This window comes from Mustela putorius, unplaced genomic scaffold (genome assembly GCF_011764305.1).
Source record: "Mustela putorius furo isolate JIRA1106 unplaced genomic scaffold, ASM1176430v1.1 tig00003845_pilon_pilon_pilon, whole genome shotgun sequence".
NCBI classification, from domain to species: Eukaryota; Metazoa; Chordata; class Mammalia; order Carnivora; family Mustelidae; genus Mustela; species Mustela putorius.
Genome location: NW_025421998.1, coordinates 52344881 through 52633238, shown reverse-complemented (window position 1 = coordinate 52633238; position 288358 = coordinate 52344881). Strand labels below are relative to the sequence as shown.

At 36.6% G+C, this 288358-nt stretch overlaps 2 protein-coding genes, 1 long non-coding RNA gene and 1 pseudogene across 3 annotated transcripts; 2 read left to right on the top strand and 2 right to left on the bottom strand.

Moving 5' to 3' along the window:
• Positions 1-4753: 4753 nt before the first annotated feature.
• On the bottom strand, positions 4754-5471 carry LOC101674858 (annotated as a pseudogene).
• An 18060-nt stretch (positions 5472-23531) lies between these two features.
• On the top strand, positions 23532-28202 carry SP8 (Sp8 transcription factor). Its single transcript, XM_045062767.1, has 2 exons — positions 23532-23663; positions 24667-28202. The coding sequence occupies exons 1-2, from the start codon at positions 23643-23645 to the stop codon at positions 26167-26169; spliced, it is 1524 nt and encodes a 507-aa protein (XP_044918702.1). The 5' UTR covers positions 23532-23642; the 3' UTR covers positions 26170-28202.
• Positions 28203-53514: 25312 nt separating this feature from the next.
• Positions 53515-194007, bottom strand: ABCB5 (ATP binding cassette subfamily B member 5). Its single transcript, XM_045089731.1, has 28 exons — positions 194001-194007; positions 193399-193753; positions 165880-165934; positions 163573-163723; positions 159280-159334; positions 150428-150619; positions 150171-150342; positions 147919-148043; positions 147661-147838; positions 146015-146128; positions 145600-145710; positions 142758-142883; positions 141167-141370; positions 131183-131353; positions 114431-114592; positions 109284-109418; positions 100187-100330; positions 99116-99220; positions 98646-98723; positions 91691-91774; positions 82527-82730; positions 79272-79372; positions 78256-78396; positions 69568-69724; positions 66391-66588; positions 62308-62514; positions 55999-56145; positions 53515-53943 (listed from the first exon to the last, which is right to left on the bottom strand). Exons 1-28 carry the CDS (start codon positions 194005-194007, stop codon positions 53746-53748), a joined length of 4077 nt encoding a protein of 1358 aa, XP_044945666.1. The 3' UTR covers positions 53515-53745.
• A 22-nt stretch (positions 194008-194029) lies between these two features.
• Positions 194030-246470, top strand: LOC101675455. The gene is made up of 3 exons (XR_001177939.2): positions 194030-194136; positions 225590-225743; positions 245737-246470. It is a non-coding gene; the product is annotated as an uncharacterized LOC101675455 (long non-coding RNA).
• The last annotated feature ends 41888 nt before the right edge of the window (positions 246471-288358 follow it).

The window sequence follows — 288358 nt, the reverse complement described above, 5'->3', positions numbered from 1 at the left end:
GGGTGGCTCAGTGGGTTAAGCTTCTACCTTCGGCTCAGGTCATGATCCCAGGGGCCTAGGATCGAGTCCCGCATAGGGCTCTCTGCTCAGCAGGGAGCCTGCTTCTCCTCATCTCTCTCTCTGTCTCTCTGCCTATTTGTGATCTCTCTCTTTGTCAAATAAATAAATAAAATCTTTAAAAAAAAAAAAAGGCACAGGGTATCAGATTGTATAAAAAAGCAAGGTCCATAGATATACTGTCTACAGGAGACTGATTTTAGACCCAAAGTCACCTGCAGATTGAAAGTGAGGAGGTGGAAAACCACTGTGAGCATTCTGTAGTAATTTAATGAACAAATGCACAAATAAACTAATCAAAGCACTCAAAATGAAGAAAAGTCTTACTGATCCTGTGGCAACCAAGGGTAACCCTATAGCCATTTAGGATTCAAAAATGCCATCCAATTTATGGCACAAAGTTATCACTAACTATATATTCAAATTTTGAAACATTTTATTACTTTTTAGCAGCACTTATAATAGTACTAAAATGATAAAATTATAATGAATTGAGGTATATCATGTACTAGAACAGAATAAAATCCTTTTTAAAAACATAAACTATATAGTCTATATAGCCTTTGCAAACCTCAGTTTTCTCATTTGTCAAATAGGAATAATAAATTACTCATAATTCATCAAAGGCTTAATCAGATTATATATACAGCAATTTAAGGCTGACAAATGAAAATTCTCTATAATTATAATTAATGTTAAATGTACTTCCTCGGAATATCAGAAACTAGTTACCTGTTCTTGCCTAATATATAATAGACACTTATTAAGTAATTAGTTCAGTTGTATAGCATATAATGGGTCATAATTCTTTGGTTTATAAAAACAGATGTATCTAGAGATAATGAGATAACTATCTAATAGAGCAAGTTAAAAAGCATCTAGTTATCTAGTGGTAGGAAACAATGCATGTTAACAGAGCTGTTGGAGAATATCCTGTTCCCAGAGAGGAGGGAAAAGAAAGGAAAAATAATAGTTTAGTATTTAATAAATACCTGTGATGTTCCAAACACTTTGCTAACTAATATAATCTCATTTTATCCTATGAAATAGAAACCCTTATCATTTTATTTTAGAGGAGAAAGCAAAATTTAGAGAAGTTAAGTTACTGGCCCAAGATCACATAATAAGTGACAGAGCTTTTTCACACCCAGGAATGTTGACTCCATTGCACTTTACTACTAAGAAATCAAAGAGATGGAATAAAAAATAAAACATGTAAATTAATTTCCTTCATTGTTACTTTTTTTTTTTTTTAATAGTTTGACTGGAATTCTGAGCCCATAGAACTGAGTTTCTAAGGTCTTTAGCTTTAGCATTTCCCCTAGTAACAAGCTGAAAAAATATTTTGATCTGGGGAGCCTTAAAATAAATCACATATGTACATACTAACTGCTTTGCAAGTGAAAGAATAGTTTGAGGGTGTTTCCTCAAATCACATTTTTTTAAGATATTGCTTTAATTTTTATCTATGTAATACATACACGATATAAAAAATCAAATACTATTAAAAAGTCTCCCCTGTTCTCCACTATTCCGCCCCAAATCCTATAGACTAAAGCACATATTTTCAAATTTTAAATATATACTTTTTAATATTACCCATTGATTTCTTATACTACCTATGTCTGCTGATTAACTCTCATACCGCCTCACCTCACCTCCCTTTAAAAAAAAATGTTGTTCTCCCATATCCGACCAATATAGTTATATAAACATTTTATTTAGATGAATAATTGGTATTTACTATATTATGACTACGTATTGGTAACTATTGAGCCAAGTGGTATATTCCAATTGTTTTCTCTCTCATTAACATTTTTGTTTTTCCTACAGTTATTAATTTCATTGATTTCACATTCATTTAGTTTTCTATGTATGTATGGCTATCTTTTTATCCAAAAGCTATAACAGATTTGTCAAATGTTCATTAATTTTTAAAAAATATTTATGCACATCAAATAATCCATTACTTTTGCATTTTTTTCTTGATGTTCTCCTTCCCCCAGCTTCCTGATTCTACCCGGACTGGTTGCCCTCTCCAAACCTACTATCTATTTGTCACTCTTTCCTTCATCTTTTCTCTTTGGCTGGATTGTTTTCGGGATTCCTTGACTATTTCTTGGTTTATTTATGGGTTCTACTTTGCTCTCTCGTATCTTTTCATTATGATTTTTGATAGGTGTCTGGAGAGAGGACAGGAAAGTACCTACAATCTGTTAAATTTATGTAGAAGTCCCTAAATCACATTCTCTTCAGAGATCATTTACAATAAGTTAGCTTTTTATAATAATAATCCCTAGACTTATGCCTTTATTTTAAAAATCATGAGTATAATTGCAAATTAAAATAATCATCATGGGGGCACCTGGGTGGCTCAGTCAGTTAAGCATCTGTCTTCAGCTTAGATCATGATCCCAGGGTCCTGGATCCAGTCCTGCATTGGGCTCCTTGCTCAACAGGAAGTCTGCTTCAACCTCTGCCCCTCCCCCTGCTTTTGTGCACACACTCTCTCTCAAATAAATAAGCAAAATCTTTTTTTTTTTTTGTAAAGATTTTATTTATATGACAGACACACAGCTAGAGAGGGAATACAAGCACGGGGCATAGGTGAGGGAAAAGCAGGCAAGGAACCTGACGCGGGGCTCAGTCCTAGGACCCTGGGATCATTACCTGAGCCAAAGGCAAATGCTCAACGAGTGAGTCACCCAGGCGACCAAATAAGTAGAATCTTTAAGAAAGTAATAAATAAAATAATCACCACCAACAGTTAACATCTAACTGAACAGACTGTGTATATAATATGATCATTATGGCTACCTGCTATATACAGTTAGATAACTTCCCAGTGGCCTGCAGTTAGCTGAAGTGAAGACAGTATTTCATGCTGCTTCTTAGAATCTATATCAATGTTTGGGTAAAAGCAAACTCTAGTCAATACAATTTTTTCCCTCCAGTACATAAAGCTTTTGTTGCAATCAGTGGCTGTATCCTCTGCTGAAGAAATGTGGCAGAATCAGCATCATTATCACCAAAAGTAGCAAAATCAACTTCCTCATGACTAAAAGAGAACTTAGAGCCATATTCGCTCACAAAAGTTACAATTTCACATTAGATTTTTTTAATCAAAAAATTAAGTAGACATTAAATAGGAATATAAATAGGCCCCCAAAATGAAACACATCAAGATAAAGCAACAAATACAGTCTACATTTCTTTTCTGACTCAGGGGTTGTATACATTCAAGAATTCAGAAGTTTTCATGATTTGGAAAAGTTTACTATGTATCACATAAAAACGGAAACAGATGCGGCACTCTGCAATCAGCAGTATTTCTACATTAAAATGTATCAAGATTAACGCAAAGTGGAAACATAAAGACTGTAAAGAGCCTCACATCCATTCAGGTTAGGTTTTAGTGCCAAACTTACAAACTTTCCATTTTCAAAAGGAATTGTAGGTAAGAGATTATGAACTATGATTAAAGGAGAGACGAAATTATAATTACCAGTAGACTGTCTGCTTAAAACCTGAGAAGATTAACTTGAAACTTATTAGGAATTTATAAAGCTGACTAAAAAAGATAAAGTGAGGGGCATCTGGGTGGCTCAGTGGGTTAAGCCACTGCCTTCGGCTCAGGTCATGATCTCAGGGTCCTTGGATCAAGCCCCTCATCGGGCTCTCTGCTCAGCAGGGAGCCTGCTTCCTTCTCACTCTCTCTGCCTGCCTCGCTGCCTACTTGTGATCTCTCTGTCAAATAATTAAATAAAATCTTTAAAAAAATAATAAATAAATAAATAAGATAAAGCAAAAGATAAGAATCACGAGCATAAGAGGAGGCTTTTAGATGCACCTGGGTGGCTCAGCCAGTTAAGTGTCTACCTTCCACTCAGGTCATGATCCTGGAGATCCTGGGATGGAGCCCCACATAGGGTTCCCTGCTCAGCATCGAGCCTGCTTCTTCCTCTCCTTTTGCCTGCTGCTCCCCCTGCCTGTGCTCTCTCATGCTCTCTTTCTCTCTGACAAATAAATACATAAAATCTCAAAAAAAAAAAAAAAAAAGGCTTTTAGTTTCCACAGGTAAAGTTTTAAGAAAGAATTCCTTCCCTGTAACTGTCAGTGGAGAAATATTCAACTTATGTCTTCTCTTCCATAATAATAATACTAAGTTGAGTCTACTATACATGGGTCAGAAGAGGAGTGTGAAGCAAGAGAACTGAAATAACTATTATTTAAATAAATCTACCGAGTGCTGCTAGGTACATGGTATAAGGAATAAACAATGTCCTTAAAGAGTTTAAAATCTAAGACAGCAATGATAACAAAATGAAGACATTTAGTATTGTGGTAATTAAATGAGAAAAGACATTCCATATGACAGGGTTCTGAATCCTACGAACTTTGTTCTCCTTCTGATTTTATGTAACGCGCTACCTGCTTCTCCCTGTAGATATCTGAGCTTATTACCCTTTCCTAAAGACCTTGCAATGGGCACCTGGGTGTCTCAGTCGTTAAGCATCCGCCTCTGGCTCAGGTCATAATCTCAGGGCCTGAGATGGATCCCCACATTGGGCTCCCTGCTCGGTGGGGAGCCACCTTCTCCCCCTCCTACTTCCCCTGCTTGTGTTCCCTCTCTCACTGTATCTCTCTCTCTCCCTCTGTCAAATAAATAAATAAAATCTTTTTTTTTTTTTTACAGTAACTGGGTACCAAATTACTTTATTTGAAGGAATGGTACAAATGAAAGAAGTTAAGTAGATGTTTTGGTACAACTTATAGAAAAGGTAAGGTAACCCCAACATGCATGCATGGCCTCAGGGACCAGGTGGCTCGGGAGACAGCCTAAGGCTTAGCTCTCACTATCACTGTTTCCCAAGGTGTGCTTGTCAAAGAGATACTCTGCCATGCCAGATTCGGGGGCCCCCATCTTGCGCAGGTTGGTTATGTGGTCACCCAATTCTTTGATGGATTTTACCTGCTCATTCAAGTAATGAGTCTCAATGAAGTCACACAAATGGGGGTCATTTTTATCAGTGGCCAGTTTGTGCAGTTCCAGTAGTGACTGATTCACACTCTTTTCCAAGTGTAATGCACACTCCATTGCATTCAGCCCATTCTCCCAATCATCACGGTCTGGTTTCTTGATATCCTGAAGGAAGATTCGGCCACCTCGTTGGTTCTGCAGCTTCACCAATTTCTCAGCATGTTCCCTCTCCTCATGAGATTGGTGGAGAAAATTATTTGGCGAAGTTCCTCAAAGCCACATCATCACGGTCAAAGTAGTAAGACATGGATAGATAGACGTAAGAGGCGTAGAGCTCCAGGTTGATCTGGCGGTTGGTGGCGGCCTCCGGGTCCTGGTGGTAGTTCTGGCGCACCTGCGAAGGGGATGCGGTCGTCATGGCGCGGCTGAGGAGAGGCGGCGGCGGGCAGCGGCTGCACCGCGCTGGAGCGGCGACGGGGGGCCTTGGAGCGGTCCGAGGACGCTGTGAGGAGATGGCGAAGGGCTGGCTCTGAGCAGCCGGCCGGGGCGAGGGGACGAGCGCCGGGTTCCGTCCAAGCACTGTTGAAGCAGGAACCCGCGGCGACTCTCGGCGGAGATGTGAAATAAATAAATAAAATCTTAAAAAACAAACAAACAAACAAAAAACGATAAAAGACCTTGCAGGAAAGACCTGGAGAGGAGCTGCTAAACTGTAAGTTCCTGAGCATCCTCCATGTAGCACATCCTTCAGTCAATGGTTCTCCACCTCAGGTGGAGGTTAAAATCACTTGTCAAAACTCTTTGGGGGAGCTTTCAGAATCCCAGGACACAGGCCACATTCCAAACCAATTAAATCAATGTCTAAGGGCAGGGCCCAGACATCAGGATTTCTGAAACATTCTCAAGAGAGGATGAAAGTATAACTAAGATTAAAAACAACTGAGGGGCACCTGGGTGGCTCAGTCGGTTAAGCCTCTGCCTTCCGCTCATGATCTCAGGTTCCTAGGATGGAGTCCTGTGTCCAGCTCTCTGCTCAGTGGGGAGCCTGCTTGCCCCATTCTCTCTTTGCCTGCCTCTCTGTCTACTTCTGATCTCTCTCTCTCTGTCAAATAAATAAATGAAATCTTAAAAAACAAACCAGTAACAACTGAGACTCAAGAAAAGCCAAAGGATGTGAAGGCCAAGCATTGGGATTAGGCATTTAAATTCACGGCAGCTGAGCACGAACTACCAGATAGCACCCTTAGAAACTCCTCATTACAAGGCTTCCTGGGTATCTAGGTAGAATTATGGGGTAATTAAGGCATTTTTCTGATTTCCTCTGCTGTTAACACTTAATAGTTTAGAATGGGAACAAAGCTGAAAGAAAAGGAATGGGCACACTTAAACTTTACTTGAAGCTGAACTCCTGACGTAGACACAGCTGGACGTTTAGGGTTAATAACTCCCATCTTGCTAAAATCTACAGTACAGTATTAATAGCCGACAGACTAATCTTCCAAATAACAAAAGAACTTGTAATTTTGTTCTCAACAATTAAAAAAAAACTAATAAAATAGTCTTTACATTTTTCTTTTTTAGTGTTTTATTTAGTTTCAGTTCTAGGTTCTCTGCTCAAACTCTGTGTCGGTATTAGTTGTGTAGAAGTCTTATATTGTTGGTTATTTACTACTAAGTTTCCTATGGTAAGTAGCTAGGCATGGTATTCTTTGGCAAAATACCCTTAGATCTGAAAATGAATTTGAGTTTCCAAATGGAAACTATCTTCAGAAATCATGTTTGTCCCATAATTTTTATGTGGAGTATCTTCCTAGGAACTTGGCTTTCTGTTTACTGGCTCTAAAGTCTGTTTCACTAGAACAATTCCAAACCTACCTGAGGCATAATCTAAATTTCTGGTGCTAAAATTGGAATTAGTAATTTTCCATTACAATTATTAGGATGATTAAAGACTAATTCAAACACACACATATACATACACACTCAACAGCCAGCGAAAGGAAAACCCAAACGAACTTTGATCTTGTCTCTACCAATTCAATCCAACTCAAAGCTGCAGAGTTTAAAGAGAACTAGCCCAGGAACCAACCAATAGAAAAGCCATTTGATTCTCTACATTCAAGTTCCTGTGACAGATCCAAGCCATTAATACCGAATTAGTAGAATTTGCTACTTCCAAACACAAAAGACTCTTTGCTTATGTCCACACGTCTTATGTGGGAAGTCAACAGATTAGTCCTTATTAGGAAGGAAACCTAACTAGAACCTTCCCACTGGATTTTTCTTTTCCCTTCCCTTCACTGACTACTTCTGGGTATGCAAATATATACATGCATATGAGAGAACATAAATTTGACTAACAGTTTGACACCACTGTTTTATTAACAAATGTAACTCAAAGCAAAATTATTAAATAAGGATATATAGTAAAATAAACATTCCAGTGGCCTTTTAGACTGAAAAGTTCTGCTTTACAAATAAAGGGGAGAACAATACAATTACACGATAGTGCTTGTACAGACTTGCTGAATATGCGATGAAGCCCAGCCCAGCCAGCCAGTTGTCTCATCTCTTCTATTCCAGAAAAGGGTGAAAAGAACAGGACAGCTGTAGTGTCCTGACTTTGAGACTTACTGGTGAATGGAATGACAGATGTAGAGCCAGTGCCCCAAAGTGGGCAGGCCCTCATCTCTGACAAACAAAAGAGGATGACAGTCTTTGAGCCCCATTTACTTCAATAAAATTTTCTTTTTAAGCCAGCTGTCTTTTTTTTTTTTTTTTTTTTAATCTAAGATACTGAGTGGTACAAGGCAGTATTTACTGACGAGGTCTCAGAACACCATTTTACCTGATAATCCAAGCAAAACACCAACAATTAGTTCTCCCTATTTATGACCTTTTAATTGTATCTATATTTTACTATATATAAATATATTATATGCTACTGATACATCTATAGTTTTATGGTATGTGTCAAATAAAAAGGGCTGTTCCAGCTTTGTCTCACATTTACCCATGAAAAATCTGAAAAGTAAAAATTTTTATCTTCAAAATGTTCCACATCTGTTAGATGTATCTCCTTATAATCCACTGAAGAACCGTAGTTTTGTCCTCTTGCAACTCCCTATTGACCCAAAGTAGTGATTTGTACAACTCATTAAGCACATATTCAATTCTCTACCATATGTTGTGTTGGTAACTTCCTGTACTTTTGCTATCCTACTCAGAGACTGTAAATATCTTGAAATTAGGCATCTATTGCTTATGTTTGTCTAGAGTAGGTGCTCGATAAACATACCTTATCTCATTGGATCCTCAGAACCATCTTGGGGAGTCGTTAGGGCAAATAATATTCAACTGAGACACCAGTAGTTTAAGAAAGGCGTCATCTAATCTAATATAGAGAATCAGTGAAATTGGAAATTGAAATCATTTTTTTCCATGTATAATTAAATATTTGTTATACTTATAGCCTCTCCAAATGTATGGAAATGTCTATCAATTGTAGAAGTATTTTTGTTTTTATTCTCAATTTCTTTCAGTTGTTCAATAAAAACAAATTCACCAGGGACCGAGCAGATAACCATTAGTAGTGGTCAAAAACATGTATTATAATTTCGGTCCTATGTATCTGAAGCTTAAGTTCTGAGGAAAACTACTCATACTGCAGTTCTTTGTTTAAAAGGATCAACACAAGCATCAGTACCTTTGCTTTGCCTTGACAAATAGCTTTAGAAGATGAAGACTTTATAGAATACAGTAGAAAGACAATTAAAAATGTGAACTCCATAAGAATAAAGGAAAACATTAAATTACATTTAAATAATCAAAGTAACAGTGATTCTGACCCAAGGAGGTAATTGTATGTATAAAATTTAATGTTCCTGCTAATTTTTACATAAAGCCTTATGAATTTCACACCTAAAAACCTGCATAAATTCATCGACATTTATTTGTAAAATGACTTTGAGCTCCAGGAATTTCATGCAGTTTGAAGTTGACTTTGTATAGAAAAGAGAATAATGCTAATGAGTGAAAATTAAGTATAAGGCATAAATATGTAATTATATACATTTCTAAAAGTGGGATAAATCACACATTAAGTTATATCATAATTCAAGGACTTGTAAGAGTCAAGAAGATATACTTGATAGTCTTTGGATAATTACTTTTAATTAATATGCCTATATTACAAAAATATGAGAATATTTTAAATTAGGGATGTAAAAATATTCAATACAAGAAAAATATGGATCTTTAAAGCTAGAGGAGGGCAACCACTGGAAAGAGGAGAGATTTTACTTCTTCTGCCTACCCATAAAAGCTAAGTCTAGACATTCATAATTATACCAATTAATTGGCCATTTTGACTAAATTATGTAAATGGTCTATATACACTTCTCAAAGTACATAACTGCCAATGCTATTTTCACTTTGGTTAAGTCTACACTAGCTAGCAAAACAAAGTGGATAATTAAGACAATTATTCTGATAATTTAGATCAAACATTAATTAAGGTAAAAGCAGATTAATTTTTCTGGGGGGGAGGCTTGGATTGGAATATAAATGTTCCTTTTGTGTTCCATAAGCATGTCAAAAAGCTTTTCTGTTTTTTTTAATTGTTTTTGAAATCTGATTTCAAAACATTTAGTATATGTTGTTCCTACAGCAATTACTTAAGCAGAATCTCAGGTTCTTAAATTCCCAAGGTGCCTAGGTAATAGAATAGTATTTTAGAATTGTTTATACCAGAATTGGCTTAACTCTTATTTTCTAAGTTCATAGACTAGACTGACAAAATTTATTCCTCTCAATTCACAAATAAAGTCATTAGAATGTATTCTTTCTTTTAGATTTTTTAAGTAGAATGTATTCTTTATATTGGCATTACAGTTAGGTAAAATGCCCTTTTACCAGAAGTGTGCTGAACCATCTAGAAGTACAATGATGTTCATAATTTACTTTAAATGGAAAAAAAATTACTTTAAATGGGTGGGACAGAAAATATATGCAGGTGCATGAATAAACAAACAAGCAAACAATTAATTATGTATCCTATAGCTATAGCTACTTATCTATTCAGAGGTAGTATGTCAATATCTACCTACCTAAAGATACAGAGAGAGAGAGAACATTTAAGCAATTGTCACAGAATGCTAACAAAGTTAGTCTAAATGAAAGGAATATGGGTGTTCACTGAAATTAAATGTTTCATTTACTATTATTTCAACTTTTCTGTAGGTTTGAAATTTTTCAAAATAAAAAGTTGGGGGAAATATACATTTTAAGCTTCACATGAAATAACTAATAAATATTCAATACCCGTCAAACCCCCATGAATATGATACCCCTGAGATTGAAAATTCTACAGTACCTCATTTCTTCTTAAAACCATACTGTGAAATCCATACTAAAGATGCTTTCCAATAGGCCTTAAGTGAGCACTTTAAAATATTCCCAAGGTTTCCCATGCAGGGTATAGTTAAAGAGCATTCCACTTGAGATCCTTGCCTGAAAGGCCCTATAGAATTGCAAAGTATCATTATTAAGCAAATGTTCCTGGGCCCTTGGGTGGTTCACTTAAAACACATTTCACTGTATTGAATATTCAATGCCAAAAGCACACTGTTCAGTGTTAAGATTTGCAATTTAAACTCAGTTGGGAGAAGTAAAAGGTTCTTGTAATTTGCCTATACTGTATTGCATTGATGTAGTAGCTTTCATTGATAATTAAGTTCCAAAAATATGAGTTAGGTTGTGTGAACAATGGAGGAAAGCTAACCTTTCTATTATAGCCTCAGCTCTTGACTTCTTGTATTTAAGATTACAGATGCTCCATTAAATCGATTTTGTGTTTAATCTCCTCTTGAAAAACAGCGAATACAAGTCCCCAACTTTCTTCCCTTTGAGCAAACCCAAGTATTTGACAGTGAAAACTACAAGGCTCAAACCAGATGATTAACACCGCCCACTGAGGATAAGAAAACTTTAGCGTGCTTCTTTTGGGGTAGTTTTCCTCAACTAACTCTCACTGGTTCCGAATATCAAAATATATTTCACACTAGATTTTCAAATAATTTTTTGGAGAAATCAGATTTGAGATGGAAGGGTGTGCGTTTAAAGTGATCCTACCGATCATGTTCCCTTTAAATCCATAGATATGTTTTAAAACATCAGAGAATTTTTCAACTGTAATGTGGCTTTAAAAAAAGTTTCCATCAAGTCTCTGCTTGTCATCCAGTTCTTTTGCCTGTTTTTTTTTTTTTTTTTAAATCTGGGTCCTTTAGTAAAATATAGAACACTAAAAATATGCAGAACAAAGGACAGAACAAAAAAAATTAAAAACTAATAAAGAAGAAAAGGCAGGCGATTGTCATTACATCAGAAGAAAATTACTTGATTCCCTTTTGAATATGTGCTGGAGCGTTGAGACCCATCTCCTTGGTCCCCGATCTGAATGAGGGGAAATGGTCAGCTGAGCTGTGACTTTCTCTGGTCCTCGTCTAAGCAGCGTCACTTTCTCAAGCGCCACTGGCACTGGGATTACACTCCAGCATTTAGAGCTTCAGCATTTAGAGCTTCAGGCAACAAAGTGTACTCCACACTCAGTATCGAGCTTACCTTTAAAAGGGGTGAAACCACCTTGGCAATGAGAGCCCGAGCAGTGTGTTTGGGATCTTTGTGGGAGATCTTCTCCCCACGTGTATAGAAAGGGAGTGGTGAGGCAGGAATTGTGTAGCAGTGATTCTCTACAGTGGTACCGGGATCAGCGGCTTCAGCATCACGTGGGAACTAGTTGGAAATGCAAATGATCAGTTCCTGCTCCCCGACTTCCTTAAGCACAAACTCTGGAGATGGGGCCCAACATAAGCGTTTTAACCAGCCCTTTGGGTGATTCTAATATGATTCTCTGACAGAAACAAGAATATAAATTTTTCAGAAGAGCTTTCAAGTCCAGTCCAGTCCCGTTAAGACCCGAAGGGGAAAACAGCAGAACAGGATATTCAACTATTACCCGGGTCGGGTGGGTCCCAGGCCGCCTGACCTGTCCGCGACCCCCTCCAGTACACACGTCCCCCGCGGCCGCAGCGGGGGGCCGCCCCCACCCCGTGCCCGCCTCCCTCCGCCCCCCGGCTGCGCCGGCCGCCCAGCAAGTGTCAGGTCGGGGGCCGGGGGCGCGGCGGGCCCCTCCCGCAGCCGCGCGTGCCGGCCGCAGCCCCCTCCCGCCCGGACTGCCCCTTTGTCCGCCCCGAGGGCGGCACCTTCCCGCCCGCGGGGTGTGCGAACCCTCGGGGGGTGGGAGAGGAGGAGGGACAGGGGAGGGAAGGAGGAGGAGCGGGGCGGGCTGCTGAGTGCAGGGGTGGGGAGCCGCCGTCGCACACCCGACTACCGACCCGGCCAGCCTTCGGAAAGGGGCTTTTGTGGCCCGGCCGGGAGTCCGCGCGAAACAACCGCCCCGAGGCGGGGTGGCGCCTCCCCCTTGGCGGGAGCCGCCGCGGCCCTCCCGGCCTAAGAGCCGCGGCAGCCCGCGGCGCCCGGACCCGCGGAGAGCCGAGCCGGTGGCGGCGCTCGGCGGGAGAGCGCGGCTAAGCGGAGGGGAGGGCCGGAGGGTGGGGCGGGGCGGGGCTGGGCCGGGCCGCGCGGGAGCCGAGCGCCCGCGCCTCCGCCTCCCGCGCCCGCGCCCGCCGCAGACCGGGGCCGCGCCGAGAGGCGGGGACGCGTGTGCTCCCCCCGACCCCCTCCCGCGGGCCGCCTGCGCCGGGGCCCGGAAGGTGCGAGGCGGCGTGGGCCTGCGCGCTGGGCCGGCGGCGGAGGGCGAGCGGGCCCTGCGTCGCCCGACGGTCGCGGGTGGGGGCGAGGGGAGGACCGGAGGAAGGGGAGGGAGTGGCGAGCCGGCAAGAAGGGGGAGTGCAAATATTGTGACTGCTGCGTCCGGAAACTATCTGCGGAGCTGTCGGAGATCTCCACTCCGGGCTCCCGGAAGCCTGCGTGGAAGCTCGACGGCCCCCCGTTTGGAAGGACTGTCCGACTGCGGCACAAGACCACGGGCGCTCGTTTCTTCCCGATCCTGCGACGGGTGGGGAAAGTCCACGACTCACCTTTTATTCTAGTTTTCCCAAGGACAGGGTATTAATTAAACTGACTTTTGGGAAGCTACGACTCCTGGGCGGTTGCCACCGTTGCAGGATGATGTGAGGCGGAAGCCTTTCTTCTCTGCCCCTACCCCACCCTGGGCTGTAGCCTCGAGTTTTTCGTTGCAAGTCTCCTTACCTGATCCCTTGGATAGCCGTAGCACAGAAAAGGGACACAATGTCAGTGGCAAACTTTACAGGGAAAAACACCCCGAATATGCGTGAAACCAAAAGCGGGAGAACCTCTCAAGTTGTCAGGACAATTAATCGCGGGAACGGACAGATCTTCGCGGCTTCTCGTGTCCACTGAGATCTCAGCGAGCCAATCCCGTTTGGGACACTCGGTCTGCAAGGTTCTCCTTTCCAAATGAGTTATGGACTGGGACACACCAGGCCCTTTAATTTCCTCCCGCAGACTTGTAAACCTACAACTTTCCCACCTATTTCTAACCGTTTTGGAATTTCTGTTAAGTCTTAGGTAACTGAAGGAGAGGAAATTCGAATCACCCAAGCTTAAGTTAAGAAAAAAAGTAGACTTAGTTCGTAAATCAACAGTAAAATCACCTAATAAAACTGGTTGTGATACCTAAGGCTTGTTTTGAAATTTTAAATACCATATATTAATTGGCCAATTTTCAGTTAAATCTGCTAAGATCTATTAAAACACAGATTGAGCAAAACACTCTTTACTGCCCCAATACCAGTCAATCAATAAAATCAATAGTGCAGGTGTCTTTTAGCAACAACAAACAATACTTGTTTTGGTTTTACTTTGGCTCTTATTAGTTTGCTACACACCTCTTCTTAGAGTCCCATTTGGTAAGTATGCCAAAATTGCAGAAATCATTTTTTACGTACTTTTGCTCTCTAAACTTATAGAGCTTCTTGAACCAAAGCAGAAAAAGGTTGGAAGTGGGTTCATTAGTCCTTCTAACAGTTTTATCCAGAAAGCTTCAAATAAACTGATCTTGGACAGTGCTAGTCAAATCATCAAGGTTTGCAACAACTTTTTTTTTTTTTTTTTTTTAGCTTCAAGGGGTGTATGGGAAGTGGGGAGATTATGCCTAAATTAGAATAGGTGTAATCTAGCAAACTACTTGAAGCACCATCTACAGAAAAATGAGAACTTTCTGTTGTTAGTAGTTGCTTTTTGAAGGTAATGGGCATTTCACTTCAAGGCGGCAAATGCTGAGTGTAGATTCCAAAGTCTTGGGGTTTGGTTCTTCCAATGTTTGCTTTCTTCTATGTTGATTGAAGACCAATGTGTATGCCTTTATGAAACAGCACCAGAAAATGTTTTTATAACAATTACAGACATAACAATAATGAGTTCAGCTTATTTCTTTTATCTTAAGAAACGGTGCAAAAAAATAGGAAGAAATGCTGAAGTAAAGACAGAGGAGAGGGAAAGAAGGGACTATCTCTGGGGGCTAGTGCAGGTTCAGTGCAGACACTTCAAGGGGAAAGAGTTTGATCTCTTCTCACTCTTTCAGTCTTGAAGTCTTGGCCCTTGTTTTGAATTAAAATGTGACACCCTTCTTTGGTGGCCAGCAAGGTCCTTGTTATTTAAGATGGAGAATCATCAAGGCGAGGTGGGGAGGAGTGGTGCTATGTGTTCGGAAGAAATGGAACTTGCGAAAGCGTTCAGTAAGTTGGAATTTTCGGGTGAGAGGACTGAGGAAATGTGCATTCTCCTATCTGAGCAGCCTTTATTATTTTCCAGAATCCATAAGCAAGAATAAAGATTTTATTTCCTTTCAAAAATTAACCTCTGCTGAGTACCGGAGTCCATTCTTGTCAAGCCTTAAAAACGAGTTCCCTGTTTCATCGAGATGGGATTTTCTGTCAGGAACTGGGAGTCTTCACGCTGGGTAAGGTAGATGTCCTTGAACCCAGTGATTAGTACATCATGTCATGAATTTCCTGGAGGTGATGTAGATATTTTATGTCTAACACACTCTGAAGTGGGGGCAGAATCTGGTAATGGGTCGCCCCTGTATGCATGTTTATTCCCTGTTCCCTAGCCAGGCCACCCTGAGCTGCGGTGGAAAGAGGCTAGCTGGCGCCCATTTAATAGGAGAGAAGGACTGCATAGACATGACACCACGAAGGGCACTAATCCAATCTGTAGCTTGGGTTGGTGAAATTAATCACTGCCGTTCCATCTAGAACTCTCCAGTCATCAGTAAAATCGTCTCTGTCTTCGCAGATGGAGGAAACTGGGCGTGAACGGCGGGTCGGGCCAAGACCACTGCGAAGTCCTGCAAAACTCACTGAAATCAGGCGTGAAAGATGCTCAAAAATGACCTGACACAAAGATTTTGATGTGTAGGGATGAGCGGGTTGTGCGGATGTGAGGGGGCTAACCCCAATCTACTAGGGCTGCGGGGGCAGTATTCAACCTAGGGATTGTGCTGGACCAGGCAAATGCCGGATTCACACGACGCCCCTTTGCTGTAACCAATAGAGACGTCCAGTTCGATTACCACGGAAACTCTCCGGGCTAATTCAACTTGACCCAAAAGTGTGACCCATCTCGTTTACTACGGTAAAGGCGGGGGTGGGGGGGGCCACGTGACTCCTTTCACTTTGGCGGCACCTGAGAACGTGGAGCTGTGAGCAAGAGTGTGGGTGGGTGGGTGGATGGGTGTCGGAGCACATATTCGATTTCCAAACATCTTTTGAAGCTGTCTTCTTATTTGTAATTTACAAACCCAGTAAATTTCGAAGAGCCTGATAGTGTTATCAGACCTAAATGCACTGTCAGCTTTCCTCCAGAATTAGGTTTTCACTTTATTCTTAAAATCCTTTGCTAAGAAATGTGTGGACTCACTATCTGAATCCTCCTATAAGAAAGACTCATGAAGAGAAATGAGTTAAATATAATACATATATACATAAATATAATTGAGGTAGATTTGTTAATAAAGTTGAAGCACACAAAAATACCCCAATATATCGTGCAGCCTCATTCAGGAAAACATATCGTTCATAACCCCACAAGAATTCTTTACCCTAGTGTCCTCAAAGAGGCTTCAGATATCGTCACTTCTTAAGAAAAAAAAAAAAAAAAAGTTAGCAAAAGCCTGCACCCAAGTTTTGGGTGGGATTCAATATTCTAAGCAAAATATGCTCAACAGATGATAGTAGAGATGAAGCCAGAAAACAACTCCAGCTATTTAAACTGCCAAATGAGACATAAAGCTGCATTGTAAAAATCATCTGGAAAACAGGTTTTCCCATTGAAGTCGCTATGTGTTAATTACTGTGAGCTGGAAGGCTGGAGATCGAATGCCTGGAAGCCGACTTTCACCCCGCATACGTAAACGGAAAAAGTGCTGAACCGCAGCCAGAGGGCTCCTGCTCGGACTCATTGCCATGCATGCCTAGACATTAATATGTGTTCATGGAGGGCTCGTACAGTACGAGGTGTTATTTCCTTATAAAGAAACACCAGGTCTCGCTTTCCATTCTTCTTACAAAATTATTCGCATTATTTATGCTACATTGAGCGATCTAATTTCTTCGTGATAGTCAGCTAATTGCTCTGGCAGGTAATTAGAAGCGGTTTACAACGCAAAGGGCTTTTGCATTGCCCCTTGGATTATTAAGTTGCGCTGTAAATTATACCATATTTGCTAGGGAAAAATTCTTTTGAGCAAGTTCTCTTCCTGCGATCCGAGATGAAATCGCCCCCCCCCATACACACCCCTCCCTAGCCACCCCCACTGCCACCACACCCCCTGCTTTTCCTGGACTCAGAGTCGAATGATTCTAAAGCACGCGATTTTGTTCGTGTTCACTGGGCCGAAATAACGTGGCCATTATGGCCTGAAATGGGCCAGGTTTGAAGCGAGCTTCCTCCGCGCCTGCAATATCCAGCAGGCATGTGGGAAAAGAACGGCTTAAATGGGGACATCTGTTCAGTGCTGCTCATCTTACTCTTACAGCCAGGTCAGGTTAAGAGAATAACCTGTTCGCCACCTTTTTTCTTGTTAATAAGACTATTAGAAAAAAAGCGAGCACACACACACAAACAACACTAATTGAGCTGCCATATAAGCAAAGAATCAGACACACAAAGGTAGCAGCGGAGTTACAAGAGGAACTGTAAAAAATAACCATTGGGCTATTTCAGGGGAAATCTACAAGACTTCTGTCAGAAAAAGAAAAGAGAAGAAAATCAGAATGTGTGAGTTCAGAAATGCTCTCTACAGAAAAATGGGTTTACTTAAGAGATTTTAAGAATTCAACAAAGAATAGCTTGTTTTCATGTTTTGATTTTAATAAAATTGACCTGAAGGTAAACCCTAGAGGATCCCCCCCCCCTTTTTTCCCCCCTTATGCCTTCAAGTACTCTGAGGATCCACACTTTTTTGTTGATGGTGTTATTTGGGTCTGTGTTATCTCTGAAGGTCTGTTGACAAACCCCAAGTGGGAGTATCCTAGTTTATCCCACAATTTTATAAAAACTAACTATATCGCCTTTCATAAATATCACCCAATTGTAAACCTTGTACAATGGTTTGAACACATGTGTGGTTAAACCCAGAGACCAGAGCAGCTCCTAGATTATTTGTAATTAAGCACAATTCCCAAAGTAACATTTATCTTCCCGAAACTACGATTGCAATTGTCAACCGTCTGGAGGAGACCACGAGGTAATCTGGGAGCATTACCTCCTCTAGTAACAGAACAGAATGAAAAGAAATCAATAATGTTAAGGATAAGAATTTAGTAGTTTTTAACTCTGCATGTTAGCTGTGAGAAAGTGATATATAATACCAAAAGAAAAAATAGCTGAAACAAATCCATTCCAGGAAAGAATCAAGGATGAACTTGTCTGACTGTCTAAGCCTCTCTTCCTTGCCTCACACAACAAAAATACACAGACACACATGCACACGCGCACACACACACCCCATTCACCTGAAATGAGCAAACTCTTTCCCCCATGTGTGTATCCTTCATTTACATGATGAAGGAGAAATAGGAAGTGCTGTAGAATTAATTATCAATTTCATCTGTGGGCTGGCAGAGAGATGACTATGAAATATACCTTAGAGTACACGCCTGCCTGTAAAACTAGCACACAATCATATCAACATACTATGAGAATGTGAACATTATGCATGTAGACAACAAATAAGGAAATAAGATTTCTTATTCCCTTAATACAGGAAGAAATGCCTATTTTTGGTGAATATCTTCATCTTTTCCTACCAATGAACTTACTTACATATTCATATGATTGATACATGGGAAAAGTCCTCCTTGTCTTCTGAGTATATGCAATTTGAACGCCCTAGCTAAAGTGAAGCAAAGTATGTAATATCCTAAGTTAGATGAGTAAACCTTTTCATTAAATCATTGCTAGTTGTTTTGAAGTGGCAGAGAAGAAAAAAAATTATTAAGCGGTGTGACACAAAAGAAAAATACCGAATCAATTAAGAAAAAAAATATGGAATTTTTCTCAAGTGGTCCCATTTATTCAAAAAGAGTCCCCAAGGCAACGCTTTGCTTCCACCAGGAGACCCGATGCAAGAAGAGGAAGAGTTACTGCTGCTTCACTGGGGTCAACAAATACATCCAATTAAGCAGTACCAGGAAAGTAAGGACTCGGCTGTAAATGTGGCCGGACAGTTTGAAACCGAATAACCTCACTAATAGGGGCTATTGTTCAGCGTGGAAGTTCCCATTTTCCAATCAGGAAAATACAGCCCTCTCTGGGCTCTGGACGACTGATTCCTTCCCACCTACGGTTCAACAATCTGCCACCAGCGAGGGGTTTTTATTACCTCCCTTCCCAGGAAATGTTAGGCAACTTCCTAGTAAAGGCCGCCCCAAAGCAGGAGTGGACAGCAAAAGGGCACCCCTCAGGAATCCACAGGTTCATGCCTGGCCAGGTTTTCTGTTCAGCAGGGAAGTAACTTTGACCTGAAAGCTCCCGACCACAAGATAGCCCCCCAACCTGGCCCAGCCCGCTCCTCCCTGCGGCCGGCGGCGGCGCTGGGCTGCCTCTCCATCCCTCTTCACGCTTTATTTAGTAGCCAGCACGTCCGCTCAAGGTCCCCTCACAGTGGCCAGGGATTGGGGGCTGTCTTCTCATTTCGGGAGAAGCGCCTGCAAGGCACTCGAGGCCGGCTCCGCGTTCACTCGGTCCGCCGTGGGCGCCGGCCGATCAGCTCCCAGAGCTTGCGCGTCCCTGCCAGCGCTCCGGAAACCGAGATGCGAAGAGCCCGGTTTAAACGTACCCAGCAGAGGTACGCGCCTATGTGCAGTAGTTCATCTGAATTCTTTTTTCTTTTTCTTTTCTTTCAGGCTTTTTTCAGTGCTGTTCATACACCGGACCACACTTTGTCCAAAAGCCGTATTTGGTGTAGATGTGTTGCCGGACACTTGAAAGCCTGGATAACTTTGATGTTTTCTGCTATAAATCCCTAATTGTACTTAATGGTTACAAATGGTTTTATTTACTTGTCGTTGTATCTACACATTTTAATCTACTTAACCAAACAGCGGAGGCATATTTCACTCCCCACTCCCTGAAAAGGAAAAACAAGGATCGAGGCCTCTAATTTGCTTTTAGGACCTTTTATTTCTTTGACTGTGAAAGCGTAAGGGCTCCAAATCGCAGCATTGATTAGTCTTCAAACCCGCCTGCAAAAAAAACCCCCGTTTTTCACTCCATCTAAGGAGATGTTGATGTATATTGTAGCTGCAAGGTCTTAGATATACTTGAGCAAGTTGTTCCCAGGATGTAAATTAGGTCCCAAAAGCTGTTGTCCAAATCGAAGAAACAGAGAAATTAATCTGGGAGACTATCCATCATCACCGGTAATAAAGAGAGCGACATGGATGAGACAGATGATATGATTAAGGGGCTGTGGTCGTTTTAATTAACTTTTTGCTGTCCTGTAATGATCAAACTGGTCACCAGACCCGGTCAATAAGCATGTTAATATCAAACAAATAAAACCAGGGATGATTAAAAACCTCCTGGTTTATTAAATTTGAAATTCAAATGAAATTTATGCTGCAGATGCATACAGAATGCTAATAGATTTTAGCTTTATTGAAAGTGGATCCCACAGGTTTGCAAGAAACAGCAGATTATCCGTCTACTTCTCTCCTTGCCAGCATGTTCAACTCAATATGGGGTGGGGGAAACTTTTAATGTTAGAAAGTCTGCACTTTCTTTCTTCCTCCTTCTCTTCAAAACCTCTATATTGTCATAGTACAATACTTGAGTAATGATCAATATAACAAAAGGTAAACTGAAATGTATGCTTTATGAAATGCTTGGCTGGACAGGTTGTATCTACAATGGGTTACAGATGTTTCTTCCTGTGGGGGATTCAAAAATGATTGAGTCACTTCTCCAAAGTGGAGAAAGAACTGCCATTAAGATCAGTTTCATTGAAACCAGAAGCAAGATTGTTGCTGTTTTAATTTTTGATCAGTTATGGAATTTTTTAGTTTTCCTTTTTAGTTCTGTTGTCCTGTGCCTTATGACAAAAACTAACCACTTATTTTGGGGAGGGGAAGTGGAGCGGGCACGGTATAAGGGAAAGAAATGTCCCTTGACCAATACTAATGTGAAATAAACACTTAACCTATTTCAATGGGCTAAGTGGAATATATATGTATGTATATATGTGTGTATCTCCCTCTATATCTCTGTATATTTACTAATGAAGAAAGATGCACATACAAACCTTTGTGAAAACCCTCAAATGCTGCAAAACCTTATAGATATTGAGGAATCAAGAATGTTTATTAAATCCACACCCATCTTATCACCCATTGTCATAGGAAGAATTACGTATTATTCCAAAGTGAATTTATCCAAATAAAAAATCTTAGAAGTAGGGAGCTCAAGGCTGTTATCACATGACGTGGAGTTTTTTTCTGATTCCAGCATTTTTTGAGGAAACAGTGGTTAATGCTTCTATTTATTCTGAGTCAGCATTTAACTTTTTTACTAGTCTTACCTCACTTCCTTCTAGGAGATAGGAGGATAAAAAGATAAAAATAAATAAGGGAGTCTTCTTTCGAAGCTTTTTTTTTTTCCTCTACCTTTGAGAGTGATGGTATTGATTAGAATTAAACCCCAAATTTGAACAACTATGGATTAGGTCCTTAAAATGAATATCATTATAGAAAGAGACCAAAGCAATGAAGTTAATTCTCTTTTATTTGTTAAACGGAGTTCCCTCCTTCCCCCACCCCTTCCTCCTTCTGGGCTGGCCTGTCACGCCTTCTCAACACGCTAAAATCATTCAGAGTGGCTTGCAGGGAGAAACACGACATTTATGGTAAACGTCAGCCTTCAGAGAAAGAAAGCAGTTCATTAATTTACTTCACACTTACTTCAAAGTATGAGAATGTACCTTACCTTCTTAATCAATAGATATGATGTACAGTCAATATCCCAACACTGTTAAAAATGGGTCAGAAACACACTCTCACACCACAAACATCAGCCTCAACTCTGCTAAGTGAAACTTACACAAATGATACAACCTGACTTTGGAGTTTAGTAAACCCAAGGAGGATTTTTCCGTTTTTTTTTTTTAAACATTTCTAGAAGCTCTTGATGCACTTGAGTAGGGTTAAAAAACAATAACATGAAAATGTTTCCCCAGTTTAAAAAAAAAAAGAAAAATAAAAAGAAGACACTTTCGGCAGCTAATAATATTTTAATCAATTTTGCATTAAAAATAGATTTCTGAGAGCATTGGTAACTGCTTAAAACTATGAATTACTTTTTAAAAAACCACGAAATATTCAATGGTGATGGAAAGGCTGTGGACTTTTTTTGCTACACTGGTATGGTATTTATACTGTGGTTTAAGATCTTCCCTTGTGAGAACAGTAAAATTGTAATGACATTTCTGAAGGCAACTAATAACACAAATGGGAAGCAAGTTCTAAAATCCACCAAATTTGAGCTAAGTCTATCTATCAGCATGCACACATACTCATTGCTATCTGGCCCAAACGCCATTAGATGGATGCCTCCATACATGTGGTCCAAGATTTCTCAAAGGGCTCTCTATTCTCTGATCCATAAAACTCACAGATTTCAGTCAAAATTTCTTGTGTTTTTTTTTTTTCAGAAAGTGTCAGTGAAGTTTCCTGTGAAAAATTTTAAATTCCATAAAGCGTTCCTCATTTTTTCACCCAGAGAATGAAACAATGCTCTCTCACCCCCATCTCTATCTAATCCTTTTGTATTGAAATGTACTCAGCGTCGCGGGACAAACACGCCCGTCCCCTAGAGTGAGACTTGTACTTCCAAAGCGGAATCCCACCTCGGGAGCGAAAGGGGGGAAAAAATAAAGCCACCGAAGCAAAGTAACAACTCGTAGACGCAGGCGCACACACGCCCTAACTCACCCCTAAAAATACCCTTCAGCGGCCCGAAGTTTCTACCCTTCCGCTGTAGAGCTTCGAGAAAGTATAGGTAGGTATTAATACAATTCCCTTCAAAAATGTGGTGACAGTCCAAGGAGTTAAGAAAAACATCACTCAAGATTTTAGATACAAGGAACCAGAGGAAGTTGGCGACACAGACAGCGTTTGTATTTGTTTACTCAGCCTCACTCAACTTCGCAGTTTCACTCTTCAGATCGTCAGTTTCTCTCTGTGTAGGTGCACTTCACTGCACTGTTCCTATTCTCCACCCCAGCTTTGTTGCCCACGCGCACACACACACGCACACACACAAAGACACACACCACCCTCTTCTCTCTCACACAAACACATTCACACAGCCTTCTCCCTACTTCCTCTCCTGCGCTCACACGCATCCACCCTCCCTACTACACACACACACACACACACACACATTTCTCCCTCACACTCACACACCACCTCCCCTCACTCTTTACTGCCCTGTCCTCCTTCTCTCCCTAGGTTTGTCACTCATAGTTACACTACAGTACACTCACACCATTCCCCCAACACTTTACTGATCTGTCCCTGTACCCTCCTGTCACACATGGTTATATTGTCACCCGTAACACCCGCTCCCTTCTCTGCACAGTCTACCCTCCTCCCCCTCCGCCGCCGTGTCACTGCTACACTACCCCTTACGCCCGCCCCCGGTCTGCACTGTCTTCTTCTCAGCTTGGTCACACACGCACAGGGTTACATTGTTGCACACTCACACACCGCTTTGGAACACACGCGCAGTCCCTCGCGCCCCTCCCGCTACCGCCCCCCCCCCCCCAGCGGCGGCGGCTCGCGGCGGCGCCGATGACCTCACGGCGCGCGCGCGGCGCGGCCCGGCGAGGCCGCAGATTGGCTGGCCGCGCCTCCGCGGCACTTCAAAGCCGGAGAGGGAGCTACAATTGTGGTGGAATGGGCGGAACTGATCATTGTATTGCACACCTCTAAAAAAAACACTGCCTCTGATTTATCAATATAAAAAAGATCCTCTGAGAGGAGGAGGGCACTTTTGTGTGATGGCAACTTCACTTCTAGGGGTGAGTCTCAGGATTTTCTCTTGCTGGTTTAATTAGTTTCCTTTTATTGCCGATCGGAGGGGGTTAAAGTCGCCCCGGCCAGGCCACGGGCTATCAGTCTCTATTGAGAGCGTTTTTTTTTTCCTCCCCCCTTTAAATACAAGTGAGTTTGGAGAAAAGAAAGAGGGGGAGAGGGGGGCAGAGTCACTTTTTTTCAGCGCAGGAAAAGGTTCGAAGGGCATTTAGACAAGCCACCTCGCAGCGCCCGGCCGCTCCCTGCCCGGGAGACGTGCGCCCAGTCCATTTTATATGCGACGATTTCGGGGGTAAAGAGTCCTCTCTTTTTCCTCCTGAGCAAACTGCAGATTTTCCCTCTTCCCCTTAAAAATACCGCAGCCCGTCTTGTCTTGCAGGTACGTTGAACCGTCTCTCTCTCTTTTTACTACTGTAGACTTTTTTTTTCCCCCTTAAGAAAATAAAAAGAAACCAGGAAGAGCGAGCGAGCTCTCTAGTTTGACCTCTTTTGGCCTGGGAGAAACAACCCAGCATGGGTTTCTGGGGACCGGAACAGGATTTTCAAAGCTCTCTCTGGATTACAGGGGAAGCGCTCTTAAAAGCAATCCACTGGTCTTTCCCCAGACTTCTCGGCAAAGGAAACTTCCTTCCTCCCCAAACTGGACTTTTTGCTTGCTTGTTTGTTTCGAAGTGCCTGGGGCCTTGTGTGCACGGGAGTGTTGTTTTAGGTGAGAATACTTGTCAAACTCTTCTTTAGCATGGCGCTTTGCTCCCGAGTCAGACGCCGGCAGCCCAACTTGTCCCCTCCCGTAGAGTAGGAAGCAGCCGGGTGCCAGGGCTGTTGGGGGAGCCAGGTGAGTTGGTGGCGGCGTGCCGCAACGAGAGATGGGGTGCCGTGGGGCGTTTTGGAGGTTACCGGAGGACTGATGCACATTTCTTTCCTCCCTCCCCCACCGGCCTTTTGCCCACCTCCCCCTCCCCCACCCTTCTCCTCTCCTCCTTCCCGCAGGAAGAACCGAGGTTGGGATCCACTCCTCTGGCCATGCTTGCTGCTACCTGTAATAAGATCGGCAGCCCCAGCCCGTCTCCCTCCTCCCTCTCGGACAGCTCTTCTTCCTTCGGCAAAGGCTTTCACCCCTGGAAACGTTCCTCGTCCTCCTCCTCTGGCAGCTGCAACGTAGTGGGTTCCAGTCTCTCGAGCTTCGGCGTGTCGGGGGCCTCCAGGAACGGCGGTACGTCCTCTGCTGCGGCGGCGGCCGCGGCGGCCGCGGCGGCGGCGGCGGCCCTGGTGTCTGACTCGTTCAGCTGCGGCGGCTCGCCGGGCTCCAGCGCCTTCTCCCTAACCTCCAGCAGCGCCGCCGCGGCCGCTGCGGCCGCCGCGGCCGCCGCCTCCAGTTCGCCCTTTGCAAACGACTATTCGGTGTTCCAGGCCCCCGGTGTCTCAGGGGGTAGCGGCGGAGGGGGCGGCGGCGGCGGCGGCGGCTCCTCGGCGCACTCGCAGGACGGCTCCCACCAGCCCGTGTTCATTTCCAAGGTGCACACCTCGGTGGACGGGCTGCAGGGCATCTACCCGCGCGTGGGCATGGCGCACCCGTACGAGTCGTGGTTCAAGCCCTCGCACCCAGGACTGGGCGCCGCCGGCGACGTGGGCTCGGCCGGCGCGTCCAGCTGGTGGGACGTGGGCGCCGGCTGGATCGACGTGCAGAACCCCAATGGCGCGGCGGCGCTGCCCGGCTCGCTGCACCCTGCCGCCGGGGGGCTCCAGACCTCGCTGCACTCGCCGCTCGGAGGCTACAACTCGGATTACTCGGGCCTAAGCCACTCGGCCTTCAGCAGCGGCGCCTCCTCGCACCTGCTCAGCCCCGCCGGGCAGCACCTCATGGACGGCTTCAAGCCAGTGCTGCCGGGCTCCTACCCGGACTCGGCCCCGTCGCCGCTGGCCGGCGCTGGGGGCTCCATGCTGAGCGCTGGGCCGTCGGCGCCGCTGGGGGGCTCCCCGCGCTCCTCCGCACGCCGCTACTCCGGCCGCGCCACCTGCGACTGCCCCAACTGCCAGGAGGCGGAGCGGCTGGGCCCGGCTGGGGCCAGCCTGCGGCGCAAGGGCCTGCACAGCTGCCACATCCCGGGTTGCGGCAAGGTGTATGGCAAGACGTCGCACCTGAAGGCGCACCTGCGCTGGCACACGGGCGAGCGGCCCTTCGTGTGTAACTGGCTCTTCTGCGGCAAGCGCTTCACGCGCTCCGACGAGCTGCAGCGGCACCTGCGGACCCACACGGGCGAGAAGCGCTTCGCCTGTCCTGTCTGCAACAAACGCTTCATGCGCAGCGACCACCTCAGCAAGCACGTGAAGACGCACAGCGGCGGCGGCGGCGGCGGCTCGGCGGGCTCTGGTAGCGGCGGCAAGAAGGGCAGCGACACCGACAGCGAGCACAGTGCCGCGGGCAGCCCGCCCTGCCACTCCCCGGAGTTGCTGCAGCCCCCGGAGCCCGGGCATCGCAACGGCCTGGAGTGACGCGTATCCCGCCGCGGCCCTTCTCCTAGACCCCCTCCCATCCCGGTCCGCTTGGGTCCCGTCTGTCCGGGCCTCCGCTCCAGCCTCTTTCCACTGTCCATCCTGCTCGCACTTTGTCTCCTTCGGTCTCTCTCTCTCCCTTTTGACTCACTCTGTGACTTTACTTTGTAAAGGGGATATGGACGTGTAAGTAGCACCCATTGCTCTCCTGGGCCCTGGCTTTGTCATCTCACCAGGTAACACTCTAGGAGCCCCGTACAGCTGTAACCGGCGCCTTGCCGGGTCTTTATTTTCCGTCCTCTCCTCGTCCTCTCTCTGCCATCCCCAAGTTGTATCGTTTAGAGGGAAGCGGTCGCTGGAGGTAGAACCGGACGGATCTAGTGTCTGGGAGACGCGGGGCCTCGGCCGGAGCGGGAACGGCTCCGCTGAACTAGGTTGTGCTGCGCGGTGGGGAGGGGGAGGCAGGAGGCCGAGGCAGGAGGCCGGGCATCCCCGCTGGGGCAGCCTCCGGCGAGGTTGGAGAACCACAGTCTTGGCGGTCTCGGCTTCCGAGAGCCCTGCCTGGCCGCTGCGTGCCGCTGCCCTCCCTGTTCAGAGCGGTCGCAAATACGTGGGGGTGTCCACCTGGCGGCCCCGAGACCCGGAGTTTGTAGAGTTAGCTCTCCCAACGTCTGCTCTGCCTCTTTTCCTTTGTTCCATGAGGTGGAACCGATTCAAGTTTCAGCTAAGGGCAGTCCTGGTGAATCGCTGCAGCAGCCTTCTTTCATCTTTATAACATTTTCTTAAAAAATAAAAAACTAAAGAAAAAATACAGCATCCTTCTACTTGGTTCCCCTCTAGATAGTTTGTCCTCTAGCAGTGACCAAGTCTTTCTTTCGAAACTGCTAACGTTGATCCCAAAGTTATTTTGATTGCATTAACTTAACTTATGGGGTGGGGGTGGGGGTGAGGGTAGGTGTCTTTTTCTTATGCAAAAATGCCCCTTTCCGGTGAGACCAGATTAACTATCTCCGTGTTTGTCCTTTTCTACCTCGTTTTTCACCACTCCTGAGCATAATCTCCCAATCTTTTTTTGCTAGTCCAGCCACCGGTTTGTATTGTACCCATTACTGTAAATTCTTGGAATTCATTGAAGATTCTTAGGGTTAAACTTTTTTTTTTTTTGCGTGTGATTTAAACTTATAAACAAGTGAAGAAGCTATCGTTTATTTAAGACGAGGCTGTAGTTTAAATGCCAAAAGAGGGAAAATAGGAAAAAACAACTTTGTAAAATATATCAAAACCTAATGGTTTGTACAACTGGAGAATCCTTCTAGATTAGTTACCAATTAATTATAACTCCACCAGTGTATGGGTGTGAGGTGCAGCTGTCCAGGAGACGATTTTGTATAGTATTTTTCTTGTATATTACTTCCAGTAAATATTTGAAAATATATTGAAGTAAAGTTGATTTTTTTTCTTTTTTTGGTCACACAAAATACTAAGAGTTATTGTTGCAGTTCTGATGAGCTGCTGGTATTTTGAACTCACTTCTGGAGGTGCAGAGCCACAAACGCACTTTCGGGGCTTAGTTTTGCTCGAATATGAATTTAGATAGGTATCAAACTGTAACTAAGACAATATTTGATAAATGTGGGATGACATTTAATTTAATGGAGCATGTACTTCTTTGCATTTGCTGGCAGTTCAGGCATAGTTAAAGTGAGAGTTCTCCTATATTTCATAATAACTGGGTCTGCCAAAACCCATGTATTAAATAAATTGTCCAAGTGAAACTCAACTAACTTTGGCCTTTGTGTATTTCCTGAAGGTAATATTGTTAACTGTTAATAAACACTCCTGACACTACATTTAAATGTTTGCAGATTCTGCAAACTAATTGCTCATTGTAATGTTGAAATAATTTGGATATTTCACATTGAAATGAAAAGCCTTTCTCTGGAACATTTTAGACTTGCATTTTAAATGCATGAGATGTAATTGATTTATTTGTAATATTTTAAATGGTATTAATAAACTCAGATAAAAGACTAGGCCAGTTAATTTGTATTTTTTTTCCTTTTTAAACTATGGACATTTGCATTTTATCTTCAGTTAAATGTCTAATTTAAACAAAATATAACCCTGTTTTTTTGTGGTAATATTTAAATAACTGCCTTTAAGATATTACTTAGATGGAATGATCTATTTGGCAAAGCTGTGTTTCTCTATTTACCAAGATTAAGATTATAGTGTCTAAGAAATGTAATTAATTATTTACCAGTAGATTAGCTCAAAGCATCAGGATTTACTGACCTCTTAAAATTTGTACTAAGTCACCAAACAATTCAAAGAAATTTCCCTGTTCTGCTTCCTTCTCTCCAGAAGGAGTCAGGTTGTTGGCCATTGATTGTATTTGGTATTTAAAAGGCCAAGCCTTACATTGGTAGATCAATACATCTAAAATAAAAACATGGGTTTGGGGATAACTTTTGTTGTTAGGGGGTGGAGGAGGTCAAGCTAACAAAAGCTTGTTTTTGGCATTCCATGTCTTAGCTAAAGATTATGTAGAGGTAAATATCAGTAGTAGATTCCTGTTGAAATGAGTTATCTGTTCTTTTAAAGTCTCTAAACAGCCACCAAAGAAAAGGAAGGTTAAACCTTAATCTATTTACTAGGCTATTGTTCATAGGTGTCAATGATGCCAATAAAAAAATATTGTCTTGTTATGTCTAAGTGCATTTAAGCAATGAGTGTTCCTTGAGCCATACTTTGAAACATAAAATACTTTAAATGTTGATTGATGTTATATCAAACTATTTCACTATTAGATTAATATTATTATTTTGAATCAAACTGAATAAAAAGTTAGTGTGTTCAGATTCTTCTAAGTTTACCTTCTTTCTTTCTGTTTGCATTCTCTCCACCCCAAGTTCAGTCTTGCTGTACTTCTTGACCTGAAAAATTTCCACTGAAATTTCTATAAAGTCATTATTATCCATAGAAAAATGTGAAAATATAGAGTGCTGTGAATATTGTAAACTCAGAAGGAAAAAAACAATTAGGGATAAAATATTTCAGAATAATTCAGTATGGACCCAAGTAGCAGACTGCCTTAATCCTGTTGTCTATGCAGGTACCTGAGACCTCCAATCCCTATGGTTTTAGGCAAGCAAGGTTAGCCCTGATTCTTTGGTATACTAAAGCTCTAAGGAATGGTTTTTAAAAAGTAAAACAGTCTCTTTCTGTCACTTTCTTCCTAGGACTAACACGCAGAACACAGTTTAAGTGTTGTTTCTTTTTTATTGAAAGTTGCAATGCCGAGGGACTCGGAGAAAGCGGCTCTGAAGGAGTTAAATGTAGTGGCAGGTAAGAGGAAAGCTGCTTGATGCATTTATAATATAAGTTGCATTACATACAAAATCACATATGATTTAAGAAGTGGGTCATGACGAGGAGAGATGCTGTGTGGAAGGTTTCTTTGGGGGTAGTTGAAGGGGGACAGATTGCAAACTTTCGCTTTTCTCCTTCACCTCCTCCTCACCCTTCTAGTTCTGGTTTATTTTGTTTTGATGGTTATTGAGTGGTATTGCTAGATTCACTTTGTGGAGGGTGGGCCGGGTTCCCTTTTGGGGATGAACATCCTCTTTTCAGAGGATAGAAGATAAGGTGCAAATTTGTGATTTCTCTCTGCTTTGTCTGTGGTAAAGCACCTCTTAACAGTGCCTGAAGGCTCACACAAATGAAGCCAAAGGCTGGATCTCAGTTTGAACCCAGAGACAAGCTTCCAGTCTTCAGATCAAGGTAGAGTTAAACTAGTTGTTGACCCAGAGGTCAGGCGGGTTTTGTCAGTGCACCTTCCAGAGATGGGAACAGGGCTATGGCTCAGCCCAGCCTTTCTGTTGATGTGCCTTGTTTCTTCCCCAAACTTTCTTTTCCACCTTGCTTTATCCTTTGCTGTTCAGTTTCTCTCTCTTGCTCTCTCTGATTTCCTTCATCTTAGGATCTGTGACTTGCTGACATTGGACTATCAACAAAAATATTTTATGCTAGAAGCTTAATTCAAGCCAATGTGATGAGTTCCTTTCCCTTACCAGCTGACATTAGAAGAAGTTCCTAGATGGTTTTGCCTTCCTTCAACTTTATTCTTACTCCAGTCTTGGTATAACTTACCAACTGGGCTTCCCCTTGGGGAGAAAATGTTGAAATTAAAAATTAAAGACAAGTAGATGATGAGACTGGACTCCTGAGTGGGAAGATCGATAATCCTGCCATCAACATTTTCATCTCCCTGTGGATCTTTTGGTGACATTACTGAATGGAATGTTACAGAAGGCCTGTGGAGGAATTTCTTTAAATTAAATATTTTATTTTGTAGGATTAGCTCAAAGGTCAGATGATCTTTTAGGTTGGCAAATTAAGGCAGGAAATTTAGAGGAACAAAACTGTAGATGTGATTTCTCTCTGGTTGCCTAAGGTGGTGGAGATAGATATAATGAGAGAAGTTCTACATTTTGCTCTATTTTTCATATGAATAGTCTCAAAGAGGGGTTAATTTGATATAGGTATTTTGAATAAACTGGGGTTTTTATATTCCTGCTGTTTTTGGCTGCGTCTATCCAGACGGGTATTATTATTTCTCCCCGCACTGGTAAGAAAAACTCAGGTATGATCAACGCTATCTTAAAAAAAAAAAAAAAAAAAAAAAAAAAAAAAAAAAAAAAAAGATTTCCACAGTTGCCTGCCTTTCTTTATTTAAAAAATTGTCCAGCAGATTAACTCTATCCCTGTATCTAGAAAAAAGAAAATCGTGTTAAGTAAGGAATCAAAAGGAGTGAGGTGTAGAGCAATGGTGTACTCATTTTATAAGTTAGGACTGTCTCTGGGTGGCATCTTTTGAGGACTTTGCTTGTTATACAATTGTTGCTGTTGTTTAAAAATAAGATTCTCGGAATTTGCTTGCGCCCTATTTATTCCCTGCTTCCGGATTAAAGGAAAGCCGGTAATTCCTTGCTGTCCTGGGCTCCAGCCGCTGCCGTTTAAGGGGATGCGCGTCAGTGGCCACCTCTTTAGGTTCGCTGCATTCCCGGTGCGCAGGAGTGTTGATTTGCTGTAGCGTGGGGGAGGGGGGGAAATCTATTTTCTTTGGTCCCTGGACGCGTGTTTAATTTAATTTAATTTTCTGCGGAGTCTCCTGGCGGTGAGGAAGCAGCCTTATACATTTAGCTTTGGTTCCTAAGGACTGTCGGGGCTTCCAGAGCTCTAGGGACAGCGAGGAGAGCCTGGGGTGATTGAGAGCCAGGAATAAAGCGCCCGCTCAAAGCTGCCGCTTTTCACTGCAGTTCTAAAGGCATTCTTTTAAGCCCATCTAGGGGGGCTTCCTTTCAGCCCACTCCCTAACTTTGCTTCTCAGGCAAGCACTTCTTGGTGCGCGGGAGGAACGGCGGAGGCGGCCTCTGCTTCCCCTGCAGAGCTCTCAGCTGAGGTCTGGGCTACCCAAAGTTTCCCTCCTTCTCTTTTTCTGTGAATTCAGGGGGGAGGTTTTGAACCTGGGAGAATTTCCCAGCCTTTCTAAACTCTACTTCTTTCCTCCTCGCTCCTTGACCTGCCGGTGGCTCTCAGAAAGACCCTTCGAGACCCCCCCGGGAAGAGTTCTGATCGGACGAGCCACATCGTCCATTCGCGGGTTGCAGGGAAGGATGGGGCCGCAGTCTGGGATCTCCCCTCGAGCCCGGGTCCCCACCCACTGTACCCCGAAGCTGCGGGCCGGAGCCGCCCGCGTAGTGCCCTTGCACACAAAGGCGGAGCGGGCGCCTCCGCCGGCTGCGCGGACAACGAGCGCCACCATGCGCCCGGCGCTCGCTCTGCAGCGCGTCGAGCGTCTGCCTCCCCTGCCGGAGGCGACCGGCGCTTCCCAGGGCCTTTGGCCTTGCGCGAACCGACCGTGGGAGTCTCGGCAGTGAGACTCCGCGGAGCTCATCTCCCTGCTCTCTAAAGAAGCCCGGGTCGCTGTGGGGTGGGGCGTTGCCTTTCCTTTCCCCGCTGTCCAAATTCTCAGCATCCGCGAGTGCCTGCACCTCGCAGCCTTTCTGTCCCACCCTATCCCGGGGTGGCAGGCCCTGCGCCGCGTCTCGCCGGCGCCATCCGGGTCTTCCGCGGCTAGGACGCGCCCAGGTCGCTCTTCCCAAGCTTCTCTTAGCGACGTCTGCCTGCCCTTCTTCACCTTCAGTGTTCTTTTCTTGGCCAAACTGCTGCATTCAGTCGCACCTGCCCCCAGCCGTCGCGGCGGTCTACCAAGTGCAACGTTCCCCTTCCGCGGGAAGTTTTAGTCTTGTCACTTTATTATTGGCTTGCTAGACTCAGATCAGGGAACCTGAGCACCTCACCCACGCTGTTATCATAAAGGAAGCTAAACCAAGTCTGACTGGCTGTGAAAAAACTGCCGTCTTTGATTTGGGGAATGAAAGAACAGTATAGCCACTTCATTGACTACTTAGGGGAACGTTAGATAGATAGATATAGATATAGAAATAGCTATAGCTATAGATTTAAAAATAGATCTTTTGAGAGAGAGAGGGAGAGAGAGAGAGAATCATTGTACCTGTTGAACAATACTCAACTTTTCTTTACCGCGTTGCACCTAAAACCCAGCGACTTCTCTTGGGCTTTCTTCTCCCTCTTTGCCTCTTGACACTTTGGGCAGGTGGATATTTGGGGAGTACTAGCAACATTCTCTATGCCCCGTATTTGGGGGACAACTGAAGGAAAGGAAGGACAAGAGCACCCTTTCCAGTGCTTCACTTGGAGAAAGTACCTGCAGTTCCATGAGCGGCCTGAGGAGAGGAGCCGGCTTCTGGTAGACCTCTCCACCGCTCCTCCCTTACGCGCCTCTAGGACTTAGACCCTCTCCTCCTGGTAGTTCATCGTACAGGTGTGGATCCACTTTGTGGATTCCACTGTGTACGCTGGGGAGGTCTCAGAACAGAACACCTGCGCAGGATACGGCTCCAGCCTCCTAGCGCCTGTGGTTAAATCTGGGAACTCAGCAGACGCGTATCTCGGTAGAGGGTGAGGCGCGGGAATGACCTATCAGGTCTGCAGCGAGGGCCTCGAGGGCCAAGCCCCTGCGGCCTCCGACAGAGAAACATTCTGGCCGCCAGAAGCCCCAGAATATACTTGAGGCGACCACCTCTGGAGCCGCCACTACCTTCCTCCCTCAAACTAGCTGGCGACTCGAGCCCCTGTTCCCACCCCTCTCTCCGGGGTCCGGAAAGCCGGGAAGCGCTGGAATGCCTCGTTCTCTCACCCTATTGTGCCTAGGTGTTGCAAACCACTGGAGGACAGAGCTTTGCGCTTTGATCTCATGTCCCAGTCATTCTTTAGCACAGAGGGGTGAGTTTAAATTAAATTTCTTTCTTTACTGATAAGTTCTAATGGGCCTCTGAAGGTGAATAATTATGCAGTAACATTTCATGGGTTGTTGGAGTGGGGATTCCCACTGCGCTGTCACCAGGAACAGAATTTCCCGGTAGGCTCAATGCTAAATGAAGCTTCTCAAGTAAGCTACAAGTGTCTTTCAGATCTCAGTGCAAATGATAGTCCTTCCCTGCTCTCACCTTTCCTTGCCCCTGCAAAGCAGTTTGGCCCCGCATTTTCCATTTAAATTTATCCGTCGTTTTAAATCTCTACTAAAGATCTTAAATTTTAAGGGTAGAAAATATTTGCTTTGATGATTAAACATGCATACCTATTAAGACAAAGTACACACTGATGAAAGCTGGGGACGCAGTTTCCTGGAAGGAGAGCAGATGAGCCACCTGGGACTTGTCTCTGAAGATCTGAACTTAGTCTTTTCATTTCTCTTCACTTAGTTTAGTGAATTCGGCGTTTTTGCTTGAATCCTGAGAAAAAGGGTCAAACTGGGAGCTGCTGCAGTGTTCTGAACCGATCTAGTTTGCAAGTTCAGAAATGGACTTTTCATGGGGGGATAGAAAAAATATCTTTGTTACTTTATTCAGAATAATCATCTACCTATTAGAACATGGGAAGTTAATTTTTAAGATTTTGGTTTTTAATTCCCCCCACAAGATATTGAGAAACTACACCAACAGTTTGAATATTTAAATGGATGATGACATTTTGATACTCAAAAGTTTTGATATTTTTGATACATTTTGATACTTAAACTAAATCAAATAAATCTAAATTTGTAATTTAAAAGCACAATGGAACTCTATTATTTTGTTTTTTAAAGAAAATCCTTTCTGCCCCATTCACATCAGTGTTTCATTGCATAGCATTTTCCTTGTTTACTCTTTGTCCCTTTAAATTTCTTTCTTTAAATAAATTAAGCTCCCACCAGCTTTAAGATTTCTAAATCAACACATAGAAATTGGAGCCTGCTTATCAAGTTTTCACTTTTCTTTTGGCAACTAATTTGAAAGGGCGCAAACAATGAGTTGATTTACATTATGCGCATTTCACTCTGTACTCTATGTGAATGTTGGGAAAAAACCCTCAATAATTCACCTAGGGTTATCTTTACGTCTTTGAGGGAACTGATCCTTCCAGCTTTAAGTTTTAGCCACTCCATTTTAAGTAATGAAATAGAAGAAAGAAAGTAGATGTTTTCCCCCCCTAGAGTTCAGATGATTGTGTAGTTCAACTGAAAGTAAAGGATTTGTACTGTGCAATTTTGCACCCAATTTAATGTCCCTAATTATGCAGGTACCCTATCATCAGGTTTCCTATCATTTCAGGAAGTTTTGTGCTCATTCTTCTACACTGATCAATGCTTCATTTCTCTCCTACATACCTATCCCTTATTTTGGCTTTTCTTTTTTTTCATAAGCAGTTTCTTTCCCCTTTCAATTTAACAAACAATGGACTTTGTAAGGGAGGGGGGACCTGTGGCAGGTGGTAATATATTTAAGATATTCACCTTGATTTAGTAATGTTTTAAAAATATGAAATCATAAAAATGCTCTTTAATAGAATTTGTCTGAAGATATATAAAGTTTCTATTTAAAAAACAATGTTTCTATTTAGGGGAAAATAATCATTTTAATAACATTAAATTCTATTTATCCCAACTTTAATAAGGTTCTTGTGGTAACATTTCAGTAGCTTTTGTACTGTGAGACATGTTAAATTTTGCTCTTTCTTCTAATAAATAACTACTTGGCTTAAAGCTGCAGTAGTTAAGTTTGAGTAAGGTACACATATATTTTAGTTCCTATGCTTTCAATAGTAACATATTTTAGTTCGTCATCACAATTGAATGTTGCAATGGTAATGAACAGCAAGAAGTAAAATAACCTTATAAATATTTTGGCAATAGAACATCACGTTTTTTTAGTTGCATATACTTTGTAGAAATCATATGATATAATTTATTTAGTATATGGTATAATTATTAAATGTGAACATACTTTGCTTAGTGATATGTTTACTTATTTTTTTTGTATATATATTCAAGAAAATCAGAAGCAGTGATGTGTTCCATTCTTAAAATTCCACCTGTTGTTTTGCAGAGAAAATTTTAGTTTCATAAGAGGAGTGTAGTAGTGGCCCCTCTTGCAAAGAAATGGTATTTATATCTGTGAAGCTGTTTTGGAACTCCTTGTATTATAGTCCAAAAGCAGCCACATGGTTCTTACTTCATTTTTTAAAGTAAACTTTCCATTCTGAAATTATTTTAGATTTATAGAAAAATAATAAATATAGTACTGTGAGTCTTGGTAGTTTTCCCTATTATCATTTTATGTTACTATGGTATATTTATCAAACCTAAGAAATCAATATTGGTATATAACTTTTTAAAAATAAAGAGTGAAAGTCAACAGATGTTGCATGGCACGTCAGTGACAAGCTGTAGTTTAGGAAACTGCTGACCTCTTTTTGGTCAACTTGCCTAGGCAGACAGTACATAAGAATAAGTTACATGGAAACCTATTCCTCAGGGATATGCCTTTAAAGCTTAGTTTCTTAGAACGGAAATTTTTATTTCTTTCATAGTTAATTAAAATACAAGAAAACATAACTAGCTCATTTTTTTTCATATAGGGAATCATCAGATTAAATTTTGAACGTTTGACAGTTTCACTTCAAATTATCAAAAATTTATTCTTAGCAGTGTTTGCTTTGTAGCCTAGACCTATTTTTTATTCTATAGTTTTCAATGGTTTATTGGCTCATTATTATTGTCCTTAATGTAGTGACTACAAAATACAAGTAATCTAATGATTCTATTTAGTCCCACCATATTTTTCAAATTAAATTTTAGCCTTATTTTAGCTAAGGAACTAGTTTGTCACAGTATAGAAAGCATTAAAACCTAATGGTTGTCTTTTTCCTTTTTTTAAGCACAGATAAATATAAATCCTATAGGAGCGATACATTTGCATGGGTTTTTGTCATAAGTAAGATTATATGGAATTTCATTTTATTATTTTTTTTAAGATTTTTTTATTTATGGACTTTCATTTTAAAAAAGGAAAGTGTTCTTTATTTAGAATGTGTTTTACTATACTTAGGGTTGCCAGATGAAATACAGGATGCATAGTGAAATGCAAATTTTAGATAAACAAGAAGTAATTTTTTTAGTAGCAGTATGCCCCATGCAATATTTGCAAGATGCTTATACTAAACATGATTTGTTGTTTTTTTGAAATTCAAATTTAACTGGATGTCCTGATTTTTCTCTTTTTTTTCAAATGAAATTTATGTATCCATAAAGACGATGTTAACAAAAAGACAACATAAAAAACAGTAACTCGCACCTATTCATGGAAATACTAAGAACATAATGAAATTAGGATTTACTTGTTACCTGCAGGGTAAAATTATAAAATTGATTTTCTTATTACTCTTTTGTGTTTCTTATTTTTCAGCTCATTTGGTTTCTTTCTGAGTTATCTTTATGCATTAGAATACTAGTACTATCCTGCATTCTAAGATACTATATTTCGCTAACTTCAAGAAAGTATTATTATGCTGATGTTTGCTGGTCATCATCCCAACACTTCTTTGTAATATTAATGCTATAAAGAGGGAGGTATCTTTAAAAATCCGAATTTCTACTCATTAGATCCATGTAGGTGAGACCCCATACTGAAGTTTTGCTCATGTAAATTCTAGGTACTTTACACCCATGTCCTGGTTTAACTCTGACTTAATTAAACTGCACAAACATGGACACCTATTATTTCTAGAAGTCATGTATAAGTTGTAGCAGCAGTACTGTATATCAAATTCCCTTGCTGCGTATTCCATAAATTATCACTAAAGAGTCAGAAGTTAAAGTTCTCTATCCTGGGAGAGTTTGTTTTCCCTTCTGTGGAAGCATTGCTATAGGAAATAGAGGTAATATCCACAAATTTATTAATGACATTTTCTCATAATTGTTTTCTTTCTTATGATTCATTTTGCTGTTAATTTTCCAGTAATTTCTTGTCTTTCGAAGTTACCGTTTGTGACTGTCCCCAGAAACGATTGGTAAAATTCTGTGTAGCTTATATACAGTACAGGCTAATAAGGGGTAAGGAAGAGAACAAACCTGGCATCTAAGGTTTATCCATTTTGCCTTTTTACTTTGCTCAGAAAGTAAAAACATATTAACAGGCCATGTATACATACCAATCAGATAAATCATTAAAAACAATATATGCCATTTTAATCTATACATGGGAAATTTATCAAGCACCCAATGCTTCTGCTTTCACTAGGCAACACAGTTATTACTGTGAGGTTCAGAGAAACTGCTAAGTAGTAAGTTTAGGCAAACTTGTTTTGGAGGCTGGGTTGATGAGTGTTCCTTGGAAAATTAAATTGTTGCTAGGTTCCCACAAATCATTCTACCGTTTTTGTCTTTCTTCATTTTGTTTTCTAAAACCAATTCATTTTTTAAAATATAAAATATTTTAAAAAATATAATTACCCCTCTGAATTCTAAGAGAGGCATTCACAAACAAGTGCAAATTTGCCAAATCACATTATTTGCATTCTAATCCAAATACTTTCCATTTCAATAAAAGTTTTAAAATTCATTCCTTTGGAAACAATTAGATGCTCACTGTAGATATTCTAGAAAGCATAAGAAATTGTGAAGCAGAGGAAACAAATTACCTTACCCTACTTCTGAGATGTAACAGCTGTCTTTATTTATAATCTTTTTTCCTATGTGATTTTTTTCTTACATATATGTGTAAGAGTGTAACTGCTTTTTTCCTAATCCTAAAAATAAATTTCCCTATTAAAAATTATGTGCAAACATAATTTTAAATGGTTATAAAATACTGTATGGGCCACATATATCCAAATTTTACCTGCTTCCCTGGTACTGGGCATTTAGTTGTTTCCTAATGATTGAACATTCTTATGCACATTTTGTTCTAATTTCTGATTATTTCCTTAAGATACTAGAGGAGAAAGGAATTCTTAAGGAATAAGAACATTTTAAAGGCTTTGGATAGAGGGGTGCCTGGCTAGCTCAGTTGGAAGTACGTACAACTCTTGATTTGGGGGTTGTGAGTTCAAGCTCCACTGAATGGAGCAATTACATACATACATTAAAAAAAAAAAAAGGCTCTAAATAGAGATTACGAGATTACTGTCCTGGAAGTATGTAGCCATTTATACTCCAGAAAACAGGGGTTGAAAGAATGAGCTTTAAATGCACTGAATTCTTAATCTTTGTTTGATTAATAAGAAATAAATTTCATTATTGCTTTAAGTTGCAAATTTTAGGTTCCTAAACTTTTTTTCTATCTGTTTATTTGCTACTTTAATTTCTTTTGTTGTGAATTTTCCTATCATTATACCCTTTTTTGTTTGTTTTAAAGATTTTTATTTATTTGAGAGCGAGAAAGCACAAGTAGGGGAAGGGGCAGAGGGAGAGGGACAAGTAGACTCCCCATTGAGCATGGGCCCACCTGGGGCTCAATCCCAGGACCTCCAGGTTGTGTAGAAGTCAGCTGCTTAATTAACCAACTAAGCCACCTGTGGACCCCCCATGGTTATACCCTTTTTTGAATGAGAGTCCACTTGACTGCAAAATAAGGTAGATGGTTTGGGCCAATGAAGAACATTTTGGGGAAAAAAGTGCTGGTTCTGGAAGCAGAAAGTCTCCTCAAGACTTCATACCTAGTTTCCTTAAACTAGGATTTGAAAATTGGTTTCCTTTTATTAGTACTAGATGAATAATAAGTGGCAGATTAATAATAAGAAGTGGCAGAATTTATGCTATCATGTTACAAAAGAATTTTAGAAAAACAACTAGTTCTCTGCTAGAGATTCTCTCTCTACTCCCCTTCTGCCCTTTCCCCCTGCTTGTGTGCACTCTCTCTCTCTAAATAAGTTTATAGGATAACCAAAAAAATAACTTGAGATTTTTATAGTTTGTTAATTGAATTAACCAGATGTTTTGGTCTCTGGATGCATGAAGCCATAGTATTGACCTGTAAAGTATGTTTATTCATTCATGGTCATCATAGATAACTCTGATTTGAATGAGCTGTAGTAGCTGGACAAGAAGTTCTATTTTAAAATTTTAATATTTTATGGACATTGAAGAAATACTGTCCAAGAGTAAAGTCTGTTCTACTCAATTACTAATTAATTCTAAGTTTTTAAAGTTTTTTACATAATTCTAAATGAGAAATTAGAAAGCTTGAAGTTTTGTAATACATAGGTGATATGTATGCACTAGAAAGAAATGCTTAAATACAACCACTAACAAGTCTTAGACTCCTGAGGCACCTGCTCAGGAGTGCCTCAGGAGTCTAATTTGGTAGAGTACATGACTCTTGATCTCAGGTATGAGTTCAAGCCTTACGTTGGGTGAAGAGATTAGTTAAAAATAAAATCTTAGGGGCGCCTGGGTGGCTCAGTGGGTTAAGCCGATGCCTTCGGCTCAGGTCATGATCCCAGGGTCCTGGGATCGAGCCCTGCATCGGGCTCTCTGCTCAGCAGGGAGCCTGCTTCCCCCTTCTCTCTCTCTGCCTGCCTCTCTGCCTGCTTGTGATTTCTCTCTCTGTCAAATAAATAAATAAAATCTTTAAAAATAAATAAATAAAATCTTAAAAAAAAAGTCTTAAACTCTTGAGTTGTTGGAGGAGAGGAGGAAGAAAAAGGTGAGTAGGTTGGACATATATCATATGTAATATAGCTTCAACTTATAGTATAGATAACAGTATCTGATAGTGATATTTTAAATGATATATTTGCTTTTGTTCAAAAATTTAAAAAATCAATTCAACAAATACTAAGTGCCTACTTTGGATTCTACTCATACTTTGGGTTAAAAATAAGCCTTGAAAATAAAATCTTAAAAAAAAAAACAAGCCTTGAGCATGATCATGAATCCCAGTCATAATTTGAGAACTTACTTGTAATTCTAAAACAAAAGTAAAATATTCCTGAGTTCTTTCCTTAATGAAAAATTATGATTTGAAAAAGATAAAGAATTACCCCATTATCCTGCCCTTATGATTCTAAAATTAACTATTTAAAAATTTAACAATATATAGGCACTATAGAAAATGCTCAAAGTGTGTTTAAATAACTTAAACCTTAGTGTGTGTGTACATATGCATTTACCAGGAATTAGGCCCAGTGTATTTGCATCTCAAAGTGTTATGTGGGGACAGAGATTAATTTAGTTTGTCCTCAAAATACAGTTACTTGATTATTAAGTAAATTTAAATTTAAATATTCTGCTGTGTATAACAAACTAAGAGAGCTCACTGATTATGCTGAATTGATTTAGAAAAGTAATAGCTCTTTCTTTTAACTATATACAGAAATTTCCAAACACACTCAAAAGAGACCAAAATAATGAGGACAAGAGTGTGTGCCTTTTTAAAACTGTAGTGCAACAGAGAAAATAAGTTAACACTTATTGTACTTATTTAATTGTTCTGTCCATCCTCAAGCTTACAATTTTTTTTTTTTTTTTTTTTTTTTTTTACTAACTAGATTACTAGTTTATTACAAAAGGATCTAACTCAGGAACAATCAGAAAGAAGCGTTACATAGGGCCAGGTAGGGGGAAAGGGTGCAGGTCTTCTGTGCCCCCTCCAGGTGCACATTCTCTCCAAATCTCCACACGTTCACCAAACTGGAAACTCTCTGAACCCTCTTTGGGTTTATTTTCTTTATTTTTTTTAAAAATTATTAACATATATTATTTGCCCCAGGGGTACAGGTCTGTAAATCGTCAGGAAGAGATGTAGCTGCTGCTGCTTCTTCTTCTTTTTCTTTTCTTTCTTTTTTTTTTTTAAGATTTTATTTATTTATTTGACAGAGATCACAAGTAGGCAGAGAGGCAGGCAGAGAGAGGGGGGGAAGCAGAGCAGAGAGCCCGATGTTGCGGGGCTTGGTCCCAAGACCCTGGGATCATTACCTGAGCTGAAGACAGAGTCTCTAACCTACTGAGCCACCCAGGTGCCCCCAAGCTTATAATTTTTATTCATGAATTCTATATATAAAAAGACTGGGTTTTGGGGGTATAGGGCAATGTTTTTCTACCTTTTTTGGTTCTTGTTTTTTGGTTAACAATCTCCTTTTAGACTGTGAGGCAGGCTCTGGATCTTATCTTAAAAATATGCTCATCTCAGCACTTCTCTGATGCCTATAAATGGACCTTAAATTTAGAGTTAGGGGTATACTCTTGAGTCCTTAGTTCGTATGCTCTACTAAAATGTTAACACATTTTAGAATGAATTTCACTTGAGTAAATTAAAGAAAGTGTCTTTTATCTTTGGTTCTACCATCTAGATTGATAAAAATTAATATGAAGAAAGGAAAAGGTTTGGGGAGCCTGGGTGGCTCAGTTGGTGAAGCATCTGCCTTTGGTTCAGGTAATGATCTGTGGCCCTGGGATTGCCCTGGGATTGAGTCTGCCTGGGACTCTTCTTCCTCTTCCTCTGCTCTTCCCTCTTGCTCGTGTGAGCATGCAAGTGCTCTCACTCTCTCTCTCTCATGATCTCTCTCAAATAAACAAACAAACAAATAAATAAATAAATAAATATTTTTAAAAGATTTTATTTATTTATTTGACAGATAGAGATCACAAGTAGGCTGAGAGGCAGGCAGTGAGAGAGAGAAGGAAGCAGGCTCCCTGCTGAGCAGACAGCCTGATGTGGGGCTCGATCCCAGGACCTTGGGATCATGACCGGAGCTGAAGGCAGAGGCTTTAACCCACTGAGCCACCCCGGCGCCCCAATAAATAAATATTTTAATACACATATATAAATTATTTATTAATTAAATTTATTATTGAATTATTATTAAATTATCATTAAATATCATTTATTTATTTCTTATATATGTATATATAATATATGTATATATAAAGGAAAGGAGAAAGGTTAACTGTTGCCTATCAGAATGTAGAGTTTCCATTTTACAATGTGCAGATTCCAGTTTTACTGAAGGAGCAATTTAAAATACATAAAAGGATGGGTGCGGTGTTGTCCCTCACTTTTCAAAAGTATATTTCAAAATTTTGTGATGTTTGTACTTCTCATGCTTGTTCTGTATATGTTGGGTTTGTGATGTAGTTTATTAGTGGTTTCTCCAAATGTTTTACTTTTCTCAAAGTTAATGCCATAAAGCCTGCCAATATGGAAATATATAGAATTCTGTAGTTCATCATTAAATTTCAAAACCACAGTTTTAAAACAATTTCATTACTTGAGGCAGTATTTATTTTAGAATATTTAGAAAGTAACTTAAAAGGAGTAGAAGCCTGAGTATAGTTAGGCAAACCTGAACCACTTTTGATCACTCTGCCTTAGCCAACACTTTATTCAATGCATAGGTTATTACTTTTTTCAGTTACATTTGTAAATCTGTCTTCATTTCTTCATGATACAGCTGTCAAGATCTTTTTTTATCTTAACCAAAGAAAGGAATGATGCATCAGCAAGTGGGTTGCAAGTGGAACAAAAGAGTTATGATAAACACCCTGAAAATAAAGATAGCAGGGATGATTCAGCAATGAGAGACAATCTATGTAGATACCAGTGCCTAATCTTCCCATACACTGTGTGTGTGTGTGTGTGTGTATGGTGTGCGCAGGGGAAGACTGAAGGGTTGTGGGGAAAATGTGCTATTGCTGGAGCAGTTGTATTTCTAACTCTTCCAAACTGTAATTGGGTTGTGTACGAGAACTTTTCAGAGTGTGGGTGGGCAGAAAAATCCAGCCTCACATCAGAATGTTAACCAAAGAGGAACCATGTACCTTTGTATTTTTGTAGTGTAAGGAGGAGACAAATAGCAAGTTGTTTCCTATGTGAATAGCTCAAAAGTACTTTACCATTTCCACTTCCATCTTAGTGGAATAACAGATTAGCTGAGTGTTGGCTGTGGAATCAGACTTTCTGGGTGGAATCCTCATTCTCTCACTTCATTGGTGTTTAACCCTGGGGAGGTTCCTTAATTACTCTATGCCTCACTTTCCTTGCTTAGTAAAATTTGAATAATAATAGAATGTATCCTAATGTCAGTGAGCTAATACCTATAAGGCTCAACCACAGTGCCTGACAGATTCATTGAATGTGAACTTCTTTTTAGTGGTTCGAGCTTACTTTATATTATTGATCTGTTATTGTTACTACTAATAACAGGAGCTTCCTTTTTTTTTTTTTAAGATTTTATTTATTTATTTGACAGATAGAGATCACAAGTAGGCAGAGAGGCAGGCAGAGAGGAGGAAGCAGGCTCCCCGCCAAGCAGAGAGCCCGATGCGGGGCTCGATGCGGGGCTCTATCCCAGAACCCTGGGGTCATGACCCGAGCCGAAGGCAGAGGCTTTAACCCACTGAGCCACCGAGGTGCCCCGAGCATTCCATTTTATAATGGAAGATATTTACCTTCTCTCTGTTATTTTGGAGGTTTTCTCCTTTTTCTACACTGCTGCTGACCTTGCTGTTATTCTTGATGACTCCACTCTTACTCTTGCCTGCCTTTGGTGTCCTTGTACAAACCATCTGTGAGAGCAAAGCCTTTTCTTTTTGCTAATATGTCACTTATTAACCCTTCTCTTCTCAGTGCACTTAGCTCTGGAAATCAGGGACTAAAGGAATTTATAAAACTAACGTAGGCAAAGGTTTAATTCTTCCTGAACTGGGGCTGTGGAACTAGGAATTTAATTGGAATTTATACCTCTTTTTGTAGGTTTTCTGAGGATATGATGATGGATATTTTTCCCTTCCATTCCTAAGCTGATGGCTAAGAGCATATTATATTTTTTATCATTTGAGTGCTTTCAAATATTTGTCTCTTTCTTTAGTTTTTTTCTTTTTCTTTCTCACTTCCTTTTTTTCATTTTTGCTTCACAATTATCCAGAATGTTTTGGTAATCTAACAACTTAAGTCCTTTTCTGAGAGTCTTATCTTGACTTTGAAATGGTCAGAAAATATTTTAGCTGTGTATTATATTACTGTGATGTAGTAAAGTTGATCAAACAGAATACCTCCATTCAATAACAAACTTTACTTGGGTTATAAAGAATAGCATTCTATCATTTATATCTACAAAAACACAGATCAGTTTATTGGACTATTCTTTCCCTCAGTCTAATAATGTAACAGTAATTGCATTCATTATAATTTTTTTTACATCTAATTATCTAACTTTTGCTTTTCTGAAATTTCAATGAACTTTAAATAGATCTTCAAGCAGTTAAAAAGAAAAACATTTTAGTATGATTAAACTGAACCTTGATAATTGACTATATGTCATTAAGAAAACATGCCCAACAAATTCAGTTACATTGGTGATTCAGTTAGCATATTTCCACATACATTATAATCAAAGATACTATGCTTTGTCCAAGAAGTGTGTCTCTTTAAAGTTTTTTTTTGTTTTGTTTTGTTTTGCTTAGAATTCTAGTATTTCTGCAATTTTGCCTATATAAAAAGCATCCAAATCCACAATACTTAGACATGTAAGTAAACACTAAAGAAAAAACAGATCTCATACCTTGGGCTGAATTCAGTGTTCTTCCAGTGGTGTGGATGTATAGAGTATTTTTAGGGTGTGGCTAGTTCATTTTACTAGACCGTGTAACTCCTGCCCTAACTTTGGTTGGGTCCTCACAATGACCCATTGTACTCCTGTGAGCAATGACTGCATATTCCATTCAGCTAGCCATCTTCCCAAATTAACAGTAGACAAAAGTCCTTGGGGCTGTGGTTGAGACTGTAGGCTCTATAGAGTTAGATAAGTGTATGAATCCTGGAGTCCAAGACTCAACAAGTTACTTATTTTCTTTAAACTTCAGTTTTCTTCTCTTTGAAGAGAGATAATATTAATAATAAATGCCATTATCATGTTGATACGAGGACTAATGAGATAATTAGTGCTTGTCCCGTACCTATGTGAAAATTTAAAAAAATATTAGCTCATTAGAAGTAGTAGTTTAGAATGACTTTAGGAAAATTCAGAAGTGCACTGGGGCAGAAGTTTATGAAAGCTCATATATTGGCAGTATGAAGGATGCTGTTTTTATTTGCTAGCATTTAATGTTATTTAGTGGAAAGAGAATAAGGTTAAGAAAGAACTTAGCATAAACTTCTATTTAATAAATCTAGTCTTAGGGTCAGAGGAAATGGCAGCAATAGCAGAATGCAGTAGCAAAAGAGAGAATGACAAACACATTGAAATCCTGGACTAGCAATGAGTAAAAGTAGTATGTTGTGATAGAAAAAGCACAGTGCTTGGAGGCCAGATATGTGAGTTTCTGCTCTCTCATCAATATATAATGATGATGATGTTGGACTGGATGTTTTTAGGGTCTTCTTTGAGCTGATAATGTAAATCTGAAAAATTGTCTTAGCTGTGGAATAAATGTTTATATAGGCTATTTAAATGTTTAAACAAATAGCCTCCCAAAGGTGACCACATCCTCATTCCTGTAACCTGTGAATGTCACAGTGGCTACCTTACATGTCAAAAGACTACCTACATGTCTGCAGATGTGATTAAGAATCTTGAGATGGGAACATTATCCTGGATTTTCTATGTGAGCCCAACAAAATCACAAGGGGCCTTATAAGAGAGGACGGTCAGAGATAGATGTGACAAAGGAAGCCAGCGATCAGAGAGATGTAGGCAAATAACTTGGGAAGGTTCTAGAAGTTGGAAAAGAACAAGCAACAGATTTGTCCCCATAGCCTACAGAGACTGATTTTAGACTTCTGACTGCAGAACTGTAAGATAGTAAATCTGTGTTGTTTTAACAACAGGTTTATGGTAATTTGTTATAGCAGCAATAGGAAACAAGCAATAGAAAAGTAATACAAGCTTTATCAGTGTGGTTTTGCTAAAACAAGGCAAATTGTATTACTTGAGGTACTATGTAGAGGTATTTGGTGAACTATGGCAGCCTATGCCATATATATATATATATATATATATAAAACTATACCTTTTAGATGAGCTTGTTGGTTTATTTAATTTTGGAAATGTTTTGTTTTGTTTTTTCAAAGATTTAATTTATTTGAGAGAGAGAGAGCACAGATGGGGGTGGGGAGGGGCAGAGGGAGAGGGTGAAGCAGACTCTCTGCTGAGCAGGGAGCTGGATATGGGGCTGGATCCTAAAACTCTGGGATCATGGCCTGAGCTAAAGGCACACACTTAACTGACTGAGCCACCCAGATACCCCAATAATTTGGTTCTTGAGTGTAAAATTCCAAATTCCTGTTCCTTGTGAGCCAGATTTCCCACAAGACTTTTATCTATGTTATAAAACATTCCCTAGTCTTGAGGACTTCCTGGTCTTAGGAAAACACTGATTTCTGCTAGCCATGATTTATAGACTAAACTTACTCAGACTGCCCTCAGTCCAAACCTGGCTAAGCATCCTTGCCCTCTGCTTGTCTTTTACCTTTGGGTTTGGATGCAGTTATAAGAGACAGGAATGTAGCACTAGTTTTGAAAGGGGTGGGGGAGTACCTATAAATACCTCGCCTAGAAAGTCCTAAATGCAGTGAAGGCAGCTGACCAGAGGTCAGGAGCCATCAGAGTCATCCTCTAAATGTTAGTATGTTACAGTAGCCCTGAGCCCTCATATTTTATCCTTTGTATCACCCTTCCTTCCTAGGAGAGAGAGCTAGCTGTTCAGTGAGTCTTTAAAAAAATGGAAGGTGGGGACACCTGGGTGGCTCAGTCGTTAAGCATCTGCTTTCAGCTCAGGTCATGATCCTAGGGTCCTGGGATCAAGTCCTGCATCAGGCTCCCTGCTTGGCGGGAGGCCTGCTTCTCCCTCTCCTACTCCCTCTGCTTGTGTTTTCTCTCTTGCTGTGTCTCTCTCTGTCAAATAAATAAATGAAATCTTAAAAAAAAAAAAAAAAGGAAGGTGAAGGTACCCATGGAATACAAACAAGTTAGCAAGGGTAAGGTATGGCACAGATGTTAATGAAAAGAAAAAACACCATGTCACATCTGTTCTATAACTAACCCAACCGATCCACTTTATATCTTGCCTTTCCTCACAATAAGCTGTAGTGTGCTTTTATGTTAAGTCAACTTAGTTTTATGTTAAGTCAAATTAGGTCATAGCTAATAACCTGGTTTTTAGCTTACTGGATGTGTTAGTTTGTTTACACAGAATGCTTTGGATTTGACCTACTGTATGAAAGTATTTCCCATTAGTGGCTACCTGTGTATTGTTTTAATTCTGAGCTCTTACTCCAAAAGGTTTGTGAGGTAGAATCATTGGTTGATTAGAAAGTTCACTCATAAGAACAAGTCAAGGGAAGAAACTTGGAGAACTGACAGTGAAAGAATGAGGACAGAGGCATTGGGAGACAGTTTTCAAGCCTTTATTAATTTTTCTACCATTAATAATAATTACCAAATTATTTCAAAATTAAATAAATTAAAGCAACTCATGTACTATAATAAAAGAGTTAACTAAATTAAAATTAAAATTGTCATTTGAATGGAAATAAAATATCTTTATGGACTTATACTAGCTTAAAGTAGAAGTAAACTATCCAGCGGGTCACCAATGCCTGAAAATACTCATGACAAGATGGCATGATGTGGTTGGTGAAGCAAAAACAATTTGCAGCCCACCAGGTCATCTTTTCAGTAAATGTGTGGGCCTCATCTTAGTATCAGTTATGTACACCTGCTTTGATAGTCTTCAAAAACTGAATCACGTAGTATTTATTGTACCTAAGGCACTGTAAGAAGATAATGCTTCTTAAATTTGCTGATTTGGTGCCTTGAATACTGTGGCATCCATTACTCAAAGCCCTTAAATCAAGTTGTGAACTATAAACCTAAACATATCATTATTTAATAATTAATTTATAAGAACTTTAATGAGTGATTTAAAATTTATAATTATTTTTGAATCTGAAGTACCTTTTTTTTTTTTAAAGATAAAAGTCTCAATACCTAATTTAGCCTTTTTTTCAGATACAGAACACCTGCTTTAAGAAAAAAATGCTAGCCATCATCTGAGATTTTAGCAAAGCATAATCTCTTTGCTGGTGGAGAGTTCTGCCTCTATGTGGATGGCTGCTGACTGATCAGGCTGTGGTTGCTGAAGGTGGGGTGGCTGTGGCCATTTCTTAAAATAAGACAATAGTGATGTTTGCTGATTCAGTGGACTTCATTTTATGAACGATTTCTTTGTAGCACATGATGCTGTCTGATAGCATTTTACCCACAGAACTTCTTTCAGAATTGGAATCAATCCTCCCAAACCCTGATATTTTATCTAAAGCAATTCTTTAGTTTATGCAAAATATTTTAAAACTTTTCTTGTCATTTCAACAGTCTTTACAGCACTTTTACCAGGAGCGCTGGTACCTTTCAGGACCTTTACCTTCCATCTCAAGAAACTATTTTCTTTTCTTATCCAATTGAATAAATTCCTCATCCATTCAAGTTTTATCATAAGATTGCAGCAAATTCAATCCCATCTTCAGGATCCACATCTAATTCTAGCTCTCTATTTCTACCACATCTGTAATTATTTCCTCCACTTAAGTCTTGAACCCCTCCACACCGTCCATGAGGGCTGGAATCAACTTCTGCCAAATTCCTGTTCATGTTGATATTTTGACCTCTTCCCATGTATCACAAATGTTCTTAATGGAATCTAGAATGGTGAGTTCTTTCCAGAAGATTTTCCATTCACTTTGCCCAGATTCATCAGAGGAATCACTATGTATGGCAGCTACAGCCTTATGAAATATATTTCTTAAATAATTAGACTTGAAAGTTGAAATCACTCCTTGATCTACTGGGCTGCAGAGTAGATGCTATGTTAACAAACAAAAACAAATTCATCTTCTTGTACATCTCCATCAGAGCTCTTGGGTGGCTAGGTGCATTGTCAGTGAGTGGTAATGTTTTGAAAGGATTTTTTTTTTCCTGAGCAGTAGATCTCAACAGTGGTCTTAAAATAGTCAGTAAACCATGTTTTAGATAGATGGTCTTGTCATCCAGGCTTTGCTATTCCACTTACGGAGCATAGGCAGAATAGATTTAGCATAATTCTTATGGGCCCTAGGATTTTCATAATGGCAGATGAGCACTAACTTCAACTTAAAGTCACCCATTAGCTTCATAAGCCTCTAACAAGGGGCAGTCTGTGAAGCCAGCCTGTGAAGACAGGCACTGACTTCTCTCTAGCCATGAAAGTCCTACATGGTGTGTTCTCTCAAAATGACACCGTTTCATTTACATTGAAAATCTGTTGTTTAGTAGATACTTTCATTAATTGTCTGAGCTAGATCTTCTAGCTAGATAACTCGCTGCACAATCTTTATCAGCACAAGCTGTTTCACTTTGCCTTTTTTTTTTTTTTTTTCAGAGAGAGAGAGAGAGAGAGAGAAGGAGAGAGCAGGGGAAGGGCAGAAGGACAAGGAGGGAGAGAATCTTAAGCATGGAGCCCTGTGCAGGGCTTGATGTCATGACCCTGAAATCATGGCCTGAGCCAAAATCAGGAAGAGTCAGATGCTTAACTGACAGCCATCCAGACACCCCTCACCTTGGAATTTTATGTTATAGAGATGGCTTCTTTTTCTTTAGTCTCATGAACCAATCTCTGCTAATTTCAAACTTCTTCTATAGCTTCGTTAGTCTTCATGAATTGAAGAGAGTTAGGATCTTGCTCTGGATTAGTCTTTGGTTTAAGGGAATATTGCAGCTGGTGTGATCTTCTATTCAGAATACTAAAATTAATTCCATGAGTCTGTTTCACTTTTCTTTTTTATCATCATTGGTGTGTTCATTGGAGTAGAACTTTTAATTGCCTTCAAGAACTTTTCCTTTGCATTCCCAGCTTGGCTAATTGGTGCAAGAGGCCCAGCTTTTGGCCTATCTTAGCTTTTGACAAGTGTTCTTCACTAAGCTTAATCATTTCTAGCTTTTGGTTTAGAGTGAGACATGGGTGACTCTTCCTTTCACTTGACCACTTATGCCCATTGTAGGGTTATTGGCCCAATTTCAATATTGTATCTCAGTGAATAGAGGGGATTAAGGAGAGGGAAAGAGATGGGGGAATGGCCAGTAGGTGAGGCAGTTAGAACACACACACATCTATCAATAAATTCACCATCTTAATGCATGCAGTTTATGGTGATCCGAAACAATTACAATAGCAACATTGAAGATTACTGATCACAGATTATCATAACAAATATAATAATAGTAATGAAAAACTTTGAAATGTTTCAAGAGTTACAAAAATGTGATTCAGAGACGGGAAGTGGGCATATGCTATTAAAAAGCGGTACCAAAAGACTTGCCAAATACAGGGGTGCCACAAATCTTCATCTTGTAAAAAATGCAATATCGAGGGGTGCCTGGCTAGTTCAGTTGGTAGAGCATATGACTCTTGATCTCAGGGTTATGAGTTCAAGGTCCACACTAGGTGTGGAGCCTACTTTAAAAATTGAATTGTAGGGCGCCTGGGTGGCTCAGTGGGTTGAGCCTCTGCCTTCAACTCAGGTCATGATCTCAGGGTCTGGGATCGAGGCCCGCATCGGGCTCTCTGCTCAGTGGGGAGCCTGTTTCCCCCCCTCTCTCTGCCTGCCTCTCTGCCTACCTGTGACCTCTGAAGTGCAGTAAAGCAAAACTTTATAAAATGAAGTATGCCTGTATTTGCTAATCCAGGAGGGATTACAGAATTGAAGCCAGAGTTTCTCTTGTTCTGAAGCTTTTAAGCATATCTATATAGTACTGTGCTTTTCCTCCTGCCCACCCTACTCTGGAAATGGAAACCACTAAGATCTCTATATCCATGTATAATAGCAAAGTAGGCATGACAGAAGACATCCCCAGGCATTTCTCTCCAAGAAAACATGCAAATGGCCAAGAGACACATGCAAAGATGCTCAATATCACCCAGCAACAGGGAAATACAAATTGAAACCAAAATGAGATACCACCTCACACTGGTCAGAATGGCTAAAGTTAACAACTCAGGAAACAACAGATGTTGGCAAGGATGTAGAGAAAGGGAAACCCTCTTACACTGTTGGTAGGAATGCAAACTGGTGCAGACACTCTGGAAAACTGTAGGCACGTTTCTCAAAGAGTTAAAAATAGAGCTACCCTATGACCCAGCAACCATGCTACTAGGTATTTACCCAAAGGATACAAGCATAATGATTTGAAGGGGCACATGCAACCCAATGTTTATAGCAGCAATATCCACAATAGCCAAAATATGGAAGAGTCCATATGTTCACTGACAGATGAATGATAAATGGATAAAGAAGAGGTGATCCTTGCACACACACACACACACACACACACACACACACACAGGAATATTACTTAGCCATCAAAAAGAATGAAATAGTGCCATTTGCTATGATGTGGATGGAACTAGAGGGTGTTATGCCAAGTAAAATAAGTCAGAGGAAGATAAATACAATCTGATTTCATTCATATGTGGAATTTAACAAACAAAACAGATGAATAGAAGGGAAAGGAAGGAAAAGTAAGACAAAAACAGACAGGGAGGCAAATCATAAGAGACTCTTAACTGTAGGAAACAAACTGAGGGCTGCTGGAGGGGAGGGGATAGGCAGATGGGGTAACTGGGTGATGGGCATTAAGGAGGGCACTTGAAGGATCACTGAGTGTTGTATGCAATTGATGAATCACTACATTCTACATCTAATTCTTCATCTAAATTCTGAAACTAATAATACAGTATATGTTAATTAAATTGAACTTAAAAAAAGGAGCCACAGGCTTTCATGCTAATGCTTCTAAACAATAAATCTGTTCTCAGTCCCCCGATTCCTATTTTTATTTTCCATTAAAAAAAAAGTAGCATTAGGGGTGCCAGGGTGGCTCAGGGGGTTAAGCCTCTGCCTTCAGTTCGGGTCATGGTCTTGGGGTCCTGGGATGGAGCCCTGCTTGGGCTCTCTGCTCAGTGGAGAGCCTGCTTCCCCCCTCTCTCTGCCTGCCTCTCTGTCTACTTGTGATTTCTGTCAAATAAATCAATAAAATCTTTAAAAAAAAGTGGCATTAAAAAAGTGGCATATGCACAAATGGTTTTAGTTTTTTTCACAATATTTCTGATTATTGGTAGAATATACTTTAGAGAGGCTGGCTATGTCACTGTAAATGGAAGAAAATAAATTAAAAATAGAGATAATATCGCTAGGTGAAATTACATCTTTAAGTAAATGGAAAATATGACTCAGTTTATCCATATTGTTTACACTGAAATTTTAGATAATATATTATATAAAGTACATGTAAGATTTAAACAAATTACTTGATTGAATAGAAGATGGCTTTTAAAGTTTTTCACCAGTAATAAAACCAGCTCTTATTTTAAGAAAGTGTTCATACACAAATATGCCTGTAATTTATTCTGCAAAACCTAAAGCTTAGAATAATGAGATCTTCAGGATGGATCATGTGTAGCATTTTACTTACTGGTAAATTAGAAGATAACTATCTAATTCTGCCAGAAATTTTACATTGTAATCATGTGTATCCTCCTAACAAAGGGATATAATAGAATTTTGGGAAACAGTGGATATTATATTAAAAGAAACATTGAGAGAGAGATTATGGGAGAAAGTCCTATGGTCTGAAGACTAGGATTTGCGCAAAATGGTTTGACATGTGTTACAAAATGCTGGAGGCTTCAAGTTAAAATCATTCTGCCTACAATGTCAGTCCAACTACATCTCTCTCTTTATTGAATCTTTCAATTTAGTTAATTGGATAATTTTTCTCTCTTGGAATATATTCCCAATTTTATTTTATTTATTTTATTTTTATTTTATTATTATTTTTTATTCCCAATTTTATAGCCAAAGTTTACAGATTCATTTTGTAGTAAACTTCTTTACAAACACATGGGTCAGAACATTTTTACAAAGGAGGGATGCAGGCATTATCTCACATGAGTTCAGCAAATTTTGTTTCTTTTAAAAAAATCTGAAGAGAAGAAGTTGTGTACACAGAACATGTCTGTACTTGAATAGCATGATTCCAGGTATTGATACATGTAATAAAAGAGATCAAAGCATGCCAAATAATTACTAAGTATTTCTTTGCGTTACACAAAGATCAAAATATGTGCTAACTCCAACAGTATCACTGCACTGACTGTGCATTTACTAATTTAAAATACATATCTTGATTTCTCAGGAGTTCTTGATGAGTTCCCTTTTCCTTTATTTTCCCATTCTGCAGGACTACTATCAGATCAGCATTCTGTATTGTGGAGAGTCTGTGAGCAACCACTAGGCAAGTCCTCCCCTTTCTGGCATTATTGAGGGCATACTGAACCACCTGGAAGAGAAAAGGATCTGTGATTGCTAGCTTGACTTAGATGCAAATAAACTTACCCAAATGAAATTGATAAAAGTAACCTAATAACACTCTTTGTGTATTTGCTTATCCCCAAAGGCAACTGCTTTGCTTTGTGAAAAATTCACCATACTCAACAGAAATCTAGAAAAAGTAGTTATAGATATATTTAGACTTCTAATTAGAAAAGCTTTTGTGATAATGAATAAAAATGAGATGGTTGTCTGTATGTTAGTAGGTGGTTCCAAACTCAGAGTCAGAAAGTAGTATTTCCATATCTAAGTAGAATGCCTAATTTTTAAAAAATTTTTAAATTTGTTATTTTATTAACATATAATATATTATTAGCCCCAGGGGTACAGGTCTGTGAATTGCCAGGTTTACACACTTCACAGCATTCACCATAGCATATACCTTCCCCAGTGTCCATAACCCAACCACCCTCTCCCTTTCCCCCTCCCCCTGGCAACCCTCAGTTTGTTTTGTGAGATTAAGAATCTCTTATGGTTGTCTCCCTCCCAATCCCATCTTGTTTCATTTATTCTTTTCCTGCCCCCCCAAACCCCCCATGTTGCTTCTCAACTTCCTCATATCAGGGAGATCATATGATAGTTGTCTTTCTCTGATTGACTTATTTCTAGAATGCCTAATTTACTTACTTCATTTCTTCTCATAGGATTTATTTATTTATTTTGGTAGAATTTGGCTTTAAAATTATCCTGGCTAAAGTCTCAGCCATGATGGGTTATAATGTACAAAAGAAATGAGAGTGGAGGCTGAAAACCAGTATCTGTTGAATATATAAAATATTCATTCCAATGATTGATATCTAATATAAGTCCCTAAAATAACCCCATAAGGTGGGGGATATTTTCATTTTTGTTTTGAATAAACTGAGATTTGAAAAGTCCAGGTCATTTGACCAAGGTCATAATGCTAATAATCGATGAATCCTGGATTACAGCTCAGATATGCCTGATTCCAAAAATCATGTTTTTTTTCTTTTGTAACACACTGTCTACTTATAAGTCAAGAATGATAATCATCTACAAAAGCAATTGTGTGATGGTTAACCACATAAGCTCTTAGATCAGACACGCTCTATTAAAATTCAGAGAAGTTACTTCTTTTCTAAGCCTTAGTGTGTTAACCTATAAAACACACATGGCTAATAAAATAAGCTAATTCATCAAGTTGTGAGGACTGAGATAATAGCATATGATGGACACTTAGTAAATTTTAAGTTATCATTCATTCAACCAATGTTCATTTAACAAGTAAGTGCTTACTGTGTGCAAGAAACTACTAGAGTACAAGGCATAACAAAATTAAACATCTGAAAGAGCTTGCAGTGTAGGTCTATTGTCACATCTCTTTGCTTCCTTGTTTTCTTCTCAGAGCTGATTGTCTATAGAGGATGGAGTAACTAGCAGCCTCTCACATTGCAGTGTAGATTACTCTTTTTGTTGATTTTTTAAAAAAGATTTTATTTGTTTATTTGAAAGAGAGACAGTGAGAGAGAGCATGAGAGGGGAGAAGATCAGGGGGAGAAGCAGACTCCCTGTGGAGCTGGGAGCCCAATATGGGATTCGATCCCAGGATCCCGGGATCATGACCGGAGCTGAAGGCAGTCGCCCAACCAACTGAGCCACCCAGACCTCCCTACATTATTCTTTTATGCATGCAGATTGCCTTATAGATTTGTTTGGAATCATAAGAATAATAATAAAATGGGAGAGTTATTTTTCTTGGGCTTTTTCCTTGACTGGAGAAACATTTCAAGAATTGTGCCTTTACTGATAAATCATTTCAAATGAGAAAACCTTTCTAGAACATAAGACATCCTGTGCCCCAACTCCCTCCCACCTTCCCAACCAGTCTCTAACTTTTTTAAAAGGCCAAAACTTTAATTAGAACTTGTGACCCTCTGACTATAATTCTCTCCAGGTCTTTCTTGTCCCAAACTGACCTTGACTTCTTTCACAATACTCCACTCTCTTATTTGATATAATATTCTAAGAAATAAGAGAATGTTACCTTTTCACTCTCATTATCAAGGGCTGAAGTGGCCTCATCCAACAGTAAAATTTTTGGTTTCCGGAGAAGAGCCCTTGCAATAGCTAGTCTTTGTTTCTGGCCTCCAGAAAGCAGTATTCCTTTCAGTCCAACTTGTGTGTTGTATTTCTATTACAGGAACATGCAATTAAGAAAGCAAGGCTTGGTTATTTAAATTAGCATGACAACTGTGGGCGAGAACCATCTAAATATTTCAAATTTTGCTACTCTAGAAAATTTGTGTCCCAACAAGTGCTGAAATCTATTCTTGGGCTTTGTTGCAAATAAATGCTAAACCAGCAGTAAACAGTACCATCTCATTTACATATCTACGCTGATCACAAACAGCAGACCTTTGCCATTATGCTTCTACAAAGAGATTGTTTGAATTAAAGCATAAGAAAAAAAATTACTGGCAAAGGAAAGTTCCCAGTAAACAGAAATCTTTTTGCATTAAATTATATTACCTTCTATTTTCAGGTCAAAATGATTTAAAGTATATAAAAACAAGGAAATCACTGGGTTTCTTCACTCTGGCTCTCACCAGACCTCTAGAGGCACATCTCTCTAGGGCCTGGGATTCTGTTCTCAGTCCTGCAGGTTATCTTCCTGGCAGTAAATTAAGCTAGCGCCCAGAGACAGTCCGTTCATCTTTTCAGGCCATAATAGGGACATTTACCACTCCCAATGTTTCTACGGCCCTCCTACTTACTAATGACATTTTCTCCAGTGTTTTCCTCTATAGAAGAATAAAGAAACTGCTAGAGGAGTATCCTCAAGCTGTTGTAGTCTGCTATATCATGACCTGTCAGTTCAGTTTGTGCAAGCAGGCTCCCACTTGCTTTCTAGATTGTCCCATTGACTCTCTTCCCTCCAAGGTTTCACACTGCTTTCTAGTACCCCTTACCACTTGTCTAACAAATATATGCTACCGATATCCAGACAAGAATGTGTGGATGGACTGACTCCACTGGGAAAGCAAGTCTAATCATACAACCTTCTAAACGTGGATCCTTGTAGCAGCATCATAGCAAAGATGCAGCACGTGATTAATATACTGTTTATTTTGTCTTAGTGCCATGCCTTAGAGAAGCTTGAATTAATTGCTTTTCCCTCCACATCTGACTGCCTTCAAGGGGCACCATTCGGGCAGAGTGGGTATCATGAGAGCCTGTGACACAGCCATATGATAAATGTGTCTACTTCACCTCAAAGTTCATTTTTCAATTCAAAATACACAGTTGTTACCTTTATATAAAACAATGGTGTCTGAGTTACTAAAGCCCAAGAGAAGTGTCTTCTCTGAGTGAATGCTCTCCAAAGAAAACAGACTTTATTTCCTCTGTGTTTTTATACAGGACTGCCAGCAAGCTGGGCCCCTGCCTTCTAACATACATTTTATTAAATTTGGACTCACAGGGCAGAATAATCAGGTAAAACTATGCCATTCATTTCCACATACCAAAAAGTTCCCATTCAAATGAGAGAATCCAAGCTTAAACCAAAAACTGAGAGAGGATTGGGTGGAAATGATAATGGATTGTAACTCTTTATGCCAGTCTACCTTCAATTGTACATGGATTATTCTAGTGTAGCTGAAGAAGACAACAATACTAGCTTAGAAATCACTTTGCATTTCTTGGCCTTCTCTGGGTTGTAGGAAAATATTAGCATCAAGAATGAATCAGATGAAAATTAAGTCATTTTGTCCATTATTAAGCAGAACAGATTATAAATGTGAATATACACCTGTCTCAATACCAAATTAAAAGCATTTTCAGGGGCGCCTGGGTGGCTCAGTGGGTTAAGCCACACTGCCTTCGGCTCAGGTCATGATCTCAGGGTCCTGGGATCGAGTCCCGCATCGGGCTCTCTGCTCTGCAGGGAGCCTACTTCTTCCTCTCCCTCTCTCTACCTGCCTGTCTGCCTGCTTGTGATCTCTGTCTGTCAAATAAATAAATAAAATCTTTAAAAAATAAAAATAAAAACTAAAAACATTTTCAGATACTTGAAGTAAAGGTTTTCATTAAAAAAAAAAGATTTTATTTATTATTTATTTGACAGACAGAGATCACAAGTAGGCAGACAGGCAGGCAGAGAGGCAGGCTGAGGGAGAGGAAGGGAAGCAGGCTTCCCGCTGAGCAGAGAGCCCAATGTAGGGCTTGATCCCAGGATCTTGGGACCATGACTTGAGCCGAAGGCTCAAAGGTTTTCATTTTTTAATTTAGAATTACAGGGACACCTGGGTGGTTCAGTTGGTTAAGCATCTGCCTTTGGCTCAGGTTATCATCAAACCTCACATCAGATTCCCTGCTCAGTGAAGAGCCTGCTTCTCTCTCTGCCCTCCCCTTGCTCATCTCTCAAATAAATAAATGAATAAAATCTTAAAAAAAAAATGAACTACAGGGGCGCCTGGGTGGCTCAGTGGGTTAAAGCCTCTGCTTTCGGCTCAGGTCATGATCCCAGGGTCCTGGGATCGAGCCCCACATCGGGCTCTGCTCAATAGGGAGCCTGCTTCCTCCTCTCTCTCTGCCTGCCTCTCTGCCTACTTGTGATCTCTGTCTGTCAAATAAATAAATAAATCTTTAAAAAAAAAAAATGAACTACAGAGTTTCATTTTCCTGTTTAAAGAGTTTATTTATTTTTATGAGGGAGAGGGAAAAGCAGGCTCCTCACTACAGGGAGTCTGACTTGACTAGCGGCTCAATCTCAGGTCCCTCAGACCCTGAGATCATGACCTGAGCCAATGCTTAACCAACTGAGCCACCCAGGCACTCCTCAGTCTCCTGTTTACCTATTTATTTTTAAGGATTTTATTTATTTATTTGACAGAGAGAGAGTACAGCAGGGGCAGCTGCCGCAGAGGGAGAAGCAGACTCCCCACTGAGCAGGGAGCCCGACATGGGGCTCAATCCCAGGACCCTGGGATCGTGACTGGAGCTGAAGGCAGACGCCTAACTGCTGAACCATCCAGGTGCCCTCTCAGTCTCCTGTTTAAACTGAAAATCTAAATTAATTTTCTGCAAACACTGGGATGGATTGTGAGTGTCCTGAAATATGCAACCTATTTATAACATGCTCAGGGAACAATGGCTCTTCAATATGAACCTGGGGCTAAAAGCCAGTTGGGTTCTGGAGGGAACATCAAAGAGTCTCATCCTAAATCAACTGTATTCTAAGGAGTCCTTGAAGGCTCTATGGAGGAATTTAGGATGGTTTCAGTGGTTGAAGTCCTATTCAAGGAGCCATGATATGGCTTGACTGAGACCTGAAACTACATCTGGTGAGTTTCTAAGAGGATCCTCAAGAGCAAGGGCATGTTGCTACAACTCCCATCCTAGGTGGATATCTCTGGATGTCTGTGGATCACCTCCATGACACATAGTATAGATGTGTTATCCAGACCATACTCTAAATTAATGCCTTGCTATTCACCTTCTGATATTGAGTTGCCAGGCAGGTCCAAAATCCCTTACCAGAAGCCCTCAGGGCTATATCTCTTCAAGAATTCTGTTTTGGGGGGACGTCTGGGTTAAGCAGCAGCCTTCGGCTCAGGTCGTGATCCCAGTGTCCTGGGATCGAGTCCCACATCAGGCTTCTTGCTTGGCAGGGAGTCTGCTTCTCCCTCTGCCTCTGCCTGCCACTCTGTCTGCCTGTGCTCTTTCCTGGATGGCTCACTTTGTTAAGCATCTGACTCCTGCTTTCAGCTCAGGTAATGATCTCAGTGTTGTGAGATTGAGCCCCTTGTTGTGCTCTGTGCTGGGCACAGAACCTGCTTAAGATTCTCTCTCTCTCTCTCTCAAAAAAAAGCAAACAACCTTATTTATTTATTTAGTAATCTCTATACCCAGTATGGGTCTCGAACTTACAACCCTGAGATCAAGAGGCACATACTCTACTAACTGAGCCAGCCAGGTGCCCCTCTTTGTTTGACTTTAGAAGAAAATTTACCACAAATTGTGTGTACTATATGTACTATATGTGTACTATATTTATTATGTGGTAAATAATAACACCTTCAGAAGTTCTGGGGAAGCAAGTGGTAATCAAATATATGAATATTTGTGAAGAAATAGTTGATTACTCATTTTAAGTAGGATTAATAAAGACTACATATGGCTTTACATCATTTTGTTCACCAAATAAGTAAGCACAAAACATAACAAGATAAGGGATGTGTGTAAGGGATGGAGTTTAACAGCTTTTGGAAATTGGAACTGGGTAACAAAAAATGTGGACCTGCATTGCTCTCATCCAGAATGCTGTAAAACACCAAGGCTTGTCCTTTTAATGTGAATCTCTGCCATCACCACAAAGGCCACAGTGCCTCCTGGATGAGCAAAGAAAAGGCTGAGCTTCAACAGCAGTTTTTTGTTTTAAAATCTGATCAGCTTATTTCTTTACCTAAAAAATATCTAGTGGTTTCCTATTTCCAATAAGACTGAGTCTAAACCTCTTAGGCTAGTATATCAAAACCTTCACATTTAGTCTCTGCTCATGTTTTGGCCACTTCTCAATTCCCCAATTTGTGCCTTATTTTCAGGATTTGAAATTTATTTCCTTCCAAACACCTAAAACTCTTTTACATGTGTATGTTTCCATGTGAGCTTATTTGTCTTCTAAATATGGATTTGTCTCCTCTCTGCCTGAGGAAATCCTACTCATTCTTCAAAACCTGGTTTAAAACAGCATCTTCTGTGTGATTTTCTCTGAGCTCCTAGAGAATTTGTCATTCTTTCCTTTGTATTCTCATCACACACTCTGTGTGCCTATATTCCAGCGGGCTGACCAGTGTATCATACACTTTCTTGTTCACTTTTCACAGACAATCCTGAGCCATGTCTTGGCAATTCCACTTTTTCAATATCTTTTAAATCCTTTTCCTTGTTTTATTTCACATTATAATTACTAATCCAGGCATTCATAACACTGGAAATAGCTCCTAAGTCATCTCTCAACTTCCTGTCTTTTCCTCACTACAACAAATGGCCATTTACATTGCTGCTAGATGTGATGTCCAATGTCCTATTCCAAAATGATATTTTGGCACCAGATTTCTTTATGGTTCTACATATATACATACATATATATATATGTATACACACATATATATATGTAATGGTGATATGAAGGTAAACTACAGTTAAACTTAAGAACACTGAGAAACAAGTTATTCTTTCTTTCTTTTAGGAAATATCTTGGTTTTCAAAGTTTACTATAAAGTTAGCACAGTGAGTTTCTGCAAAATGTAGTTTGGGGTAAATTGGGAAATAGTACAACAAAAATAATGAAAGATCATAAACAATTTAAGAGTAAAAGTCAAATGGTATAAATATGTAGTAGGTGACAGGAGTGATGGGGACTCTTCTAAGTAAGGTGGCCATGGATGGTCTTGGCAAAGATGACATTACAATGAGCTTGAAAGTTAAGGAGCTGGCTCTGCAAAGAGCCAGAGAAAGGGAGGTCCTGGCTGAAGAAACAGCAAGTGTAAATGTCCTGAGGTAGGGAAAAACTTAGTGTGTTCATGAGATAGGAAAGAGGACAACATGGCTGCAGCAGAATGAGTATATGGTGAGGAAGGAACTGCAGAGGCAAGCAGAACCAGATCGCAGAAAGCTTTGCCAGCCACATAAGACATCCGGACTTATTCTAAATGCAAAGTGATGCCATTAGGAAGTTTTAAGCAGGAAGGGACAGAATCTAATTTATGGTTTGTTTTTTTTTTTTAAAGATTTTATTTATTTGACACAGAGAGAGAGAGAGATCACAAGTAGGCAGAGAGGTAGGCAGAGAGAGGGGGAAGCAGGCTCCCTGCTGAGCAGAGAGCCTGATGCGGGGCTACATCCCAGTACCCTAGGATCATGACCTGAGCTGAAGGCAGAGGCTTAATCCACTAAGCCACCCAGGCACCCCCTGATTTGTTTTTAAAAGATCCCCCTAGTTACTGTGAGGAAGAAGCATTATCATGAGGCAGACTGGCAGCAGGAAGACAGACTAAGATGCTACCGGAGTAGTCCAGGGGCAGGGAGGATGATGGTGATATAGACAGGAGTAGAGTGTATATGTATATGGATAAAAGGTAAAGAATCAAAATAAGAAAACTAATTCAGTGAATAGTAATACAGTTTGGCTTGGAAAAAGTCATCACAGAAAAATCTCAATCTTTTTGCTTTTTACATATAACTTTATATTAGATGCTAGCAATAAATAAATAGTTTAAGTAGCACAAAATACAACAACTTAGGCTTACTTGGGAGCTTTGTAATTCAAGATTTCAGACATTTTTCTTACCTCAGGGAGACCTTCAATAAAAGAATGAATATTTGCTGCCTTTGCTACTTCTTTTATTTCTTCTAATGGCACAACACGGCTGTTATCACCATAGGCAATGTTGTCGGCAATGCTACAGTTGAAGAGTACAGGCTCTTGAGAAACAATTGCTATTTGGGAACGGAGCCATTGTACATTCAATTCCTTCACATCAACACCATCAAATAGCTGTCAAAAGCAAAACGGAGAATGGTATGTGAAGATACAACAACTATATCACGTTACAGTTCACTATATTCAAACATATACAAATTATAAGAAGGGTAGGGATTCAAACCACCTCACAGTAAAATGCTATCCAGGGATGGATTGTAAATGATATTGTATAGAAGCAGAGTGTAACTGCCTAAAATGTCAACTCCTAAACTTACTTGACATTTCTACAAATGGCCGCATAGTCTAGAGACTTGCCTGGGATCTAGAGTAAAGCCTGGTGCTTTATGTAACTTCTGCTGTAATAGGACCTCACTTTTTTTTTTTTTTTTGAAGATTTTATTTATTTATTTAACACACAGAGAGAAAGAGATCACAAGTAGGCAGAGAGGCAGGCAGAGAGAGAGGGGGAAGCAGGCTCCCCATTAAGCAGAGAGCCTGATGCAGGGCTTGATCCCTGGACCCTGAGATCATGACCTAAGCTGAAGGCAGAGGCTTAACCCACTGAGCCACCCAGGTGCCCCAGGACTTCACTTTTTAAAGCCCAGAGAGAGAGAGAAGGTGTAGACTGATAGCAGTCCACATACAGAGAGGTATGTCATTTTGTACACAACCATGCCTATTCATGTGAACATGTAACAACATTCAGCTGGCATTTGATGAGCATACCTACTAGCTGATGGGGACTCTTCACATACAAGGGAAATGGTACACACGATAAAACTCTTGCCCTCTTGCAGCTTATATTCTAGTGGAAACAGGCAGGTAATAAACATAGTAACAAATAATCAACTCAAGAAAGAAAGTGTCGTGAAGACAGGGTAATGGAATTGAGATTGACTCAGGATGTGGGGGGATGTGGGAAGCAGGTTGGTAAATGCATTGTTTTCTACAGAGTAATCTAGGAAGGCCTACCTAAGGAAGAAGCATTTGGATTGAGACTTGAATGATAAGGAATCAGCAAAGTGATTAGAGCAAGAAAATTCCAAGCAGGGGAACAACAAGAACAAAGGCCATAAGTGAGTTTAAAGAACACAAAGAAGCCAGTGAGTCTGACACATAGTAGTCAAGGTGGGGAGTGACAGGAGAGGAGTTTGGAGAGAGGCAGAGACCAGATCACAAAGGACCAGGATTGATGGAATTGACTCTGTTTTATTCCAACTGTAGTAGGACATCATTGGAGGGTTTAAAGTAAGGGATGTGCTATATTATATGTAAATAGATGACTGTTACCTAATTTTGGACTGTTAACTCATTGTTATCACTGGTAACAAGGGAACCATTCTGAATCATTTTATTTTGCAAAGAGTCATTGAGAATCTGTGATGGGAAAAAAAAATGTTACCTATAAATTGCAGAAGGAGGACTAATATGACAGTCTTTGACTTTTAGGGGCTTAGGACTTTTTGTAGGGAGGAGGAGGCACAAAAGGAAATTGTATGTGTGTGTGTGATCTAGTGGTGGTTGGGGGGAGAGGATAATTGAAAAACTGAATACAAGGAAGAGTAAGAAAGGTGCCAGGTGAGGAAAAGTCATTGGAATTCTAAGGAGAGAGAATTTGCTTTTTTTTTTTTTTTTTGAGATCAGGATGCAGGACTTAATGGAGCTGATTTAATAAGCTCTAACCATGCATAATATTTTTGAGAGTTGGTGGGTGGAGAAGGCCGGTGGGAATAGTAGGAAGCCTGAATCAGGGTGGCAGAGGAAACTTATCTCTGTCTTAAACCAAGAGAATAAAGAAAGATTCTAGATATAGATATTAGACCCCCTCCTCCAACACCTGTATTCTAAAACAATTCCATGTCTTGTAAGATCAAAATTTCTTTCTTTTTTAAAATTTCAAATTTGTAGGCTTTTCATTTTTCTTCAATTTTAGGAAAAAAATGGAGTGTAGTTGACACACAATGTTACATTAGTTTCAGGTGTATAATTTAGTGATTCAATTTCTCTATACATTATGCTCTGCTCACCATAAGTGTGGCTACCATCTGTCACCATTCAAGTCTAGTACAATATTACTGGCCATATTTCCTATGTTGTGCTCTTTATTCTTGTGACTCATTCATTCCATAACTAGAAGTTTCTATCTCCCACTTACCCCCTTCATTCATTCTGTCCATTCCCCCGCTTCCCTCTGGCTACTATCAGTTTGTTCCTCTGTGTTTATAGGTCTAATCCTGCTAGTTTATTTGTTTATTCATTTATTTTATTTTTTAGATTCTACATATGGGTGAACTCATATGGTGTTTGTCTTTCTCAGTCTGACTTATTTCCCTTGGCATAATATGCTTTAGGTCCAACCATGTTGTCACAAATGGCAAGATCTCATCCTTTTTTATGGCTGAGTAATATTCCATTACAGATATATACACCACATCTTCCTTATCCATTTGTCTATCAATGGATACTTAGTTTGCTTCCATATCTTGGTATTATAAATAATGCTGCAATAAACATAGTGGCACACATATATTTTAAAATTAGTGTTTTCATTTTCTTTGGATAAATATCCAGCAGTGGAATTTTTTGGATCATGTGGTATTTCTATTTATAATTATTTGAGGAAACTCCATATTCTTTCCCACAGTGGTTGCACCAATTTATATCCCTACCAACAATGCATGAGGGTTCGTTATTCTCCACATCCTTGCCAACATTTGTTATTTCTTGTCTTTTCAATTCTAGTCATTCTGACAGGTTTAAGGTGATACCTCATTGTGCTTTTGATTTATATTTTCTTGATGGTTAGTGATGTTGAGCATCTTTTATGTGTCTTTTGGCCATCTGTATGCCTTCTTTGGAAAAATATCTCTTCAGGTCCTCTGCCCATTTTTAAATTGGATTTTTTTTTTCTTTTTGGTATTGAGTTGTAGAAATTCTTTATGTATTTTGGATATTAACCCTTTATTGAAGATACCATTTGCAAATATCTTCTCCCATTCAGTAGACTGCCTTTTTATTTTGTTGATGTTTTCCTTCACTGTGCAGAAGTATAATTTGATGTAGTCTCAATAGTTTATTTTTGCTTTCATTTCCCTTGCCTTAGGAGACATATTTAGAAAAATGTTGCTATAGCCAATGTCAGAGAAATTACTGCCTGTGTTCTCTCTAGGACTGTTGTAGTTTCAGGTCTTACATGTATATATTTAATCTACTTTGAATTATTTTACATATGATATTAGAAAGTGGTCCAGTTTCATCCTTTTGCATGTAAATGCCCAATTTTCCTAGCACATTTATTGACTGTCTCTTCCCTATTGTATATTCTTTTCCCTTGTGTCGAAGTTTTGGCTTTATTTCTGGACTCTCTATTATCATCCATTGGTCTGTGTCTATTTTTGTGCCAATACCATACTGTTTTGATTATTATAACTTTGTAACATAACTTGAAATCTGGAATTGTGAGAACTCCAGCTTTGCTTTTCCTTTATAAGATTGTTTGGGCTATTCTGGGTCTTTTGTGGTTTCATATAAATTTTAAGATTGTTCTAGTTTTGTGAAAAATGCTGTTGGTGTTTTAATAGACATTGCATTAAATTCTTAGATTGTTTAGCGTAACAGATATTTTAGCAATTTTTGGTCTTCCAATCCATGAGCATGGAATATCTTTCTACTTGTTTGTGTCGTCTTCAATTTAAGATCAAAATTTCTGCCACCATCATCACCGAAGAATCTTTGAGTCTTTGTATTTTGTATTTAGCTTCAAAGTCCTATCCATGATTTTTGTTATTGGTTTGCTTGCCCACTTAGTTAAGGGAGAGAGGTTTTTTTCCCCCCTAAACTACTGCACTATTTGCCCTATTCAAACCAGTAAGAATGATTAAGCCCAAGAGAATGTTTAAAAATAGCATCACTAAACCCTAGATAAGCAGTATTTAAAATCAGTCTTACCACTTGTCCTTTCACAGGGTCATAAAATCTCTGCAGAAGCTGGATAGAAGTGCTTTTTCCACAGCCACTGCTCCCAACAAATGCTACTGTCTTCCCTTTCTCAATATTGAGGGATAAGTCACAAAGGATGAGAACATCTTGGCGACATGGATAGAAAAAAGAGACTTCTCGAAACTCTATATTTCCTTCACATATATCCTGGGGAAAAAGTTGGCAGGGTTCAGAACTTAAAAAAAGATTGTAACACATTATAGCACATTGGCCAACTGTTTCCTGAAAATTACGCATGTTTCCATAACCATTTTATTTTACACAATATTCCTCTCTATAGAGCTGGTGACTGCATAATCATTTCTGTCACTTTTGTTTAGATTTTTATATCTGTACTTCTTGTCATTTCTGGACCTCACTGAGTTCTAAAAAGCACTGGTTTCCCTTGGTTTCACTACATAGACATTGTCTAATCTGCAGACTAGCTGTCTGACCAAATGTTTTACATAACTGTATATATATATCTTTAAAATTTTAGTTTGTTTTACAGAACTTTATTGCTTAATTCAGAATAGCTGGGATCCTCATAAACTATATGTATAAATGTTAATTTTGTAAGTTGGACATGGTTTTAGAGTTAACATACATTATGTTTTGAATTTGGGCTTATCTCTGTTTTCAATTTATCATTATTTGGCAGTGATGTCTAAACGTTAATTTTTCTCTCTATGCTTTAATTTCTTTTTTGTATAAGTATTTGTAAACCAATATGTATATAAACCAGAGATGTTTATGAAAGACTTCCCAGAACTATTACTAAATGATTAACTTTCCCTGTATAGATTTGGCTCTAAGATTTTGGGGTTCTTTTGATCTTCATGTTTATCTGCCCTCATTCGGTTGAATTTTAAATAGTCAGGTTTAATAGTCACGCTCAGCATCTTCTGAACCCAGCATACAGGTAGAAGGCAGGGGTAGGTGGAGGACAAGAGCATCAAAAAATGTTTGATGGGGCGCCTGGGTGGCTCAGTGGGTTAAGCTGCTGCCTTCGGCTCAGGTCATGATCTCAGGGTCCTGGGATCGAGTCCCACATCGGGCACTCTGCTCAGCGGGGAGCCTGCTTCCTCCTCTCTCTCTCTCTCTCTGCCTGCCTCTCTGCCTACTTGTGATCTCTCTCTGTCAAATAAATAAATAAAATCTTTAAAAAAAAATGTTTGATAATGATACTCTGTTGTCCAAAGAAAGAAATGTTAGGATATATGCCAAAATGTTATGTGCTATAGTAGCTTATTTTTAGCTTATTCAGTGCTTTCTGCTTTTCCCCAAAATGAGTATTATTTATGCATAAATGTCTAACAAAATCAACCTGGAAACGATAGTGCATTATTTTTGTGTATGCTCTGTGCCTTTGGAAAAGGCATAGAGAGATTTTACAGTAGTAGACTTTAATACCCTTTAAAATTTATTCTTACTATTTTAAACATTTTTTAAAAAGATTATTTATTTGAGAGAGAAAAAGAGAGCATGAGCAAATGGAGGGGGGAGAGGGAAAAGGAGAAAAAGACCCACTGCTGAGCAGGGAGCCTGACTTAGGGCTCAATCCCAGGACCCCAAGATCACAACTTGAGCCGAAGGCACCCTAAGCTACACAGGCACCCTTATTTTAAACATTTATTATGGAAAATTTCAACCATCTACAAAAGTAGATAGAAAAATGTATTGATTACCTTCATATATTTTGTTTTCCCAGTTTTTAATTTTTAAAAGCACAGGGAATGATATTTAGAAATATTTGTATATTAAATAAAATGAGTAAATAAATTAATTTTACAGTTTTGGTAAGAAACATTTCCAATATTCCATGCCTTGTAATGTAATTCAATGAAGACATTTATCTGTGAGATACTCAATCCCTTTACTATAATGCTCTGAAAGAAATGAGTTGCAATGTTATTATAGATCTAAATCTCAAGATTAAAAATAAGCTTTCTATGTCCATTACTTTCTAAAAGACAAATATGAAATCTTATTTTGACTATGATGCACCTTTGAACATTGTATTTTGAGAATGTCAAGATCTGAGGCACCTGGGTGGCTTTGTCTGTCAAATAAATAAATCTTTAGAAAAAAAGAAGAGAGAGAATGTCAAGATCTTTTCAAAATCTGTAACTAAGGACTGGCATTCTTTTTAATAATTAGTAGCTTTAGAGATAATGTACTATTTTAGCTACCATACATATAAATCTACTGTTAAAATTTTAACAGGGAAATTATTTATTTATTTATTATTATTATTTTTAAAGATTTTATTTATTTTTTTATTTGACAGAGAGAGAGAGAGAGATCACAAATAGACAGAGAGGCAGGCAGAGAGAGGAGGGAAGCAGGCTCCCTGCAGAGTGGAGAGCCCGACGGGGGGCTCCATCCCAGGACCTTGAGATTATGACCTGAGCCAAAGGCAGAGGCTTAACCCACTGAGCCACCCAGATGCCCCAAGAGGGAAATAATTTTAAATGAAAAATTTCTTTTAACTATATTCCTAATGGCTATTCTTCCTTTTAAATTTAAACGGTCTAGAAAAGTCTTAAAATTGGATATATATTTAATGCATAAGATACTATTAAGATGCTTGTTTTGAAATTACACAATCTCACTATTATTTCTCTCTTAATATTCATGGTCTTTTAGAGTTAGTGGTTAAATATATGTGTCTATGTATGTGTGAATTTAAATAAATATAGTACCTTTTTTCCCCCTCTTCTGATTGCAGATATATTTTCCATAAAATATGGTATCTGAAACAGCAGGCATTATTCATTTTGTATGAATTATCAAAGGAGAAAAAAGAATTAATGCCAATGCAAATCCTCATCCAAGACATCCAAGGCTGTCTCAATAAAATTAAATAGATAAATAAATTCTTTGTTCAAGAACATTTTTAAGGCATCAGGCCAATAAACTAGAAGTATATTTTTTAATATAAAATATGTGTATGTATTAGTAGCAGAGGTGAAAAGACCCCTTTCTCCCTTTGTAGCCATAACAGTTATTTTATACAAGTTTTTAATTCTTTAGAGCACTATCTTTTGCAAAGTTATCAAATAATGCCTTCATTTAAGTCTCTATATAAGAGTATTCATATGTATAATTAATAATGTGGACATTTAAAATCATAGTTGTGCTTACTGGTTTTTTCCCTTCTTGACTATAGCTGTCTATAGTTGGTTTCTTTTCCAGCAAAGCAAACAGATGTGCAGCCCCAGATTTGGCTCTCGAATATTCAGGTGCCAAAACAAGTGTTTCGCCAATGGCCATAGCTCCATATGCAATTGCAGTAAAAATTCTATCAAAAGATAAAGCATTTGAATCTTAGGTTCATTTCCAAACAATAGAACTCTAAAAAAGTAAAGCAAAAAGCAGGCACAGGAATATAAATAAACTTTTGGTCTAGACAGCACCACTAATGTTGAAGTCCCAACAATGATATATCTTTTGTTTGTTTGTAATTAATTAATTAGTTTTAGAAAGAGAGAGAGAGAGCGCAAGTGAAGGGGCAGAGGGAGAGAGAGAGGGAGAGAAATCTCAAGCTGATTTCCCAGTGGGTGCAGTGTCTGACCTGGGGCTCAATGCCATGACCCTGAAATCATGACTGGAACCAAAACCAAGAGTTGGATACTTAACTGAGCCACCCAGGTGCTGCAGTGATACCTCTTTTATAATTTTCTACCACACAGTGATAACCTCTAGCATTGTATACCAAAATAACCTTTGGAGCTCAGGTAATCTTAAAAGTTCCTCTTCCAATTAGAGACAAAGATCAAAGGCCCTAAACTAGTGAATATAAAACTTAACCACCTTGATATAAGGCTCACTTGCTTGGAGATTTGACAGAGAATTCAACGACCATAGGAAGGGTAAGTCTCTAGTAGTAAGATCTGAATTTACACAGGAAATATGAATAGGTATCCCCCCCTCTTTTTTGCATATAATGTAATTAGAACAGACAACTCATGCCAGATGATTGTTTATGTGCCTGAAGTGCTACATGATTTAAAGAGAGAGCAAAACATGGAGATTATATTTTGTTAAGGTCCTTGAAACAAAATCTGACTAAAATATACCTTAACAAGCCTGGAAGAAGAGCTTTGATCTTTTAGGTTTGCTATACAGATTATGCTCTCACTTTCAAAACATGTTTTAATTATAAAATAGTAAGTATGCAAATGATATCTGAAAGCACACTGAATATGCACAGATATGTGGCATATCATGTGGCCACGGTCAAATATTTTTCTCTCATTTTCATTTTAGCCATGGAAACATTTTAATAGAATAAAATATAATATATCTCCATAGCAGAACTAAAAGTATAATTCAGCTAAGACTGGACAAGTTCCAGTGGCAACATTTGTTTATTTATTATTGAAGTATAGCTAACATGCAATATTATATTAGTTTTAGGGATATAGCATAGTGATTCAACATTTTTTATACATTATAAAAGAATCACCATAGTAAATCTAGTTCCATCTGTCACCATATAAAGATGCTGTAATATTGTGCTCGCTTCGGCAGCACATATACTAAGATGCTGTAATATTACTGGACTATATTCCCTGTGCTGTACTTTATATCCCCATGGCTTACTTACTTTATAACAAGCAGTTTGTATCTCATAGTCCTTTTTACCTATTTTGCCCATCCTCCTACCACTTTCCCCTTACTAACCAGTAAAAGGCTATCACAGAACCCAGTTGTTTGTTTGCCATGCTGGATCACAGCAAGGTAAACATGTCCTGGTCTCCTTGTGAGTTTCTCTGGAGATGGAACCTACCAATGGGTAGATGTTGATGCAATCTCTTCAGTGACCTAAACCTCAGATCCTGAATTGTTGTCTTTTCAAAGGTCAAGCACAGTATAAAATATAAAAACCAGTTTACTTGTATGTCTGATGCTTTTTATAGCCATTAGTTCTGTGATATCAAGACATTTTTATTAGTAATGTTTATGAAAATAGTTTAAAGCCCAAAATGCCGTCCAAAATACTCAATATCCAGTTATAAATATTAGAAGTGATTATTGAGTTTAGTAACACATCAGAAGTCTTTTTTTTAATACGAGTTAAAATCTAATTGAATTAGACTTAAGCCTCAGTCTGATCCAAGAGTCAGCAAGTGAGATGGGAAGATCATTGATTATGAGTCTGGAGACCTGGATTCTGGTCTCACAAAGATAGAGGCTTCTCAGAACAACAGAAAAAATACCTTCCTCCTCTGATTTCAGACATGACAAAATATCTACCTGTCCTAAATTTTCACCACAAAATTCATTTTGAATATTAAGGATAAATATACAGAGGACAATGTCTTTGTTAGGTCCCTCTCTTTTTAAAATAAGAGATTTTATTTATTTATTTATTTCAGAGAGAGAGAGAGAGAGAGAGATGGCAGAGGGGGGAGAAGAGGGAGAGGGAGAGATAGAATCCCAAGCCTACTCTGTGCTCAACATGGAGCCCAATGTAGACCTCGGTCCCAGGACCCTGAGATCATGACCTAACCTGAAATCAGGAGTTGAGTGCTCACCCGATGAGCCACCTGGGTGCCCCTCTTAAAATATCTTTTTCTTAAAATGGAAGTTTACTGAGATGGGGATATGGGCCTTCCATGGAGAACTTGTATCTGTGAGAGATAAATGACTTTAAGGATGCACATTAGAGGAAGGAAAGTTTCGGTAGAGGAGGGAGAGTATTAGCTAAAAGCTCAGTGCTGTCTTTATTGTGTACGTGTTGAGGGGAGGGTAAGTCCAAAGGGGGATTGATACTAATGAGGATTATACCGAGGAACCTAATTTTGTGGTAAGGGAACTATCTGGGGGTTGAGTGAGGGACATTAATCTCTTACATATATAAATATATATATATTTTTTTTTCCCAGGTGGGATCTGTATAAACATAGGCTGATACTGGTCTGTTACAGAATGTGCCCTAGCTGATTCTGGCCCAATTACCTAAAATGAACTGAACTGCAGTTAATCTTTACTCAAAACCTATTTATTGCACAACAAATAGTACTGCAACTTTGTGGGTTGGCCAGGGTTGAGGCAGAATACTGGGCAGGAAGAGGTCTGGAAAGGATTTTCAGGTACTGGGCTTTGATCTCCTTAGTTTTATGGGTTCTCTATAGGTTCATGGGGCCATTGTCATTGGATCCTCACTACAATAATTCTTTCAAAGATGTCCAAGCAATGGGGGAAAATCCTCTTACCCTTCACTGCTGCTGAAATTGAATTGGAATTTTACAAATATTCTCGTCTAGGAACAACACAAAAAAGTACAGAAACAAATGATCCTAGTTTTAACACAACTGATCCAAATAGGAATAGCCTGCATAGTTATTGTTCACGTCTATTTGTCTTCCCTTAATCTTGCTTCCATACTCAGTTTGTATACCTTTGGTGACTTACTCTAAGAGTAAGTATACTGGGGGGTTCAGAGTTCTGAAGCCAGACCACTGGGACTACATCCAAACTCCACTGTTTATTTACTAGCTGTGTGACCTTGGGCATGTTCTGTGCTTCTGTTTCCTTACTGGCAAACAGGAGATAAATAGGACTATCTATATCTTACAGACTGTTGTGAGAATTAAATATATTAATAATATAAAGTGCTTAGTACAGTGCTCAACAAATGTTTAAGTTATTATTATTACTCTTATGGAACTGAAAGTTAATGAGACACTTTCTGTTGGCAAATAAGCTCTCACACTTCTATAGAGATACATCAGCACACCAGGTCAGATCCAAACTTCTGAAGCCCACACTCAATAAGTTTCTTCTTTTTGACTAGAAAGCAGAGTATTTTTCCTCACAGAGGTGGCCATTATAACTGTACCCATACTCATACTCATACTCTTTTCCCCTAGAAAAGAGTGTTCCCCATAGAACACTCCAAAGATTCTTTTCTTCCCACCCTAAATCCTTTCCTCAACACATGGAAGAGAGAAAATACACAACTTATATTTATTTGGTACTTTGGGCTTTAGAGAATGTTTTCATATATATGAAACCACTTGATCATCTAGGAGATAAGTAAGGCAGGAACTCTTATCCCTTCTTAATACAGCTTAGGGAAATTAAGCATTTGTTCAGGATCACACAGTTATAAACCTGCAGGACTGGGACCTGAACCTGCTTATTCACTGTACTTTCCTTACATGGGGTTCCTTCCAGTGGAAAGCTGGCCTGGACAATCTCCCCCTGCATGTCGGGGTTTGTTACCACTTTGTTTCCCATTTTTAGAATCTTCGTAGAGCCCTCGATAATCAAATCCACCTTGTTTTTCTTCTTTAGATCCCTTCAGTGGTTGATCATTTATCTATTTCCTTATCTTGTCTCTTCTCTTTTGGATAATCCTTGAGGTAGAGCTGGGCACAAATTGGGTGGCTGCCATGGCAGTGAACACTGAAAGAAGACTTTCCTGTTTTCCTTGTTTGGGCTAGTTAAGGCTTCTCTCCTAATTATAATGATGACACCCACAGTTCTTTCATGGCTGCTTGGCCTACCAGAGCATCAGATGGTGGTGGAGGCCTAGCTTGTCTCCTTCCATCCCTTAGCACTTCAAGGCATCAACCAACTACTAATATTTATTGAAAACCCACTTATGTTGAATATTATATGGCCAATAACCACATTTAATATTCAAAGTCCAAAGGATTTCTTGTCAAGAACTTTATTTTGATTTTTGGAGGACTAGGCCAAAACACATGTCTCTCAGCAAGATTTCATTATTACTGTACTGAGGGTTGCCATGCCTGATTCTTTCTTACCTATATGCTTCCTGCTAATGTATATAGCAAAGAAGGAAGAAACAGATAGAGGGAAGTTCTGAAGTGGAGGTATGGAAAGTTGCAAAAACCTCTGCTTGGACGCTAGTGGTTTCTGACCTGGATTGCAAAAGGCAAGTCAGCTGGAAAGTAACCTAAAGGTGCTAATGGAAAATCAGACAGGAGAAAATAAACTTATTTTGTATTTTTCAAAGTCTGTACATTTATAGTATACACTGAAATGTTGCCAGGGCTAATAGAGGCAGAGGGGGAGAATTTTACAACATACAGGTTTGTGAAAACTTAAAAGAAGAGAACTTCGGGGCACCTGGGTGGCTCAGTGGGTTAAAGCCTCTGCCTTCAGCTCAGGTCACGATCCCAGGGTCCTGGGATCCAGCCCCTAGTCTGGCTCTCTGCTCAGCAGCGAGCCTGCTTCCCCCTATCTCTCTGCCTGACTCTCTGCCTACTTGTGATCTCTCTCTGTCAAATAAATAAATAAAATCTTGAAAAAAAAAATTAAAAAAAAAGAAGAGATTTTCTAAATGCCTGCCCAGTACAGCAAGCCAGCAGAATGAAATGTTATCATCTTTTGAAATGCTTTATCTCAGAGAAACTCCTATAATAACAGAGATGAATAAAGACAGCTTCTACCAATATATGTTGCCTTTTTTTTTAAGAGGAAAAAAGCTAAGGCTGATAGTAGCCTTGCTGATAAACTGATATTATGAGCACATCAAAGGATTCTGCTATTAAAATTGTGCATTTTCCTTTTCCAAAGCACACTGTCATTTCTGACAGAGACAGCCTACCCATTCCTGTAGCTATGAATCACAAAAATACATTCATATTTTTTTTGCTGAATAAAACACCTTTATTTTTTAAACAATAAATTAAAATATGACTTTGCCAATTTTAATATAATTCTGGGAAAGTTTCTGGTAGTGGCCAAAAGAAAACCCTACGGTTTCAAGCGGGTATGGAGAGCAGCCTGGCATTTAGTTCCTATGCTCATATTTCTTAAAGTGTGATCCTCAGATTCTATGTCTCAGAATAATCTGGAGGTTTGTTAAAATGTAGATTCCTGGCCTTATGTCAGATCTACAAATGTCTGGGTTAAGTTTGTGAGGTGAGACCTGGGTATTTGCACATTTAACCAGCTCTTTGATTGTTGAATTGGGAAACCACTCTTTTTACCTAGAGAGGGTTCTAATAGAAGGAAGTTGTCTTTGTAAACGTCTTCCATTCGGCTAGTTGATTAGATAGAAAGCTTTCTATCACCCTAAATTCTGGAAGGCACCAAGTCTACTAGGCCAGGTATAATTGAGTGTGTCTAAAGGACAAATATAAAACATTCATGGTAGTTGGAGACTACAGTGAGCCTCTAGCTCAGACAGCTCCCGGTTTCTTCCTTTCCTCAGGGTACTGGGAAATACCAATGTGATATTGTTCATTAACCATTTAACCTTTGCCCTTATATTTATTAATAGTCCTACATATGTTTTCACAGATAAAATGCTTATGTCTTCAGAAATAACTCTTTTTAATGAATTTAATGAAAAGAGATTCAGGAGGTATGGTAAGTTAGTAGGAAGAGTTTTTGTATTAGGGCCTTTTGATTCCCCTATATTTTAGGGTCATAAAATAACATTAGGCAAGTTACTTGTTTCATTTATGTTAAGATGATTCTTAACATAAATGAATCAGCCCAGCTCTGATGTTGGAAAACTAAGAAAGAATTGAAAAAAAATTTACAGAAGGTCTATGAATGTTTTCTATAGAATAAATAATCATAATCATAATCATAATCATAATGACAATAATAATAAAAAAAGTCTGCTAACAAAGTGTCTGGCATCTTGAATTGTGACTGTGGGCAAGTTAGGTAACTTGAGTCTCAAATCTTTTTTATTTTTGTTTTTAAGTTTTTATTTAAGTAATCTCTACACCCAACATGGTGCTCGAACTCATGATCCTAAGATCAAGAGTTGCATGCTCTTCCTTTTTTTTGTTTTGTTTTTTTTAAAGGCAGAGATCACAAGTAGGCAGAGAGGCAGGTGGGGGGAGGCAGGGAAGCAGGCTCTCCAGACAGACTCTTGCTGAGTGCAGAGCCCTTCATGATGCGGGATTCCATCTCATGAGCCATGAGATCAGGACCTGAGCTGAAACTAAGTCAGATGTTTAACTGACTGAGCCACTCAGGTGCCCCATAAAGGTTTTTAAGTACGGTGAGAACTATAAAATCATTAGACATCCTACATTAGTATAAATATATTTAATTGGCTAGCCTTCAACTAATACTAAAGACTAGTAACCCTGAAGAAATGAGACCCTAGAGTTTTAAAGATGGCTGCAGAAGGTTCAGAGCAAAATGAGGAAAATATGTTCTGAGTCAAACATTTGGCTTGCAAACAAACTTTTGGAATACAGTCAACTTTTAAGCTTGTGATTGCCTGTATCACATTAGAACCAAGGGAAAAAGTTGCTACTTTAGTGCAGGCTGGTGAGCTGAATAAATTACTATAAGTGATTCTACATTTGGCTTCTTGTTAATCTAAGTAGATTAGTTCGTGTAATCAGAATGAAGCTCAGTACTACATGTCTTACTGTGGCTTATGTATTCATACAGGCAATACTGCACAATGTGTTAAGGTATAGGAAAACATAGAACAAGGAGCCTACAATTTCTGTTGAAATTTCAAATACAGATATTCCATTTTAGAAGGAAATCTGCTTCTAGGAAACTGCTAAGGGGACTTATAGTCAGATAAGATTCAGGAATACTGGGTTGGTGAACTGTGGACTATTTTCTTCTGAGTGCCCCCAGGAAGTTAATATTTGATAAATAAATAAATAATCACATGAATAGAAGCCAAAAATTATTGCAAGTTATTCTGAAATTAGTTGGCTTCAAATGACTTTTTTTAAAAAAATATTTTATGTATTTCTCTCAGAGAGAGCGAGTTAGCACGAGTGGGGAAGAGGGGCGGAGGGTGAAGTAGAAGTAGACTCCCCACTGAACAGAAAGCCCAATGTGGGGCTCTTTCCCAGGCCCCAGGATCATGACCTGAGCCAAAGGCAGATGCTCAACTGACTGAGCCATCCAGGTGTCCAGGCTTCAAATGACTTTTTGTCATTTCCTCAAATTGAAAATATCCTCAAAGTACAACTGTGTGCCATCACTGAGGAATACAAAAGAATGTGCCTGAGTCTTGGGAAGCAAACCCCAAAGGCGAATTCCCAACATATTTTGCCAAATGACAGCATGTTTGGAAAAGGTGTAATCTCCCAAGTCAGTATTCTGAAGAGGCTGCTCCTTTCTTTGATGTGAATGTTTTAGTGGGCTTGTAAAAAAAAAACAAACATAGCATTACTTCTGGAGTCAAATATTGTATAGATTTCTCTAGTTCTAAATATTTAGCAGTGACATTTATGATACAGATTAGCAACGTTCTGTCATCTTAGAGGTTCAGAATTAACACTCAAAATTAATTTTTCTAATTTCAGAAGCTGAAGTTAGGTGTTCCTAGAAAGTAAGGCAACTTTCTACTATGCTCAAACTAATGCCTTAAGAAGAAACATCCTCTTTGGGATGCCATGACCAATTCCAAATGTGACTTTTCTAAAGGGAAGTACTCATTTGTATGTGTTTCTTCTGAAGCAATTTGCTTAGCAAAGAACTCAGCCTCACAAATGTATAGTCTTATATGATAATGCCATCTCCCCCCGTCCCCGGGGAGTTCCATGAAGTCTTAAAAATTCTTGAAGGAATGGATGACAATAAGGCATTACCCCTATATTCCCACATTCTAGAAAACTGAAGTAGGGAGAAATTCATTTGTGAGTTTAACTCAGACTACTGATACTGTATCAGTATTAGTTTACCAGATAGACGGCACTTAAAGATATTAAATACAATATAATATTTAAAAACTTTCTCGGCATGTATTTCCCACATTATGTGATTTAAATGATCAATGAAGTATAAAGTAGGAATCTTTCTGGTTAATTTAAGTACATAACCCATTTACAGGATTTAAATATTTGCACAACTTACACGAACATGCCCTCTGGGGTCACTCGTCCAGCTTGAATTAAATAGCCTCCAAATCGAAAACCCACTGCATATGTGAAATATACAAAAGCATGGCTGAATGCATAACAGATTCCAAAGATCTGTGCTTTCTTCAAGGTATTTCTGAAATGCACAAAATTTACTAAGTAATGAGACACAAGGTATAGCAAGTTCATTTAAATAAATGCAGAGTAATGAATACAGAAGACTAGACATATTATCATTTAAGGGATATACATTCTTCTAAGAAAAAAAGAGAAAGTGAGTGTTTTAAAATGAGAATTATTATAGAGAAAACAGATACTATGATGATTCTCTCTATAGTTCTATACTCTATAGTTCATTGCAACAAAATTTCCTCTGTGTAGGAATGGACAAGGTCTGTGAATGAACACCTAATGAAAGAGTTGAAGAGATTTGGTTTTGAAGTATTTAGAAATATTGTCTATTGTAACATTTCACTAGCACATTAAGTAGTGGAAATTAAAGGGTGGTACCAACCACAGGCATGAAAAGAGTACAAAGCTCTCTCTCTGATAAAGTAATGCAAATAGTATCACTAAGTAAATGTGATGAGGACTGGTTTAAAATTAAAAGGAGTGAACACACTTGTCATATATACATTTATCTTAAAATGTGAACCATTTTAGCTATTCAATATAAAGGGCTAAGCAATCTTATTCTCTTTCTTGAATATGTTATATCCTCAATTTGGTTTCAGGAAAATAATAAAAATGTGCATAGTTAGTAGTAGTTCATACTACTAACTATAGTTAGTAGCAACATGGGAGGACTAAAATATTCTACCTGTGCTTGTTCTCAATTGCTTTTTCTAATCTCCTCTTGATGAAGTCATATGAGAAATGATGATATACCATTATTAGGAAAGATTCCAGAGCAAATAAATTGGCAGGCAAACCACTGTAGTCATCCAGGAAGACTGCCTTCACAGGGACAGCTAAAGTTAGTTAATGAAGTCAGTATGAATCTACAATCACCTGTGTTGGATCTGAAGCGTCTCCTCATATGCTTGCTCAAAGGCTTTTTCTCTTGTTAATGACACTATAGTCCGAATATTTTCCACGGCTTCAGTTGCTATCTTATAAAATAGGATAGTAAAATAAAGAAATAAAATTAGTAATGGTTAAACTCTGGTTGTGAATTCCAGTCATTTATACAGGGGGCATATTAAGTATAGCATTAAGTCAATAAGTTTTCTTAGCTTCTTTTTTTCTTTCCCAAAAACAAGATAGGAAAATAACATTTTAGGATAATAGGCTCAAGAAAAATTTATTTTGAAAAGATTTAGTCCACAGATCTAAATTCAGTCCCCTTGGAATCTTCACTGAATTTCTATTTAAACTGGTTCTGTAGGCAGAGAGATCAAACATTAGCATTATGTTCATATGTAATTATGCAAAGAAAGTACAAGATAATTCAAGAAGACAGTAGACAGAATCAAATAAATAATTGCACAAAATACAAAGAGCAACCAAAAAACCTCAGGAACACTGCAGTAAAGTAATATGGGTAAGGCTATTAAATGCTATATAAGTTACAGCCATTTCTCATTTTGATGTCTGTGAACTTAAAAAGATACTTAATTTAGGGTCACCTGGGTGGCTCAGTGGATTAAAGCCTTTGCCTTTGGCTCAGATCATGATCCCAGGGTCCTGGGATGGAGCCCCGTGTCAGGCCCTCTGCTCTGCAGGGAGCCTGCTTCCCCCTCTCTATTTGCCTCTATGCCTACTTGTGATCTCTGTCAAATAAATAAATAAAATCTTTAAAAAAAAAGATACTTAATTTAAATATAATTAATGCCTTTCTTTCTTCCTTCCCTTCTTTCTTTTTCTCTCTCTCTCTCCTTCCTTCCTTCCTCTTCTTTTCTTTCTTTCTGAGACAGAAAGAGAGCACGCACGAGTAGAGGGAAGGGCAAAGGGAGAAGGGGAGAGAGCAGATTCAAGCAGACTCCCTGCTGAGTGTCGAGCCTGACTTGGGCCTCAATCCTGGGACCCTAAGATCATGAGCTGAGCTGAAATCAAGAGTCGGCCACTTAACCGACTGAGCCACCCAGGTGCCCTAATGCTTTTCCATATTTCTATAATATTTGAAAAGAAGGAATAATTACATGAGAAATGAAGGAGACTTTTGGCTTAGAATAACTTGTTGGACATGAGAACACATGTTGACTTGAAAGAGAAATTTCCTACTTTCGCATTCTATTTCCATAGTGGCAGTGTAGACTGTGGGACCGAGGAAGACCTAGGTGGTCACCCAGTGTTATTTAAAGAATAACTTGGGTTACAGGAAAGAACCAGATTTCTGGATGGTGTGCAGGGCACCTGGATTCTGCTCTCAATTTTGACTGTGAGTTGTTCTAAATTCTCATTAATTTTAGAGTAAGCTCAAAGTAACCACCATTTGTAACATACACTGTAGTATGCAAGAAAAATGGGTAAAAATACTAAAACCCTGAGAGAGAAAATGAGCAAAAAATCTTTGTGATCATTTTTCACAATGGAGAAAGGACTTAATATCATTATAGAATCTTAGAAAATAGTCCTCTGTAAAAAACCAAAAAACTAATACAGTTATTTTAAGTATGAAAAGTAAAACAGTTGATGATTTGTCCAAATATACACATGCAACTGAAGAAGGACCAATATGTTTTATTGGTCCCTATTCTAAGCTTTGGTGTTTGGTAAATAGATTAAAAGCTACTGAGAAAGAGAAAGATTGTTTGATTACAGTTACTGACTGTATAGTCTGGGGTCATTCAAATAATCTAAAAAGGAAAAACTGAAGGACACATATAAAGGTTAAAGCTCATGATATAAAAATTAAGATGCATAAAATCCAATTAATCCCCATTAATTTAAAGGTTGTGATAATTTGCACCACAGGGAGGACAAAACAACTTTTCACTGTCTTTGAGGCAAATAAATGCTAAACAGTTCAGTCTGTAGTGCCCAAGCAGACATTCCAAGGGTCCTTATCTAGTCCAAGGAAGGTGGAAAGGTCCAAGGGTCACACAAACCAGATTTCAATGAGTCACATGCTTGGCATTCCAATTCCGTCTAACTGTGATAGTCCCTGGATATAGATCAAAACTAGTAAAATCATTTTCAGACTCAGAGTGTGTTCACCCAAGTGATAAAAGTCTTTGAAAATATATCATGAGAGGAACAGCTTAAAGACCTGTGGATGGATGGCTAAGAGAAGACTTGGCATTTACATGATGCAGTTTCCTCAAGGCTGCTAAGGGAAGGGGCTTTGGACCTCTACTGAGATGAAAGCCAAGAATGGTAGGATAGAAGGCCCCCAACAAACAGACAAACACACAAACACCAGAACCAAAAATTGCCTACCATCCAAAGGCTATTCAAGGGTAGGGAGCCTGCTTGCTACTGAGGAAAAGGTTGGGTAAAAGATGGGACACTTGACAGGGATGTCATACAAGGGATTCCTTTTTTGGATAACTGATTGGATCAAATGACACTTCTTTCAATTCTTAGATGTTATGAAACTACAACGCTAATGTCCCCTAAACTTCAAATATAATGATTATTTTTATAAATATGATTGTTCCTGAGAGACATTTTCCCAGTAATTAAAATGTTCATCTTGATCAGTATAAAGATGGTCCTTGTTTCTAAAATCTTATTTTTGGCACTATCAGAAACAGAAAATTGCCTTATATTCAATAACTCTTATTTCCTCTACATTTTGAGAAATAAAAATAACTAAAATTGTTTAAGAAAATTTAATTATTCAACAATCAGAGAATGTGGAATCATGATGTTAGCAATTTCCCTCCTGATAATGGCAATATGGCTGGCATTATTGAGTGCATACTATCTTCTAGACACTATTCTAAATGTCTTGCATATAAGAATGCTAAGTGTTTTGTGTAATACTTAGAAAAATCTGCAAGTGGTATTATTATTATTCCGACCTTACAGAGGAAGAAATTGAAGTCCAGAAAGGTTGACACAACTTGCTCATATCACACATTCGTTAGTGATAGAATCTAAAATGTAATTTCGCCAGTTTGACTCTAGAGCCTACACTCTAAATCACAAATCCTGTTATACTATAGCCTATTTACACCCCATCCTAAATTAGTCTGGATGCATTTCAATTCATATATACCTCTTTACAGGCACCTAAGAAAGGAAGTGCGCATACTATAAAAATGGCAACTCTTTGTTTTCCTCTTAAAATGTTATGATGGTAAAAAGTCTTTATTTTACCTTCCCAGCATGCTTAAGTTCTTGCTTATCCTTTTTGGCAAATCCAGTCATAGCTGTGGTTTCAATCATTCCTGTCAGAGCAAGTACTGGAGCAATACTCAAAATCAAGAGGGTCATCTCCCATCCATATATGAAGGAAATGATAACTGACAGTCCCATGTTAGTTGCATTTTGTGTTAAGACACCAATTCTTGAACCTGTTGCCTATAACAAGACATATTTTGGGAAAAAAGTCAATTAATTTTAAATTTACAAGTATTCCTATTATAGTTTCTTACAAAACAAGGCAGGCTTTCTTTTTTAGGATTTATACTTACATTTTTACTTCGAACTTGTACTTAGAAATTAAATAATACCCATACTTAAAAAACTGTCCTCTACTAAGGAGTCATTATGCTTTTTCTATCTTATTTATTTTTTAAAAGATTATTTATTTGATACAGAGAGAGCGAGCACAGGAAAGGAGAGTGGCAAAGGGATAAGCAAGCTCCCTGCTGAGCAGGGAGCCCAATGGAATGTGGGGCTTGATCCCAGGACTCTGTGATCATGACCTTAGTTGAAGGCAGACACTTGATGGACTGAGCCACCCAGGTGCCCTGCTTTGTCTGTCTATGCTGGATATTGTTCTTTGACATGTCCCTATCATTCTCTGAATATGTTCTTACTTTCTGACACAAAAAGATTCTCCAGGCTTTACTGCTGGAATCTATCATTTCTCCAAGGAGTCCTGGTTCCTTTTGGTGGATAATGGTATCTAAAGTCAATATATGGTTTTAGTTGTGCTCATTATTAATGGCATATCGGTGGAAAAAACTGGGGAATGTGTGTGTGTGTGTGTGTGTGTGTGTGCAGACGCAGACACAAATTGAAATCTGTATTTCTCTATTTATATGAATCATCAATTCACTTCGATACCTCCAGTTCCAATCCAGCACCATGAAGTTATTTTCAGCTTTCTTCCTTCTCATATTTGTTATCCCCTTCTGCAACAGTAAGAAACTTGGCTCCCATTTTCTTTGATTTATGTGATCAAACTCTCTGTATGTAACCAATCTGATATCATGGCCCCTGCTTCTCCCCTGCATGGATACCTTTCTCCCTCTGCTCTGGCTAGGCTTTCCCACACCAGGCTGCCACCACACATGGACGTGCAACCCACCATATGTGGGCTCCAAAACCCAACATTCTACATTCTTTCTTCTACACTGATGGAGGGGCCGGCATTCTTAGTCACTATACCACAGTAGTGCTGAATCGAATGATTTATACGATTCATTAAGGTGTATACTTTGGATATCATTACTTTGTATTCCATTTTCTGCATTTTATTTGGTTTCACTAAGCAAAGATTTAAAGCATCATTATCAAGATTTATTGAAAAGGAGTTGGAAACATGGTATAAGGTAATTATATTTTGAAAAAAATCCCAAATAAGTAGAAATATCTTTATAACTATTTTATGAGAAGTATATGTCTTATGAACCAACTTTCAGTGGGACACATGATAGTAATAAACTGAAATGTTAAATTCCTTTGGTGCTCAGATGAAAAAATGAGACTCCATTTACCTAGAAAAATAGCTATCATCAACAATATCAATTCACATTTTAAAAGATTTATTATGATCATGAAAATATGACCATTGGAAAGGTTTAGATAATGTTAAAATTTACATCCTTCCAGACACTCAGATTAGGATTATTCTGTGTATGTAGCTTTGTATCCTGCTTTAATCCTTTTACATTACACTGCAAGCTTTTTCCTGGTGGTTAAATAGTCTTCAAAAAATACTTAGAATTTTTCACTTTTTCCAATTTTTCACTATTAAAAATAAAGATGTAATGAGCATCTTTGTGCAAAATTTTTATGCTTATCTTTTAATTCCTAATGTTAAATACCTAGACAAGAGTAATATGTTAAAGGGTACATACTCTTACATGCCTGATAGATATTATAAAATTGCTTCTCTAGAAGATTGTATCAGATTTCACTAAAGTACCCTCAAATTAGTATCATCATTAAAATAACAACAGTAGGGCACCTGGGTGGCTCAGTCTGTTCAGTATCTGCCTTTGGTGTAGGTCATGATCCGGGGGTCCTGGGATCAAGTCTTGCCTATCAGGCTTCCTGCTGAATAGGGAGTCTGCTTCTCCCTCTACCCTTCCCCATCTGCTTGTAATCTCTCTCAAATAAATAAGTAAAATTAAAACAACAACAACAACAATAAAAAGTCCTGTGTCCCCCAAGGCTCTGCCTTATTTCTAAAATATTTTTCTGGCTTCAGCTTCAAGACTCATTTGGTAATCTGCTATTTCCCTATTTCTCACTATTAAAGAAAATTCCAAAAAAGTAAAAACAAGTAGTAAGAGCAAAACCCAACAAACCATTAAATAATGACAACTAAGACAGGTAAACTATTTTAAGTGTCTAAGGGTATTATAAACTAATTCTAAGACCTGTGAGGCTGAAATAGGAATGTCATTTGCTACTTAATGCTGACTTACACTCTGACTCTTGAAAGCTGAAGGGTGATGCTGAAGAAACACGATATTGTATGTTATGGGATGAATTGTGTCTCTCCCTAACCCCAAATTCATATGTTGTGGTCCTGACTCCCAGCTCCTCAGAATGCCATTATATTTGGATATGAGGTCTTTAAAGATGTAATTAAGTTAAAATGAGGTCTCTGGTGTGAGCACTACTCCAATGTAACTTATGTCTTTAGGAGGAGGAGGTTTGAAGGCTCACACATGGGAAAGACCATATGAGGACACAGCGAGAAGATAGCTGTTTATTTTATTATTATTATTATTTTTAATTTTTATTTATTTATTTGACAGAGAGAGAGATCACAAGTAGGCAGAGAGAGAGGAGGAAGCAGGCTCCCCACTGAGCAGAGAGCCTGATGTGGGGCTTGATCCCAGGACCCTGAGATCATGACCTGAGCTGAAGGCAGAGGCTTTAGCCCACTGAGCCACCCAGGCACCCCTATTATTATTATTTTTAAAGATATTATTTATTTATTTATTTGACAGAGGCAACGAGAGAGGAAATATAAGCGGGGCAGTGAGAGAGGGAGAAGTAGGCTAAATCCTGCTAAGCAGGGAGCCCAATGCAGGGCTTGATCCCAGGACCCTGGGATTATGACCTGAGCCAAAGGCAGATGCTACACAGACTGAGTCACCCAGGTGCCCTAGAGATAGCTATTTTTAAGTCAAGCATAGAGGACCCCAAATGAAACCAATCCTGCTGACACCTTGATCTAGGGATTCTCACAATCAGAACCTTGAGGAAATAAATTACTGTTGTGTAAGCCATCCAGTCTGTGATACTTTATTATGGAAGTCCTAGCAAATGAATATATTTACTTGTTCCTCTCTTCCCACCCCCTGCCTTTTGGTGATGGCAATAGGATAAGAAGAATCTAAATATATTTTTCCTGTTCTAGGAAGAATTAACAGAAAATAATAAACATCTGGCCTTGAAAAATACTACAAGAACTAAAGGAAAACAGAAAATAGTCTTAAAGACCCGGAGGATAATGTACTTCTGGAAAGAATTTAGGACTGGAATCACAGGAAATTTTTTTTTAAAGATTTTGTTTATTTGACAGAATGAGAGAGAGAGAGAGAGAGAGAGAGAGAGAGAGAACGTAAGCAGGGGGAACAGTAGGCAGGGGGAGAGGGAGAAATAGGTTCCCTACTGAGTAAAGAGCCTGATGTGGGGCTTGATCCCAGGACCCTGGGATCATTACCTGAGCCAAAGGCAGCTGTTTAACCAACTGAGCCACCCAGGTGTCCTGGAATCACAGGAATTTTAAACTTCCTTAGATTCTTTAGCAACATGCACAAAGATATAAGTTTTTCTTGGAAACTAAGAGCAGACAGTCATGATTAAATAATTATTTAGATAACAATTTATGGATTATTATAGATTTAGGGATTATTATGGAGAGGAACTATGTCTTTGGCAATTTGCTAATGCAAATAATAAAACTTTTTTAAAAAAAGATTTTATTTATTTTATATAAAGAGAGAATGAGGTGGTGGGAGGGCACAGTGAGATGGAGAGAGTATTAAGCAGACTCCCTGCTAAGCGTGGAGCCCCATGCTGGGCTCAATTCTCACAACACTGAAATCACGACCTGAGCTGAAACCAAGAGTCAGCCACTTAATCAACTGAGACACCTAAGCACTCCATGCATAAAAATTTTATAAGAAAATTATAGTGTACAAAGAGGAATGCCTAGTATTAAAAAATAAATGGAAGAGAACTCAGAATGCAACTGTAGAAATAAAATAAAATTCCATATGATAAGATTCCTGCTTATGGGGTAACAAGAAATGGATTTATCCTCCCACATAAAATCAGGGCAGAGATGGGAAACAAACAAGATAAGCCCAGTGACTGCTCCAGTTTGGCCCTTGAAAGAGCTCCCAGGCTGGAATATAGGGTGAGCAAACTGAGACAGAGCCCAACAGACTCCCTAAATTAAGTAGACAAAACAGAATCTGGGCCAGCTAAGGAAGCTAGAGTTTGTAGCACAGAACACCTGAGAAGGGAGATGCACACAGAAAGAGAAATCTGGATATCTGCAGAGGGTCCTCCTTGAATATTGAGCTGAGAGTGCTTGTGTGAGGGCTGGGAATGGTGCTCAGTCACACTGGAAAACTTAATTTCCAGCCAGGCTGGGAAACCTCATGCCCTCATGCCCTCAGGGCATTGGGTAGAGTATATAAGGGTCTTTCCTCAGTCGTAGACTCAGTCCTGCCTAACCAACTGTAAAATGAAGACCCAAATGACTGAACTGTTCCCAGGTAACTTAACTGAATCCCAGAACAAAACAAAAACATTTACACAAATGTAAAAATATCCAGCACCCAAAAATGTTATATTCACAATGTGTGATACCTCATCAAAATTTACTAGATACATAAAAAAGCAAAACAGGACCCATAATGGCATAAAAATCAATCAACTGAAACTGAGCCAGAACTGACACAAAAGTTCAACTTAGTAAATGACAATAAAAGTTATCAATGGATAACATATATTAAAAAAGTTAAGAGAAAAGAACATATAGAAAAGACCCACATCAAAATTTTACAAATGCAAATTTCAGCGTCCATAAAGTTTTACTGGAGCATAGTCTCACCCCTTCTTTACGTAATATGAGTGGCTGTCTTAGAATTATAATAATAGAGTTGAGTAGTTGCTAGAGTTAGGGTTGCAATATAAAGACAGATCACTGGGGCGCCTGGGTGGCTCAGGGGGTTAAAGCCTCTGACTTTGTCTGTCAAATAAATAAACAAAATCTTAAAAAAAAAAAAATAAAGACAGATCACCTTTATATTGTTAACCCTAACCCTAACCCTACCCAACCCTAACTCTAACCCTAATCCATGTGCCACTGTCCTCACTTTATATTGCTGCTCAGTGTGCTACAAATCTGTGATGCAATTATAATTTGACAGCATTTAGTGCCACATGAATTGCTGTACTGTGACATTTTATCTTAGTTTTAAAAATTACCATTGTATATCCATCATCTAAAAATAAGAAAGGAAGAGAAAAGGAGACCTTGAATGTCCTGCTTTTAAGGCATAGTAGACTGTGGATTACTTTTTCTCATCAGATGCCACAGTGTTGTGTTTATTATAACCCTATATAGTACTACCAAATATACAAAATAGGTCAACATTTCCATAACAAGCACTTATCACAATATTCTTCATCCACAGGAAAGCATCATTCAGAAAACTTAGAAAATTTAAAATGGAATATCTCATTTAGTAGAATTTCTTCATAAAACTAAAAAGTGAAGATAAGTTGAAACCAAAGTAAGTTTCTGAGTGGCTCATTCATTAGCTAAGCAAAGAAAATCATTTATGAACAGTGAGTTTATTAAATAGTGTTTAATTGGAGCAATGGAAGAAATGTGTTCAGCGAGCATAAACCTGTATCAGACAATTAGCCCTTAGGTGAGAACAGTAGCTCAAAAAGTTGACAAGACTGCAGCAACACTGGTAGTCAATCAAAATCAGATATACTTTTTTGAATAGATTTCCCTGGCTCTTGATGGATTGATGTATGTTACTGATACTGCTCAATTGTTGGTTTTGAGGAGCCAATGCTGAATTTGAAGTGATTAAAAAATTGGCTGCTATAAATGGTCTGTGTGGATCATCTATAGGTTACAATATTTTCTAAGAAGTTAAATGAAAAGGAAGTCAGTATAACCAGAAGTGAAATCTGCTAAGATATATTACAACTAATGGTGACAAAAATAATTGTGGAGTAGAAAAAAAGGCTTACTTGGATAAATCTACAAAGTTTGTGAAAATGTAAAATGTTTATAACCTCAATTTAATCCTTTATTACTTACCAGCAAGTATTTTGTGGAAAATAATTTATCACACATTATTGGACCAGTATGGTCAGTGATGAAGTTCATTTAGTCCTATAGACTTAACCATCGTTGTTTCTATTTTTGTCAAAATTGGAAGCTGAATATTTTGACTTGTCTTACCACACAATAGTTTGAGGGTGTGTTTAATAGTGATAATTTCACTGAAACATTCTGAGTTCAGGGCTGAAACTAAAATTTTCCTTTACAAATAGAATCACCTTTTACCACTATGGCTCTGGACATTACCTTTTGCTATAGACTTGATAATGTTTCTTAATGAATTCAGCCTAAAATGGTAAGGCAAAACAGCAATTACATGCCAACCTTATAATGTGGTAGAGTCATTTTGACGATGACTAACATTGTTTGGATCACAAGTAATATCAAATTGTTTTATACACCTCCCATGTCAAAAAGTTAAATCCGGAGATGAAGTCACCACTATCTGGGCAATGATATTCTAGCTCTGGCTAGAATCCAATCAATTTATCTGGCTCTTGGAATTAAATGAAATTTTTATGATTTCTTGGGACAATATAATTATAGTTCTGATGAAAAGAGTTCTTGAAACTAACATTGTATCTGCCAATGGTATAACAAGTGTACATCATGGCATGAATAACACAGTTTCTTGTGGGCAAAAATGAGGTAACACTTGTGGGTGATGAAAAAGGGTTGCTAAAATATACAGAACTAATACCTTATAGTTTTATGGAACCTAGTTTTCCAAAGAATCTAAAATGGCTTTGTATCCTTAATAACACTATATATTACATAAAAAATAGTCTGTTGACAGATGTATGGCAATAAGCCATTACTTTGGGCTGAAATAATATCAGTTAAATCAGTTGTATTCAATCAAGTATTTCAGGACTCATGTTGTTCTATGACTTTATTTCACTAACATGTTTTACTCATGACTCTCAAAGTTTCTTCTCTGAGTTTCTAAAAATGGCTAAATGTGTATATATTTTTTAGTCGTTAGTAAAGGTTTTAAAGTAATATTTACTATTATTAAGGAGGTAATTTATGAACATTTACCCTAATACATTTGATAAAATAAAATTTAACTGAAATTGCATGATGAAAAACTGAGATGGAATATGTCTTAAGTTGAAAAGATAGGAAATATGACCCTGAGTTATTATTTCCTAATTCATCTCTAGGGTGTTTTTGTGAGAAAATAAATGGACAAATAGGATTGGTAAATAACTCTTCCTTCAGTAGAAAGAGTATTCATTCAAGTTAGATATGAATCTGTCTTTATATTGCAAAGCAAGTGTTTATGTGAATTACATGCCAGTAAACATAGTCTCATTCATGGAAAATTTCTTTGCTTGTCCTGCTTTTTAAATCTGACAGCTTTAAAATCTCCCATTAGCATTTCAACCATTTGATCTTTAGCTATTATTTTTCATTCAATGAAAATGATCTGACTTGCCCAGAAATTATTATGAGACCAACATTTACAAATTCCAACAAGAAAATTTCTCCTGATCAAATGATATTAGCCAGATGCTTGTAAGTAATCAGGCTGACAAATATTTTCATTCATTTTTCTCAATGAGAGACAACACTGTTTGTTAAAAACTGAATGTAAGGAGAGTGAGTTTGGTCTTCCAGTTCTAATTTTTTTTTTTTTGGCTGAAGTAAATACTTGCTAAAAGGGAAGATGTCATACAAGTCTAACATTGCTGCTAATAGGAATGCCTATTTCCCTGGAATTTTAAAAAACTTAAATGATAGGTAGAAAGAGAAAAATATCAGCAAAGAAAATATTAGCAAAGAAAAAGTAGCACTACATCAAAAACTTAATATGTACTATATGCTGGCTAACGGAACATAATTTTAAAAAGTGGCAAATTTTGTGGAATGGAGATTCGACTGGAATTATAGGATTATTTCTCCATAAAGGAGTGAACCCCGTCATTCCTAAACCCAGAAATTATCATTCAGATAATTTTATTGTGCTATGGAAGATTAATGATATGCTCATTACTTGACTATTAAGTGAAATTTTATCCATCATTTTTTCCCAGTTATGCCAGTAAAATTGATCTCCTCAGCCCTATTTTAAAATTTAAATTAGGTCTAATAAATTTAGAACCTTGCCTTCCAAATAATGAAAAGGAGTTTTAGGAAGAAATGAAGATGAAGATCTCCTCCTGAGCTTTTTCTACATCGTAAAATTAGTTTTGCAAGCCATTATGGATGCTTGTGAATATTCACAAATGTAACCAACTTCTTCTATTCTCTGGTAAGACAAATCTATCCTTAGAAGGAAAAACTACACTTTCCTCTTTTATTAATACTTCTAAATTTTGTGTATGTTTTCATTTTGCTACCTTTTCATGTCTTACTATTCAGTTCTGAGCTCTTAACTCATTCTTGGTATCTTCTTTGGTCCTCTGTTTATCCTATTATATGTGCCAAGTCTCCCCCCCCCCCTTTTTATTATTTTTTATGTGAGCATATAGTTGACATACAAAGTTACATTAGTTTCAGGGATACAATGTGGAGATTCAATATTTTTTTTTTGTTTTGTTAAAAACATCCAGAACTGAAAGCCTTCCTTATATCTTTCATTGAGAGCTGCCAGGTAGCCCTGAGACTTACCTGCTCTCCTTAAAGATGTGGGTCATCTTAGTATAGCTTACAAATATGCACAGATATCTGTGTTGCACACATACACACTACATGCATACACCACTTAAGAATAAAAGCAAAAAACTCCCCCAAGAAGCAATGTACATACTCCTTGGATTTGTGCTATATCTATGGCTAATACTGTTGTCAAGGCTCCTGTGCTGTTTTCCTTATCATCAAACCAGGAAATATCCTAGAGAAAAAGGAGAATTAACATGTGGTTATCAAAAGAAACAAACCAAAACAAAAAAAATAAGTTATCAAAAAGGTTCTTTTCTGACTTGTGATTCTGTTGTAATAAGTCAGAAGGCATTTATCAGCCCCCACAGCCCCACATACTTAATTCTTATAAATACCATGAATCAAATGACTTTTGTTTCTTACTTCATAAAGATTTATAATTAGATACAATATGAAGAATGTAAGTCCAATAGCTTGGAACCATTACCAATGCTATAATATTGTACAATAATCAACATCAGAAATGGTCATTTTGAACCATTTGTAGTTTGTAATTTTTACTCCATAAGTAATCTGTGAAGAGCAGACTATTTAAAAAGTTAATGCACAAAACAATTTAGAAATATTTCTAAACAAAACCAAATATTGTTAAAATGTCTATATTGTCCAAAGTAAGCTATACATTTAATGCAATCCCCAGCATTATTCATAGACCTGGAACAAACAATCCTAAAGTTTGTATGGAACTACAAAAGATTCCAAGTAGCCAAGGCAACCTTGAAAAATAAAAGCAAAGCTGGAGACATCACAATTCTGGACTTCAAGCTATATTATGGGATAATATAATACTGGCATCAAGACAATATAGTACTGGCACAGAAACAGACATACAGATCAGTGGGACAGAACAGAAAAACCCAGAAATGGACCCATAACTGTGTCAGCTAATAAAAAATCTTTGACAAAGCAGAAAAGAATATCCAATGGAAAAAAATCTCTTCAACAAATGGTGTTAGAAAAACTGGACAGTGCCATGCAGAAGAATGAAACTGGAACACTTTATTACTGCATACACAAAAATAAATTCAAAATGGATGAAAGACCTAAATGTGAGACCAAAACCATCAAAATCTTAGAGAAGAATATAGGCAGCAACCTCTTTGACACTGACCATAGCAATTTCTTACCAGATACATCTCTGGTGACAAGGAAAACAAAAGCAAAAATGAATGATTGGGACTTCATCAAGATAAAAAGCTTCTGCACAGTGAAGGAAAAAACAAAACTAAAAGACAATTTATGGAATGAGAGAATATATTTGCAAATAACAAATCTGATAAAGGGTTAGTATCCAAAATCTATAAAGGATTGATCAAACTCAACACCCCCAAAATAAATAATCCAGTCAAGAAATGGGGAGAAGACATAAAGAGACATTTTTTCCAAAGAAGACATACAGATGGCTAGCAAACACACAAAAAGATGCTCAGCATCACTCATCATCAGGGAAATACAAATCAAAATAATGATGAGATGCCTCCTCACACCTGTTGGAATGGCCAAAGTTAACAACACAGGAGACAGCAGATATTGGTGAGGATGCAGAGGAAGGAGATACACACACACACACACACAGGAATATTACTAAGCCATCAAAAAGATGAAATCTTGGCATTTGCAATGATGGGGATGGAGCTATGGTGTATTATGCTAAGTGAAGTTAACAGAAAGACAAATACCACATAATTACACTTATATGTGAAATTTAAAAAATAAACATGGAGGGGAAAAAAAGAGAGAAGGAAGCAAACCATAAGAGACTCTTAAATATAAAGAACAAACTGAGTTGATGGAGGCTGGGGGATGGGCTAAATGGGTGATGGGTATTGGGAAGGGCACTTACCATCTGCACTGGGAGTTATAAGTAAGGAATCATAAATTCTACACTGGAAACCAATTTTACCATACATGTTAACTAACAGAAATTTAAATAAAAACTTGAAATTAAAAAAAAAATATTTCCAAACCTTTCTGTCTAAACTGGGGTCATATAAAAAGGAGATAAAATATATCTCCTCTTGAGGACCCACATAGGCAAGATTTCCTCTGACACTTCATATTACTTCCTAGATCTTATAAGCAATAGGCATTGTGAGAGGCTAAAGAGGCAAAGAGACCAATGTAAAACCCCTGCGGCCAAGAAGCATGCGATCTGAAGGAGGTAGGTTAAAAATATAAGCAATAAAACCATAATGTGGTAGCCAATTTCATTTTCAATAGCAAATAGAGACAGCACTTCTTAGCCTCAGGAATTCTGATTTCCTTTTATTAGCTATTGAATGTTTCCTCCCACTCACTCAAACCCCTTATATCTCTTGTGGATTAAAATCATGTGAAGCCTGTTTCTGGAAAATGACTTATTTTTAGTAAATGAAGAGCAAAAGAATTGTTGGCTTACAGCTCAGCCAGGGCCCTGACACTCAGGTTACGTGTTTCTGCCAACTAAGTAAACAGAAGCACAACAGAGAGAGGGCTGTGTGTGCATTAATCACACAGTTGTGTGAGAATAATTCTCCCATGGAGGAATATGGCAAGAGCAAGGGTGGGTACGACCCCAGTATGACAGCACTACTCTGTAAGCTCCTGCATTGGGAAGGTGGTCCAAAGAGTTGAAGATCCAAGATACCCGAAGGGCATCCTATAGAGATTTCAATTTGCACTACTAACCACCATTTTGAAAACACAACCCCACTCAAGAGCCTAAAATACTATGAATACACATCAGCAATGATAATAACTATAGCATTCTGGAACTGGAAGACATTACCTGTTCTTTTTTATTGTATACTCAAAAAAATTAAGATAAACTTCATATTTTCCAATTATTTCTATTTTTCAACATGGCATGGAACACAAAGAAATTTTGGAACAATATAAAGTAAAAATCTAGAAACAGTAATTTATTATGAAATATTACATTCTTGATTCTAGAGTAACTTGTATAATACACTAGGCATAGGATATATATGTGATGAGTCTTAGTCATTATCTGATGTTCAATCAGCAAGAGGTCCAAAATTACTTTCCAACAAGTCAGCAATGTGTACTCTAGGGACTGTATTCCAGCACAGACAATGTATGCTAAAACACTTAGGGTTTCTGGAGTATAGCTGGTGTTGAGTAAAAATTAGCTTCTTTTTTCCTTTCCTGATGGTAAAATGACTATAAGATTATCAGTCTTCTGATACTATTAAATCCATTTTTCCCTGTCAATAATTATACTAGAAGCAAAAAAGAAAAAAAAACAATAACACGTTGTGATGCATACATATTTGGTATGTATTTTCCCAATTAATCATAACTGTATGAGGTAGATATGACTATCCATATTTTTAAAACAGATTCCATTATTTATTTGAGAGAGAGAGTAAGAGAGAGAGGTCAGCGGGAGAAGCCCGATGTAGGACTCGATCCTATGACTCCAGGATCATGACCTGAGCCAAAGGCAGTCGCTTAACCAGCTGAGCCACCCAGGCACCCAACTATCCATATTTTATAAATGAGGATGCCAAGGTACAGAGGGATTAAATAACTTACCCAGGTCCATATAGCTTGCAAGTTCTGAGTCCAGGATTTGAACCTAGGCAACCAGATGCTAGAGTTTTTAATCCACTATTATGTTCTATCTCCCATTTAACTGAAGCATTATAGTTGAGTCTCATTACCTGTTTCTCTTGCGTCAGGACTTGTTACCTCAAATCCTTTTGGAAGTAGCTTTTTGAGAGCCTCTTAGTGATCACCATTAATTCTATCATCTCTTAATTTAGAGACCCCCCCGCAAAGAAGCCCTAGACGATCTAATTTAAAGAGAAATAGGCAAAAATACTTATCTGTTCAGAAATCCAATCTTTAGGTCAATATTTATCATTAAGAAGTATAAACTTAGCTTAAATGAATTATTTACAACCACTGAAGTCAGCAACACTTAGGACATTCTTTTCAACTGGAAGGATGTCAAGTAATCAAATAAAATACAGATTTTATACCTACAAAAAGACCACACCTGATTCCATAAATACCTCTGCCTCAAATGAGGTTTCAAAATAGTTGTAAAAAACAGTGCAAGTCTCAGCATGCTTTCTAAGCCTAAAAAGTCTTGGGACAAAAACCAGGTAATAAGAGTTAGGTAAAAGTACGGACTAGGAGTCTCTTACTGTAGACAAAATTGAAACTGGGTAGGTATTTTTAAAGAAAAGGCCAAATACCCTACTCCTCTTTTCCTCCAGTTTGAAAAAGCAAAGATAAGCAAAAAGAATGCTAAAGCATGAAGAGAAAAAACAAACAATGAGATGACAGGGACTGAGTTGAATTTATAGGAATTTAATAACATATGCTAAATAGCACAGAGTCTCTGTGTGCGTGTGTTTCAACGTGTATGCTTTTTGAAGGATCAGAGTTTTTGGTTTATAAATTGGGGCGTTCTTTTTTGTTGTTTTTTGTTTTTTTAGATTTTTTAATAATTTATTTATGCGACAGAGAGGGGTCACAAGTAGGCAGAGAGACAGGCAGAAGGGAAGGGGGGAAGCAGGCTCCCCGCTGAGCAGAGAGCCTGATGCAGGGCTACATCCCAGGACCCTGAGATCGTGACCCAAGCCAAAGGCAGAGGCCCAACCCACCGAGCCACTCAGGTGCTCCAAATTGGGGCATTCTTATGGGCAGAAGCTACTTTATCCAAGAATGTTACTGTCTAGCTATTCATGTGCCTAATGGTAGGCAGAGCATTAATGTCTAGTAGTAACCCTCGGATATTGGATTCACAGTAATGACTGCTTAAACTTACTCCTGGACTTGGGACTCCACCAAAAGCACACTGTGAACCTTTAGAGACAAAGATCAAAGCATGTTTGGAAAAGTTATATATATTCTTCTGTGCAAAACATTCAAACATTCAAGATACACTGTCAAAAGTCCCTGGAAATTGAAAAAAATAAATTTCCTTGAATGTAGAAAAACATAAATTCATAGAGAAAAACAAAAATGAGCAGAAATTGTCAGTAAGTGTAAAATACAGTATTAATTAAAATCCTACCCTAATTTCATCAAAGATTTGAGGAAAGAACATAAAGTATTCTAAAAAAAAAACAAAATTAAAGTATAAGTTTAACTTGAGTGAGTCATACAGCCATTAAATGATTTTATGATCCCTCGAGTATATTTTTGTTTTTCTTGATTAAGGAGAGTCTCCAATTATCTCTGACAGGCCTTTGAGCAGAGAATGCATCAAGTTGCTATGAGAAACCTAGCACTTGCTTTACTAAATTTTGTAGCTTATAGTTCCCTAAGAGCAAAAAGTCCTAGGAATTTTGTTACACAGCAGCCCTCTGAACATTACTGCTAAACATCATAAGATGTAAAAACTGGTTTTGACGACTCAGCTGGACTGACAGTAATGCTATTTTCTGACAAGAAATGACCTAGGCAGGAAGCTATTTGCTCCTGCACAAGGAGCTCTGGTGACATCAAGTGTGGTGAAGTGTTCCAAATGAAAACTGGTTTTCAGGGAACCCAATAGACCTCACCCCCTTGAAAAAATTTTAGAAGTGCTGATCTGAGACATTCTTGCCATTTGCCCTCAAGATTTACTTCTCAAAGGGAGACAAACCATAGAAGGAAACAAACTGAGGGTTGGTGGAGGGGAGGCAGGTAGGAGGGATGGAGTGGCTGGGTGATAGTCACTGGGGAGGGCATGTGCTATAGTGAGTGCTATGAATTGTGTAAGCCTGATGAATCACAGAACTGTACTCCTGAAACAAATAATACATTATATGTTAATTAAAAAATAAAAGTTACCCATTCAGAAACTATTAAAAACAAAAGATTCACTTCTCAAGATTATTACTTGATCTACCTAGTTTTAGTTATTTCACAGGTATGATTGATCATCTGTGTGTGGCAGGCGAACCTGCCAGTGCCTGCTACCTGAATTCAGGACTTTTCTGATGAGGACAGGGACATTACTGGCTACTTTCAGAAGCATGGGGTGAAAAAACTTAAGGTATGCACATGGATGAACACTAGAGGAATTATCTCATCCTTTTAAAATATGTTCCCTGAGATACTGTAGCTCTTAATTCTTCTTCTCAGTTTTTATTTGGTCTTTCAATCTGATCCTAGAACACCACATTAAAAAAACCCACTACATTAAAAACAACAACAACAACAAAAGATTTGTCAGGGTGTCCGAGTGGCTCAGTGGGTTAAGCCTCTGCCTTTGGCTCAGGTCATGATCTCAAGGTCCTGGGATTGAGCCCTGCATCGGGCTCTCTGCTCAGCAGGGAGCCTTCTTCCTCCTCTCTCTGCCTGCTTCTCTGCCTACTTGTGATTTCTGTCGAATAAAAAGATAAAATCTTAAATAAAAAGATTTGTCAAGATAAATATAAGGAAAAGGAATGGACTCTAAGTACTGTTTTCTATTATGTTATATTTTCTTTTTACTTTTTTTATATAGGTTTTATATATTTATTTGACAGAGAGAGACACAGAGAGAGGGGGAACAGAAGCAGGGGGAGTGGGAGAGGAAGAAGCAGGTTTCCCACCGAGCAGAGAGCCTGATGAGGGGCTGGATCCCAGGACTCTGAGACCATGACCTGAGCCAAAGGCAGAGGCCCAACCCACTGAGCCACCCAGGCACCCCTGAAATTGCTTCTGTTAGAAAAATACACTGTAGGGACACCTGGGTGGCTTAGTCAGTTAAGCCACTGCCTTTGGCTCAGGTCATGATCCCAGTGTCCTGGGACCGAGTCCCGCATCGGGCTCTCTGCTTGGCAGCCTGCTTCTCTCTCTGCCTCTGCCTGCTTGTGTGCTTGTGCTCGCTCGCTCTCTGACAAATAAATAAATAATAATCTTTAAATATATATATATATATATATATATATATATATATAGTAAGAACTTGATGTTAGATGCTGTTTAGAACACAAGAGGCATGCTCTTAAGGGATCAAAGGAAAGATTATGTCAAGAAATTGACTTGAAAAACTATAAGCTGGAATATTGAAAAATACATTTTAAATAAAATAAGGAAAAAATCAAATAAACACTGACCTGATATAACATGGCTTTAAATGCCAAATGTCTTAATCTCATGGTTAAAATTTCCCCTGCTCTGCCATAAAATAACCCCTGAAAAACAAAAAGCAAATTTATATTTATTCTTAATTCTCTTCTCTATTTCTTTGTAACATTTAGTCACTACATTACTTATTTATATTTTATTTATATTGTTATTATTGTTATTATTTTTAATTCAGAGAGGATGACATAAAAAATAATCATGTTTGGGGCGCCTGGGTGGCTCAGTGGATTAAAGCCTCTGCCTTCGGCTCAGGTCATGATCCCAGAGTCCTGGAATCGAGCCCCGCATCGGGCTCTCTGCTCAGCAGGGAGCCTGCTTCCTCCTCTCCTTCTCTCTGCCTGCTTCTCTGCCTACTTTTGATTTCTGTCTGTCAAATAAAATAAATAAAAAATCTTTAAAAAAAATAATCATGTTCAAGCTTAATTCATTAAAAACTTACCTGAATGAAATAACTGACAAAGCAAATAACACCCAAAATCACAAATATCATGGAATACATCTCAGCATCATGCTTTAATGAGGCTTTATCATCATTTTCAAATATCTGAAACGGAACAGATTTTTTATCAGGTGATTGGAAGAAAATATAAAAGAAAGAGAAAAAAACTGAAATATCTATCAGGAATTTTTGAATGGATTTCAACATAAGAATAAGATTATATATACATTTTTGGAATGTATAATTAAAAGAATGTATAATTAAAAGAAGTGTACTATTATTCTATCCACTACATTCATTACATATGATAAAAAAATGATTTGCTGTCAAATTTCCCACTTAAGCTATGTAAATATGAGATCAGGCAATGAGTCTTCTGCTATTATTATCACAATATATTTTCAAAAAAACCACCAGTTTGTTTGAATTACTATTTCTAATAATGGCTAATAATTTAGGTTTCTTAATATTCTTCTATTTAAGGTACTACCTACAATGTAAGACCTTTATACATGTCCCTAGAAATTGTTCCAAAAATCAGTAATCTTACATATATTGGCATCTGTGTTGACAAAGCGTAGCTGTGCAAATCTGGGAGACTGAAGACTTAACATGACTGTGTTCTTGAATCCACCAACTCTCCTGAGTCCCTTGGCACAATCCTAAGCTCTTGTTATTTCCTTTCTTTGAGTTGGCTAGTAATAAAAAATGGCCATTGTTCGGACTCGCTGAAAGAAGAGTAGTTGTATTTGTCTATTTTATTGCTTCAGTGCTTTGGAATGCTGATACGGCACTGGAGTCAAAATTAGAAAACAAAGTAATTTCTTTACTGATTGCCCAGTCAACAAGGCCCAGTCAAGACTTCACAATAGAGGCTGGCTTATCCCCTGAGAACATTAGTTAACCTTCCTATTGTGGATCCTACACTATGGGTGACACACTACAAATCCCAGTTTCCCCATTACTAGGTCAAAGTACAACGGTTCTGTTCTCTTACGCTGTGTTTTGTTTAAAATTGTTAAAAATATTAGCAAATTAGCTTTACTTACAGTTACAATTAGCCTTACTTACAGTTACAATTTTTGCAAAGATGATGGAAAATACTGGATGAACAGCTCCATTTAAAACAGCAGCCAACGTCCCCAGAACCACAGAAAGCCATTCAGACTTGATTAATTTAAAAATTCTGAACAGAGAAACTTCAGGAAGACTCATCTATGAATAAAACACTTTGGTTAGAACTCCAGTTTGAGAGCATAATGAAACTTAAGAGAGGTTAGCCAATTTTAAACAGATTTATAATGTAAAATATAAAATATAAAAATGGCAGAGTAAAAATATATTTTTAAAAGATTTCACTTATTTATTTGACAGAGAGATCACAAGTAGGCAGAGAGGCAGGCAGAGAGAGAGGGGGAAGCAGGCTCCCCAGTGGCAGAGAGCCCAATGCAGGGCTTGATCCCAGGACCCTGAGATCATGACCTGAGTCAAAGGCAGAGGCCTTAACCCACTGAGCCAATGGCACCAATGAGAGTTGGTGGATTCAAGAACACAGTCATGTTAAGTTTTCAGTCTCCCAGATTTGCACAGCTACGCTTTGTCAACATAGATGCCAAAGGCAGAGGCCTTAACCCACTGAGCCAATGTACAACTTGGTAAGTTTAGATGTAACTATACACCCATGAAACCATTATCACAGTCAAGATAATTAACATATCCATTATTTCCAGAAGTTTTCTACTGCCTTTTGTAATCCCCCTCTCCCACACCTCCCAGCTTCCAATCCTCTTCCCCTACAATCACTGACATGCTTTCTGTTACTACAGATTATTTTGGATTTTCTAAAATTTTATTTAAATGAAATCATACTGTATGTATTCTTTTTCATCTGGCTTCTTTGGTCAACATAATTACTTTGAGATTTATTCATAATATTGTATAAATTAACACTTCATTCATTTTTATTGCTGAGCAGTATTCCATTGTATGGCTATGCCAAAATTTATATATCCATTTACCTGTTGACATGTATTTGGATTTTGGGCTATTACAAATAAAACTGCTATGAATATTCATATTTAAGACTTTGTGTGCACATATGCACACATATGCACACATATGCTTTCATTTCAGATACCCAGAGATAGAATAGCTGGATCAGGTAGTAAGTGTTTGTGTTCTTGAATTTTAAGAAATTGTCAAAGTGTTTTCCAAAGTGTTTAGCATTTCATATTACCCTCAGCAAAATGTGGAACAGTGGTAGCTTCACATCATTGCCAACACTTGCTACTGTCAGTCTTTTTAGATTTCACCATTCTAATAGGTGTGTCATGAAATCTCAATTACAAGTTTAATTTGCACTTCTCTAACGAATTATGACATTTGGCATTTTTTGTATGCTTGTTTCCTATATGTGCATCTTCTTTGGCAAAATGTATATTCAAATTTTTGCCCATTTTTCATTTGGATTGCTAGTATTCTTTTTTTTTTTAAAGATTTTATTTATTTATTTGACAAAGAGAGAGAGAGAGAGATCACGAGTAAGAAGAGAAGCAGGCAGAGAGAGAGGGGGAAGCAGGCTCCCTGACGAACAGAAAGCCTGATGTGGGGCTCGATCCCAAGACTCTGAGATCATGACCTGAGCCAAAGGCAGAGGCTTAACCCACTGAGCCACCCAGGTGCCCCAAGGATTGCTGGTATTCTTTTTGTGCTTTTGGAGTTCCTTATCAGATATGTGTCTTACAAATATTTTCTCCCAGATTTTGGCCTATCTTTTCATCTCTTAAGAGTGTTTTACAAATAGCAAAGGTCTTGGGGCACCTGGGTAGCTCAGTGGGTTAAAGCCTCTCCCTTCGGCTTGGGTCATGATCCCAGGGTCATGGGATGGAGCCCCGCATCGGGCTCTCTGCTTGACGGGAGGCCTGATTCCTCCTCTCACTCTGCCTGCCTCTCTGCCTGCTTGTGATCTCTGTCAAATAAATAAATAAATAAAGTCTTCAAAACAAAACAAATAGCAAAGGTCTTGATTTTGGTGAAGTCTAATCTATCACATCTTTCTCTTTAAAGAATTGTGCTTTTGGTGTTGTATCTAGGAAATCTTTGCTAAATTCAAAGTCACAGAGATTTTCTACTGGATTTTCTTATGGAAGTTTTCTAACTTTAGGTTTTACAGTAAGGTCTGTAATCCATTTTGAGTTAATTTTTATCTGTGATCTGAGGTATGGATTGAGGATGACTATTTTGCATATAGTTATATAGAGGTATAGCATCATTTCTTTTTTTTTTTTTTAAAGATTTTATTTATTTATTTGACAGACAAAGATCACAAGCAGGCAGAGAAGCAGGCAGAGAGAGAGGAGGAAGCAGGCTCCCTGCTGAGCAGAGAGACCGATGTGGGGCTCGATCCCAGGACTCTGGGATCATGACCTGAGCCAAAGGCAGAGGCTTTAACCCACTGAGCCACGCAGGCACCCCGATAGCATCATTTCTTGAAAAGACTATACATTCACTATTGAATTGCCTTTGGACTTTTGTCTAACTACAATTAACCACTTATGTGTGGGTCTATTCTTAACTCTATTCTGTTCTATTGATCAAGTTGTTTATTTTTGTGCTAATAGCACATTATTTTGATTACTATAGCTGTATAAAGAATTGAAATTAGGTAGTATAAATCCTCAGGTAGTACAAATCCTCCAACTTTGTTCTTTTTCAAAGTTGTTTTATTTTATCCTTTTGAATTTCCATTTAGAATTAGTTTGTCAAATTTTACACAAAAGCCTGCTGAAATATTGTTTGGTATTGCCTTGAACCTGTAGAACTGAAACTTCTTATTCATGTACATGGTATATTCCTTTATTTAGGTCTCCTTTCCTTTTCTTAGTGATACTTTATATATTTCAGTGTGTGGATCTTGTAATTTTTTAAATCAAATTTATCCCCAAGTATTTCATATTTTATGATACTACTGCATATGATGTTATTTTTAAAATTTCAATTCCTATTTTTGATTTTTGTATATCGATTATATATTTCTGCAACCTTGCTAAGCTCAGTTACATAAATAGTTGTTATTTCTGAATAAAGACTGTTTTATATCTTTCTTTCATATCCAGATGCCTTTTATTTTTCTGGCCTTATTGCACAGGCTGGAACTTGGCACAATGTCAACTAGAAGTGGTGGAAGTGTACATCCTTGCCTTGCTCTTGATCTTAGTCTTTCACCATTGAGAATGATATTAGCTGTAGATCTTTTGTTGATGCCTTTTATCAGGTTGAAACAATTTTTCTCAATTCCTAGTTTGCTAAGAGTTATCAGGAATAGTGCATTTTGTCAAATGAATTTTCTGTATTGATTGAGATGATTAGATATTTTCTTTTAATTTTTTAATAAGAGAAATTACATGAATTTATTTTTCTAAAATTTTATTTTTTATTAACATATAACATATTATTAGCCCCAGGGGTACAGGTCTGTGAATCGCCAGGTGTATACACTTCACAGCACTCACTATAGCACATACCTTCCCCAATGTCCATAACCCAACCATCCTCTCCCTCCCCGCCTCCTCCCCGCCTCCCCCCAGCAACCCTCAGTTTGTTTTGTGAGATTAAGAGTCTCTTATGGTTTGTCTCCCTCCTGATCCCATCTTGTTTCATTTTTTTTCCTTTCCTACCCCCCAAACCACCCATGTTGCCTCTCAAATTCTTCATATCAGGGAGATCATATGATAGTTGTCTTTCTTTGATTGACTTATTTCGCTCAGCATAATACCCTCTAGTTCCATCCATGTCATTGAAGAAGGCAAGATTTCATTTCTTTTGATGGCTGCATAGTATTCCACCATATATCTATACCACATCTTCTTTATCCATTCATCTGTTGATGGACATCTAGGTTCTTTCCATAGTTTGGCTATTGTGGACATTGCTGTTATAAACATTCAGGTGCACATGCCCCTTTGGATCACTTCATTTGTAAATGTAGGGTATTTACAAATACCCTAATAAATAGGGTAAATACCCAGTAGTGCAATTGCTGGGTCATAGGGTAGCTCTATTTTCAACTTTTTGAGGAACCTCCATGCTGTTTTCCACAGTGGCTGCACCAGCTTGCATTCCCACCAACAGTGTAGGAGGATTCCCCTTTCTCTGCATCCTCGACAGCATCTGTAATTTCCTGACTTGTTAATTTTAGCCATTCTGACTGGTGTGAGGTCGTGTCTCACTGTGGTTCTAATTTGTATTTCCCTGATGCTGAGTGATGTGGAGCACTTTTTCATGTGTCTGTTGGCCTTTTGGATTTCTTCTTTGCAGAAATGTCTGTTGATGTCCTTTGCCCATTTCTTGATTGGATTATTTGTTTTTTGGGCGTTGAGTTTGATAAGTTCTTTGTAGATTTTGGATACTAGCCTTTTATGTGGTATGTTGTTTGCAAGTATCTTCTCTCATTCTGTCAGTTGTCTTTTGGTTTGGTTGACTGCTTCCTTTGCTGTGCAAAAGCTTTTGATCTTGATGAAGTCCCAATAGTTCATTTTTGCCCTTGCCTCCCTTGCCTTTGGCAACGTTCCTAGGAAGAAGTTGCTGTGGCTGAGGTTGAAGAGGTTGCTTCCTGTGTTCTCCTCAAGGATTTTGATGGATTCCTTTCTCACATTGAGGTCCTTCATCCATTTTGAGTCTATTTTTGTGTGTGGTATAAAGAAATGGACCAGTTTCATTTTTCTGCATGTGGTTGTCCAATTTTCCCAACACCATCTGTTGAAGAGGCTGTCTTTTTCCCATTGGACATTCTTTCCTGCTTTGTCGAAGATTTGTTGACCATAGGGTTGAGGGTCTATTTCTGGGCTCTCTGTTCTGTTCCATTGATCTATGTGTCTGTTTTTGTGCCAGTACCATACTGTCTTGATGATGAAGGCTTTGTAATAGAGCTTGAAGTCTGGAATTGTGATGTCAGCAACTTTGGCTTTCTTTTTCAACATTAAGAGGAATTACATTAATTTCTTAATGTTAAACCAAACCTGTACTTCTTAGATAAATCCTACTTGGTGATGATGTATTATTCTTTTTATATAGGGTTCATTAGATTTACTAAAATTTTGTATTTACAGGATATTTACCTGTAATTTTGTTTTCTTTTTATATAGGGTTCATTAGATTTACTAAAATTTTGTATTTACAGGATATTTACCTGTAATTTTGTTTTCTTGTAACATCTTTGTTCATTTTGATGCCAGAGTAATGTTGGTCTCATAAAATAGGAGCTCTTCACTTTTCTTTGTGGTAGAATTCACCAGTTAAGCTAAGTGGGCCTGAAGTTTTCTTTAAAGGAAATGTTTTCATGGCAAATTCAAGTTTTAAGATTATTCAAGCTATTAATCTATTCTTTTTAAATTAATTTATTCTTGAGTGGGCTTTGGTAGTTTGTGTCTTTCAAAGAATTTGTCCATTTCATCTGAGTTGTAGGATTTATTCACATAAATGATTTCAAAAGATTATCTTATTTTTCTTTTAATATCTGTAGAACCTATAGTGATGTCACCACTCTAATTCTTGATATTGGTAATTTGTGTCTTTTTTCTTAATTTGTTTATTCAGTCCAGTGGTTTTTCAGTTTACTGATGCTCTCAAAAAACCAGCTTTGGATTTCATTGATTTTTTTTCTTTATAATTATTCTTTACCTTCTAGTTTCTTAAGGGATAACGTTATTAATTTGGGTTTTTCCTTTTTACATAATATAGGTGTTTAGTTGTATAAATTTCTTTCTCAATACTACTTTAAGTGTCATCACATACATTTTTAAAAAATTTGACTTACCTTTTTTAAGGTTTAATTTAAATTCCAGTTGGTTAACGTGTAGTGTAATATTAGTTTCAGGTGTACAATACAGTGTTTCAACACTTCCATATATACCTGGTGGTCATCATGACAAGTGACTCCTTAATACCCATCACCTATTTAATTCACCCCCTCACCTATCACCTCCTTGGTAGCCATCAGTTTGTTCTCTATAGTTAAAAGTTTGTTTCTTTTTTTTTTTTTTTTAAGATTATTTATTTATTTGAGAGTGAGAACAAGTGAGCACGAGAGGGGAGAAAGTCAGAGGGAGAAGCAGACTTCCTGCTAGGCTGGGAGCCCAATGTAGAACTTGATCCTGAGACTCCAGGATCATGACCTGAGCTGAAGGCAGTCACTTAACCAACTGAGCCACCCAGGTGCCCAAGAGTCTGTTTCTTGGTTTGCTTCTCTGTCTCTTCTTTTCCTTTTGTTTGTTTTGTTTCTTAAATTCCACATATGAGTGAAATTATAGAGTATTTGTCTTTCTATGACTTATTTCACTTAGCATAATACTCTCTAGCTCCATCCATGTTGTTTAAAATGGCAAGATTTCATTCTTTTTTATGGCCAAGTAATATTCCATTGTGTATATTTACCACATCTTCTTTATCCATTCATTGGTTGATGGATACTTGGGCTGTTTCCATAATTTGGCTATTGTATATAATGATGCTATAAACATCTGGGTGCATGTATCCCTTTGAATTAGTGTTTCTGTATTCTTTGGGTAAATACTTAGTAGTACAGTTGCTGGATCACAGGATACATTTTGATTATGTTTGGTTTCATTTTAATTCAGTTCAAAATACTTTTGAATTTCTCCTTTCTTCTTTGATCCATGTATTATTTAGAAGTGAGTTGTTTAGCTTCCAAGTATTTCAAGATTTCTAGACCACCTTCTGTTCTTGATTTCTTTTTCTTTTTTCTTCTTTTTTTAAAAAATGATTTTATTTTTAACTAATCTATACACCTAACATGGGACTTGAACCTACAACTCCAAGATCAAGAGTTGCACGCACTACCAACTGAGCTAGCCAGGCTTCCCTCTGTTTTTGATTTCTGATGTAATTATACATAGCTTAAGTAATACACTGTGCATTATATGAATTAAAAAAAATATATTGTGTTATGGCTTAGAATATGGTCAATAAATGTTGCAGATGCATTTGAGAAGAATGTGTATTCTTCAGCTGATACATGGAGACTTATATAAATTTCTATTAGGTTAAGCTGGTTGAGAATGCTATTAAAGTCATCTATATCCCTGAATTTTTTTTCCTTTTTAATTTTTTATTAACATATAATGTATTATTAGCCCCAGGGGTACAGGCCTGTGAATCGCCAGGTTTACACACTTCACAGCAGTCACCATTTCACATACCCTCCCCGAAGTCCATAACTCAACCAACCTCTTCATTCCTCCTCTCCCCCCAGCAACCTTCAGTTTGTTTTGTGAGATTAAGAGTCTCTTATGGTTTGTCTCCTGCCTGATCCCTCTAGTTCCATCCACGTCATCACAAATGGCAAGATTTCTTTTGATGGCTGCATAGTATTCCATTGTATATCTATACCACATCTTCTTTATCCATTCATCTGTTGATGGACATCTAGGTTCTTTCCATAGTTTGGCTCTTGTGGACACTGCTGCTATAAACATTTGGGTGCACATGCCCCTTCGGATCACTACATTTGTATCTTTAGGGGTAAATATCAAGTAGTGCGATTTCTCTGCCGAATTTTCTCTACTTGTTTTATCAATATTTAAGAGATGTATTGAAATCTCTGAATAAAATTGTGATTTTTTATTACTCTTTTCAGTTCTTGATAAATTGATTCTTTTACTTATTTTTTTAAAATGATTTTATTTATTTGACAGAGAGGGACACAGAGAGAGAGGGAATAGAAGCAGGGGGAGTGGGAGAGGGAGAAGCAGGCTTTCCGCTGAGCAGGGAGCCTGATGTGGGGCTCAATCCCAGGACCCTGGTATCATGACCTGAGCTGAAGGCAGACAATGAGTGAGCCACCTAGGTGCCCAAACTGATCCTTCTAAAATTATGAAAAAACCTTCTTTATTCCTTTTTTTTTTTTTTTGGCTCTTAAATCAACTTTGACTACTAGTAAGGTCATAGTCTACCTTCAAGTAATATTGCATATCAGTTAGGAACCTTAAAATAAAATATTTCCATTTATCACTGCTATATATATATCTATACGCACACACATTATGGTCTACAAAGTGCTACAGATGTGGTCCCTGAATATCTCACACAGCTCTCTGCTCATCCCTTTCTTCTTAATCAATGTGACCCCCAACTCCAGGCCATTATATTAGCTATTCCCCTTATTTAAAATAATACCATCTCTGTCATGGTTACTGATTTATTTCCTCTTGGGTCTAAATCCACCTTTTGCCTTATAAACATTTTTCCTTTACCAGTTAGTAAGATGTCAAGCCTTGTATGTTAAGGGTACTGGAAAAATGTTGCACAAGGAGGGAATTTTTCTTCTCTTTCTGGTGGCTTTCTGAGAAGGCTCCTCCATGATAAGCTTTTCTCTCTGCTGCTCTGCTTGCAGAGTTTTGTCAGAGTAGGTGCCTGCTGAGCACAGTTTTCTCCTATGTTTGGCCAGCAAATGCTTTCTCCAGCTCTTGGCTTGGCCAGGAGAGGTGTAACCAGGGGACCCAGACAGCACTGGTCTGTGTTTTTGTCAAGTGACTAATGCTTGCACCTGCTTACACATGGAACTGTACTTGACTCCTGCAGAGGGCAACCTCTCCAGCTCCTGCTTCCAACAGTACCCCGTAGCTTCTCTTGTTACCCAGTAGGTTCTGGTATGCAACAGTACAGATTTCCAGCAAACTCCACCAGTGAGGTACCTTAGCAACTTCTCTGCTATCCACTGAACCAAAGCTGTGTCATCTGAACCAAGGCATGAATCTCAGCCTTGACAGGGGGAAAAAAATGAGACTCTTCCTTGGATCTCTATTTTAACCTCAGTAGTGGTTTCTACTTTTATCTCCTACCTCTGCATTCCTTAAAGTTCTCTGAATTTTCACTAGCCAATTCCTGTTACACCTAAAGGAACTAGAAAAAGAAGAACAAGCCCATTCTTAAGAGTTTTCTTGACCCCAAAATGGCCTGTGACATATATGGTCTTGTTTGAGGGCCACTTTCTTAAAGCATCACAGTGATATTATAGTGAAATTTGGGAAAGACTTATGTTTTGTACACTTACTGTTATAGTAACATTTTATCATAAATTCTAAATATTACAAGAGTTAAATAAAAATTAATTGGAGAACATGTGAATAAAACTTAAACCATTACCCATTACCTCTTTATACTGGATGGATTCCTCAGACCTGTTAGGAAGGTCTGACTTGCTGCTCTTCACAGAGCACAGAGGAACGGAGTTGATACTTATTTCAGTAGACATTGATTCCATCTGTTCATCAGCTTTTTTAATATCCTTAAATGAAGAATATATGTTACTATTAGAACAATGTTTTCAAAATTCAGGACTTTTCTTAAGCACCCCTCTAAAACTGTATTGCCTTTTTGATACTGAAAGTGATATATTCTTGTACAGCTCTCGCTGAAGTTTTCAGGCTTGGTAGAGAGCGAGTAAGTCCAACTTTTACTAAAATATTAATGAGTGACAAGAGCTTATTGTGGCTTCTTTTCCAAAGACCTGTACTTTAACTGGAAAAAACAATGCCTTAGTTCAAAACAATTATTCCATTAGTAGGGACAGATTTTAGTAAAAAGATCTTCATGAGGGAGATGACTCAAATGCTCTTTCTGACTCTGCTGCTACCTACAGCAGAGTAGCTACCTTTCCTACCCTTTTGTAGAGCTTGTAAATTTATAAAATATCACTAGGCACTTAAATGTGATGCTAGCCCTGGGCCTGAGAGAGATCTCAGGAGGCAGGAATACTTTCCAGGCCAGCAACTCCTGCCCATTCCAAACTGTTCAGAAAGCAAAATCAGTAGGACCAGTTCCTAGAGAATAAAAATTCCCAGAGACATCAAGTTAACTTAAAAAGAAAACGAAACAAAACCCACCTACAACAAAAAACAACTGTTTAAATCACTGGATAGGATGAAGTTTTTTTTTTTTTTTTTTTTTTGATAAGATAAAGTTCTAAATCAGATTGCTCTAAGTCTAGTTTTTGCTTTTCTTGCTATTAGGAGAAATGAGACCAAATTTAGTGAAATAAAGAAATTACATATTTCCTGCTCCTCTGAATGTGGTATAAGTAATTCTGTGGCTTCTCCATGAAAAGACGGGATGGGAGACGACAGAAATGAGCAGCTCGGTTTGGATGATGGTGTCTGGGGTGGGGAGCGGAGACAAAAAGCCTTAGGTGGATTTAGATGCAAATGAGAATATGTACGTGGAAGTCTTTTCAGTGACTGTGACTCTTTGACAAGTTTAACAACTGTTAATCAGGCATTTCAAAGTACAGTAAATTTTAACCAGCCTTATAGTATCCTAACATCTTTAATCAGACTTTCTTCTATGCTATCACTTTCTCTTTTTTTCTATAAATTTCACTACCAAGAAATCCTTTATTTGTCTTTTTTCAAGAGCTATTTCCTTTGTGGCAAGTTTAAAATAAAAATTTGACCTCTTCTCATAATAAATTTTTCTAAGAAGTTTCTTTAACAGATCAAAGACATGTTCTTTTCCTGCGAAGGCTGCTAGACAAAATAATGATGACAAGAAGTTTTGGTATGTATCTATCTTTACTTTGTTTTTATTTAATTTTCATGTGAAAAGTCACTAAAGGAATAGGTCTGAAAATAATCATGTATGACTAAAGGAATAGGTCTGGAAATTATCATGTATGTTCAAGGTAAATAATTATAGCATTAATCTTCATGATTTCAACTTTCAAAAAGTTTAACTGAATAATATTAGTATAGTAATAAAATAAAATCTAGTATGCCAACATAGATTCTAAGCACTTTACATGAATGACTCATTTAATACTCACAGTAATTCATAAATAACTTACTATTATTTTCCCCATGTTAAAGATAAGCAAACTGAGGCACAGAGAATTTAAATAACTCTCCTAATGTCCTAAAACTGTTAAGTGGCAGAGTCACGATTTTCAAATTTATAATGTCTCCAGAGCCCATAATCCTAACCACTACTATTCTGTTTCCTGGAATTGATTCCCTTAGCAATATTAACTTCTTAGTACTTAGGGACACATGGATTCTAATAAACTGATTCATTTGGACACTATAGGCACAGCGGTAAATACGCACTTCTAGTGTTTCAGAAATGAGTTCCTGTCTATGGAGATATCATGGATGTTATATTTACTATGCAGTACCCAGAATATTGTAGTTGTTCATTGAATATTAAAATAGTATTGTTTTATCAGAATGAACATTATTTTAGGTAATGAGAGACTACTAATCCATTTAGAATAGGGCATTTTAAGTATTTATACACTTATATCACAAACATTCCATTTTTATTTTCCTTACACTATGAAACTCTTTAATCTAAGACCTAATAATGGAGTTTTTGTTTAGTTATAATGAAAAATCAAGACATGGTACTTCAAAGAAAGATCTGAGTGTACTGGTTTTTTTAAAAAATTTCAAAATAGGATTAATTTAACCATAGCAATTTTCTTCTATTATTATACTTTTTAGTTTGAAAATATTGAACTTCATAATTTCATAACTTATTAAGTCTACTCTGGAAAGAAAATCACGCAAATTCAACTTGCATATAACAGCTAACTTTAATTTTTAAAGTAAAATATGGTCTAATGTGAAATAAAATTGGAACTGGCAGTTTTTGAATCAATATAAGATTATATTTTCAAACTTTTTAAAGACTATCCCTGCTTTATAGCAGATGTTTAAAAATAACTTATTCTAGCATTGTGGAGAAATCTAAGGTTTTAAATGTGAAGTTTTGAGTTTGATGATGAGATGGAGGATCATAACTTTCTAAATTTTCTAATTTGTGAAAATTATTAAGTTTTAAATTTTAATTCCAGTATAGTTAACATACAGCTTTATATTAGTTTTACATGTACACTATTGTGAGTCAACAATTCTATACATTACTCAGTGTTGGTCATGATAAGTGTGTTCTTTAATCCCCATCACCTATTTAACTTACCCTCCCTTCCTCCCCCACCCACCTCCCCTTTGGTAACCATTAATTTGTTCTCTATAGTTGAAGACTCTCTTTCTTGGCTTCTCTCTCTCTCTTTTTCCCTTTGCTTATTTGTTTTGTTTCTTAAATTCCACATATAAGTGAAATGGTATTTGATTTTCTCTGACTGACCTATTTCACTGAACATTATTCTCTCTAGTTCCATCCATGTTGTTGCCAATGGCAAGATTTCATTATTTTTTATGGCTGAATAATATTCCACTACACACACACACACACACACACACACACCCCACATCTTCTTTATCCATTTATCAATCAATGGACACTGGGGTTGCTTCCATAATTTGGCTATTGTAATAAAGCTGCAATAAACACAGGGGTGCATGTTTTCCTTTGAATTTGTGTTTTTGTATTTTTTTTTTTTTTGCTAAATATTAAGTAGTGCAATTACTGGGTCAGAGGGTAATTCTATTTTTAACTTTCTGAGGACCTGCCATACAGTTTTCCACAGTGGCTCCACCAGTTTGCATTCTTATCAATAGTGCATGAAGTTTCCTTTTTCTCAACATTTTCACCAACACTTGTTTCTTGTGGTTTTTATTTTAGCCATTCTGACACATGTGAGGTGATATCTTATCATATTTTTGATTTGTATTTTCCTGATGATGAGTAATATTGAGCAGCTTTTCATGTTGGGCATCTGAATGTCTTCTTTGGATAAATGTTTACTTATATTTTCTGCCATTTTAAAATTGGATTTGTTTTTTTCTCATGTTGAGTTATATAGGTCTTTTATATATGGAATAATAATATTAACATAAAAAATGTAATCAGGGGGTGCCTGGGTGGCTCAGTGGGTTAAAACCTCTGCTTTTGGCTCGGGTCATGATCCCTGGGTCATGGGATCGAGCCCCACATCGGGCTCTCTGCTCTGCAGGGAGCCTGCTTTCTCCTTTCTCTCTGCCTGCCTCTCTGCCTGCTTGTGATCTCTGTCTGTCAAATAAATAATTAAAATCTTAAAAAAAATGTAATCAGAAAGTTGAAGAAGTAAAATAAACTGCAAAGTGGTGAGATTTGTTGTCTGTACATGACCCCTTGAAAAGAAGACTGCCTTCCAGGTCAAGAGAAGACCTGGGCCAGAAGGAGGAAGTTAGCTACAGCCTAATTCCTACAATTTATATTAATGTGTCCTAATGAAAAAAGTATGCGAGATCACCTGGCATGCTGAAATGTGGATCTGAAAAAAAGAATTTGCCAGAGTGCCTTCAGCTTTATCAGCATTATCATGCCTCCTTTTGATTGGCTAAAGCTTTTGATTGATAAGCTTTCTAGTCTACCTGAGAGGGTGTGGTTTATATAACATACATTTTTATATATATCCTTTTATTCAGCAAACATTTATTGAATGCCTACTATGTGGCAGGCAATGCGTTAAGTGATTCTGATACAGTAAAGTAAGTCAGAGTAAAAAAATAAATAACTCTTCTGCCTGGTTTCTAAGAATTTCCATGATTTGGGGGTGCCTGGGTGGCTCAGTGGATTAAATCTTCTGCCTCTGGCTCAGATCATGATCCCAGGGTCCTGGAATCAAGCCCCGCATCGGGCTCTCTGCTCGGCAGGGAGCCAGCTTCCCTTCCTTTCTCTCTGCCTACTTGTGATCTCTGTCAAATAAATAATATCTTAAAAAAAAAAAGAATTTCCATGATTTGCCTTCCTAATACAACTGTTTTTGATTATGTTCCCAACATTCATTTTTACTTGTGGGAGGAAGGCTGGTTTTTCTGTTTGTTGCACACTAAGTTCCTTGTTACATCTGTGGTGCTTCTCCACCCACAAAGACTTCTCTTCCTCTTCTAACTCTCACCTCTAGCCTTCAAGACTTCTTCATGAAACCTTCCATGGGTAATGTAGCTTCCCTTCTCCCTACGAGTTTTGGTTATTTCTACCTTTTGTAACATCCATATGCAGGATTCTGCATTTTGCCTCTGCAACTAAGTTTTCAGAGATTGTGTGTTAAATTTGTGTTCTAATGAGAAGATGACAGTATATAGAGTTAGACTGTTCTGGATCTGCCATGTACAAGCTTTGAAGCCTATTTGCAGTGCGCCCAGCAATTATTAGGTGCTATGTAGCCATTAATTCTTTAATTTTCATATTATCTAGCACAACGCTGAAGATATTAATCACAGTGAATTTCTTCATTGAGGAATTCCTTGGTTGCTTTCTGAAAACTGAGATGATGATTCAATACTTCTGTGGTATGATCTCTGAAAAGTTAAAAAAAAAAAAACTCTGCTAACATAGCATTATATAACATAAACATACCTGTGACATTGCAAGTGAATAATATAGACCTTGGTTTGCTATTAGTTCAGCATGTGTTCCTTTTTCCACCACCATCCCATCTTTCAGAGTCACAATGAGATCTGCATTTCGAATAGTGGAAAGTCGGTGTGCTATGACAATTGTAGTCCGACGTTTGCTTGCCTACAAAAAAGTAAGTATAAAAAATAAATAAGAAATTAATATAAATAACAAATTCTGCAATATTCAAGAAAGCCTATTGTAGTATATATTTTTTAAAGATTTATTTATTTGAGAGAGAGAGAGAGAGAGAGAAAGGGTGCACACACAAGTAAGAGGGAGGAGCAGAGGAAGAAGGAGAGAGAAAATCTCAAGTAGACTCCCCACAGAGTGCAGAGCCAAACATGAGGCTTGATTTCACAACCCTGAGATCATGACTTGAGCCAACATCAACATCAGATGCTCAACCAGCTAAGCCACCCAGGTGCCCCTGTAGTATTATTTTAAATATCAAGGAAACTTATCTGTGCATATTGAAATTTAGACTTTAATAGATTAGGAAGGTGAATGAAAATTAGAATAAAAAGAAAATCTGAAAGTTAATTAGATTCTAATTTGGTGGACTTGTAAAATTACAGTATCTTGAACTAGACAGGAAACTAAAGATCATTTAATCTGAGCTATGTAATAATTGCCTGGCTATTAGTAACTAAAAGTAACTTAAACTATTTTCTTCATCTCTAAAATGGGGCTATTACTTAACTAGTTGGGTATGAATTCAAGATAATACATATTTTTAACTTTTTCACAAGTTTCTTACAGATATGGAAAAGTACTTGTAAATGCATAGATCAGTGCATTTGACAAAAAAAATACATCCAGATGCATAACATCCATTTTTTAAAAAGGTCATTACCAGTACTCTGAAACTCTCTTTAGGCTCTGTTCAATCACTGTCACTGTTTATCCACACCACTAGTGATAGGTAATCACTATCCTGACTTTAAACAGTATAGATTAGTTTTAATTTTCTGTTGTATTTTATGTAAGTGGGACCATGCAGTATATACCCCTCTGTATCTGTGAATTTTTGTTCAACATTATGTTTTTTGATATTCATCCATTTTGTTGTATTTAGTTGCAGATCATTCATTCTTATTACTGAGCAAAATTCCATTTGTATATACCACAATTTACCCATACTATTGCTGATTGGCATTTGGGAAGTTCCAGGTTTTTTTCTATTATGAATAGATTCCTATACACGTTTATTGGATGAAAATATATGCAGAGAATTCTACAAGTTACATACTAAGGAGAAGAACGACCCAGTTTTTTTAGATTCTGCCAAACAGCTTTTTAAAGTGGTTGTCCCAATTTATAAACTCCCAAAATGCAGGATAGTTATGGCTACTCTATTCTCACTAACACTTGGTACTTTTTGTCTTTGGTAGGTGGGTACTATCATATTGTGGCTTTATTTGGATTTCCCTGATGACTGATAAAGTTGAACAACTTTTTGTATGGCTGATGATGATTTGGATATTCTCTGCTGTGAATTGTCAGGTTTTGCTTGGTTTTCTGTTGGAACTGTCTTATTCTTGTTAATTTTCAGGACTTATTTATATATTCTTTTTTGAGGACTTAGTCACATAATATTACAATGAAAAAATGTTCCACATCATTTGCCATCAGGGAACTACAAATCATAAACACAATGACATACTACCTTATGCCAGTCAGAATGGCTAAAATTAACAAGGGAACAACAGGGAACAACAAATATTGGTGAGCATTTGGAGAAAGAAGCACCCTCTTACAAAAACTACTGATGTATTTATTACCTTGGCTAATTGAATTTAAATTAAAAAAATAAAGAAAAGTTCCAGTGAAATCATATATATCATTCAAGTTCCAAATGGCAATAGAGAGGTAGTTAACTACCTCACTTAGGTACTCTACCTGGACTTTAATTTTTTAAATTATTTAGGGAAACAGGATTGGGGATAGAGATACTACAAATCATCAAAACTAGGCTTCTGGGGTGCCTGGGTGGCTTGGTGGGTTAAAGCCTCTGCCTTTGTTCTGGGTCATGATCCCAGGATCCTGGAATCGAGCCCTGCGTCATGCTCTCTGCTCACTGGGGAGACTGCTTCCCTCTGTCTCCCTCTGCCTGCCTCTTTGCTACCTGCGATCTCTGTCAAGCAAATAAATAAAATCTTAAAAAAAAAAAACAAACAAAAACTAGACTTCTGCATTAAGCAGATATTGTTACTAATTTAGGTTTTTGAAATATAGTCATCTGTAAATATACATACACATGTAAAAATATATTTATGTCAAGAGTACATCCATACATATATACATATTCAATGTAGGTATATACATTCCTGATGTGTCTGTGTGTGTGTGTGTGTGTGTGTGTGTGCGTGTATGCATGTTTTGTACTCAACCATGCCAATTAAGAATGTTATAATTTGGGTTAGTAAGGAGGAATGACACTTAAAGCTCAGAAGTGAGGGTAAGTCACTCTATCACTCAAAAGTTCCTCCTAGTCATGGTGGCAGTAGAGACCAGTTTCATGGTATATGAATTATTCAGTTGCTCAAGGCCCCATAGTTTAAAAGGGTCCCACTCTTGGTTTAGTGCTCTGCTGTTGTCATCTCATAATTCCTGGTAATTTTTGATAAAGAGGCCCCACATTTTCATTTCTCACTGGGTTTCACAAATTATGTAGCTGGCCCTGACCACTGATAAAAGTAAAAAGATTTCCAAATAGGTGTATCTTTCCTGGTCTGTGTCAAGCATAGATATTAAGAGTCCTTAAAACAAGCAGATTTTAAAAAGGGGGAAAAAGGATAGTTTAACATCTTTCCAAGGCTGGATCTCTCCCTGTCATGACTCAATAACATTATAATAATGGGACTCTGTAATTATTATTCAAAGCATCTAAATGTGTATTATATTTAACCTACATCTCCTATCACACAGACTAGATAATACAGATAGTTGTTTCTACCTTCAGCAGCCCAATTTCATTCTTCTTTTCTAAAAGTATGAGATAATGAGATAATTTCATCAAATTTCCACTGATTTTTTAGATTGAAAGCAGAACATCACACTGCACGAATAGCTAAGGAAGTTTTATGAACTATAGACTAAGAAGACTCACGGTATAGGAACAATCTACTGTTTCAATAACAATTCATACTATAGATACTCTGATATATATAATGATGCACATAACTATTGTATTACATGCTAATTAAGTACAAATAGTAAACAATCTCATATATAGTGTATCATGTTTATAAAGGAAAACCCAATTTTTTCTTTTTTCTCTGGTGAGTTTACTTATTTATTTGACAGAGGGAAAGTCAGAGAACAAGCAGGAGGAGCAGGAGATGGAAAGGGAGAAACCACACTGCCTGCTGAGTAGGGAGCCTGATGTGGGGCTCAATCCCACCACCCTGGGATCTTGACCTGAGCTGAAGGCAGATGCTTAAATGACTGAGCTACCCAGGCACAGCAGGAAAACCTAATTTTCAATAATTTCTTCATTATTTGTGTTCTCTAGAATCACAAATCCTAGGTTTGAATCATTTTTCTGTCAATTTCTGGATTTGTGGTGTCAGACTAGATATTTAAACCCCCTGAGTCTTAGTTTCCTCATTTGTTAAATGGGGAAATATGTCACCTATATTTTAGGGTTATTGTGCAGATTAATGTTTTTGGTACCATGTTCTGCACATGGGAAGTTCTTAGGAAATAGCTAATTTTTTTTTTTTTTAAGGGAGAGAGAGAGAGTACATGCACCTGGGGAGAAGGGGGAGTGGGAAGGGAAAGAGAGAATGCTAAGCAGGCTCTAGGATCAGCATGGAGTCCGATGTGGGACTCAATCTCATGGCCCTGAGATCATGGCCCAAACTGAAATCAAGAGTCACACACTTAACAAACTGAGCCACCGACGCACCCCATAAATAACTTATTTTAAATCATTAATCAAACATCTCCAAGTTGGAGACTCTTGAGTATTTATTGAGGGCAATTCCAAAGCCCTTGACAGAGAGAAGTAATGGGGGGGGGACAAAAAAAGAATTACAACATAAAGTAGTAATTATACAACAGAAGCTATATAAAAATATTTAGCACAGACATAATTAACTGTTTAGTTGAATAGAGGAACATTGTCAAATAGATGATTTTTGAGTCAAGTTTGGACAAAGGTTTGCCAAGTGGGAAAGAGAGAGGAGGGGCAATTATGACAGAGGCTATGGCAAGACCAGGCATTTGGGCCTAACAGAACATGGATTTCTGAAAAATCCATGTTCACATACAGCAGAGGTGTGTGAAGAACGGAAGGTCATGGGACTAGGAATAGAATATTTGGGACTAGTTCATATAAAGCAATGCTAAGTAACATTTCTTCTCTTGTTGGAAGTTTCAGAATGGGGAAATTGTTTATATAAATAATATTTGCTCTTTACAAATTACCCAACACTCTGTATCTACATATGGATATAGGATTTTCAAGTCTTTCTCAACACTTAGATTCTATTTTTTTTTCCCTAGAAACCAATCTTACCATGTTTTTGAGATATAAGACATTGTAAAATGATCAAGGTAAAAATTACTGTATGCTATAATGAATAAATATAGACATGATATTTTGAATTACTTTTGTTAATATGGTTTTTTACTCAAGACATCTGAATATAAATATATTAAATATTACATACATATATATGTGTATGTATATAATTTTAATTTCAGGTGACTCACACTAGCTTTATCTTTTTTTTAGAAAAAGATTTATTTATTTATTTGAGAGGGAAAGAGCAAGTGAGCACAGACGGAAAGAGAGAAGCAGACTCCCTGCTGAGCAGAGAGCCCAATGTGGGGCTCTATCTCAGAACCCTGAGATCCTGACCTGACCCAAAGGCAGACACTTAACCAACTGACCCACCAGGCACCCCCAGTTTTGTTATCTTTAATAAAGAAACAGGAAGGCCATAAAATATCATCCATCAATGAGCTAAACAATATTACATATTAACTATTAACTACTGATGGCAAAAATAATTCTTTTGAAAATATATTTTAAAGAATGTTAGAGTGTAAAATGTTCTATAACATTCCTCTGTTTGGTTTTGCTCACACAGTCCTATGAGCCGTCTGGGAAGATAGGTTTCTGAGAGACAGGAAAATTGGGGCTCAGAGAAATTAATGGGTGCCAGTCCATATAGAGGGTAGGTGGCAATGCTACAACATAACTCAGGTCATTTTAATACTCTTAAGTCCACAAATTCTGCTGCATCTTTGTGGCATGATGTGTTCCTATTAACGTGACTAAAGCCCTTTGCATGACTGCTTCCCATACCTTGCAAATTTTCTTTTCCCTGTATCTTGTACCAGCACTAAAGATAGGCCTTCATTTGACAAGTATATGTCTTTGTAACAGTTTTACACATGAACCAAGTATACCTATTTAAACTCCCTCTGTTGAAATGCAGATAATGATGAGAATTACTGATCTTTAAGAGTGATCTTAGGGGCGCCTGGGTGGCTCAGTGGGTTAAGCCGCTGCCTTTGCTCAGGTCATGATCTCAGGGTCCTGGGATCAAGCCCCACATTGGGCTCTCTGCTCAGCAGGGAGCCTGCTTCCACCCCCTTCAGCCCCCCCCTTCGTGTGCCTCTCTGCCTACTTGTGATCTGTATCTGTCAAATAAATAAATAAAATCTTAAAAAAATTTTTTTTTAAAAAGTGAGTATTTTGGAAAAGGATAATACCAAAGCAGTGCCTCAAAAAATGGAGTAAGTTGCATTAAAAAAAAAAAAAAAAAAAGACAGACTTCTGTTTTCAACCCAAGATGGACTATCAAGAATAAGATTTAAAAAATAAATAAAAATTTATTCCAATGGCTAACATTAAAATGCCTGGTTATCCCAAGTGCTGGCAAGTATGTGGACTAGCTGTATTTCTTATATATTACAGGAATATAAAAGGAAAATAATTTGGTAGTTCATTTGAAATTTAAACATACTCCTACCATAAGGTCTGTCCATTTAAATCCTAGATATTAACCCAAGAGAAATAAAAGTCCATGTCCACAGAAGACTTACAAATGAATGTTCAGAGTAACTTTATATGTAATATCCAAAAACTGCAAACAAACTGAATAACTTCAATGTGCATCAATACCAATCATCTCAAACAGTGGTACATCCATATAATGCAATACTATTCACCAATAAAGAGGAACTCTTGATACCTTTCACAAAATCAACAGGTCTGAAAACAAATAGGCTGAGTGCAAGAAGTCAGGCAGGACAGAATTCATAACGTATGATTCTGTTTACACAAAGTTCTACAAAATACATGGTAATCTACACTGGCAGTGAACAAATTAGTAGTTGATAAGAGTGGGGCAGGGTGGGGAGAGGGAAGGTTGGAATGGAGTGTTTACAAAAGGCATGTGAAAATTTTGGGGAGTGATTTTTTCTCTATGTTGATTGTGGTGGTTTCATAGGTGTACATGTATGCCCAAACTTTTCTAATCGTATACTTTCATATGTGCAGTTTAAGTCAGTTAAATCTCAAAAAAATCTGTTAAACAATGTCGAACAAAAGAAGCATCTGTATTTATAGCACCCAAGTTGGCCATTCTTGAAGTTCTCTAAGAATTCTGAATGGGATTGAGGCACTTTGATGAACATAATGCAAATGTAATGATAAAGTGGACTGAGGAGCAACTAACAGTACTGTAGGTAGGAAGATTTATTTTTCTTAATTGCTGCACGGTCTGATAATGTACACATAATTATGTTGTTAATTGGCACTTAAAAGCATATGTGAATTTCTCTAGGTTATATTTATGAGTAACATAGTCCTCAGAAAAGAGGTCAAAACACTAAAATGTTTAGTGCTTCCTTTATTTTTCAAATTGCCAAATATATAGACATTTTATTAAACTAACAAGTGACAGATAATTGAGAAGAGAGTTTTCATTGTTTGCTTTTTGTTTTCCTCAGTTTCCTATTTACTTGTATGTGGTAATTCTAAGTCTTGCTATACAGAATCATCCTAATGAATGGTACAATAAAATTGGTAAAATGTTATTTTTGGCTTTATTTTTATTTTTCCTATCTATCTATCTATTTATAAAATATTTTATTTGTTCACTTGACAGAGACAGAGATAGCGAGAGAGGGAACACAAGCAGGACAAGTGGAGGAGGGAGAAGCAGCCTCCCAGGACTCTGGGATCATGACCCAAGTTGAAGGCAGATGCCCAATGACTGAGCAACCCAGGAGCCCCTGCTTTAGTTTTTTTAAAATAAACTTTATTTTAGAATAGTTTTAGATTTAGGGAAAATGTGCAAAGACTTCAGTATTCCTATATCCTGCACACAGTATCTCCCAGTGTCTACATCTGACATTTCTATGATGCATTTGTTACAACAAATGAACCAGTATCAATACGTTAAACTCCATATGTTATTCAGATTTCCTTAATTTTTACTTATTATTCTTTTTCTGCTCTCAGATCCCCTTCTCAATACATTACATTTAACCATCTTGTCTCCTCAGGCTCCTCTTCGCTGTGACAACTTCTCAGATATTCCTTATTTTTTATGAACTTGATAGTTTTGAGGAATACCAGTCAGACACTCTAGAATGTCCCTCAGTCTGGATTTGTCTAATGTGCCTAGTTTTTAGAGATAACACATTCAGCCTATATTAATCCCACTTTTCTCATTCAAACTTTAATTTTAACTGTATGCTGGGTCTTGGAGGCCCTAAGACTGGCCTCCAGAACCCCAAAAGGCAATGAACATAGAATGATGTTGTTGAGTAGGCAAGCATTAGGACTACTAGTACAAAGGTGAAAATACTCAGACACCCAGGCTCCTGGCTCATATCTCTCTCACTTATTCAATTACATTCCATCAAGGTGACAAATGTTTTCTTTTCTTTTTTTAAAAGATTTTATTTATTTATTGACAGAGAGAGAGATCACAAGTAAGCAAAGAAGCAGGCAGAGAGAGAGGGGGAAGCAGGCTACGCGGTAAGCAGATAGCCCGATGCAGGGCTTGATCCCAGAGACCACGACCTGAGCTGAAGGCAGAGGCTTAACCCACTGAGCTCCTAAATGTTATTTTTCGAAAAGCAACCAGATCTCAAACCTTACTGATGAGGGTGTAAGATGTTGCAAATTAGCTAAATGATTTCACAATACTATTAAACACTTCTCAAAGCAAATTAATATGTATGAAATTTACTTAAAATATATAAAAGGGCACATATAACACAGATACTCTAAGGAGAATGTAGGGAAAAGGAAGTCGTAAAATCAATTAGGAGACTGCAATCAGAAAAGATTTGAGAATCATGTGCAGTCTTACAACATAATCAGAATTACAAAATTTCCTGATGCAGGTTGTATTTTCTAGACCTTCTTTTCTTCATGGGAGGCTCACTTCACAGGTATTTTTGTACACCTCACTTCTAATATTTCTTCACTTCTTAGCCATTACATATGGAACAAGTTTACTTATTTTGTAAAAGTTAATGCTGTTGTCTGGCATCTGAAAACTGACAGTAAGGGATGACATTTCTGCAGTTGTGCCTTAGTGAGCACTGATGTTCCTGCAGACCGGAATGGACTGCATGTACCCATCTGTACCATCTTTACTCTGCCAGGCTTATGGTCCAAACTTAAATATTTGATTAATATATTTTATTACAATTTAATATTTAATAATTTAATAATATTAATATATTTTATTATAGTTTAATCTATTATAGCATGAATTAGTGTCTGAGTCTTTAAAACCACAAAAAATGCCTAATACTTTAAAAGGTAAAAAACTAGGGGTCCCTGGCTGGCTCAGCCACTAGAGCATTTAACTCTTGATCTCAGGGTTGTAAATCTGAGTCCCACATTGGAAATAGAGGTTATTTTAAAAAATTACAAAATAAAAAGGGAAAAAGCTATGCTTTGAAAAACTCATAACATGGGCTTCCAATTATCATACACAATTAAGGTACTATGAAGTGCACTACAAAAATAGAGCTCCACTACCTCATCATAAATGAGACCTAAAACTGATGTACTAGCCATAGGAGACAACACTAATTGTTTCAGACTTAAAACATGGGAGAAATTTTGGAAATCAAGACTTTGTAGAAAACTTCTCAAAGAAATTTGAGCTGATGCTTTGGTTTTTGTTGTGGTTGTTGTTGTTGTTTTAACAAGAAGTATTATAAAAATAAGGGAGGTAGTAGAATCCATTCCACTGATTTTTTCAGATGTCTCAGAGAAGATATGGTAGATTTTCAATATCTTTGTTGCTATTAGTTCTTCCAGAGAGTATCAAATTGAAAGAACTTCCTAGTATCTTCTCCCCTCCTTCATAGTTTAAACAAAGTTAAAAGCCAGACAATTAGGTATTTAACCAAAAAGAGGTCAACAGGAAGGTAGGTCTCTACTTGACACTTTGCTGGCATTTTTTAAGATTACTTTGTAATTCCATGCACAACAATAAATCACCAGGTAATTAGCTTGCACTTTGAAATAGAGGCTGTTTTAAAGCATCCCTCATGGAAATACTAGGGCAGAGATAAGGGCCTGAAGAGGCTAGCAAGGTTTTCACCAGTGGTGGTCATGTGCCTTGAGTAAAGGTTAGCAAGAGGAAAAGAAAGAACAACGTAAAACTGTGAGCATTTGAGAGGGTCTGAATTTGACTAGTGGGTCAATTAACAGGGGTAATATACTCTCTGTTGAAGCCTGTAAACTCAGAGTTCTCATGTCCCACAGTAAGCAAGGGGTGGGAAACCTATGGAAGGCAAGTTCCCACTGACTGCATCCTAGCAGGTTGGCTCAGGTGGATTTGGGGTCACTGATGACATATACTTCGTGATGTAATACAGTCTTGTCATCTTCAAATTCTCTCTTTTTTTTTTTAAGCTACAAAATCCTTTTATCAAATAAAAGCAAATGTGGAAGCTTAACAGATTTAAATTAACCATACAAACTAATAGTTAGTTGCCATTTGAATTTTTGGAGTGGTGGTGCACAGCCTGCCCTGCTCAACCACCCCATGTCTCTACTTTCCTCCATTCCTCAAAAGGCTCCTGAAGGGGCAGCTGGGTGACTCAAGTAAGTTAGGCATCTGGCTTCGGCTGAGGTCATCACCTCAGGGTCCTGGGATTGAACCCTATGTTGGGCTCCCTGCTCAGTAGAGAGTCTGCTTCTCCCTCTGCCTTCCCCTGCTTGTGCACTCTTTCTCTCTCTCTTAATTAATAAATAAAATCTTAAAAAAAAAAAAAAAAAGAGGCTCCTGGAAAATGCTAGTACCCTAATACTCCAAGAACAGTCCAAAAAACCTCGTTACTGTTTTACAAATTTCTTCCCTTTGAGCTACTGAATTTTAATTGACCATCTGCTATAAAAAGGTCTTTATGGCAGTTTTAAGGAAACACAGCATTTTTGGTGTCTTAACTACCTTATGATGTTGAAAGTCAATTGGCTTGCCATTCTTCTGAGTCAACACTGGTTCCATAGCTGAACAATGTAGAATTACTGTAAGGCCACTTTACCTGTCTGAAAATGCTTTCTCTTTTGTAAAACAGAGTGGGAAATAGCAAAATATCAGCCCCTTAGAAGCCATATTTAATAAGTGATTCACCTCCTACTCAAACCTCTTGTTTTCAGCTTGCAGGGATCTACTCATGTGAGAATATATATATACACACACACACACACACACTAAGGTTAAGACTCTTTATGTAGAGTAAAACACATTCAAAATCTAAACTCTTTGATGAGATGAGGCCACATGTACTACTTAATTAGGAATATGGAACAGTACTCTATAGTACCATGTTTTCTTTTTATAACTGAAATATTTCCATTTTCTCTTCTAAATAAGTTAACAAAGAAGTTAATAATTGATAATGATAAAATTATTCATAGCCATTTAATACCTTTCTCCTTCAGTTAACTTTATTAAGCAAATATCTGTGGAGAAATTACAACAAAAAATTAATGATAAAGTAGATGGTGGGCAAGAAGAGAAAATGCTACAATAATTAGCTCATCTTTCTTCCTGGAGGGAATAATATCTTATCTAGCCCAGAATACTGATGAACAAATAATATATTAGAAATATATTATTATATAACATAGATTATATATTAGAGATATATTATATAATATAAATATATTATGTAGATTATATGAGAGATATATTAGAGATATCTTATTTGGTAGCAATTAGAAAAATTAATATCTTATCTTATATAGAAGGTTTTCTTATTTATGGGGGAGGATGAGGCTTAGGAATAATTAAAATTTACAGAAATTACCAAGATAGTTATTGTATCATGGAAAAATATTTTGCTATATTTTTAAGACTTTTTATTATATTTTTTTAAGACTCTGAAATATCCTGCTGAGTAATAATGATTTAAAACCATTTGTGAAAGGAAAACCCATGAGCTATATACACAATAGGATCCAAATAAGCAGCTTAAGGGGACAATAGTGAGTCTATTATAAGCTGACATGGGAGCCTCAATTTGGGTATGGTTTGTTTCTTTCCCAAGGAGGCAATGTGGTTTCAGAAAAAGCCTAGTGTTTTCTTTTCCTGTTTTTTGTTTTGTTTTGTTTTTGTTTTTTTTTTAACTCCAGTAAAATATATATAACATGAAATTTTTAAGGGTTGGGTCCTCTTGGATCAGAGAGGTCAATTCCTTCTGTGTCATTATCCTTTTATATTCAGGCTTAGATTGCTATTCTTTTTCTTTTTCTAGTGGTAAAATACATATAAAATTTTAACCAGTTTCAACCGTTTTAAAGTGTATAATTTATTGGTATTAAGTACATTCATATTGCTGTGCAACCATCACCACTATCTAACTCCAGAACTTTTCATCCCAGGGGGGAACTCTATACCTCTTTAAACAATAACTTCCCATTCCCCTCTTCCCTTAGACCTTGATAACCTCCATTTTACTTTCTGTCTATGAACATGCCTATTCTAAATATCTAATAAAAATGTAATCACATCATATTTGTCATTTTGCATCTGTTTTTCAGTTAGAATAGTATCTTTTAGGTTCATCCATGCTGCAGCATGTGTCAGAATTTCCTTCCCTTTTAAGACTGAGTACTATTCCATTGTATATACCTATATTTTCTTTATCCATTCATCTGTCAATGAGCATTTAGGTTGTTTCTACCTTTTGGCTATTGTGAATGATGCTGTTGTGAACACTAGTATATAAATATCTGTTTGAATTCCTTTTTTAAATTTTGTTGGGTATATACCCAGAGGTGGAATTGCTGGATCATATGGTAAGTCTATCTTTAATAAGGGGCTAGTTTTGAAGGGTGATCTGGATTAATATTTAGTTTAAGTTCCTAGCAGATGTATAATCTTGAGGCAATATAGCCCGGTGGCTATGTGAATGAGTTGAAGAAACATGTCTGGGTCCACATTTTGGCTTCATTGTTGCCTACCTGTTATTCAACCTCTCTGTGCTTCAGTGTGCAAATCTGTAAGATAGGAAAATAAGTGTTCATATCTTATTGGGGGCTCTTATAAGGATTATAAGGATTAGCTACTATCACCCATTTGTTCCTTTACTATACCTAAAATAATGACTCATGAATGGCCTCAGGGCACCTATAAACCCTTCAATATATACTATATGTAAATCTTGGTATACAAGTGCATTTGTAGATTTTTCTGGGAGTTACAGTGATTTATTTTTCCCTTTCTTAGTCAGACTCAATGGGGACCTGAGCTCTCAAAGAGGAAGCACTATCCTAAAATAAATCAGTGGTCTATAATTTAACACCAAACCTAACAAATGTGAGCTTGATTAGGCAGGCTTCTAAAGTGTTTCATGATGCTTTTAGAATGAGATAGTCTCTATGCTACCTTCATTCTTCTGGCTAAATTCTAGCCAAGGAAATCCCCTTGCAGAAATTCCCTTTCTGTTCTCAACTATTATAAAGTTGCTACAAATGGTTAAAGAAAGAAAGAAAGAGAGGAAGAAAGAAATGAATAAATCCCTAATTCTACATATAAAAAGCAAGATATTTAATTGAAAAAATGCACTAAATGCATAATAATTAACCTATTTTTAACTTTGGATGACCACTTCTTCGGGCTTAATTTAATAAAGTAGCCCACAGCTTAATGCAATATACCAATTTTCTTACTGTTCAGTTCTCCAAGTAATATAAATATGTTAAGGGGCCTCTGAGGAAGATCAGCAGAATGCATCACAGTGAGAAAGAACAGTAATGATAAAGAAAGCCCATGAGGGCAGCAACAAAGCAGCTCTGTCTCTTCAAAGAATAAAACTGTAATGGAAACCCTTCCCTCATAATTAGCAAAGGGTCTTTTTAAAGGTTCTCCATTGATGTGGTGTAGCTGACCCTCCCTTAGTAATAATTATCCCTCGATTTGCATACCACTTTTAACATTTCAAAGAGCTTTCACAGGCTTTATCCCAAAGTCAGTGTGGGCTTCCTCTGCTTCCCCAGGGGCCTACAGGTTTTTACTGGCATCCCTCCTCTACTGGGACTGAATGGAAGCCTGTTGCATTGGCATGCTGGGTCCAAACCAGTAGTAGAGTGGAACCACATAGCCTATAGCATAAATCTTTATTCACTGACTGCAGGTTCCCCTCATGAACAAGATAAGTGAAGCAAAACTACTTTGCAACAAGCCTAACTTAAGAAATCCAGAAAATAGGACTTCAGGCTTTGAAACTATTCTGTATCACACTCATACATTTAACAAATGCTTACTAGCTGTCTACCAAGGACCAGGCATCATTTTAGTGCTGGTGACACTGCAGTTAACCAGTCAAAGCCTTTGTCACCACCGACTTTACATTCCAGTGATGAACAGAAAACAAAATAAACAAATACACACGCAGTTTGTTAGTTAATAAGTAGTGCTATGGCACTCTTTAAAGTTCAGGATGTGAGGTTCCAGAAGGAGTTTGGAGGCTGACTCCACAGAACCTTGTAGCTTATTATAAGGAATTTGGTTTTTACTCAGAGTCAGTCGTGAGTTAAGAAACCATAGGAGGATTTGAAACAGAACATGGCATGTTCAGATTTACATTTTAGTAGCGTAACCTGAATGCTGTGTTAAAAACAGATTGCATGGGCATGGGCTGGGGCAAGAAGTTAGCTACTGCAATAATCTAAGTGAGGACAAGAGTGATAGATGCCTGATGCTCTTTTAGTCTAAACCCACCATCTGCTGCAGGAAACCACCGATTTGATTGATTTCTTTCTTTTTCTTTTTCTTTCTTTCTTTTAGATTTATTTGTTCTTATTTGGGAGAGAGAGAGTGCGTATGCAGGTGGTGGGGGGAAGGGCACAGGGAGAGCAAGACAGAGAATCTTAAGCAGACTTTCCACTGGGTGGGGAGCCAATGTGGGGCTTGATCTCACACCTTGAGATCATGACCTGAACTGACAGCTTTTAGATCAGTGACTACTTTAGACTGCTTTAGATAAGATAACTAATCACTACAGATTAGTTTTACTGTTCTAGAACTTGATGTAAGTGGAAAGCAATGAGGGTAATGGGGAGGCTGGGTTGGGAGGAACAAGTGAAGGCTCGGTGTAGAGGGAGGTGGACACAGCATTCACCAACAAAAACGGATACATTTTGTTGTTTCCTCTTTATTTGGTTAGTAGCTTACAAGATATTTGAGCTGTAAAAATCTGCTAACAATTGTAGTTTAGGCCATATTATGCAGCAGGTCTGAGGGTTCCTAGATGAGCAGAAATGATCTGCTGCAAGCCCTCCCTTGTTAAGTTGGGACCTCTCCAAAGGTTTGATTCCACAAGTGCGCTCTGTGTGGTATGTATAGAGGACTCTCATGGCACTGGAGCTCTTGTTACCTTTACTATATTTTAATTCTTCTCTTTGCTATGAGTCATTTTCCAATCAACTGAGGCATATATAATTACTCAGTTTATTGTGCTACTTGTCACCCCATTTGTTACCATTTACCTCAAGACCAGCAAAACCTACTTAAAGAAGTTTCACACTTATACATCTCCACAATGTCAATAATCCCTTTACCTTTAAAAACTGAAAAACAATATAGTAAATGAATTTTTAAAAACTTAAATTCCCTCATAATTCTGCCATACAATTGGTATTTTTATACATGTTGTCTTCATTTTTGTGCACTGGTACACCTATTGTATATAACTGTATCATGGTTTACATTTTATGTTGCTCTCTTATTATCATATAGATTTCATTTTAACCAGTAGTAAAAAAAAATCTTTTATTAGTTTATAATGTTACCAAGCAACTATAATTTTAGAAGTTTGAGCAAGTTCTGATTGCCTGAAGTGATTAACACATTGGATGAAAAGGCAATGGGCACTTAACCTCTAAAAAACGGCTAGGGCCTATTATGATATGTTTTTAAAAATCTTATATATCTGTTAACTGTATCTCAATAAAATGAAAGCAAATCTTATATAAGTTAAAAGATGGTTATGTTAAGTATAATAAATTTTTGTACATTCAAGCCCTAAGGAACTAAACATCACCACTGAACACAATTTGAGAGCAACACACAAGCAACACACAGCACTCTTATTTTGGAGTGGAAACAAGGGTAAAAACTTACACAATCTGACTTGCAAGTAATAATAGTAACTAATAGATTATTCAATAAGCAGTGGAGACTCTGGTGGCCAGTATCCATTTCTGGTTGCACAAAGTTAATACTTAAAAAGAAAAAGCCTGTAATCTTTTTAGGCAGAAAAACACATTTTCAAACAAGCTCAAAGTAATATGTGTCATTAAGCCTTCTGAAGGGTCTGAAGGCCATGATTTAAAAAGGGGTTGGAGACACCTGGGCAGCTCAGTCAGTTAAGAGTTTACTCTTAATTTCAGCTTGGGTCATGATCTCAGGGTCTTGAGATTGAGCCCTGAGATTCTCTCTCTCCCTCTCCTGCCACCTGTCCCCCTGCTCACTCTTTCTCTCTCAAGTAAATAAATAAATCTTAAAAAAAAAAAAAAGTAAAAGTAGGGTTGCCCACTGCAAGTAGTATTCAATGGTTTTTCATATGGCAGTGATATGAAAAATTACTCCCCCAAATTTCTCTCCCAAATTACAATTACTCTCCCAAATGCAATGCAATTTGGTAAAGGACCATCCCTGCATTGTGGTCCTAAAGTATGTCAGCAGTAATCAGTAAGCAGGAGGTTAGTGTGAGGTTAGAGGGTCCAGGGCTCTTAAAGGAGGATGGTTTAAGGGCAGGAAAACCAGACTGTATGCTTCTCCACTAGAGGTGAAATTAAGTTAAGAACTCTTTGGGGTTGTGCTAAAGAGGAAAAGTGGTCACAGAAGAGAACCCACAAGTGTGTAAAAAAGAGGCTAAGAGTTGATGTTGTTATAGCTCTGATGGTGGTAGTGGTGTGGGATCATTATGGGGAGGTGTAAAGTGCAGAGCTATTAGAAAAGAGGCATATATGGGATGACTGCTTGGATATCAGCTTCCTGTATGTTTTTAGCAGCAGCTATGGCATCTTCTTCTCTCGTCCAAATCACTTCCATCATGTAGAAGTTTTTACAAGGGTGAACACTCTGCATCAATATCTTAAAGATGGCTCTGAACTCAAGAAATAATCTACTGCAGAGCCATACTTTCTTGTGTTAAAAACAGTGTTGAACTAGGACTATGGATATAAGAAATGATCTGCTCACTTACCTTCTCCAGTGCAGCTTGAACAACTGATTCACTTTCTGCATCTAGGGCAGATGTAGCCTCATCTAAAATGAGGATCTTTGGGTTTCGAACTAAAGCTCGAGCAATAGCGATTCTCTGTTTCTGTCCTCCACTCATTTGTGCTCCTTTTTCTCCTACCAAGGTATTAAATTTCTATTTGAAAAATCAGAAAAAGCACAAAACAAAAGACAGCATGATCAAGTCATTTGGACAGGAAATGATAATCACATATTATTACACATTATGTTTTAATATCAGCTTAATCACTACTTCAGCCTGGCTGCTTTTGACCTTTGATCTGTTCTTTGTAAAAACAAACAACTATTTGAAAAAAAAGAGTCTAGTAAAGAGAGGACCTAAGAAAAATTTGGCTAGTACTAAAAGAAATGAGAATGGGACATCTGGAGGTTAAGTTTAAGTCTGCCTTTGGCTCAGGTCATGATCCCAGGGTCAAGGATCCCAGAATGGAGTTCCACATTGGGCTCCTTGCTCAGTGGGGAGCCTGCTTCTCTCTCTCTCCCTCTGCCTTCAGGTCTCCCTGCTTGTGCTCTCTCTCTCTGACAAATAAATAAAATCTAAAAAAAAAAGGAAATGAGAACGTATGATTATGAAGGAATTTTAGGTGGATTAATAATAATTTGAACCAATTTTCAAAGTTTTTAAAGATAGTTTTAGAATGCACTGATATCTTTAAATAGTAATACAACTACATTCTTAACTATTTTTTTTAAAGATTTTATTTAGTTATTTGACAGAGAGAGAGAAAGATCACAAGTAGGAAAGAGGCAGGTAGAGGGAGAGGGGGAAGCAGGCTCCCCACTGAGCAGAGAGCCCCAGGCAGGGCTCAATCTCAGGACCCTGAGATCATGACCTGAGCTGAAGATAGAGGCTTAACCCACTGAGCCACCTAGGCACCCCTACATTCATAACTATTATTTGAAAGGTTTACTAACAACTTAATATATTATCTACAATTTCCTTCCTGGATATTCTGAAAGAAGGTATGGGAAGATTAATGCAAAATCGAACTTCTCAAAATATTTTTCCATCTTGGAACACTTTTCAGGCCTTCTTTTGCTTATTTTTTTTTTCTGGGATATACATCTTTAACAGAGTAGATATCATTAGATATTTGAGGTTGGAGATAATTTCTAGAACTAATGAAACATAGTAATATTGTATTGGATTATGTCCATGACCCAAAGTTCATTTCTTCAAGGTTATAAATTTAAATAGTCTCTAAAACTTTGATTATTCTAGAGTCTGGCCTTCACATAAAAAAAACCACCATAAACCTTATTGAGAAATAATTTATACATAATAAAATGCACACATATAAGGATATGGTTCTATGAGATTTGACAAATGATTATAGCTATGTTATCACCACCCCAGTAAAGATACAGAATATTTCCATCACCTTAGAAGTTTCCCTCATTAATCTTTCCACTCCAAATCCTCACACTGGTTTGATTTTTATCACTATAAATTAATTTCACTAGTTCTAGAACTTCTAATGGATAGAATCATACAGTGCATGCCTTCTTTTGATTTATTTTTCAAGAACAATTTTAGGTTCAAAGTACAATTGGAAAGATGGTATAGAGATTTCCCATATACCTTTTACACACACATGCAATGTCCCCCATTCCACAGGATAGCCCCCTATCCAACATCCTCCACAAAAGTGGTACATTTGTTTTAACTGATGAACCTACACTGACATATCATAATCACCCAAATCCATAGATTACATTAGTATTCACTCTTGGTGGTATATATTTTCTGAGTTTGGACAAATGCATAATGACATGTATCTGATTGTTATAGTATCATACAGAGTATTTTCACTACCCTAAATATCTGTGCTCTGACTATTCTTCTCCACCTCAAAGTCTGACAACCACTCATCTTTTTTACTGTTTCCATAGTGTTACGTTTTCAGGAACATCATATAATTGAAATCATACAGTATGTAGGTTTTTCAGACTGGTTTCTTCCACTTACACATTTAGGATTTTTCCATGACTTGACTGGTCATTCTTTTTTTTTTTTTTTAAAGATTTCATTTATTTATTTAACAGACAGAGATCACAAGTAGGCAGAGAGGCAGGCAGAGAGAGAGAAGCAGGCCCCCTGCCAAGCACAGAGCCCGATGTGGGGCTTCATCCCAAGACCCTGAGACTATGACCTGAGCTGAAGGCAGAGGCCTTAACCCACTGAGCCACCCAGGTGCCCCGACTGGTCATTCTTTTTAGCACTGAATAACATCCTATTGTCCGGACATATCACTGTTTATTTATCCATTCACCTACTGAAAGACATCTTGGTTGCTTCTAAGCTTTGGGGATACAAATAAAGGTGCTGTAAACATCTGTGTGTAGGTTTTTGTGTGAACCTAAGTTTTCAGCTCCTTTGGATGAATACCAAGGAGCATGATTAATAGGTAATATGATAAGACTATGTTTAGTTTTATAAGAAACCAACAAACTGTCTTTCTGAATCTCCATTCCATTTTATATTCCCACCAGCAATGAATGAAAGTTTTTGTTGCTCCACATCCTTGTCAGCATATGGTGTTGTCAGTGTTTTGGATTTTGGCTATTCTAAAAGGCATGTAGTTGTATCTCACTGTTTTATTTTGCATTTCCCTGATGACATTCGATGTGGTACATGTTTCACACACTTATTTGCCATCAGCATATCTCCTTTGGTGAAGCGTCTGTAAAGACGTTTGGTCAATTTTTAAATCAAGTTCGTTTCTTATTGAATTTTAAGATTTGTTTATATATTTTTGAATAGCAGTCCTTTATTGGATACGTGTTTTGCAAATGCTTTCACCCAGTCTGTGGCTTATATTCTCATGCTTTTAACATTGTCTTCTGCAGAACAGAAGTTTTAATTTTAATGAAGTTCAGCTTATCAAAGACTTCTTTCATGGTTTGTGCTTTTGATGTTGATTCTAAAAAGTCTTGCCATACCCAAGTCATCTTGGTTTTCTCCTCTGTTATCTCTAGAAGTTCTATGATTTTGCATTTCATATTTAGGTCTATGATTTATTTTGAGCTAATTTTTGTGAAAGGTATAAGGTCTGTGTCTATATTTATTTATTTATTTTTTACATGTGGATGTCCAGTTGTTCCATTTGGTCATTGAAATGAGCAATAACACATTATATGTGCTCTGTTCTATTGCTGTTGCTTTTTTGTCATATGCTAGTTGATTATGTTTATGTGAGTCTGCTTCTAAATTCTGTACTCTGTTCCGTTGATCGATTTGCTTAGTCTTTCACCAATACCACACTGTCTTGATTACTGTAACTTTATAGTAAGTTCTAAAGTTAGATAGTGTTGTCCTTTAACTTTGTTCTCTAATATTGTGTTGTTTGTTGTGGGTCTTTCATCTCTCCATATAGTTGTTAGAATTGGTCTGTTGATATCCACAGAATAACTTGCCAAGATTTTGATTGGAATTGCACCGAATCAATAGATCAAATTGGGATGAACTGACATCTAGGCAACATTGAGTCTTTCTCTCCACAAACATGGAATATCGCTCTATTTAAAAAATTCTTTGATTTCATTCATCAGTCATGTGGTTTTCTTTATATAGTTCTTATACATACTTTTTTAGATTTATACCTAAGTAATTCATTGTTTTGGATGCTAATATATATAGTATTTGTGCTTTTAATGTCAGATTCCACTTGTTCATTGTTGATATATAGGAAAATCACATTTGTGTTTTAACCTTGTATCCTGCAGCCATGCTATAATTGCAGTTTGTGCTTTTCAGTCTGTCTTACCTAGCATAATATTTCTGAGATTCATCCATAATGTATGGATCAGCAGTTCACTCCTATTTATTTCTGAGTAGTGCTTCCACAAAATTTGAATCTATCTTGGGTTACCAAATTCAACAGAAACAAAAACAAAAAATGATGGAGCTCAGTTAATTTTGATTTTCAGTTAACAGTGAATACCTCTTCTTTTTTGTCTTTGTTTTTTAAAGATGATTTATTTATTTATTTGACAGAGAGAGAAAGAGAGAGAGAGTGAGCACAAGTAAGCAGAGAGGCAGGCAGAGGGAGAGGGAGAAGCAGGCTCCCCAGTGAGCAGGAAGCCTGATGCGGGACTCGATCCCAGGACCTTGGGACCATGACCCGAACCAAAGGCAGTTGCTTAACCAACTGAGCCACCCAGGCGCCCAACAGTGAATACTTCTTTAGCATAAGTATATCTCATACACTATTTAGGATATACTTATGCTAAAATAATTCATTGTTTATCTGAAATTCAAAATGTACTGAAAATCTTGTATTTCATCTAACTATCATATATCAATCACAATTTGCTTATCTATTCAACTGCTGATGAACATCTGAATTGTTTCCAACTTTTGAATAGTATGATAAAGCTCCTACAAACATTCATCTACATAATGTTCTTGTGGTCATATTTTCATTTCTTTTGGAAAAATATGTGGGAATTGAATGCTGAGTCATAAGTATATGTTTAACATTATAATAAAGTGGCAAATTTCTTTCTAAAATAACTGTACCAATTCATTTTATTCAGAATGAATGAGACTTAATTGCTTTACAGCCTCATCAAAAGTTATTACTGTTATTCTTTTTTAGTTTTGGCCATTCTAGCAAGTGTGGAATGGTATCTCACTGTGATTTTACTTTGAATTTCCCTGCTGACTAATAATGTTGAATATTTTTTGTCTGTATATTGTCTATTTCTTTTTGTGGGTGTTTGAGATATCTGTTCGAGTTTGTACATTTGTTTTATTATTGTGTTGTAAGAGTTCTATCTATATCCTGGGTGTGTGTCCTTTGACAGATCTATGTATTGTGAATATTTTCTTTTACTCTCTCTTATCTTTTTACCTTTTAAATAGTGTATTTTAAAAGGTTTTAATTTCAATAAAGTCAATTTATTATTTTTTAGATACTAAATGCTCCCCTATCTAAAAATTCCTTGACTACTTCAAAATCGCAAAGGTTTTTCACCTAAGTTTTTATTTTTGAAGTTTGATACTTTAATTTTTTTTAAGATTAATTTATTTTTAGAGAGAGAATGTCGGTACAAGTGGGAAGAGGGGCAGAGGGAAAGAATCTCAAGCGGACTCCTTGCTGAGTGGTGAGCCTGACTTGGGGCTCAATTGCATGCCCTGAGATAATGACCTCAGCTGAAATCAGGAGTTGGACACTCAACTGACTAAACCACCCAGGCGCCCCTTGATAGTTTAAGTTTTTACATTTGACCTAAAATACATGTCAAATTAATAAGTGTTGGGGTGAGGTAAGGGCCACATTTAATTTGTTTTCCTCATATGGATATCCAATTTTTCCAGCACCATTTGTTAAAAAGACTTTCCTTTCCCCCAAACAAATTAATACTGGCCTTGTCAAAAATCATTTGGCTAGAGAAGTGTGAGTCTTTTTTCTGGGCACTATTCTCTTCTACTGATCTACAATGTCCATTGCTGTGCCATTTCCAATGCCTTAATGGTTGTCTTAAAATTAGATATTTATGTCTTCCAGCTTTGCTGTTGTTGTTTTTTTAAATAATTGTTTTCCCTTTCTGGGTCCTTTAAATTTTCAAATAAATTTTGGAATCAGCAGGTCAGTTTCTAGACACACAAAAAAAGACTACTGGGATTTTGACTTGTATAGCATCAAATTTTTCAGTTTTGGGAGAACACATATCTTTAAAAATACTGTATCTCTAAATCAATGAATAAGTTACATTCTCTTTATTTAGATCTTTAGTTTCTCTTAGAAATATTTTATATTTTTCATATAGATGATTTAGACATACTTTAAATTTGTTCTATTTTAATATTTTTTGATGTTATTCTGAATACCACTTTTATTTTCATTTGTAATTGTTGCCTCTATTTAGATATCTAGTCAACTTTTTTTATAGTTATAGGTCTTACTAAAATTATCTGCTTCTTCTTGAGTGAGCTTTGGTGGTGTCTTTCAATAAATTGACCCTCAACTAAGTTGTCAAATTCATAGGCATAGCTTTTCTCATACTAAACCTGTAATCTTTTAACCTCCTTGAGATCAATAATGGTACACTGTCTTTCATACCTGATATTGGGAATTTATCTCCTCTATTTTGATTCTTTATCAGCCTTGCTATGGTTTTACTGATTTCATTAATCTTTTTAAGCAAACAAGTTTCGATTTTAATGATGTTTCTAATGTTTTTCTGTTTTAGCTTTCACTCAGTTTTGCTCTAATCTTAATTATTTCCCTTCCACTTGCTTTGGGTTCAACTTGCTCTTACTCTAGTTTCTCAAATTGGAAGCTTCACTTACAGATTTTGGATCTTTTTTTCTTTCTCAAAGAAGAATTAAGGCTATACATTTCTCTTAAAGCAGTTCTTTAACTGTATTCTACAAGTACTGATAAATATCAGTTTCATTTTTATTTAGTTTAAAATAGTCATTAAGTTTCATTGAAACTTCCTCTTTCAGGGCGCCTGAGTGGCTCAATGGGTTAAGCCTCTGCTTTCAGGTCATGGTCTCAGGGTCCTGGGACTGAGTCCTGCATTGGGCTCTCTGCTCAGCAGGGAGCCTACTTCCCCCTCTCTGTCTGTTTGCCTCTCTGCCTACTTGTAAACTCTTTCAAATAAAAAAACAAAATCTGGAAAAAAAAACCCAAAACTTCCTCTTTCAGCTCATAAATTATCTAAAAGTGAGTTATTTAATTTTCAAATACTTGTGATTTTCCAGCCTATGGCCATACCACCCTGAATGTGCCCAATCTCATCAAATATCTGTGGATTTTCCATATATATTTCTGTTACTGATTTCTATACTTTATTTCTATTAAACATTTTTGTATGTTTTCTTTGAACTTGCGAAGTTTTTTTTTTTTTTTTTTTAAATGGCCCAGAATATTGTTTATCTCAGTGAATCTTCCATGTGTACTTGAAAAGGATGTATTCTGCTGTTATTGGGTAGAGTGTCCTATAAATGTCAGTTAGAGCTAGTTGGTTGATAGCATTGTTCAGGTCATCTGATTACCTGAACTTACTGATTTTCTGCCTACTTGTTCTGTCAAGTACTGATGGCTTCAGTAAAATTGTGGGTTTTTCTTTTTCTCCTTTCAGGTCTAGCAGTTTTTGCTTCATGCATTTTGAAATTTTTAAGTGCATACACATTTAGATTATGATTTCTTGCTTATGGGTCATAGTTTCCTGTTTCTTTGGGTATCTATTTGTTGCAGAATAAATACTGAATTCTGTGCACATTATGTTGGAAAAACTATTGAATTTTATTTTCTTCTGAAAACAAAATTGATTTTTGTTCTAGTAAGCAATTCAAATCCTGACTGATCATTTTGAACTTGTGTAATCCTGGTTTTATGCTTTGTTGGGTGAATCTGTAGAAAATCTTTAAACTTGGCAGGACCCAACCTATAAGTTCTATCTCCTTTGGGGATCTTGTCATGGCTAGGTTTTAGAATTTGTTAGGGCAGGTCTAGAGTCAGCATACTCTAAGGTATGGTCTTTAATCTTAAGGTGTGGCCTTTTTTGGTGTCTCAGCTATATATCTGCGGTATTAAAAAGGTATAAATGTTATCGCTCCACTATGGCTGGGCTGTGCTTTCAAAATCCCCATCGCACTCCCTGACTTTTAGGATCTCTATTATACTCAAAGTTTTGTTGCAGTTGCTCTTTGATAATCCTTAGGAAGTCTTATCCTCAGCTAAGGATTGCCTACTGGGTGCCTACAGGGACTTCTATCCCCATACCTTAACTCTACAGCTCTTTCATTGCCTCTCCAATTGCTTAAGCTGCTGTGAAATTCTCTCTGCCTTCCAGTTTAGTGGAGTGCCCTGTTCTGTCTGGATTCTAGTTCACAGAGATGGGGTCAGAGATTTCTTCCTACGAGGAATGCTGCAAATTTATGGGCTTTCCTCATGAGTTTCCTTTCTCTCAGGGATCACGGTTTTGTGTTACCTCTTGTCCAATGCTTGGAAACAATTATCCTATGCCTAATATATTTTAACCAGTTTTATGGTTGATTATGGGAAAAGGCCTGGGAATATCAGTTAATCCTAATACATTAATTTAAAAATATGTGCATATCATAGAAGTAATGGCATTTATTTTTAGGCGCCAATTTCCCCAATTTTTCTATTGAGGACTTCTAGAAATCTTATTTATTACTGTGCTTATTATTTCTCTGGTCAATCATGGCTGTGTAATTTAGTTTCCATCATGATAAGCCAGTATCTTTAATTTGTTCTTTGGATTATATCTTTAAGATTTACATAAAATTTATAGCAAGGGACATCTTTGTGTAAATACTGACCTTCTACTAAAGGCAAGTAGTAACTTACAGGATATGAGTTAAGAGGTCCCAGAAAACTCCCTAATTCCAAGTGGGAAACTGAAGATCCTTGGTGTTTGAGGAAAGGAAGTCACTGAAAGTGCTAAAAGGTCAAAGAAAGGAAGTCTGTTTTCCCAAACTACAAGGCAAAGAATGATCTCAAGCCCTTAATGAGTTTGCTATTCCAATTATGACCCAAAATAATGGGGGATAAAAGATAATTAGTGACAAAAGTTTTTATTAAAAGAAAAAGAACAAAATTATTATGACTCATGGAGTATGGTTTGTAAAATATATCCACTGAAATAAACTTTTCCGTTACTGTTTCCTTTTGGTATAGTAGAATTTTATTCTGTATTTTATTTTTTAAAGATTTATTTATTTTAGTGAGAGAGAAAGGGAAATATGTATACGTGGTAGGGCAAAGGAAGAGGGAGAGAGAGAGAGAGAGAAAATCTTTTTTTTTTTAAAATATTTTATTTATTTATTTGATAGAGAGAGATTACAAGTAGGCAGAGAGAGAGAGGAGGAAGCAGGCTCCCTGATGGGCAGAGAGCCCTATGCGGGACTCAATCCCAGGACCCTGAGATCATGACCTGAGCCGAAGGCAGCGGCTTAACCCACTGAGCCACCCAGGCGCCCGAGAGAGAGAAAATCTTAAGCAGACTCCCTGCTGAGCAGAGTCCACCACAGGGCTTGATCTCAGGACCCTGGGATCATGATTAGAGCTGTAATCAAGAGTTGGACGCTTACCTGACTGCACCACCCAGGCACCCCTTATTCTGTATTTTAATTTCAAATCTCATCCTTTTGTAATTTACAGAATGCTCCCCACAATAGTTTCAAGGTAATTTTGATGAATGAATACTTTGGGAAATGTAAATAAATGGTTTTATACCTATCAATTCTAAATACCCATTAGGATGTGATATAAACTAATATCAAGAGTTTTAGTTTATTATATCTCTTTCCAAATATGATTTACATCTGTTTTCCATTACTGGCTTCATGTGTCCCTTTTTTTTCTTTTTTAAAATTTTTTAATGTATAATATATTACTTATAAAAAAGTATAAAACTTATAAAACTGAGCAACCTTCAGTTTATTTTCTGAGCTTGTCTCTTATGGTCTGTCTCCCTCTCTGGTTTCAACCTATTTTATTTTTTCCTCTCCTACCCCATGATCCTCATGTGCTTCTAAAAAACAGTCGTAGTTTTTCTTTTGCCTCATCACAGAACCAATCTCCACACTGTCTGTGACATTCTCACTTTTAGCCACAAGATGGCCTTAAAAATCAACAATTTGCAGACACAGCAATTCTCAGTTTGGACTGATGATTTTGTCTCATATTTCTTTGTTATATATTCTTCATTTATTTTTCTTTTCCAGTTGCAGTGAGAACCAGTAAGAACTAAGTATGATTCAACGATGCATTTTTTCTTCTGGTTGTTGCCATGCTTTCTCATTTTTAGCTGTTTCATTTAGGACAATCCAACAGTTATTAACACTGCTCCTACTCTGTAGAAGTTATTGTTTTGTTATCTTATTTTTGGAATATTGCCCTGCTTTAGTTCTAAGTTAAGACCACAGGCTACATAGTGTACTTACATTGGGAAATGCCATTATAAAATCATAAGCATTTGCTTCTTTTGCTGCTTTCTCAACCTCTTCATCAGTCACTCCATTTCGTCCATATTTAATATTGTTATTAATGGTGGTTTCAAACAAAACAGGCTCTTGGCTGACCACTCCAATATGTTCTCGGTAATGGTGTACATTCAAAGTTCTGATATCATTCCCATCCACTGTGATCTGCCAAACCAAAGGAATGAATCATGTTGTGATGCCTTACACTGCATTGTGTTTAGAGTCTTTTTAGTAGTTCAAACCATAAGCTGAGGAGCAGGGTGTTTCAGGGATCAAAGACTTATTTTGATAAAATATTTATAGTATGTATATTGTCAACACTTTTTCTGATAAATGGGAATGAATAAAATGTCAAAAACCTGGCTTAAAATCTTGTCAAACCACCTGAAAATCTTAACTCTAAGAAAAACAAATTAGTAGATACATGCTATAGGAGCCACAAATGTTATAATGTCAACACACGTAACAAACTTCAATTTTGTTATTTTAAGACTGATGTGATCTTTGCATATTTTTCTAAAACATGCACTTTTTCTAAAAAGTTTTATTTCCCACGTGGGGTTCAACTCACAACCCTGAGGCAAGAGTCACATGTTCTTCCAGTTGAGCCAGCCAGGTGACCCTAGGAAATTTCCTTTACTCTCTTTAACACCCCATTTCACTGCAAAAGGCAAAAATATCTTTTATTCATTTATATAAATAATAGTAAATGAACACAGTCTTCCTCATAGATAGTACCATTACCCATTATTCCAAATATTCCAGTGGGAGGGTCAAGGTTTGATAATTAAAACTTACAGAGCCTATCTTTCTCACCAACTTTAGTATTCTCTCTGAGCATGGGTATTCTATGCTACTGTTTTGTGTATGGAATGCTTATCTAATAATCTAGTTATTTAATATTAGCATGAATACGTGAATCTAGTATGGTCCAAATTAAGACTTAGGAAGTCAAATTTAAATGAAACCAAGCTCTAGCAGGGTAGATTTTCTTTTAAATAGCCGAAAATTTTAAGAGAAGCATTAAGAATTATGCTTCTGTAACTATTGTAGTCTTATTCTCTATGCTATTTACAAGGGTAACAAAGCCAAGTGCAACATTATGGGTAATAGAAGAAAATGAGAGAGCATATTTTCTACAGATATTCTTCTGGGATATTTTGAGAAACTGATAATCTCATAAATTCTGAGTACTACAAATTATTTTTCTCCACAGCTTTCATCACCTTCTAACATACTATATGTTACTTATTTTATTTGTCGATCTCTTGTCATCAAGAGTGTAAACTTGATGAAGGCAGAGGATTTTATGCTTTGCTCATCAATATTCCCCAGGACCCAGAACACTGCCTAGCACACAGTAGGTGTTCAATAAATATTTTCTGAATGAATGGATATACAGGAAAGAAAATGAATTGGCTGAGAAAAGCCAATGTTAAAAATTAAAAACTGATATAGTTGTAAGCCCTCTGTTATAGGTGGTATTTCCTAATTTCATCATGTGATGAAATGATTGCTAGGTGCTACAAATGATTTTGCTAGGTGAACTTACAAAGCCATTGTCAGGATCATATAACCTTTGTAGAAGCTGGACTGTTGTACTCTTCCCACTGCCACTGGGGCCAACCAAGGCCACAGTCTCTCCAGACTTGATTTTGAGATTCAGATCTTTCAGAATCTATTGGAAAGTAGGGAGAAAAATTCTATAAAAGTAGGTATGTGAAAATATGATTCCCATATTTTCAGAGATTTAATGTATAATTATAAACAGAAAATGAATTTTTCTGTGATACTTAAAAACAAATTTAGATCTTGTTTTCTTTCATGTACATGTATAATAAAAATTTACATAACTTTGAAAAATGATAAAAAAAAACTGTTACCATCTCTATATAAAGAGGGGATCTAGATTAAGATTACTCATAGAATATTAACTAGCCACAGCAAACTGTTCATATTTTCAACTACCAAGTTAGTGAAAGCTTTTATCTTCTAATTTGCAATAACTGAATGAAATCTTGCCAGATATTTTCATGAGCTACTTAAGGAAATTATTTCTTAAAAATGTGGGATGCCTGGGTGGCTCAGTGGGTTGAGCCGGTACCTTCGGCTCAGGTCATGATCCTGGGGTCCTGGGATTGAATCCCACATTGGGCTCCATGTTTTGTGGGGAGCCTGCTTCTCTCTTTGCCTCTGCCTGCCACTCTGCCTGCTTGTGCATGCTCTCTCTCTCTCTCTCTAATAAATGCATAAGTAAAATACTTTAAAAAAGATATATATATATATATATATATATATATATATGTATATATATTTAATATTATCACAAAATGTATTGCAAAGTAAAACAACCAGGAAGATTCTCTAGGTGCTCCCATGAATGGGATTCCACCATTAGAAACCCTCCTTCTCTAGCAGATCTCATGGTGTAGCACTTTAAAATTTTTCTCAATCACTGAGAGTTGCTACCAGCTTTTAGTGTCCTACAGACCTTCAATGTGAGAGAAGCCTGACAAATAACTGCCCTATGAAAATGACAACAGCAAGCAAACCCTCACCTATTTTTGCTTGCATTTATATGTACTCAGCCAGAAAATATGGGAATCTCTCCTTGGACTCTCTGACTTTGATCTCCCCATTTGTAAAGAAACAGACCCTTTAAATAAGCTAAACATAAAACTTTCAAAGGGCCAAGCAGGGAATAATTGTGTAAAGGAGGTGAGAAACTGGGGACTCCTGGTGGGAGTACCTCCTCTGTACTTCAGTCTGGAGTTGGTTTCTGTTACTTTCCTTGGAAGAATCTGTGTTGTTGCTTTTTAAATATTTATTTATTTATTTATTTGTCAAGGAGACAGAGAGAGACACACAAGCAGGAGGAATGACGGGCAGAGGGAGAAGCAGGCTCCCTGCTGAGCCAGAAGCCTGAAGTGGAACTCCATCCCAGAAATCTGGGATCATAACCTGAACCAAAGGGAGCCACTTAACAGACTGAGCAGATCAGGCTTCCCAAGAATCTGTGTTTTGTTTATTTAAAAGTGGTAGACTCTTTCTTTAAAATTATTCATTCTTTAGCTTTAAAAAAGGGCTATATTTCAAAAAATTCACTTAAAAAGTTGTTTAAAACTCAGAGAGCACTTTACTTTGCAATTTAATGGCAAACTGGTACTTAAGTCTTCAACAACCAACCCAAATGTAGTTGCAAGTGCTGTGTTTATGTTAAGAAAAATGGTAGAAAACAACACTATTCCAGTAATGGTAATTAAGTAACAAAAATTTAAAAAAATAAAAAGCTTTGAAAAGAGAATTTCAATCAAAGAGAAAAATAAGAAAGTAGGAGTAGACAGATCTTTTCTGGATGCAAATTTTACAGGGGGTATGAGGGCATTTTAGACAGTATTAAAGGTTGATGGCATTAGTAATTTTTTATCAGTTTTACTTAAAATAGTCTCCTTCTTTTTTTTTGAAGGTTTTATTTGTGAAATAATGAGCACAGAGGGAGGAGCAGAGAGGTAGAGGGACAAGGAGACTCCGTGCTGAGCATGGAGCCAACACGGGGGTCAATTTCAGAATCCTGAGATCATGATCTGAGCCAAAACCAAGAGTTGGACACTTAAAGGACTGAGTCACCCAATTGCCCTCGGTCTCCTTTTCCTACAACATAGGTATTTTGTTAGTAATTACTCTTTGCAATTTTTAGCTGTAACTACCTTTTTTGGATAAGTACACAAATAAAATGAAAAGAAAAAAGACTGATAAATATTTTCACAAGAACTTGTCAAAGTCTAAATGATGGAGGGTGGAAAAACTCTGTGCTGCAAGTGTGACTGCTCATACACGTGAGTGTGTATATGTATCTAAAAGTGAGGAAGAATTGTACCTGAAACATGAATTCTGGTGCAGTAGAGCTCTTAGGAAAGGGAGAAGGGAAAGGCACAACATGGGCATAGTTTCTTCAGGTTAGAGACTAGAAAGTTAATTTGAGTTATCTCTGTTGAATGTGATAATATTCAGGGACTACTGATAGGTGATGCCATCAATCCAAGACATTTTGGTGTGCTCCCAAATGCAGAGTAAAGGAATTTCAGGGAGTTGAAAATGTTTTAGTCAGTTGGATGTAGAAAAGAGGCTGCAAGATATAACTAGCTCTTCAAGAGTTTTTGGACCATTACTGATCTATCTTTCCTCCCCTTCCACTCTCTCCCTCTCCCGGGTTTGGCCTACTCTTTCCCTCCCTCCCTTCCTTTCTCTCTCTTTTTCTTTTTTCTTTATTTCTCTCTTTCTTTCCTGAAGTCTCAAAGAAAAGTAAAAATGATCCTAAATAATCTCTTAAGAAGAGATCTTGGCCAGGATAAGATAACATAAGACTGCACAATTCTATAATTAAATTAAGCTACCTTGACAGATGGTCTTGACGGATAACTGAAAGAGACATTGTTAAATTCCACAGTTCCTTCTATGCATTCTGGTTTATATCCTGTTGTTGAGAAGTTATCTATTGCAGGTTTCTTGGAAAAACAAGGAGAATGTTACAAATCTTCAATGGACTAACCTGACACTCTACATCCTAAAAACAGTGTAAAGACCGTTTTCTTTTACAATGTTTTCTTTTCTACTTCAGAAGTATATTGAGTTAGACATGAAGATTTCAATAAAACACAATGTCATTTTAGAAAAGTTAAAACAATCTCTTTCCATAGCCAATTGTCCAACATGGATTTTGCCCATCTTTTAGTGAAATAAGTGTGTCAATTTTTTGGTTTCTTTCTTGTAGTAATGGTAGCTATCTTTCAAAGCAGTTTGAAGTCTTACCTTATCAATAACCTGGAAAATATGAAAGGCAGCTCCTCTGGCTATAGTGAAGGTTTCAAAATTAGGGGCTGCTGTTCCAATGCAGTAACTACTATGGATTACGCTAAAAAAAACCTATAGGAACAAGAAAATAATATTTACCCTCCTCAATTACATAAGAGAGACAACAGAATGAAATGTATATATGGTTGAGATCAAAGAGATATTAGAGAAATAAGGTAGGAAGGAATGGAAGTTGTTGTCTAAATATAAAGGAAAGAATTTAATTCAAGTATGATGGCTTTTTCTTAAAGTGAAACAGCTTTTGATTATCCCATGAGTTTCTTATCACCTGCCAGGAAGTCTGAGTAGGAAAATCTGCTTACTATGGAGTGCTTACTGGTTGAGCGAGATGAGCTGCCTTTCCTCCTTGCTGATTGATCCCTTAAACTTTACAGAGAAGGATGTCACAGATTTCAGTAGCATAGAGGCATTATACTATTTCTGTTGAACTTCTCTGAATTCTTATATTATTGGACATCTTTCATTTTCAGACAGACACATATTTGCAAAACATAAAATAAGGAGAGAACCTAAGTCGGGGCATTTTCCCTATCTTTCAAATGAGGAAGCTAAGGTTTAGCAAGTCATTTGCCCCAAGTCACACACAAATTGAGAAATAAGGATGTGCCCCAAATTCCTCATGCTCAAGTTTCATTTATATACAAGTTTTAATGATTAAAGTCTCAAATCCAAAAGATAACTTTAGTTGACAGAAAAGAATGGGAAGGCCAAATAAGAAGTGAAGTATATAGACCATATCAATTCAGTTCAGCAAGATAAATTGTTCTTAATCCTGAACTGAACTGTTTATTGTTGAAATTTGGGAGGATAAGTGAATAAATAAAAATTTAACAACCCCTAAGAGTTAAAAAAAAAAACAAACAAAACAACCCTCTAAATTGTGACATTGGACAGAGCTGCAGAGAGTCTGTCTTTAACATTACCATATGCTGAAGGACAGAGGAAGGGCAGGAGAGTTTAATCTACAAAATTTTTCAGAGGGAAGACATTCAACAAGGTTAATGTAGACTGCCATTTTACCTCAGCAAGTTTGAAAGGTAAAAGTCTCACTAGAGACTGGCCTTTTTAATTGCTGGATTAAGAAAACTCTGTATCCTAATAGGGAATTCATTAAGGATTCTTCTAAAAGCATGGTGCTTTTAAAGATACACTGGATGAATAAATCCTGCCTTTATAACTATAATTTAAAGCTATATACAAGTCTTTTTAAAAATATTTTTTAATTTTAATTTTTATTTATTTAATTTTATTTTTTTATTTTAAGACTTTATTTGTTTATTTAACAGAGAGAGAGATCACAACAGGCAGAGCAGCTGGTGGGGTGGTGGTGGGGACACAGGCTCCTTGCTGAGCAGAGAGCCTGATGTGGGGCTCGATCCCAGGACCCTGAGATCATGACCTGAGCTGGAGGCAGAGGCTAACTCACTGAGCCACCCAGGCGCCCCTATACAAATCATTTGATGGAAACAAGTATTTATAAAAAACATTCATTTTTTGACATTCATTGTCATTCAAAGACAATTTTTAGTAAGCTCTAGATAAGAAGACTATATAGGCCAGTTACCTTTGCTGTCAAGACTTACAGCAAGAACAGTTCCGATGGTATAATCAGATTCTCCACTAAGAATCAAAGAGGTTCCATACCAAAAACCAAGTCCATAGGTTCCATTCATAAAAAAGTACATGGCACCAAGAGAGAGTTTTGAAGCTATAGCTTTTCTTATGCCAATATCCTTTGCACATTTTAGATTCTGTGTATACCTTAAAAAGACAAAATGCAATGGAACAGACTTTGGGAAAACTAAAACCAAGCAAATATTGTCATAATTAAAGGAACAGACCTTTCAATTTCTTTTTCCTGGGCCCCAAAGGCTACAACTGTTCGGATTGATGACAAGACTTCTTCTGCCACAGCCCCAGCTTTGGAATAGGCATTTAATTCCTTAGTGGTCAATGAAATGATTATCTGTAATAAACCAGGACCACAGTTAACCAAAAAAATGACCCTGAGGCAGTAACGTACAGAGCATTTAATTCAGATAGAATCTAGAACGCAGACTTTTATTATTGAAAAGGTACTTAAGATCATTTGACCTAACTTCTCAGTTTGCAAATTAGAAAAGCAACTGCCAGAGATATTAACTGACTTTTTAAAGTCTCACTGCAGGGAAAGAGTTTAGTCTGAAGTAATCTTCAATCTAAATTTCTACTCTGCCTTGTATAAGCAGAGCTTCACTGTTCTCTCCCTATATTTTTAAAACCTTAGAACCTGGGTACTTACATAAATAAAATTGGGAAAGACTTGATTTGGAGATGGGTATTAGGGACACAGTCCTTTTTGGGTGCACTTTGGAAACTAGTAAGCCTAATTCGACTTCATTTGTTATTACATAAAAAGCAAGTCTTCTGTAGGCTAAAGGTCACAGAGGCAGAAGAGGAAGATGATCCTGCATATGTCTGGATTATGACCCCTGAAGCTATTACTGCATAATGCAGGCTACTAGTAAATCCTATATCTCTAACAGTAAGAGGTGAGATTTAAGAGACAGAGAAGAAGGAGTATATCATGCTTATTGATATTAGGCAGGTTTACCTGATTTTTAAAAATTTTTAAATCAGAATGTGCTTCTTTATTAAACATCTCACTTCCTACTCTTGTAATAGTAAAGGATTTCATTTAGTTTAGAACAACTGTTCAATGAAATGGAATAGAAGGAAAATTGACCTCTGAGCTATAAGTCTTTATTGCCTACTCACATAACAAATTTCATTTTCAAAACACATTCCACATAATTGGAGATGATTTTACATAAGACACACTTGGACAGTTGTTAAAGAAGTAGCATAAACTGAGTAATACTCATTATTTTCTGAATTCACATGTATATCACTGGAAAGGAAGAAACACCTAGCAAAAACCCTGATGTTTAATAAATGAATCAAAGTAAGGTAGAAACCACACATCCTGGCATCTCTGGTTATTTGGATAACTTTGAGCTTTATTTGCTTCTTTTTTATAACCAGTTAATATAATAGCAGAACTTAGATTACCCACTGTTGTTACCTCTAAACTTCTTATCCACTTTAATTTCCTGGGCAGTTAAGTTTAAGCTCTGAACACATAGTTGGCAATCTTCCTATTGAGAGGTTTCCTCATTTCAAATATGCTAGGGATGAAGATTTTTATAAGGGCTATAAGGTCAAGACTAGAAGTCTCATTAGATAAAGATTTCTTGCCTAAACATTGAAACCTGTTAGGGATTTATTCAGCCATAGAATTTTATTGCTGCAAATTCTTGTTTGGTTGAACTTGAATAGTGTTAGCAAATAAACTCAGTGAATTTTATAGCTTTGATTTCCATAAAGAACAATTAGCTTTGCAAAATAAAAACCTCATCCATCCCTAAGAATGCACTGTGCCTCCAATCGAGATGATGGATATACACATTGGTAGAATTGCCAGACTTGATTTGGAGAGAGATACTGGGATATATTGGTTGTTTTTGTACTTAACAAAGAGCATTGGTTTCTAATCCAGGTTATAAATAGATTAATATTTTGTGATATACTCACAATAGTGCTAGAAATATAATTTAAAATGAAAATACATAATTTGTTTAAAAAATTGAAATAGATTTCTAAAGTACAAGAAGTAGACATTTGAATGTAATTTAAGATTCTTATAAAAAATAAAAACTTGAAATGGCTGGTATGAAAAACTGTTTATAATTTTAGGATTTTCTTATTTTGTTCTGATGAAATGAATTGCACACATTTATCTGGAAATTTAGAATGTGTAAGACTCTCTCATAATTATCTATGCTTTCATTTGGAGTTGCACTAGGCTACTAAATGAAGAGGAATTCTTTTAGTGTTAGTAAGATATTAAAATTAACTTCATTGTGGTCAAATAACTTGAAGGCAAAAAAAGTGATTAACAGTGAACAAAATCAAAAGTATTGGTGATGTTTAATATCCCTTTCCATTTTTAGATATAGGAAATGAATAGAAATGCCTTATTTAACAAATTTAGTAAATAACCTAGTTTATACTCCTGTTTCCAGTCAACACTGCATTTAGCCATCTTGCCTACCCGAGAAAATATGGTTGCTGAAGCAATTATAAGTGGTGATGTGGAGAGAATCACCAGGGTGAGTTTCCAGCCCTTGACCAAACCAACTGCCAGGCCAATTGAAAAAGTAGATATGTTTTGAAACAACAGAGCAATCTTCTCTCCAATACCATCGCTGATTTTGTTGATGTCACTGAAACAAGTAAGTAAATGCAGTTAAGTCACTGATATAGAATATATGAAAACAAAGTCGATATACTACACATCAATCCTCTTACTTAGTCATGCGAGTGTTAAATTCACCAATGTCACAACCATCAAACCATTTGATGTCCTGTGCCAAAACTGAATGGAAAAATTGTTTTCGAATTCTTTTGGTCTGTCGTGCTGCTGTCATAACCCAAAAGGAAATCTGCATGTAGCCAAAAACCAAGGCAGTAACTCCTATTCCAGTATAATACAGAGTCAACCTGAAAAATGATTATTGGAAATATTAGTGAGACTCAAGTGCAGTTTTCCCCTTTGATAAAAAAAAAATGAGATGTCATAATATTTGATTGAGAGAACTTGTGCTATAACCTATAAAATAAGTCAAAATAAATCTCCATGAGAAGTAAAGTACATTGAACACAAAATTCTAGGTTTCTCCAGTCTAGAGTGCGTCTCTCTTAATTAGTAGAAACTACTGTTTTATAACACTTGCTACTTATATCTTCTTTCAATAATTTTTAATACTTTCATTAGGAAAGTTACACTGAAGTAATTAAGATAGTTGTACATGGAATAGGTGGATGAAGAAATGATAGTAGTCTAGTACAAAATAGTTTAAAAAATATATATATATATACTATTAAATACAAAATTCAACTTTAGGAATTTGCCCTAAGGAAATATGTAAAAAGATTAATCTAGCTGGATGGTCATGGTAGTTAGCAACAAAAAAGAAGAGCTGAAAACAATCTAACAGGAGACCAGATAAATGGACTCATTTAAAAAATATATACTAGGTACCCCCTATGTGTGGCATTTTAGAGATACAGTCATGAGCAAGATAAGGCCTTCCTTTATTTACATACTGGTGTAAGAATTTATATCCTGGTGGGAGGAGACAGACAATACACATAGAAAAATAATTTTAGGTTGTTCTATGAGGGAAGTAAACAGGGCGATAAGTCACAGAATAACCAGTGAGTAAAAGGTGGGTTGGGAGAGCTAATACAGATAGAATGGTTAAGAAAAACTTTTTTTGAGGAAGTAAAAGAGCTGGATTCCAAAAGGTAAAATGGAGCTAGCCATTAAAAGAGCAAGAAAAGCGAGAAAAATAATAGAGAAAAAGGAGAGAAAATAATAAGGTATCTGAGGCAGGAAAAACCTTAGCATATTACAGGAACAAAAGAACTCCAAAATGGTATGAAATGATTAGGTCAGAGAATTTAGCAAATATTGTAAGCAGCCGTGGTACATTGCATGTTTTAATTAATTTATTTATTTATTAAAAAGATTTTATTTATTTGACAGGCAGAGATCACAAGCAGGCAGAGAGAGAGGGAGGAAGCAGGCTCCCTGCTGAGCAGAGAGCCCGATGTTGGGCTCGATCCCAGGATCCTGTGATCATGACCTGAGCTAAAGGCAGAGGCTTTAATCCACTGAGCCACCCAGGTGCCCTGCACAGCTTTTATTTTAAGAAAAAAGGTAGACCATTGGAAAATTTAAGCATGGGATGCCCTTATCAGTTCAACTTTAAAAAAGATCAGTCTGGCTCCTCTATGAAGAATAAATGGAAGTGAAACAAACTGAAGCAGGAGTTTAGTTGGGAGGTTATTGCAATGGTCAATGTGTGAGAAGGATAGGAACGTGGACGAAAATGGTGGCAGCTGATGTACAGAGAAATGGACAGATTCTAATTTTGGAAATACAGCAAAATGAAATTGCCAATGTACTGACTGTGAGGAATGCCGGAAGGGGAGAAATTAAGGATAAGTCCTTAGATTTTGATTTGAGCGACTCAGTGAATGGTGTGCCATGTACAGCCATGGACAATGGGAAATGGAATAGATTTGTAAGAGCTATTATGTGTTTTGATTTAGATACATTAGGACCAAGGTGCCTATTAAACATCAAAGTGGGTTTTAAATAAGAAGCTGAAAATGAGAGGGGCGCCTGGGTGGCTCAGTGGGTTAAAGCCTTTGCCTTCAGCTCAGGTCATGATCCCAGAGTCCTGGGATCGAGCCCCACATCAGGCTCTCTGCTCAGCGGGGAGCCTGCTTCCTCCTCTCTCTCTGCCTGCCTCTCTGCCTACTTGTGATCTCTGTCTGTCAAATAAATAAATAAAATCTTAAAAAAAAAAAAAAAGGAAGCTGAAAATGAGAGTCTGAAATAGTTGGGCAGGGTCTCGGCTAGAGATGTAAATTTGAAAGTCATCAGCTTGTAGGTGCTAATTAAAACAAAGGGCAGACTGAGACTACCCACAGAGAAAGAAAATTAAGTGTAGATGAAAAAGATAGAGGACCAAGGAATCAGCTCAGGTACATGGTAGAGTTTGGGGTAAAGAGAAAGAATTGCAAAGCAAGCTGGAGAGTGGCCAACATGGTAGGTAGAAAGCCAGGAAAGTAAAGTATCAAGGAAAACACAAAAGAACATACAGTTGCTCCCCATTATTCCCAGTTTGTTGGCAAATCTGCTTGGTCACTAAAGCTTATTTTTAACCCCCAAATAAATACTCAGATGTTTTCATTGTTACTCATGGACATGCATAGAGTATAAAAAATCTGAGCTGCCCAACAAAGATGTTCCCAGCTGAGGTTGAACAAGGCAACACTCTGCCTTCTTGTTTCAGCTTTCACACTGTGAACAAGTGCCATTTTTGTGGTCTATGTAGTGCCACATTTTTCTGATTTTTGTGTTTTTATTTAATTTTTGATGATTCCACTGTTTAAAGTGACTCCTAGGCAGCATGTTTAAGTGCTCTCTAGTATTCCTAAGTGTAAGAAAGCTGTGATGTGTCCTATGGAGAAAATATATGTGTTAGATAGGTGTCATTCTGGCATGAGTTATAGTGCTATTGACTCTGAATTCAATGTTAATGAATCAACAACATATATTAAATAAATTGTCTTTTTAAAAAATTATTTTATTAGCATATAATGTATCATTAGCCCCAGGGGAACAGGTCTGTGAATCATCAGGCTTACACATTTCACAGCACTCACCATAGTACATACCTTCCCCAATGTGTATAACCCAACCACCCTATACCTACCCCTCTACCCCCCCAGCCACCCTCTGTTTTGTGAGATTACAAATCTCTTATGGTTTATCTCCCTCCAGATCCTATCTTGTTTCATTTTTTACTTCCCTACTACCCCAAGCCCCCCACCCTGCCTCTCAAATTCCTCATATCAGAGAGATCATATGATAATTGTTTTTTAAATAGGTTGTCTTTAAATGGAAATACACATAATTTGAGGTTTTGTGTTGAATGATGAAAATGTTGTGACCATAGGGTCACAGGAACCTAACCCTGTATTTACCCTACTAACAATGGTTTAATATTTGCAAATTCAGTATTCATGACAACTTTAATAACTGTTGTAAATAATAAGAGTTGGCTGTTTTCTAATGTTTACAATATTTTAAGAGGAAAATGGGTTATAAAAGCAAATCAAAAGAAGAAATGCAGGATCTGAACACTGAACTACAAACACTGTTGATAGAAATTAAAGAAGATATAAATAAATGGAGAGGTAATCCATGTTCATGGATTGGAAGACTCAATGTTGTTAAGATGACAATATCCTCAAATTGATGTACAGATTCAACACAATCCCTATCAAAAGTCCCAGGAGATTTTTTGGCAGAAATTGGCAAGATGATCCCAAAACGTACAGAAATGAAGAAAACTCAGAAGACCCAAGATAATTTTTAAGAACAAAGTTGGAGGACTTACAATTTCTGGTTTTATTTATTTATTTATTTATTTATTTCCTAAAATTGCACTAATCCAGACAGTATGATACTGGCCTAAGAATAGATATAACAATAAATGCAGCAAAATTGAGAGAACAGAAACTAATCCTTATATTTGGACAACTGATTTTTAGCAAAGATGCCAATGAGAATAGGAGAAAGGAGAACAGACAATTTTTTCAAAGAATAGTGCCACGACAAATGGATATAGCCATATTCAAAAAAAGTTAGAATCTTACCTCATAACAGTCACAAAACTAAACTCAAAATGGATCACAGACCTAAGTGTAAGAGCTAAAATATTAAAAGCCCTAATAGAAACTGTAGGAGAAAATCTTCATGATCTTGGTTTAGACATAGAATTCTTAACATCCAAAGGCACAATCCATAAAAGAAAAACTTGATAAATTGTACATCACCATCAAAATTTAAAACTTCTGGGCTTCAAAAGAAACCTTTAATAAAATGAAAAGACTACCTACAGACTAGAAGAAAGTATTTGCCAATCACACATAGGACAAAGAACTTACATCTAGAATTTATAAAATAGAATTCTCATAATTCTGTAATAAGACAAATGATGCAATTAAAAAATAGGCAAAATATTTAAACACATTTAACCAAAGAAAATATATGAATGCTTAAAAAGTAATGAAAATAGTGCTCACTATTAGTCACTGTAGAAATGCAAGTTAAAGCCACAATGTATCACTCCACCTACAACCATGATTATAATAAAAAAGACAGACAAAACCAAATGTTGACAAGGATATGGAGAAATTGGAATGCTTACACATTGTTGGTGAAAAAGCAAAATGGTATAGCCACTTTGGAAAACAGTTTGGTAGTTTCTTAAAAAGACATTCATAACTTAACATATGACCTAGCAATTCCACCTCTAGGTATCTACCCAAGAGAAATAGAAATGTATGCATACACAAAGACTTCTATATTGATGTTCACAGAAGCATTATTTATAAACAGCCCCAAACCAGAAACATTCAAATTTTCCATCAACTAGTGAACAGATAAATACTGCAGGTGTACCCCAGCAATGAATTACTACTAAGCAATTAAAAGGAATAAACTACTGACACATGTTATAAAATGGATGAAACTCAAAAACATTATGCTAATAAAGAAAAGAAGCCAGATACCCTACATTTTATGTGTTTCCACACACATACAAAGTCCAGGTGATGAAAATCTTTAGACAGAAAACAGGTAAATGGTTGCTTGGGGGCTGAGTGTGGGAATGGGGATTGACTACAAAAGAGGGATCTCTGCAGAGTAGTAGAAGTAGGCTAAAAATGGATTGTGGTGATAGTTGCACAACTCTGTCAGTTTACTGAAACTCACTGAATTGTACAATTAAGACTTTGAGTTTTATGATAAGGAAATTATGCCTCAATAAAGCTATTAAAATCATGCAAACAGTATAATTCTAATTATATTAAAATTATATATGCATGCACATACATGTAAAAAAGTTGTAATAATGTAAACTAAAACTAATGCTAATTATATATTAATGGCAGGATTATCAGTGATTTATTTTTCTTTGTGCCTTTTTACATGATTTACAATGAAACTATTAAGCATTTAATCAGAAAAAGTAGTTAAAATAATTTTACAGAAGAACTGATGCACTTTTTAAGAGATTATTTCTTAAAAACAAAGAAAGCAACACATTCAATTTATTTTGAAAGGAAGATACTATACTTACTAACCCTTCATTTATCCAGTAATCAGACATCCAAACTACCTGGGACCCAGGAAAAGAAACCTCAGTAGTCCCAAAAGAACAAACATCAGTAGTCCCAGAGCCCGAGTATTTTATTTTGCATAAGGAAATGAGACTGCCTTCATGGTCTAAGTCTTCTGATTCAAAACTGCTTGCAAATTAAGGCTGATTTGATGGCTTCACTTATTGAGCACTTATTTTGTGTTAAATATTATGTCAAGCCCTTGACATCTGAGTTTTACTGAATCTTTAGGAAGTATTAACACCTCATGTCACATACGAAGAAACCAAAGCTTACAGAAGTTACCCAACAGCTTCTGTAGTTAAAAAGTGGCATAGCCCACGATCTGAATCCTGAATCCATGATCTGAATCCTGAATGTAAAATCTGAATCACTTTACCAGTATTTCTGAGGAAAAACGTTTCTCAAGTAGATTTGGGAAACCCTGTATACCTAGCATCATTCTTCCTCGGAAACATAATATACAGGAACATAACAAAAAAAAATTTTAAAATGTAAGGAAATTGTTTAATTTTGTTCTTCAACTCAGTTCAATTGTCTCAGACCAATTAACTATGAACATCTATCTCCTTTTACAATATATCACCTATTAATAGTCCCACTGTACACAATCTGGGAATTATTCTAGGCCACTACTTGGTGCAGCAGAAATTGGTATTGGCTGATATCCGATTTTATCTTCTTCCTAAATAACAGAACTTCCATTTTATTTGAAGTGGCAATATGCCCTGCTAAAACAGATGTGGTGATAGGACCAGTACAAAGACAGAGGGTGCCAAGTCCCTAATGGCTTTTAAGCCGTATTTCATACATAGACTACCTACGTTCAGATATTTTTAGGTGAGAGAAATAACTTCTATCATGGTTATACAACTATTATAATGGATTTTACATGAAATGCAACTGAACTAAATCTAATGCAACCATGGTCATATAGTTTTCCCCTTTAAAGTAGACTATGAAAGATGTATCAGAAGTAGTAGAAGGGAGGGAGCAAGTTGCTTAGAAGTTCATATGGATTTAATTAATTAACTCTTGAGGCAAGAGGAGGCATCATATTTACCAGCAATAATCTTGGTACTATTTAGTCATTATGATTTGGATTCAACAAGAAAATACTCAATTATTTTCAGAATTTTTGGTAAATAAAACAAGGACACAGGTTGAACATTAAAACGTTAAACTTAATGTTCAACCTGTGTCCTTGCTTTATTTACCAAATACTCTGAAAATAGTTAAATATTTTCTTGTTGAATCCAAATCTGGGGGATTCAAAGGGGAGAAGGGTGGGGTGGGAGAGAAACAGGGTGATAGGTATTAGGGCACATGCTGTGATAAACACTGGGTGTTATACTTAACTAATGAATCACTGAACACTATATCAAAAATGAATTATGTTCTATACAGTGGCTAACAGAACATAATAAAAAATAAAATAAAATGTTAAACTTACATAAAGCTATAAGTTATTGTCTTTGGAAAATAAAAGGTGGAATAAAATTCTTTGGTTCCTGATGATTATAGCTGAAAGAGGTATTACCTTTTCCTCATCAAAAAAAAAAAATAGATATAAAGCAACGATTCCCCAAAATGTTATATCAAAACATTAGTTTCACCAGCTGTTAGCAGGTGTTTGGGGAAAAAAATTGGGTTTTATACTCAAACAGGTTTAATAACTTGGAGTAAATGGAGTTTTACTACACTTATCTATACTGTATGCATCCAAGAGGAGGCTATTATATACAGAATTTTCAAAACCCATTTGACCACGGAAACTTGTTTTCCTCATGTATTCCAAATATTCCAAAACAGAACACCAGTTTGAGAAACAACAGCATAACAGATTTTATAGTATAAATGTTAAGAATTTTTTTGGTAGATTTTGTGACCTTCTAATAATTGTACATAGACATGCCTTTTCATTTTATTCTTTTTTTAATCTGGTTTTTTTTAAAATGGATGTTCCTATATTTAAAAGTTCCAAACTTCTTTGTAAGAAACTAAAAATTCATGATTATACATCAGAACCCCAGTTTGACATTGTAGAAACAGAATTCAGTGGAAGGAAATACACTGGATTTTAACCATAAATTTTCAAAAGAGCCAATATAAGGAAATTCTATGTAAAGGTTGCTAAAAACCAGCTGTCTCTCAAAGAAAGCTGAGGCTCCAGCAAAGTACAACTGGAGAGGGCGCCGTTTACATTGCATAGAACAGTGCTGTACAATAAATTCTGTGATGAAGAAAATGTTCTGTTATCAGTAATATACAAGATGGCACCAGCCAAATGTGACTACTGAACACTTGAAATGTGACTGGGAATGAGGAACTAAATACTTAGGTTTTATTGTTTTAATTGATTCAAATTTAAGTAACCATATGTAGCTGTGGCTAACATACTGGACAGTGCAGGTCAAGAATTATGGTCCAAAGAGCTTCACTGCAATGTGGTAAGTGTCCCTTGGGTTGTGCAACACGCAGGCTTCACTTTTTGGAGAAAAATGAGGGATCTCTTAAGGTTTGTAGCAAAAACTCTCATAATTTTAATGAGATATTACGAAAGTCCAGCGAATACAGTAATGCAGTTAAAGTGTTAATAAACTTAACACATGACAAAGGAAATGATACTGTTGCATACAGAAACTACAAAAACTGAATGTCCTTATAAATTACTTACTTCCGATTTTACAATATTTATTTATTTATTTTACCTTAAAGATTTTATTTATTTAACAGAGAGAGAGAGAGACAGTGAGAGAGGTACTACAAGCAGAGGGAGAGGGAGAAGCAGGCTCCCCACTGAGCAGGGAGACCGATGCAGGGCTCAACCCCAGGACCCTGGGATCATGACCTGAGCCAAAGGCAGGCACTTAATGACTGAGCCACCAAGGCGCCCCCAGATTTTATCATTTTTAGTATGAATACAACATTACTTTAATAGTCTGAAAATTAGTCTCCAAAATTAGTCAATAAAACTTTCTTGTTTTAATTTTTAAAATTATTTTATTATTTTTAATATTGTTGCACATGACTCTTTGGTTTTTAAAGTGTATAGAAATAGCATTTTTCTATAAGGTTCATAAGGAAAATAATTTGGAAAAAAAGGAAAAACAAATTCTTTTGCCTAAAAATGCAAATTCCAAAATGAATTTTATTTTCATGAAAATTTTGTCAACTACAACTTAAAGCAAATGAGCCTACATATGAACCTTTCAAATTAAAGAAAAATTTATGTATATTTAATTTTTAAATTTTAAAATAATATATTTAAAGAAAAGGACTCATTTGCTTTAATCACTTACATGTGATATTCATCACCAAACCCCAGTTTCTTCCTTGTAAGTACTGAATAAAGCAGCATGCAACACACATGATATTAACATTTTTTTTGGACTTACTTAATCATATCTTCATTCAGCTTCTCTTGAGACTGAGTACAATTCTGGTAATTTGCTGTAAAACAGTGTTTTAAATTTTGAAAACAATTAATTCATAATTGACCACACTGTTTCATACATAGCACTCCAAACCAAATATAATACATTCTCAAGAAAATGAACTTATTATCTTAGATTTATAATAATGTTAACTTTCTAATCTTTAAACTAAAATTTGAAATAGTAATCTCTGGTCTCTTTAATAATATGTCATGATATACCAATGATATCAATGTATTTATCTAAACCTTTACCAAACCTCTTTACATGTTCACCACATTTGACAGCCTACATAATGAAATTCAAAAAACCTGTCGAAGCCTTAAGCAAAATCAAAAATTATAATTCAAAGCAATATCAGTTGCTATGTACTGACCATCCTATCTAGAGCTGGTAAGGGAATCTATTATAAAGCAGCTCTAACAAAAGGAATATTCCCAAGCATATTGACTTAGGGTTGCTAAGTTTTTTTTTTCCTCCTCCTTTCACTCATTAATTTGGAGAGAAGGACATGGTTGGCAGTTAAATATTTACTCAGTGAATTGGTGGCTCCATTTGTTTAATAAACAGAATCACATCCTTAATCTTTCTATCATTAAAATACTAAAAATCAATAACTGGAGACAGGAGATCATCACATGAAGGATCCAGAGGTGTAAGTGATGGTTTTATTCTGCTCAAACAAGACTGGGACATTTGAAAGATTAGCCTTCAGGTGGAAAACAAGAGGATATAAATTAGTATTTAAAGTTAAATAGGACACAGAAGGGGGTATAGTATATAAAAGCTAGGCTTATGTCTAAAAAAAAAGAGTACAGGTTTAAAATTTTTTTTTATTAAATTCAATTTAATTAACATATAGTGTATTATTATTTTCAGGAGTAGAATTTAGAGATGCACCAATTGCATATAACACCCAATGCTCATTACATCAAATGCCCTCCTTTAATGTCCATCACCCAGTTACCCCATTCCCCCACCCACCTCCTCTTCAGCAACCCTCAGTTTGTTTCCTATAGTTAAGAGTCTCTATGGGTTGTCTCCTTCTCTGTTTTTGTCTTATTTTTTCCTTCCCTTCCCCTATGTTTGTCTGTTTTTTTTTTTCCTTAAATTCCACATATGAGTGAAATCAGGTGGTATTTGTCTTTCTCTGACTGACTTATTTCACTTGGCATATCACCCTCTAGTTCCATCCATGTCATTGCAAATGGCAAGATTTCATTCTTTTTGATTATATATATATATATATATATATATATATATATATATATATATCATCTGTTACTAGACATCTGGGCTCTTTCCATAGTTTGGCTATTGTGGACATTACTGATATAAACACTGGGATGCATGTACCCCTTTGAATCAGCACTTTTATATCCTTTGGGTAAATACCTAGTAGTGCAATTGCTGGGCCATAGGGTAGCTTTATTTTTAACTTTTTGAGGAACCTCCATGCTGTTTTCCACAGTGGCTGCACCAGATTGCGTTCCCACCTATAGTGTAAGAGAATTCCAATTTCCTCCCCATTCTTGCCAACATCTGTTGTTTCCTGAATTGTTCATTTTAGCCATTCTGACCTGTGTGAGGGGGCATTAATGGTTTTGACTCATATTTCCCTGACTCCAAGTGATGTTGAGCATCTTTTCATGTGTCTGTTGGCCATTTGCATGTTTTCTATGGAGAAATCTCTCTTCATGTCTTCTGTCTCTTTCTTGACTGGATTTTTTAGTTTTGCGGTGTTGAATTTGATAAGTTCTTTATAGATTTTGGATACCAGCCCTTTATCTGATATGTCACTTTTGAGTATCTTCTCCCATTCAATAGATTGCCTTTTAGTTTTGTTGATTGTTTCCTTTGCTGTGCAAAAGCTTTTTATCCTGATGAAGTCCCAGTGGTTCATTTTTGCTTTTGTTTTCCTTGCTTCTGGAGACAGGTCTAGCAAGAAGTTGCTGCGAGTGAGGTCGAAGAGGCTGCTGCCTGTATCCTCCTCTAGGATTCTGATGGATTCTTGTCTCACATTTAGGTCTTTCATCCATTTTGAGTTTCTTTTTCTGTATGGTGTAAGAAAGTGGTCCAGTTTCATTCTTCTGCTTGTGACTGTCCAATTTTCCCAACACCGTTCGTTGAAGAGACTTTTTTCCATTGGACACTCTTTCCTGCTTTTCTGAAAGATTAGTTGACAATAGAGTTGAGGGTCCATTTCTTGGCTCTCTATTCTTTCCACTGATCTATGCATCTGTTTTTGTGCCAGTGCCCTACTGTCTTGATGGTTACAGCTTCGTAATATAGCTTGATGTCTAGAATTGTGATGCCTCCAGGTTTGGTTCCTATTTATTTATTTATTTATTTTCAGCATACCAGTATCATTATTTTTTCACGACACCCAGTGCTCCATGCAATCCGTGCCCTCTATAATACCCCTCACCTGGTACCCCGACCTCCCACCCCCCCGCCACTTCAAACCCTTCAGATTGTTTTTCAGGGGCCATAGTCTCTCATGATTCACCTCCCCTTCCAATTTACCCCAACCCCCTTCTTTCTAACTCCCCATGTCCTCCATGCTTTTTGTTATGCTCCACAAATAAGTGAAACCATATGATAATTGACTTTCTCTGCTTGACTTATTTCACTCAGCATAATCTCTTCCAGTCCTATCCATGTTGCTACAAAAGTTGGTTCTCCTTTTTTAACATTACTTTAGCTATATGGGGTCTTTTCTGGTTCTACACAAATTTTAGGATTGTTTGTTCTAGGTCTGTGAAAAACAGTGGTAGTATTTTGATAGGGATTATACTGAATATGTAGATTGTTCTAGGAAACAAAGACATTTGAATAATATTTGTTCTTCAAATCCATGAGCATGGAATATTTTTTTATTTCTTTATGTATTCCCCAATTTCTTTCATAAGTGCTCTGTAGCATTTAGAGTACAGATATTTTACCTCCTTGGTTAGGTTTATTCCTAGGTATCTTATGGTTTTTGGTGCAATTGTATACACTGCCAGTGTATAGAAATACAACAGACTTCTGTGCAATGATTTTATATCCTTGACTATGCTGAATTCTTCTATCAGTTCTAGAAATTTTTTGGTGAAGTCTTTCAGGTTTCCTACATGTCATCTGCAAAGAGTGAAAGTCTGACGTCTTCTCTGCTGATTTGGATACTTTTCATTTTTATTTATTTATTTATTTTGTCTGATTGCTGAGACTAGGACTTCCAGTGCTATGTTGAACAACAGTGGTGAGAGTGGACCATCCCAAGACAGTCCAGGTTTTAATGATACATTTACCTCAGTTATAATAAATAGCCACAGGGATGTTTTCTACTGTGTTAATTGTGTTAATTTGGAGGAAAACATATAAAATCAGGGAGTTACTAAAATTTATAATATCCATCAGATAAAAAAAGACTATGGATACTTAGTATGTCAGTGCATAGAACTGCTGGGTTTATATCTAAAGAATGTTACCTTTAAGGACATGATCTTGAAATAGGATACAATGAAGGTAAGATATATGGAGGACGTCTATAATTATGGGAAAACAGAACCCCTTTTTCACCCACATCTGATTGCTAGATTTCCCTCCTATCTTTATTCAGGGTTTTTGTCTCCAGTACCATAATTTTCTGCATGTTCAGTTTGGCTTCCTTGCTGCATTATGTTCTACAATGCCATGCATATATACATACTATTAATGAAACTATTAATGACATACTATTAATGTCATTCTTGGCTGCTCCTTTTTAAAGGGTGAATTATAGATCAGTGCCCTGGAACGACCTGAGCCTTTGGTTAAATCATGTTAAAATCATCACTTCTCATGAAAATTATTTTAATTTCCTAGAGAGAAAAGGTGAGGTATACTCAGTCTCAGATGATTTTTATATACCATGAGCAGTTCACTCCTGGGTCTCCAGCCTGCTGGCCCACCCTACAAATTCTGGACATGCAGCTGCCATAACGGCATGAACCAATTCCTTAAGATAAATTTCTTTTTCTCTGTCTCTATCTCTAGAAATTTACACACACACACACACACACACTCATATCTTACTGATTCTGTTTCTTTGACAAAGGCTAAAACAAATTTTGACTCTTTTGTCCCTAGTAACATAGAAGAATAAATGACTTATATACATATTATGTAGAAACTGTTTGATAATACAAAAATCTGTATTATGAGCTCTCTGTTTTATTTAAGGCTTTTATTTAAGGCCCAGAAATACAGAAAAGTAAATATTGTACTCACTTGTATTGGTTTTGCTTAGACACCCACTAATAAGGTCATCACTCATTTCTCCTAAAATCAGCGACATTAGAGGAAGACAGGCTCCATTCACCAGTGATGCCAGTAATCCCAAGATCATGAGTGTGATGTCCAGTCCATCAGCAAAGCGGAACTGAGGAAAACAAAACATGGTGGCATTATAGCTATGAAAAACAAAACCAAAATGAGCCTATGTTTTTGTCATCGAGTAAATGTTATTTTATAAATTAGGATACTAAATAAATGTATAAAATTGTGGAAAGGTATTTGTAAATAAAGTAAAAAAAAATCCCTGATCTTAAAGATTTACAATGCATTTTGAAGAAGTGTTGAAAAATATAACGTAGCAAAATCAGTACAAATTATACATCTGTGACATCTCTGACACAGGTCAGATCAGATGTGGGTATGAATCAGAAACAGCCTTCCATTTGGCTGATTCTGGAAACACTGCACTGACAGTATCTTGGCTTATGGACAGCTGAACTTTAAACTCTCAACTCCTTAGGTGTATCAGCATCACAGCAATGATACAACTATGTGCAGTGAACAGTAACCATGTAGTAAAAATTAGTTCATCAAATGTAATATATCCTATTTTTCATTATTATTTTAAATTCATTGGATTTTTTTCTACCCAGGACAACATCTATTCTTTAAATAAGGGTTTATAACGATTTGCAAAGCTGTTTAGAATAGGAAGGAAATAACTGAAAGCCAAATACTTATTGCTTTATATTCTATTCTGTAGCAGATCCCAACAATTCCAAATGAAAACATGAACAAAATTTGAAAATATGGATTATTATCTTACTGAGAAGTCAAGATAAAACGTATAATGGTACTGAAATAAAATGAGATTTGTATAACAGCAAGACGAACTTAGTACATATTTTATGAGTTGAGACTGAAAAAATTTAATGTTTTTCCATTTATTCGTGTGATTGCTAATAAATATTTATAAAGTAACTGCCAAATAGTTACAAAGTAACTATTGTACTTGGTACTACAGAGAAGAGAGTATCTGCTTCTCTACCTTCCTCCAGAATAGTGTGTTATCTCTTTGATAAAGTTTGTCATGTTCTGCTATGTCCCACATTTTTTAGAACTTGATTTCTGAAAAAGCAGGTACTGTTTCATGTAAATTTCTAATGACACTGAGAGCCAGGCTAACACAGAGATTAGAGTAGGGAGAGGAGTTGTTTTGGGAACACATTCCTGAAAATGTTCCTTGAACATAATCCTGAAGAAATGCACTCATATACATTTTTATGTATAGGTTTTATAAAATATTTAGATAATTATTTTTATTTCAAAAGAATTTATACACCTCAAAAATAACAAATCAACTTATATCAATGTATTCTCATTAGAAAATACTGAAATATAAACACAAAATAGTAAAAGTCACTCACAATTCCCCACCACTTGAAATAGCCTCTGACGGGTATTATGCTTAGCGAAATAAGTCAATCGGAGAAAGAGAACTATCGTATGATCTCCCTTGATATGAGGAAGTGGAGATGCAACATGGGGGGGGTTTGGGGGATAGGAAAAGAATAAATGAAACAAGATGGGAGGGAGACAAACCATAAGAGACTCTTAATCTCACAAAACAAACTGAGGGTTGCTGGGGGAGGGGGTCAGGAGAGGGTTATGGACATTGGAGAGGGTATGTGCTATGGTGAGTGCTGTGAAATGTGTAAACCTGGCGATTCACAGACCTGTACCCTGGGGCTAATAATACATTATATGTTTATAAAAAAATAAAAAAAATAGCTTCTGACAATACTTACGCATCACATAGACACACACGTTTTTTGTTTTTTGTTTGCAAAATTGGGATCATTGTATAAATAAATACTGTGTTTCTTTTCTCATCTCTATTATGGGAATGTTGGTTTGATTATATTTTTTCCTATTGGAAATCATATTTTGGTTAATAACTTTTTAAATTTCCCTTTACCCTCCAATAGATGTAAACTACCAATCATTTTAAGCACTACTGACAATTCCCTAAAGGTTTTGGATACACATGCTTTCTTTCTTTTTTTTTTCTTTTATTTATTTTTTTCTTTTATTTATTTATTTGACAGATAGAGATCGCAAGTCGGCAGAGAGGCGGGCAGAGAGAGAGGACGAAGCAGGCTTCCTGCTCAGCAGAGAGCCTGAAGCGGGGCTCCGTCCCAGAACACCCCGGATCATGACCTGAGCCAAAGGCAGCCGCTTAAACCCACCGAACCACCCAGGCGCCCAATACACATGCTTTCATAAAGTGACTTTACTTACTATCTCAATAGGTCCAACAACTTGTTTTCTTACTTTGGGCAGTTCTTGTGGTTTTCTGGAAAATAAATGTTGAAAATGGAAAGGTTACAATGTGAATATAACTTGCAAAATTTTCTAATTAAAATTGTTCTAATGTATCAAATTTCACTCTTGATAGCAAATCTGCATAAACACTGAAATTTTAAAAATACACTTAATGATACATAGTACAAAGATTTGTATTATAATCAATGGGAAAGTAAGTTGTCACTGGCTGTCTCTACACTAGTTAGGGTAACAACTGAAGTCATACCTCTGAAGTAGAATTTTTTAAAATTGTGGTAAAATAAGGGTAACATAGAATTTACCCTCTTAACTAATTTTAAGTGTACAGTTCATTAGTATTAAGTACATTCATATTGTGCTACTATTACCACCATCCATCCACAGAACTCTTTTGAAAAACTGGCTCTGTATCATTAAACAATCCTCCTTCTTCTCTCTTGCCTTCAGCTTCAGGCAACTATCATTCTATTTTCTATCTCTGTGAATGTCTACCTTAGGTGCCTCATGTAAGTGGAACCATACAGTATTTTTCTTCAATTCAATTCCATTAACATATAGTTAACATATAGTGTATTATTAATTTCAAGGGTAGAATTCAATGGTTCATCAGTTGCATACAACACTCAGTGCTCATTACATCAAGGGCCCTCCCTTAATGTCAATTACCCAGTTGCCCCATCCCTTCACCCACCTCCCCTCCAGCAACCCTCAGTTTCTTATAGTTAAGAGTCTTTACGGATTGTCTCCTCCTCTGTTTTTGTCTTATATTATTTTTCCTTCCCTTCCCCTATGTTCATCTTTTTTGTTTCTTAAATTGCACATATGAGTGAAATCAGGTGGTATTTTTTCTTTCTCTGACTTATTTCACATAACACCCTCTAGTTCCATTCACCTCATTGCAACTGACAAAATTACATTCTTTTTGATGGATAAGTAATAGCCCAGTGTATGTGTGACACACATACACACAACCTCTTCTTTTTCCATTCATCTGCTGCTGGACTACTGGATTCTTTCCATAGTTAGGCTATTGTGGACATTACTGCTATAAACACTGGGGTACACATGCCCCTTCAAATCAGCACTTTCGTATTCTTTGGATAAATACCTAGTAGTGCAATTGCTGGGCCAAAGGGTAGCTCTGTTTTTAAGTTTTTGAGGAACCTCCATACTATCTTCCACAGTGGTTGCACCAGCTTGCATTCCCATCAATAGCACATACACAAAAGATTCTTAAACATTAATGGAAGACTGGAGGTCATCAGATTAACTTTTCTAAAAAATACATTATAGAAAGATGAACTTCTGACTCTTTTCTTCAGCTTTATAACATATTGTTCTGTCAGCTTTGATAAATGACAAGTCACTTAATTTTATTCCTCTTGAGGTTAATAATTTACTTAAGTACTGGGCCAATCTGCTCTGAGATGTTTCATAGATGACAAGTGCTTTAAGATTGTATAGCTCTTCCATTATTCCAAATGCTGATTTTAAAGTTTTTCATTTCATTATTTAAGTAATCTCTACACCTGATGTAACACTTGAACTCATGCACCCTGAGATCAAGAGTCACATGCTCCTCCAACTGAGCCAGCCATGTGTCTCCCAAATGCTGATTTTAAAGAGTAAGACTCAGTATGCTCTCTTTTGATACATTTTGTTTCAGGGAAACTTTTCTGTCACCCATTGACCTTCATGAAAAGCCTTTGAAGGAAGATTCAGGTAGTCTTTTGAAAGTCTCTCTTCTATCAGAGTTGAGATACAGTGAGAACTCTCTTTCTGGTTATTTGTAGTCCTGCATTAATGAAACAGGAGATCAAAAGGAGGGCTCTTGGATTTTACAGCTCATCTGTCTAAGTGTAACACAATTATTATGGTAAAAGTTAAATTAAAATAGACTTTAAACCATTTCAATTTTAAATCTATAAATTAATGGATTATAGGTATAGGAAATTTTTATAATATACACACATACATAGACACACAGACATCCATTTAGTGAAAAATAAACAGAATCCAGTATTTTCTTTCATTAACTGTACCACATGGAATAAAATTTCCATGGAGAATTGAATTGAAAATATTCAGGTATTTCTCCTCTTATATTGGTAAGGTACAAGAAATTCAGAAGAGAGATCTGAAGAACTAAAAGTACTAAATCAATAAATCCTATAGCTATTACACTTCCTAAAGTTGCTATTAAGCCAGTTGTAATAGTGATTAAGATGAGGTCCAGAAAAATGCAAATAGGCATTGCTCTTTTTAGAAAAAAGTTATTAACATTTTTGCTATAGTTTTGAAAAGGATAAGATATATTTGAAGTTGCAGAACATTTTTTGTAGAATTTAGGAAAAGCTTACCCATTTCTCTGATAATTTTCATGCATCTCTTCAGCTCTTTCAGAATTTGCCATATTTATAATTCAATTCTTCTGAAATATTAAGAAATATAGCATGACTGTGTAAAATGTCATCATTAGTTGATATAAAGCATTCTTCACATCCTTAAGAGCACCCCAAATGAAGTTTCTGGTTAGGAAGCTATTTTTTCAGATGTTACCACTGAATTTATAATTTTGTTGCTTCATCCTGGGCTTAGATTTGGAGCTAATAAAAATTCTAGAAATGAAATAAAAGGAAAGCCAGATTCCATAGATAATGTGTTTTTTTTCAGGACACTGGATTTTATTCCTATTCTGCCACTTACTTGATTGTAATTGATGAAACTTTTAAACTTCTCATGCTTACTTTTCGATATAAAAAGTTGATGCAAATTTCTGTTAGTCAGCAGTTTTAGCGAGGAGGGCTTTCTAATTTACTAAGTATAAGCAAGTTTGAGCGTCTATCATGTATAAATAGCTGTCAAAAAAATCAGAATACTTTGAAAACCCATTGATCATTAAAATTATATTGAGAATAATTTATTCTTTCTTTGGATGACACTTCAGAATCCTAGCCTGTCTTACGATTGTAATTATGTACATAAATTTTCATTTCATTGCAATGTATTTTGACTCAGTCTCACTTGTTAGGCAATGTAACATATTACTGATATTGAGATGATTATAAATAATATGGATTTAAACTCCATGAAGTATTAGTATTATTATATTAGTAGAGGGTACCTGGGTGGCTCAATGGGTTAAGCTTCTGTCTTCAGCTTAAGTCATGATCTCAGGGTCCTGGGAGTGAGCCCCATGTCGGGCTCTCTGCTCAGTGGGAAGCTTGCTTCCCCCTCTCTGCCTGCCTACTTGTGATCTCTCTCTTTGTCAAACAAATAAATAAAATCTTAAAAAAAATAAACTCTAGAGTAGAATTACTGACTAATGAAATACTATCCAAGTATCAAAACAAAAACAAAAACAAAAACAAAAACAAAAAAACAAAAACAAACAAACAAACCCCAAAACCAAAAACCAAAACCTCTACACTTTTAAATAGTAAGCTCCCCCATGAAGGAATGAATTTCAACAGGTCATTTTTTAGTGGCTGAGAAGTAAAATATAATACAAATACATTGGCATATTATTTCTTTTTCAGGGATCAATGGTCATAAGATTATAATATAAGAAATCTTTATAATTGCTATACTGACTTTACATTATCTCCAGTTATTTGGCATATTTGTAAGGAAAGTAATAATCAACTCTACTGATCATTTGTATTTTATAGAATTTAACAATTACATAATAAAATACACAAATTCATAAAAAAATAAAAACAATTATGGCTTACCTCAGTCAGTGCATGGTATGTTCTTTACACCAAAATCATGTGTGGTTTCTCTCCTCAACAAATAACTAACTGTACTTTCACGTTGTGCTTTACCAAGCTTATTTTCTGACCATGCTGTAATATCAGATTAAAACAATGTTTAATTCCCAGGTAAAACACACTATGTTCTTCATGCAATACTGCACATGGGAAACAAAGTGAGCAAAAAAACTCAAGTGATTCAAAGAAACACTTAAAGACCTGTAGTGTCCCTGATTTTCTTCTAGGCTTTTCTCATATTTGTATCATGTTCACTGACACATTCTTTCTTTTATTCCATTTCTTAGTTACCCTATTTGATTGTATTTCTTTACCTATCCCTTCAAAAATTCACTAAAAAAGGTATTGAGCTTGTACAACGTAGCAGCTGTCTACAAAAATAGAAAGACACAGTCCCTTCTCCTGAGAAACTCACACAAATCCTTCTTCCCCAACACTTCCTCTATATTATAGTCTTGCTACTCAATGTGGTTCCAAGACCAGCAGCACCAGCTAACACCTGAGATTTTATTAGACATGCAGAATCATTTGTTTTTAATTGTGGCAGAATATACATAAAATAAAATTAAACATTTTAACCATGCTTAAATTACCATTCAGTGGCATTAAGTACATACATAATGTTGTGCAAAGATCACCAGTACAAAACTTTTTCATCATGCCAAATTGAAACTCGGTACCTATTAAACAATAACCTCCCATTCTTGCCTCTCCCAGTTTCTGGTGACTACCATTCTACCTTCCATCTCTATGAAGTTGTCTAATATAGGTAATTCAGATAAGTAGAACAGTGTAATATTTGTCCTTTGTGTTAGGCTTGTTTCACTCAGCATGCTTTCAAGGTTCATCCACGATATAGCATGTATCAAAGTTCCATTCCTTTTTTAAGGCTAATAGTATTTCATCAATTATATATACCACATTGTTTAACCATTCATCAGTTGATGGACATTCGGACTGTTTACACCTATTGGTGACTGTGAATAATGCTACTATGAACATTGGTATATAAGTATTAGAGTCCTTCTCTCAATTGTTTTGGAATTGAAGTGGAAATTGTGGATCATATAGCAATTCTATGCTTACCTTTTCAAGTAACTGCCATATTGTTTGTTACAGTGGCTATACCATTTTACATTCCCACCAGCAATGCACAAGAGTTCCAATTTCTCCATATCCTCACTAAAACTTTTTATTTTCTGGTTTATTGATAACAGTATCTTGATAGGTGTGAAGTGGCATCTCATCATGGTTTTGATTTGTATTTCCCTAAATCATTACTGAAATTGAGCATCTTTTAATTTTTCATTGGCTATTTTTTTTTTGTCTTCTGTATAGAAATGTCTGTTTAAGTTACCTGCCCATTAAAATGTTTTTATTTTGTAGTTAAGCTGTAATTCCTTATGTATTCTGGATATTAAACCATTATCAGATATAGGATGTGCAAATATTCTCTCCCATTTTGTGGGTGGTCTTTTTTTTTTTTTTTTAAAGATTTTATTTATTTACCCGACAGACAGAGATTACAAGTAGGCAGAGAGAGAGGAGGAAGCAGGCTCCCTGCTGAGCAGAGAGCCCAATGTGGGGCTCGATCCCAGGACTCTGAGATCATGACCTGAGCCAAAGGCAGAGGCTTTAACCCACTGAGCCACCCAGGTGCCCCTGTGGGTGGTCTTTTTAGTTTTGTGATTATATCCTTTGATGCACAAAGTTTTTTATTCTGCTGGAGTCAAATTTATCTATTTTTTGTTTTGTTGCCTGGGCTTTTGGTGTCATAGTCAAGAAATTATTGTCAAATCCAATGTCAGAAAGCTTTCCCCCTATGTTTTCTTTTAAAAGTTTTGCAGTTTTAGTCCTTACATTTAGATCTTTTATTTATTTTGAGTTAATATTTCCATACAGTGTAAAGTGAAGGGTCTAACTTCATTCTCTTATATGTAGATATCCAGTTTTACCAGCAGCAGTTTCATTCTGTTCAAAATGCTATCTTTTCCATATTGAATGATCTTGACATCCTTGCTGAGTATCATTTCATCACATATGTGAGGGTTTATTTCTGAGCTCTCTATTCTATTCCATTGGCTTGTATGTCTTCACAATAGTCCTGCATTGTTTTGATTACTACAGCTTTGTAATGTTTTAAAATCAGGAAGTGTGAGTTTTCCAAATTTCTTCTTCATTTTCAAGATTATTTTTGCTATTTTTAAGACTGTCTTTGCTATTTATTATTTTTCTATTGTTTTGCTATTTGTTATTTGCTATCTTTTTCAAGATTGTTTTGTTATTTGCTACTAAAACTACATAGGAATTTTAGGATGAGTTTTCCTGTTTATGCAATAAACATTACTGGGATTTTGATAAGGATTGTATTGAATCTGTAGATCACTTTCAGTTATACTGTCAACAGTATAACTGACAATATTAAGTCTTTCAGTCCATGAACATAGGATGGATTCACATTTGTGCTTTCTTTTAGCAATGTTTTGTAGTTTTCAGTGTATGCATCTTTCACCTCCTCGACTAAGTTTATTCCTAATTCTTTTGTTTCTCGTGATGCTATTATAATGGGATGGTTTTTAAAAATTTTCTTTCTTGATCAATGTTAGTGTATAAAAAAGTAAATAATTTTTTTTAGATTCCATATATAAAGGAGATCATATGATATTTGTCTTTCTCTGATTTATTTCACCTAGAATAGTGCCCTCAAGATTCATCATAAATGGCAGGATTTCTTTTTTTATGGAAATAATATTCTTGGGGTGTGTGTGTGTGTGTGTCTATGGTTGTGTACACACCACATCTTCCTTATTCATTCTTCTGTTGATGGACACTTAGAGGTTGTTTCCATGTCTCTGCTATTATAAATAATGCTGTAATGAACATGGGGGAACAGATAACATCTTCAAGATAGTGATTTGAGGGCGCCTGGGTGGCTCAGTGGGTTGGGCCTCTGCCCAACCTACTTGTGATCTCTATCAAGTAAATAAATAAAATCTTTAAAAAAAAAATAGTGACTTGATTTCTTTCAAATATATACCCAGAAATGTAACTGCTGGATCATATGGTGTTTCCATTTTTCATATTTGAGAAATCCCCATGTTGTTTTTCACAGTTGCTGTACTGAATCATGCCTTTTAGAATCCATTTCTGAAATGCAGAATTTTGGGTCCTGCCCTAAAACTACTGAATAGAATCTGCATTTTAACAAGATTCTCCAGGTGGTTTGTATGCACATCAAATTTTGAGAAGCACAATTCTATGGCATTTGATGCAAAGTCTTGAAAAATAGAAGGCACTTTTTTTTCCCTAAAACTAAGAATATAAAAATAAAGTTTAAAATACAGTGTAATGGCAACATACTGTTCTTATCTACTGTCCATAGCATAGTTTTAAAGTGTGAACAAAGGACCTCTGCTATCAGAATCTCATGGAGTGCATTTTAAAAAAATGAGATTGTGTTAAGTTTTATTCAGGGCGATATCATAAAGAGTAATATGGCAATTAAACTCTCTAGTCAGACAAAACCTCTTATAGAAGGAAATGTTTAAGGTGGATTACAAGAAAGGGGTTCTTGTAGTCAGGAAGGAGTATCCCAGGCAGAGGGAGTATGATTTATATGGTAGAAAGAAAAAGTGCATTGAGGTAAAGGGACACAAGATGAAAAAAAGTCAAGGGCACTGAGGAGGTCATCATTATATGAAAAGATATAAGTTGTCCATGATAGCTGCCCTTTTGTTCTTCCATGTCCTAACAATGTTTCAAAAGGAAGATAAGATTAGTTTGAAACATGTCAAGTGTGAGAAACTGATGAGATAATCAGGTAGTAATATTCAAAAATCAGTAGGTAATGTGGCAATAGAACTCAGAACATCTTATTTAGCCAAAGAACTACCTGTCAGTCAGCTGTTAGTAAGTACAAAGAAGTTATCATGGCAAGTACTACAGAGGGTACAAATAAATATAAACTTAGAAAGAAACATTTTGTTTACAAGGGATCTTACTTTTTTTTTTTTTTCTTAAGTAGACTCCATGCCCAGGCTGGGGCTCAGACTCACCACCTTAGGTGAAGTCAGAAACTCCACTGACTGAGCCAGCCAGGTACCTCAGGGCTCTTGCTTTAAAAAAAAAAAAAAATCTGATTTCATATGGCAAAATGGAAAGTCATATGACAAAATATCACCGTGGGAAGAAATTTTCTGAGTGGCACTTAATTAAGCATGCTGGGTAAGAATGATTTGATGCACAGCTAAAAGAGACTAGTTGGGTGGAAAGCACAGGATTTTTGACTAGATAAAAGAAGATATGAATTTCACAGAAGCTCCAAAAGGAACAAATTAGTAGTAGAAAGATTATTGTTGTGTATGGACAAATTTCACAAATTTTTTTGTTTCCATTTTCTCCATAAAGCTATGCTTTCTGAAATGGATGAGTGGTTTTATACTCTTCACAAGCTCCAAATATTTTTATATCCTGAAGTATTTACACTTTGACTTACTGCAGTTCTTCAAATGCTGTTCCCGTCCCCCATCCACATATGTAGCTGGATTGTGGAATTAAGAATTCTATACATACCTAAAGTGATGGTTAATTTTATGTATCAACTTAGCTAGGCAATAGCATCCACTTTTTTTTTTTTATTAAATAGCCATCTAAATGTTGTTGGGAAGGTAATTTTTTAGATGTAATTAACACTTAAATCAGTAGATTCTGAGTAAAGCAGATTATCTTTCATAATGTAGGTAGGCCTTAAGTTGTATTCTACAACTTAACAATCAGTTAAAGGCCTTAAGAGAAAAGGCTGAGGTCCCCTCAAGGGGAAAGAGTTGTCTCCATAGTACCTTCAGACACAAGACATCATCAGCTTCTTGCCAAAATTTCCATTCTTCTAGCCTGCCCTGAGGATTTCAGACTTGGCAGATAACATACTCATGTAAGTCAATTCCTTAAAATCAATCTCTCTCTTCCTCTCTCTCATTCTCTTTCCATACACATACATATACACATACACACACACCCATACACAGATACCAAAATATACAGATAAACCCAACAGGATATCTATATCCTATTGGTTCTGTTTCTCTGTAGAATCTTGACTAATACACTTAGCAAAACAGAAAGTTATATGAAGACTAGTACTAGAGTGACTACTCCAGCAACTGAAAAGAACATAATGACCTAAAATGGTTTCACTCCACAGATGAGGAGGCCCCTGAGGCTAACCCTTAGAGGATGTTAAGATTTCAATAAGTGAAGATGTGTGGAGGAGGAACAAGAACATAATTTTAGGAATGCAAAGGTAAACTGTATCATAATGGAGGAATGAGACCAGTCTGGTTAGAATGAATAGTTCATGCAGAAATGGAGAAACAGATAAGATTGTAAAAGGCATTCAACCATTTAAAGGTAAATATTGTAATTTTCTGAGAGGGATAAGGCCACTGATATTTGGTATTATTAACCCGATGTCATGGGTAGATTGGAAGGACTTGTGGAAAAACAAGATTCAATACACCCATTAGGTCCAGTGTCATGGCAATAGAAAAGTCATATTTCAGAGTCATATTTCATTTTCAGAAAAGTCATTTTTTTTAACCTTTAGAGAGACAAACATTTGAGGGGGAGGGGCAAAGGGAGAGGGAGGACGTGAATCTTAAACAGGCTCCATGCTCAGTGAGGAGCCCCATGTGGTGCTTCATCTCATGACACTGAGATCATTGAGATCATGACCTGAGCCAAAATCAAAAGTCGAATGCTTAAGCAACTTAGCCACCCAGATATCCCTTGAAAGGATAGTTTGATTGGATATAGATTCAGAGAACAAGCAAAAAGGAACAAAAAAATAAAAGTTCAGTGACTAACCTTACTATCTGGAAATAAAAAAGTAACAAAGATGGAATTGGGGAAGTCAAGGGAAGCTGTTGGTTTTAGAGAAAAGGAGATATTCAATTTTAAAATATATTTGGATCAATATCAGACTGTCCAAGTGAATATATCTGGCATATAGATAGAAATGTGTCACTGATAATTAGGAAAACTGCCAAGCTACAGCTATAGTGGTCATCAGCACAGATGGAATAATTAAAACTGAGAATAAATTTGCTTTAATAATCTGACAATGGTATATAAAAGTACAGATGAAGTGATATAGTATAGAAAGGCCAAGAATTTTGTTTCTATAGTGGTGTCATCCAACCGAGCTTTCTGCAAAAATGGAAATATTCTCCTTACTATCCAATATGGTAGTCACAAGGCAAGTGTAGCTATTGACCACTTGCAATGTAGCTAGTGAGGGAACTGAATTTCTATTTTCATATCATTTAATTTAAATTTAAAGAGCCACATATGGCCAAAGGCCATCATACTACAAAGCACAGTTGTAGAGGCAAACTGCCTATCCGATTCTGGATTCCCCACTCACACTAGACTTACAACTTTGGGCAAGCCATTTAATCCTTACTGAACAGTAAAAGTATTCTACAACTTAACAATACCTTACTTCCTTATTTGAATTATATAACTATTTGCTTCATTTTTAAAAAATTTATTTTTTATTTATTTTCAGCATAACAGTATTCATTATTTTTTCACCACACCCAGTGCTCCATGTAATCTGTGCCCTCTACAATACCCACCACCTGGTACCCCAACCTCCCACTCCCCCACCACTTCAACCCCTCAGATTGTTTTCTAGAGTCTATAGTCTCCCATGGTTCACCTCCCCTTCTAATTTCCCCCAACTCCCCTCTCCTCTCTAACTCCCCATGTCCTCCACGTTATTTGTCATGCTCCACAAATAAGTGAAACCATATGATAATTGACTCTCTCTGCTTGACTTATTTCACTCAGCATAATCTCTTCCAGTACCATCCGTGTTGCTACAAGAGTTGGGTATTCATCCTTTCTGATGGAGGCATAATACTCCATAGTGTATATGGACCACATCTTCCTTATCCATTCGTCTGCTGAAGGGCATCTTGGTTCTTTCCATAGTTTGGCGACCGTGGCCATTGCTGCTATAAACATTGGGGTACAGATGGCCCTTCTTTTCACTACATCTGTGTCTTTGGGGTATATACTACCAAAGATACAGATGTAGTGTATGTAGTGTATCTTTGGGGTATATACCCAGGAGTAAATACCCAGGAGTGCAATGGCAGGGTCATAGGGAAGTTCTATTTTTAACTTCTTGAGGAATCTCCACACTGTTCTCCAAAGAGGCTGCACCAACATGCATTCCCACCAACAGTGTAAGAGGGTTCCCCTTTCTCCACATCCCCTTCAACACATGTTGTTTCCTGTCTTGTTAATTTTGGCTATTCTAACTGGTGTAAGGTGGTATCTCAATGTGGTTTTAATTTGAATCTCCCTGATGGCTAGTGATGATGAACATTTTTTCATGTGTCTGATAGCCATTTGTATGTCTTCATTGGAGAAGTGTCTGTTCATATCTTCTGCCCAATTTTTGATATGATTGTCTGTTTTGTGTGTGTTGAGTTTAAGGAGTTCATTATAGATCCTGGATATCAACCTTTTGCTGTACTGTCATTTGCAAATGTCTTCTCCCATTCCGTGGGTTGCCTCTTTGTTTTTTTGACTGTTTCCCTTGCTGTGCAGAAGCTTTTGATTTTGATGAAGTCCCAAAAGTTTATTTTGGCTTTTGTTTCCTTTGCCTTTGGATACATATCTTGAAAGAAGTTGCTGTGGCTGATATCGAAGAGATTACTGCCTATGTTCTCCTCTAGGATTCTGATGGATTCCTGTCTCACGTTGAGGTCTTTTATCCATTTTGAGTTTATCTTTGTGTACGGTGTAAGAGAATGGTCAAGTTTCATTCTTCTACATATAGCTGTCCAGTTCTCCCAGCACCATTTATTGAAGGGACTGTCTTTTTTCCACTGTATATTTTTTCCTGTTTTGTTGAAGATTAATTGACCATATAGTTGAAGGTCCATATCTGGGCTCTCTACTCTGTTCCATGGGTCTATGTATCTGTTTTTATGCCAGTACCATGCTGTCTTGGTGATCACAGCTTTGTAATAAAGCTTGAAATCAGGTAACATGATGCCCCCAGTTTTATTATTGTTTTTCAACATTTCCTTAGCGATTTGGGGTGGTTGCATACAACAATTCATATTTGCTTCATTTTGTCACTTTTGGGAAAAAAAAGCCATATCAATTAACACAAGTGGCTGTAACATAACTATTAAAAAAAAAAAGAGCAAAGTCATAGTTGGACAGGGATCAAAATGATGAAACAGGAGCTTTCTACCATTTCTTTCCCAAAGCACACCAATTTAGACAATCATTTACAGGTAACAGTGTCTTCGGGGAAGTCTAGGAATCCAATGGAGAAGTTTCAGTATAGTGTTAGAGGAAAAGTTGTAAGATAGGATGGATTGAAGAAGTAAAAGAAACAGCTTCACTTTCCAACCTGGGTGGGAAGCTGCTAAAGATATCTATTCCTAGTTCTTACTCTATCCACAATATTGAGGCTTGCTATTTGACTGCAGGGCACGGAGTGGCTTATAGAATAGCAGCCAGGGTTTGGAATGTACAAAAGGAATGCAGATCCTATTAACTGTATGGCAGAAAGCCAACTCTTAAACTGCTAGGGACCTCTTGCCTGCAGCCCCGTCCCAAGCTGGCCTATGAACACCCCAACACTCTGCATGTCTCACCTGCCCCGGCCCTACCCACTGGGGGTTGTGGAAGCAAGCCTTTGCAGATAGCTAGTGAGCATACATACACATGCATAAAAAACTCGCCTGATTCTGCGGGACTGGGAGATAACACACAAAATTGAGCAGCATTCTAGGGGGAAAAAAAAACAAAAAAGCTGTCAGCACCTGGCTTGGTTTTGCAAAATCAAGAGAAGGCACACAATCTTAAGAATTTCCAAGGGAACAAGGATGGGGAGCAGGTATATCCATAGAAAAATCCTGAGAATGCCTCAGAATCCCTAACACTGCTGATGGAGGTATTCTTTATCCTGAAGCCAGTCAGTAGACAGGAGGAGGTGACTGCTTCTTTAAATGCAAAGACAGTACTGCAAGATTTTAAGGAGCATAAAAAAGAAGGAAGCAGGACACTACTAAAGGAACACAATGATTTTCCATTTCTCAAAGAAATGGAAATCTGCAATTTGCCTGATTAAGCATTCAAAGTAGTTGTTTTAAGGAAGCTCAGCAAGCTAGTATTAGAAAATAGAAAGACAATTTAATAAAGTCAGGAAAAAATAAATGAACAAAATGAGAAGTATAACAGAGATAGAAAAAAAAAGAACAAACAGAAATTCTGGAGCTGAAGAATCAGAAAATAAAATAAAAAATGCAATAGCATCAACAGGTCACTAGATGAAGTAGAAGAGAGAATCTATGAAGTAGAGGATGGAACATTTGAAATTACAGGTCAGAGGAGAACAAAGGAAAAAAAAATGAAAAAGAGTGAAGAACGTCTATATGGACAATAGGATACTATTAAGAGAAACAATATATGAATTATTGGAGCCTTAGAAGGAAAAGAGAGGAAGAAAAGGGCAGAAAGCTGTTTTAAAGAAGTAATGACTGAGAACCTCTCCAAACCAGGGAAACATTTAGACATCAAAGTTCATCAAATAAGGAAGTTCAAATTCTTCACATGCAAGATAATCCCCATAAGGCTATCAGTGGATTTCTCAGCAGAAATCTTGCAGGTCAGGGGCACCTGAGTGGCTCGGTGGGTTAAGGCCTCTGCCTTTTGCTCAAGTCATGATCTCAGAGTCCTGGGATCATGCCCCGCATCGGGCTCTCTGCTCAGCGGGGAGCCTGCTTTCTCCTCTCTCTCTGCCTGCCTCTTTGCCTACTCGTGATCCATCTGTCAAATAAATAAATAAAATTTAAAAAAAAAATAAAAAGAAATCTTGCAGGTCAGAAGAGCAGGATGATATATTCAAAGCATTGGAACAAAAAAAAAAATCTGTCAACCCAGAATACTAGAGCTGGCAAAGGTGTTCTTCAGAAATAAAGAAGAGTTATCCTTTCTCAGACAAACAAAAGCTGAAGGAATTTTTCATTACTAGACCCGCATTACAAGGAATGCTGATAGGAGTTCTTAAAACTGAAATGAAAGGATGCAAATATACAAAATTAATGTAAAAATATAAAACACACTGATAAAATAAGTAATAGTCAAATTCAAAATACTCCAGTACCATAATGTGATGATGTGTTAAATCATTTACCTCTAGTGTAAAGTTTAAGATCAGAATTAGTAAAAATAATTATAACTATAATAATTAATTATTGGATATACAATATAAAAAGAGATAAATCATGATACTAAAACAAAATGTTGGGGAAAGGAGTATTTGTATATGATTAAAACTGTCATAAGTTTAAAACAGACTTTTAAATCCATAATATGTTTTATGTTGATTCTCCCTAATTGGAACACATTGTAACAACAAAGCAAAAACTTATAAAAGATAAATAGAAGATGGGGTATCTGGGTGGTTCAGTCGGTTAAGCATCCAACTCTTGGTTACAGCTCAGATCATGATCTTGTGGTGGTGAGATTGAGCCCACCCTACAGTGGGCGTCATGCTTAGCACAGAGTCTGCTTCAGATTCTCTCTCCCTCTCCTTTGCTACCACCCCCTTACATGCACACTCTCTCTGTCTCTAAAATATATAAATAAAAAGAAAATCTTTAAAAGAAGATAAAAGGCAATTAAAGTATACCACTATAGAAAATCATTAATTCACAAAGGATGGCAGGAAGAGAGGAAGAAAGGAACAAAGGAACTATAACACCACCAGCAAATAATTAAAAAGATGGCATTAGTTAGTACCTATTAAAAATTACTAATATATAAATGGGTTAAACTCTCTAATCAAAAGGCACAGAGTGGCTGGATGAAAAGACAGTAACAATAAAAACCACAATATATGTTGCCTACAAGAGATTCACTTCACCTCTAAGGATACATATACATTCAAAGTGAAGGGATGGAAAAAGATATTGAGTCAAAAACTGCAATAAGAGATAAAGAAGATCATTATATAATGATAAAGGGGTCAATTCATTAAGAGGACATAACAAATGTAAATATTTATGCACCCAACAATAGAACACCTAAATTTATTAAGTATTAGTAGATATAAAGGGAAAAATAAACAATGACACAATAATAGTTGAAAGCTTCAATACTCTACTTTCAACAATGGATAGATTATTCAGACAGATATAAAATCAGATATGTAAGAGGAGATACTACCACTAACACAGAACACAAAAGATCAAAAGAGACAATTATGATATAATGAACTACAATTGTACACCAAGAAACTACATAACCTAGAATAAATGAATAAATGCCTAGAAAACAATATAACCTATTGAATAATGAGTAGAGGGATTAAATCAATAATCAAAAACCTCTCAACAAAGGCCCAGGACCAGATGGTTTCCCTGTAAATTCTACCACTTAAGAAGAATTAAAGCCAATCCCTCTCAAACTATTTCAAAGTATTGGATACGAGGAACACTTACAAACTCATTTTATAGGACAGCATTAACCTGATACCTAGATGAGGATACTACAAGAAAGAAAACTATAGGTTAATATCTATTTTGAATAGAGATGCAAAAATTCTCAACAAAACACTAGCAAGCCAAATTTAACAGCACATTAAAAGGATCATATACCATGAACAGGTGGGATCCATTCCTAGGATGCAAGGATGATTCAATATATTCCAATCAATAAATGTGATATATCCCATTAATAGAACAAATGATAAAAATTATATGATCAGCTCAATAGATACACAATAGAAAAAGCACTGGACAAAATTCAACCTCTTTTATGATAAAGTTCTCAACAAATTGGGTACAGAAGGAATTACTTCAACATAATAAAATCTATGTATATTAAGCCCACAGGTAACATACTCAATGATAACAGTTTGAAAGCTTTTCCTCTAAGGTCAGGAACAAGACAAGGGTGGGAATGGAAGTGGTTTAGTAACTATGGAAAACATTATGAAGTTTCCTTAAAATATTAAAAATAGAACTACCATATGATCCAGTATTTGGGTATATATCCAAAGGAAACAAAAACAGTATATTGAAAAGATATCTGTACCCCCATGTTTACTGCAGCATTACTCACAATAGCCAAGACATGGAGACAATCTAAGTCTCCACAAAGAAGATATGGTAAATGTATACAACAGAATATTATCCAACCATGATAAAGAAGGAAATCCTGCCATTTGGGACAACATGGATGGACCCTGAAGGCATTATGCTAAGTGAGATAGAAAAACAAATACTGCATTGTCTCACTAACATATGTAACCTTAAAAAGTCAAACTCATAGAAAGAGAATAGAAAAGTTGTTCCCAGTGGCTGGAAGGTAGGGGAATCAGGGAGATGTTGGTCAAAGGGTATAAACTTACAGCTAGAAGATGAATAAATTCTCGAGGTTTAATGTAGAGCATTGTGATTATAGTCAACAATACTGTAATCATACTTCAAAGTTGCTAAGAGACTTTTTTTTTGCTTACTAGAATAATTTTATTTGAATCCCAGATGGGATATTTAGTTTTTTTTTAAAGTAAATATTTAATAAGAAAATACAACAAATTAGAATTATTAAACTGAAGAGACTAGCTCTTAAATGTTCTCAACACAAAACGAAATTATTGTTTTATGATATGACACAGGTATAAATGCTATATTGGTAATCATATTGCAATACATAAATGTATCAGATCAGCACCTTAAATATACCTTAAAATTAAACACCTTAAATGCTATATGTCAACTATTTTTCAATAGAAAAAGAACAGTTAACAAAATAAATTCGACTAAGGTGTTATTAGTAGAAAAGCTACTTTAGCTAGATAGATTTAAGATTATGAAAAATAGTTACTACATGATTAAAAAGATAGAGTACAATAGAAATCAAGGAGTATTATTTTAATCTTTATAGAATTATTGGATGCTAACATTTATTATAACATTAAACAATGTTACCATTATAAGACATATTTAATTTTTAACATTTAAACTATATTTAAAATGTGAGTTCTCTCAAGAAAAAGTCTCATTGGAAATTCTTCACAACTTATGAACAAGAATTAAAAGCAGAGTATCAGTTTGCCATCTCAAATATTCCTGAGGATAAAAAGTTTCAAAATCATACAGTTTTCAGACATAATAAATAATATAAAGACTATGGAGAAGAGAAAATGCCATTGTGAGAGAATATTTTTGTCTTTCACTTATCTCAGATAAATTTCTACAAAGTAAGATAAAAATGCTGCGTAGTCACTCTAGGACCTAGTAGCAGCTGACAGTGGAACATTATGGCTCTTCACTGTCATGTTTATTGCAGCATTCACTATCATGACTTTAAAATTTTCACTTCGATTTTCCGTAAAAATTTTAATTATTCCTTTATATTGGAAGTTCATATTATGATTTGATTTTCAGCAAAGTATCAATTTTTACCACTCAACTTTTGGCATTGGTATAAAAAACATATATACGTGTGTTTATGTGTACATGTATATCTATATATTTGAAACACCACCAATATTATGGGAGCATAAGAGTGGAAATTTTAAAAAAGCCTTTGTGAGAAAGTTTCTTTTAGTGACACCACGGTCTTGCTTCTGTTTTATAGTATCAAACCACAGTATCAGCTAAATTCTCAGTAGGTTTGCTTACCACATTTTCCCCTGAATTCTAACCCTTGGCCCTCTAAAATTCATGGGAATAAAATGGTCAGTTTACTTTGGTTTGAGCCTAAATGAACACTTTAAAGTGACTCTTTAAAGAAACCCATTAAAAATCCTCCTACTCTGGAAGTGTTCTGCCAAGACTAACTCAAAGCCACAAAAGATTTAGGGTTGGTGCCAAATTGGAACCTGTAAGAACTGTGTGGGCCTTTAACTCAGCAAAAATTCCATCTTTAACAGAAACTCAGAATATTAAACAGAAGATTACAAAGTAATTTTCCAGACCAAGAGCATGTGGGATAAAACCATGGAACTCTATAAGGGAATTCCCCAAGTGAAATTCTTTCCTTGGAATAAAATGAAAGGATCATAGCAATCTCTAGAGAAGAAAAAAGGTCTTGCACAGAGCAGAAATCTGACCTTGCCATGGCGTCATTTTGTGATCTGGGTTTATCAACACAGTCTCTTCATGTTTACTCTGTATCCTAATAAAGTAAGTACTTATAATGGTGACTAATCTTTGTCCATTAGCTATCTCTTCACATTAGAAAAAATTCATTTTTTCACTCTTGAGTTGGCAATAGTAATCAAGAACTCCCAAATATCAGTAGTACTTGTAGGTTGCATGAGTGGGCAGGTATATACCATCTCTATTCTGAGCATTACTCTGCTATACTCTGGGATGGAAGCTTCAATAAATAAATATTAGATATTACTATGCAATAGATCTTATTTAGTCACTGTTTTATTAGCCTTGTTTTTACAAGAGGAAATTGACGCTTAGAAGGCTTAAATAATATTGGTAACACAACCATTTTTTAAAAGATTTTTTAGAAATTTACTTGTGAGAGATACAGAGAGTACACCAGCAAGGGAAGGGGTGAGGGAGAGAAAGAGAGAGAGAGAAGCAGATTCACAGCTGAGTGCAGAGCTTCATGGGTCTCAATCCCATAACCCTGAGATCATGATCTGAGCTGAAATCAAGAGTTGGACACTTAAATGACTGAGCTACCAGGCACCCCAACACAACTATTAAAGTGGTGGAACCAAATCTGTCTACTCTAAAACCTAAGCTCATAGCCACTGAGCTACTCTGCTTTGCCATTCTATAAATTTGAAACTCACTAGGAGCTCTGAAGTCTACAGGGGAATTCTGTGGCACACTAATTTCTTGGCTTCAAAAGGCAAAAGAAACTCCTACCCTTTACCCTTTCAACTACTCTGAGGCTCATTTTTCCCCCCACTAGTCTGTGAGCAAATGCTCATTACAGCGGACTTAAGTTGAATCTGACTTATAACAGGTCCCCGGTAGCTCGCCGTGATCGTATAGTGGTTAGTACTCTGCGTTGTGAATCTGACTTATAAATTGGAATAAAACCCTATACCTTCTATTTCACATACATATTGTGTGAGTATAATGACATGATGTATGTCAAAGAGCTCCAGAAACCATAAAGCAATTTCTTTATAAATGTAAGGCATCACTAGGTCATACTGCCTTTGCCCCGATCCTTTAACAGTAATACCTACTATTTACTGACCTCTTAACTCTTTGTTGTATATACATTTACTCATTCAATCCTCACCATAATTCTATGAAGCAGCATTGTAATCCCATTTTAAAGATGAGGAAACTGAGATTCAAAGTGTTTAACTTGCCTTAACTTGGTTTGACATTTAGTGATGACCTAAACACCTATTTATGTCTGGATCTGAAGAGGGAGTATTAATGATATAAATATATCTAGATACATGTAGGTATTTATCTACATATAAAATTAACATTATCAGCCCAACATGTAGAGAGGAAATGCTACTAAAAAATAACTTATGACCCAAAAGCTGATGGCTGATTGTAAACTGGCTCAACAATGAGTCTTTAGGAGGTAATGGTTTCTCTGGGATTATTAAACTGTGATTCTTGGAACACCTGTGTCAGAATGCAGACTTCTTGATAAAAACACAGATTCTTAAGCCTCTGCTCAGATTATTGCATCAGAATCTCTGGAGAGTATGAACCATGAATACAGATTTTTTTAACAAGCTCTACAAGTGATTTAATGCAAATTAGAGTTTGAGATCCATTGCATAAGATAATGAGCACTCTAGCTCTATCCCTGGTTGTTTTATATATAGAATTTTTGTAAAGTTTCTCTTTTAAATGAAGGAAAAGTAACTTCTCAAGGACACTTATGCTTTTATTTCAAAATATGATTTTTACATAATATGAATTATAGAAGATTATATTAATGTAGCTCTGGTGTATAAAATATCCCAGCCAGACAGCCAGGCGTTCATAAATGCATTTTTTTATCTACCAGTAGGCCATCAACTGCATTCTCATTTAAACATCAGTTAAAGAAAAGGTATAATTTATCACAAGATTAATTTCCTCCAAGCAAAGAAACACCAGCTAGTTACATGTGGAGGTCACTTGCTTGTTAATAGCTCCTTCTATAAATAAATTATAAAATTAGGGCGCCTGTGTGGCTCAGTTGGTTAGTCTTTGGCTCAGGTCATGATACTGAAGTCCCGGGATCGAGTCCCACATCAGGCTCCCTACTCGACAGGGAGTCTGCTTCTCCTGCTGACCTCTCTCTTCTTATGCTCTCTCTCTCTAAATCTCAAATAAATAAATACAATCTTTAAAAAAATTTAAAAAAAATAATATAATTAAATCATAGGCTCTAAATGAACAATTGAGCAAGTTGTTAGAAGCAATGCTTTTGCCCTCTGAGTTTTATAAAGCTTTCTGAAATAATTTTTAATTCACAAATCACTCAGCATGAGAAAGCCTAATAAAGGAGATGTTTGACGGTATGGGCTCTTGATATGTTTATTTATGAAAGGAGCATTCTAGGATGAATTGTTTGCTCTCTCTAGGAATTAGCTAACTCTGGGAGAAGCAGTCCCTCCAGGGTCAGCAAGGCCCCAAGATGTCAAAACATCAGAAAATGTGGAAAATTTTTTTTAAAAAGTACCTGACACAGTTAATTTCTTGTGTTGTTGATCTAAACTGGACAAATTTCTGAATTCAAATGTTAGATATGCTTATAGATGTGTGGGTGGGTGGTTTCCTACATACCAACCCTATTCTGAGGTCATGTGCTAATGTTCTATCACTTCTCAAAGAGTGAAAGGGCACTTTTTAAAACTTAGCTTTAAATTCTTAATAAACAGTTTTACAATGATATTTTAAATTTAGAGCAAGAAAAAAATTAAACTCTACAGCAGTATTTGGCATCCAAGTCCATCTGTTCTGAAATTCTGTGTGGGGCCAAAGAGAAATATTAATTGGTTTTTTCCCTTGCAACACCAAACACCTGAATATTATAATTAGGGATGGAGTAGACCTGAGAAAACTTATAAATCTGAGGAACTGCTACATCTCAACAGTATCTACTATTGGCATGGAGCCAGGGCATTAGCTAAGATTCCATTGGTTTCTTGATGAAAGGGATACAGAGCTCATTCTGTTGGAAGAACATGTGAGAAAAGTGGAGCTGGGTAAAGGACTCAGATGTGGAGTAGAAGTGATCAGAATGTTAGACAGAGACAGAAGGGAGGAGTCAGAGAAGGTTTAGAAAGGAAAGCTCTTTGACTACAGCATTACCCTATTTTCTAAATATCCTTATCTGGCCAGAAAAGTGGTTTTCCTTTTATTGTACGGGAACACCTATGACAGATTTTATATTTCTTGGATGACTGGCTTCTAGTACCACAGAAACTTGTAGGTGACTGAAAAGCCTCAGCATGAGGAGCAAAAGTGGTATGGCATGAATTGTTTTAGCACTGATAGTCTGAACTGGGTTACCTACTTGATTTCTTCTTCAAATTTTATGTATTAAACAATAAGAACAACAACAAAACTGATTATTCCTGAGGGTGGTATATTAATTAGGGCTCTTTAGATTACAAGTGACAGAAATCCAACACCAAGTAAGTAAACGAAAACAGTTTTGGGAGTTTGCCAGCTTCAGGCACAGCCAGACTCAGGGACCAGAATTATGCTTAAATCTCACCCTACCAGAAGATGCAAAACTCTTGTAGGCCAAAGCTCATGTGCTGGAAACCTCCAAGTGCTCCCTGGATTAGGATGATCTCTTTTTAAAGGTTCTCCTGGGTGAGGATAAAGAGGCGGAATTCTTGAAATTTGTTGGAGAAGCAAAATGCTTCTAGGTGGACATTGGGATCATGAAAATCAATCAGGAAGCCCTGATTTTCTTTTTTAAGTTGTCTAACAAATTTTTATTGGCCACATAGTTTGTGTTACTTAACTGAGGACAGAATATATCAAGGAGAATATTTTTCTTTAAGGTGCTTTAAGGCTAGTACTAGATGTTAAGAACAAATATTCTACTTCATCTTAGCAAAGGTCCGAAAGGGATTATGGGGAAATAGAGTGGCTAGATGACCTTTAGCTGGAGGCTTTCCCTGAGCCTGGCAATGGCAGTAGGGGACAGGATAACATCTCTTGGATGAGTCTGCTATGAGTCTCCTCCTCCAGGGAGGACCATGACCTCTCCATTCTGAAAACACCCTTTTGCTTGATGGAGGTCCCTGGATTTTGTAAAGAAAGGTTCTTTAGCTAGTTTTTTCATTTTGTTTGCTATTAAATGGTCTGCTTATCAGCTGATTAAAAAGAAATCTTAGGTTAGAAATGCTCATCCATGGGGGGGAGGAAGCTCATCCATGGGCATCTATGCCATTAACTTGCTATTCTAATTTGGTAATTCAATTGCCACTGTTAGACCCTGCCGAAAGTTTGGCATAGAGGGTGAAGAAGACTCAAGATACAAAGACTGGCATGACAGACGCACTCTTTTGAGAAATGTGATGGGTAATGGATGTGGCCACAGGACAAGACGTGCTCTCATCATACAATGTGTATCAGTAATATGACTTCACAGGAATTTCAACAATCTTAAATTTATTTTTAATTAGCTTTGAGCCATAAAATTGTAATAGTCACCTTACATCTTTATGCTTTAGCTTGCTCACTGGTAAAATAAAGGCATCTCCTGGATGTTACTAAAACCTTCAGGCTCCAAAATTTTACATTTCTAGGGAGGCTTCAGGGATGCAATGGAATGTACACTAGTTTGTAGCCACACGATGTGGGTCAGAGAGTACTTTCTACCTGTTTGCTGCATCACTTTAGGCCAGTGATTCTGAACCAAGCATGATTTTGTCCTCTAGGGGGTATTTGGTAATGTCTGGAGACTTTTTTTGTTCTTAGAATTGGGGGTGGTGGTGCATCAAGTGGGTAGAAACCACAAATGTTGGTAACTATCATGCAATGCACAAGACAGAGCCCTACAACAAAAATTATCCAGTCCAATAATACTTATTTTTGGAAACCTGCTTTAGACAAATCACCTCAAGCTTTATGATCCTTGATTTCTACATTTCTTGAATACTATTTCTGATGACAGTTAAAGATAAAGCTGTGAAAATACTCAGTAAATGATAAAGTGTGGCTACATTGTGATCGTTAATCTGAGTGTTGACTTCACAATGACAACAACAGAGAGGGAGGTATGCAAGTAGAGAAAAGGCATCTGGGACACAGCAATGAGAAGAGACCAGTGAACTGCTGCCACCTGGGAGGTTAACAAAGTATAAAATATTGCTTACTTGACACTTCTGTTACTATTGACTTTCCCCCTTTTCTTCGGCAGCCTCTGATGGAATTTCCTGGAGGTTTGGGGCACTGAGTGTGAATCCTGGTTTACTATTTCTAGTCTGTGTGACTTTACTTTTCTGGCACCCAGATTAAGATGGGTATATTTCCTATCTCATAAGGCAAATCCTGAGGCTTCATACAGAATATTGTATGTTAAGCCAGAGCCTGTGATCACAGAATAAATGGGAGCACTAAACATAATTATTTTCTGTGTCAGTACTATAATGTTCACTTTAAGCATCATTCCCTTTACTTTTCTGTCACATATCTCTTTCTCTTACTGAGCAAAATTCATTATGTTTTCTTATAAACAAATCAGTATCTGTTCTTTTTGCCTGGTTAAAATCAGCTGACTAAATCTGTATTAGATTGAGATAAAATAAAGTTTAAACAAAGTTACATAAACAATACAACAAAAATTGCCCTCCCTGCATAAAAGGGGAAGTTACTAACTATAGGCTGTGAATTTTGTTGCTAAAAAGGATCCTAGAGCTCAAGGGTTCCCTGCCTAGTCTTACATGAGAGTATGTTCTGGGGAGCTTTTAAAAATACAGAATCTGGAGCTCCATCTGAGCTCCACGGAATCAGAATCTTTGGCACAAGGCCCAGAAATGTGTATTTTCTAACAGCTCTCCAGTTTCTAAGATGTGTGGCTGGGTTTGGAGATGACTTATCAGAACTTTATTACCACAATTCTTCTCAATACTGGACCATTGAAAAAAAATAGAGACATCATGGTTCCACATGAAATCTACTAGACAGAATCTCTGGGTAAGGATATAACAACATATACGTATTAACTTGTACACATATACATACATACACACACACACACACACACACATATTAGTTTTACTTGATGTTTACTGTAATCCTGAGCTTTGTGTGGAGAAAATGATCATTTCCAGTTTTTGGATTGACTGAAATAGGACTCGGAGACCATGCTGGTCTGTTTATGTTCACAAAAAGGAGTAAATTTCATTATTTGTTCAAAATATTTGCTGTCCTTTATTACTATGCCCTTCTCTCAAGTCCCTCCAGAGAAGTACAGAGGAGTACATTTACTATTCCACTGATAGCAGCCTTGGTGCTGTAACTTCCCTTGACTGAGAAATGTGAGTGGAAGAGGCCTGAGCTTCTTATGAGAAGAAACTCTGAGCCATCTCAGTTGTCAATTTATTTTTTCCCTCTGCCACCAGACTAACATGTCTGTTAGTGGCTGCTACTTCAGCCTGCATCACAGAATAAAGACTTGAAACAGAGCTGTAGCCAACTTGCAATGGTTGTTGATTTGAGCACAAAACAGACCTTGCTTTAACCCCCTGGGGTTTTGGAATGACTACCCCTGACCTCCTACTCCCTCTTCCGTAACAAATGGAAGAATTAGAACCCAGGTCTTCTGCTCATGCCTAGTTGTTTGTCTAATACCCAATAGGAGAAGACAGCTGCATCTTTCCTAGATGGGGGGGATGGGATTATTTACTCTCATTGCTAGAGCTGAAACTGGGGGAGAGGTGTGATTTGGTATACTCAAGTAGAATTTAGAATTCTACCTCAAATTTTTTCCATCCCATAAATTCTTTGACTTTCCCAAAGAAACATCACTGCCCATTGTTGTTAGTTGGTCTACCACTATTTGTGGAGTTATATAGTTGAGGCCCAACAATGATAGTAACCTGTGGGTTTGGGAAATAAACCATGGTATAGAACATTCTTTATGTTGAAAACAGTCTGTACAAATTCCAAATAATGGGAAAAGGCCAACTATTGAAATAAGCTCTTGCTTTTTACTTCAGACTTCAGATAAAACTGACAGTACTCAAGTGATGTTTTCTAACAAAATATACAGTTTAAAATGGCGATTGTGATTCATACTCTGCCCACAGGAGGGCCACACAAATCAGTATTTCACAACTTTTTTTTTTTTTTTTTTGTGATGAATTGGTTTACGTATTTATTCCTAGAGCTTTTTTCTCCCTCTACAAATCCAGATTATTTTTATAATTTATAACTTGAATTAAAAATTTTCAAGTTCCCTATATAAAGATAATCTCAGTCCATTCCAGTTTTTAAAACCTTTCATTACCATTCAAATGTTGATGTCTATGGTAGATTAGAATTCCCATTTCATTTTCAGAGACTTATTTTCCCCAAATGCATTACTTTTCAGTTTAAGCATCTGAAACCAAGAGAGATGAGGTAATTTCAGTCAGAATCAAAGTCAGTTATTGATAATCCAAAATAAAGCCAGGATTTTTTTTTTTTTAAATATCAAGTTGGAAACATGAGGACAATTATTCTTAGTAAAATGTAAATAAAATAATAACTATTATTTATTGACTAACTATTCTGGACCAGATTTTTTTTAAAGATTTAGTCATTTGAGGGGTGCCTGGATGGCTCAGTTGGTTAAGCAACGGCCTTCAGCTCAGGTCATGATCCTGGAGTCCTGGGATTGAGTCTGCTTCTCCCTCTGACCCTCTTCCCTCTTATGCTCTCTCTCTCTCACTCTCTCAAGTAAATAAACAAAATCTCTAAAAAAAAATTTAGTCATTTGAGAGAGAGAAAGAAAACAAGTGCATGCATATGCAAACAAGCACAAGTGGGAGGAGGGGCAGAGGGAGAGAATATCCTCAAGCAGATTCCCAGCTGAGCAGGGAGCCTATTAAAGGGCTTGATCCCACCACCCTGAGATCATGACCTGAGCTGACATCAAGACTCACTGCTTGACTGAGCCACCCAGGTGCCCCTGGACCAGAATTGTTTTACATGATTCTAATCCTCCCAAAGCAGCATGGCATGGTATATGTCACTTCATTGTTTGGGATGAGGAAATTGAGTCCCAAGGATGTTAGTCTGACATAACTACTGTGTGACTTTAGTGGGAAGAACTGGCATCTGATCTCAAGTGCCTCAGAAGCCAAAGTCCACAAGCTTTCCTTTTCCACACTGCTTTTCTCCCATTTGGCTTTGAGATGAGTTTCCACTTGAGCTATCATATTTATCATCTCAAGTTTCTTCCTCAATTACATACTTTATTTCCAAAACAAATATTTATGCACATAAATCTCTATCCTAACAGGAAGCAGGGAATTAAAAATCACATAATCGCCATGAAAAGCTTCTCGGTCTTCCTACGGGAAAGGGAAATTGTGGTTTGTAAGAAGCACACTCAGGGACCCCTTACCAGCAGTTTGTGGGCCACTGGGTCACAGAAGGATAGGGGAAGGCACTGGGAAGGCAGAGAAAATAAATATGCATTTAAAAATCCCTTCATAAGCAAGGACAAGTGATGGGAATAATTTGGATTCATTAAATAATCTGCAACTTTTTCTTTGTAAATGTCTTGTCCAACTACTGAAAAGTCCGAAGAGGCCATGCAACGTTCTAACCACTAGATGTCACTGTTGCATATGATATAGAATTTCCCATTAGGCGCCTTCAAGCTTTTAAGAGCGGTATGTTGACTGCCTCTGTTCCTCTTCCCTGAAGTTTACCCTTCAATAGAGCTATTAGAGATATAAGAGATCCAACACAGCTCCTGACAAGGGACTTGTTTTTCTTAGAAAAGCGGCGACAAACCTAGGCAAATAGAGAGTATTACAAAACTGGCATTCATTTGTGACTAAGTTGCAAATACGCAGGGTGGAAGAAGCAAGGGCTCTAAAATCTCAGAGAAATAAATGTAAACAGGAGTGGCCGTGGGGGGTTCATAGACTTGGGACTTGGGTGATGTTCTAACATATGAGTAAGAGATGGCCTAGGTAAGGAAGTCATTCCGAGGAGGAGGAAAGACATGAGCACAAGCATGGAGGTGGAAATAAATATAGAGCTGGGGTGAAGTGGAAGACTCATTGGGGAAGAGTGGGAGTTGGCTGCGGAGGAGACAGATTGTATAGGACCAGAAATAACAAAGAAGAACACTGTCACTTACCCTCCCTCCCGAATTTGCCTCGAAAAGCTTCTGAGCAGAAGAGAGATGTGAGGAACTGTAGGAACATCAACTGTTCGGGTATTGGGGTCAGGGAGAATCACAACAGCTCAGTCCCTTGTAAACCATTATTTGAGCCTCCTTCACTGTGTAATTACTTCTGTCACTGTGTAATTACCCTTTGTCATTTGCTAAGGTTCCCCTCCCGACAAATCTTGGTCAGGGCATAGCAGATAGCACCCCCAAGCTCATCCCAACATAAAGCAGGTACCTGTTTGTCTTCATATAGAGCTGGGGCTTCTGCTTCTGGTCTGGTCTCTCCAGACTGGCCTTCCTTCGGCTGCCCGAAAATCACCTGAATTTGCTCTCAGAGATGTTCGGCCAGTCAGCAACCCCTTTAAAAACATCAAAGGTCCGCTTTCGCTTCAGTGGGAGCACGTCTCCAAGCAAAGGCTCCTCTCTTCCAACTGTCCTAAAACAGTTGCTGACTGTTTCACAGATCTTCTGTGGTGGCAGACTGTTCCACAGATCTTCTCTTCTGCCAGGCCCCACATTATAAAGTTCTGAGAACATGACAGGCAAACCTTTCAGACTTCCGGTCTCTTTGATGAGGTGTTCTGAGGAGGGCGGAATGGCGGGCAGAGGCTGGGGGATGTGGCGTGGCGCTTCTCGGGGGTCAGCCCTCGTCTTCTGTCCGGCAGCTGGGTCTTCTTGGGGTCCAAGCTATTGGAATCCACGAGCTGGAGGCCACGGGCCTCTTGGTAACTCACGTGCCTCTCAGCCTCCTAGTGGTCCCATCCCGGCATCCTTTATCAAGCAGATACGCCAGAAAGGTGCTGCCATGGACCAAGACGATGAAGCAGCCACAGACGACGACAAGCAGGATCCTTGCCGTAAGGGCAGGAGTCCGGGTTCTTCCCCCAGAGGTTTGCGCCCTCTACATCCGGGTCCTCCCACCGGGCATCGTCGTTTCCGGCGGCGCCTGCTTTCCCGCCACAGCGGACGCGGAGGTGGCCTCTCGGGAGGAGCTGGCTTCCCGCGCTGTGGTGTAGAGGTTGGACGCGTCTGGGGGAGGCATTGACGGCAAGAACAGGTATTGCTAAACAAAGTGGTCGGCAGCGGTAGAGGCCGAGTGCTAAGCCATGGCAGCGAACATGCACGGGTACCTCAAAAACGGCACTACCCTCGCTTGGTTTCCTCTAGTTGAGAATTATGTCATCTGGGATGGAATGAGCTTAAAAATATCGAGGCTTAAAACTTGTTAATGGCCTCTCCTTGTTCTCAGGACGAAGGGGCTTCCAATCTCGCCTGAGCCCACACCTCCAAGCATCTTGTGTGCTGGGCCTTCTGTCCTTCTTCCACTTCCTTGAGTTCACCCTCCTGCATCCTGAGAGGGCCCTGCTCATTTGTTCTGTCAGGAGCTCTCCCTGCATCCGTTTGCCCCTCTCACCCCTGACTGCAAGTGAGCTCATGCACACTCATTCTTCAGCGGCAGCTCAACCGTCACTTCTGCGGGGAGGCCTTCCTGGGCCAGCTTTATAATATTGCTTTCACAGGTGTTTTTCCTTCATAGGATTTTCCCCTTCTCAATTACATACCTTTTTCAGTGACTATTTGATTAACCTTTGCCCTTCCTCCCAAAATGTAAATTCCATGGTTGTAGGGTCCCTGTCTGCATTTGTTCACCATAATTTGATTCTCACCTGTGGGAGGCAGTAGAAATCGTTGCTTCTCCACTCTGCGTCTCTGATGATCCCATCGAAGGGGGGAGGTGAGGTGGTTAAGAAGCTGAAAATGCAGAGTTAAATTTTTCTAGATAAGATAGGGCCCTATTCCAGCTTACATTTCATTGTGGAGCTACCTGCACTCTGGCCCCATAGGACCTGGAACCAATAACGTCTTAAAATCTGACTGTTAATTAAATGCCACGGGGCTATGATTGTTGTATCCAGTAAGTGAGATGAAGCTAAAAGCATCCAAGCCATTCTGAGAATATTTTCACAAACAAGAAGACCTTTCCTGAAATGTTTCTGGAAAACCGTTAGGGATTCTTTGTAAGGCTTACAGGTTATGACCTACAGAAGTAGAGGCTTCTGTAGCAACCTAGAAAATAAATAACTTTCAGTTGCAAGAATGAAATTCAAACCTTTGGACATAATTTTTAGCTAAGTCTTTTGCACACATTTTGTGAATATATTTTTTGCCACGTGGCCAAGGTAACACAACAAGCATTATGTACACTGAGGATGGGATTTCCCTGTGCCCAATCTATTGTGTGGGTAAGCCATGCTGATGCCTTGTGAATAACTTACATTATTTTCTTGACTTTATGCTGGTAACCACCTCCTGGTAAGCAACCAGTAAATTGATGACCTCATACAGCTAATGGTGTGATTAGATCAGGAACGAGCATTGTTACAGGAGATGACTATCTGCATTTTATATTGTTCTTTTATGTTTAGAGTTGTGTTGGATTGTATATTTTAAGAAAGATTACAGCCATATTTCTGTATGCTTTTTCCATATGCTTTTTGGAATATGGAATCTTTTGGAATCTTTTCCAAAAAGATTCCATATGCTTTTTCAAAACCTTGCTATACCCACCTTAAGGGCTGAGGTCTTTGCTTCTGTCTTTGAAATTGCATGGCATTTTGTGGCTGTCTTGACAAAGAGAATGTGGTAGAAATGACACTGCATGATTTATGAGGCTCAGTCAAAAACTGTGATATGGCTTCCACCTTCTTTACTGTGTCTCAGTATGCTTACCCTTGCAACCCGGTGACCATGTTGTGAGAAAGCTCAAGCCACAGGGAAAAGCCAGGGGTATAGGTTTATCAGCTCATGGACCCAGCTAAGGTCTCAGCCTATTGCCATTTTCAATTCATGTAAGAGTGAGTTTTTCAGTTGATACTAGCCCATTCTTTGAGCTGTTCCAGATGATGCCAGGCAGAGCAGAGAGATGAGGTGTTTCCACAAAGCCCCATCCAAAATACAAGTTCATAGCAAAATAACTACTGTTAAAGACACTAAGTTTTCAGGTGTTTTGTTACACAGTAGTTGATAACTGGAGAAATAATCCTAAACAGGGAGCAAATCATTCTATTTCAGCTTGCCTCTGAGGTTTTGTAGAAGCTGTTTCTTGTGATTAAAATACCCTTTCCTTTCCTTCCTCTCCCATTCCTTGTACTTGTCTAACCTTGAGTTAATTTTTTAGTAAGTCTTCCATAATCTTTGGTCAAATACCTCTTCTATATGTGTAAACCTTAGTAACAGTCCTGGTCACATGGGCTATAAGGATCCATTGAGATGTCTGATGTTTCTAAAGATGGTACATTCATTTTTGTATTATTCATCCTTGTATCATTAGTTTTTGTACATCCAGGATCTAACATAGTGCCTGGCTGCACCATCTACCACCTGTGTGAACTTGGCTAAGTTGATAAATCTATCTAAGACTCCCTTTTATTATCTATGAAAGGAGATAAAAGCTCCAACTCATAGAGTTTTGTGGGGATTAGAAGATTAAGTCATCTAAGGTGCTGGCACTGAGTAAATGCTTCATACGTGTAGCTATGATGCTTATTAGACTAACCTCAAAATAGGATAAAACACTCAGCATTCTAGAAAGCATGTCTAGCAAGTAATATTCTGAGATACATTAGTGAGAGTTTTTGATCCCACTTTTCTGCTGTTTCACTGAGGAGCTCTCTATTTTTTCCTCACAATATAGTTTTCTTGTATACTGCTCACGGAGAGAGGGCAGGTATACAGCTTAGAAAGGGAATGTTAGTTGGACTGATAAATGGATTTTGAAACTCATAGCAGAAGCAAAAGTCTTGAAAACTAAGTTCTTGAAACAAGCTACTTTAAAGTTCAAAAGTGTGGCTTTGGATATCAGAATCCAAATTCCTGAAGGTAATAAGGCATGAGGATTATGCCAAAATTGACAAAATGTATGATGATGTAAGAATTGATCAGAGATTCAAATCCTGCTTTGTATCCCCTCAGTCCCACCTCCCAAGCAGAAGGGAATTGGTGCATCCTATACCAGGCTTTCAGGTTATAGCCAAGGTAGACTGGAATCCTATTAGAAGGCCTTTAATTATCATGGGACTGGTTAGTAGACCAGCTTCGGCAAGATGAATAGCCTGAGCTAATAGTGCTGAAGACCTCTTCACAGAGTCCTTTGTACCCTATGGGTGAAAGAAAGGATCCAATGGGCATACCTAGTGTTAAAAGAGATCAAGTGGACTTGAAGGAACCTGTGGCAAGACAAGAAAGATATGGAGTGTATATATATATTTGTGTGTGTGTGTGTGTTTGTGTGTGTGAGTGTGTGAGAGAGAGAGAGAGAGAGAGTGATCTGTGGTGGGAACAATGACTGGAGGTCATTTTCATCAGGGCCTATGAGCCCATGACAATTAGCACCTATTGAAGAGATTTGTAGCTCAGCAGATAACACTGTAATAGTTACATTTTTTCCCCTGGTACAATATATAAACTCCCAGGGGTGGGTGAGTAATTTGAGAACATTTAGGCAGAGACTCCTTTTTCCTTCAATTATTCCACCTTTAGAATTCAAGTGAGTCGACAGCATGGTGATGTCCAGACTATTTCAGCAGCACCCCTCTGCAAACTCAGTGGGTTTAGGGCAGTCTATTGACCATTTCCTGTTGATGGCCCTTCCAACAGCATGAATCTCATCAGTGTGGTTTGCCAGTACCCTCAGCCAGCTCCCCCCACCAAGAAGTCAATGCAGGCTTTTGTGAAGGCCAGCAAAAATATCCCTCTCCTGGAGATGTGCTGCCTCTTCAAGATTTGCAGGTGTCAGCAACATTGACCTTCTTATCACTACAGTCTGGAAAAGCACATGCTGTTCTCAACAGTCTTGGCAACAGGCTTTATGAGAAAATTTTGTGCAAGTTGTCTTTTCCAGTTATAGCTAAACCACCAGGGTCAAATTCTGTTTTGCACACAAGATCCACTGATGAATACTGTTTGCAAAACCTGCAATATCCAGGCATAAAGTGCTCTGAACTCTGAATTGTGAGCTATTCTGTAGAGAAGCACAATAAGGGAAATATAGAGGAGCAGTTTTAAGAGGGAATATTTATCAGATTGTCTAAATTCTTGTCCTAACTCCAACAGTTACTAGCTCTAAAAGCTCAGAAAGGTATCTTACTTCTCTGTTCTTCAGTTAACCTCTTTTGTAAAATAGACAGGAAAAAAACCCACTTATCTTGTGTGCTCTGGGGATTAAAAAATAAATGCACAATAAAAGCACGGTGCTGGGCATTTTGTGAGTTCTCAAACTCACAAAATGCTTATTATTTCCAGGATTGATGGTGACAGAAATGTTGGTTGCCTATCCTACAGCCATTTCCCACTGCCCCACCTTCCTTATAAATCAAGTATTGTTTTCTGTATCTACCTGGAAGCCATATACTGCTGAATCTTGACTGAAAACTTGCTTACTAACAAGTGATTCTCCTTTGTTTCTGGGCACGCAAGGGACTGGCACTTCTGCACCTGCTTGAGGCTGGGCATGGCATGTAACTTGTTGTGGCCAATGAAATAGGAGAGATGATGCTTGTCACCTCGACCAATGGCACTCTAGATGATGAAAGTCCCAAGAGAACACAATCAGTGCAGAAACCTCTGTCAGAATATGATAGACATGTAGCATGAATGAAAAATAAACTTTCCAGCTTCAAACCATTGAAATGAATGTAATTAGTTGTCATTGGTTACCACAGCTTTACTTAACCCACCTCAGCTGGTATAGAAGAGCAAACTTCATAAAACCTACTTTACTCTTTAATAACTATTTTGTACGGCATCCTTTGTTTTATTTTTCAGAAATTATTTTCACTACAATGAACTATTTTTTGTACAGATTCCCAAATTATTAATTTATAGTTGTTTTATTCATATCATAGTGCACTGATTTTTAGCTTTTGTCATTGGGAGTTTTCTTTTGTGGCTACTATTTTTAACAAACTCAATATGCCTGGTCAAAATTTTCAGATCTAAATTCTAATAAGAGGTAAATATTCTATAACTTTTTTATTAGTAATAAAGGTTTATTAGAGAGGGAGCAGTACATGGAAGGGACTATAGGACTAAATTGATAGGTTCCAAACTTGCCTCTGTCACTGCCTTCTGTGTTGCTTAGGATAAGTTACTTAACTTTCTTATGCTTCACTGCTTTCCTCTATGCAAAAGGATGATATTAGCATATAACTCATAGTTTATTTTATAATAATGTACTATAATTCTGTGATTAATTCTCTGATGAGGGTTAATAAATAACTTTTTTATTAGAAGTATTAGAATGGTGCTAAACTTGTAAAAGGTATATGAATATTTTTAAGTGAATAAAATGTACAAGCTTAACTGCTGTCAATTTTTTTTTTTTTTAAGATTTTATTTATTTATTTGACAGAGAGAAATTACAAGTACACTGAGAGGCAGGCAGAGAGAGAGAGAGAAGGAAGCAGGCTCCCTGCTGAGCAGAGAGCCCGATGCGGGACTCGATCCCAGGACCCTGAGATCATGACCTGAGCCGAAGGCAGCGGCTTAACCCACTGAGCCACCCAGGCGCCCCAACTGCTGTCAATTTTATGTGACTTTTTTGTTTGTACAAAATATAATTCTTGCTTGCTATGTTTTTGTGGCTGTAAATTCTATCAACAAGATAAAAGTTTTTGTCAGTTATTTTTTTAAAGGTTTTATTTATTTATTTATTTGACAGAGATCACAAGCAGAGAGGCAGGCAGAGAGAGAGGGGGAGGCAGGCTCCCTGCTGAGCAGAGAACCTGATGCGGGGCTAGATCCCAGGACCCTGGGATCATGACCTGAGCTGAAGGCAGAGGCTTAACCCACTGAGCCACCCAGACGCCCTTCTCAGTTTTTAGTCTATAAAAATTTCACTGAGAATAGAATATTTATGTTATTTTTACTAGTACTGTTTATTGTAAATAATTTAAGAAGTTACATTAAATTTTAGTTAACCTGTAAGAAAGCTGAGTAATTCTCTACAAATAGTTTAGGATTATTCTGTGTCCAGGATTGGTCTATTGTATTACAAGTATAATTTTCCATGTACTTTGGATCACTTTGTAGTCTGGGTCCTTTGAAGAAAATGCATCAGCAGGGTAAAAATTTCAGGTCACATAGCATGGGACTTAAAGGCAGGCTAGACAGAGTAGAATCACCATTTCTTCCCTTTTTCCACAGATGGATGAATCTTCTACACATTCATAAATCATTATTCAGTTGTCCAACAGATGATGATTGAATGCCTACTACATGCCAGTAACTGTCTAGGCGCTGGAGATACAGAGGCAAACAAAAAAAAATCAAAGCTTTTGTTTCCTGGAGCTTGCATTTAAAATGGTGGTAGTGGGAAATAGATGAAAGAAATAAATACATATTTAGGCAACAATAAGCACTCTGGAGAAAAATAAAGACTAGGGAAGATGGCAATATCTGTGTATGAAATAGGAAAGGCAAAAGAACAAGCTAAAGGTGTGTATGGTAGCAGAGTTCTCTAGTGGAGGAATAGCTCAAAGACCCTGAGGTGGGAGACTGCTTGGTTTGTCCTAGGTAGATCAGTGTTATGTGGGGCATAGTAAGGCATTGTGGGAACTTAGACTTTTACTGTATGAGATGCGAAGATAATGGATGTTTTCAAGCAGGGGAATGACACTGTCTGAGCTCATGAATCGTAGAGCTAGATTACCTCAGTGAAGTCTTGACTCCCTGACCTGTTACCTGGGTCATTTTGGGCAAATTATTTTTTTCTCTGTGTCTCTGGTTTCTTACCTGTAAAATGGGATGACCATGGTACCTGCAATGTAAGATTAAAGATCAAAATAATTAATATTTGTAACAAGCTTTGAATAGTTCCTGGTATATACAAAATACTGTGGAAATGTTTGCTATGTGAATTAAGATATTTAAAAGAGTATCGCTTTGACTATGGTATGGATTATTTATCATGTATATGACTATTACCTGGAAAGTACTCTGTGACTAACATTCAACTCCAGTGTTGTTAAAATATGAACTGTATTCTGATTCATGAAGTATCAAGGAAATAATTAAGAAGATAAGAAGCACCATAGAAAAAATGATGAACTTGCAAGCAGAAGACCTAAAGTTCTAATGTTACTTTTTCATTGAGATTATGAGTCTGACTTATTTAAAGCCACATAGTTGGGCTGTGTTTGGATTCTGTGATTTTCCTTTTTATAATTTAGTTTAGATAATGTAAGGTGTGTGTGTGTGTGTGTTTCCCCAAGGAATGATTTGAAATGGAGCAAAGGGCAGTCTGTGGCAGTGGCATGGGGATGAAGGGTCTCATAGTAACATTCAGATGAATATCATGAAATTCGGGAAGATGTCTGGGCTGGTAGTCTGCATTCCCAAGGAGGGCCTCTAGGATACTCTACACACATACCACAGAGTTACATATTCTGATTCAGAACCAAAATGCTGCATTAGCAGAAAAGATTTCTAAATATATGAACTTGAGTTAAAAACTCCTACTTCTTCATGGCTTACACTGGCATATAAGGGATTCAGAGGGAATGAGGGTATGAGAGAATCCTCATGAATCCTATGTCTGTGTGTGTGCACATGCATGTGTGTGCATGTGCATGTATAACTTATATAACTATTCTTTTAAGCCAGAAGGAATTTAATACTTTTACTTGGAAAGATTCATGTCTTTTTTTCTGGTAACTGGTGGTGTACAGCTTAAGGACAATATCAAATCCATTATAGAGCAAATGAGTCCATCTTTTCTTTCTTTCTTTCTTTTTTTTTTTTTTAAAGATTTTATGATTTTATTTATTTATTTGACAGAGATCACAAGTAGGCAAAGAGGCAGGCAGAGAGAGATAGGAGGAAGCAGGCTCCCCACTGAGCAGAGAGCCTGATGTGGGACTCGATCCCAGGACCCTGAGATCATGACCTGAACTGAAGGCAGAGGCTTAACCCACTGAGCCATCCAGGCACCCCGAGTCCATCTTTTCTTTACACTTGACATTATAAGAGAAAAAGTTTCTAGACATCTCCATATGTAGCCATTTGAACTTATAATATTGTTTTTCTCATTGAGATAGTTATTATATAAGCTTTCATCTGTGTGAAACATAGTTATTTGTTTACTTGCAAATCCCAAAAAAACATTTTCAACAACTTCATAAAGGTGTATGTATTTATCATATTTAAAGAGTCATATATAGTAAGTGCTGAGAAATATATATAGTAAGTACCAACACACTTGCAATTTGTGCAACATCTAAATTAGTGGCAGAAGATTTTATACATCTATATATATAGATAAACATATACATGTGTATACACATCTGTCGATTATTTATATTTGATTCCAAGCATTTAACTTGGAACTTCTCCAAAATGTATCTACCTTAGAAAGCTTGATTCTTAGGATTTAGGAGTCATTTAACTTGTTGAGAATCTGAGAAAAGCTAAGGGCTCTATTTCTAAAAATTAACATACCCACCAAATTTTTCATACATTTTTAGTGATCTTCTGAAATGCAGCTATATATCCACATGATACCTTTCTAGCAGCGATTGTTAGCTGACAATATTAGCTGTCACACATTTGTGTGTTAGCTGACTCACATTTGTGTCTGTTCTGCTACAAGTTTAAGTACAAAGAATCTCTTTTATCAGTAATGCTAAGAAATGTTTACCTTTTAGAAAGGTCATTGTCAGGAATAAAAAGATGAGCTTCAGAATAAGTCACGGAAAATGTGTGATCCCTTTTCAGAGATGAAGGCTTAGCAGCTTGGGACTGACCTTGACGATAGCGTGTAACTGTGCAAAGTCCTGTGATTTGGGTCCCAAAGGGAGGGGAATTTCAGGTTTAGAGAGGCTTCTACAGAGTAAGATAATATATAGGAAACTCTGTTATATTCTTTAAAACACTGATACATTTAAGGTGTGTAGAATATTGATTTAAAAAGTGGTTTAATCTAAAAAGAAAGTATTTAAGAATGTGAGATTGTTAAGTGTTTTCTTTTAACATTATTTTAAGAAGCATATCTGACATCAGATTGTAAGCCCAGTTAACTGGTTAACTGGTTGAGCCCTATTATATATTCTTACTGGCTCATTCCTCTTACCCAGATACCAATGTCCACAAAAGAGAGCTCTTTAATGTCTTTTGTTCTTGACATATCTGTGTTGTTTCTATAATTTTTTTTTTTTAGTGAGGGGGAAAGAGCAGTGGGGAAAGGGGCAGATAGAGAGGGAGAATCTTAAGCAGGCTCCATACCCATCATGGAAACTAATGCAGCGCTTGATCTCACATCTCTGAGATCATGACCTGAGCCGAAATCAAGAGGTGGACACCTAACTGACTGAGCCACCCAGAGCTGTGGTTCTATCATTTTTATGTATAGTTATCATCCTGTTCCTCCTTATTTTATAAATGAGAATTTTGGATGTTTGTGAAAACAAAAGATGGATTTTATTGATGCCTAGGTTTTTATCAACTGCTGAATCAATTTGATCCACTCAAAATGGTCACTTTATGATGAGTGGTACAGAAGACCCAAAGTGTGGTGTTTAATAGCTAAAACAATCTTTTGAATCACTGATTTATTTTCTTATTTCCATTTAAATTTCTACAAGATAGAGTTTCTGAAATGTGCCACATCTTTCAAAGTAGAAAACAAGCCAATAGAAGATGTTTCTCAGTAAAGCCAGCCACTAATATGAGAAAAATTGATTTGAACATATTACTTTAAATTTGTTTTGAAGAGTGACCTCATAGTTAGCAAGGATAACTTCTAATGGAAATGGTTGAGGAAATCAATGCTGTTTAAAGAGTAGTCTAACTTTTAGAGGAATTTAAGTAATTTCCTGTTTGGGGAATACACAAAATACACAGGAAGGCTGTATTTTTTGTTGATGTTGGTTGAAAAATCTATTTGATTTTAAGGATCTTTTTAGTTGTTTGGATAATCCATTTTGAGGTCTAGCATTAAGAAAGCATTAGGAAAATACTGAGGAAAGAGAAACTTGCTACTAACCCTGCAGCATTTGCCATCCCTCTATTTTTCTCTCTTTTAAAGTTAATTTATTAATCTTTAGATAATCATCTGTTGATAGTGAACACCCACCCACAAAGAACAGTAGCAGGATTTGTGAAATATATTTTTTTTATATATCAATGTGTTCATAGCATGAGGTCATGAATAGGCTTGTATTTAAATTGGACTAAACCAGATACTGTGAGCTTTCAGGGATAAGTACCTTTACTTAAGATATGTCACAGGATTTCTTATTGAGAAACCCATATCATATCAACATTCTCCAGTCTGAGATTTCCATCACTGCCATTCTAAGGAAGTTACTGCTTCTTATTAACAGATATGAAAGTCTGTGATGTCCTGCATACACACACACATACATACATAATACCCCACTAAAGACAAATTTAAAGGAGTCTCTTGGGGTGACTTAGTCAGTTGAGTGTCTGACTTTTGATTTGGGTTCAGGTCCTGATCTCAGGGTCATGAGAGCCAGCCCTGCATGGGGTTCTGTATTCAGCAGGGAGTCTGCTTGAGATTCTCTCTCTCTCTCCCTCTTTCTCTGCCCCTCCTCCCATAGTCTCTCTCTCCCTAAAATTTAAAAAAAAAAAAAAAAAAGACAAATTTAAAGAACTGAGAGAAATAAGGTTATTGGCATGTTATTAAGATACCTGCAAAGAAAAATCACGTGTTCTCAAAGACTTAAAGTTATTCCAAGCATATGTCAGGGTTCTAAAGTTGGTCTTAAATATAGCATTTTTTGTTACTTGGAAAGGTAAAAAATTAATCCATTAGTTCCTGTTATCTCAACAGCAAAAGTGCTTTGTCAGCTTAACTATACAACATCTAATCAGACAAGGGCACTGACAAAAAAGAACATGGAATGTGTGTGTTTATTTTTAATTGTTTATTTTGAAAAATATTTATTTATTTGAGAGAGTGAGGAAGAGGAGGAAGAGGGTCCCAGGGAGAGGGAGAGAATCCTCAAGCACACTCTCCTCTGATTGTGGAGCCAGATATGGGGCTCGATCCGAGGACCCTGAGATCATGGCCTGAGCTAAAGTCAAGAGTCAAAAGCTGGGGCGCCTGGGTGGCTCAGTGGGTTAAGCCGCTGCCTTCGGCTCAGGTCATGATCTCAGGGTCCTGGGATCGAGTCCCGCATCGGGCTCTCTGCTCTGCGGGGAGCCTGCTTCCCTCTCTCTCTCTCTCTCTCTGCCTGCCTCTCCATCTACTTGTGATTTCTCTCTGTCAAAGAAATAAATAAAATCTTAAAAAAAAAAAAAAAGAGTCAAAAGCTTAACCAACTGAGCCACCTAGGTACCATAGAATACATGCATTTATTTATCTATTTTCTGTTGGAGGTTAGGGGAAGCTTGGAGAGAAGAGTATCTGTGACAATCTGCATTTTGTAGCTCTGAGAGAGGATAAGGACTGGGATGAGGACCCTGGAATAGAAATTCCAAGAGAAGAATGGGTGGTGCCCATCAGCATCGTGATCTTTAATACTGTGCTGAGTCAGCCTGTAGAGAAGGTAGACAACAACAAAGGGTAAGTGGGACTTGACTGTGGTATCACAAGTTGTAGAACTATTTGGGGCCAGAGCAGCATCACTGCTGTTTTCTCTTCGCCAAGCAGATGGAAAAGACATTGTGAAAGAACAATTTAAATAAAAACAAAAATGGAGAGATGGTGACAGACTGAGAGAAAGAGGGCTTTTCATAGAAGATACTGAGAGAGGATATTTGAAGAAAGATCTTTATTATAGTCAAAGGGGGCAGTGACAATGTGTTAAGCACTTCTATAAGTGTTTGTCTCATGAAATCCTTAAAAAATAAACCTTATGAGATAGATTTATTTTCATCTCCAAGTTATAGGGGAAAACTCTGAGGCTTAAAGATAGTAACTTTCACAGGATAATGTTTTTAAAGTCATTTAAAGTCAGACTGATACATACGACTGGCAAGTAGTAGAGCTAGGATTGAAACCCAAGGAAGGGCAAGGTAATTTCAATCAAATATTTTAAAGGGGGCCATGGTGTGAAATGGTAATTTTTTCTTAATCATTTGTAGCCCTAGAGGATAGAAGTAGGAATGAATGAAAAGTTAGAAAAAAAAGTAAATTTCAGTACATCATAAGAAAGGGATTTCTTAAGTTTGAATTAATTCTAGGGAAAAGGACTTCTTTGTGAAATGGTGAGCTTCCTGATATTAGACATATTAAAGTGGAGATTAAATGGCCACATGTTAGAGAAGTTATAGAGGAATTTGGAGTAGGAATCCGAGACCAACAAAACCTTAAGTCCCTGTGACTGAAAATGAACACCTGTGAGTTTTTTTTCTTTTTTAAAGATTTTATTTATTTGTCAGAGAGAGAGGGAGCAAGAGCGAGCACGGGCAGACAGAGTGGCAGGCAGAGACAGAGGGAGAAGCAGGCTCCCTGCCGAGCAAGAAGCCGGATGTGGGACCTGATCCCAGGACGCCAGGATCATAGCCTGAGCCGAAGGCAGCCGCCCAACCAACCGAGCCACCCAGGCGTCCCACCTGTGAGTTTTTTAACATCAGCATTCTTATGTATTTTTGGGTCTAGAAAGTAAGAATTCAGTCTCAGGTAACTGATCTTCCTAGGAGTGAAAATAAAAAGGGAAATGTAATCTCATTTCAATAAAATAGAAATTGAGCTTATTTAAGGGTGGGGAGAATAAATATTTGCTCTCATCTCAGGGCAATTGAATGCAAATATCTAGATTTAATTGTTAGGTTCAGTCATGATGCAGGGAGTTTAAAATGATATTAAATTATAAATATTGCCAGTCTTACTTGCATTTGTATCTTTCTGTCATTAATCATCACCATCTTTAATTGGCATCTAGAACCCAGTGTTTGACATGTGTCTGATTCTGTGGGCCTTAGAAACATAAATGGATAATTTTTAAAAATTATGTATTTGTCACATATTTATAAGTTATCCAAATTGAATCAAATAGGGCAATAATTTTTCATTAGTGCTGTTTAAGTATGGTCTTAACAGTAAAGTGATAAAATCCACAGTGGCTTACTTGTCGCAGCAGATGAAGACCAATGATGCTTCCTGTCTTATAATTATTTGTGAGCTGGATCTGCTTTGTTTTGTTTTGGGGGCTTTTAAAAATTAAAATTATTTATTTATTTGAGAGAGAAAGAAAATGAGAGAGCAAGCACGAGCAGTGGGTGGGGGGGGCAGGGGGAGAGAGAGAAGCAGATTCCTTGCTGAACAGGAGCCTGATGTGGGGCTCCATCCCAGGACTCCAAAATCATGACTTGGGCTGAAGGCAGACGCTTAACCAGCTGAGCCACCCAAGTGCCCTTGCTCCATTTTGAATAAGGAAATACCACTTAGTTTCCTGAAAGACTTTTGTTATTATATACACTGAAGATGTTAGGGAAGTGAAGACCTATACAATAAGGGAAAGACTAACTTTATAAGACAAAGAAAAGGAATCATTTTTAGCCCTGCTTGGTTGAGCAAAATGAAACAGTGAACATAGCTCTTATGGGTTATATATCTAATAACAATGGACTGTTATTCAGCTCTTGGAGAAGTAAAGCAAATGGAATATGATGAAGACTGGAAATATAATTATTAATTCTAATTTTTTAGCAAGTAGCTAGAAAATAAAAAAAATTTCTTATTATAGGGTTCCTAAGGAATAAGGAAAGCTTTTAACCATAAAAATCTAATGCATCCATATTGAGAATGAGACCCAATGATTTAGTTCAATTAAGTGAATTAAAAAAAATTATTCTGTGTAAACCCTGGATTTGGTTTCATAGAAGACATAAAATTACCACCACATAATATGCACTTTAAGAAGTTTACCATGTGGTACAGGACCAATCAAATGAGCCAGTGACTCTAATAAAAGGCAGAATATTGCACTTTTTATAACTGAGGTATAAACAAAACTCAGTGGGGTTCAAAGGAAAGAGTGCTCACTTTTTTATTTTAGGTGGGGAAGATATATGGCTTATTGGAAGAAATGACATTTGAAAAATGGATGAGATATTTACAAGTGGAAAAAGGAGAAAGGATGTACCAGGCAGACAAATGATTAAAGTCAAGGTAATAGGCAAGTGTGAGTCAGTTTTGAGAAAGTGTGCCAGCTAGAGTGGAGTATAGGTATGTGAAGAGTTTAAGAAATAAGAGATAATATTGGAGGGGCTGACTGAAGCCAGCATGGTGAATTTCATGAATTAGGTAGATGAATGCACATTTTTCTTTTTATAGGTGATGAGGGGGTCATTAAAATGTGTGGAGTTGAAGGATGACAGGGTCACAGGCAGGGCTTCTCAGTGTTGTGTGAAGAGAATGCACTACAAATCTCAGAAGTTGTCATTCACATGGTAACTCTACATTTCTATATGTATTATTGTTGTATTTCTGTGTTTATTATGGTATTTATTACTTTTATCATGTTTACTTATATTACGTTATGACAGGTTCCCTGACAGATGGATGTCAAGTTCTTGAAGTTAGAGAGCCTTTTCTGATTTGTATAAAAGCACCATATGGGCTCATGATAGCCTGTGACAGCTATGCCATAGATAGGCACATCTTTAAGCAGAAGAGAGGACCACTTGCTTCAGAGAAAGACTGGAGGTTTTGACAATAGTATACAAACACTAAGGAGCTTAGCTTGGAAAAGATGGGCTGATTTAGAATCTGGTAGGGAGGAGGCAATGAAAGGACCCACACATGACTTCAAAGATGGGTGACATAGTGATGGCAAACAAGAAATAGAAAAGAAGGGAGATTTATCAGAGTAGGGGGAAGGGAGGTAGATGGAGGGCAGAGCTGAGAGGTTCCATTTTGAATACATCTGGAGCCAGATGTGTTAGCTGAATATCTAGGTCAAGTGTCAACCATTACACTGAAATGTTGGTGTGGAAGGTAGGGGAGAAGTTGGGCTAGAGTCATCCACATAAATGTGATTGCTGAGGTAACAGGAGAGCCTGGAGACAGGCAGGCAGAACATAACTGGTGTCAGAAGGAATCGTCCTTCTTATCACATTTTGCTAAGTCCAAAAGAATTAAGAATAAATCCTGCAAAAGGAGCTTGCTTTCTTGGTAATGTGGTTGTTGGGTAGTGTTTCCTTTCCAGGTTCTGTCAGCCATCAAATGCAGTCTGAACACCAGCTTTTATATATAAACATGTCATTTTTTTTTTCATTATGAGATTAGATAAGAGTTCAGCAGAAGAGGCATTCTGACCAAAGGCAGAATCATTAATGTCTTGGTAATGTTTTAATGGAGAATTAGAAGCACAGAAATCAATTATAAAATACAGTTAACTCAAGAAATAAGCAATGGCAAAAAAAATCCTAAAAGCATTTTTATTTTACCCTTTTATGGACCTTGTATTTGCATCCATATTTTCATCTCATTCTGATATTTTCTTCTTAATCTGATGCTAATAGTAATTCACATTTCATTAAGTCATAAAATTAATCATAAAAGATAGTTCAGAAGTACCTTGGGTGGTGGAGAAGCAGTTAGGAGATGAAACTGTCTATATAGAGAATCAAAGCTTATTCCAGTGTCTGCCCTAAGCATTTCTTATGTTTTTAGGCTGTCTGGCAGAAATATTTCCTGGTATTAGTGCTCTCATACTTACTTTGTTAGGAAGATCCTAGCAGCCAACAAGGTGTTGATGTTTCAAATGTTAGATGAAAGTTGACATTTAAACACAACTTATCTCCAACTTACCCTCTGTCCTATTTTATGTTATTTTAATGTACACAAGGGGGTCCCAGTCTAATCAGGGAGTCATAGAATATTGTTCTTCTGTGTTTTCAGGAAAGTTTTTTTTTTTTTTTAAAGATTTTATTTGTTTATTTGTCAGAGAGAGTGGGAACACTTGCACATGCACAAGCAGGGGGAAGGGCAGGCAGAGGGAGAAGCAGGCTCCCCACTGAGCAAGGACCCTGACATAGGATTCTATCCCAGGACCTAGGATTATGATCTGAGTCAAAAGGTAGATGCTTAACTGACTGAATTACCCAGGTATCCCTCAGGAAAGTTTTTTTTTTTTTTCTTTAAAAGAGCAACATGATGATGATGTTTCATCATCAGTATTTCCTTGATGTATCCTTTTAAATTCCTAGCATGATAATGCTTTGTTTTCTTAACATTTCAAGGAAGTAGAAAAGTATTATGTGCCAGCATCTTTAGGTTAGTTGGGGAAAATTTGGTATTATATCAATGTATTTGAAATTTAACATTCTCAGTCTCATTTGGCTATTGTATGACTATTACTGATAATCATTCTCTGATATTCCCATTGAACTAGAGTGAGTTTTTTTTTTTTTTTAATGTAGTAAGCTGTATTTAAGCATGCTATCAGTACAGTAGGGAAATTAAATGAAATATTTAATCAGCACTTTGACTTACAAATAAAAATATGTAACTTTTTAAAAGTAGATCAGTAATTGTAAGATATAATCAAGGAAGAAAAAACTTGGGCCTTTATAAATAGTATTATCATATAAAGTTTCTGAATTTTTTTGTACTTTAAAATTATAATAGACACTTTAAAATCTACATAAACAAAGATGATCTTACTAGTATGGTGATGTTATTTAAATTTTAACAACTCAGTGACACCTGAGTTAGTTAAGTGGCTGCCTTCGGTTTAGGTCATGATCTCAGGGTCCTGGCATCTGGCTCCTAGCTCAGTGGGGAGTATGCTTCCTGTGATCCTAACCCCCCTCTTGTAGTCTCTTTCTCTCTCAAATAAATAAATAAATAGAATCTTCAAAAATTTTTATAAGAATTTTAGGTTTTATTCACAGTGGCAGGCAAATATAAGGATCTTTAAATTTGAACAATCTAATTTTCTTATCCATTTAGAAACAGTTCTAAACTATCTTACATTTTTTCTATTTATAGATTGAAAGATGTACTAGATCTCATACTATTGAAAAAGGAAAGTTTTTGGTGCATAGCTCTTCATAAATTATAGAAAACTGTGAGTTGGATTGTTTTCCTCAATTCCATTAATTCCTATTAAGAGAACCTATCCACATACCCCCCCACACACCAATATGTACTTAAACACACCAGTTAGGTCCTTGAATTAAAAGTAGTTCCTGAGCTGTTTTGTGTGTGTGTGTGTGTGTGTGTGAAGAATATAATATGTGTATGTATTTAGTTAATACAGTTTATCCAGCTGGTCTTTTATAAATATTTACTGATGTTAGTGACAACTGAGAAAATTAGTCAGTGGGTGCAAGCATAGAGTTTTCACAAGAATTTAAATCAGGTAAAAATGTTGAAGAGAAAGTAATGGCTGTTGAATGTATTATAGAAATGACTGTGAAATGAACCTGGAAAAAAAGAAAGGATATCTGGTTTCCAGAGACAAAATTAAATCACATTTTCATTTAGAATATTACAAAAAACTTTTGAGATATTTGTAGATTTATTTTAAATTTTATTTAAAAATACTTAGGGACTTACCAGTCTGGAGTAAGTCTGCAGGCCAGAATATTAAAACATTTTGAGGAAAGTTTTAATTTCAGACTTCCCCAAGGATGTTGTGAAATCTCTTGGGAACAAAATTGCAGAATTATAGAGATGTTCTTCCAAACTTTCACTTGGCCCTGATAGCCTGATTTTTTGTTTTTTGTTTTTTTTTTTTTCCTGCTACTGAGTGAAATGCAGAACAGCTAACCAGTCAAACAAAAAAGGCTGGACCTGGAGAAATGTATAATTTGTGAAATTGCCTATAGTGAATTGCCTCAGAAAATATGGTTTGAAACATAAGTGGCTGGTGATGCTGAGAACATAAAAGAATTACATTCTCTTATATTCCCTGGTTTAACACATGACCTGAACTATTTGTCCACAGCTCTTCCATTTTCCTTTGGTAAAAACCACATGAGAAACTAACTAGGAAATTAAACTGTATGTGTGATTGTTATAGACTAAATTGTGTTCCCCAGGTATTCATATGTTGAAGTCCTAATCCATTACCTCAGAACATGACTTTATTTGGAGATACGTCTTTTAAAGAGGTAATTATAGTTAAATGAGGCCATTAGGGTGAGCCCTAATCCATTTTGACTGGTGTCCTTATAAGAAGAGGAGATTTGGGGGCACCTGGGTGGCTCAGTGGGTTAAAGCCTCTGCTTTTGGCTCAGGTCATGGTCTCAAGGTCCTGGGATCAAGCCCGGCATCGGGCTCTCTGCTCAGCGGGGAGCCTGCTTCCTCTTCTCTCTCTGCCTGCCTCTTTGACTCCCTGTGATCTCTGTCTGTCAAATAAATAATTTCAAAAAGAAAAAAAAAAAAGAAGAGGAGATTTGGAGATACAGAAGGAGAAATCAGGGATACATGTTCACCGAGAAAGGCCATCTGTAAGCCAAGGAAAGAGACCTCAAGAGAAACCAAACCTGTTGACACCTTGATCTTGGGCTTTCAGCCTCCAGAATTGTGAGAAAATTACCAATTTGTGGTTATTTTGTTATGGCGATCCTAGTAAACTAATATGGTGAAGTAAGTACTAAATCTTTGAAGAAAAAAAGGATTGTCATTTAAATCTTTTAAAAAGGTACATATCCTGGGGCGCCTGGGTGGCTCAGTGGGTTAAAGCCTCTGCCTTCCGCTCAGATCATGATCCCGGAGTCCTGCGATCGAGCCCCACATCGGGCCCTCTGCTCGTTGGGGAACCTGCTTTTTCCTCTCTCTCTGTCTGCCTCTCTGCCTGCTTGTGACCTCTGTCAAATAAATAAATAAAATCTTAAAAAAAAAAAAAAAGGTACATATCCTGACATTCGAACAACCAGCTCCTGTATGTATTGGTACTTACTTAACAGTTCTGATTTCCTGTCATGTTACTTTCATTTAACGGATATAAATGTCAACACCTGCTCACCTAGCCATTTCCTTCTTTCCACCTGGGGTTGCTTACAGTTCCTTTCATTCACTTTTAGGTATATGTTGCAGGAAAACATCTGGGAAAAAACAAAAACAAAAACTGGATCTGAATACTCTCTCCACCTTTTAAAAATTGTGGTAAAAAACACATAACATAAAATGTACTTGTCTTTACCGTTTTTAAGTGTATAGTTCAGTAGTGTTAAGTGTATTTACATTTTTATGCAATGAATCTGAAGAACTTTTCATATATGACTTTTGTTATGTTGGGGTTGTTTTCTGTTTTAGTTTGTTGAATCATGAATGGGTGTTGAATTTTCTCAAATGCCTTTTCTACATCAGTTAAGATTATGTGTTTTTTGTCTTTCATTATGTTAAGGTGGTACAATATATTGATGGGTTTTTGCATGCTGAACCATCTTTGCATTGCAAGAATAGATCTTGCTTGGTCATGATGATGTATTATCCTTTTAATGCATTATTGAATTTAGTTTGCTGGTATTTTGTTGAGGATTTTTATGTCAACAGTAATCAGAGATACTGGTTTTCAGTTTTTCTTTCCTTGTAAGTGTGTTTTCTGGCTTTGGTATCAAGGTGAAATTGACCGTATAAAATACATTTGGAAGTGTTCCTTCTTTTATTTTTTTGAGTTTAAGAAGGGTTATATTAATTCTTCTAAAAAATTAATGTTTAAAAAAATGTTTTATAGAAATCACCAGTGAAGCCTCTAGTCCTGGGTTTTTCCTCACTGGTAGGTTTTTGATTACTGATTAATTCTCCTTATTAGTTATAGGTCTGTTCATATTTTTATTTCTTCATGATTCAGTTTTAGTAGGTTATATGTTTCTAGGAATTTATCCATTTCTTCTATGTTTTGTGTTTTGTTAGTATATAATTATTCACAGATAGTCTCTTTTTTTATTTGTGCAGCATTGGTTATAATATCCTCTCTTTCATTCAAAGAAATCCACTTTTTAATAGTTGTGAGAACATGTTACTTAAACTCTTGGGGTTCTTATCTGTTCATCTGTAAAATGGGCATGTTACGTATGGTGCCAGATTACTGTTCCCTACTTAACGTTATTTTATTCAACGATTTATGGTCACATTGTTGGTGCTTAATATATAGTAGTTAGTACTATTTTTCATTATTGAGTCAGAGAAATTCCTCTCCCTTTATAGATCACAAATCCCTTTCTCATTCCTTTTCAAAAGAATCATGAGCTCTAAGCTTCATGTATATTATTAACATCCATTTCTTAGGAATTTTGAATCCTGCTGCTGTTTTGTCTCTTACTATTCTTATAGAGTTCTCGTTTTGATTGTATGGCCCTTCTGTGCACATGTTTAACTCAGTAAGAATATATTACTTACAGAAGTCTTTCATTATTCATTTCCTTATACATAACCATGGGCGGATATTTTACTAGTAGGATTTTTCTCTGAGGTAAGTATTTTTCCGACTGTATTTTCTATTAAGTGGAGTAATTCCATGGTCATTCCAGATACTATGGGATACTGTTTTCATATAACTATCCTGTAAATTTAAATAACTTGAGCCAAGTGAAAACCTATTAACTCCCTGTGTACCTGTTTTTAGTAGACGTGGTTTCAGTTTTTAGGCTGGAAGTGAATATAACTTTTTGGGTTTTGTTTTTTTTTTTTCTTTCCTTTATGGACTGCTTTTCAGGCATTGTTTGGGAAGGCTCTTGTTTGATTTACGGGTTGATTAAGCATAGTTGACTTTTAATTTTGAGCTGATTAAGCTGTCTTAAAATAGTCATAAGCCTGGATGGTGTGTACACAAACTTTTCTTATTTAAATACCAACCCCAAAGTGGTATTTGGCTTTATGAACAAAGGGAAAATACTTTGATTCCCCTTGTGGAAAACATACAGTTGAGTTTTATTGGCATTGTTGTTAACTATTGATTGTCCTATAAATCGTAAAGGGTAAAATATTTACCTTTGCAGGGTAAAGAATAGAATTTGGGTATAGAGAGAGGAAATACAGCATTACTATACTTTCTTAAAGTTATCCAGAGTAATTGGAAAACTATGAGTGAATTCAGCAACTCTTATCTTAAACCTAATTATGTAGTCTGAGGCTATTCAAGGGTAGTATTGTGGACTCTTGATTTGGGATTAGATCAGCATAGATTTGATTGAGAACTTTATCTTTTGCATTGTCAACAAACAATCCCTTAATTTGAGAGGTTTACAATAATAAACATTAATTTCTTTCTCTTGTTAGGTGAGGGCTGTGTGTTGGCCATAGCTTTGTTGGTATCAACTGGGCTTCATGTGTCTCCTGATTCCTAGGCTTTGGCTGGTGAGCAGGTATTTTCTAGGGCATACTCTTCTCTTGTTAAGTCAAGAGGGTTATAAGTAAACCACACAAGTATACTTAGACCCTCATATCCCCTTGACCAAAGCAGGTCAGAGGGCTCAACCCCAGTCAGTGAGGTAGGGAAGTGAATTCTGCCTCCAGGAAGGCACAGCAAGTGTACGGAGGATATGACATTAACAATAATTCAATGTACCATAAGAACCTATCTTGGAAATACTGTGGACTCTCTCTAGGCATTCCCATAATAAACTCAACATGTCGATTCAGACTAGAAAGAAATTCTTTCTTTCTTTTTTTTAAAGATTTTATTTATTTATTTGACAGAGAGCGAGAGAGCACAAGAAGGGGAGCAGCAGAGCAAGAGGGAGAAACAGCTGTATGTACTTCTCCCTCAGCAGGGAACCCGACGGTGTGTGTGTGTGTGTGTGTGTGTGTGTGTGTGTGCGCGCTCAATCCCAAGACTCTAGGCTCATGACCTGAGCCAGAGACAGAAGCTTAACCGACTGAACCACTCAGATGTCCAGAAATAAATTATTTCTGAATCAGAGAATTTTAGAAACAAAAGATTTTTTTTTCTTTTTTCGGTCATGGATTCCTTCAGAGTGATATTGTAAGTCAAGACCCAAAGGTAAATAAGATTAAAGTGGGGGAGGGAAATCCAATGTACTCCCAGCTGACTGCTTCCTCTTTGCTTTCTTGGTTTCCCTCACTGTGGTTTCCTGGCAAATCCTAAGATGATTTTGCAGAACAGAATTTGAAAATCATCAGTGCAGGCTTTAGAGATGTTTAGGGGTGTTAGGTTACAAGAAAATGTAAAACATTTGTGTAGGTTGCACAAAGTTAAGCGGAACTGCAGGAATTCTCAGAACCTTTACTATGTTAATGTTTCTTGCAAATCTCCAAGATGATTGTATAGCATTGCCAGAATCAGAATTGCCCAAAATTTTGTGAAGAAACTTAGTGTTTTGGAACACATCTTAGGGACAGTTGCATTATGGAGTAGGATGGAACAATTGGCTGATTTTTTTTTCAGCTTGTTAGTTGCAGTGAATGGATTAAAATTAAAATTCTCCTCACTTCCTCTCTGGGAGTCTTTGTTCATGTTGCTGAGTTTGTTCATATGACCAAGACATACTTCCACAATTATGTAGTGGTTCATGGAGTATTTTAACCTTTGAGAAAAGGGGGCCTCATGAATGCCTTTGTTAGGGTCCAATAGGAAGGAAATTGAGTTGAGTGACCATGAGTAACTGGTTTCACAAAGTGAATGAATGATTCTGTGATCTCATCTAAGCAACTTAGGGGATAAACCACAGTATTAACACATGCCTAGGTTTTTTTTTTTTTCCCAGTGAAATTAAGACTCCATTCATGAAGAAAATAATGGCTATTGACAACTATAATTTTCCATAATACAAATTCTGCTCTTTACTTTTATTTTTTGTTCACAAGTAAATGTCTGTTGTGCATTTGTATCATTTATGTCCTAGGATACTGTTTGATAGCTCTCTAAGCTATCAAATAATAGATAAATTTGACCCAATTCTTATCAAGAGCTGAATAGCTGTTACACATTCAGAGGGAGTGATCATCTTCAGTTTTATCTAAGGAAAACCCATGATATCTGGTGGTGGTGGAGGACAGAATGGAGAAGAGCCCATTCTTATATAATTACCTATGATTTGAAAATCCAAAATTTCCAGGGGATTAAGATCTTAAAAAAATTGCATTAATAAGTGGGAAATAGCCAGAAAAATTAGGATGAACACTTGGTAGAATTTGTTTTATCTCTCAAAATAATTGTACAATACAAAAAGTAAAGAAATTGAGTCATAAGAAAATTGAGTCATAAGAAAGAGAAAGAGAAATACTTTTTAATTTAACTTAGATTCTTTCATAAATACTGAGTAAGTGCAACTTCAGATTTTCCTCCATTGTTTTTATAGAGTAAGCATTGTATTACTTTTATTTTTTACTTGATAGCTGTAAGAGGCAAGTGCAGTATTTATAATTTTATGAGCAGTTGCCTCAGGCATTAGTGATTGAAATTGTGAAAGAGCAAAATAAAACTTTCCAGGTGTATGTAAATGAAAGCCATATGTGAAGATAAAGTTCTGATTAGAATACAGATTAAAGGATGACATTGATTTTTCAAATGTACAGTTAAGGTCAAAATTTTTTTTAAGTGAGTACAAAGATCTTTGATTTCACTAAGTTTGTGCATCTCTTGAACGTTCCCCTGTTATTTAAGATAAGTAGCAGGTATGGGGATGTTTTACCAACTAATTTCCAATTTTGTAAAAGCTGTTCTAAGCTCTCCTTTTGTTCTAGTGTCCCTCTTAAAAGGGTTCTGTATTTTTCTCCACTTGACTTTTTTCTCTCTCAAACTGAAAAAAACCCGAATAAACCATTTTAAGTTTGCATATTAAAAAACAGAAAAGTTTGTACAAGTCACAAGTATACACTTACTGAAATTTTCACAAATAAGTTACACCATATAACCTACACCCCACAGACCCCTTAGTATTCCCTTCTATATGCTTAAAAACTTTTGTATATATATAAAAGCAAAATTTGGGGGCCCATGAACCTCTAGTTAGGTCATTTCACATTTTAGAATTTTTACCCTCCTTTGGGAATTGACATTTCAAATGTGATTATACATCATACCCCAATGAGTTTGTCTGCTTATTCTCTAAATACTTGAAATTACTTTGATTTTTCCCAGAGCTAGTTGTATCTACTAATGCTTGGAATTCTTTTATCATCTTGGAAACCTCTATCTTGAAACCTCTATCTCTAATATGTGCCTATATGAGTTTGTTTGCCCAGATTTCAACTATTATATTTGGATTACCTAAATAGTAACCAAGATTAAACATTGCTTTCTTAGAAGTAGATAGATCAATATGTAAGTAATATCTGGGATCTTCTCTTCCTTCTTATTAACTTCTAGCTCTCTATTGGTTTTGTGAATAGTTACCTGTTGTATCACATGGAGGGGAAGGTCATTATGTTATTTTTCATAGTAAAACCAAATAAAAAGAAGAATTGATTTTAGGTTTTTTTTTGCCATTAGTGGTTGGACAATCATCCCTCCATAGTACGGTATGTTTATGTATTACTACAATATAATATATAAAACTAAAGTTTAAATTTGTATTTAAAAAGATTAAAAAAGAATTGCTTGTGTTTTTCATATATGTGTGTGTGTGTGTGTGTGTGTGTGTTTTCTTACAGATAGGGAGAGCACACACATTCACGCAAAGGGAACCGGACTAAGGTCCCCTGATGGGGGGGTGCTCAATTTCCACCGTGAGATAATGACTTGAGCAGAGATCAAGAGTTAGATGCTTATCAGACTGAGCCACCCAGGCGCCGTGCTTGTATTTTTCTGTTACATGTTCTTGGAATACCTTCCTTATATAAGAAAGGTAATTTTTCGTCTCCTTACTTAAAGAAGTTGGCCAACTGGCCCTATCCATTTTTCTTAGAACTCTGTTCTTTTCCTTGTATAACCTACTACAATATGTAAGAAAAGATTTGGAATTGTTACTTAATGTCAGTTTTCCTCTGTAGACTTAAGCTCATAGTTTTAGACCAGACTATATCTATTTTGTTTGTGAGTTTATCTGTAGTGCTGACCCTATGCTTGTCATATGGTACAGGTTTAATAAATATTTGTTGTATAAACAGATGACTTAAATACTATGATTGTATTCTTTACAAAAAGGATACTGTAGCGATTGGGCCTTCTCTTGGCATAACAGGAGCCATCTGCCTCCTATTTAGAGCTCAGCCACAACCCTGGGTCCCTCCCTAACCCTTCAAATCTGAGCTTTAAGTCCCTCTTCCTTCCTTCCCTCTGGCTCTGACCTTGGGCCCCATTCAGAGAACCTGGCTTGGGTCTTTCCTTTCTGTTGGAGCTTCCCATCTGGTTTGTGGAGATGGAATGTTACAGATGTGCTGAATGCCCAGGGCCAAGTCTGTGAGCAGCTATACCCATATTCTTTGTAAACCAAAAGGCAAGAAGGTTGAAATGTGCAGCCTTAAGTCTGTTTCCTGTCACAATAAATTTTTAAATCCTTAATAACTCTAGGTTTGAATATTTGTGCTACTTTTCATGGGCTTGATTCAGAGAACAGCATCTACTCTTGAGCCCTGGCTAAGAGGCTGGGGTGCTACATTCCGCTGATAGACTTTTCTAGTACTCACTTTCAGCCTCTCTGCCTGAAGTTTGACCACTGCTATCACTGGATTTCCCATGACTGTTCAGTTTGTCTTAGGGGATGGCCAATAAATTCAGATTCCTGAATGTGAGTTGCTTACAAACTGTGGTTGCCGTATTCCGTTGGCTGCTATACCTTGGCTGCCAAATTTTATCATTCTGTTTGTATTCATAGTTTGGCCTCTCTTTCCCCCAGACAATATCACCTTCAAATTATGGTTTGTTTGTGTCTACCTTTTGGGCAGCAGGGCTGTGCAGAGTGATGTTCAGAGGTGACATTTGTGTTATTCATGTATTATATACTTCATCCTGTACCCCATTCATGATCTATCATAATAAGAAAGCAATCCAAAGTTACTAATACTCAGCTGGAATTGATGGATATCATTATAAAAAATCATTCTTTTCAGTGGTACTCACCTTTCGACATGGTTCAGCCTTCTACCATTAACATGGAACCCTGATCCTGGAAATACAGCCTTCTTTTTTTTAATTTAAAAATTATTTATTTATTTTTATTTTTAAAATTTTTATTAACATATAATCTATTATTTGCCCTAGGGGTACAGGTCAGTGAATCATCAGGATTACACATTCCATAGCACTCACCATAGCACATACCCTCCCCAATGTCTATAACCCAGCCACCCTCTTCCTCTCCCCAACCCCCTAGCAACCCTCAGTTTGTTTCATGAGATTAAGAGTCTCTTATGGTTTGTCTCCCTCCCGATCCCATCTTGTTTAATTTTTCCCTCCCTACCTCCCACAACCCCTGCCCTGCCTCTCAAATTCCTCATATCAGAGAGATCATATGATAATTGTCTTTCTCCAAGACTTATTTCACTCAGCATAATACCCTCTAGTTCCATAGACCTCATTGCAAATGGCAAGATTTCATTTCTTTTCATGGCTGCATAGAATTCCATTATATATATATATGTGTGTGTGTGTGTGTGTGTATACATATATATATGTATATATATACCGCATCTTCTTTATCCAGTCATCTTTTGATGGACATCTAGGTTCTTTCCATAGTTTGGCTATTGTGGACATTGCTGCTATAAACATTTGGGTGCACGTGCCCCTTCAGATCACTACATTTGTATCTTTGGGGTAAATACCCAGTAATGTGATTGCTGGGTCATAGGGTAGCTCTATTTTCAACTTTTTGAGAAACCTCCATACTGTTTTCCAAAGTGACTGCACCAGAATGCATTCCCACCAACAGTGTAGGAAGGTTCCCCTTTCTTTTCATCTTTACCAAAATCTGTTGTTTCCTGCCTTGTTAATTTTAGCCATTCTGACTGGTGTGAGGTGGTATCTTATTGCGGTTTTGATTTGTTGGAAATACAGCCTTCTGCTTGTAAGTAGGGGTTGTTTTTCTGGGCAGGTGACTTTCTTGTTATTTCTTTTTTTTTTTTCTTTAAGATTTTATTTATTTATTTGAGAGAGAGTGAGAGAGAGAGAGCATAAGAGGGGAGAAGGTTAGAGGGAGAAGTAGACTTCCTGTGAAGCAGGGAGCTCGACGCAGGATTCGATCCTGGGACTCCAGGATCATGACCTGAGCCGAAGGCAGTTGCTTAACCAACCGAGCCACCCAGGCTCCCTCTTGTTATTTCTGAAGTGCTCTTTGAGGTATTCGCTTCCACGGCCCAGGTTAAGGTATTCTGTTTTAATGGCATATGACTTATTTTCTTTTCATTTGAGATACTCTAAAGGACCTGTGGTTCTAGGTCCCATTAAGAAAGGAGTTGTATTTGGGTACCTGGGTGGCTCAGTCAGTTAAGTAGCTGCCCTCTGCATAGGTAATGATCCCAGAATATAGGGATCGAGGCCCACATTAGGCTCCCTCCTCAGCCAGGAGTTTGCTTCTCCCTCTGACTCCCCTCTCTTGTGCTCTATCTCTCTCACTCTTTCAAATAAATGAAGACAATCTTTTTTTAAAAAAAGGTTTCTGCACAGTGAAGAAAACAATAAAAAAAATTACAGAATGGGAGAAAGTATTTGCAAATGACATATCTGATAAAGGATTAGTATCCAAAAATAAATGAGTAAATAAATAAATAAGAAAGAAAAAAAGAAACGAGGTGTATTGGCCTGGTATTACCTATTAGCATATAAAAGTAAATCCTCCAGAAGCTGGCAGTAAAGGTTAAGCATGTGGGAACTAGCAGAATTAATATGCAAAGCACAGAGTCAGGTTTTACAGCCTCAGGCAGCACATCTTACCACATTCAACTAATTACAGAGTAGTTATTTAAAGGAAAAACTGGATGTAAATTACTTCATTTAATAATTAAGTTATTAAAATTAAAATGTGAAAAATTTGCTTTAAATAAAATAATTGGTATATTTGTTTTTTTCTTCCATAGTGCGATCATGGAACATGCCCCCTCTGTTTTTTTAACAGCTGTGCCAGGTTTTACAGAAGGCAGATTTATCAGCTTTTGTGAAAAAACAGGCAGTCACTTGCTGCTGAGATCAGAGAGAGGGAGGCTTATGAGAGCTGATAAAATAATCAACCCCAGGACAAAAATAGATGTACACTATGTAGAGTAAAAACAAAATATTTTGTTATGGGGGACTATAATAATATTACTAACATACTGTATAAAGTTCTTCAAAGGAAATACGGTAGATCCTGTTGGTTATTATTCTCAATACCCTTTCCCACCCCTTTCTCCCTTGGGTACTTTAACTATAAAAGTTGCAGAAGTTAAATACAATTTATTTAGCTTCTCTTGAAGCTAAGCATGTGACGTATTTCTAGTTAATGAAACCTGGGAGTGGGGAGGTGGGAGTTGATCATAGAATGTTTAGTTCATTCTGCTTGTTAGGTCCCCTCAGTTTCTTCTCTAAGTAAATAACCATGGAGTAAAGCTATGGAAGATGCAATAAAGCTTTTTTTTTTTTTTTTATAAACATATATTTTTATCCCCACGGGTATACAGGTCTGTGAATCGCCAGGTTTACACACTTCACAGCACTCACCAAAGCACATACCCTCCCCAGATGCAATAAAGCTTTTAAATGGCACCAAAAATCATGGGTTTCTCTGACTCTTCTTAGAGACTTTTAGTGATTTTCCGACCCTGGAAAAAAAAACAAAAAACTTCATCTGTGCCTAGCAGCTGTTACCATACTTTCACATATCTTATACCATTTCACATTCTAAGGAGTTTTGAATTTTTTTTTTCTCCTAGGTGACCCTTCTTTTCAAAACTTTTGATATGGGGTTTAAATATTACTATTTAAAGGTATGGATTGGTTGAATGAGTGAGGCAGGGAGGATATATGTTGTGCTATTGAGAGGTAAGATGGCTCCAGGAATATTCAGCATTGGCCATAGCAGCACCACCAGAAAGTATATTTTAATTAATTATTAATTAGTTTATTTATAGCAGATGATGTATTTTAAAGGAAGGCTTTGTCTTTTTTTTTTTTTTTAAGATTTTATTTATTTTTTTGACAGACAGAGATCACAAGCAGAGAGAGAGAGAGAGAGAGAGGGAGGGGGAAGCAGGCTCACTGCTGAGCTGCTGAGCAGAGAGCCTGATGCGGGACTCAATCCCAGGACCCTGAGATCATGACCCGAGCTGTAGGCAGAGGCTTTAACCCACTGAGCCACCCAGGCGCCCCATCAGATGATGTATTTTAAAAGAAGTTTTTGAATTGAAACCTGGCTTCATTATCCTTAAAAATGAAACTAAGAATGAAGGAAGCATTAAGATTTATGTACTATATTTAAATTTCTTCTTCCACATTTTTTATGTGAATATGATGCCCAAGTGAGATGTCACCATTTGACATGGTTTGGACATTTTGCTGTCTTGCTTTTTTCGTTCTTCTGTAAGAAGAACATTATAATTAAACTATCAACCAATTCTTCCTTTTACACTGTTTATCTTTATCTGTAACTTAGCTAAATGTACTGTCATTCAAAAAATATTTTCAATTAAATATATATAATGCAATTACACAAAATAAATAGAAAACTTCTTTACATATCCACACAGAGGGGATTGAGATGATTGTAAATATTGTTTGAGTAATTCCCAACTGGTAGTTTTCAAAAGAGATCTCTAAAGGAAAATAAAAACAAAAACAAAAAAACACTAATAACTTTAGTAATTGCTTAAATTAAGTCAGAAATAGGTAAGATCTTTTTTATTAAATTGAAAAAACTGGCTGAAAAACATACATAGTCTCATTTTTAAGGGAGGGCATGAAATTTATTTTTAAAAATTACTCTTAAATTTTGAATTGGTAGAAATGTTTTTAAATAAATATACAATTTTAAAGTACAGTAGCAGTTGCAATTAAAGTTCCTTGGACGGATAAAAATACATGATGTGCATATGTTCTATAATTTTTTTTTTTGGAAATATTTAGGAACTCCTTGAACATAAAGCTAATTAAGTCATACAACCTACATATTTACATATTATAGAATTCATTTATGATGCAGCTGATAAAGACCCAATTATTTTTCTTTATCAACATATAAGAGATTCCATTGCAGATATGAAGAAATTTGGTATTTTAGTGGCTGAAATTCTAAAAGCTTGACCAGAAATGAAAGATTTTATCTAGATTAAAAAGTAAGAGAATTGGGTTCCTGGGTGGCTTAGTCGGTTAAGTGTCTATCTTCGGATCATGTCATGATTCTGGAGTCTCAGGATCAAGTCCTGCATTGGGCTCCCAGCTTTGCAGGAAGTCTCCTTCTCCCCTCTCATGCTCTCTCTTACTTGCTCTGTCTCTTAAATAAATAAATAAAATCTTTAAAAAAAGGGTAAGAGAACTGATATTTCCTCATTTTGGGCCCTCACAGGGCTATGCCCTTCTTTGTCTTATTGAGTTAAACCTTATTCTAGTATTATTTCTATTTGACTAGAATGCTTTAACTTTATTTATCAAATGTGGTATTTATGCATTTACAAAGGTAAATATTAAATTTTATTGAAAGCTGCTGGAATTTCCTCTTCTATTAGTCTGTTCAGAGAAGTGGCTATGATGTTTGCATTTTGTATAGATGCCCAGGAATCAGCCTTAACATTAGTACTTTTATCTCTTGGGACATATTCCAGAGTTTTCTAAACAGTCTGTACATCCATACAAAGATTATTGTGGTTTTTAATATTGCTCCCAGCAATTCCCTTGACTGAATTATTAATCCAGTTTCTCCCACATTGGTGATACCATTGTAAACTGTGAAGGCCATGAAGGCTAAGTTTTAGGTTAAACCCTAAGAAAGCTTCAGAAGAAAGTCTTCTCCTACAAGTACTATACTCAAACTTTGAGAAAACAGTTGTTCTTTAGCCTTTGCTATACTACTAGCAGATGTTCACACTGTTAAATTTTGAAAAATGGCAATAGTTGAATTAACTTTATGAATCTGTGAGGTCAGAATCTATGGACTCTGAATTCATTCAATGAGGCTCCAAGAGACTCAGTTTATTTGTTAAGACTGCTTAGTAAGAGGTGACATGGCTAAATAATTGGTGAAATTTGAATATGAACTCTGATTAGTTGACAGCCTCAGTGTAAAATTTCCTAAAATTGTTTATCATACTGGGTCTGTGAAAGAGAATTCTTTTTCTGAAGAGATACGCATTGAGGTATTAAAGGGTTATGGTATTAAAGGTATTAAAGGGTACAGTGTCTATGATTCACTTTCAAATGGTTCTGGAAAAATTTTTCATATACATACACATACATATAAATAGAGAGTGAGAAAGATGAGGCAAATATGGCAGAAAATTAACAATTGATGAATCAGGGTGAAGGATACACAAGTACTTTGTGTAATTCTTGCAACATTTCTGTAGAACTTCTTTAGAACTAAAAGATAAAATGTGTTCTCAAATTAAAATTTCAGCAAAAATTAATGTATGTTTATGATCACCAGAGAGGCATACTCCTTTCTAATCAATGTATTTCTGTATTTTAAAATAATGAGAAAGCATATATATGACTTTTTAGGACATCTGAAAGCAAGAAGTGAGACTTCCATTATGGCTTTGGGGACTGCTGATAGTTGGTGCAGGAAATGAATTCCATGAGTACTTCCTTCCTGTCAGTACTGAGAACAAGCAGCCCTAGAGAGCTGCCTCTTCAACTCGACATTGTGGAGAAGGTAAGGATTTTATTTATTTCTAGGTTCTTCCTTCTAGTTAAGAAATCAATTATGTCAAAGTGCTAATCAAATTCCTTCATATACAATTATAATTTTAGGGTATAAATAAGTGGAATGCCTTAAACATGGAATACTCAAAAATCTTGATTTTTTTTTCTAACAAAATATGAAAGCTTTGCATTTAAATTAGGGTTTTGTACATAATAATACGGAACACTTTTAGTCACTTATACAATTATTTGACTTCAAAGATTGGATTAACTGTGATTAACTATCTCAGTTTTTCCTAACCTTTATTTCATGTAGTTCATACTTTTCAATAATGATAATTTCTTACATGCTTATATGAATCATATTTAATATTTATGCTTTTGCAAGACTTTCAAAAATTAGGAAAGAAAATTCCCATCAGACTGTATGTTGGCAAATAGGACCTTTGTGTTATTAGCTCCTATGAATTAAGCCAGGTAAAGTGAGGATTAGTAATCAGCATTAGACAAATGGGGAAAAATGAGGTGCAGAGGACTGAAATAACTTTTTCAAAGTAAAATAATCTCTACCTGAGTTTATGATGTAATTTATGGCATCAAGCAGTAGAATTCTTTATAAGACTTACGAATTCTTTTAATTATAATGAGTTTGTAGTTAGACATATAGTCCTCTTTGGTCATTCTTTCTATTTGTTTATACTAAGTTGCAATTCAAAGGACATAGTATTTTTTGCAATTGAAACCTATAGAATCCATGCTGCTTTGTAATTGCCAATGGCAAAATATTCTGAAGTCAAATTGTGGAGTTTTAATAATATTGTGATATTTTGATTATGATATCTTGTGTGTATGTTTTTAGCAATATAGTTTGAGTCTTCTCATTTAGAAAAGCTTTAAAGATCATCACTTTGAATATCAACTTATTTCTAAAATCAAAGTATAATACTCACCTAATACTGGTACTGTCGTCTCATGTTGCAAGAAATGTTGGAAGTCCTACATGGCATGCTAAGAAAGATCTGATTCTTCATATCTCTCTGGATGCAGGTCCTCAAGGTTCAATCTTGCCATATCTTTTTGAATATTTCCTTACTCTTGGTTACCCAAATATTCTTCTGAGTGTTGAAATCTACGGTTTCTATTCTGTATCCTCCTGTATCCTTTGAGTTGCCATATTCTATTGTATGGAACACTATTTCTCCTCAGTCTCCTTATTTCCTCCTTCTTCTTTTAAAATTGGGTTTAGAATGGCTTCCATCTTCACCTCCATAAGCAAAGTCCCAACTCATTGTGGGGATATTTTCTATTATTTCTCCATAATGGGAGGTAACACAGAATTAGAAATTTCATAATTAGGTATATAATGAAAAACATTTAGAAAGAGAAGGTTCTATGATGACTCAGGCCAATCTCAATGAAGCCATCAGTATTTTCAGCTTTAATCTTCCTCTTCAGTCTTTTCCTGGTTAAAAATCTTTCTAACATCCCCATATTTATTTTCTTATTCAATACTGTAGTCAAAGTGAATACCTAACTGGCAACCTATGCAGTACACCTTTAGTCTCTTAATGTCAGTTTTGCAACACTTCTGAAAGGCAGCTTGAGAGGGAGGGAAAAGAAGAAGGAGAGAACAAAAGCTTGAGGAGGCAGTAGGGGCTGAATCACAAAGACCCTCACATGCTGTGTTCTAAGGAGTTTAAAAAAAGGTGTAAATGCTAAAAGGAGAAAAGTTCATAATGTCTAATGGAATTATAGAGAAGGTCAATATTTTGGATTGATCAAATGACACAACAGTTGAATTAAACATAAATATCAGAAGATGCTTTTTAGACTTTGAACTGTATACAGATCACTTGGGAATCTTATTAAAAATGCAGAGTCTAAGTCCTGGGTTGAGTGTGGAGCCTAAAATTCTGTATTTCTAACCAGCTCTAAAGTGATGCTGGTTGCTCTAGTCCGTGGGCATACTTTGAGTAGCATGGCTTTAGAATACGCTAATCTATTTGCATTGAAATATACATTTTACATGAAGACCTTTTATGAAAAATTTTTAAATAACTTCAAGTATACCTGATCTTAGTATGTAGATTAAAAAGAACGAAAGAAAGATGTGCAATGGAGAATCAACCAATTAAGCATGAATTTTAAAGGATTCAAGTAAGATGACAAGAATCCAAAAGAAAGTAATTAGTTTTGAAGTACTAGAGAATATGGCTTTACATTTCCATCAGGGTAAACAGAAATAGCACACATCATATTCATACATAGTTTTAACTTCTAGAGAAGAGGATCTGAATCATTTATTTGCTCATGTTGTTCTGCCAAGGTTCATAAAGTTTCTTCAGCAGGTAAATCTATGTGCCCTTGTCATAATCATAGCCTTCTGCTAACCCAAGTATTTTTTCTCTAGAAACTTGAAGGTTGGGCCCTGAAGAACATTTACAACTAGTCTTTTTAGGTTTCTAACATTGATATTTTTCAGTCCTATGTTTCTTTCAGATTTGATCTGTTAATTCTGAATGGTGATAATACATATTTACATATATATTTTTATATGTTCACATATATTTAATCATTTATATTTGTATAATGCTTTAAAATTCTTTCCACATACTCTCATTTGATGCCCATGATGTTTCTGTGAGTTTGGCTATTTTGTCCCATTTTATTAAGAAGGAAACAAAGGCTAGAAGATGTCAGGAGACTTGTCCAGGATCAGGTAGTTACTAAGTGGCAAAGTCAGGATTCAGATTTAGGTATTTGGTTTAAAAATCTTATTTTCTTTCTACCAGGACTTATTTCTTTTTGTCATATAGAACATATAGAGAGATGAAGTTCTTGTCAGGTTAAGAGAATAATTTCTAAGATAGCTTAAACAAAGACTGTAGAATGAGAACAGAAAAAAAAAAAGCTTCCCGAAAACTCTGGCCAACAAGTCACCTCCAGAGTTGAGATATATTAACTCTGATAAAATAGCAAGTTTTGACATATAGCAGACAACAGACAACAGGAAGAGACCCAAAGCTTGTAGGTGTACAGACTGGAATTAAGTTACTTTTGTCAGTGAAATCCTAGTTAACTGGGTTTTCCTTTAAAGTTCAATCTCCCTTAAAAATGAAAAAAAAAAAATGAGAGAGAGAGGCAAATTTTATTTAAAAAATTTAAAATAAACAGTATTGGCTGAGCTAAATAGCTGTTACTATTTGTGGTAGACTTTTTATATCTTGTTAAAAATTTGAATTTCTGTTTATGTATGTGTGGTTTCACAGTTTAATGTGTATGTATTATGTAAATTATAAATGCTATCTATTCCTCTAATTAGGTTCTTTTTCGTTTCCTGCTTGCTGAACTATTTTTAAGGAGACTTGGGCATTGTTCATCTTCACTTCCTTGTAAACATCTCTGCCACCTAGTGGACTATATGATATCTTTCAGGTTGACTCATTAGGTATGTGGTTAATCACCAATATATAAAGTGCTCCTATGTCACGCTAAGTGAATTAGGAAATAGAATTGGGATGTCTGTAAATCCTGGATTTATATGTTAAACTGTGCTAAGGTAAATTGAGAGGCTGGCCTGTACATAGCTATTTTGTACCTTGAGATCTCTACATACCGAGAGAAATGGCGTCTGCACCCTAAATAGCTATTTTGGTTAGCTTACTGAAATGAGCTATGAAGGAAAGGTCCCATGAGAAGTGGGAGGAAAGACTCTTAGGACCAGGGATAAGTGTTTGAGGAAGTAGTTCTGATCCTTGGTGTTGCCAGTAAGAGATGATGGAACTCTGGAAATTTGGTTTTATCTGGGAAACCAGCTAGAAAACTTGTTCGAAGAGCCAGCCCTTGGGTCTGGTCATATTTTTGTCACAGGTATAATGAAATAAAACTATGTTATTACTATTACCAACTTAATAAATAACATCATTATTAGTTGAAATTATCATCTAGTTTGCATGTTCTGTTTTATCTTTGTAACTACAACACAAGTTGTTCTCAAAGTTTTTGCCTGTGGGTGTGTGGGTGGCTCAGTCGGTTAACTTGGTTGTGGCTCAGGTCATGATCTCATGGGTCGTGAGATAGAACTCTGCATTGGGCTCAATGGTCAATTAGGAGTCAGATCGAAGATTCTCTCCCTCTGCCCCTCTACCTACTTGTGCTCTCTCACACTCTAAAAATAAAAAATATTAAAAATTTTTTGCCAAATGTAATCTAAGATTAATTATTATGAAAGTGCTGGGAATGGAATCCTTGTGGTATTGAATGTATTAGTGCTAGGGGTTCACTTTTGGACATCTGATTTTCAGAAAAATTGGCAAATTCAGAGGTAACCCCCCCCAACCAAAACCATTTGCCAGCCAATGCAGAAAATGTAATTGAATTGAGATTATTTTGATGTAGAGGTAAGGATTTAAAATGAAGTAATTATCTCCCATTATAGCTATAGTAATATTGGAAGAATCTTCATAGTTTGGGGAGCACATTAGCAAGGATATTCTTGAGCATTGTACGATCTCATCTGCTTCTTATAATATGCACACCAAAACCATTCCGAAATTAGAGAACGAAGTTTTGGTTTGGAGTTTAGAATTCAAATTCAAATAAGGTATTTGTTTTAAAGTTGTCTTTCCTAATATAATGTCAGAAAAATTTAAGTTCTCTAGAACTCTGTTAAAATCTGACACACACGTGCACATGCATCTATGGACACACAAACACTTTAACATGAAAGATGGAGCTAGGCAACAAACAGTTGCCTTTCACTGATTGGGTTTCAGTTCCTGGCCCTTTGATCTGTGGGATAACCTGTGTAATGTTTTCTGGGTCCTCTGGATTCTGACTTTGCTCTAGTTTCCTAGTTCCTAACTTACTTTTGACCTTTGTTGAATTTTCTTCCTTGACTCAAGACTTGGCTCTTCAGTTGATTTAATTGGGTTGGACACACAAGAATACCATGACATGAGTTTGGAAACAGAAATGTCAATAGAGAAATAGTCTACTTATTTGTAAAAATGCAGTTGCTACTACTTAGTTATAGTTTTTCCATGTTTAATTATTATTATAATAAATACTTTCTTATCACAAAGATAATAAGTATATATATTGCTAGAAATATTAGAAAATACTTTAAATTTCAAAGCAAAAAAAAATGTAAGTCTATATCACATGGAGAAACATGAACAAATAAAACTAAAAACCCGTTTTCAGCACATAAGCACAAATTTTTATTTATTTTATTTTTATTTATTTATTTTAAAAATATTTTATTTATTTATTTGACAGAGACACAGCAAGAGAGGGAACACAAGCAGGGAGAGTGGGAGAAGGAGAAGCAGGCTTCCTGCACGCAGAGAGCCTGATGTGGGCTCCATCCCAGGACCCTGGATCATGACCTGCGCTGAAGGCAGTCACTTAATGACTGAGCCACCCAAGCACCCCAAGCACAAATTTTTAAAACAAAAATAGGATGATACTATTTATTTTTTTTTACTTATGACCAGATGCACATTTCCCCATGTCCTTTTATTTTCCTACAAAATCATTTTTCAATGGCTATAGAATAAACCACTGTGAATATAATGTATTACTTTCTTACTTTAGACAAATCTAGTTATTTGAATATTTTTTCTATTTTAATAATATTGTGTGAACATCTTTGTATATATATAGATTTGGTAGACTTAGAATATTTCTGTAAGATATATTTTCAAAGTATGTATTCAGAGGTGGACACATAGTATTAACAGTAGTTCCAAAGTATAGCTATTTTCCATTTAAGAGTAAACTTAGGGATTTTGAATCTTTTGTAGGGAAGACCACCCTGTTCGATTATATTCAGAATGAGCAGAAAACTTATTATATGGTTTCTTTTAACACTTAACATGCAAGTCATTATTCTGATTTTTATTGTTTTATGCCTTCTTTGGTTTGGTCTTTGTTTACTTTTGGATTTTGGTTTGTTTATGGTCCAAAAAATAAAAATTCTTGGGGCAGGATTTTTTTTTTTTTTTTTTTTTTGCCGAAATCTGGTGCAAAATTGATGATATATGAAACAAAGAGCAAGTAAAATATCTTGTTCTTACATGGAAAATGTTTCTAGTTTGCCTCATTTCATCATTTTCCTATAAAATGTTTATTAAAACCTTCTCAAGCATATCTGGAATTGAAACTAAAACAGCAACCTCAGCATGTACAGTGAGGGTATAGACTTGTTCAGCCTTCCCATAAAGGCACCAGATAAAATCCATCTTGTAAAACAAGGTAACAGTTAAAATTATTCCATAGCAAATGTACTGTGCCAGGTCTCCGTGCCAACTCATAAATATTTCCATCCACATAGACTTTCCAAAGGATAGTTTTCCAGTTGCAATTAAACTCCAAGCTATTGCATATTTTGGGGCTTCAGTAATTTTGCCTATATACAATTAAAATTTTGAAAATAGTATTCTTAATTTATTATCACTATAATAAATTCTTCTTAAAGAAATGTGCCTTCAAGTCTTAGTTATCCCTATGTAGTAAGCTATATACCAAATCTGAAGACCTCCATTTTAATAAGGTAGTAGACACTTTCCATAAGTTAGTAGATACTTTCCATTTTTCCAAAGATAAACCCATAGAGGAGAGCTTCAGACACAATGATTATAGTAAAAAACACTGATAAATTCATTAAAATCAAAGAGTAATATGATGATCCCAATGTCAAAATAGCAAAAGCTCAGACATTTGGTTCTAAAGAAATGCACATTTTGACTTCCTAAGTTCCTATGGCAACTAAGTTTTTATGATTTTATGCCTCGAAACAACTAGATGTCTTGGGAAATGCCCTGCCTGTCTTTCTTTGTAGATCTATTTTATCTTTATGGTTATTTCTTTAAAATATTCATAGCATATTAAAAATTCTTTTTTATTGAATGCCCACTATGTTCCAGGATCAGTCCTAGATGCTTACTTAATTTAATCCTCACAATAATTCTAAGAGAGAACTAATGTTATTGTTGTATTACACATAAGAAAATGGAGGGTCAGAGAAGTTGAGTAACATCACCAGTGTCACACAGCTTAGAAACAGAAAAGCTAAGTTTCAGACTTAGTTCTGGAAGAAATAAATGCTACAAATTAGATTCTTGAGAGTAGGCTATTGTCTGAAAGGAACAAAGTATAAAATAAAGTACTGATAAATACCATTTTATCTCATTTTTGTTTCCATATATTTATGTTTTGTTTGTAGGAAAACTGTAAATGAAAATGGCAAAATAAATCCTGCATCAAGGCTACTTTTCATATATTTTTTTGTTGGTGCTGATGAAATCTAAATTTGGAGAGAAGAATCAGAGCTGTAAAGATACTTAAAGTTTAAAGATTCTTTCTGGCTATGCAAGTAGTTTGTTCAAATAAGTACTTCATATTCTTTCAATAATGTTTTAATGATTATACCATTCTATCTTAAAGTTTACTATGATTTGCTTTCTATTAGAAAATCATTTTAAATTAAGGGCCCCTTTAAGATGAAAAGTCCATAGACAGTAAGAAGTTAATAAATGAGAGAATATTCTTTTGTATTTCACCAACCTGAACCTATAGCAAGGATCTATATATGTGAAGATTAAAGTATAAATTACTCAACTTTTTACATTTCTTTTTTGTATTCTTCCATGGCACAGCTATTACCCAGTGTAGAGAGTGTATTCTTTTAGCTTCTTCCAAAGTACTTATGTCTACTGAAGTGTGTCCAGTAATAGAAGGTAATTTACTTCTATTTGAAGCTAAAGTAAAAGCTGATCAGGCCAGTATGACTAAAGCTACCTGCCAGTCACATTCAGAGGAACCAAAGAAACAGTAAGTCTCCACAAAGTCCAGGTGAATTCTTGCTGCCCTGGAACACAGTACTTTATAAACTGTTTTGTAACGTGTTGAGTTTCTATATTTATTCTGTTTTCTCTAAACAAATGGCATTATTACCCAAAGAAGGCTTAAAATGCCAAAATTAACTGGTGTCAGTGGAAAATTCAACTAGCGATGAGTAGAAGATTAATCATCAAGGAAATAATTAGCCTTGGTTTAATGCATCAGAGTTTAAGAAGACAGGCAGCATTTTTGAGCTGCAACATTGCTAGCAGGCAGCATTTTGCTCTTTCTTAGTAATGTTGTGGAGAAAGAAAACTGGATTTGGAGTATGAAGATTTAAGCTTTAAAAGGGAAGAGGGAAAGGGAGAAAAAGGTTTTTTGAAGACTTTGGTGAGCAATAGGCACGGAGTTAAGAGTGTTCATATTTTGTCTCGTTAAATCTTCACAACACTGAAACTCAGAGAGGTTAGGAGATTTGTTCTAGGTCAGAGCTAGAAAGCAGCAGCTGTAGAATATAACTCTATGTTAATCCAAACCTGGACCTCATCTTCTACTCTTCTTATTTGAATATAATTATATACAGTTGATCAAGGAGAAGGATAAAATCCATTCATTTTTCTGAGTGTCATCCTGAGTGTCACTTACTTCAAAATCATTTGGAAATTCCCAGTCTCATTCCAGACTTAGGAACCAGAATCTTGGGGAAGGGCCTGGAATGTGGCAATTATAACAAGTCCCATGGTGTGCTTTATTATGCACATTAAAATATGAGAACTGCTGTTCTAGAAGAGGGCATGAAGACTGGAAAAATGTAGATTGAAAAATGACACTTGAACACTTTCATCTCTCAAAGTTACTCAAAACCAATTGTAATACACAGGTTCCTGTGAAAGGGAAGCAATATGAAAATAAACCAACAGCCCCAATGACATAAAGGAAGCCTGGGGGAATACATGGATATTCTTTGGTAGGTACAGTCAGCCAAAAGCCAGACAGGAAATCTTCTGCTCAAGGTCATGACAATTCTTGTTGTCTGAAAAACTCTCAACTATATATTATATTTTTCACACACTGGAGGATAGACACATCTATTTGGATTTTAGTTTGTAACTGGCTGATCAACAGGGAGATGCAAATGAAATCATGGAATAGAGGAAAGATCCTGGATTTTCAAGAACTACAGACTTGGGATTGAATGTTTACTGGATGCTTGATGTAATTAAAATTTTGTGGCCTCAGATTTTTATCTTTAAAAAGAAATAATAATAATATCTAGAACTTATTATGTTGCTATGATGATTAGAGAGAAAACGTGAAACATATGACACCAAGTCTGGTACAAAGAAAATAGTTAATGGTAACCGATGTCATCATCATTAGTACCATTTGTTTTAAAAAGTAAATAGGAGTTAAATGTGTTCATTACATACAAGTATGATATTTAAGAGAATCAACTGTAGTGTGTATGATGGTTAAGCCATTGAATAGAGGGATATTATCTGGTCTTGAATTGTCTAGAAGAAGCCAATCCATTCTATAAATAATATCTGTTCTTCATCATATGTCTTGAAAGATTACTGAGAATCTTGAAATTGTAGCTTAATATTGTCAAAACTTTTCTTAAATCTTTGTTGCATATAACACTTCATATTTCTAACATATGTCTAGAACAAAAATTCTACCATGCTCCATGTCTCAGTTTTAGTATTTAGCTTTTAGTTTTGTTCTAAATGTCAAAAGACAATTTAGACTCTAGAAATCTTAGTTTGGTAGCTTAACCAACTTGACTTAGTTTGGTAGTTGTATCTGTCAGATATATGATTGACATATTTTAGCCAATCACTTTTGTTCTAAAAACAACTTGAAAGTTATAGGTGTGTAACTTAAAAAAACAGAATATTTTAACTTGATGGTATTCCTAACTACCTGTACTTAAATTACTAATTCTGTACAACGTTTCTTGTATGTAACACACCATTTACTCAAGGAAAACCTATTTTAAGTTGGGTCAAAAAATATCAAGAGCATTTATATAATTATCATATCACTAGTGCCTCATGAAACAAAATTGTGGGTATGATTTGCTTGTTGAAGTTATGATGCTGTTTCTGGGAGGCCTATTAAAATGGGTGTACTAAAACTTTGAATGAATTAAGTAGGGAAAGGAACATCTTAGGAAAAATCCTTGTATATAAAGCCCTGTTTATTCAGACTCTTCATATCTGTATATCTTTTTAATACAAATAATTGTTGCTGAGAGAGTGATAGTAAAATCAGGAACTCTCTGACACTTCTCCCATGGAAGTGGATACTGAAAATTGTGTATTTATAGAAAAGAGCTTAAAAGGTCTGATCTTGTTAGTTTTTTACTCATAAAGCCAATCATAGGGGAGGCTTCCAGCAGTATCCAATTTTTTGTATATAGCTAGTAATCTCTCTAATCTGTTAACTAGAAATTTATTTTTACTCATTGCTTTGGTACTAATTATATAAGCCAAACAGTCCATGGGAAATTGCAAGACTTATTTGCAATCTGCTTATTTGTGATATTTTAAAATTATGTTATAGGTGGCATTTATTATACTTCTATCACATTTCAGATTTCTTAAAAATGGATAAAAATATGTGAAAATATTTTAAAAATGTCTATTATGATTTCTTCTTTGACCAATTAGTTAGTTTCTAAATACACAGAATTAAAATTTTTTTGTTAGTAATTTCTAACTTAATTGCTTTCTTGTTGCAGAGTGGGATTTTGTGTGACACATTCAACTTTGGGGAGTTGTTTTATGGCCTTATACATAACTGATTTTGTAAATGTTCCATGTGTGCTTGAGAAAAATTGAACTCTAATATTTGGTTCTATTTATTCAGTATTAGTTATATCATTAAAATTTTCTATAGTAGGGGCACCTGGGTGGCTCAGTGGGTTAAGCCTCTGCCTTTGGCTCAGGTCGTGATCTCAGGGTCCTGGGATCAAGCCCTGCATCAGGCTCTCTGCTTGGCGGGAAGCCTGCTTCCCCCTCTCTCTCTGCCTGCCTTGCTGCCTACTTGTGAGCTCTGTCTGTCAAATAAATTAATAAAATATTAAAAAAAATTTTTTTTCTACAGTAGCTGATTTTTTATCTGCTCAATCCATTAATTGTTGGAAGAGATGTTAAAATCTCTTATGCAAAATACTCTAATTCTTCTATTGTTACTTTTTTTTGTATATTATCTATTTCTATCTCTTTACTATATTATCAACTTTTTTGTTATATTATCAATTTTTAAATAGCTTTCTTGAAGTATAATTCACATATATAGTCCATCCATTTAAAGTATACAATTCAATGGTCTTTAGTATATTTACAAATAAATACAACCATCACCACTATCAATTTTAGAGCATTTTCTTCTCAAAAAGAAACACCATACCTTTTACTATCACCTTCCTATCTCCCATTCCTCCAGCTGGTCCTAAGCAGCCTTTAATTTGCTTTCTATTTCTATGGGATTTCCTGTTCTGAACTTTCATGTAAATGAAATCATATAATATATGGACTTCTATCACTATTTTCTTTCATTTAGTATAGTGTTTTCAAGGTTTATTATCCATATTGTAGCATGTGTAAGTATTCATTCCTTTTTAGGGATTGATAATATTCCATTATATGGAATTACTACATCTTGTTTATCCATTTGTTCACTGATGAAGATGTGGGTTGTTTCTACCTTTTAGCTATTATAACTAATGCTGCTTTAAATATTAATGTATAGTTCTTGTGTGTGGATATATGTTTTCCTTTCTTGGGTGTATATATTTAGGAGTAGAATTGCCAAGTCATCTGATGCCTCTTTGTTTAATCATTTGAGCAAATGCCTAACTGTTTTCCAAAGTGGTTACATCATTTTACATTCCCTCTACCAGTATATGAGGATTCCAATTTTTTAAAAGTCTTGTATCAACACTTGTTATTCTATAACTTTGATTTTAGCCATCCTAGTAGGTATGAAGTGGTATCTCATTGTGGTTTTTATTTGTATTTTTCTGATACCTAATGATGCTGAGCATCTTCTCAAGTGCTTATTGGCCATTTTTTTGGTGAGACTCAATATCTTGTTTATTTGGCTTGCTGTTACAGATCCAATGCCTGACACAGAGTTGGAGCTTAATAAATATTTGTTGAATCAAGCAGTAAATTTAAAATAAGCTTAAAATACCAACTAATTTATGTAAAATTCCTGATATATAGTAAACACTAAAATGATGGCTGACACTGAATTTTTTTAATGTTTCAAGTTGTTAAATTCTCTATATAAATTCTAACATATAGTATAATATTAGTTTCAGGAGTAAAATTTAGTGATTGATCACTTGTACATAACACCCAGTGTTCATGACAAGTGCCCTTCTCAATATCCATTGTACATTTAGCCCATTCCCTTGCCCACCTCCCCTCCAGCAACCCTGTATTGTTTTTCTTTTTTAAGATTGCTTTAGTTATTTGGGTTTTATTGTGGTTCCATCCAAATCTTAAGATTGTTTATTCTAGTTCTATGAAAAACGCTATTCATATATTGATAGGTTTCATTAAATTTGTAGATTGCTTTGGGTAGTATAGACGTTTTAACAGTACTTGTTTTTCCAGTCCATGAACATGGAATGTTTTTCCATTTCATTGTGTTGTCTTCAATTTCTTTCATCAGTGTTTTATAGTTTTTAGGTTACAGTTTTTTACCTCTTTGATTAAGTTTATTCCTAGGTATCTTATTATTTTTGATGCAAATTTGACTTGTGGTTGCCATTACATTTGCATATAACATCTTATGTTGTGGTTGTGGTTGCCATTACATTTAAATATAATGTCTTATGCATATACTAGTCTATATTAAGTTGATGGCCACTATATTAAGTTGATGGTTGCATTCTAAAAGCACTAAATTTTTGCTCATTTCTCCCACATTTTAGGTACATGTTATCATAGTTTACATCCTTTTCTTTTGTGAATCTTTTCTTTTCTTTTCTTTTCTTTTGTGAATCTCTTGATTCATTTTTATACACACACACACACACACACACATATACATATACATATACATACATACATTATATATATACATATACATAAACCATATATATGTAATGTGTATATATATATATGGTTTATGTATATGTATAAATTTTAATTATATGTATATGTATAAATTTTATTTATGTATATGTATATGTATAAATTTTAATTATATATTTTAATTTTACTGCTTTTGTCCTTCCTGCTTTTCTTCTGCTTCCAGTCTTTCCACTCACAGAGTTGCCTCTTTAACATTTTTTAGTGGTGATGAATTCGTTAATTTTTTTTTGTCTGGGAAATTCTATCTTTTCTTCTATTCTAAGTGGTAGCCTTACTGGATAGAGTATTCTTAGCTGCAGGGTTTTTTTTTTTTTTTTTTTTTTTTTTTTTTTTTTTTTTTTTTTTTTTTTTTTTTCTGTCAGCACTTTCATTATATTATGCCACTCTCTTCTGGCCTACAAAGTTTCTGCTGAAAAATCAGCTGATAACTTTATGAGGTTTCCCTTGTATGTAACTTTTCTTTTGTCTTGTTTTTAAAATTCTCTCTTTATCACTATATTTTGCCATGTTAATTACTGTGTGTCTTGGTGTGGACCTCCTTGGGTTTCCTTTTTGGGGCTCTCTCTGCCTCATGGATCTGGATTTCTGTTTCCTTCTTCAGATTCAGAAAGTTTTCAGCTACTATTTCTTAAAAACTTTTTCTTCAGGGCACCTGGGTGGCTCAGTGGGTTAAAGCCTCTGTCTTCAGCTCAGGTCATGGTCTCAGGGACCTGGAATCGAGGCCCGCATCAGGCAGCATGATCCCGGGGTCCTGGGATTGAGCCCCACATCGGGCTCTCTGCTCAGCACAGAGCCTGCTTCCTCTTCTCTCTCTCTGCCTGTCTCTCTGCCTACTTGTGATCTATCTGTTAAAAAATAAATAAATAAATTTTTTAAAAAAAACAAAAAAAACCTTTTTCTTCATCTTTTATTTATTTTTTTCTTTTTTGATCTCCCTCTGGGATCTCTATAATGAGAATGTTGTTATACTTGCTGGTGGCACTATGTTCTCTTAATCTAGTCATTTTTTTTTAAAGATTTTATTTATTTATTTGACAGACAGAGATCACAAGTAGGCAGAGAGGCAGGCAGAGAGAGAGAGAGAGAGAAAGAGGGAAGCAAGCTTCCTGTGGAGCAGAGAGCCCGATGCGGGGCTCGATCCCAGGACCCTGAGATCATGACCCGAGCTGAAGGCAGCAGCCCAAACCACTGAGCCACCCAGGTGCCCCTAATCTAGTCATTTTTTAAAAATTCTTTTTTTTATTTCTCCTGTTCAGTCTTACTGCTTTCCTTTACTCTGTCTTACAGGTTGCTGATCCATTCTTCTGGTTTCTTTTTTTTTCCTCTAGAGTACTTTAAATTTCAGTTATTGAGTTCTTCATCTCTGATTGTTTTTTTCTTATATTTCCTATCTGTTTGTTGAGGATCTCACTGAGGGCCTCCACTCTTCTCTACCTAAAGAAGGTATCTTTATGAACATTACTTTAAAATCTCTATCAGGCATATTGCTTGTCTTCATTTTGTTTAGCTCTCTTGCTGTGAATTTGCCTTGTTCTTTTGTTTGGGACATAGTCCTCTGTCTCTTCATTTTGTTTAAATCTATATATCTGTTTCTCTGTGTTAGGAAAGTCAGCTATGTCTCCTGCTCTTGAAAATAATGGCCTTATGAAGAAGTCCTATGGTGCCCTGTAATGCAATGTCCCCTGTTCACCAGAACCTGGTACTTGGGGAATGTCTCCTATGTGTTGCACCCTACTATTGTGGCTGAGTCCTGTTTGTCTTCAGTCTGGTTGTCTGCAGTGGGTCTCTTTGCCTGATGTGGGCAGATTTTGGTTTCTGTGCTGTTAGTGGCTAGTCTGAGCTGCCTTGGGCTTGAGCTGGGACAGACCAAGTATTTGTCATAGTTGTGGTCACACCATACTGGAGAGCCCTCTCCCTGAGAACCTTTTATTGGTGAGTGGGGCCTGAAGTTAGACCAGATGTCAACTCACATTCCATTGCTGGGACCCACAGTCAAATTGGGGCACCTGGGTAGCTCAGTTTGTTGAGTGTCTGCCTTTGGCTTGGGTCATGATCCCAGGGTCCTGGGATTGAGTCCTGCATCAGGCTCCCTGCTCAGCACTCCTCTCCCTCTCCCACTCCCTGTTTGTATTCCTCTCTCTCTCCTCTGTGTATGTGTGTGTCAAATAAATAAATAAAATCTTTTAAAAATAGGTAACCCCCACCCACAAAACTGGTGTGTTTGGTTTTCTTCCTTTACCACAGGACAGAATTCACTTTGGGGTCATTCTGAGCCCTACTGGGGCTGCTTGCACACAGCCACACTTTTCAGTTCTGTTTTTAAGATTATGCTTTTGCTGTCAAATCTAAGAATCCATTGCCAAATCAAATGTCCTGAAAATTTACCCCATTTTTTTCCTAACCATTTTATAGTGTTAGCTCTTATGTTTTCAAATCAAGTGTCCTGAAAATTTACCTCAATTTTATTCCAACAGTTTTATAGTGTTAGCTCTTATATTTTGGTGTTTGATCCATTTTGAGTTAATTTTTGTGAATATGTGTGGTAAGGGTCCAACTCTCTAATTTTGCATGTAGCTGGCCAGTTGTCTCAGCACCATTTGATAAAAAGACTATTCTTTCCTCATTGAATGACCTTGGCACCCTTGTCAAAAAATCAGTTGACCATAGATGTATAGGTTTATTTCAGCACTTTCTGTTTTATTCCATTAATTTATATGTCTACCCTTATAGTACCACATTGTCTTGATTACTGTTAATTGTAATATTTCACAATCAGAAAGTGTGAATCCTTCTACTTTGTTCTTTGTTCTTCTCTTTCAGATTGTTTTTGCTATTCTAGGTCTGTTGCAATTTATAAACAGCTTGTGAAATTGTTTAAAGAATTCAGCTCAGATTCTGATTGTGTTGAATTTGTAGATCAGTTTGGGGAGTGTTGCCTTTTTAATAGTGTTCAGTCTTCTGATCCTTGAGTTTGGTATGTTTTCCCATTTATTTTTATTGTCTATAATTTCTTTCAACAATGTTTAGTGCTCTTCAGTGTAGTCTTTTTTTAAAAAGATTTTATTTACTTATATAAGAAAGAGAGAGAGTACAAGTAGGGGGAGGGTTAGAGGGGGAGAGAGAGGGACAAGCAGACTCCCCACTGAGCACAGAGCATGACACTGGGCTTGATCTGAGGACCCTGAGATCGTGACCTGAGCTGAAGTTAGACATGTAACCAACTGAGCCACTCAGGTATGCCCAGTGTAGTCTCCTTTAGTTAATTTTGTTTGTGTCTTTCTAGGAATGTGTTCATTTCCTTTTAAGTTGTTTACTTTGTTGGTGTGTAATTGTTGGTAGTACTTCTTTATTATCCTTTTTATTTGTCTAAAGTCAGCAGTAATATCCCTCTTTCATTACTCACTCTAGTTATTTGAGTATTATTTCTTTTTTTCCGGGTGTACAAAACTAAACATTTTCCAATTTTGTAGACTTTTCAAAGAACAAACTTCTGGTTTCATTGATGCTCTTTATTGTTTTTCCATTTTCTATTTCATTTGTTTCTGCTGTAGTCTTTATTATTTTCTTCCTTTTGCTTGCTTTAGGTTTCATTTGTGTCTTATGGAGGAAAGCTAGAATTTTCACTGGAATTCTTTATAATTTCTTAATATAGGCATAAACAGAAATTTCCCTCTAGGTTCCAGTTTAACTGCTTCCCATAAATTTTGGTATTTTTTTCCATCTCAATATATTACCTGATTTCCCTTTTGATTTATTTGACCAATGGGTTATTCAAGAGTGTTTTAATTTCAATGTATTTGTGATTTTTCCCAAATATTTTCCTGCTAAAAGATTGTGATTTCATTCCATTCTAGTCAAAGAACATACTTTAACTTCTTTTTATCTTTTCAGATATTCTGAGGTTTGCTTTTTGACTTAGCATATGGTCTGTCCTAGGGAATGTTCCATGTATACTTGAGAAGAACATATATTCTATTGTTGTGTTGAATGTTCTATAGATGTCTGTTATGTCTAGTTTGTAGCTTTATTCAAGTTTCCTGTTTCTGATCTTCTGTCTAGCTATTATTTCCAGTATTAATAGTGGGATGTTAAAGTTTCTGACTATTATTGTTGACTGTCATTTTTGCCCTTCACTGCTATCATTTTTGCTTCATGTAGTTTGGTACTTTGTTATTTGGTGCATATATGTAGATTAATGACTTTGCATCATGAGCCCATGTATAACGTTAATCCAATTTTGTTCAAAACATTTCTAAAGAGAAAAAATATTAATGGAACTCTCTTTCTTTGATTTTAAGATGTCATGAGTTATGAGATTTACTGCTGATAAAAAGAAATATAAAATGTTAAATATTCATGTTTATAAGTGGCACAATTTCTAAAAAAGAGTAAAAAATAATAATATTGTATTTAATAGAATTAATTGGACCTTTAATAATCACATTACTTGTTCTCAGTGATAATATGATATGAGAGAATTTGAAGATGATTTGGTTGTATTCAATGGAGTGGTATTGAGACATGTTTATCAAAAAATGGGCCAGACTCATTTTGTCACTGAACCCTTTGAAAACTTCATGTAAACAACAGTGGTAGATGGCTCATTTGCCTATGAATCTTTGGAGTTAATTGAGTTGATAAAGCAATTTGGTCTTTGCCAGGCAGAAACTGTAAGCATTCATATACTCCATTGTGATGAAACACCCTGGATATATTTTCCAGCTTTGGCAATACTTATTTTTTTTTTTTTTAGATTAATGTGAATAAATGTCTGAAGGCCAGTTTCTTTTAAAAAGTGCAAGCTAGGGGTACAGAGGTGGCTCAGTTGGTTAAGGTTGTAACTCTTGGTTTAGGCTCAGGTCATGATCTCAGGGTCATGGGATTGAGCCCCATGTCAGGCTCTGTACTAAGTGTAGAGTCTGCTTGAGATTCACTCCCTTTCTCTTTCCCTCTACCTCTATCCCTCCCCCTGCTCATGCTATCTATAGCTCTCTAAAATAAATAAATAAATAAATAAATAAATAAATAAATAAAATCTTTTAAAAATGCTGGCTAAATATTTTTAAATTAAACAAAATGAACACAGTATTAATTTCATATCTCAGACATATCTTCTACACTTTAGAGTGAAGGCTGGTAGGAAAATATACCACGTAAAACTGCAAAAATATCAACTTATTTGAAAAGGTTAACTCCTTACTTGACTTCATACCATTTTGGATAACTTTTTTTTTTTTTTTCTGTCTGAAATGTGCACAGTTTAGGCTGATTGTTTTTGGCATAAACAGTCACAAAATAAAAATGGTTGCCAAGGGATTGGGGCCAAATCTTTCTGAGTCAGTCATCTTTTTGACAGATATTACATAGAACTACTTAGCTTTTTCAATGAGGAGTAATTGGAGTCAAGTCATGCTTACAGAATTTCCTTTTTTGTGCTTCATGTTGCCTCTTAACCTAGTTCACAAGGCCATTACTTCTCTATAGATAAATGCCGAACATTCTTTGGAAATAAATAGAATATACATTTGTGTATGTGTTGTAACATATAGTATAGCATGTATGTGTGTATATATATATGTATATATCTATATCTATAGATATATATCTCCAGATAAATTCTAAGAAGAGGTATATTAGATTGTCTAAGATAAATATGTTGCTTTGCTCAAAACAACTAAATATTATTAAGATAAGGGAATTTTAATTCCTTTGACATTATCATTGTGGAATATATATCTGCTATTATATATGTTATATATATATAACTGGCATATATATCTGTTATATATATGTTATATACATATATATACATATATATAACATATATATAAATAAATTATTTATTCATGATATCATATTTTGATATCATATTTTAATTCCTTTGACATTATCATTGTGGCATATATATTGTGGCATATATATCTGTTATATATATATAAATAAATTATTTATTCATGATATCATATTTTGATACATATCATATATATCATATATATGATACATATCATATATATGCCACAATGATAATGTCTAAGGAATTAAAATATGGTATCAAAATATATCATGAATAAATAATTTATTTATTTCATAATTCATTCATAATTTATTTATGAATTAAAATATGATATCAAAGGATGCTATGACATACAGTTTGGGACTACAGTTTTGCACGGAGAGTCATGAAGAAACCCTGCTATATATGTTATATATATTTATAAAATAATTATAATTACATATATTATAATTATATAATTATATATTATATATTTATAATTATATATTATAATTATAATTATATATTATGTATTATATATTATATATATAAATATATATATACATATATATTTATATATATACACAGCAGAAACCCTGCTATATATGTTATATATATTATATATAAAATAATTATAATTACATATATTATAATTATATATTATATATTTATAATTATATATATTATAATTATAATTATATAATTATATATTACGTATTATATATTTTATATATATATAGCAGGGTTTCTTCATGACTCTCTGTTCAAAACTGTAGTCCCAAACTGTATGTCATAGCTTGCTAATAATTCTAATAAGGGTTTCTTGGTCAGATAGGTTTGAGAAATGATGGGTTTCACAGAATTAAATTGTTGTGTTTTTTAGTATAGTTGGTTTTTTTTTAACTGATAGGATTTCTTAGGACCTTTTATGTACTTATGCAATTGTGAATCCCTAAGTTGATAGAGAATGCAATATTTTCAAAATTCATTTGGTAATGAAGCCCTTGTAATGAAGCCTCTATCCCTAAGTTGATAGAGAATGCAATATTTTCAAAATTCATTTGGTCATGAAGCCCTTGTAATCCACTGAAGCTAGTGTTCCAAGAGGATCACTCTGGGAAAAACTGCTGTGGTCCTCAAGAACATATTAAATTATCTTCTGTTCAAGACTTATTCTTTTTTTATGATATTTCAGTAGATAAGATATATCTTTCTTCTTAGGGGACGAAGATTCAGACTTTCCCAACCACCTGTTTTTCCTCTTTCTCTAGTCACACTGAACACCATCGTTTACCAAATTGTGCTTCGGAACATTTTGTCTCCCTGAGAAGCAGCAGTCTCTTAGGAGAATTCTGCAAATGGATGGGATCCTAGCTAAGACCATATGGACCCAAGTATACTCTGAAATCAAGCCCCCTCAAGAGAAGTGGCTACTGGTATAAAGGCTTTCCAAGTGAGAATTTTTTTCTTATGTTTTAGAGTCTGCCCTAGAGAACTGATTCTGCATTGAGGTTAGAAGAATGTCATCTTAATTGGGAAACTGTGGGCCCCACCATAAACTATTTATAATCCTGATTTATCTCTGAGCTGCTGGAGGTGGTGGTGGTGGGGGGAAGTTCCCTTGGATAGTTTGACTATCTTGGTTCACAATAAATTTCCTCAATCCATTTAAAAAAAAAAAATATATATATATATATATATTTATATATATTTATTTATTTATTTCACAAATTAAATACCCAGTTGGTTTGTCATGGTGTCAGTAGAATTGGAAATTACCTGATTTTTGTTGTTGTTGTTGCTAATTTGAAGTTAAAAACATCTCACTCGGTCTGCCCATAGCACTTTGTATTTCCATTGCATTAATCATTTTTAAATAACTTTTGTTTGTTCTTGTTAATTTTATTAAGAAGAAAACTATTTTCAGAAGCTATATGTAATATACATTATTTGGAATTTTCAATTACTTACAATTCAAAAACATAGCAAAATAAAATATGCTCTTTCCTGGAATAAGTGTTTAATTTGTCTTTTTGACATAAATGCTGTTTTTAGGCAGTATTTAACTTTTGGTAGAAAATCTATTTGATTTATATGAAACCTTTTAACCATTGTAGAAATGGATTTTTCATTTTAAAATTTAAAGTCAGTTTTCTCTTAAGACTAGAAGCAACTATTGCCTAAAAAGAGTCCATCTGTAATTTCAGTTGAGCATAGGATGGTATTACGCAGGATGTGGCACAATTCAATGAGTTGTTTTATGAGAGCAAAATTATTAAAACTTTACTAAATATTCAACTTCAACACTTAGATGCATACTGTAATTCCCAGTATTAAAATACTTCATCTAGGGATGCCTGGGTGGCTCAGTGTGCTGAGTGTCTGACTTTTACTTTCAGATTAGATCATGATCTCAGAGTCTTGGAACCAAGCCCCACCTTGGGGTCAGGATCATTGTGGAGTCTGCTCCAGATTCTCTCTCTCTTTCTCTCTGCCTGTCTCCCTCTGCCCCTTCCTCTGTGTGCGCTCTCTCTCTCTGAAATAAATAAATAAATAAATAAATAAAATCTTTGAAAAAAATAAAATATTTCATCTATTTTGTGCTTTCCTCAGTTCTTTCTCTCTTTTGAGACAGGTATAGATTATACTAGGAATTCTCCTATACACTCATATTTGTTCATTCTAAATATTCCCTGAGGATTTTGGTATTCCTGGATTTTTATCAGCCAGGTAGGGTTACGTCAGCATATGTTATTGTGATTAGTTGCTCTTCCAAATCACTCAATGCTGGTCAGAGCTCGAAGGAAGATTAAAGAGGCCAATCTGCCAAAATGCTATACTTGCTAGCTCTTGAGATCTTCTCTTACATGGTCAGATTTCCTCCATTAGAGTCATGGCTTTGGGTAGAACACAGAGTAGGGATGATCTGTATCCAACATCCTGATAATAAAAATTAATTGTTCACCGGGGAGTGGAAGAGAGTGCTAACACATCCATTGCCTAAGTTATCAAATCATCTTTTGGGGGTATACTGTCTTTTAAAAATAATTATAGATTGTTTCAGGTAGTAGATAAAACTTTTTCCATTATATCATGTGATTAAAAAATATTTTTTGTAGGTTTTTTATTTACTATGATATAGGAGAAAGGATTGAGAATGCTTTTTATTTAGAAATGGTTAAAAAAAAATGACAGAGAGTAGGGACTTTGGAAATCTGTTTTTGCCATTTACAGGTTGTTTTACCCTAGGACTAAATATATTTTCTCTAGGAGCTTTTATGATCTTCTTTGTAAAATGAAAAAGGTTACACTCCACCTGCTTTGACAGGATTTTGTGGTGGCCAAATGACATATTGAGAGTAAGAATACTCCATAGATAGTTCTATTTTATTTCTAAGGGCAAATATTTTGAATTTATATTTAAATAATTTTTTACAATTTAAATTAGAAAAATATTTCTTAACATCTTTGTTCTGTGTTATCATAGGTATTTTAAACTTGCTTTTTTGGAAGGAGATTGCAATAACTCTTTTTCTACCTTGTAGATTATTCTTTATAAAAGAAATGAATGTTCATTGTGGAAAACAGAGATAAGAAAAACTTTATTAAAAAATCACTTATAGCCCAACTATTTAGAATTGTAATAACCTCATGATTTTACTTAAGGTAGTAGTGGGGGTTGGGGTGTTTGAAACATATTCTCCATGGTGCTGACATGTAAACATTATGGAAGGTTTTTTGAGTTATTTTTAATCTGAATTTTTGGATCTCTTGTTTGAAGACAGTAGAAAATGACTGCAAAATTTTAATCTAGATGTTTCTAATCCGTGTTTTTGGTTTTAAGTATGATTCGTCTGCCCTTGTGGGAATGAGACTTAGCTGCCTATGTTTTATAAAAGAAAAATTCAATTTATCACTATGACTACATCCAGTAATCCATCTGGTTCATTGCCAGCTCTTTACCACTTAACTGAGGCTGAATTAGACTAATAGTTTTGTGCACTGAACAGTGAGACTTTTAGCTCCTTATAATGATTCATGTGTTACAGCTGCAGTCCATGTTCGTTAATAACATCTGACTTCTCATTGAACCACAGAGCTTCCTTTCCTCTCAGCTAATCTTTTGATAAAATTTCAGCTTTTCAGTTTTCTGGATGAACATTTGAAAGTTAACAAAATTCATGGACTTGAAGAAATCATTATTTAGAGTAGATTAGATTGTGAGAAAATTAACTTTTTACAAAATGTTTACTAAGATTCACAGTTAGGAAATATTATATATTTTCCCTGGGAAAATACTTTTTTTTTTGTATTTTCAGAGAAATGTTTGTGTTTAAAACAATTTTTTTTTGTGCAAAATAGAAACTTTCCCAATATGTCATATCCTAGAGTTTTTGCTCTACATAAGCCAAAATTGACTTTTACTATTTTAGGAGTATTTATGGCTATTATTTCATCTTTCATTTACCCAGTTTACTCTATATTATGTGAGCCTGATATGAAAGAAAATGGCAATTCGTTCCAAGGAAGAAACTTGAAATACTCTATTATCTCTGAAACAGTCTATCTTAAAATAGTAAGTTATATTATCAAAATATGTAATACGTATGTGATACATATACATTAATTAAAGTTAGGGACTGAAAAATAGTATCAGCAAGCAAAAGTTTTAGTATTTCTCTGGCAAACACCTAGCAGAATAAACTCAGATTTTATAACAGAAAGAAATTTGATTAAACATGGATGAGGAAATGATTGAAGCATTGTATTAGTTTTAAAGAAGTATAATGTGGGGTGCCTGGGTGGCTCAGTCGGTTAAGCACCTGCCTTTGCCTAGGTTATGATCTCAGGGTCCTGGGATCAAGTCCCACATCCGGCTCCCTGCTCATTGCGGAGTCTGCTTCTCCCTCTACCCTTCCCCTCTGCTCATAATGTCTGTGACACCCAAATAAATAAGTAATATCTAAAAAAAAAAAAAAAGAAGAAGAAGAAGAAGTATAATGTGTGTTTGTATAAATATTTTCAAGAATTATGTTCATACTTTTTTAACAAATGATTTTGACTTAAATAAATTAAAAGTATATTTCCCTTGATTCTAGTAGTTTTGGATATGGGTCCCACATATGATCTTCACTAACAACAGCAGATAAATCAATCTGACCTTCTCAATGTTCATGATTGAGTGAGGAAAGTATAACTACTTCAGTTTGCACTTTGACTTTATTTGGTAAAAATCACAGTAAGCCTTTCTGGTAGATCCTATGGATTGTTTTCTTAAACATGCATTAAAAAAAAATACATTCCAGCTTCTTATTCCTATGACTTCCAGTACTGCAGTAACTGGAGGTTAAAATAAAACAAAATGTTCCACGTATATCCTTGTTGCTAAGTTTCCAGGTATGATTTGGGTTCTTCTAGTCTGGTACACTCATGGGAGACTTGAATTTGTTACTAAGTTGGTTGGAATAGAGGCCACAATTCTGCTGTTCAGATGATGGCAGTGGCAACATGGGTCCAAGCCACCAGCTTCCTGATTCAGCAACCTTCCCCAGTGGCAGGTACAGCATCCCCAAGCTTTCTTAGACATTATACCAAGTGCTTGCTTCTCCAGATCATCCAGCAATTTTTAAGCCACAGAGTATCTAGTAATATGTCCCTTTCTCTATAGGTTTTTGTGGTTTGTATGGGAGCCCTTAACACAAAAGAATCTGCCTAGATTTTAAGCTGTTCAAGGGAATTTTGATTACCCATTTCTGATGATGGATGAGTAGATGTTCCAGGTTTTCATTTGTTATTTGACCCATGATTTAGGTGAAAGTTACTAGCAGATGAGTTTCTGCTTTCTGAATAGGTTTTTGACAACAGAAATATTGAGGATATGAGGGGGAAATATTGTTCTTTTAATGTTCTTTTCATAGAAAATAATAGATTTATTCAATGATGAAATGAAGGTAAATGTACACACATACATTCTTAGAATCCTTCATTATCTGTAATATCAGAGGGAATTAATGTTGCAAATAATCCAAAGGGTATACATTTAAATAAAGTATGATAGTGAATTTATATCATATCGTCATTGCCTTTGTCTATCTAGTATGTAATTTATGATGATGTTCAGATGCCAGTTCCTTTGTAAAGTCTCTGCTCCTTTCGGGGTTGCCTCTCTATCCACACACATGCACATATATACTATTCCTGTATACTAGTTCTGTATGTAATTTTATTTGTATTTTGATCAAAGTTTATGACATTTTTTTAGCCAGTCTTCCATTCTTGATCATGAGGTCATTGAGGGTGAGAATATGTTTTTTTTTTTTTAAGATTTTTATTTATTTATTTGACAGACAGAGATCACAAGTGGGCAGAGAGGCAGGCGGGGGCAGGGGAAGCAGGCTCCCCGCTGAGCAGAGAGCCCAATGCGGGGCTCGATTTTAAGACGCTGGGATCAGGACCTGAGCCTAAGGCAGAAGCTTTAACCCACGGAGCCACCCAGGCACCCCGAGAATATGTTTTTATTGTAATCTCTGAATCCATGTATCTAGAGTATTGTAGGTGTTTAAAAATTGATGGCTGAACTAAACAGATGAGGGAGTAGGGGAAGGACTATGTGAAGAGGACAGCATAGGGAACTACAGAGATTAATGGATGAGGAGTGGATGAGGAGTGTGGAGACTTATTGTTGCAATTATCTATCACTATAAAACAAAACACCTCACAATTCAATGGCTCTGAACAACAATTGATTATTTCTCATAATTCTATAGGTTGATGCATACATAGTTCCTCTATTTCACTGTTGTTGGTTGGGCCTAGGAATAGCTGGAAGATCCAAAATAACTTCACTCACATGGTCATCAATTGGTGTTGGGTTTTAGCTGGGTAAAAGATAAAGGTAAACACTGATGATCTCTTAAGACTCTGTCTTGGAAGTTGTGCAGCCTTACTTCCAATGCCCTTTACCAGTCAAAACAAGTCTCCCAGTCAGCCCAGAATCAAGGTGACGGTAAATAGATATCACCTCTTAAGTGTGTAGTAGTAAAGTCACATTGCACAAGTGGGATGGGAAGTACTGTTACTGCCATCTTTGAAAACACTCTCTACTCCATCTTTATTTTATTTCTGTCTGTCCTTAGATGTGAAACATTTTTCATGGGTTTCAGTTTTCTCATCTTTATGATGATAGTACTAGATTTTGATAATCACTAAATTTCCTTGAAACTGTAGGACTTTGTGATGGAAAATGTTTTTGTTAAAAAGTTCATTATTGAAAATGGAACCAGATTTTATCATGTCTTTATTTCAATTAAAATCAAACTTCTTAAGTTTCTTATGAAGTTTAAGATGCTTTGTATACTAGTGGTACTTGAAATGTGGTCTGCACACCACCATCGTCAATATATTCTGAGAGCTTTTTTGAAGAAATACAGTAATTGCCCTTTATTCTTGTTTTGCTTTCCATGGTTTCAATTACTTGCAGTCAACTATGATCCAAAAGCAGATGATCATCTTTCTGAAGGAGGATGGTCAGAAGGTCAAAGCAGCCTAGTGCTATATCATAATACCTATATCATTCACCTCATTTCATCTCATCATGTAGGCATTTTATTTTTTAAAAAATTTTTAAATTTTTTTAAAAGAGTTTATTTATTTATTTGGCAGAGAGATAGAGAGCACAAGTAGGCAGAGCGGCAGGCAGAGGGAGAGGGAAAAGCAGGCTCCCTGCCAAGAAGGGAGCCTAATGTGGGGCTTGATCCCAGGACCCTGGGATCATGACCCAAGCCAAAGGCAGCCACTTTATCGACTGAGCCACCCAGGTGCCCCATGTAGGCATTTTATCTTACATCACAAGAAGAAGAAGAGCAGGAACAACAAGAAGGGTGACTATAATATAGTAAGATATTTTGAGAGAGAGACCACATTCATATAACTTTTATTATACCATATTGTTATAATTGTTCTATTATATAATCAATTATTGTTAATCTCTTACTGTGCCTAATTTAGAAATTAAACTTTATCATAAGTGTGTATGTATAGGAAAAAGTATAGTATATATAGGATTTTGTACAATCTGCAGTCTCAGGAACCCTCTGGGTATCTGAGATCTTATCTCAGTAGATGGGGAGAACTACTGTAAATATTAATGGATATCATTCACCTTAGAACTACTGAATCAGAATTTGTGGAGTTGGCCCAGAAATCTGCATCTTAACTAGTTTTCCATGAAATTTTGATGCATACAAAAGGTTGAGAATCTTTGGCATATAATACATCAGAAGTAAGCAATAATATACAACAAAGTAATAGTGCTTACTTGTCATACATTTAGTCAGAAAAATTGGGTAGAAATATAATCAACTTGCCCAAATTCTCATCTCAGCAAACCACATTGTAGTTTTATTACAAATTTGTTATTTGGGTTCAAATCTGAGAGTTTAGTCTTAGAGGATAACCCTTCTAAAGGAAAAACATAAGCAAACATTAAAACTATGGCAGAGGTAAGTTTACTTCATTGTCTTTCTGAGAACCACATACCAAAACTTTAAATCAAACACCAGATAATTTCAAAATCTTACTTTGAAAAAAAAAATCTAACTTTGAAGAATATTTGAACCATATGATTTCAAGTCTCTCTGGAAAGAAGGAGGATCCCCAATGGGACCTCTGGGAGTAGGGAAAAATGTGTCAGGTGGTCTTGATAACTTGAGAGAGGAGTAAGGTGGTATGACATAGATAGGTGAGATAAAAAGAGTAGAAAATAAAAGATAAAAGTTATTTTTTCCCCTCATTTGGCTCTGGGGCAGCCTTAATGACTACTACCATGGAGGTGGATTATGAAGTTGCTCAGGAACAGTAGAAAAGATGAAGAGAGAAAGAGATGAGAAAGAAAAAGGAAAGGAATGTGAGAGACAGAGAATATGAAGAGGAGTGTTTGGAGCTCTTTACAACAGCCAAGAAAAATGAAGACAGAAGCAAATTATCCTAAGAAAATAGGACCTTCTACTTCTAACACTTTCTATCAATGGCCTAAATATAATTTGAAAGCAGGAAAAAGATTCAAGTTTTGAAAATTCCCACACCTTTTTATTTTGAACTCAGTTACTTGTGCTCAACCCAGCTACAAGAGAGGCTGGGACAAATTCCTTGAGAGTTCTCTTCCTGCAAAGAAAAAGAAAGGTGATTTAATTAATATGCAGCTGCCTCTACCACAGATACAAGTAACCTATGGTTAAAAAAATGATTTATTTCAAGTCTACCCTCAGAGCAAAGATAAGCAATTTTAATAAAGTTAAAAGAACAGATATAACTGAAATTTATAAAAGATTATGAATTTATCTGTGGTCACTTTGATATAAAATAAATGCATTGGTTTTCCTAGAAACTTGCTTAATTTCAGCTTTAGTTGCATTTACTTTTCTAAGTGGAATATTATCAACTGTTAACATAACAAATTATGTAGACCAATAGCCTATAATAAGTTATTTTCTTTAGCTGTTTTATATGAAATGTTCAAATATCATAGCCATCTAGGTAATCTCAAACAAAGAATGTTGGTGGGAGCAAAAATTATTTAACAAAATATAATAATTTGACTTAAATTTGGGTATTATTAAAACTTTAAAACATGATGTTGGAAAATTGGAGAAAGATAACACAACACTGCTAAGCAGATATTAAATATATTATGAATGTTTATTAAGAGAATGGTGAGATGTTCAAGAGGCACCTCACACTTTCCAATTGTTTAACTCTGAGTAAGTCACTTAGTATTCTAGAACTCAGTTTCCATGTCTGTAAAATATTGAGAGGGTTGCAAATTTGGAGTAATTTATTTCTAAAACCCTTTCTCACTCTAAAGGTTTAAAAGGCATGTTAGAATAACAGAAATCTTTTAGTGTTTTATGCATGTGAAAGTGTAGCAAAGAACTCCCTTTCATTAGGAATAAACCAAAACATTTCAGATACATTGGTATCTGTAGAATTCCCTTTTGGGGAAAGGAAGTAGAGTTACTGGCAGCAACTGTAAAGCTGTAAAGCTCTTAGGATAGTTCTTGATACAAAAAGAGAGCTGAATAAGTTAATTAACTTTAGCCATTATAAAACCATCTCAGAATACTTCACGGGCCTTACGTCCAAAAGATTCTTTCTCCTTACCCTATCACATGAATGATACTTCCAGATCACTTACAGCTTGGACTATAACTTTACATATAAATATATCCCAAGGGGTTAGTTTGCCAGGAAGGGAAGAAGAAAATTTTGTGTTTATTAACTATCCTTTTTCTCATTACTTACTCGTTTCCCCTTTTCTCTTTCCATCTTTCTGTCCTGTAAATCCATGATTATGAATTAAACCTGGGTAGTCTAATTTCAGAGCCCAAATTCCAAACTTCTTCTATGCTGACTTTTTCTACCACTTTTAACAGTTCTTTGCACATGGACATTGTATAAGGAGGTTTTTGCTATACTTTTCCCACCTTAGGATCTTTACACAAGCTGTTTCCTCAGTCTCATAAGTTCTTGGCATCTTCTCATTTCATTAAAACTTAATCATCTTTCAGAGCTTAGCTCAAAAGACATGCCTTAGGAAAGTCTTAACTAATTCACCATACTAAGTCAGATCCTTGTGAAATATGTCTGATTGCATCCTGCTTTTTTGTAATTAATTTTTATTTTATTAAATAAAATAAATAAATTAAATAAACTTGAATTTAATATTTATATTAATAAAATACTAATTTATTGATTTAATTATTTGATATTAAATAAAAATAAAATTTTATTTTAATTTCATGTAATTAAATAACAATTTATTAATTAAGAGAATCTTTGTATTTCTGGATATGAACACAAAGATTTTGTCTTTCTTGTTTGCCGCTGATTTCCCAGTGCCTTGCTCAGCATTTTGCATATTGTAAGCAGCCAATAAATACCTGATGATTAAATGAATGAACAAATGAATGAATATTTTTCACGATTTATCCAAAAGTGCAAAAATTTCATGTGTATCTATTTAACTTAGTACAAAAGTACATATGAAATAGCATGGAGAAAGAGTAAGCTTGAGCTGGTTTTCTTCTGTTGTAGTTATTACTGTTGTGTTCTGTTTATGTAGAAGACTGAAAATACAAAAAAGCGACTTGCATTTAATATCATACTCCTTTCCTGCCTTTTAGGATAGATGGGATGATTACTTTTTGTAAAGTCGAATGTAGCAGAATGTTTGTGAGGTTAGTATTTACAAGAGCAAGCTTGCAATAGAATGCGCTCTAGATACCCTTATTGTAACTTTCCCAACTCCTCACTATTGTGTTATGTGCATTCCCCTCTCAGAATGTAGCAGAGGATCTTTAAGCCATTCGCATTCATCCCTTGCCTCCAAATATCCCTGCTACTCACCTTCTCCAGAAGATCATTTGTAACTACAAATTAGTGAAGAAAGGTAGGGCTTTCTTGGGTAGAGGTACACTGCAACTGTGTTGCTTTTCAACATAGTGAGTGCATCAGGCAAGAATTTTAATATCTTATGTTGAGTGCAAATATTAAACATGGTTATTCTTCTGCTAAATCTGTTGTAGATACATTTGATAGCCATTTAAAGTACAATAGTGAAGTGATTCTCTCAATGTCACCACAAAGTGAATGCATTAATATTCCCACATTGCATATAAAATAGCCAAAGTATGAATCTGTTAAGTCCCTTGAATATTGGGGCTCCTCAGACTTCTTTTCTTGGATGTTTTCTCTTGTTTTCCATAATTACTGGACTTAACCTTATCTGCTCTCATGGCTGCTTGTATATATATGTATGTATGTATTTATGTATGCATGTATCTATCTATCTACCTATGTATGACCCTTGAACAACACAGGAATTAGGGGCACTGAACCTCCACACAGTTGAAAACCTGCATGTAGCTTTTTTTTTTTCATGAAACTTCTTTCTCTTCAAAAACTTAATTACTAATAGTCTGCTGGTGACCAGAAGCCTTACTGATAACATCAACAGTTGATTAACACATATTTTCTATGTTATACATATTACATGTATATATGTAATATATTGTATTCTTATGGTAAAGTAAACTAGGGAAGAGAAAATGTTATTAAGAAAATCATAAGGAAGAGAAAATAAATTTATTGTATTATATCAAAACAATCTGTGTAGAAGTGGACCCACACTGTTTAAACCCAGGTTGTTCAAGGGTCAACTGTATATATATATATACATATATATATGTATACACACACACATGCAATATACATATATACACACATAGCATATGTACACATATATACACATATAGCTATATATAGCACATATGCTATATATGTGTATATATATGTGCATATATATGCTAATGACTTCTAAGTCTTTTTTTTTTTTTAATTTTATTTATTTATGAGAGAGACAGAGAGCACAAGCAGCAGGGCAGAGGAAGAGGGAGAAGCAGGCTCCCCACTGAACAGGAAGCCCTATGCGGGGCTTGATCCTAGGACCCTTGGGATCATGACCTGAGCCGAAGGCAGCTGCTTAACCAACCAAGCCACCCAGGCACCCCGACTTCTATGTCTTTTTTTTTTTTAAGGATTTTATTTATTTATTTCTCAGAGAGAGAGAGAGAGAGAGCACACAAGCAGGCAGAGTGGAAGGCGGATGCATAGAGAGAAGCAGGCTCCCTGCCGAGCAAGGAGCCCGATGTGGGACTCCATCCCAGGACCCAGGGATCATGACCTGAGCCGAAGGCAGTGGCTTAACCAACTGAGCCATCCAGGTGTCTCCCGACTTCTAAGTCTTTATCCTGGCCCCACGTCTTCTCTTTGGCTCCAGGTTCACATTCCCAGGTGCCTTTTTCCCTTTTCTCCCAACACCATACCTGTTAAACTTCTTGATTTTCAATCTCAGTTAGTGGATCACCAATCAGTAATTTCTCAAATCTTGTTTCTTAGACTCATTTTTTGACTTCTCTTTCCATACCTAACCATTCACCAAGACCTTTCAATTCTAACTCCAAAATGTTTCATTAACCTAGTTTCAACATTTTGTCCCCATTGCTATTCCATTAGGTCATTTTCTCAGTATTCTAATATAATATTTTTCTGTGGTCTTCTTGCCCCATTTTCCCTCTTCATCATGGTCTGTCTTCTGGATAGAGATAGCCACCTACAAAAACAAGATTTATATTACTTTTGCTCAGAAGTATTTATTGTACCTTAAGCTTCTCTTTGCTTACTACTCAGCTTTACATAAGAAGTTCTTTGAAGTATGAGCCATGTGAATCCTCTCTACCATTCTATTTTAACTTATCACTTGCTATCTCCTATCTCACTGAAGGATTCTGTATCAACATCTTGATGACATTAGTTACCATGTGATTTCTGTAACTTTGTTTAGTGATGGAAGAGCTAAGAAGTCCTTTGAAAGTTTGCATTTCCGTGCTTATCTGCAAGGCAGCTTAATGACTAATTCTTGGCATGTTCCAGACCCCATCTTATTCCATCCACTATTTGGTATTTCAAGAGCCAGTGATAATGAGAATTATGCCAAAATTACTCACACTCTGTCCTACTTCATTTATAAGGCAAATTATTTAACCACTTATTCAATTATTCAGTAAACTTTTATTGAATACCTACTATGTGCCAGGCACTGAATGTAGAGTTAAAGACCTCATCATCTAGGAATATAGTCTAGTAGAAGAGATGAAAATGTAGATAATTGTAGGAATTGATATCACCTTATCTAAGATATAGATGTGTTTGTAAATGTATGGCAAATAAGTAGGGTTGGCTTCTCATAAGGAAAATGAATATGTAAATTACTGCTAATTTTTCAGTCTTTAAAAAATTATTATTTAAAGGAAAAACTATTGCAAAAGTTTATTTTTGGTCCAAGCCCTTACATTCTCAAAATATGTTTTAAAATTTCAAATATTTGGGATGCCTGGGTGGCTCAGTTGGTTAAGCGACTGCCTTCGGCTCAGGTCATGATCCTGGAGTCTGGGGATTGAGTCCCAAATCGGGCTCCCTGTTTGTCAGGGAATCTGCTTCTCCCTCTGACCCTCCCACTTCTCACGCTCTCTCTTTGTCTCATTCTTTCTCTCTCAAATAAATAAATAAAATCTTTTTAAAAAATTTCAAATGTTTTGCTTGTAAATAATCTTAGAAGTTCTCAAATCACAAGTGAGATGTATTGAATGTAAGTTTTACAGTTTTATTTTTTTCATGAGTGTTCCCTGGCATAGGTGCTACTGAACAATTAAATACTGAATGATACAACTCAGTACAATGAAAACCCAAATAATCCAGTTAAAACATGGTCAGAGGATCTTAATAGAAATTTTCCCAAAGAAAACACACTGAGGGCCAACAAACACATGAAAAGATGCCCAACCTCACTTATCAGGGAAATGCAAATGCAAACACAATGAGATATCACCTTACACCTGGCTAGTATAAAAAAGATAAGGAATAATAAGTACTGGCCGGGATGTGGAGAAAAGGGAATCATGGGGTACTGTTTGTGGGAATATAAATTGATTCAGCCATTGTGGAAAACAGTGTGGGAGTTCTCAAAAAATTAAAAATAAAAATACCATATGTTCCAATAATTCCACTACTGGTTATTTATCCAAAGAAAACAAAAACACTGATTTTAAAACATCTATGCACACCTATGTATATTGCAGCATTATTTGCAATAGCCATGATATGAAAGTAACCTAAGAGTTCACTGATAGATGAGTGAATAAAGAAGATGTGGGGTGCATATACAATGGAGTGTTACTCAGCTATAAAAAAGAAAGGAAGGATGAGATCTTGCCATTTATGACAACAAGGATGGAACTAAAGGGTATTATGCTAAGTGAAATAAGTCATAATATGCTTATTATGAAATAAGCATAAGGGTATTATGCTAAGTGAAATGAGAAAGGCTCATACCATATGATTTCACTTATATATGAAATCTAAAAAACAAATCAAATGAATAAACAAACAAACAAAATGCAGAAACAGACTCATAAATACAAATAGTCAACTGATGGTTGTCAGAGGGGAGAGAGATCGGGCAATGGGCAAAAGGGGTGAAGGGGAGTGGGAGATATAGGCTTCCAGTTATGGAATGAATAAGACGGGAATAAAAGGTACAGCATAGGGAATATGGTCAGTGGTATTGTAATATCATTATATGATGACAGCTGCTAGCTACACTTGTGGTGAGCATAGCATAATGAATAAACTTCTCAAATTCTGTATTGTACACCTGAAACTAATATAACATTGTGTGCCAACTATACTTAAAAAAAATCTTGACTAAAATGGATAAGAACCAACACATTTTTTATTAAACTTATAAATATGTATACTAATGCTTAATTATAATTAAACTTATAAATATGTATACTAATACTTATAAATATGTATACTATTTATTATATAGCACATATTATAAATAGTATAATATGGTTAATTAGCATGGTCATGTGTGTATGTACAAGGTGTTCTGGTACATTTATAGAAATAATGAGTTGTTTTAAGAACTTAATTATTTCTAAAAAAAAAAAGAATTATTCTCTTGGAGATTGTGTCTAAAAATACTGACAAATTCTGTCTACAACCATTTGCTTTTCATACCACAAGTTTTTTCATTATGATTCCAACTTGGACAGGTAGCTTGGGACTACACATAACCCTATATACTTTTTTCTTTTTTTTTTAAGATTTCATTTATTTTTTTGACAGACAGAGATCACAAGTTGAGAGAGAGGTAGGCAGAAAGGGGGTGGGGGAAGCAGGCTCCCTGCCGAGCAGAGAGCCGGACACAGGGCTCGATCCCAGGACCCTGAGATCATGACCTGAGCCGGAGGTAGAGGCTTGACCCACTGAGCCACCCAGATGCCCCTACATGTTTTTTTCTATTAATCTTTTTACAAATAATTTTTTGAGATACTTTCATTAACCAGAACCATGATTTCAATAAAGCCCAGGAAAAATCTAAATGTGCTGTCCACTTCAAAGTTGCTATAATTTTTCGATGTGTAGTTTGTGGCTTCAAATGTATTCTCTAAGGGTAAGTTATGAATCAAAAAGCTGAAAGGGACTTTATGGGGTTCATTGTTTCTACTGTTGCTTACACATGCATGAGACAAACTTATCTAAATTGACATTCTTATTTGAAACTCTTGAGGAAAGAGGGGCCACAGTCTTGCCTGAGTGAAGTACTTAATCACTCTTAGAATGGGGATGATGTTCTTTCTTAGAGTGTGAACACCATTTGGCTCCTTCATTGAACATTAAGCCAAGTTTCTTTTGAGTTTTTGGTAGGTACTTATTGGTCACACTATCTTTCATTAACTTGAAAGCATTTATAGAACCCTTTGGTCTTCTCTTTGCAAGAATAAAGAGGAAGGAAAAAAACAAACCAAAGACTTTTTTACACTTTACTTATAGTACCTGTTTTCCTATTTCTTTTTTGGGGGGGTCTTTTTAAAAGGTTTCACCACGATTTAAAATACTCAAAGAAAATCTGAAGATGTTTCTCTTAAGCAAGGTAAAGAAGAGTAGGCTTCTTCCTTCCAGTACATTTGGCAAAAATCTGTTGAACACACATTTCATTCCAAGCCAGTATTCTGGATGTTTAAAGAGCAGTGCTTCACAAGAGGGAACCTCTGACCTCTAGGAGCTAAACATCCTGGTCAGGACAGCAAAGAAGGAAGCAGGCATTGCAGAGTCTGGAATGCTAAGTATGTTAATATGAGCATTCAGAAAGGGGTAGCCAATGGTGGCCTTAGGCTACTACAGCAGTGAAGCACCTGGGGTGACTTGATGCCATACTTAACGAATTTTGTATGTTTTAGCAATGTAAAAAAAAAAAAAGGCTTGAAACAGGTAATAACTGCAGCTTTAGTTTGATGTGTACTTGAAACAGACAGATGAAACATTGACTTGTGTTGTGGCATTGTCCATAAGCAGCCTTTTAATCTAGAGAAATTTTCAGTTTTCTGATTCCTTGCCCAACCCCTTACAAACTTTTGGGAGACAAAAACAAAACAAAATTGTTTTTATTCTAGTACAAATGTAAATATAATCCCTAAAATATTTTTTAAGAAAATTGTAATAATAAATTTTAAAACAATATTTACTCTTGACAAAAGATGAATGCAGTTGGTTTTCTTCTTTCCCACATGACTCATTCAACTATATATGATTATATGTATACGTACATACATAGATACCTACTTTGTTGATGGAGTTAACAGTTCACTGCCATTTGGTCACTATATTTTCAACTTTCACTTTGAGAACATAATCCTTAAATTTATTCTATTCTTTTTTTTAATTGAGAGAGAGAAAGAGATCACAAGTAGGCAGGCAGAGAGAGAGTGGGGGGAAGTAGGCTCCCTGCCGAGCAGAGAGCCCGATCAGGGCTCGATCCAAGGACCCTGAGACCATGACCTGAGACGAAGGCTGAGGCTTAACCCACCGAGCGACCCAGGTGCTCCTAAATTTATTCTATTCTTTTTATTTTTTATTTTTATTTTTTTAAAGATTTTATTTATTAATTTGATAGAGAGAAATTACAAGTAAATGGAGAGGCAGGCAGAGAGAGAGAAAGAGGGAAGCAGGCTCCCTGCTGAGCAGAGAGCCCGACATGGGACTCGATCCCAGGACCCTGAGATCATGACCTGAGCCGAAGGCATCGGCTTAACCCACTGAGCCACCCAGGTGCCCCAATTTATTCTATTCTTGAACAGAAAACCAAATTTTTAGCCCTTCCTTAAGTGCTAAGTGGTTACTAGGACACTATATACTCTTTAGGTATATAAATAAATGTGACCATATATATCTTAATTTTTCCAGAATGGGTCTGATTTTCACTTGCAGTTCTAACATAATTATTCACTGAGTATTTTTCATACTCAAAAGTATACTAGATTGAATGATTAATTACATAGTTGGCCTGCATATGGTAAACTTTAGGTCAGTTGCAGTAATGAGAAGATAAGGAAAACGTTGGCATGAAGCAATATGAAAACATTTAAAGCTACCTCTTGAAATTAGTAAAAATCACACATTTATTCCTTTTTCTTGAAGAGGTCTGATATTTTTCTTGGCTTGGGACTTATTCCTAATTGTATTTAGGGGACAGGAGGGAGGTAAGGATATTTTTGAGAGTCTGGGTTACTATACATAATTCACATAAAAGATAATCAACAGTTGATCTCCATTTGGCTATATTTGAGTAGAATAGCTTAGAATGAGAAAGATCCAACCAATTGTTTATGAAGTTTATTCCTCTATCCTAATTACTTATTTGTATTTCTGTATTATCAATGTCGTATTTCTGAATTATATATAATTAGGTTTGTCTTCTATCAAAATATCAGCACAGAGGTTTCTAATGTTATAGAATAATTACACTATATTAATGTTTTAAGTACAAAGATTTTCTGCATATTGGTATGTCTTATATTCTCCAAGTTATTATTGTATCTGTACAGACCTGAAATTACTTTTGTTTTAGATATACATTAACTTTTAATTGACATGTTTACATATTTATGCATTCTATATGGAGTTATAATCATGGCATAAATTAAAAAGTTCACATGGAGATGAATTGGGGATGTTAAGTTTCTTGAGTTGGAGAGAGGAAGGGATGATATAGGCAGAGTCAGTGGTACCATATGTTTTATCATTTTGGAGAAATAGAATGATTGGAGAGCTACCTGTGAAAACACGGTGTTTTAGTTTTCTATGGCTGCCATAACAAAATACTATGGAATGAGTGACTTAATCAACAGAATTGTATTTTCTCACAGCTCTGGAGGCTAAAAGTCCATGATCAGTGTATTGGCATGGTAGTTTCTTCTGCGTTCTCTCTCCCTGACTTGCAAGTGACCGTCTTCTTGCTGTGTTCTTCACAAGGTCATTGCTCTGTTCATGTGCACCCCTATTGTCTCTGTGTGTCCAAATATCCTCTTCTTATAAGCACCCCAGTCAGACTAGATGATGGCTTACCCAAATGACCCCATTTAACCTTAATTTCCTCTTGTCTCCAACTAATGTTACATTCAGAGTCACAGGGGGTTGGGCCTTGAATGTATGACTTCTGAGGGAGCACAGTTCAGTCCATAACCCTGGAAGAAGAAATTTCACTTACTAGATAGAGTTTGTGAAGCCAAATCCTATAGCGTAAAAATTTGAAGGCAATGATGAGACAAGGTCTGAACTAGTCCAAGAAAATTCTGGGAAGTTGTATTATAGTTTAGATGGCATATATTGTTGAAATGAAATTTTCTTTTTACTGTTTATGCTCTGAAAAATTCTGTTGTCCTTGAATAATTATGTTACCTGAATACATGAATAACTCATGTGGTAGTGGTTTCCATTTGGTTTGTTTTATGCCTTCACAAGATACCTTGTTTAAATGATAAAATAAAGAGGCTAAAACTCAGAATAAATGAGTTGAAATCCTTATGAACAATTAATTAGTTCTGTAGTCCTAAGGAAAAATGTTAAATTCTTCATTTTAGTTTTATTACTGTTTTAGAAGTAATGTTCCTCTTCTCATACCATACCCCTCACTTCTAATATGAAAAGATTAAGTTAATGGGATACATAAAATGATTAGATCACTTAGAGAAATGCAGAGGGACATCTTGAAATTCACTGATCATTAGAATAGGAATTAATATTACAGATGATCTCCTTCAGGTTTTTTGAATTTCCATGTGAAGAATGTGAAGCCCTTGAACACTTGTTTATTAAGAGTTAAAGCTCTGGAGTTAGACCAGCCTGGGGTTGAATTAGTCTTTGCCACTTTTTAACAATGTGGCTTGGGGTAAATTACTTAACCTCTCTAAACCTTAGCTCCTTTAAGTACAAAATGAAGAGAATAATAGTACCTTCTTCATAGGATTACTGCATGTTTCAAATGAAATAATAATTGTAAAGCCCTTAGCACAGTGTTTGGCCCCTGTTAAGTGTTCAATAAATCTTAATTCTAATAATTACTTTGTATACTATTGCCCAGGAAACCCTGATATATCTCAGTTTTAAAGCAATGTTTCAAATTCAGCAAGAAAACCATTTCTACTTTTGAAGTTTTATAAGTACTATTTATTTCTATTCATGCCTACTTTTGATGGCTTCCACCAACCATTAAGTGAAATAACTTTCTTTAAACTGCTTTAGCTTTCACTCTTGCTTTGGCACAAGTGGACAGTTTTATAGCAGTTAGGATTATCAGAATTCTAGAAATAAAAACACATTTACCTTTTGATAGTTTATTAAATGCAGTTATTTAGGGTTGAGGGTTTGTTGGCTTTTAGAATGTTTCTCAGATTCGGGAATAAATTTACAGTCTAACAAATAGAAACTCTTTTGAACTATTTCAGTGGATTTGTGTTTTATTCAAAAATTGACAAGAACTGGCAAGAAACTTGATGAATTATTTTGAAAAGTCCTAGAGATACAGGTTTCTTAAAAATTAATTTACTATGATAAACCTAAGAATATGCAATTATATATGTATCATTATAAACTGACCATACAAAAGTTTAATGAAAAGTGCAGTTTAGGGCTGTGTTTTCCATGTAGAGGGATAAGGTAGGGAGAACTGGGGGCAAAAGTGCATGTATCAGAATGTTGGGGGTATGTGGGTTGGTGGCTCAATAGTGTGAAAACACCTACAGTATGTTCCTCACTTGCTTTTAGTCATGCATAGTATTCAATGTATAATCACGCAGGAAATGAGATCTTTGTTTATCAAATGAGGGCATTGGTTATAAAAGGTTGAGAAAGCTTGGTTTGGGTCAGAGAGATAATGATCACCAAGGTAATTCTCCTGTTTGTGCTCCCTGTCTCGCTGTCTCTGTCAAATAAATAAATAAAGTCTTTAAGAAAAAAAAGAAGGGGTGGTTCATGGTACTGTGAGGGAACATAACAGGAAGAATTGTCTTGGAGACTTAGAGAAGGCTTTTCTGAAGAAGTTATGATTGTAACGAAATATTGGTTTCTGATCTTTAACACAAGTAAGATTTGTGGGGTGTAATTATTAAGCCTCTCCACTGGGCATTTCACAACATGGAAGTTGGCTTCTCTTGGAATGAGGAAGGGAGAAATTCTAGAAGTGTCTCTAAACCAGAAGCCACAGATTTTTAGTAAATTTTTAAAAAGATTTTATTAATTTATTTGAGAGAGAGAGTGAGCAAGAGAGCACAAACAGGGTGAGCAGCAGAGGGAGAGGGAGAAACAGGCTCCCAGATGAGCAGTGAGCCCAATACGGGGCTTGATCCCAGAACCCTGAGATCAGGACCTGAGCTGGTCTGAACTGATCTGAGCTGATCTGAACAGATGCTGAACCGAGCCAACCAGGTACACCTGCGAGCTTGTTAATTTTATTAATTTATTCAGGAGGCACATTTTGTTTCTTTGATTTATTAATTCTGTTTGCTTTGTGTTTATTTTACTCTTCTTTTCCTAGATTCTTAAGGTAGGAGTTTAGATTGTTGATTTAAGAGTTTCCTCATTTTAACACAGCATTTAATTCTCTAAATTTCCCTTTCAGCATCATATTAGCTATGTCCTAAAAATTTAGATATGTATTTTCATTTTCATTCAGTTCAATGACACCCTCAAGGGAAGATGAATATCCTGACTCCCAACTTGGTCTTCTGTTGACACCAACCCAGTACAGGATGGGTAGAAGGGTTTGTTTGGGGTACCTTTTTACAACTTGGCAGGACTCTAGGCTCTCTCCTCAGCCTTTGCTGGTGGGGAAGGCGGTGGAGCCACAGTTTTTAATGTGGTATTGGGTGTTTGGCTGGAGTAGAGAAGTTATTGCCTAAAGGTTTTCTGACTTGCTAGGTATCTAGGTGTATCTTATCTGTTACCTGGTCTTTTAATTTGAAGGAGAAGGCTTTTGTTGGGTATTTTTGGTCTGTGCCCAATGGCATTTCCTAATTATCAGTTATGCAGTATTCAGTCTGTGATACATGTAGCAAAAAGAAAACCCAGGGAACTCATAGTATTATTTCTTGTGTTCTGAGGTTCCTGGCCAGACTCCTTTGGAGTCTTATGTTTATTTCATATTTAATGTCCCGGGATCTTAACTGTGCTTGGTGAGAGGATTAGGGAAAAGTACATCTATTTCATCTTTCCAAAAGCAGAAATCTTCCACCTGTCTTATTTTAAATGTATAGTATTTTAAATATTGTTTAGTTCTAAGTATTTTATAATGTTTATTATTTCTTTAAGTCATTTGGAATTGCCTTTTAAAACGTCACAACATTGTTTTCAGGGTATGTTTTTGTAATTGCTTTCTTACTCTTGCATTTTGTTGGATCATATGGTTTATATGATATCAAACTTTAAAATTATTAGGAAGGTTCGGAAACTCAATGTGTTTGAAGAAGACATGAAGTCTTCATTTGTTGGGTGGAACATTCAGTATGATTAGATCAACTTTGTTACTTTCGTTTTCAAGTCTCTTTCTTTCTTTCCTGCTGGTTATATTGTTTACTAAGATAGATACATTAAAATATCAAATAGTAGTGGATAATTTATCAATTTCTTCTTATACTTCTGTTAATTTTTCTTTAAAGTTATATCAGTAGGTACATATTAATTAAAAATTGTTATAATTTTCAAATTCAATATTCAATTTTATAGTGACCATCTTTATCTTTAATAATTTTTGCCTTCTTAGTTATTTTATCTGGTTTTAGTATACTTACTCCAGCTTTCTCTTGCTTAGTATTTGCTTGGTTTATATCTTTTCTGTTCTTTTGGCCTTCAATATTTTGTTTCTTTATGATATATTGGTCACATAAACAAAATTAACAGGACTTTAAGTATTTTTTATTTAGTGCAAAGAACTTTGGTTTTTTTTTTAAACTTTATTTTTAATGAAGAAATAGTTTATTCTTCATTAAGAATTTTATTAGGACTGTCCATTTTTCTCACCTTTTCTCTCTCTCCCTACCTTCTTTCTTGCCACTCAGTGCTTTTTTACTCCCCCCGCCTTTTTTTTGGTCTGTGTGGAAGTCTTTAATTTTTATTGATTAAGTTTAATAATTTTTGGAATTGCATCTGGATTTTGAATTAATAATTGCTGTTTCTCTTTCTGTAATTAGTGTGTTTTAACATTTCCGCAAAACTTCACTTTTACCTCCTTTAATAATGTCCTATCCAAATTCTATTATTTTCTTTGGAGCTCTTACATATGTGCCATCTACTTTTTTTTAAAGATGTTATTTATTTATTTTAGAGAGAGAGAATCTCAAGCAGACTCTGGATTGAGTGTGGAGGCCGATGTGGTCTCAATTTCACGACCCATGAGATCATGAACTGAGCTGAAATCAAGAGTTGGTGGCTCAACCAATTTAGCCACCCAGGCTTCCAGATATGTCCCATCTTAACTTCTCATTTTTATTTACCATAGTTGTTTTTCTATTTACAATATTCTGGATAATTTCTTTTTTTTTATTTTTAAATTTTTTATTTTTTATAAACATATATTTTTATCCCCAGGAGTACAGGTCTGTGAATCACCAGGTTTACACACTTCACAGCACTCACCAAAGCACATACCCTCCCCAATGTCCATAATCCCACCCTTTTCTCCCAAACCCCCTCCCCCCAGCAACCCTCAGTTTGTTTTGTGAGATTAAGAGTCACTTATGGTAAGCATGATACGCTCTAGTTCCATCCATGTTGTCGCAAATGGCAAGATTTCATTTCTTTTGATGGCTGCATAGTATTCCATTGTGTATATATACCACATCTTCTTGATCCATTCATCTGTTGATGGACATCGAGGTTCTTTCCATAGTTTGGCTATTGTGGACATTGCTGGTATGAGGAAGTGGTGATGCAACATGGGGGCTTAAGTGGGTACGAGAAGAATAAATGAAAGAAGATGGGATTGGGAGGGAGACAAACCATAAGTGACTCTTAATCTCACAAAACAAACTGAGGGTTGCTGGGGGGAGGGGGTTTGGGAGAAGGGGGTGGTATTATGGACATTGGGGAGGGTATGTGTTTTGGTGAGTGCTGTGAAGTGTGTAAATCTGGTGATTCACAGACCTGTACCCCTGGGGATAAAAATATATGTTTATAAAAAATAAAAAATTATATATAAAAAAAAAGAGTCACTTATGGTTTGTCTCCCTCCCAATCCCATCTTGTTTGATTTATTCTTCTCCTACCTTTGAATTTATCCTACATTTTGCCAATTCTCTACTTAGATTTTCATTTGCTTCTTTCAGTTACCCTGGCCTTTAATTAAGTTTTTAAAATTTTATTCTCCTTCGAAGCTTTTTCAGACAACAGAGGCTTTAATAATTGAACTCTAAATCCATGAGGGCAACTTTGTGGTTATGAATTCTCTGGAGAGAGTCTCTGCTCCTCCCACCCCCACTATATCCTTATCTATGTTTTGATGTGAGACAGGCGAATTTCCTTGTTATATCCATACAGGTAGCAGGTTTTATTTTTTCTTCATCTTTATACTACTTGATAGGAAATCTTACTAGATTTCTCCCTTTGAGCAAGTGCTAAATAGTATCACCTGTCTCCCTGTATGCTATGTGGGCTTTAGAGAGAACTCACTTGTCCAGGGTTGGGCAGAAGCTCTCACAGGGAAAAGCTACTTTAGAAACTGGCTTATTTCCCAAGTCTCCTATGCAGCCGTGGAGGGCTCCACAAATTCTTTTGTTGGTTTCTTAGCTTTTAAATCAACAAATCATTTAAAATTAAAACTGTACATACAAAGTGTGTAAACCTAGTGATTTATAGACCTGTACCCCTGGGGCTAATAATACGTAATATGTTAATAAAAAAAAAAACTGTAGGTACATATTTACCATTTTAGTTGATTTCATCTAGAGAGTAATTCAGAGTATCTGATGCTGCTAGAAATGAAAGTTTAGGCCTAAACCTTTTTATTTATAATTTCACTTCCTCTGCAAAGTCATTATTCCTTACTAATTTCTGTGTTAGTGGGTGGCTCTATAACAAGCTGACATCACTGTAACCTTCAGGCAGTTACTTCTGGCGATGAGTCAGCTGTTTGGAGGTTAAAAGAAGAATTAAACTTGCATCTATTTGTCACTTTGGTTTTAAAGTAGATAATTTCATCTCCTGGCTTAAGAAAAAATCTATTCCTATATTTCACAAACAGATGATAGCTGTGGAAAGATTCTATTTCTATTTTTTTCTTATATTTTTTAAGCATGGTCAATATTTTGGCTGGGAAGGTGATCAGATCTCCCTTGATATCAGATATGACTTGTTTCCCATTATTGTACTGACTTGTTACCGTTTGAGTACCGGATGTGGAGATCATTTTAGGATTTGATGTAAGAGCACTGGATCTGGCCACTCTGTAAAAGAGAAAGTGTCTGTGAGAAAAAAACAAAAAAACAAAAAAACAACAATCCTGTCCACATAGAGTCACGGATTGGATTCTTTCAGAGTCACAGATCAGATTCCTGCAGATCAATCCAAGATTCTTCTGCTTTCCAGTCTCAGCTCTTACTTGAACATCTGTGTTGATGGCTATGGTTACTTTTCTAATTAAAAGTGGAAGGAAGAAAGAGAAGGAGGGTAGAAGAATGAAAGAAAAAGTTTTCCTAAAATTTTTGGTTATTCTTGTTTAATTTTTGAATATTTGTTGATTACTTACAAAAAAGCTGCATCAGGGCTTCTTTTTTTTTTTTTTTTTAAGATTTTATTTATTTATTTGACAGAGAGAGATCACAAGTAGGCAGAGAGGCAGGAGAGAGAGAGAGGAGGAAGCAGGCTCCTTGCCGAGCAGAGAGCCCGATGAGGGACTCCATCCCAGGACCCTGAGATCATGACCCGAGCCAAAGGCAGTGGCTTAACCCACTGAGCCACCCAGGCACCCAGCATCAAGGCTTCTATAGAAATTTGTTATCCTCAGCTTGAAATATTTTCCCACATGTACCCATTCTACCCACATACCCAAATGAAACAAGCATCCTAGTTCTCATTTCATGAGTAGATAGTGAAATCATGGAGGGTGAGAACCATATTTTCTTTCTTCCTTCCATCTTCTCTTTCCTCTCCTTTTCTTATTTTTCTTAAAGCTTGAGGGCTTAGGAATTAGAAAGTCTTCAATTAAGTTTTAATTCAAGCCCTGCTTCAGTGCTATCTCTTCTGGTTATACTCTCTGTGAGAAAATTTACCCTGAATACTATACTACAGGATAAGTACAAGTTACTTATAGTTGATACATTAGGGAATGTTATTTATAGATACTTCCTTATTCTACATAAATGCCTTCAGGTTAATTAATAAAATGATGCTATTGGTGCAATTGAAATAAATGAGATTTAGATTATGAGGCTGATTGGAATGGTGACACAGGACCCATCATTCTGGACTGAACTAATATACAGCAGAAGACTCCCAACCTAGCTAGCAGTGTGTGTCAGTGAAGCAGAACTCCAGTTTTGCATCTGGTGGGTTTGCAGACTCCTTGTCCCAGTGATGGGGATCAGACTACAGGATCCAACACTGGGTTCCCTTTGAAGTCGGCATTCTAGACAAAAGGCTGCTGGTTATTTTTTAGATCAGAGAGAGGAACTCTGTGCTTCAGAGAGATCACACTAGCTTATTAATAAATGTCTTTGTATTTGGCCAAAAGTGGTCTGAGATTTCTTTTATTGAAAGAGATCCCTTGGAAATGAGGCATAGGGGTAGAGACTACTGTCTCTGCTTTTTCTTGTATATTAGAGGTTCCAAAAAGAACTGGACATTTGTTAGAGAAGTGGCTGACTGGTTTGTAAAACTTTAGTTTTATGGTTATTTTTATTCCTGTCTACTTCCTTAGGTATCAGAAATTCTCTGAGCCAGATTCTAGAATATACTGTGAGCAGGCATGATATTAGGGTGCTGCTTTGATACAGTTTATAGTAAGCTTTCAAAAAAATCCAGTGGAGTCTTTTGAACTCTTTAAGTGATAGTGATAATACTTTTCTGAGAAAGCATTGAAAAAAGAAAAGAAACAGTGCATTACTCTCCTACCTTTTCGAGGTTGCATTCCTCTTGGGTTTATCTTTGTTTCCAATCCTTTTCTTTGACCAACTAGCAGCACTATCTTCAGACTAACAAAAAATGATCACATGTCTATATTCACATGCAAAATGGTGACACTGTTTGGTGTTATATGAAACAAAAAGCCAAGTATTTGCAAATCATGTATCATTCATTGTTCTTTGGAAATTAGTTATACATGAATTATATTATAGCCAATCCAGCCTGTATGTGTGTGTATGTGTGTTTGTGTTTCTTCTGTAAGTTGCCGTATTTATTAATTTTTCTGCATAGGCATCCTCCTCAACTGTCACATATTCTTTCCCTGAGATCTTGCTGTGCTTTGTAGCAAATATGTTAAAAAGCTTTTGTTCTGAAAAAAGCCACCATTGAGTAGGAGTGTGAATTCAGATGTTAAGGTCACTATGACATCCCACAGTTATTCAGCTCAATAATATCTGTGTGACATCACACTTTTTGTGAAATATCTTAGGGAAAAAAAGAGAGCGAGAGAGAGAGACTAACAGTTGCTGACTCTAAGTGCTGAAAGAACTTTTGTTTCTTGTCTAAATTCTCTCTCTCTCAACTCTAACCAAGGCAAAGGAGCATTTCCCAGCATTTTAAACTTATGTTATATAAAAATGGGATTGATTAATCTATCTCTGGAGTATGAAACACTGACTGTTTCACTGAGTGGCTACTTGTATAGATCTTCCTCTCTTTCATGCGCTTTTTCTGGAACAATATTGGGGCAGATGTTAACTTTACTCCTAGGAAAGATCTTGTGGAAGATCTTGAAATTCATTGATCATTAGAATAGGAATGTTTTTCTTTTTACTATTATAAAAAATACACAACATAAAATCTACCATCTTAACCATTTTTAAGTGCCTATCTCAGTAGTGTTAAGTATAATTATATTGTTATGCAATCAATCTCCAGAACTTTCTCATCTTGCAAAACTAAATTAAATAACAATTCTCCATTTCCCTCCCTCCCAGTTCCTGGTAATGACCATTCTGCTGTCTATCTCTATAAATTTGACTACTCTAGATATCTCATTTAAATGGACTGACCTTAACAGTATGAAGGTTCCTCAAAAAATTGGAAACAGAGCTACCATATGACCCAGCAATTGCACTACTGAGTATTCACCCCAAAGATGAAAATATAGTGATCTGAAGGGGCACATGCACCCCAATGTTTACAGCAGCAATGACTACAATAGCCAGACTATTGAAAGAAACTAAATATCCATCAACAGATGGATAAAGAAGATGTGGTACACACACAGTGGAGTATTATGCAGCCATCAAAAAATGAAATGTTGGGGCACCCGGGTGGCTCAGAGGGTTAAGCCTCTGCCTTCGGCTCGGGTCATGATCTCAGAGTCCTGGGATCGAGTCCCACATCGGGCTCTCTGCTCAGCAGGGAGCCTGCTTCCTCCTCTCTCTCTCTGCCTGCCTCTCTACCTGCTTGTGATCTCTGTCTGTCAAATAAATAAATAAAATCTTTAAAAAAAAAAATGAAATGTTGCCATTTGCAATGACGTGGATGGAACTAGAGGGTATTACATTAGTTGGCTTGGTCTACCATAACAAAATACTAAATATGGAGATATGTCACTGGGCAGGGACTATGATTAACCTTCTATCTGTAGAGTTTGTACAGTTGCTCATGGCCTTTAAAAAAATACATTTTCTTGGTATGTAAGCTTGTAATATGTTAGAAAGCTTTAAAAGTTGTTTTAACAATGTAGAGGCAAATGCAATTTGTCTAGAATTCCTTTCTCTTGCTAGGCATCCCTCACTTAATATGAAGTAGGGGATATAGCTTAGTTATTTCTTAATCTCTGATGTACTTATCCAGCTGGGAAAATTTCAAGGTTGTTTGAGTCTCGATGTATTACAGAGTTGTGTATGTTTGGGACCAACACTAAGAGTTACTGTTCACTATGGAGGTGAGGTATTGTAATTGTTTCTCTGTGACCCAAACAGATTTTTATTTCAAGAGGCCCTTAGGGTATTTGCCTAGTACTCCACTTTAGGGTCTTCTTTTTTGTTTTGGCTAGAGAAGAACAAGCAGACCTCAAGAAATTCCCTGTGTACGTATCCAAATCACTGGAGATTTCCAGGTATTGAATGTAAGAAGCATAAAAATATAAAAATAGTACTTTCAATAAAACTGTAGCCTGTACACATTTCCCTCACTTTCTGCTAGTGGTAGAACCAAGTTAGAAACATTTCAGTAGGATATGTTTTACAAATGGTACATCTGTTTTTCTTTAGTATGGTTTCTTGAAAAAATATATGGAGACAGAAGAGATCAATTTAAATATTTAGTTTATTTTTGATGGAAAGAAAGAGAATCATTCCTTTAAAATTTTCTTTTCTTGGGCTCCTAAGTGGGCTCAGTAGGTTGAATGTCTGCCTTCAGCTCAGATCATGGCCCCAGGGTCCTGGAATAGAGCCCCACATCGAACTCCCTGCTCAGCAGGGAACCTGCTTCTCTCTCTCTTTTTTCTGCTCTCTTGTTCTGTCTCTCTCTCAAATAAATTAAATCTTAAAGATTTTTTTCTTTTCTCTGTCATCTAAAGTTCCATGTAAATGTCAGTGGCTACACACATAGTAATTTGAGAACCCTGAGGGTAGGCTATTGACTACACATTAAGTCTATCATCTATATCTATTACATAGCAAATCATTTTCAAAATGGAGCTGGATTCTTCACACTTTTATTGGTACAAAATAAAATGTGTATTCATATCTGAAATATAATTGAGCCTTTCCCCCCCCTTAATCCCCTCAGGGTATATTGTTTCAATATCTTCTAAGGAAATTATAAAAAGAGTGAGGAGTAAAGTAAGTGGCTGGCCATTAAATGTTCCTATAGATGCCAGTAATTTCATTTTACTAGCTTAAGTGCTTTAAAAAGGGAAAGTCAAAGTAAAATCTCTTTTTCCACTCATTGCTCCTTTGGGACACAATTGTCATTTCTTAAGCATTTTTATATATCATTGTAAAAAAAAAAAGATCTGATAAGAAATCATTTATTCATTTAGAGGAGGGCATGTACCCTGGGTTGTTTTTCTGGTCATAATGATAGATTTCTGCTGATCCTTGCATACCCTCCTGCCCTGTTCCCATTATGAAATAATGGCTTTTATTTATAATGTGACTAATGAGGGTTCGGGTACATTCTGCAACCACAGAACAAAATGAAGCCATTGGCCTCAGTATGGATTGAACCTTTGACATTGATCATATTAGTAATTTAATCAACGTGGAAACTGCTAGAAGTTTGTACTTAGAATAGTCTTAAACCACATAATGTAGCAGATAACACTAAACATCATTATGATTAAAATGCCCCATTTGTGAAATAAAATATAAAAAAAACAGCCTATTGTTAAATCAGTATTGATGCCTTACTTCCTTTTGATATTAATAAATTATTTGATTAACTATTATAAGAATAACAATAACAATAGCTGCCTCAGCAGCAATGATAGCTAACATTTATTTAGTGTTTTTATTAGGCCAGTTTTATGGGTTGAATTGTGTCTTCTACTTCCCACTCCCCAGTTCATATGTTAAAGTCTTAACCCCAGTATTTCCTCGTGTCACTGTATTTAAAGAGCCTTTCAAGAAGTAATGGAAGTTAAATGAAATCGTTGGGGTGAGCCTTAATTCAGTATAACTGGTGCCCTAATAAGAGGAGATTGTGACAGGACAAAAAGGGAAGAGTACAGAAATAGACTGGGAGAAGATGGCTGTCTACAAGTCAAGGAGAGAGGCTTCAGAAGGAACCAGCTCTGCCAACACCTTGATTTTGGACTTTTCACCTCTTGGAGAAAATAATTGTGAGAAAATAAACCAATGTTGTTTAAGGTACCCAGTCAATAGAATTTTATTATGGCAGCCCTAGCAGACTAACGAAGAAAACACTTTGCTAAATGTTTTACATTCCTTTTCTCTGTTAGTTTTCATAATCATCTTTGGAATACATGCTATTATTATCCCTACTTTGCAAATGAAGGATCTTAGGATAAAATCATTTTTTAAGAGCTAATGAGTAGAAAAACCAAGGTGAGAACCATTTGCAACTGCATTCTAGCATCTATAGATTTATCCATGTGGATGTATTACCCCTCCCCTACCATATCTCAGGTGATATAGGCGGTAGCACAGATGAGGAATTTGAGTCTCATCTGAAACTCATGAATTTCTTGTCTAAAGTCACTCTACCATCAAATGCCTGAGTCAGAATCCCATGTCACATGTGTCTGATTCCATGATTGTAAATCATAACCACCAAACTATCCTGCCTTTATTTCGTTTTGTTGAGAAAAAGAGCTATTTCTTAATTTACTTTTGGATCTTTAGAGCCTGGTGTAATGCTTAAACAAAATTAAAATTGATGCAAATAACCTACTTTGTTCTGATGACTTTAGTGCAGCATTTGAAATTTTAATAATTATCCATTATTACTTAGAACTAAGGGGATGAAAAAGGTCTGAAAGGAAATCACAAACAGCATAGTCACTTCCTTCTGACAGAAGCAGTAGTTTATGACTTTGACCAGCTATTTTGTGTTTTAGTAATATTCACAGAATGATCAGACTGTTAAATGGTAGTACATGGTTGAATGATTGTCCTTGAGCTATTTGGTTATTTTATCTTCCACCCCATTAGGCTTCTATTTCTTGTGTTCACAAAAAGGCAATAGCATTTTATTTTAGCTTGCTCAGTAGAGGTTTTATGGAAATTACTGAGTAAAATGGGAGTTGGAAAACAATTTTAATTTAATTGAAGAAACATAATGGGGGAAAAATTCAAATAACCTAAGAGCAATTGTATTCAATTATTAAGTGACTCATTTAAACCCAGTACGTTTACACAGCATATCTTGAAAAGTATCACCTTTTTAAACCATTCTGTCATATTTTAAAGTACATTATCATAAACAACAACAAAATTCATGAAAATTCCAGGCAGATCTAGAGAGATCTAAAGGTGGATATTATAAATGCCTGAAATTTGCTTTTCTGGTAAACTCCACTCTTCAGAACTTGTCTTAAAACACGAGTTTGCAAATACAAGACTCATGCTTCAAAAATAGACTTCAGAGTCCATGTGTTAAGACTCCTGTGCTCACAGCCAGGTATATTAGCTCCTCAACCAGAACAAATTTCCGCTAACACATCTAACAAATTGTTTATTTCTCACTACTTGTTGGAAGCAGCAAATTAAAAAAGAAGGCTAGTAATACATTATATATTAATTAAGAAAAAAGGAAGGCTTGGGGTATTATTAAACACAAATAAGTTGTTAGCAAGAAAAAGGTAAATTAAGGACATTAAAAAAAGATAAATTTAAAACATTATTTAATGTCAAATGGCAAGAAGGTAACAGTGTAGAAAGAGTATAGCTTTTGCACACAAATAGTCATGTGTAAGGAATCTCCATCTACTACCTGTTTAAAATCTCAGTGTCCATTTTATCAACTGTAAGTTGAAATAATATAATCTAATTTCTAGAGTGGTGCAGGGACTAAATGAAATAATGTGTGCAAAATGTCCGATTAATCTTTGTTTCATTCTCGGGCCCAAAAGCACATCTCTGGATTCACTTCAATAGCTTTCAGAACTCAATATCCTAAAGTAGTTCATGCTTGTAATAATGACTGATACTGGATTGTTATGAAAATGGTAAAGTGATATTCAGTATATTCTACTTAAGAATTTATCCCAGTATGTAGTTCATGTTAAAAAAACACATCAGAATGATTATTATTGGAGTCATCTATAGAATGGGCTACTTGTCCATTTTTCTTCTTGGTTACTGACACCTATTTGGAGATACTGAGTACACAGTCCTCCTTCCAGAACTCAAAATGACAGGGCAGTTTCTATCTCAAATGTTGCCAAACCACCAACACTAGGGAAACAAGCTCTGGAAAGTCTCACACCAACAACATGCTCTCGCTCAGAAGTGACACATGGCTTCCACTCACGAATGCATCATTGTCATATGGCCTCATTCAACCACAAGGGAACAAGATACGGAGTTTTGCTCTCTGCCCAGAAGGTGGAGGACTGGGAATATTTGGGGAACAGCCATCTGACTAAACTGAAAAGAGACTGATGGATAAACCAAGTTTCTAGTATATTTATTTGAAGAAGAGATGTCACAATGGATCAGACTGGATGCTAACATTCATCTATGAAAAAAACCTGTCCCATTGCCATCTTATTTGTTTAAAATGGGGGATATCTATTTTTAGTTTTTGGATTATTGCTGCCAGCCTCCCAAAGAACACTTAACTGTGTCCAAGCTGAGAAGCAGTAATTAGAAAGTTGCTTGGTGGTTGCCAAGCCAGATCAGATCACAACTGTTAGATAATTTAGAAGAATGATTCATCCATGTTCTGATAAAGCCTAATGAACTATCCTTGCCTCCTGACTGAGAATACTTCTGTAGGAGTAGTAATGGTAGATCCAGGGTCTCTTCTTATTAGATCATGGTAAATATTCATCAGCAAACTTTTTATTTCTGACTTCTATTTTTACTTTACTCAACCTGCTTCATCTTTTTTAGGCAGGTTTCCTTCAAGTATATTAATATCATTGCTGAGACCCTATTCCAACCGTTTTATTTCTGCCTTTTTTCAGTTTATTGGACTATAATTTACAAAATTGTAATATGTTTAAAGCACACATGTGATTATTTGGTATATGTATACATCATAAAAGGCTTCCCACTATTGAGATAAAGAAAGACTAATACCACAGCTAAGTTATACTCTCTTTGCAAATTTTAACACAGTACAACACAGTGTTACCAGCTATCGTCATGGTGTTATGCATCTGATCTTCAAGTCTTACTCTTCTTATACCTGAAAGTTTGTACCCTTTACCAACTTCTTCCTATTTCCCCCACCAAACCCTCATTGCCCATCCAGGCCCCAGAACCACCAAACTCTGTTTCTGAGTTTGACTCTTCTATTTTTTTTTTTTTTTAAGATTCCATGTATATGTGATGCTATGCATTATTAGTTTTTCTTTGTCTGACATTTAGTATAATTCCCTTCTGATTGATCCATGTCATTGCAAATGGTGATTTCCTTCTTTTCTAAGGTTAAGTAACATTTGATTGTATATAAATGAATAGCTAGATATCAAATTTTCTTCATCTGTTCTTCTGTTGACAGAGACTGAGGTCTCTGAGGTTTCTTGGCTGTTGTGAATAATGCTCTAATGAATATATGGGTACAGATATCTCTTTGAGATAATGATTTCATTTCTCTTGATTATAGACCCAGAAGTGGGATTGCTGAGTCATATGGTAGTTCTATTTTTAATTTTTTGAGGAACTTCATTACTGTTTTCCATAGTGGCTGTACCAGTTTATGTTCCCATCAACAGAGTACAGGGGTTTCTTTTCTCCACATTTTTGGTAGCACATGTCTTTTTGATAATAGACATCCTAAAAAGTATTGAGGTGGTATCTCATTGTGGTTTTGATTTGCATTTCCTTGATGATTAGTGATGTTGAGTACTTTTTCATGTACCTGTTGGCTATTTGTATGCCTTCTTTATAAAAAGTCTATGCTGGTCCTTTTCTTATTTTTATATTGGGTTATTTGTGTTTTTGTCATTTTGTTGTATGAGTTCCTTGTATATTTTAGATGATATTACTTCCTTATCACAATATGATTTACAAATATTTTCTTTCATTCTATAGGTTACCTTCTCATTTTGTTGATGGGTTTTTTGCTGTGCAGAAGCTTTTAAGTTTGAGGTAGTCCGATTTGTTTATTTTAGCTTCTGGTGTCAATTAAAAAAAAAAATTGCCAAGACCAATGTCAAAGGGCTTATCCCCTCCTGATTTTGTGTTTTAATTGTTGGTTGCTTTGTTTGGTCAAAGTATATTTTATTTAAAGTTGGATCCTGTGTATAGCTGATCTCATTCTTCATGTTTTACTTAACCAGCTTTATTTTAGGCTTAGGAGGTGTTTGAGATAAATGGAAATATTAAATACATTTTTAAAAAGCTCACGTGCTAGATCTGTTTACTAGGTTATGGATACTAAAAGCATTTGGTTAAAAAGGATTTCTGAATCTAATCTGGGTCCAGTGGGGAAGAATGGTGAGATGGATTAGCGATGAGACCATGAATTCAAGGGGGGCTGATAACTATATATGAACCTCATATTTGCCATATCAGAACTACAGTAATAATGGGAAGAGATGAACAGTGTGCACATCTCACGTCTCCAGATAATGGTGGTATTATTAGTCACTATAATTGTCTTCTCAGAAAGGGGAGAGACAGTATAATTTTAGGAGCAGAAAGGGCCTTATTGGCATTACTCAGTATTATTCAGAACATTTTTCATCCCTGACTGATCAATAAATGCTAAAAGATGAGCTGACTAAATACATTTTCTTTAGAAGAACAAATCATATTTAACTTACCACATTTAATTATATGCTTGCTGAAGAAATATAGAACGAATGTTCCTTCTTTTATAACTCCAGAGATAAAGTCAGAGCCAAAAAGGAACTCAGTACTTACAAGGTCAATACTAGTTGGTATGCTTCCAAAATTGTTCTCAACATTAGTGTACACGAAAAAAGTTTTGACATTTCATTGAGCAAAAATACACAAGCTGCTCTCTTGGGAGCCAATAGTCCTTGACTAGGAAAAAATATTCAAGAGTAGAATGATCTGTAGTCAGCTCCCCTGCTAACACAAGTTCTAGAGATAAGGGATATGACAGAATATCACCAGTAGGAGTGTGTTTCTTGAGGCCCATCAGCTGGAGCACCTTATACAGGGCAAGCTTCTACTTCTAATGGTGGAAATGATGTGGAGTAAGTGGTCAAGATATTTGACCCACTCTCTGTAAAAATGTCTTGATAGGGGGTTATAAGAAATGTTATTTTGTGGTGGGAACTAAAACAGTGTCAATACAAGTTCTTATGCTTCTAAAGATGTTCTCAAGATCAATGTATAAGAAGGAAACCTTCAGTATTTCTTTGAGCAAAAACATATATACTTCTTCAGGTATTTGATTGTCCTTGACTAGGGAAAAAAATTTCTGGGGAAGAATTGTTTATTTACTTAGGAATCTCTTGTTTCCAGCAATTCTAGAGATAATTTAATGTGAGCAGATAGAGGATCAAGTAATCACTGGCTATAGTTACCACCTTCAGACATTTAAAGTTCATTACCCTGACACACCCTGTGAAGTGTGAAGGAACACAACCTCTCAGATTTTCCTGCAGTTTCTTATTTGTGTTTATAGCAAATCACATTCTTAGTAGTTAGTGTTTGTGAACTGGCCTCCTGGTGAGGCTGCCTAAAAGGAGGAAACCTAAAGCTTTAAAACCAAATGACAGAAGCCTCAGGTTATATTATCTCTCCAGCTCTCTTTGTTCATAACATCTGAATCCAGTCTGGTTTTGGGTCTGGAATTGTTCTGGGATGTAGTGAGCTTCACTGAGTCACTAAATCTATTATAAAACTGATTCCTCCCAAATCTGTATTTGGAACTGTTCATTCAACCAACATTTATTTAACGTATACTTTACGCTAAGCAATGCTTGTAATGTGGTAGACACATTTTTTAAAAGAAAAGACACAAGGAGATAATTGTTAGTACATTGGACAGACACATCAGGAAACAATTATAATAAAACTATTTAACTGGGTTCAAAATTCTGAGGAAATAAAGAGTAAATATGTTGGGCAAGTTTCCAGTGGAGAGGTGATGTAAATGCTGGATCTTGAACATGGGCTGGAGTTTTTTCATCCAAGAAGGTGTAAGGTGCAAATATATCAAACAGCCTGGAGCATTTAGTGATGTAGAAAACAAGAGTGGGGTCAATGTACATTGGAAGCAAGATTTGTGGGTTGGGAGGGGGATAGTTGGAGAGGAACAGGGGGAGGAAAGGGAGATTCAGATCATGTTGTGAAGGCTCTGAATTCCATGGTGAGTTTGGGATGTTATTTTATTGGCAGAAAGGGAGCCACTAAAGTTCTGAAGCAGAGAAATACTATGATCAAACCTCTTCTTCAGAAATAACCCTCAGATTTACATGGAAAGTAAGCTTGAGGTGGGGAAAGCCTGAACAAGAAAGATGGGTTAGGAGGCCATTTCAGTATCCCTGTGTGACTTCATGGAAATATGGTAATTGGCTCTTAGAATCCTGCAGGGCCTGGTAACAAAGAAGAAGAAGACACATTCTTATATTCATTCAGAATTAATCATAGAACTCTTATTCTGTGCCAGACACTGTTGTAGATGCTTAGGATACTGAGGTAAAAAGATAAAGCCCCTGTTCTCACCAAGTTTCATTCTAGTGTGTGAAAGAGAAATAAATAAGTCCAGTAATTACATTCTCAAATTATGCAATGTGATGTTAAGTGCTATGAAGAAAAATAAAACACATTGTGGAAATGATGTCACATGACCTCTGAGCTTGAAGCTTTTACTTTTAGCCCAAGAAACACTCTCTTAGATCGCCAGGTAAAGAAGCCAGTTTAGCAGATAGGAGGATCAGGGGAAATGGAGATCCCAGGCACCTAGCTGATAGCCAGCATTGTCTGATGGAGTAAAGAACATTCTCTGAAAGCTGCCTCATTAGTGAGCTCAGAAGAAATCACTAGAAGAACTGCCCAACTAACCCAAAGAGTCATGAGAAATCATAGATCCTCTGTTACTTCTAGCCACTAACTTTTGGGGCAGTTTTAATACACAGGAGTAGATAACAGAAACAAGGAAGAATAAGAGAGAGTTATCATTCAAGAATGATTTCTGCATCACTGACATAAAATAATGAGCTGGCTTCATGGTGCCATTGGCTAAGAGAGTCAGAACTTGAAAAAAAGGAAATTCAGAATTGCCCCAGGATGGAAATTCTTTGGCCATTCCAGATGAGGGCAAAATTTAATATTTTTTTGGCATTAACTTTGAAAGCCAGATTTAAGGAGAACCTATTTTTTTTCTTTTAAAAACTTGAAAAAGTAAATTCCTTAATGAGATATTTCATCAGTTTGGATGTGTTTTTAATTAAAGAGTGTTAATATGATGAACTGTAACTGTTCATCATATCTTTTCAGGTTTTGTTCTGATTATTTACATAGGACAGAGGGAAAGTGAGGAGAACAACAGGGCTCCAGAAATGGGTAGAAATAAGTAGGGATACTAATACTAAGAGAAGAAAAGATGGAAACAGAAGCCCCTAGGGAGAAGACAAAGTTTTCCTTTAACTTATATGCACTTTTATAAAAGGCAGTTGACCACAGAATAGTGTTTTGTCATCCAGTCTGTTTTGCATGATTGATGATTTTTTTTTTTTTAGAAAGATTGAATTTTGAGAGTGCCTGGGTGGCTCAGTTGTTAAGTGTCTGCCTTCAGCTCAGTTCATGATCCTGGGGGTCCTGGGCTCCCTACTCAGCGGGAAGCCTGCTTCTCTCTCTCCCACTCCCTCTGCTTGTGTTCTCTCTCTCACTGTCTCTGTCTGTGTCAAATAAATAAAATCTTTAAAAAAAGAAAAGATCGAATTTTTATAAAATAGCCTTTATTCTTATGAAGTATATTAATCCTACAGTTACTATCATGTATTTTGTAAATGAGAAGAACCTTTGTGTTTTTCTGGGTTACAGTATACCATATTGGTTAATAAATAAGTAATAAACAGTCTTTGCTAAATATCTTAATTTTTTCTCCAGAAGTTTTAATCTAATTGATATTAGTTGTAATGTAGTTGTAGTCATTGATTATAGATACCAGTAAGGATATTTCATCCTTTTATTGGCAACAGAATTCAAAGAAATGGCTTATAATAGATTAATAGATCATCTTTGTTAAGTCCCATTAGTCTGGAAATTGCTGCTCAGTGTTCTTGCTATACACATTTCCTCAATCTCCATGAGATACAGTACAGAAAGAGGTCATTTTTATATGCTTTTTTTATAGATCATTTATAGATCATTTTTATATGCTTTTATTATGAGAACATTTGTGTTTCAAGAAGAGAAAAAAGTAACTTTAGCTTACCCATCTACCCTGTGTGAAATGTACCTAACGTGGGCTGGGTATTGATTTTAATGTTCAAGGTGCACAGTTTATACTATAGTTTGACCACCTGACCTAACAAACAAAATCAAGATCAATCTAAAACTTTTATGCAGCCCCCCTCTTCCAAACTAAATTTATATGGGAACTCTTCCAAAAAGGGGAAAATTAAAAAAAAAATTGAGGGGAAATAATGAAATAATTAAATCTATTGATTAGTGCTCTCGACTAAATATTGTGTCCCCCAAAATTCATATGTTGAAGTCCTAATTTTCAGTGTGATGGTATTAGGAGATAGGGCCTTTGGAAGGTAATTAGGTCATGAGTGGGAATAGTACCCTTATAAGAAGTGTCGGTGGAGTGTTTTCTTCCATTCTCTCTCCCATGCTGCCATGTGAGGACACAATGAGAAGATGGCTATCTGCAAGAGTTAGAGGGCCTTCACCGAAAGCCCAACCATGCTGACACTCTGGTCTTGAACTTCTAGCTTCCAAAAGTCTGAGAAATAAATGTCTATTGTTTAAGCCACACAGGCTACACTGTATTATAGCAGCCCAAACTAAGACAATAAGATTTTCAAATAGGAGGAAGCAATGACATAACCTCAGTTTTTAAAAATTGCTTTTAACATATACATTTAAGCCATGGAATTCTCAGTAGCAAACTATTAACCTTGTCAGAAGAGTTCTTTTAACACCTGTTGAATAAATACTAAAAGGAATGTGAATTTCTGTTTTCCTCACAAAGGACAAATGAAATACTCTGGTATAAAGAAGAAGCTACATTTCTTGGCACAAATGGACACAAGAGTGTCTGCATTATAGCCTAACATAATTGGCCTTATTTCATAATTATTTATGCCCATGTAAGTCTTCCTTATGAGGTCATAAGTCCTCTAAAAGCAAGGATTATTTTTTCCTCATTTTTATAAATCTGACATTACCTAGTACAGAACCACATACAAATAATGAGATGAATGAATAAGCTGAAGTCATGCATTTTGCTTCTCAGGTCTTAGCTCATAGCACTTGTAAGAGTTAGAATTATTGTTAGTAAATGTGAGGTTTGCTACTTAATGCCTAAGCCCCCAGTAGACTGGGAGCTTTGTTAGGGCATGGACAGTGTTTATTTAGTTCATCACTTTATTTCTAGGACAAGCATCTGCTGGAGTATGGTGGCTTCCCAGTAAGTATAAAATCTAGCATGACTGAATGTACAAATGAATAAAGAAACACAGCTTCAGTGTGCCATCTATCTCAGAGAAGGAGGACCTCCACAATGCCTCCTCTCTGTAGATACTAAATCTCATTTTATAGCCTTTCTTTCATAGTGGCAGTTCTAGAAATGTCTGAGGATTCTACTGTTCCATAGTCTTTCAGGACTGTAGAGTAGAGTTGCCTGATAAAAATACAGGGTACACAGTAAAGCTGGATTTTCAGCAAAACAATGAGTAAGTATACTAGGAAATGTAGTTATGTTCCACTTAAATACAAAATATTAGTTATTTATTGGAAATTGAAATATCACTAAGTATACTGTATTTTTATTTGCTGAAGGTGGTAACTCTAGTGTAAAGCCACTTCCTATATACAACTAAGAAGGCTGTATCTGGTCTGGAAGTTCATCTCCAAGGTCAGGGCTCTATTCCTGCTTGAGAGTTTTGCTTCCTCAGGGAGGGAGAGCCTTTCTACTTGGCTCTCCTTTCTACTTGGCTCTTTTTCTTGCAGAGAGCTTATTTGCATGGCTTTTTTTTTTCCTTCGGCATATTTTGTCTCATTAAATATTATCACATAAAGTCATTCTTACTGAGGTATAAATGACAGATAAGTTTAATGTGTTATTTCCATCAGGGACATTTATACTATCCATAGGTACCATAAACATGATTAATAAAAAATCAATTTCAAATTGTGGAATTTTAAGATTTCTCTGAGTTGTTTTTGGAGGTGGTTTTAGAAGTAGAAATTGTTTTGTTCTCTTGAAATTAAACATTTGGTGTCTAACTATTATAGCCTCTTTTTAAGTAAGTGCACATAAATCTGAGGTTCAGGCTTCAGAATCTGGAAGGGGGAGGGTTATCAGGGAGAAGGGATTACTCGAAATTATTCAAATCTCTTTATCCCATGATCACAGAGCAAAACATACTGTATAACTTAAAAAGAAACAACTTCATGGAGTGCCTTCCCTTTGTTAGTGTTTCTTTGGCTAAGTATTCTCACATGTCATTCTTAGAAAAAGTTCTGTGAGGTAGACTGTATTATGTCCAGGTTTTAGATGGAGCAACTGAAGTTCAGAGAGGTTAAGTGACTTGCCCCGAGTCAGAGAGATGGTAAATGGCAGAGCTGTGATTCAAACTAAGGGTTTTTTGACTTTGAGGCCAGTGATCTTTCTGTTTTGCCACGGTGACCACCCACCCCCACAGCCCCCTCTTGGGAAGCCCCAGGATCCCCCTGAAGCTGTTTGGGGTATGGACCTAGGGTGTGGTTGTTGGGTAATAAATGCCCCGTGGTTAAATGACTTTTGCTTGCAAAGTTTTGAAAAAAAAAAAAAAGCAATAATGCCAGATTACTTCAGTGTCAGAGATGGGAAAATGATTCAGAATCATATGCTATGAGGCAACAAAATTTGGTTGGAAGTTTTTCTTTTTAAGAAGTTAAATTGCTCTTTATTCCTGAATAAAGCAATGGTGGAAGATAAACCGATCATGATACCACCATTGAGATCCATTTTCAAGGCGATTGGGCAGTTAAAAATGTTTGGAGAAGTGAAGCAAGATTGTGATGTAAGGGAACTTCGTCTTTGGTGCCCTCTCACTGACCCTCTAAGGCAGCTTTGTTCTCCTTTCCTTAGTTCTACAGAGCCTAACAGTTTAGAAAGAATCTGGAAAATTGCTCTACTGTCATGTTAGCTTATGAATACTCAAAATGGAAACTCTCCTTAGGATATGAGAACTTTAATAGGGATATATGAAAAAGAAACAAGGAGTTGAATTTCTAAATGGTAGCATCCTTGTAGGTCAGTAAATGGGGAGTGGGGGTGTTTTGAAGTTGGAAAATGACTGGAACCTTGCTTCCTATGCAGTACCAGAGAAGAGTGAGTATGAATTAGAAATAGATACTTTATGTTAACTATTGGTTAGTGTTATTTAATTAGTAAGTTGAGGGCAGGACCCCCATGACTTAAAAGTTGTAGAAATATGGTGAAAATCAACAGCAAATTTTAAAATATGGACTTAAATGCTATGGAAACTTGATGAGTATTGGGATCAGCATTTGGTCTGTGGGAAAGAAAAATAAGACATAATCCCATATAAAGTGGGAATTAAGGGATTTGGTTTGATATCCTTCATCTTTATGAAATAAGAAATAAGAAAAGATAAAAATGAATAGGATTTGGTACAGAAAGAATCAATGATGAATTTTAATGTTGGATTTTTTTTTAAAAAGATTTTATTTATTTATTTGAAAGACAGAGATCACAAGTAGGCAGAGAGACAGGCAGAGGGAGAGGAAGGGAAGCAGGCTCCCTGCTGAGCAGAGAACCCGGTGTAGCGGGGCTCAATCCCAGGACCCTGGGACCATGACCTGAGCTAAAGGCAGAGGCTTTAACCCACTGAGCCACCCAGACGCCCCAATGTTGGATTTCTTAATGGAAAATTATTTGGAGATACTGGAATTTGCTACTGTAGACTTAATTGCTAGACTAGGAGGTGGTATGATACAGCACAAACAACCTGGTTTTGGAGTCAGACAGAGCTGGATCTTGTTCTGATCTATGTCAATTTCTTACTCTTTTTTAAACCTCAATTTCCTCCTCTATAAAATGAGAACAATAATATGGAGTAGAGTTATTTTAAGAATATTCTGAAAACTAATGAGATGTTATGTGTAAGATACCTAGCAAATTTATATAAGACTTCAGTGATATTCTTATATTTCTCTTTTATTTTAATAAATAACACACATAATTATGCATAGATATAATAAACTGGCTATAGTTCCTAGATCAAAGCCATGCCTTCTAGCAATGAAATAACAGTAAGAAGGCTTAGAAATCAAGAGCAATGTTCACGTAAAGTTAGATGTGTCCAGTTGGTGTTTTTATCTTAATTTGTGTCCAGTGGGGTTTTTAATCTTAATTTGATCACACTGTGCTTTCACACTGAGTTAGAAAATAGGCATGTCAATAGGCATATTCCTCCTAAGTTCTTCAGAAGAATAAATTCCTTGGACCTTAAGTCAATAATGAGTAGACCAAGCTGTTTATATTCAAACATCATAAGCATGCTTTTATTGTGGAATTCATTAAATATTAAAAGTAATGATGATAACCTATTCTGGAACTGGCAAATCACTTTTGGAATTTGAAACTTTGCCAAGGACTTGATACTTAAACTTATGCAAATGCAAATAAAAGGGAAAGGGCAGGGAGAAGATGCTGCATGTGTTATAATAGATCAGGAGTACATGGCAAGGACTCCTGTGTGGTTCAGTTGGTTAAGCCATCTGCCTTTGGCTCAGGTTATGATCCCAGAGTCCTGGGATCAAGTCCCTCATCAGGCTCCTTGTTCAGTGGGGAGCCTGCTTCTCCCTCTGCCTGCTGCTCTCCCTGCTTGTGCTCTCTCTCTCTCCCTGTCAAATAAATAAACAAAATCTTAAAAAAAGAAGTACATGGCAAATTATTATATTTTGTGAAATATATTGTTATATATTTTAACCATTTAGTAAGAACCACTGA

Coding starts and splice junctions, on each gene's coding strand:
- SP8 (XM_045062767.1), top strand. CDS start 23,643: ATGGCAACTTCACTTCTAGGG. Junction 23,664..24,666: donor TGGCAACTTCACTTCTAGGG/GTGAGTCTCAGG, acceptor TCCTTCCCGCAG/GAAGAACCGAGGTTGGGATC.
- ABCB5 (XM_045089731.1), bottom strand. Junction 141,371..142,757: donor ATGATCCTGACAATGGCTTT/GTAAGTTCACCT, acceptor TTGGTTTGGCAG/ATCACAGTGGATGGGAATGA. Junction 78,397..79,271: donor ACGCTTCAGATCCAACACAG/GTGATTGTAGAT, acceptor TGTGCATTTCAG/AAATACCTTGAAGAAAGCAC.